General features: G+C 34.3%; 2 protein-coding genes and 1 long non-coding RNA gene across 3 annotated transcripts; 2 read left to right on the top strand and 1 right to left on the bottom strand.

The window, feature by feature from the left end:
* Positions 1-334: 334 nt before the first annotated feature.
* LOC122137713 lies at positions 335-38,773 on the top strand. The gene is made up of 3 exons (XR_006155058.1): positions 335-514; positions 37,459-37,577; positions 38,492-38,773. It is a non-coding gene; the product is annotated as an uncharacterized LOC122137713 (long non-coding RNA).
* Positions 38,774-69,119: 30,346 nt separating this feature from the next.
* On the top strand, positions 69,120-283,031 carry LOC109092019 (voltage-dependent calcium channel subunit alpha-2/delta-2-like). Its single transcript, XM_042726581.1, has 38 exons — positions 69,120-69,486; positions 86,379-86,460; positions 132,699-132,815; positions 170,701-170,760; positions 203,056-203,100; positions 210,155-210,293; positions 224,105-224,236; positions 224,326-224,383; positions 238,869-238,919; positions 240,180-240,279; positions 243,049-243,210; positions 246,707-246,817; positions 247,051-247,129; positions 252,326-252,375; positions 257,366-257,455; positions 258,372-258,437; positions 260,288-260,362; positions 260,438-260,512; positions 260,654-260,725; positions 261,537-261,608; positions 261,704-261,765; positions 263,036-263,112; positions 268,316-268,376; positions 271,254-271,351; positions 272,180-272,270; positions 272,392-272,454; positions 272,537-272,662; positions 273,281-273,357; positions 274,548-274,621; positions 274,705-274,752; positions 274,936-275,007; positions 275,092-275,244; positions 276,495-276,547; positions 276,733-276,788; positions 276,889-277,012; positions 277,089-277,198; positions 277,729-277,811; positions 278,083-283,031. The coding sequence occupies exons 1-38, from the start codon at positions 69,371-69,373 to the stop codon at positions 278,188-278,190; spliced, it is 3,288 nt and encodes a 1,095-aa protein (XP_042582515.1). The 5' UTR covers positions 69,120-69,370; the 3' UTR covers positions 278,191-283,031.
* A 488-nt stretch (positions 283,032-283,519) lies between these two features.
* LOC109092329 (protein ABHD14B-like) lies at positions 283,520-287,014 on the bottom strand. The gene is made up of 5 exons (XM_042725175.1): positions 286,899-287,014; positions 286,721-286,800; positions 285,208-285,234; positions 284,023-284,264; positions 283,520-283,958 (listed from the first exon to the last, which is right to left on the bottom strand). The coding sequence occupies exons 1-5, from the start codon at positions 287,012-287,014 to the stop codon at positions 283,779-283,781; spliced, it is 645 nt and encodes a 214-aa protein (XP_042581109.1). The 3' UTR covers positions 283,520-283,778.
* Between the last annotated feature and the right edge of the window lie 1,344 nt (positions 287,015-288,358).

Below are 288,358 nucleotides of genomic sequence, written 5' to 3'. Positions count from 1 at the left end.
AAATGCAGAACTTTCTAGAAATGTAAATCAAAGATCAAAATGAAGTTAAGCTGATAAAATGAAGTTTAGTTGCTTTTATTCCACGTGTGTTGGATTTTAGCTCATTTAAAAGCTAGAATACTCCTCTTAATTTTACAAAATCCACGTTTAGCAGATATATGCGTTTAAATTATTTAAAAAAAAATTTTTTTGAGCATTTAAAATACACTTACTTTCCTGGGAAAACAAACAACGCATACTTTTCTTGCATTCAGGTATATGCGGATTTTATCCAATAAAACGCTCTCTAGATTTAGCATGCCCCGCCTACTAACACCACCTGACGTGGCTAGCAAATATAGTTCAGGGATTAAAAAGTTTGCTGAGACCTTCGATATATCCTGCCCAAACTGTTCTGTTCCAATAGTAAAAAGAAATACATCAGTTTAGGGATGAAAAGTAAATTAACTGAAGAAAACTGTGAGGAACAATACAAAATTTGAGGAAAATCAATACTATTCAGATTTGTATGAAGGTAAGAGGACGGTTTTGTTGGACATTTGCTGTTCAGCCCTGTCACTGTAAGCGAAAAGCAACACAAAATTACAAAAACAACTCCAAAGGTCCACTAAAATAAATGCTAACATCCAGTTCAAACCTTTGTATAATATGTAGAGATGGCATGTTGCTTTGCTGTTTTTTGGCCTAACTGTCAAAGCACATGAAAGACTGACTTTACTCATTAACTGTCTGGGCTAGAAACCCTCAGGTAACTCAGTGAAACTTAGCATGAATCACGATGGCTTTGATCTAGAAATGACTTTGCATTTTGCAATTCTTCTATTTGAACTATCCGAAATGGCATGTTGCTTTGCTGTTTTTTGGCCTAACTGTCAAAGATGGTCTTTAGAAATGACTTTGTTTTGTGTAATTCTTCGATTTGTTCAGTGGAAATCGTCGGCTTCATTATGCATTTAACCTTGTACTATGAATATTCCTGTTGCTTATACTGTTGATAATTCCATTGAAATCATGATTCCATTCCAATGTTTTAGACATGTCAATTATGTAGATGTATTTCTCTTACAAAATGTATTGTTGGGAGACCATGATACAGTGATGGTATGGGATGGTAAAACTATGATAATTCATGGTACTGAACAACAACATGGTAACTTACATGCTACCCCAAGGCACTGCAATAGTCCATGTCCAAAATACCATGGTACTGCCATGGTATTTTACTTTCTTGTAAGTGTTGTGAACAGACTTGGATATGAAGAGTGAAAAGAAAAGGAAATCTTTGCAGTCACAGATGTAATCTCCTCATCGTTATTGCATTGTCTTAGAGAAAATGGAAATCATTTTAAGCTTTTGGGTTTGACCTTTATAGAGGTCAGAGAGACCTAGCACACTATTAAGGGGGTATTTTCCAGTTTAAATAAGTAACAGAAGATGACTCCAATCAGCAATTTGAACAAAATAATTGAATTTTTAGAATTTGGTGTCCTAATCTAAGTAAACTGGATGTAACTAAATGTAAAAGTTGATTTGGTAATTGGAAAATTGGAAAGCTAATCTGAATCTTTATGAAAAAGATTTTTATGCCATTTTTGATTTTTCATATTTGGTGCATAGAGACATCCAAAACTGTCCACTGTTCAGTCTTTCTATTTGCCATTTCTTTGTAATTATTTGTGAAATTTGCCAGCAATTTCTGAGTGAATTTTTATTAGTGTGTATTTAAATAATTGTTTAAATATATTTATATTTGTAGTGTATGCAAATCTGTATAGCTCTATTTGACTAATTGTTAGGATATCTTAAATGGGCTGCTTTTAGGTTTAACCTAAACTAATAAACTTTTGGTTGTTGAATGACCAGTTGAATAATCATCCATTGCAAGCCATCCATAGAACATCTATACTTATTTTTATGAAATCAGACTCAAGTGAGACTTTTATTTAGTTAAACTACTGAATCCAATTGTCCTTTTCATGGTTGATTGCCAGTAAAAAAAAAAAAGTCACATTAGACAAAACCTACAAAAATCACTGATTAAGAGAAGAAAAACTTTACATTTCGGTCATTCTGGTCTGTGGCAGCGGTGAGAGAATTACCCGTGCGCCGCTCATGAGATAAGGTAAACAAAGGCCGTTAAATTTAGGCTCACTTCCATTCCCCCAGAAATGATTGCATTGACCCAAAGTCACACATTTAGACAGATAAGCAGCCGCAGAGGATGATAATAGACGTCCCTTTGCAACTTTTGTGTTTTATCGGTCTCCAGCCTGGAACAGCGGTCCCTTAAGACAGTTCGCCAACGTCTGAGAGACAGCGAGTGTGTCTGCTAAAATCTCTTCATCTGGTCAGTTTTTATCAGTCAACTTATGAAGTAATTCAGATTTTGTTATGTTTTTGAAACAAGTCTCTTCTGCTCACCAAGGCTGCATTTATTTAAAATAGGGACTATTGTTACAATTTAAAAATAACTCTTTTCCATTTAAATATATATATATCATTGAATATCATTATTATAAATGTAGGTTATTCCTGTGATCGAAGCTGAATTTTCAGCATCATTACTCCAGTCTTCACATGATCCTAAAGAAATCATTCTAAAATGCTGATTTGAAAAACATTTCTTATTGTTGTCAATGTTAAAACAGTTGTGCTGCTTCATATTATTGTGGGAACAATGATATACTACTATTCAGATGTTTTTTTTTTTTAAGAAATTATTACTTTTATTCAACAAGGATGCATTAAATTGACCAAAAGTGTCAGTAAAGGCATCTATAATGTTACAAATGATTATATTTGAAGTTGTTGTTCAGTAAACTTTCTATTCATCAAAATATTCTGAAAAAAATATTCTTTAAAAATATTAAAGAACTATTATTAATAGACCACCAAAAGTACTTTTGAGCAGCAAATCAGCATATTGATTTCTGAAGGATCATGTGACACTGAAGACTGGAGAAATGATGCTGAAAATTCAGCTTTGCAAATTGCGTCACAGAAATAACTTACATTTTACAAAATATTCAAATAGAAAACAGTTCTTTTAAATTGAAATAATATTTCACAATATTACAGTTTTTTTTTTTTTTTTTTACTGTATTTTTAATCTAATAAATACAGCCTTGTTGAGCATACAAGACTTCAGAAACATAGAAAATCTTAAAAGCATCTGTAATCCTGTGCATGCATTTCAGGTGAATTTTTTTAAATTGGCATTAAAAACAATAACAACTTTTCCAGTTCAACAGCATTGCAAGCTTCACCGTTAATTAAAGCTGTTGTAGGTTTCAGATACCCATCTAACCATTGCCAGACACCCAACTCCGTTTTTCTGCTTCTGTTCCTCTCATCTATTTTCTTTGGTGTCGTGACCTGAGTCCCGTCCTCGGTCATGCTTTCCATTCCCCTGCTGTTTGGTGGTCTGGCGAGTGCCGGCATCATCTCACTCACTCACCGCTTTTTAATAAGCGCTTCGTCATGGACGGCCTCTGTCCTTCAGAAAGAGTGGGCACACTGATCGCGTGTGAGGGGACTCTGTATTTGATTTTGAGCCAGACTTGCTTTACTCTTCAGTCATGGCTGCCTATCTTTTCACTTTATTTTGATTTTTGGAGTTGTAGACCTTTTGGAGATGAGTGTTAATAGAAAATGCTCTTGGGAGGATGTGTTTGCATTGCCCTTATCATTTGTACTTCACCTCACATTATGTCAAGATATTCAATAAACAGGTTTGATGTTGTTAATTCCAGTGTATCTTGTAAGCAAATAATGAATAATGACTTGAATTTCAGCCAGTTTATCACACTAAGTTATAGTATCTAAATTTAAGATTTATGCATTTGAATTGGATATTCAATTTCCATCCATTAGGATTACACAGTTTTAAACAATCTAAAAAAAATAAAACTAATGTAGTGCATATTTATAAGTCATAAATGAAACGGGTTAGAAGCTGCACTCAAAAAATAAATAAATAAATAAATAAATAAACTAAAATCTTGGCCTAGTTTATTATTTATTATTTGAAGCTACTGGATATTATTTAAATAATCCGTTTCAAAATGCATTTTTTCAAATGCTTAAATTCATGCTTAAAACCAGTATAAATGTTTTCATTTTGAAAACATTTAAAATTTATTCAACTAAAAAAGTACAAGCATTAAAATATGGTTTGCTGTGGAACGAGAAATACTCATTTTGATAAATGTATAATATTGAAAGAAATTGGATTTATTGATGATTAAATATATAAACCTGGTTATAGTGCATTCAGTTTTTAGTATTATTACAGAAATCTGACCTGTTTTTATACATTTCATTATGTATGACTGACAAATATGCATCACATTATGCCTTTAGTTTGTCTACAACTCTGTAATCCAAATGGATGGAATTTTTTATGCAATTTAAATACATAAATCTTAAATTTAGGATTAAATATTTTTTAATGATATAGTATACTAGTCATGTGGATAACTTTTTATTTTTCTTATTTTACCATTTATTTTCAAAAAATAAAAAAAAAAAAAAAAAAAAAATCAAAAACAACTAATTTGAAAAAACTATTAAAAATAACATTTTTGCTGAAAACACAGACTTAATTAGATATATTTTGTGTACTGGTAAAGAAGATTAGCTGTATATGACACCCAATAAAACAAGAAAATAATATAATTAATTAAAATATACAATTTGTGCAAAATCAGGTATTGCAGTCAAATATACAATTTGTGCATTACAGTCATTTATGCATTAATATGCGGACACATGCCGGCATAATAACCCATTTACCTCCTCAGCCACATTTATTAGTATTTCATTTGAAAACTTTTTTCTGTTTTTATAATCAATTTAAATAAGATTTCTGCTGTGCATTCCCATAATCCAGATTTTTTTTTTATCTTTCAGTATTTACTCGCTACCCATTCTGAATAAACATTTCTCTTTCTCTACACTAATCTGGCTAATAAATTGGATAGCGCAGGAGCAATGTGTTTGCTATCGGTGCCGTGTTGCTTCACTGCCCATCCGGCCGCCTCGCCACAGAATTGGAGTGACATCGTGGTCACTTATTTGAAAGTGTGTGCTGATTGCTCTTGCAAAAATGACAACCACACTTTTTTGTATGAAGGATTACAATTTTATCTGCAAGGAGGAGAGAGACTCTCTAATCAACCTTCAGAGAGGTTCTGTCGTCACAGGCGTTGGTTATTTGGTGTGTGTAGCCTGGTATTTGACCCACACTGCCTCTGTTTTTACAGGTTTTGGGAATGATATATCAGTTTTCATCTTAGTCATTCATATATTTGATTTCTATGCTTATTTATTTACTGCTAGAGTAATATTAGCATGCATTTTGGGGTCAGTTTTATTGCTTGTTGGCAATAGTTATTGTTGGAGTGGGAATAGTGTATTGATTACAGTATAATACTCATTATGTAGCATACTAGTTTGTTTATATATATATATTTATTTATTTTTTCAAACAGCTGAATACTTATATGAAAGATTATAATTGCATAGTGCTGTTTCACATGCTGTATTTAAGATATTAGTACTATGCACTTAAATACATTTTCAGTACATAAAATATATAAAATGTGTATCATGAATATGAAATGGTGTGCAATCATAGCAAGTAAATGTATAATAATTTTTAAAAAGCAAAATAAAAAATTTAATATTTATATTTATATATGCTTTATTATTATTTAGCAAAAATTATTATAATTTTTTTAAGAAATAGTAAGTACATAAAACAGTTCATAATATAATATAATAATATAAAAATAACACAATATAATATATTTATGTCTATGTGTAATATTTAAGCATATTACAAATTACATATCCTTTTGTTTAATATACATTTTTATATAAATTATATGATTTTTTTATAATAAAAATAAATATGGATTACGTTTATGTAAATAATCAAATAATTATTTTAGCATAAAATATTAATAAATAAGCAAATCAATTTTTTATGTAATTTTGGGTAAAATGTTACAGTCTGGTCAATTAATGAGAATTTATAGAATCTTGGCTGCTGTTATTCTAGTCAGAATGACCCTTAAAAGGTCAAGCTGAATGCATTGCTTAGTGAGATACAGTATTTCAAGCAAAAATAGTGTGTGAATTTGAAATAAGAAGTATAATTATAATTATATTTATATTGTATGAGTCAAAGATAATGCCATTGCACACACACTTTATGCACCAGTGTGTGTGAATGAAAAACCCTGCTAGATAAGAGATAAGCATCTGTGATCGTCTCGCGGCGCAGTGGTTGAGCTCTGTGGTTTGATAGAATCTGTTCAAACCTAATGCTGTCTGAACACAAACCACATGCATAAAACCAGCACAACTGGGTCTGATTAGAGCTCTTTCCATTCACACTTTTTCTGCACATCATTTTGTTATCCCAGTTTCAGTCAAATTAGCCTGCTCACTCTTATCACTCACCCCAATGCATTGTGGGTTATTGAGCAAGGCTTTCTTTTAATTAACTTAGAGGCCTTAGAAATATGTGCTTTTTTATTTTGAAGAGCAGAGAATTAACTTTCCTAATGTATTTTTAGGCATTTGAGGCTGTGCTTTATTGTTAATATAGTCACGCCTGAACACCACTGGGATACACGTTGCCTTATTGTTTTTTATGAGACGATTATTATAAAATAAAAACATTAAGGTCACATATTCTCATTAAAATACTTTTTAATTTAGCACATTCATTAGGTGCTGCCCTCTGTCTGAACATTGTATATTGAGTGTCAATGTGACACTGTTTCTTTATCATATGAAAAAAATGGAAAAACAGTAGGAAGAAATTGGCAGAATTTATTATAATTTTTTTTTAAAGTGAATTTTTGTTTTTTTGGACTTCTAAGGAATGGCAATTGAGTTTAAACCAAAATAAGATAAAAGTTTGATTTGGCATTTATTTGGCACCTTTGACATCAACAATGAAAAATTTTGAAGTCTTCCTCACTAATATATTAATATAAAATATATAAATTAATACAATTATAATAAATAATAGAATTAAAATATAATAAATTAATTTTAACATTTTTTAAAAATAAATACATTTTGCAAATGCATTTTTATGTAAAATGTTACAGTCTGATCAAATACTGAGAATTTTTAAATCACATGACCTTTGACCTCACCAATGAAAGATATTTAAAGTCTTCTCTGCTCATCTATTCTAATATAAATATTTTTAAAACAGTTATGTGGAAAATGTTACAATCTGATCAAGTAATGAGAATTTAAAAATCACATGACCTTTGACTACAATAAAAGATATGGTAAGTCTTCTAACTTTTTAGGAGCCTATTTAATTCCCTTTAGCATCAGAACAGATCTGATTCCCATTTTGGGTCACACATTGCTGCCTTTAAAGTATTGCAAAGAAAGTCAAAAACTCCTGTAAGTGCTGTGATTCAGACTCCTTACCGTCTTCATTCCTTCTCATATTCTTTCTCCTCACACGCAGACATGGCCACACATACACGTACAAAGTGGGCCACTATTATTAAGAATCTAGTAGTTGTTGCTTTCAGCAGAAATGTCAGCGTGCGTTGTAACCTTTACTTGAGCATGTTATCTGCCTCCATGGCAATGCAATGGGAAAATGAAGGACGGAGACAACGCAATGGGATTTGAAAGGTCCCCATCAGCGTCTGGCCCTGAGGCGCTCTCTCCTTCACAGTTCAACAACGCGGATACATGGCTTTACGCGTGCGCACACACACGTGACCCCATGGAGAGAGCTTCAGATGTTGCTATCTGTCTCTGTGCATCTTTATCTGGCCGTGTATGGCTCAACATGCACTGGGGGAAGCTAAAACAGCTTTGCTAAGCGCATTTGCTCGGTCAGTGGTAAGTCTAACTGACGCTGTTTACTGCAGTCAACCAAATCAATAATCAAAAGGTGGACATGCTTACTATTCGGTCAGCTGGGGATGTACGTGCTGTGTAATGTGATTTACACTAGTGGGACATGTGCATCAACACTTGGCTGTCAACTTTGGGGTCATATTTTTTTTTTTTTAAATGAATGCTTTTATTCAGCAAGCACACATTAAACTGATCAAAAGTGCCAGTAAAGTAATTTATAATTCAATTAAATGTTGTTAAAAGAATCTGGGGGAAAATATGACAGTGTCTACAAAAATATGAAGCAGTACAACTATTTTCAACATTGGTAATAATCAGAAATGTTTCTTGGGCAGCAAATCAGCATATTAGAATGATTTCTGAAGGATCATGCGACACTGAAGTCTGGTGTAATGATGCTGAAAATTCAGATCTATCAGCAAATTTATCCCATATCTATCTGTTTACAGTATTTACGGTATTTAGCATTTGACCTGGGTGTGTATTTTAGTGGGACATCAAAAATTGAATGTCTCTGTGCAAGCAAACAGAGGCTGCCGTATTAACAATTGGCTTAACTAGCTATTAACTTTAGGTGGGCCTCATCACATGCAGATTGCGTCCCTTCTCTCTCATGCACGCTTTGGTCAGCGATTGAAGGGATGGGGTGCTGCTGACGTGAGGTGAGGAGTTTGTACCCTCATGCTGCTCAAGAATGACTGGTTTACTCATTAAATATCTTGCATAGATTTAATGCCATGGCAATCCAGTGATTAGTTCTAGCTTTCTTTTGAAAATGGTCCATAGAGTGAACATTTACTATAGTTAAAATTTACTCTCACTATTTTAGGCATTTATTTTGGTATGTCCAACTCAAACAATCACTTAAACGGATAGTTCAACTAAAAATGAAATGTACAGTAATCACTCTCCACATGTCAACAACAAAATAAGATAATTAAATATTTGAGAGTAGCCATTGACTTCCATAGTATTTTTTTCATACTTTGGAAGTCAATGGCTACCGTCAACTGTTTGGTTACACACATTGTTCAAAATATCATCTTTCGTGCTCAACAGAAGAAAAACTTCTTTAAATGATGACATAATTCTCATTTTTGGACGAACTATCCCTTTAAGAGATATTCAGACATATTATTAAGGTTATTATTTATTATTGTGATATATACAAATCCATTCATTATTTTTTTTAGAGTGTATAGTGAGCTATCGCTTTAAAGGACAAATTCAGTGATATACCCATGCATTTATCTTCTTGTTGGGATCTCAGATGTGGTCAGCATGGTTTTTTTGCCATACTTTGCTCTACCTGCCCCTGCTGAGCTTCTGTACACACAACATTTCCTTCTTCTCTGACGTTTTTATCGCCATCTTCCCGGTGCCAGTCCAGTTACTGTGCGTCCAAGCCTCGCATTATCGGCGGGGGAGGCCGGCTTAATCTGGCAACCCATCTTTTAATGCCGGTTCATAATTGAGATGTTTTTTTTCTGAACAGGTGATGTCTGTCAAGTGTGACGAATGGGATCTCTCTCACTCTCACCATCGCCGACTCTCTCTGCTTTCTCTGTGCTCTTTTTCCAGCATTATTAAGCGACCTCTGCCATTTTCTTTCAGCGGGGAAAAAAATTACTAAATGGGAAATTAATGAAGATGGTGCCTGTCACAGGGAGAGGGCTGGTTAATTGGTTGTTTCCACTTTTACTACAGATAGATGAAGTGTCTTACAGCTGTATCTCAGCATTGCTGTGACCCTGACCAGCACACCACCTTGGGCTGGTTTAAACTGTGTTTTTTGGCAGGGACTTTATGTTGGCTTGACGCTGGTCATGCATGTGGTTGACATTGATTATGTGTTATGGTGATTATGGATGCTTGATGAATGAAAGATCTTTAGTGGCAGGATCTAATCTGTCTGGTTTTATGCTCCATTTTCTGTCATGGTGGAGCAACTTTAGACACTACGCAAAATTTTTATTTTAATGCACTGGTCAATTTTGTGATCTTTTTATTATTGTGTTCACTGCTGTGTGTGTGTGCACTTTAGATGGGTAAAATGCAGAGCACGAATTCTGAGTATGGGTCACCATACTTGGCTGTATGTCACGTCACTTTAACTTTTTCACTTTATGTGTGTATTTGTTAGTGTGTGTGTGTGTGTGTGTGTGTATATATATATATATATATATATATATATATATATATATATATATATATATATATATATATTATATCTAATATTATAGTATCATATATTATAACTTTTTATATTATGTATTTTTAAGTAGATATTTATTTAAAAAAACTTCATTTGATAAAATAAATAATGCTAATCAGAATGCTAAAAATATTAAATAAAGTGATTTTTATTTGTATTTGGCTTTACTCAAAGCTTGCCTTAATGCCTTTAAGTTTGTGGTGAGTGAATGAAAGGTGACTTGCAAGGAAAAAACTTTTGAACAATGGATGGGAAACACCTGGAGAAGTTTGAGTTATGTTTTTATGTGGGCTGGTCACACAGTTTTTACATTACTGTCTTATGTTGACACATTGAGTTTGTTTCTATGGATTGTGTGGGTTATTACAAACTAGTATTAAAACTTTTGTTCAGGTTAGGTTTGATTTTAAAAGCTATGTTGCAAGCCTTTGGATCTCCGTCAAGTTGAGATAAGGAGATTAGAGAAATGTCCTCCTGTGGTATCCTTTTCTGTTGTGTGTATTTAGATGACAGATGCTTTTGTAGGAAACCCTTCAGATAGGTTTGGGCATTGAACAGTCCGAAATGAAACGAGTTCATCTTAAACGCATCGTGAATTACCGTCCTGTCATGTGTGATTATGATTTCTCGAGAGCAGATTAGGCGTAAAATGCTCTTTGTCGTCTCAAGGTCACTTCATCAGAGCGGCTCGCTAAAAAATCTGCACCCCGCCAATCTTCAGCTGTCTGCTACGCTCTCCATCCCATCCTCAGAGTCTGTTTTTCTTTCTCCCTCTTTTCCATCACTGCTCTTTTGTTCCTTTTACCCCCCTCCCCAAATGCAAGTGCTCTAAACCAGAGAAGTCTGTGTGAAGCTCTGTGATTGGCTGTGCTGGGTGGCGGTGTTCACAATCGATTATGCCACGCTGCTCTCCGACTAACAGCTTCTGTGTGCCGCGCTCTTCTTTTATACCGCTGCGCCGCCTGCACAAATCTGTAACCCATCTGCCCTCCGTCCCGCTCATCCAATCTGGTCTTTTTTTTATGGTCTTTTTCTTCCTCCTTCCCTCTTCTTCATTCTAGTCTTTCTGCGCCACACCGTCAATTCACATCTGGCCAAATCAACTGTTTCATTCTCCCTCTCTCTGTGTTTTTCTTTCCCATCAGTTCTTCCTGTAGGAAAGAGACAAATCACAAATGAGATCTTGTGTAATGTCTTGAATGCTTCTCCTAGTAGACAGAAATGAGATTTAATGGAGCAAATCGAGCAAGAACATGAACTCCAAATGGACCCCATTTACTTTAATAGTTATAGGACTTAAAAGTGCACAAATCACGAATGTTACTCTTATGCTAGAACGTGTCTGTGTGCGCACATGAGTAAACAAGTGTTTGATTATTTATTTGTTTATCAATCATCATCATGCACCAGAAATGTTTATTACATATATTACTTTAGTTACCAAAAGATGTTGAAAGATTACAAAGGTGAACCTTTTTTAGATTAATGTGCATCAATCAAGTAAAAAAAAAAAAAAAAAACATCAATGCTTTCCATAGAATTATGAAATGTCAAATAAGATCACTTTTAATTTCTACAGTGCTTCTCCTAGACATAAAATTAGATTCACCAGAGATCAAATGGAGCAAAATGTCAACGTGAAATCAAAATAGACTTGGCCTAATTTCTTAATGCTTGTTTCTAGTTTTATGGTGCACAAATAATCAATGAATGTTTTACATATATTTATATCATATATGTAATCTAAATGTTTAGCCAATACAAAGAATTAAAAAATATCTATCTATCTATCTATCTATCTATCTATCTATCTATCTATCTATCTGAATGATTTTTTTTTCTTTTCTAGATGCACTATATTATCAATTTTTTTTTCTGTCTCTATTTCTTTCTTGGAAAAAAAAAAACTGTGTGTGGCTTTCTTACACTTAATTTACCAGCCATTAAACTATTAGCCGGCCATTTCTCCCCAATGATCTCCTATAATTCATCCAGCGTCTCTCCTTCAGCCATGGGGACAAAATGCCTATGAAAACCATTATGAAAATAATGCGTCTTTGTGTTTGAGAAATGTGGCATACATGTTTGGAGCTTCTTGATTTTGTTCCTTTGTGTGGGTGTATTTGTGCTGCGCTTTGTTGAGGTCAGTGTGGAGAGAGGAGAATTGTCTGGAGAATGTTGGATAAAATGTTTCTCTTTCTCTTTTTTTTTCTATGCTTTTTTTATTATTGAAAGGCAGTGAAGCGTTCCCATAGAAGCAGCGAGATGAGAGCTGGACGGGGAACGCCTTCGTCTGCCTGGACACAATGTTCTGTCTGTCTCTTGGGGCTTTGACTCAATTTCTCTAAGAAAAGCACAGAAGTCAAATGTACCTGTCCCACCTCGTTTGATTCCTGTGTGTTTGTTACTCGCTGGTCTGTGTGTTATAAGGCCAGTCATATTCTGTAGATTCTTCTAGCGCTGGGCCTTTATAGCTAAACCAGCTATAACAGTTTGTCAGTGTTTTGATGATGATAGTATCAATATTAGGGTTGTATCTATCTATCTATCTGTCCGTCTATCTTTATTAATTCAGTATATTTATGCATGTATATGCTAAACTTTTCACTTTTTCTGAGGCATCACATATACAAACTAGCCGCAGTGGCGTCTTTACAGACAGCGAGATGAGAAGAGCTTTAGCTGAGAAGGCGAGCGGTGAGATTTCTTCAGGGGTTTGGGCCGGTGAGCGGCCGGGAATTGGCCTGTTTGTGTGTGGAGGGTGTTGTCTTTTTTGATTCCTCTGACTAAAGGATCCCTGGAAACGCTGGCTCAGACGGATAAGGTCATCGGCGTCGGTAACAGCCAGCATGGATTCCTCTATTAAATTAACTCGCTAACTCGGTGAAACACTGACTCGATAGCTCTCTCAAGGTCAAAGTGCATCAGCATGTATTTCAGCGCTCTCAGGCTGCTATTGATTGGTGTAATGGGGCTATCAGAGATTAGACTGAGTGCTAATGTAAATAATCTTGGGATATGTGGGTGATGTTTTCTGAAGTAATACTGAAAAATTATTCCTTTTCATGGACTGCGCCCAGCTGGTGGAATGACCTCCCAATCTCAATTCGAGTCTTTACTCATCTTCAAAAAACATCTAAAGACTCATCTTTTTCGCCAGCACTTGACCAACTAATACTAGCACTTACCTTTTCTATTCTTTTCTATTTTATTTTATTCTATTCTATTCTATTCTATTCTATTCTATTCTATTCTTGGTCTGATTGCTTCTATTGTTCTCATTTGTAAGTCGCTTTGGATAAAAGCGTCTGCTAAATGATTAAATGTAAATGTAAATATTTGCTCTGGTATTTTACACACAGTTATTTAGCAATGACAGGAATTATGGGGAAATATGCGAGCTAGACTCTTGAATTAATGGCAAGTACTGGTGGTAATTTAGGTAAAGTTATAAGAATAATCATAAAATAAGTAACATAAAAATAAGACTTTTTTTCATTGTGACTTTGCACATTAAAAAATTAGAAAATAAGAAATTAGACAATCTGTTTTGCATATTATATAAGAAGTTACAGTATATGGATGCCATTCTGCATAGATGTTTTATTTTAGCCTTTATTTATAGCTTTTATTTTTGTGTTGCGAACAGTAGTTGGTCTACTTCAAAAATATTTACACTACCATTTAAAACTTGGGGTCAGAAAGTTTTTTTTTTTCATACATAAAAAAGAAAAAAAAAATTACAAATTATACTTTTATTCAGCAAAAGTGCTTAAAATTGATTAAAAGTAACAGTAAAGACATTTATAATGTTTCAAACTATTTGCTGTTCTTTTAAACTTTCTGTTTATCAAAACAATACTGGAAAAAATAAATTGGTTTTAAAAGAAATATGAATCAGCACAACTGTTTTCAACATTGATAATAATCAGAAATGTTTCTTGAGCAGAAAATCAGTATATTAGAATGATTTCTGAAGGATCATGTGACACTGAAGACTGGAGTAACGATGCTGAAAATTCAGCTTTGCATCACAGAAATAAATAGCATTTGACTATATATTCAAATAGAAAAGAGTTATTTTAAATTGTAATATTTCTCAATATATTACTGTCTATACTGTATTTGTGATCAAATAATTGCAGCCTTGGTAAGTAAAAGAGACTTGCTTCAATTGTTTTTTTCTTCTAAATCTTGCCGTCCCCAAACTTAGTGTTAAAAAATAAAATATAAAATTTGGAGTGTATACATATGAGATACATGAACAAAATGTCACTTTTTAAATTGTTAAATGTTTCTAAAATCGTTTGGGTTACTCCTGTAATAGTGTACTGTAGCTAAATAATGGCTGCTTTTGCTCTGAGGATTACATTAATAAGGTTTCTGTATTTTCACTTCAGCATAAGTTTGAAAAGTTACATGATTACCATAATTACTGGTTGATTTGATCCACACTCTGACCTGTAGGCTGCCTTTGTACTCTTAAGATCAAAACATTACATCCATTTGCACTGTGGCTGATGAGCTAGATACACCGGGACAGCAGCGGTGAGTAAGGTAGATTATAGCTGACAACTAATGCTATCATAATGCAAGCGTTTGCTCATCACTTTGAACTCCAATAACTCTCCATATCTCATTTCTCACCCTCTTTAGTCATTTAGTGTGCAGACAGGCAGTCTGCATATTAGCACATGAAAGCAAGACACCGAGACTATTACGGACTCATGCGCTCCCATCTGCCTGTTTATAAGAACCAAAGTTATAGACTCAAAAAATATATTTTATATCAAGTATGATGTAGTTTATTAAAATGTGCATCTATGGTAGCCTACTTAAATTCAGATTTGAAATGGATTTTCATGTTCCCCAGTTGACTTTTAGGTAATGTTGCTAGCGGTAATCAACTAATGCATAATGCATATATTTATATTTTTAAAAAAATAGTTCATCAAAAAATGAAAATTAGCTGAAAATGTTCTCAACCTCAGGCCATTCAAGGTATAGATGATTTTTTTTTTCTTCATCAGAACAGATTTGGAGAAATGTAGCTTTCCATCACTTGCTCGCCAGTGGATCCTCTGCAGTGTATGGGTGCCGTCAGAATGAGAATCCAAACAGCTGATTAAAACATCACAATAATCCACAAGTAATCCACACCCCTCCAGTCCCTCAGTTAACATCTTGTGAAGTGAATAACTGGAGTTTGTTGTATATCATTAAGATGTTTTTAACTTAAAAACTGTGCTTTTGGTTAAAATACATAGTCCATAATCCACAATATTGGTTTTTAGAATGTCCACCTGTTTTTAGTGATTGAAAAAGTGTGTCAGGTGCTGTATATGGCCAAAAACGTTGTTCACATATCTTATGTTTTTCCTCTTTCCTCTAAATATTTGTGGCTTGAAAAGCTTCAATTAACAGGCCATTGCTGTGGTTCTATGGATGTTTTTCCCTCCAGGTCTCCTGTGCCAGTCATGTGACCAAAAACTGAAAAAAATAAAATAAATAAATCTCTGCATGTTGATAAAGTCCAAAAAGTCAAATATCCTTGACTTTTAATTGCACCATTAATGCAACATTTGGACTGACAAATTTGCATAAAGTGTGCAAGCATTTGCTTTAACTTTTCCAAAGTTTACAATCAGATGGTTTTGTTCTTAATTATTTTTGAAAGCCGCATGTACCCACAAGTTAAAACCCTTTTTGTACCACAATGGTTTAATTATAATTGAGTAGGTAGTGCTTTGCCTTTGTCCAGGACATGTTAGAATAATTAGCATTGTTAATTTGCATTAATTATGTAGTCTGGGTGATCGAAAATGCACAGCATGCTTGATTATTAAGTGGAAAAAGTTAATTTTTAATTATAGCGTGAACCAATTTTATCAATTATTCTAGGTACAATGAATTATATTCTAATATGTGACCCTGGACCACAAAAGCAGTCTTAAGTCGCTGGGATATATTTGTAGCAATAGCCAAAAATACATTGTATGGGTCAAAATTATAGATTTTTCTTTTATGGCAAAATTAAGTAAAGATCATGTTCCATGAAGATTTTTGTAAATTTCCTAACGTAAATATATAAAAACTTAATTTTTAATTAGTAATATGCATTGCTGAACTTCATTTGGACAACTTTAAAGGCAATTTTCTCATTATTACAATTTTTTTGTACCCTCAGATTTTTAAATAGGTGTATCTCGGCCAAATATTGTCCTATTCTAACAAACCATACATCAACAGAAAGCGTAATTATTCAGCTTTTCAGCTATTCAGATGATGTATAAATCTCAATTTTGATAAATTGACACTTGAGACTGGTTTTGTGGTCCAGGGTCACATATGTAGTCTTTTTTTTGTGATGGTTTCAATGCATTCTAGGATTCTCTTCTCCAAATAGTGATATTTTTGTAGGCCAACTCAGAAGTTAGAATCATGTTTCCCTTAAAAAAATCAACTGGATTTTTTTTTCATAGGATTTTGGATCACCCCTGCTTTATACTAACTCTATACCAGCCTCCTCCATGTAAATCACAGTTTTTTTTAAATTGGTCATTGGATTCCTATTTCTGCAGTGTCATGTTGAGAAGCTCCATCAACCTGGTTCCAAATTCCACTCCCTATTGCTTAATATTAAACATCATGTGTGTTCTGATTGACTGCCACTGCAGTGTGCAGAATTCTTACTTTCAGTGTTGACAGATACATTACAGCACCTGGTTAGCACACCTGTGATGCCTTAAAATGCTGTCTAGTTAGGCAGCACACTAGGGTTCGGAGCAGAGCTTATGTGTTCAAACGCGAACACTCGATGACATGAGATGTGTCTGATCTTACACGGCTTCCACCTCTTCCTCTACCTTCTGCCACCCCTGTTTTTCGCAGTCTGTTTCTTCTCGGCTTGTGGAGAGGTAATCACAGTGTGTCAATGTGCCCTGTTCTAATTGGCCTGTCACCCTCCATGTGCATGCAGGGAGGGGACGGCTTTTGTGTGGCTGCCATAGCGACCGGCCGAGTTAATGAGAGGGAGAGGGCTGTGACTAATGACACTGGTCCGTCCATCTAAGAGCAGAGCATCAACAGCACATACATTCTCACACAGCAGACGTGTGCATCTTCTGTTTATGCTTTACATCTTTTAACATGCACTATGCTAATACCATGGTAGTTCTTTTGAATGTGCACCACGTAAATGCTAATGTCATGAAGGAAACATGATTGCATTATCTGTTCAATATATAATGATGGTATCAAATGACAGTATTGTGGTACTTTAAAATATACCATAGTATTATTGGAATACTTGTAGCTTTAAATTCTAAGGTACTTCTAATAACCTCATTCATGGCACTACCACTATCTTTGTATACATTTTGGTACTCTCTTTGTAAGTTCAGTAACTAAAAGTATCATGTTATTACCAGGTTGTAGACACTATCATGAAAAAAGTGAAAGTGAAAGTCGTGACATTTGTCAAGTATGGTAACCCATACTCGAAATTGGAGCTCTGCATTTAACCCATCCAAGTGCACACACACAGCAGTGAGAAGTGAACACACCGTGAACACACACCCGGAGCAGTGGGCAGCTATATCCAGCGCCCGGGGAGCAACTGGGGGTTCAGTGCCTTGCTCAAGGGTGCTTCAGCCATGGGTATTGAGGGTGGAAGAGAGCGCTGTTCATTCACTCCCTCCCACCTACAACTCCTGCCAGCACCGAGACTCGAACCTGCGACCTTCTGGTTACAAGTCTAATTCTTTAACCATTAGGCCACAGCTGCCCTGTGATCATGATGGTAATATCATGTTATTGCTTAAAATACATTATAGTAGCATGTTTTTGGATATATACCATGCAGTGTTATTTTAGTATTATTTAGTAATATGTTTATATATTCATATTTTAGTTTAATTTAACTTTATTTAATTTTAGTAATATTGTTTTGTGCTTTTTTTTTTTTCATTTTTATGATTTTTTCTTTTAAAAAGTATTTCTATTTAGCCCAGGATATATGGTTTTAGATGCCACCATGGTACTTTTCTATGGTACTTTAAAATATATCATGGTATTGAAATTCATGTACTATGGTATTTATATGGTACCATGAAAACCATGTTACTACCATGGTACCTTTTGGTACTTTTTTTGTAAGTTTAGTGAATAAAAGTATCATGGTATTACCATGTTTTAGACATTTTTCTTTCAACTGAGTAATTGAGTAGTACTTGTACTTCAACTTAAAACAAATGAAAAGTATTAATGGAACAAAAAAAAATTGAAAGTTTTTAATCAAATATTGATATTTTATTTCAGTTTGATTTAAATTAACAAGAAAAAAATTAACAAAAACAACACTGATAATGATACCACGATAATACTGCAGCTATGCCCTTTGAGTAACCTGCAGTAATAGTATGAAAATGGAAATCACACTATTGTTTTTTTTTGGGGGGGGGGGGGGGGGGGGTTCCTTGCTCATAACAGTTATCATTGGTTGTTTTTTTGTTGATTAAATCCATTTCACCCCTGCATCACATCCCAGCAGAGCTTCAGATGAATGTGGAATGACTTAATGTAACACAGATTGATAATCTCTGACTGCATGGCTAACTCTCATTATCTACAGTACAGAGTTCACTGTAAGGAGACAGATGGTCATGTAGTGTCTTTACACAAGAGAAACCAACCATACAGCCAACAAGCATCGACAATAGAGATTATCCTTGTCATTCATTGACCTCTTTTCATTTCACCTTTTAAAATTCCATTACGAACAATCCCGCTGGAGAACCTCAATTGAAATTAGACATTTATTTTGTTTTCTATTAAATTGTTCTGTTCCAGATTGATGTTTTCACGTCTTAGTATCTGTTCTGAGCCTTTGTTGCAGTTTTGTTATACAGCATTCATAAGTTTCATTTAAAGAATTATGTGTGCTGTAGGCCTATTAAAAAACAAAGAAATTTTCTTACAATGGAGCACAAAATAGCAGTCAGAATATTTTGACTGTTCTGGCATTATTATGTTTGGCTCTTAAAGCATTACAGTTCATAAATTTGTGGTCGGTAAGATTTTTATGTTTTTGAAAGAAGTCTCTTCTGCTCAGCAAGGCTGCATTTATTTGATTAAAAATACAGTAAAAACAGTAATATTGTGAAATATACTTACAATTTCAAATAACTGTTTTCTATTTGAATATATTGTAAAGTGTAATTTATTCCTGTGATGTAAAGCTGAATTTTCAGCATCATTACTCCAGTCTTCAGTGTCACATGATCCTTCAGAAATCATTCTGATATGCAGATTTGCTACTAAAAATAAAGTAATTATTATGATCAAAATTATGTTGATAACAGTTGTGCTGCTAAATTATTATTATTATTATTATTATTATTATTATTATTTTGTGGAAACCGTGATTTATTTATTTATTTATTTTTTTGATGAGTAGAAAGTTCAGAAGAACAGCATTTATTTGAAACACAAATCTTGTTACATTATAAAAATCCTGACTGTCACATTGATCAATTTAACATATCCTTACTGAATGAAAGCAATAAACTAAACATACAGTATATGCTATATACAGACACAGATGAAGGTCATGCTAGGTCAGATCTCACTCTGTCTCTCACACACACACACACCTGTCGCTCTGAATTACAGATAGATCTGCATCATTTCTGGCAGTGATATATTTCAGAACTGACTAAGTGTGACTCCATTTCCACACAATTAAACTCATTCCCTTTTAATTACTGTCTCAGTTTGATACCAAACATCTCACAAATCAGAGTCGAGATTAACATGCTTGGGAAAACACAGTCAGAGTTCATGATGATTGAAATGGTCCTGTGGAAACATTCCTAGTGTCCTTTATCTGCTCACACTGATGGTGACCTCTGTGTAGTATTTATTATGTTTATAGTATTGATTGATTTATTGCTTTCAGAGTATTTACTGAATTTTGGAGTAGGCTTATTTATTTATTGTTATGTTTGTTTGTTTTCAAAAAGTATTTATTGATGTTGGAGTATGTTTTCAGAGTTATTTAACTGTATTTATATATGCATATTTGATTGTTTTCAGAGTCATGTCACTATTTATGAATTTTGGAGTAGGCCTTTTTATTTTGTTTTGTTACTTGAATTGAAGTATTTAACTCTTTATTTGTCTATAGACTTCTATCTGTCTCATTCTGAGCAGTTTTTCCTTTTATAGTTCATACTTTTTAAGAGTTTTTACTTTTCATAGTATGTATCAGATTTTGGAGTATTTACATTTATAGTATTATTTGATTGTTCGTTTTCAGAGTATTTATTGAATTTTACAGTATTTATTATTTTATAGTACTTGTTTTCAGAGTGTTTATTGAATTTTACAGTATTTATTATGTTATAGTGTTTATTTTAGAGTGTTTATTGGAAACTGGATTATTATCTTTATTTAGTATAGTTTGGTTGTTTGTTTTCAGATTAATTATTGAATACTGGTGTATTTATTCTATTTAGTTTGGTTGTTTTCAGAGTGTTTATTGAATATTGGAGTATGTATTATTTTTAGTGTTGTTTGTTTTCAGAGTATTTATTGGATATTGGAGTGTTTTTTATAGTATTCTTTGTTAGTTCTTGTAGTATTTTATATAGTATTTATTATGTTTATAGTATTGATTGATTTATTGCTTTCAGAGTATTTACTGAATTTTGGAGTAGGCTTATTTATTTTGTTTTGTTACTTGATTTAATGTTTTCAGAGTATTTACAGTATTTATTATGCTTATATTATTATTTGATTGTTTTCAGAGTCATGTAACTATTTAAGTAGAACTGAACTCTTTTTCTGACTTCTATCTCTCACTCTGAGCAGTATTTGTATAGTATTGTTTGATTGTTTTCATAGCATGTATCAGATTTTGGAGTATTTACGTTTATAGTATTACTTGATTGTTTGTTTTCAGAGCATTTATTGAATTTTACAGTATTTATTATTTTATAGTACTTGTTTTCAGAGTGTTTATTGAATTTTACAGTATTTATTATTTTATAGTATTTGTTTTAAGAGTATTTATTGGATTGAGGAGTATTTGTCATGTTTATAGTATAGTTTGATTGTTTTAGAGTAGTTGTAATGTTATATGTGATTATTTTCTGACTTCCATTTCTGACTCTGAGCAACATTTGCAGGTGTTGAATGGTTTATTCTTAATTTTAGTATGATTAAATGTGTATTAACGAGAAATTGTTGTCTTTTATTGCACTGCTTTGAATGGCTTCACTTGGCTTATTTCTGCACCTGGTAGCGAATATAGATAGCAAAAGTGACTTTAAACCATGTTTTCTGAAGCATTTGAGAACCCTTTCAGCACACTTTCTGTTGCCAGACCCCCATGATACGCGCTCAGGGGAGTGGTATCCATGGTGAAAAAGAACATTGTCGCCATGACAGCGTTCTACCTGACCGCAGTTGACAGTTTCAGTCAGCGTGTGACAAATTACCTGTCATTAGACCCTCAGCAGCAAACATTACAGTCCCCGCCACGACATTAGTCAGCTAACAAACACGTAAATCCATCTGCCGCAACGGGATCCGGGCATATGCTCCAGAGAGATGTCTGTGTGTAAAAGTGCTCTTGAAACTCGATGATAGAGTGTGTCTCATTTGTCCACTCATACACCTGCGCACACACAAAGCTATTTAGTGTGTCACCGATGAAGCCTCCACCCAAAACTGAAGGCAGCTGCATCGCTGACTGATCAGACTGGTTCCAGATGGGCTTTTAAGACACCATCACGTCATGTCTGGTGATCGAACTGAATACAGTGGTTTTCAACTGCTGCGTCATGACCCATGGGTTGTAGTTCAACAGTATTAAATGCAAATAATAAAATTTGGCTTGTGCACAGTGTGTTTTGTGCTGTGAGTTATTTCAAACCATAAAAGTTTAAGAGACATTTAGAAATAAAAAATGGCCAGTTATTTATTTTTTTAGCATGTTTAGTTAATCATTTTAATATGATTTATGTTTATGGTAATATTACTTAAATTAAATGTTTTGTTTTTAAGATATATTTGTTTGAAGGTTATTTTTGTTTAGTTCTACACAAACAAGTAAAATATAAGTTTTAAAATTTCAAAACAAATTCAGTTGAGAACTACTTTTCTAGAACAGATTCAGGTGACCTTTAGACATAATCAACAAATGTTGTACTAAGTGACAAATGTTGTTGTTTTTTGTTCCTCAACAGAAATGGACTCTTAAGGCAAAACAAAAAAAAAACAAAAAACATCCAGGGGAGAAAGTGTGTGTCTGTGTATGTTTGTGTGTGTGTGTGTGTGTATATATATATATATATATATATATATATATATATATATATATATATATATATATATATATATATATATATATATATATATATATATATAAAATGTGTACAGTATATGTATATGTTCACAGTGTTGGGGAGTAACAAGTTACATGTAACAGCATTACGTAATTTAATTACAAAATAAATGTAATTGTAATGTATCCATTAGTTACTGAGAAAAAAGTGTGTAATTAAATTACAGTGGTTTATTTAAATGTTAACGAATACAAAGAGGGTTGCATCTGAATATTTTCTTCAAAAGCAACTGTTTGTTGAATAATATAAATTTGTTTCTTTGCCTGTTTTTGATATGCACAGTGCCTCCTGCCATTACCTACTTTAGTAAAGTAGTGTTATTCTGATGCTTTTGATTGGTTCTTGTTTGAATTTGCAGCACACCACATCTGCTGGAAATCAGAAACATCTCAAAGTAAAAAGAGGTGTTAAAGTTTGATTTTGTGGTGTCTGCTTTAAAATGAAATTATTGTAATCTTAATTCAAGAGAAGAAGAATTTTGAAAGCTAATTAGTGTTGAGTACTACTGTAAGGTTAACGCTGTTTGAAAATGACTGACACTTGAAAACACAAATTAGAAATTTAGAAAAGTAATCAAAAATTATTCAAATGTAATCAGTTACATTACTTTAATAAAGTAATTGAAATAGTTACACTATTTATGTTTTGTGTAGGGTAACCTGTAATCTGTAACCCCGTTTTTTTTTTTCTCAGTATAAGTGGAATCATATTCTAAAAATGTATAAGTTAATTTATATAATTCGTACACATAACTATACATAGGAATTAACTTATTTTTTTAATAAAAATGGAATACTATTAAGTATACTATATAGACAATATAATACATACTTTGTATACGCCGTACAGCTCAGCACAGAATTGTGGGATATTATATGGGCAGTGAAGGATAGGATACATCTACTACATGCTGCTATCTTCAAAACCATATTAGCAGCAAATTTGAGATTTGTTTGTGCCTTTATATCTTTGTACCTCTGTATACTGCTTGTGAAAGCAGCTTTTTCATGTTTGGAACACAATCAGCAAGCAGCAGCAGCGTAATCTCTCATGTTTTACCACTGGCTTGATTGTTTTTCCTGTTGGACAGTTTCGGACACACATCGCTCCGCTCTCTCCCACACACATTACCCAGAACACGGCGCGCCACAGCTGTAATATTACCGGGAAATGATGCAGTTTTCATAAGCGTTCGGATCACCCCATGATTTAGAGTGATACAGCGCATCAGTCTCCTGCTTTGCCCAAGTAGCCTTTGCAGAATCGATATCAGCTCCAGCAAACCGCGGGCAGTTTAATGGCGTGTGAAGTGATAGCAGCGCATGCAACACAGTTTTTTATGTTTGAGAGATGGTTGACCGGTGGCATCCCACTGTCACTCAAGTTTTTACGGTGACCTTTGACCCCTGTAATCTCACCAAACATCCAGAATCCTTCACAGTATTGAGCGGAAAATACACAGCAGATCAATGATGACAGATTGTTTATTGAGGTGTTTATGACTTCGCAAATGTACTTGATTCAAATGTATTGTATTGCTCTTTAATCTAATTTTACAATGAAAGGTTTGCTTTGTTTTCCTCCATAAATATTCTCAAATTATCTATGTAGTTTTTTGACCTGTGATCTCATTTGGTATATTATGGATGGATATGAAGGTCTTATGTGGTTTTATATATTTTACTTCAGCAGTGAATATAGAAAGGTTAGTCAGTAGAATATATTAGGGCCTTCTTTTATTGCTGTTATTAGTGATTATAATTTTTTCTTTATTATTAGTGGCATTTTTAATTGTTTAATTGTGAACACTCATTTCTTCTAGTTTCATCTTGTAGCACTGACTTAGTAATAATTTTGTATTATCGATTCAATATTTTACCTTTTAAGAACACAGTTTATTTAAATGTTTGTTATTTTTATATTTGTTATTTTTATTTCTAGAGTTTATTTCATGTAATATAGCTCTCATTAGCTCATTAATTCAAACGGTCTCTTTTTTCAAAATGAATAGTTATTTATTATATTCTGTATTGCATAATGTACATTTAACAAAAATTATACATTTCAGTAATTTCAATTTTGTTAGTTTTATTTTATCCCTGTTAGTCACTGAAGTCAAATAAAGATATAAAATGGTGCAGTTTTAAATTATGCAAATAATTTCAATGTAGAAAAAATATGCATTTTTTTATTAAGTTATTTATTAATAATGCCATAAAACATTCATATACAATATCTGTCATACAAATAAATGAAATGTCAAAAAAAAAAAATCGAAATTCCTTCCTTTCTAAAATACTGTTTAATCTGTTTAAAGTAAATGTGATATTTTAAGAGTATATTAACATAAAAATGACTTAAAATCTAACAAATATGGACTAAAAACCACAAACAGATTTTATATAGTTTTAAAACACTTCCTGAGTTTTCCATTTTATTTCGAAGTCAGAATAATAATTTTGTGGATTGTATTGCACATTCTTATCGTGCAATTACAGTGTGTTATTTCGCTATTGTATATTATGTAATTTATGGACACTGTGATGTTAATGTTACTATAAGTGCATTTTGTCACTGTTGCTAGCTGATGTGGTCTAATGGGATGTGTTGCTGTATAAACGGAAAATTTAGTGGAATGGATTTTGTGCAGTCACTGTTTCAGTGAATTGGTGTGACCAAGCAGGCGGCCCACTGCTCAGGGACTGAATTATACAGTGTCATACACTCAATTTACCCCTGGAAATACACTTAACAAGGGACCCAGCCACACAAACACTCTCACTAGAGTATGCCACACGCAGTATGCTTTTCTTTTTAGCATGTTTCTGAGGTTTCTGCCATCCTAATATCACGTTCAGATGAGCTTCATAGAGCACGTTCTGTCTACGGTATTACATTTAATTCGTGTTTAAGGGCATGAACCCACACAGCTTCATTATCAATCTACACCGTTGCTCACGCATTAAACAATTTCCTCCTGCTGCAATTCCACAAGTAATCATTCAGACCTGCGCTACTGAGACAGCGTTTGACTTTTTCAATCTGCATTTAACATGGCAGCACTTACAAAACAGAGGGAGAAAGAAAACACTTTTTTTTTTATTAAAGCTGCTATGTGTAATTTTGTCTGCTTGCAGCACAAAACGCAATTGCAAAAATAATGATATTTTTCTATTCACTAAACATTTCGGCGGCACTTGCCTTTGAAAAACTGTCACTTTGTTAGGGTGTTATTGGTGGTTGCTATGGAGTTGCCGAAGTGTTCTGAATCATTTTGTGTGCATTTGGGTTGCTAGAGTGTTATAAGTGGTTGCCAAGGCATTGCTATGCAACTGCTGAAGTGTTCTGAATGGTTATACAGTCGCTAAGGGGTTTTGGTGGTAGCTATGGTGTTGCTATGCAGTTGCTTAAGTGATCTGAGTGGTTTTGTGTGCATTTGGGTTGCTAGAGTGTTATGGGTGTTTGCTAGGGTGTTTCTATGCAGTAGTTGAATTATTATGAATGGTTTTGAGGTTGTTAGTGTGTTATGGTTGGTTGCTATCATGTTGCTACGCTGAAGTGTTTTAAATGGTTTTAAGTGCATTACTGTATGGTTGCTAGGGTGTTGTTATGGAGTTCTCTGGGCATTGCTATGCAATTACTGAAGTGTTCGGAATGGTTTTAAGTGCATTGTTATATGGTTGCTAGAGTGTTATGGGTGGTTGCTATGGTGTTGCTGTGGAGTAGCTTAGGTGTTCTGAATGTTTTTGTGTTCATTTGTGTTGTTAGAATGCTCTGGGTGGTTGCTATGGTGTTGCTATGCAGTTGATTAATAATTAAGAATGGTTTTGAGGTTGTTAGAGTGTTATAGTTGGTTGCTAGGGTGTTGCTATGCAGCTGCTGAAGTGTTCTAAATTCAACTTTAATAATAGTTTCCCCTTTAAATAATGGAGTGGATGTGCCGCTCCTCCATAGTCTCTTGTTCTTCTAGCTGCTGTTTGTGTGATTGTATGCATCGACACTCATCAGTGTGTTTCCGTGGCTCTTGTGTGTATTTGTCCTCATCCATCTGTTTGGGTTCCGCTCCTCCTCTTGCTAAACGCTCTCATGTCCCTCTTTAATGTGATCTGCTCAGTATGAAAAATTCATTGTCATCTCTTTGGCCGCGGATCATCAAGGTGGTCACTAGCCGCTCCTCTCCGGTGGCGTGGTGAACAGCTGGTGGAAATTAGACACCAGATTGTGTTACTTAAACCAGGCAGTAGCAGAGACGCTGATGGCTCCGTAATCCAGAGTGCAGTCTGTCAGATCTCGGGCTCTTGGGGTACGGCGGCTGACCGCGGGTGCAGCTCCGGGCTTATTTATTTGTTTATGTTTTGTTTCTGTGGCCGTTTGACCTTAACCTGTAAAAAACTGAGCAACAGCTGTCTCTGTTAGAATGGGTTTGAGGCATTGAAATGATCTCAGCAGGTTTAGAAGCTTATTTTGTTGTGCCCATCACTTGCAAAGCATCTTATTTTAATTAATTGCAATTATTTTCATGTGATATTGTAAAATTATGATAAATTAATATCTTAAAATGTAAATAAAAATTCAATTTCAGTTTAAACCCATTTGACTTTCCTTCCTCTGTAGTAAATAGATGTTTCGATGAATTTCCAGGGGGTTCTTTCCTAGACAATAAAAATGGGTGAACAATTGCTGTAAAGCTCCATAAAGGACAAAAATGGTACACTGAAATAGTCCATAATAGTTTTTTTCCGAAGTCCTATGAAAGCTTTGTATGATTTATAGTTAAACATTTTAAAATTTTCATACTATGCACTAAAAGTATGCACTACATTAATGATGGGAAAGTACAAGCGAGTTGATAGAAAAGCATGCCAGTTTATGGATCTAATAAATATCACGTTTAGTTGGTTAGTCCAGTTAGACCCTGCTAGTTGTCCCTTACTAGCGACTATCCTGAGCTGTGATGTCAAAGTCAACAGACAAGAAAATATTAATCAATTTTATACATTTAAAAGCCCTCCACAAAAAAATGTTTATAAATATAATTTATTTATTTATTTATTTATATTAGTCACTTTATTTTTATATTTTAATTAATTTAATAATTATTTAATAATCTATTTTATTTTTTCATTCAATTGAATTTTATCTACCTTGTCATTTTTTTTTCGTTTGTCATTTTATCCATCTATTTTATTTTATTTTATTTTATTTTGTCTTTTTTATATATATATTTTCACTTTATTCTGTTATTCTGCTTTTTGTCAGCAGAATGGTGTAATTGACATCTACCAGCGGGGCTTACTAGAACATACTAACTGGTCAAATCTTGACACCTTTGACTAGATTTGTAAAGAGCTTAGTATTATATTGCTACACACTAAAAATTACATTTTGATTTTGTACATTTTGCTGTAGAAATCACTGTTTATACAGTTTAAATGTGAAGGTAATGGTAAAGTGCAGTAAAAGCAAGTAAATGCCCCGGTGCTTACTCGGCTGAGAGTGATAAATGATATTGAAACGTTGCTGGTAGCAAGTGTAGTCATGCCAGATCAAGTTCAATCTCATTGGCAACACTATAGCAGCATTCACCGCGCTGAATGCTGTGATTGACGGCTGTTGCCCTGTAAAAGGGAAAGCGTTCGTTGCATCTAGCTGTGCTTTCAACAGCACGTTTTCTTTTTGACATTGTGGCCGTAACCCATTTTGTAAGCATATTTTACAGTCATCAATCAACAGCATAATCTGCATTGACAGTGTTGCTTGTGCTAAGGCATTTTTTGGAGTTTGCTTTGATTTGATGGAGGCTGCAGTGAATTTAAAGTGATCTGAGAACACAGAGCCAACAGTTCCAGACAGATGAAATTTATACTGAGCAAGAAACGTATACCAGAAGAACAGTTAAAACTAGATTTCTATCCCTATTTTTTTTAGTTTTAACAAAATCCCCTTTGAAAGATTTGAAAAAATTATAGTATTTTTAAGTGGTTAAAAGTCCTTATCATATTTTGGTCTCTAAATATGTCATATTAATGTAAGTATGTGGGATATTTTTGTGCATATTTTAAAATCTGATAAGTTAGGGTGTTGGTTAGCACCAACATAGATACATGATAACCCTAACACGAGCAATAATAAACACCCCGACAAGTAAAAACCATCCATCCTTCTGCTATTAACTGGCAGGTTGTAAAAAGTACCGTCCTTTTCCTAAGCGTAACCTAATAAATGAACACTTCTTCTCCGCATGTCAGCCTCTCCATTGTTATTCTGACTGAAAGACGACACCATGCTAATGCTCCCTGAGAATATTACAAATGATGACCTTTAATAACCGCCTCTTACAATCAATCAGTTTTTAATTTTTCACCCTCAAAAGAGTTGGAATCGCAGACAGTCGTATTCCAGCCATCATAATGCGAGGAGGACTGTGATTGATGAGCGTTTCCTCAGACGGAGACAGCTAGCAGATTGTGATTCATTTTCTGATGGAGAGAATCTACTAGAATCGTCCCCCCGAAACGTGACTCTTTTTTTCCGGGGGTCGTTGACCGGATGCGGGCGATAGAGCTCTCGGTGCTCTCTTTAATGCATTTTTTCAGTTGTTTGTGTCATGGCACCCGAGGCCCGTGCCGCTGCTTGTGATGCAAATTACCAAACCATTCAGTTGTGCGTTCATATCGTTTAAATGATTCTTTATTACAAGCTGGGGTTTTTAAGATGAAAACGAATTACCCTCTGACAATGACTTCCAATTTGTAGAAGCTTTAGTACAGTGAGATGAATTGAACGACCTTGACTCAATCGAAAAATGGATAGTTCCCATTGTGTATGAGTTCTATTTTTGACGCTGGAATAAAATCTTTATGAGCGCGAGTGAAACGTGGAGTGCCTTCATTGCACATCTTGAAACATTTGGTTTGATTCGGTGCATCTGCTTGGCGTGACTTGAAGGTTTTTTATTTTTTCATGTCTGTCAATGCTGTAACTCAGACAAAAAAACAAACAGATTTGTATGAGCTGCCGTCACAGAGCAGATGCATTAAAATCCACGGCTGCTCTCTGCCAGGTTAGTAATTGCTCTTTTTATGGTGGTAATTATTTCCTCTAAGGTGCGCACTGTTGCACAATGCAATTATACATGTGCCACTATCGGCGAGTGCTGGAGAGGGCGGGGGACTTTCATTTGTGTTTGAGAGAGTTTTATATTGACGACAGAATGGATTGAGACAAAAGCCTTGGCTGCTCTTAAAATGGTCCAGGAAAACTATATAAAAAAATCACAATAGTATTAATTAGTGGTATTAGTCAAGACATACAACATTATACTATTGCTCACACTAAGGGTTAAGGCCCGGGTACACTTATTTTTTTATTTTTTTGTCCAAGCATCTTTCAAAGTATCCACCTTTTTCTTCCTATAAAAATGGGAGCGGCCATTTATAAATTCTATATGGGTCTATCTTCCAGTCTCATCATTTTTAGCTGTACAAAACAGTTTGTTTTGGTTCATGATATTGAAAATTGGTGCATCTTAATGTATTATTTTAATGTATTATCATAATTATGAACACACTGGTTTGTAATGCAAACAGTTTTACCGTGTACTGCATGTTGTTGTTATTCTTGTTATTTCACTAGAGCAGCTAATGAACCGGAAGTCTTGCCACTTACCTTTGTGTTGAAGAAAAAGGTGGATACTCTGCCATGAATGTGCGCAGATGGATGCATTTGATGCATATGCAGTACCAACCATAGACTGTTAAAAAAAAGTATGAAACGTATCAACTTCCTTCCACTATAGAAAAGTGAAGCCAAATAATCCCAGATATGGCCGCTGTCATCATCCGTCGATGACTTAATCTACAGCCTGAGTCTGCACAGTAGTGATTCATTTGGAGGAAGAGTCTGCACAGTAGTGATTCGTTTGGAGCCTGAGTCTGCGCAGTAGTGATTCGTTTGGAGCCTGAGTCTGCGCAGTAGTGATTTATTTTGGAGTTTGTGTCTCCACAGTAGTGAATTTTTTGGAGCTTGAGTCTGCACAGTAGTGATTCATTTGGAAGAAGAGTCTCCGCAGTAGTGATTCACTTGGAGGAAGAGTCTGCGCAGTAGTGATTCGTTTGGAGCCTGAGTCTGCGCAGTAGTGATTCGTTTGGAGCCTGAGTCTGCGCAGTAGTGATTTATTTTGGAGTTTGTGTCTCCACAGTAGTGAATTTTTTGGAGCTTGAGTCTGCACAGTAGTGATTCATTTGGAACTTGAGTGTGCACAGTAGGGATTCATTTTGGAACCTTAGTCTATGCTGTAGCGATTCATTTGGAGCTTGAGTCTGCACAGTAGTGATTCATTCGAAGTCTGAGTCTGAGCAGTAAGTGATTCATTTGGAGCTTGAGTCTCCACAGTAGTCATTTATTTGGATCTCGAGTCTGCACAGTAGTCATTCATTTGGAGCTCAAGTCTGCACAGTAGTGATTCATTCAAAGTCTGAGTCTGAGCAGTAAGTGATTCATTTGGAACTTGCGTCTACACAGTAGTGATTTCATTTAGTGATTCATTTGTGCAGTAGTGATCATGAGCTGGCGCTGCAGCATCAAAGTCCTGCCTAAACTCCTACAGACCCAATGGCATGCTCACAATCATGATGCCACACCTTGTTTTTATGGCATCAAATAACTAATTAAAAATAAACTTGAACATAAAAATGAGCAAATAAACATTCTAATTACCTTTGCTAATGCAGTGTGTCCTGTCATCAGATTTTCTTTCTAATCTAGTTAGTACTGTTTGCTGTCAGACCTCACAGTCACAGTGCATCACATGGCTAGCGTCGATCTACACAATCTAAAGGGCTAAATTTAATTTGAAAGCATTTGTTGAAGCACCGGAGGTGTGTCAGCTGAATTAATCACAAATTACATTTTTAAACACCAGCCAATAATCTCATGGTTCCTTAAACATCATTTCATGCTAATCAGAGAGGTAATGCTGTAGCACAAAGTTTCACCGATTTCTCAGAGGTACGACAGCAAAATACAACACAGTTAAAGGTACAGTTAGTCATTGTTTGCTACTACTACTACTGACGACTTATTTACAGATCATGTGAGCAACAGTTTCTCAGAATATTGTCATTTATTAGATAATGACTATTAGAATACAGCATAAAGAAGATGATATCCACAAGATGGTCAGCTTATTTATATATATATATATATATATATATATATATATATATATATATATATATATATATATATATATATATATATATATATATATATGCATCCACACCTATTTTATGTGCAGTAAAATCACTGTTGCACAGCCTCTCATGGCTTATTGCTTTATGATATAACTGGAGATGATTAACAGTTTTTACTGTAAACTACCAGCGCTAATGCTAAAGTGAGCAGGTCTGTCATCTTGAATCTTGTGCACGCTCATTCGTTTTGTTGACAATCAGCAGCAGATTGTTATTGTGGCACCACTTTGTCAGTTCCGCCACCTCCTGCCTTCTCATCATTGTGATTGATTAGCTCAATTATCCTGCTTTCATCATGAATTTGGTCTCGTGGCTGTTGCTGCATGCTGGGAAACACTTGTGAGTGAAGAAAACAGGTACTGGTAAGAGAGCAGCATTTAAGAGCACAGGCGTTCAGATTTAATCTGATTACAGTGATATTTTAACTGATCCTGCTCTGCATGCTGGGAAATCTGTTTAGTTACTGATATCACTGCATATGCTTGGAAGAAATTATCTTGCTTGGAAGATATTTTAATCGAAGAGCATCTTCGGATGTTTTATTTGGATAATCCAGGTGTTTTAACCTATATAAAAAAGCAACTGCTACATTTTATATTTTGCAATTTATGTATGTATGTATATGTGTGTGTGTGTGTGTATGTGTATATATATATATATATATATATATATATATATATATATATAATATACACACACACACAATCAAATACACGATTTATATAAATATAAATAAATAAATAATTTCTACAAATAAGTAAAATCGTATACAAAATATATATTTTATTAAAATATTAATATTTTTTTATTAATAAGCATACATTTCGCTTGTGACTCTTACAATTCTAACTTTTTTTTTTTAAGAATTGTGACTTTATATAATTTTATTTTTAATAATTACTTTCCTATTTTTTGTTTCTGCCACATGAGAAAAATAAATAAAAAGGTAACTACAACTCTTTTTAGCTCACAATTGTGTTGTTTATATCTCAATTCTGAATTTTCTCCGTTAATTTCTCCGAATTGCAAGATATAAAGTCAGAATTGTGAAATTAAAAGTCACAATTACCTTTTTATATGTTTTATTCCTTGGCTGAAACAGGCTTCCATGCTTTTATATGATTTGATATGATCGTATATATATTGTGTAAATGAGAGCACAATACAGCTGGTCACCAGCATATATTGTGTTTTGGATTCTTTGGATCATCTCAGCTTAGCTTAGTAAGGGGCTTTTGGATAGATTTTTACTGAATTAAATGACTTTTCAAAATAATTGTTGTTTCAAACAGGTGTCTGTCTGCCATTGGTCAGCCAATCACATAGTCCCACCCCCAACTCATGCTCTGTCCAATAGAGAGTGTAGAACTACAGATACGGTATCATTCAGAATATATTCATAGATCTGTCTGTTATAAGTGGACCCGTGTCACAGATGTAAGAAATTGCCGGTCTTTCTATAACCATATAAAATCACACGTCTACACTTCATCACAGCTCCAGCCATGGAAATGTCACTGCATGCTTCTCATTCAGACATGACTGGGAATGTGACACAAGCAAAATTGGCGCAATAAACATTGAGAGCAAAAGGTTGAAGATATCCTGAACGGCGGAGTCATCTATCCATGTTTTCAGGATGTGTAATATTCATTGTCAAGGCCAAACGCTTCACGAGTTTCTCCTTTCAAGAGTTCTGAGCACCTCATCTTCCTGGCTCGCTGAGAGCTTTAATGGCAGGTTTGGTGTTTTGAACCTAAAAATGGGCATGAAGGTAATGCATTTGTATTGTGCCTGGATGTTTGTGAAAGTGGGTTGCCTGTTATTCCCTTTGTAGAGAGTAATAGCCAGCAGTCTTGGCCATATGGTGAGTGCTTCCCAGCTGTGGCTTTGTCTTTCGTATTCTGTCTGCTTGCGTGATCAAGGTTATATCTGTGTTTTAAGCAGTTTCGTTCAAAGCAACTTAATGCAGCATTTTTTCTTGTAGGGATGAAGAAGGACTGCAAGTAGCCCTTGTGCTGGTTCTCGTCTCTAATTCTGATTGAGATGGGTTTAACCCTGAGTGACCGCAATCTGCCGCCGCATGGACACTGGTGTCTGATGCAGTGCATACTGGAGAAATATGCTAGATTGTTCCTAGCATACAGTGCATACTAAAACCTGATTTGAACATTGGCTAAATGTTTCTAGCTTATAGTGCACTTTAAACAAATATTGTTGGAATGTTTCGTAAATGGTCCTGTAATGAAATGCTTATAAAGAATCCTGATTTGAATATTGGCTAAAAGTTGCTAGGACATACTGTCGTGCAAGCTAAACAAACATTCTTTAAATGTTCTGTAAAAATTCGAAGGATGCAGTGCATACTAAAAAGACCTGTTGAACATTGGCTAAATGTTCATAGTATGTACTGCATGTTAAATAAATATTCTTTGAACGTTGTGTTCCAAAAATACAGTTCATAGTAAAAATACTTGCTTTGAACAATTTTTAAAAAGGATTCTAATATGAAGTGCATGCTAAACAAACATTCTTTCAATGTTGTTTGTATGTAAATATGCAGTGCATACTAAAAACACATTCCTTGAACATTGGGTAAATATTTATAGTAGCTATATAGTACATATTAAACAATCCTGATTTAAACATTGGCTAAATGTTTCTAGTATGCAGTGTATGTGAAATAAATATTCTTTCAATGTTCTGTGTTAATGTTCCAAACATGCAGTGCATACTAAAGAGACATGCTTGGCACATTGGCTAAATTTTCCTAGCGTGTAATGCATGCCAAACAAACATTTCTTAAATGTTCCTTAATTGTCCCTAGCATGCAGTGCATATTAGAGATTAGGCATTGAAAATTTACTAAACATTTCTAGTATATAGTGCATGCTAAACACTCTTTGAATGTTCTGTCTAAATATTCCTAGCATGCATTGCATACTAAAGAGACATGCTTTGATCATTTCCTAAATGTTTCTAGTTAGTATATACTGTAGTGCAGATTCCTTGAATGTTCCATAAATGTACCTATAATGCACTGCATACTAATTAATTCTGATTTGAACATTGGCTACATGTTCCTAGTATATCCTCATGCTAAAAAAACATTCTTTGCATGCTAGAAACATTTACTGATTATTCAGTGTATAATAATGAGACATTTAATGTTTTTAGTATATAGAGCATGTTAAACAAACATACTTTAAATGTTCTGTAAATGTTACAAACATGCACTGCATGGAAAATATATTACTGATATGAACATTGGGTAAATGTTCCTGGTATTAGTATTTAGTGCATGTTAGACAACATTCTCTAAATGTTCTAATCATGCAATGCATTTCAGACATACATGCTTTGAACATTGGCCAAATGTTTCTAGTTTATACTGCATACTAAACAACCATTCTTTGAATGTTGTGTAAATGTTACCATAATGCATTGCATACTAAACAGACATTGGCTAAATGTTTTTAGTATATACTGTGTGCACTACATATTCTTTGAATGTTCCTATATAAGTGCACACTAAAGAATCCTGATTTGAACAATGTTCCTATAGTGCATGCTGAAGAAACATGGTTTAAAATGTTCCTAGTATGCAGTACTCGCTGTTTTGATTCATGGATTTTCCTAAATGTATGCGTTTCCCATTTTCTGCGGACATGTACTGGGGTGCGAAACCAGCAACAGATAGGCTACTCAACAAATACTGTCTGAAATGGGAAAAACCTTGAGTGTGGTGTGTGGTTGTGTGCTCGTGGGTTGTGTGTCTATATTTGTTTGAAATACTCCCTTTAGTGGAGACTGTATGTCTGAGAGGCTGAATTGATTTGTACTCAACAGATAAAAGCACTTTTAGAAAATCTCAAATTAATGTTCCTGTTTTAAATTGCGGGATATGGCATGAATGTATTTGTTCTTTTGCTTGCATTTTTGTTTCATTTATTTGTCACATTTTGTGAAAAGTTTTATTTTGTTTTTTTATTTTATTTTAAGAATGAGAATTATCCCAAATTGTATTTATATTCTGCAAAATATTACTTGTGTTCTGCTAATATTTCTCAGTTGATAATAGAAAGTTTATCTTTTAGTGCATGTCTGATAGTTTGGGATCAAAGTATAATCTATAAATGTACTTAATTGATTATTTTAATTAAAAAACATTTAAATGGGAAATTCATGCATTTCCTACAGGAAATAAGCAGTATTATGGTGCCATTAACACAGTTTATGATGTTTGCTTTAGGATTGTATTTGTCATCACTCTCCCGTCTGGATTATTGCTGTTCATCTTCTGTAAGCCTGTCATGTCAGCTTAGAAAACATTGTCTTTAACAGTGGAAAAGCATCTTATCTGTTGTAGCATGTGGAGATGCCGGTGTGTATTTACTTCACTCTCTCGAGTGCTGGCTAGCGTTCTCAGTCCAGATAATCGTCCTGTTCCCGATCTACTATCATGACCTCATTTTGTAAGATCCAGTCTTGCAGGTGAATCTCTTTCATCTGCAGCGGAGTGGTTTGGGAGCAGCTCACAGCTATATTTATCATTTCTGTCTCGTTTTGAACACTTGAAGACTTAGTTATCGTAATTCATCCTGAGATTTGCCAAGCACCTCCCAATTAACCCGCCTCCCCTCTCCGGGTGACCTCATCAGTGACAGCGTTACACCCGCACGCTCGCCAGGGCCTTTGAAACACACACACACACAAACACACACACACACGTCTGAAGGTCTGAGAAACAATGTGTGTGAGACTGTTACAGATTCTATCACAATATCACTAAATACACTGCAAGTGTGAAATGTCACCCTCAGAAAGCTAGTTAGTGTGAATTCTGTTCATGTTCCCATTCCTTTACATTTCAGTTATTCAGCTAGGAAAGGGAAATATTTGTAACTCTTAGACTGGTTATGATTCTTTTAGCTTGAATCTGCAATTAAAAAAAATCGTAATATCTAGCTCCTTCTTTAAGTGTGATATGTCTAAGACATTGAGTTGATTCAAAGTAAAGACTTATGTTTCTTTATATATACTGTAGTACTATATTTATATATAATACTTTTATTTATTTTTTCTCAAATTTGTTTGAATTTGTATGTATTTTTATTGAAGGTGTTTTTTTGTGTGTGTGTGTGTGTGTGTGTGTGTGTGTGTATGTGCTCATATCTAAGTAGCTTTTTCAGAAAAAAAAATATTGTCCATATTGTAAAGTGAATGTGTGTTCTGCATTCATGCCATGTGTCTTCAGCATTATCTCATCCCTGTGATGGTAATGCGCACTGCTCATAAGTGCTGATATTCCTCTTGATGAATGAGTCACACGTGCCTCATAACTCATATTAATGGCCTTGTGCAGCTTTGATTTTAACCTCTGCTGTCCTATTGTATGTGAATTATACTGATATATTCATATTTGACAGTGAAAGGGAGGCTAATGACAAGAGAAAGCTTCCCTGGAGTTGAAATGAGGGACTTCTTTGTGTAGAGAAATTACATGTAGAGATTGAACATGTGCAGGTGCTGTTCTGCCTTATCTGACCCTTGCTAACGCTCATACTCTGAATTACATATTTGAACAAACCCCTAACATCAACTTTGGTGTGAAGAAGAGATGTGCTGTTACTTTATTAAGTGACCAGATTTGTGCTTTTCTGCCTGGCAGATGACAAAAGACCAGAATATAATGGAGATACAGAATGAGAGTGGATTTTTTTTTTACTTGGGCCAGGAAAAAAACACCTAGCAACACCTTGGAGACTAGCCACAAAATGTATAGCGATGGTGAGCAAAGACATGTCTGTCTGTCTGTCTGTCTGTCTGTCTGTCTGTCACTTATATATAAAGCAATATGCCAGTCATCCTCTCAAGCACTTAATCAAAGAGAAGCTTTAAGGGCTTTTTGTGTTTTTTCTGTTTCTTTTTTTTTTTTTTTTTTTTGTCAAAATAAAGATAAAGAAATTAGGCCATAAATAATTACTACTGTAATTTTACAGTTTTAATATAAAATAAAATTATATATCTTAAAAATTTTAATGTTTACTTTTAAAAATGTTATTTTACAGTGAAATGTTAAAATAGTAATATTTCATATTTTATTTTTAGTCTTTTTTAAGTTTTGTAATAACTATATTAATAATTAATAGTCAACTGTTCATTGTAAAGCACAATAAAATATTAATATTATATTATTTGTTTTAAAATTCTGGTTATAATAATAATAATAAATATTGTAATTTTACAGTTGTAATGCAAAAGAAAAAAAAATTATGTTATTGTCTAGAACACTTAAAATTTTTTAGTTTTTTATTTAAACAGTGAAATATTAAAATAGTAATATTGCATATATTGTATTTAAATTTTTTCAAATTATAATAACAATAATAAATATAGCAATTTTACAGTTGTAAAGCAAAATAAAATTATTATACTATTGTCTTAAATACTTAAATTTGATTCTTTTACAGTTAAATATTAAAGTAGTAACATTGCATATTTTGTCTTATAACACTTTTTATTTTTAATAATGATAATAACTAGTATTGCAATTTTACAGTTATAACATAAAATTAAATTGTTAATATTATATTCTTTTTCTTATTTAAACTGAAATCACAATTTGCAATTCTGTTTTCCCCGAATCTTGCAGTCCTAAGTTAAAATAATTTGATGGTATTTGTTTTTGGATATTTTTTCAGCACAAATCACCATCACATACTTTCATCAAATGGAAAACAGCAGCAGGAACATTAATCAGAACGTCTCCTTTTGAGCTCATATGTATGTATTAAACCATAACACGTTTTCAGTTCTTGACTGAAGTGTGTCTTTAAATGTATGCATGCTTGGTATGCTTTGAATAGCCTATATGTGCTCTACTGTATGTGCATGACTGAATCTGTCAGCAGTTTGTGTGTGAATACAGTCAGCAGTAGTGTTGGATCAGACAGAGATAATGAGAGATTAATCACAGGGATGTGATAATCACAACTGTCTCTGTCTTTACAGCGCAGCTTCACAACTCTACACATACAATCATACACCAATCACTTAATTCATAACCCATTAACCCCATCCACCACCCCACCCCCACAGAGCAAGATAAGAGAGATCGTGAAACAAGGATGGAGAAAAAAATGGACAATAGATAGAGAGTGCATGGTACAAATGGAGAGAGAGAGAGGCGTACAGACGCCTGGCTGGCTTTTATTCAATTACGCTCGCTGACGAGCATCGACGGCTTGGAGCTGATAAGATAGAGAGGCGGAAAAGGCCTAGTTATCATGAGTCTTATGCTCTGGAGGTTGTCGCCACGGTTACCGCTCAACTGCCCCCTCACATCCACCCAGTCCCACCCTCAGCGGCCGCCCAGTACCACCGTGTTGTTCTCGATAAACGCTGTGGCCCTCCTTGGCTCATTCCCGGCCGGTCGCTCTGTGCCACGTGGCGATAAGAACGGCCTCCACATCTGCGGTGGCACTCTTTGATAAAGCACGGTTTGTACCGCCATTTGTTGCTGCCGCCGGTGTCGGAGGAAACAAATATTACACTCTCACCCCAGGAATTAGCCGTGGGGGCCAAAACAGAAATCTTCCAATTTAAAAACATACGAGCGATTAAGTGTTGTTGCTGCTGTTGTTGTTGTTGTTATTGCACTGGCACTTGAGTGCGCTTGCGGAGGGTATCATTAACACTAATATGTAGTTTTAAAACACAAAGCTGATGAAATGTCTGTGCTAAGCGGTTATTTATTTCTCTTGAGCTGGCAGGCATTGTAATACAATAAATGCTGATGATAACAGATTCGTTTATTTTGGCTGAATTATCAATTGCTCTGGATTCTGCTAATACTGGGATGCAGTACGTGTGATCGCGGGTAGGTGGAGCTGTAGAGTGCTCCTGATTGGGTTATACAGGAAATTGAAGTAATCGGTCTGTAAAGACCTTTTAGAGAGCTATATAGTCTAAATAGTTTGAATGTCTAAATGGAGAATCTTAATAGTTTGATGTATATTGAAAGCGAAACAAGCCCATATTTGTGCAATTGTGATGTTATTTATATACTATAATAGCATTTATTCATATTTTGAATTAGCTTTCATTTTCAAATAGTCAGTTAGTTTAGTTTTAGTAATTTTGTTATGCATATAATAACAACATTTTGGCCAAATTGTTCAGACCTACAAACAGACTATTTTTTTTTTTTTTTTTTGCATTTTAAATTGCAATCATATTTTTTTTTTTTTATCAGAAATAAAAGTTTAATAATGCCAATATAAAAACTGAAAAATAAGCAATTACTCCAGCTATTTTTTAAATATGAAATCAAAAGTTTTGCCCACGTCTGTTAGCTATTATTTTAGAATTATTTATACACTAATATAGTATATAGTATTATAGTATATAATCTCAAAATTATACAAAATAATTTTGTGCTTTTGTCATTATTTATTATTTAAATATTCATATTTAGTGTTCATTTAATTTTATTCAATATTAGTTATTTCAGTTAGTTGCTAAGGCAACATTTCTAGGCTTTTCCATCTAATGAATGTTATTTCATAAAAATTATTTAATTGATTAAAGTGAACACATTTGATTAATAATGTTAGTCATTTATAAATATCAGGAGTTTTTTTCATTTTTATTTTTATTCTATAAACATTTCTCTTCTTCAGTAGGTGAGAATCACTTGTAGTTATCCAGAGTTGAGGCTGGATTTTAATAAAGCTACATGAAAACGGTCTTGTAAACACCTTGTAAGAGTTGCTTGTGTCTTGAGTCGAGTTAAACTTGTCCTAGATCAGTCCTCCGTCACAGACTCCCACTGGGTCTTGAGCACAAACGGCCGAATCACCAGCAGGGATGCTGCTGCATTGTGGGCTGTAATTGTAATCTTCAGAGCCAATGAAAAGGCTTGTTATGTTTGTTAATTAAAACCGCAATCAAATTTCTCCTTTTAACCGTCTGTAAAAGCAAATCTCTGTGCAATTCAATTCAATCACACCTACAACACACAAACACCAGGGAGAAGAGAATGGAGGGCAAATTGTCACATGCAAGTCTATTGTGCAATTGACTGTTCCCACTTGATAAAATGTGTGAGTAACATTAGAGAGAAAATAGCTCTAAACAATCAAGAAAAGTAGCGAGCTGCCTACCTAGAAAGCATTTTAGGCGTTCAAGTTCTGTGCTTTCATTGTTGTTTTCAGTGCACATTGTTCTGTTGTTAACAGCTACAAATCTAGCTAGAAACATGACGACAGTTTAACAAATTTTAACTAATCTGCTTGGCAAGATTCTCTTCAGTCTAAAGTTAACCTAAATAAAGAAGTCTGTTTATGTGTATATCTTGTATAACGCTGTTCGTTCCCTTGAAAATGTAATGCGCATTTGTGTTGCCTTATGAATTGCATTGACATATTTAATAAAACATGGCATTAAATTGGGCTTTTGTAGCTAGAAGAATCATGTGTTTGTGTGGACTTGATGGAAAAGGCACTCCCAAAATGCAATGCAGCATTTATATAAAAAAAAATGCTGGATGGAATTAATATATAATATTAATAATTAATATTATTAATATTTTGATTTAGGTTTTTTTTCATACTTTTTTTTTCAGATAAAAATAGTAATTTTATTGTGTGATTGTTCCATTTTTAAACAATCCTTACCAGTATCCCCGCAGTACTTCCTGAGCATCGCTTTCAATGTTTGGTTAAAACGTTTGATCGTTTTAAGTTGGTTTAGTTTCTATTTAAAGGAGCGGAGGACCGGAAGCTCTCAGTTCGACTAGGCACCCACATGTCCCCAGCTGCTAACCTCCCATGGGGGGTCCCACAGGGATCAATACTTGCACCAACACTTTTTTCTCTGTACATGCTCCCTTTGGGCTCTATTTTCAGGAAGCATGGAGTCTCGTTTCACTCCTACGCTGATGATACCCAGATTTATGTGCCACTTAAACGCTCTGATAGTAACACCTTTGACATTTTGTTGGCTTGTATGAAGGATATCAAAATCTGGATGTCATCAAATTTTCTCAACCTTAATGAAAGGAAAACTGAAATGATACTTTTTGGTCCCCCTAGTGGCATTCCCTTAAAATATCTCAGTAATTACTTTGTTACATCCCAAGCCAAAACCCTTGTTAAAAACTTAGGTGTTTTGCTTGACAGCGAGCTGAAACTTGATAGTCAAGTAAATTCAGTGGTTAAATCTTGTTTCTTTCATCTCCGTCTTCTCTCTAAATTCAAGCCTTTCCTCACTTTTCAAGACTTTGTGAAAGTAATTCACGTTTTTATATCATCACGTTTAGATTACTGTAACTCCTTGTATTGTGGAATGAATACCATACCTTGGCCCATCTCCAGTTGGTCCAAAATGCATCAGCAAGACTCTGAATGGGCCTACGTAAATTTACCTACATGTATACCACTCCTGTCTTAGCTTATCTGCATTGGTTATCTGTGCGTTTTAGAGTGGAGTTTAAAATCCTTGTTTTTGTCTTTAAGTCTTTAAACAACTTAGCTCCCTCATATTTATCTGAACTGCTTTCCCTACATAACCCCTCTCGAGCACTTAGATCTAGTAATCTTAGATTGCTCACTGTTCCTAGAGTTAAATTAAAGAAAAGGGGTGAACGTGCCTTCGCTGTTGTAGGCCCTAAACTCTGGAATAGCCTACCAGTTCATGTTAGATCTGCTGCTACTTTACAGGTTTTTAAATCTCTACTCAAAACACATTACTTCTCCATCGCTTACAATGTCTCTTGATGTTTCATCTCCGTACTCGATTTTTGATGACAAATTTGGTTTTATTTCTTATATTTTGTTGTATATTTTAAATGTGGATATAATTTAGATTCTTAGCTGTGATTTTATTTATTTGCTTTTTTTGACACTCTATTTACTATTTATTTTATTTGGATGCTGTAAAGCACATTGGTCAGCTGCTGCTGTTGTAAATGGTGCTGTATAAATAAATTAAACTTGAAACTTGAAACTTCCATTTTAGTTTTTTGGGTTAATATTATTATTATTTAAATTTAGAGACTTATTTTAATTTAGTTAAACTAAACTTTTCTAAATATATATATATATATATATATATATATTTACTTTATTTCACTTTTTTCAAGTAATGTATTTTTTTAAGGTTTTCATTTTAATTAACTTATTTTAGTATAAGTTAACTATAATAACCCTGATTGGGCCTGTTTTACCCAATGTTTTTATTTTTATGTTTATGAGTATCACATTTACCAGTTGTGAGTCGATTCTTTCATACCAAGATCATTCTAAATCAGTCACATTTCAGTTTTAGGATGCTAACTAAACATATAGCTTACATGGTAGCTGTCTATGTAGTCAGTGCATTAATTTGCAGAACAGAGCTTGTAGAGTTTGTGTGCATCTGCATGCATACAAGTGTGTTTGTGTGTGTGTGTGATTCCTCCGAGTGTATTGATTGAGCTGGATTTGATTAGTTCCTTTGAACTGTTGTGTGATTTTACACAAGAGCTGCCACTACATATCAGCCTGCATCACTGAGGACACACACACACACACAAACACACACACACAAACACACACAAACACACACACACACACACACACACACACACACACACACACACACACACACACACACACACACACACAGTCTGTCACCTCTGATAACCCTCACCCCAGCAGATGGCCTTTGTTTGCTGTCCTGCTAACCTTCACCTCTTTGTATTGATTTGCATGATAAATGATGGATGATCTGTACTAGTGTTTGTCCTGTTGATTAATGTTATCCATTAGAAGCAAAATCATTTATAACAAACAAAAACATGAGAAAACATGAGCTGGAAACTGATCTCATATTCACAGGAAGTTCTGCAGAAGGCATGCTTATGCCCATGACAAATTCTTACATTCACATTGTATATTTGTATTTTTAACCAGCATCTTTATATAGTTTCTGTAATAATATCTTGTTAATTGTCATTTAAACAAGATACATTTACTTTTCATTTGACAAATTTTCTATGAGATATCAAGGTATTGTAGATGCATTCTCTCTGTGGCATAATCTATCTATCTATATATCTGTCCGTCCATCTGCTCATCTATCTATTGTTCCATTCATCCATCCATCTATCCATAAATCCAACCATGACCTATTGTTTCATCCATCCATCCTAATAGGCTGAATTATACTTTTGACCTCTAAAGATGAGACTGAATATATCAGCAGCTTTGAATGCAGTTGTAGTATGATTCATCTCTACATCAGATATTTCACAGACAGTCATATCTAGTATTCTCCACCTTACAATGAGAAAAAGACTTTCATTACAGCACAGATTTCACTGTTGCTTGTTGCGACATCATTTTGTGTAAACAATCAACATTTTCATTTCCATTGCACTCTGTCCAGCATCTCCTGCTCTCTCTTTCAAACAATTACAGGTTTTGTACACAGTGTGCATGTGTTTGTGTACGTGGTGAATGGCTCCAGTCGTGTCTGTAGAACTGATATGAGAATGAGCTTTTGCAAACAGTAAATAGAACAAGTTCATGCAGTGAAAACTCATGGTTGCTTTTTGCTTTGTTACTGTATGTTTATGCGTGCATTTAGGTGTGTACATATTTACTAGACATTATACAGCATTCATTCAGGAGATTTATTTTATTTTGTAATCCAATCTGCACGAATCTAATTGCGTAGATTTAAACATCAGTTGCTAAAATTAAAATGCATCAAACAAGGTAATAATTGTATATGGTGTAAATGGAAATGTTATGTTCACATATGTACAGCGTAACTCATTTGGCTGCTGTTTATTTGCTGTAGGACAGTGAAGTCTCTGAAGTGCTGTGTGTTTCTTCATGATAAGGATTGGCTGTGTATGTGTGTGTGTGTGTGTGTGTTTTCCGTGAGGTTTATCTTTTTCCCTAAGCAAAGATGTTTAAAACTAAATGAAATGTGAATCAGTACTGTAAACCGTTTTTTCCCCTTCATTTTAAAACTGGCACTTGTGATTGTCAGAGTGTTATGTTAAAGTTTCAGTAAATACCATAAAAGAAACCATCATTAACTTATGTATATTGTATAGTTCATAACTGTAAAAAAAAAAACATAAATAAATAAAATCCAACCAATGGGTCATTCTATAACTTGACTTTCCACATGGTGATCCATATTTCACAAAAACAAAATTTAAAACAATATTTTATGGTAAAAAAAAAAACATTAATACATAAAATTTTACCATCTTAATTGGTTTACATTTGCCATCTTTTTATTAAAGTGATTGTAGTCATTTACATTTTATTTAGAATGTTTTTAATTACTTTAATTTATAGTTTTTTCCATCTAAACTGTTAACCAAGGCTGCATTTATTTGATCGAAAATAAGTAAAAATAATATTGTGAAATATTATTACAGTTTAAAATAACTGTTTTCTTTTTGAATATATTTTAAAGTTACTAAATTGAATGCCCTTTTCTACATAAATTATAATGTGATTCATTCTTCATAAAAAATTACCTTAAAAAATATATAACTTCTATTTTTTTTGTCATTTATTTATTACTTTAATTCATAGTTTTACAATGCAATATCTAACCCATTTAAAAAGTTTTATTATACCATTTTGGCATATACTTTTTATACAGTGCAGATTAGAAGATAATTAGTTTAGTATTTTGGTACATTGTGTTTGGTACAGTTTAAACTGTAAATAAAACAAAGATTATAAGAATATTTCAGTCTTTCTACTTCAAAATGTCATGTTTCATTTAACGTTACTTGTAATTGTTTGTGAAATTTACTAGACATTTCTGAGTGAAAATAGGTTCTACGACAATTTCATTTCAGTGTCTGTATGTATACGTGTGTGTTCCTTATCTCTAGTTTTATGTGTTAGTGTGTTTGTTTTATGTGTGTGCTTTGAGGTCAGCGTTATGTAACTTTATGGCATATTATGGCTCAGCTATTAACTCCAGATTAACCTCAGACAGCAGAGGTCAGTGAGGGGAGAGAGATGACAGACAGCGGGACGACCGTCTCACATCCGCAGATTTCAGCTTTATGAAATGGATATACTCTGTTTCTCCCTCATTATCTCAAATACTAATTCATAAGCCTTTTCCAGCCAACTGCCATAAAACTTGATGAGATTTCACTGTGGACAGGGACCCACAGTAGCACAGGAATACAAACCAAACCATTGACAAAATGATATATTTTTCTTGTTGGATATATAAAGTACATATTTTTACATGTTTCTTTTTCCCATTGTGTCTCATGAATCAGACATAAAATCCTGCATGATCTGACTGTGATATTACAGTCTTATACATATTGACGTCTTTATTTTTCTTATTGTCATTTAAGTCATTTATTTATTTAGAATTTCTTAATACCATAATTTTCCTTCTAAGCATAATTTTTCTTTTTAAATGCGATTTTATTATTATTATTATTATTATTATTTTAATGCTCAAGGCTGCATTAAATTGATCAAAAATACAGTAAAAACAGCAATATTAGGAAATATTATTACAATTTAAAATGACTGTTTTCTATTCAAACATACATTAGAAAAAAAAAAAACATACTTTTACAAATTTAAAACAATATTTTTCTGGGAAATTATATTACCTATAAAAATTCTGTGTAAAAATTCTAAAACAATATTTTTACAAATTTAAAACAAAATTAAAACGATAAATTTGGCTTAATTTTATTACAGAATTAGTTATTTTATTTTATTTTTATTAGCCTTTTTTTATTAGCCTACATTTTATTTTCTTATAATATAGTGCTGGCTTATTCTGTTTAAAATTAGCCAAAAATTAGTCAAAAATCAGTTGCTGTCTTAAATTTAAGTCAGTTTAATATGATTTAAGTATCAAATTAAATTATATTAAACTGACTTTTAAAAAATTTGATGAATCTCGTATTAATTTAAAAAAAAAATTGTTTAATTTATTTTGATAAGTTCACATAATGTAAAACATATCTTGCCATAGCTTATTAACATATCATTTTTAGTTTGTGAGGGAAAAGACTTGGTAAAGAATATTGTGAGATCTGCTTAATCTTTATTGAATAATAACCATCTGTAGTTATTTAGTTCAGCACTTTTGTTTTTCAAAGGGAATCATTTTTGTTGGTATTTTTGTTGATCTCTCTTTTTTTTTTTTTTTTTTTTTTTGCAGCCCGTATTGAGAATGTTCTGGAGTCCATCTTTGGCACACACACACGCACGCACTCACAAACACACGCACACTCTGCAATGCATTACCCTACAGTCCATAAATATAATCCATAAATTGGTTTAAAAGTTCCTTTAACTCTAAATCCTGTTAGCAAAGCCATTTGGGATTATTGCACCTACTGAACGGTATTTACACAAACACGTTGACCAATCAGAAGGCTTTGGTTGGCATTCATACAGCTGTAACGCAAACACTGTGTTTGTATGACCTTCACTAAATGTGTTTGATTCCTCCGAGACTTTCAGAGAGTGCAGCGGGATATATTTATCCAGGAGTTTTAGCGTGCGACTTCAGAGGAGTTGGAGGAGGATTTGTTTTATTGAGGCCCGATGATGGAATTTCAGGAGAGGGAGGAGGCGGTAAAGCAGCCATGAAATTGGTGGTCGGATCAGATGTGAATCAGAGCACAAGAGCGAAAGGAATAGAGAGGTAAGGAGAGGAGAGAGACCCTGCTGGCTGAAGGTTGGTCAGGATTAGAGGACTTCTGGGCTCTGGAGAGCCGCTCGAGAGCCAATTTTATTCTCTGGTAACTCGATCGAAGAGAAAGTCACTGGAGCCCTTTGTGTTTCAAGAGAGAGAGAGAGAGAGAGAGAGAGTGCAAGAGGGAAACACAACAATTCAGATGTTCGTTTGAGGGGAAAATAGACAGATATTGACATGTTGCATTAATTATCAAATATTTATATGTTTCTCCTGCAAGTCCTTCAGAGAAATAAATATCCAAATGTACTGCAAAAAAAACCATTGCAGTACTGTTCAGAATGCTTGGGGCTGGTAAGAGTTTTAATATTTTTTGAAAGAAGTCTCTTCTGCTCACCAAGGCTAAAATGATTTATTTAAAATACAGTAAAATCAGTAATAATGTGAAATATTATAGAACTGATTTCTATATTAATAGAATTTAAAATAGAATTTGATGCAAAACTGAATTTTCTACTCCAGTCTTCAGTGTCACATGATCCTTCAGAAATCATTCTAATATACTGATTCTTGCTGCTCAAGAAACATTTATTACTGTTATCAATGTTTAAAACTGTCGTGCCGTTTTTATATTTTTGTTGAAACCATGATACGTTTTTATTTTCAGGATTCTTTGATGAATAGAAAGTTCAAAACAATATCATTTATTTAAAAATAGAAATCTTTTGTAGCATCATAAATATATTTACACTCACACTCTATAAAAATAAAATGTCCCCTCTCAAAACAAAAAAAACCTCAAAACAAAAATGTTTTATATAGATACACTAAAAAAAAAAAATTATTATTTAACAATTACATTTTATTCTTGTTTTCAGCAGTTTTTAGTTTAGTTTTTAGTTTAGTGCTGAAAACATGAAAAATAATCTTAATTCAATAAATATTCTCTAAAAACACATAAGAAACAGTTTTGCCTCTCTAACAATAATAATTAACTAAATACATTTACAAAGAATTTTGTGTTATGGGACAATTTTTCCTTCACTAAGCTCCACCCTCTTGGTTACTGTTGCTTGGTTAGAGTTCTTGATTCTAATATGAACTGGAGATTTTTGTAGACAGTGCTATAATTTTCAGTAAAATATGCTTAAACTTGGTTTAAGGAGTTTATTAAATTATGCACTAATGCAATAATAATAATTATTAGGCAAAAGTCACAGTTTGTGCCCCATAATCTCACTGCTGTTTAAAAATGGATGAAAAGGGAAAAATAAAAGTAATTGAAAAAAATAGATCAATTAGAGACCTAAAACAGTAGAGGTTAAGACTCAGGTTCAATCTTATGCTTTTAGACTTCAAAGATGTGCTCATTTACCATTAGCTTTAGCACAGTCTCGTCAAGAGCCTCTCATGAGCACTTGGGATGACGGAAGGTTCCTGAACATTAAAGTTTGTCTGAGGAAACTCTGCATTCTCGTCAGTCTTCCTTTGAAGCAGCCCTTCATCAGTCCACATCAGACTAGCAGCGGGATGTTACTGTTACCATGGCAGCTACATGCTAGAGAACACCTTGAGTTTATCACTGCCATCTCTCACCTCCACAAACACGACCTGCCGCAGTCACTCACAATTCAAAAACTTTATCATTAAAAACTGTGTAGTGTGAAGAGATAGACTTTGGTTTGGATGGTGCATTTTAGCTAATCGATTCATTCCGATGTTAAAATCAGTGAACTGGTTAAAAAAAAAAATGCTGATTCATTTGTTCAGTTGTGCCATTTTGGACTGTTTGTTTTTGGTGATTCAGTTGGTTCATTTTAGTGAAACTTTTAATATATAGATTTAGTCATACGTTTCTTTTCTAAATAGTGTTAATAAAGTCAGCTAGAATGGTTTATTTTAGCAAATTAATCAGTCCAGTTGGTTTATTTTGATCAATTAGTTCAATGCATGTATCGAGTCATCACTCAAAAAAGTCAGTTTTGGCTGGATGCATAAAGCGATTTGAATTGTCATGAATCATTAAGCACAGATTCATTTAAGCCAACACTCAGTAATGTTCAGAGAAGTCAATTTGTACAATAAATCAGTTCATTGATGCAGCTTATTTTAATGAACCAGTTGCCGATTCATTTAAGTGATCGCTCAGTAGTGTTTGCAAAAATCTGTCCTGATTGTTTGTTTTTAATGAATCTGAAAAGAGTTCATTTCAGCAAGCCAGTTCTGAAAAAAAGATTCACTGATTCATTGAGTCATAATGTTCAAAAACGTTGGTTAGTTTGTTTTGATGATTTCCTTTTATCTTAATTCATTTTGAAAGTAAATATAATTTTTTTATTATTATTATTCTGATGATCATCTAAAAGATATTATGTTCTTAATTAGCTTCAGAGTAGCTACTTTTTGTTAGTATCTTATGTGTAGTGGACTACTTTTCAAAAGCTTTGAACTGATTTAAGTGACTCGTTTAGTTTGATCACTGATCTGCATGTGAGTGTGTGTGTGTGTGTGTGTGTGTGAGGTGGTCAGTCTGCAGTGTCACTTTGCGCTCTGCTGATTTAGGATTCGCCCTCATCAGAATTCTGCTCTTGTCAAGCGTTAAAGTAGGAAAGAGAATTGACTGTCACTCCTTAATTGATAAACTCGGGCTCTTTCCCCTCCATGAGCAGCAGCAGCTGCCAATCAATAATCATTGTGCCTCTGCAGATGAGGGAATGTTTAGATGCATCTAAAATCCCACTTTTTTTTTTTTGTGTGTGAGTGTGTGTGTGTGTGTCACTGTGTGTGTGTGTGTGTGTGTGTGTGTGTGTGTGTGTGTTTGAGACGTTATTGCAGATTAACGCTAGCATGGACAAGCTGCCTGCAGTGAACACTAGGAGAATCCCTGCTCCCTATGACTCGAGGGCAAATGTGTTTTGGTGTGTAAAGGGCAGATAAGTGTGTGTGGGATCACCCACTTTCAAACAGTGCACTTGAAAAGAAATTGTCAGTATATGATATTTGTCACCTGTGATGGGTGCCACCTCATCTTTCTACGTTGTCAAACAATTATTTTACAAGCAAGTCATACATTCAAAATATTTATATTTATAATAAAATTTATAATAAAAAAAAAGAGAAAAAATAAAAATATAAATATGTTAATTATTTAAATTATTTATTTTTTACTTTATTTGTAAATAAAGCATCACTATTAAATATCTTTTATAAATTAAAATCATATAATCATATCATTCATTAAAATCAGTATTGTAAAATTTTTTACAAATTTAATTGATATTGTGCATAAGTCATATTTTTGTTGTTTTGAAGATTGACAGCCCTAGTCCTGATTTACTTTTATTACAGTATATGGAAAATAGAGGCCAGAATATTCTCAAAAACACTTTTTGTGTTTCACGGAAGAAAGAAAGTAAGGAGGAGTAAATGCAGACAATTTTATTTAAAATTTTTCATTGTGACATTTATTTTTTTTTTTTTATGTATAATTAAGTATATGGTATTTGAAGCAGTAATAGCTATTGCTTTTAAAAAGCAAAAGTTTTGCATCGTCTAGCACCACTCAAATGTGCTTTAAAAAAATTTAACTTTAGTTTTTATAAAGCCACAAATTACACAAAATCTGTGTGATGGCTCCAATAGTCTGCTGTGTGTAATTTTGTAGTTCTGCTTTAATGTGTAAATGTGTTGAGCAGAAGAGTTTATCTGAATATATTCAGTGGTAATTCCTGGGAAATCTCAGCGGGGAGCTGCGCTTTCTCCAAACAACCCTCATTCACTATCTTACCTCTGCATCTGAGGTGCGTGTGTGTGTGTGTGTGTATTATGCCCGCTGTGTGTGTGTGTGTGTGTGTGTATGTGTGTGTGTGTGTGTGTGTGTGTGTGTATTATGCCCGCTCAACGACTTTAGCATAATTGTCTCAGAGGCTTCAGCACTTATTTCTTTGTTGACATTATCGGTGATCTAATCAGAGGGAAGATGATTGGGAATGCCTGGAATATACTCACTCACTCATACAGTCATACATGCCTCAGTAAGGTTGAAAATGATCAAAGACTTCTGCTCTCCTGTTCCAAACCTTTCTTCAGTAACAAAACGGCCATCTGGAATTCTTGAAGACACAGGGGTGCTGATAGTGGTCAAGGCCTGTACCAAGATGTTTCTATTCTAACTACACTTATTTCCATCGTTGGTATAAGTGGCTGTGGGTGGTAATAGACAAGAAATGTACAGTTTTACCACTGTAGGAAAGCCACCCTTACACCTCAACCAAACAAACTGCATCAGTTATACACAATCTCTGCTGGTGGTGTTTCAGTTAGTCAAATTCTCAAAGATAGTGAAACTTATTCCAACCAGTTGCTTTAAGTTAAAAGTGCTGTATGTAATTTTTTGACTGTGTAGTAATGCATAAAATACCATAATATCTTTGCAGATATTTAGGAAACATGCTTAGGTCACATACTTGTTTCTCTGAAAAACAATTCAATAGCCAGTTATTCTGCTTCTGAAATGTGCGTTCCCTGACAGAATGTTTGTTTTGGTCTGTGTGACTCTACCCACTACAAATTTAGTATTTTGACACCCTGCGTTGCCAGTTGTTGGAAAACATCTCACCAACGTTGAAACCAACAAACACAACATTCAAACCAACCTAAAAAACCTAAAAATCCATCATAAAAAACCTAAAAACCAGAATCAATAAAACTTATTAAAATCAAACAAATAAAAGCATAAAACAGTGTAAGGCTTGTCACCATTGTTACTTGCGCTCGTTCACATTTCAACCACTAGCTGCCAGTATTACATACTGCTCCATTAATGTAAATGCTGTTTGAAATTGTATATCTCTGTAAAAATAACAGTTCCATATATGGTTACTTGAACAAACACAAACATAAATTTAAATATTCTACATTAAAATTCTCTTTTAACAAAAAATGACTCTTCTGGAAACACACACCAAAAGAACAAACAAACAAACAAAAAAACTATTTGGAACCGATGTTTTTGAGAGTATAATTGTATCCAAAAAGAAGTTCTTCTGGCATTGCTGCGAGTGTGCATGCTAGAACATTTTGGCAGAAAGCCTTTTAGTATAATATCCATGTTGTGAAGTGTGCATGCTAGAACATTTTGGCAGAACATTGTGCTTTCGTGCATTCCCACAGTGGTTTAAATTGGTTAAACATGGTACTAGGTTCACTTTGGCATTCATTATGCCATACTTTAATGTTTTTAGCATGTACTGTATATAGAATATACGTAGTCAAAAATAATCCTAGAATATGGTAATTTTCTTGGCTTGTTTTATGCAGCACTGCAAATCCAGACTCTTCTCCAGAAACAAAAGCCATATGTGTATTTGGGAGAGAAAGTGTTTTGGTGTATGTGTATGCTATCATGTGTTTTGGCATGTAAAAGCCTGCATGCAAGATGAGTGTCAGTGTTTAATGTATGTTTGTGTGAGTTGATGAACACTGGTAATTGATGATGTGCTGCCAAAAAAAAAAAAAAATGTCTGACAGATTCCCAAAAGTAAAAAGATATTTTGGAGCAGATAAACAGAGAGGGATTTTGAAAGCGTCAGTCTGTGCCCATAGAGAGCCCATTAGTCTAATTGATGGATGCTCGCCACAAAGTCCAGCCTGCTTCAGACCTCTTATGAAGCCGCCACACTTTTAAAGGACACAAGGACACATTTAATGGCTTTGCAAATAAACAAATGAACCGCCTCCCATATGAAAATTATAAGTTTGTGTGCCGTTCTATGAAGAAGGTGCCTGTTTTAGTTTCATAAGATGATTTTTAACATTCTCTATCAAATAAATAATGTGGTTTTGTCAGTAAATTGCATCTTGTCATCTCAAACTGATCTGAAATATTATGTCAGGATGAAAATATGCCTTCAGAAAGATAAGTTGTACGTTTTATAGTTTACTTTAGCATTGCAAACCTTACAGAAATTACAGGATGCGTTTAAATTAAATGTTCTCTTTTGAGTATTATAAATGATGCAGGCATGACTGACAAGAACAAAATCTGATAAAACAAACTTTAACTTGTCCCTGAAACAGTAGGAATAGTTCATGTAAAAATAAAAATATGATGAAAATGTACTCGGCCTCAGGCAATCCAAGATGTAGAAGAGTTTGTTTCTTCTTCAGAACAGATTTGGAGAAATGTACAGTAGCATTGCATCACTTGCTCACCAATGGATCCTCTGCAGTGAATGGGTGCCGTCAGAATGAGAGTCCAAACAGCTGATAAAAACATCACAATAATCCACTTAAAAACTTTTCTTTTCAGAAATGCAGCTTTTGACTTCACAAGACATTAACTGATGTACTGGAGTGATGTGGATTATTGTGATGTTTTATCAGCTGTTTGGACTCTCATTCTGACGGCACCCATTCACTGCAGAGCATCCATTGCTGAGCAAGTCATGTAATGCTACATTTCTCTAAATCTGTTCTGAAGAAGAAACAAACTCTTCTACATATTGGATGATCTGAGGGTGAGTAAATATTCACCTAATTTTCATTTTTGGGTGAACTATCCCTTTAAGGATGTAGATTCATACAATGATGACACACTTTTCATTATTGGCTAAACTGTCCCGTTAAAGCTCATGTATGTTATAGCTCACTGATAATTAAATCAGATTCCCATTAATGGTGTTTATTATTTGAACTTACTTTTCTGTACAGCAGTGTTCATCATTGGTCTGTCTGCAAGCAGTCAAAAACAGAATCCCAGTTGAACCGTTTCTATGTTTACATATCTAATTATACTGCAGATTCAGGTTTAATTATACAGCTATCAGTTGTGCAAATTGTTTTTTGTGTGTCTGCTCCGTGAGGTCTCTAGTGTCTCCTCGTTGGACACAAACACAGATCTACACATCACAGAGTGCACATGGTGTGTATAATGTGACCAGCTCAGTGTGGGTTAGCATGTGTGCTATGCTGTCCTGCGGGACTGAGAGACACATCTGCAGCCGAATCACTGGAAGACCAGACCAGACCTACAAACACAGTATGACAGCGAAAATGGTATTAGTCAGTATTATGGTGGTGGTGTTATTTTTAAACTAAATAAAAGTACATTTTAAATGATTAAACTAGTATATAAAGTTAATGTATGTTTTACTACTATTTGTAGTAATATTGTAAATATTGTATTTACTTTGCTTTTGTCAAATGTTATTGGATACTAAATAACAAATACCACTGTGTCAATAGTAAAATATTAGTAGTAATATTAATAAAATATTAATATATAATTTAAAATAAAATATGTTGGCATATAAACTGGTGAAATATGTTTATGTAAATATATATGTACACATGCACAACCTTTTCCCCCCAACTTATATTAATTAATATTATATTAATATTTTCAATTAATTTTTATATTAAATTTTCCCATTTTTTTTTATTTAATTTCAGTAAAAATTTTAGTCTTTCTTTTTCAGTTTTATTTATTTATTTATTTATTTTTTAAATCGGTTTTAGTTTTTGTTGTTTTGATACATGTAATTACTAAACAAACAAACAAAAATATTAGCGGAAATAAAACATTGTTTTTAATATACACATAATTTTTTTTATTTCAGTTAATTTTATTTAAAGGAAAAAAAAGGTTTTTGATTTTAACTATAACACTGTAAAAATGTTTTTTCAAAGTTATAAATAAAACAAAGATTTAAAGGGTTAGTTCAGCCAAAAATGGAAATTATGTCATTAATGACTCACCCTCATGTCGTTCCAAACCCGTAAGACCTCCGTTCATCTTCAGAACACAAGTTATGATATTTTCGATGAAATCCGAGAGCTTTCTGATCCTCCATTGAAAATGTATGTACGGTATACTGTCCACGTCCAGAAAAGTAATAAAAACATCATCAAAGTAGTCCATGTGACATCAGAGGGTCCGTTAGAATTTTATTGAAGCATCGAAAATACATTTTGCTCCAAAAATAACAAAAAGTACGACTTTATTCATCATTTTCTTCTTCTTCCGGGGTCTGTTGTGAGCACGTTCACAACACTGCATTGACGCCGCTGACGTACGACGCTGCTGACGTGTTTTCATTGTTGTTTATTATTGGGCGCACCAGAAAACATGTCAGCAGCGTCGTACGTCAACAGTCACAGCAGTCGCGTTCACAACAGACCCGGAAGAGAAAATAATATGAATGAATAAAAGTCGTACTTTTTGTTATTTTTTGGACCAAAATGTATTTTCGATGCTTCAAAAAAATTCTAACGGACCCTCTGATGTCACATGGACTACTTTGATGATGTTTTTATTACCTTTCTGGACGTGGACAGTATACCGTACATACATTCTCAATGGAGGGACAGAAAGCTCTCGGACTAAATCTAGAATATCTTAAACTGTGTTCTGAAGATGAACGGAGGTCTTACGGGTTTGGAACGACATGAGGGTGAGTCATTAATGACATAATTTTCATTTTTGGCTGAACTAACCCTTTAAGTTTTACAAGCAAATAATTTAAGTTTTTCTTCTTTAAAATGTTATGTTGAAGTTAATGTGTTATTTGCTGAGTGAAAATTGTTCCTGCACCATTTTCCCCAGCTTATAATTACTACCAAAACCAGCTAACAAATATAGTTCATAATGTTTACAGTTTGCAAATTAATATAGAAATCAGCTGACCAGATTTTAGATTCTGTTTTATGAAAACTGTTTTACTTATTTGCCATGATGAACCCTTGATAAATGGCTTTTCAGACATGCTCTGCTGCTTAGTACCATGAACTCATCCGTTAACTCATAATTAAAAGAGATTACACGTGCATATAGATAAAGTCATCATCACAGGCCAGCATGCCTTGGCTGTAGGGGCTTGCATGCGCTTCCTCCGAGTTTTTCTAATACAGATTTACCTCTTGAACAGCTTTGTTTTTTTGGTTTACCTCGTGAACTGGCCTTTTGTTCTTTTCTTTCCACCTTCAGGGTTTGTTTACCATGATGACAGTATAGCTGAACCCCAGCAACAGCACTGCAAAGTCTGCCTTAAACAGCATCCATACTGGTAGTCATTTAGACTCTTACAGTTGCCAGTCACGGGTGTGTGTGTGCCTTACTTATTTTCATGAATATTTCAAACATGGCTCATCCAATCAGAATACAGAGTCTATTTAAAGTCCATTTTACCATAAAGTGTAGCTTGTGTGTGTGGTAGAATTAGGCCTTATCTCTTAATGCACTCATTAGGACCTTATCAGTGGTTTAATGCTAATTAAGACACAGTTTAAAGTGACAGCTAATGCAATGTTCACTACAAATCAATCACACAATCACACTAAAATTAACACTCAATAAACATTGTAAACTCACACCTAACAATCACACACTTTCATGTACATTTATATAAACAGTCTCTCTCTTTTACAGATCAACACCAAAGCATCTGTTGATGTCCCATTTTCGTTGTAACCCTCTCATTGACCCCAACACCGGCCAGCCTTCAGTTCTGAACAGTCTTCAATTAAAGCCAGCATGTGTTACTCAGATCCTCCTCAGTAAATGTCCACCGACTGTTTTAAATGGTACTTTTCAATGCATCCGTTCGCTGACTAGCATTAATCAAACCAGAACTTCCTCTCCAAATTCACATAGACCCAGACTATATGCATGTTTTATTTTATTTTATTCATTTATTTTTGGAGATACACTGGGGGCCAAAAGTTTGTAATAATTAAGATTTATAAATGTTTTTCAAAGCGTCTCATATGCTCTCCAAGGTTGCATTTATTTGATAAAAATATGGAAAAAAAACAGTAATATTTTTAAATGTTTTCACTTTTTTAAATAACTTTTGTAATATATCCAGTCTTCAGTGTCACATGATCCTTCAGAAATCATTCTAATATGCTGATTTGCTGCTCAAGAAATATCTTTGGATAAAAAGTTTGAACAAATTATATTTCAAATTAACATTATCAATGTATTGACTGCAATGTTTGATCAATTTCATACATCTTTGCAGAATAAAAATACTGATGATAAAAAAAAAAAAACAACTTACCTCAGACATTGAAGTGGTAGTGTATCATGGTTCCAAAAATATATTAAGCAGCAATAACTTTTTTTTTCTTTCTCAAAATTGATAATCAGAACTGTTTCTTGAGCATCAAATCAGCATAGTAGAAAAAATAACTTAAGAATCATCATACAACAAAGAAAGATGGAGTAATGATGCTGAAAATTCAGCTTTGCATCACAGGAATAAATTATATTTTTTAAATATATTTAAATAGAAAACAGTTATTTTACATTGTAAAAATATTTTACAATATTAGTTGTTATTGTATTTTTGATCAAATAAATGCAGCCTTTCAGAAACAATAACAAAAATGGAATTATTCCAAATTTTTTGCCACCAGTGTATACCATGATGATTCCTTTATATATTAACTGTACTTTGGAGTACCATACAAACAATATTATGCAGAGGTTTGTGATATTTTGGACTGTGGGCGTATCTCTGATGTTCTGGGGCAGTAGCTATAGTGTGTTTTGGTGCGGGACTGACTCAGCTCTGCACTCCGCTGGAGACGGATGCGTTACACGCTCAGGCCTGACATCACTGTAGGTGTTATTAAGATGAATGAAGAGATGAGCAAATGAAATCGGATGTTTTTTAACAGCATAACCCTGAAGCTCTAACCACTTTTGAAATCCTGAGATGCAGTATCAGAGGTGTTTGCAAACGCAGCAGCACTGCTATTATTATTGCTCAGAGATTTGAAAAGTCGCCAAGTACATTTATGCTTACGTTTATGCATTTAGCAGACGCTTTTATCCAAAGCAACTTACAAAAGAGGAACAAAAGCAATTTGTCAAAGAGCCAACAATATTTGTAATATTAGACAACTAGATTAGGAAGCAAACTAGAGCAAGTAGCAAGTACAAACATTAAGTACTAAACATCAGTGCATTGTTTTAATACCTGTTTAATATTATTAGTGTTATGTTGTTCAAATAAAATTTATATATCTCAAACTAATAATACTCCATTAATATATAACAAATTTTATGTGGGTGATTATATATATACTGTATATGATTGTGTGTGATCACACATGTATCAATTACATATATAATACCATTTAAAAAAACTATATACAAAAAATAGCACAATGATAATAAAATAAAAAATCACACATGAAAAAACATCATCATATATTAATTTTCTACTGGTTACTAGATATGATATCATGTTTAAGTTATGTTGAGTTTATCAAAGAAATAGTCTGTCATGAAAAAATCTTTTTACGTATCCAGTTTAAAAATACCTGGAACGCTGAGGCATGCATATTCCTTTTGCTTTTCCCCATTAATCAGTTTTTCTTCCTGTCCTACACTCACACACACACACACTCACACACCTCCTCTGCTGAGGCATGCATGAAAATATAGTATTTCCTGAAATACCAAAGATGGCCATTACCCAGGTATATCATTAGCTGTAATCAAGTAGAGCATGTCTACTAGTATGTAACTTATGTTTGTTGTGTGTTGTGTGTGTGCTGTGTGTGTGTGTGTTCCCATGATTATTCCTTTTGCTTTTCCCCATTAATGTGTGTGTGTTCCTGTGCATTTGCATGCAACTTCTGACACCACACTCACTCACACAAACTGCAGGCATGAGAGATGTGGATTTTCCTGACTCACAGCTGCACGTGAGTTCAGAAATGACTAGACTCCATCCAACAAAAAAACAAAAAATAAAAATTACATCATTTAAAACTTCATCAATAACTAAACAACACAAATACTTCATTTTAAAATTTCATCATTTAAATTGTTTTCAGTAACTAAATAATAATAAGTATATTATTTTAGACTTCATTTATGGTTATTATTCAGTCATTCTTCTATTCAGTTTTAGCTGGTCAGTCTTTGGTTGTCGTCTTATTTAAAAACAGCATTGCATTTGTTTTATTCTTGACATTTAAGGAGTTCTATAGCATGATCGCCCCCCTTAAAGTACATTTAGCCCCCGCTGGCTCCTGCCGGTTAAAATGCTCGAGTAGCAGCATTAAAAGCATGCATATTTTTATTGCTCATGCAATATTCAGAGTAAAATGTCTTTTACAGTCACATGTTGTCGTGGGAGTTAAAAACAGGATGGAGAGAAATCTTTCAAATGCACAAATCTTATCATAATAGAAATGAAATTTGTGAAATTGCATTTTTTCCAGTCGAACACATCTAAAAGCATTATTCAGATGGGACTGCATTTCCCTACGGAGGTACATTTGTGTTTCACAGACAAACTTTCTCATTTCTGTTCCATTCAAGCTCAACTTATTCTGCTTCATACATCTGGGATAGATTGAGATATGACATACAGTATGGCCTTTGTACTCGCCGTCAAATGTTGAAATGTTTGCACAGTTTTTCCCAGGTCTCCTCACACAGTTTGCATTCCTTAAGTTGAAATGATAAGGGCTCCACACAGAGACTAAAGCTAGTGTTTCTTCAAATGTTTTGCTTTGTTCTTTGCTGCCATCTTGATGTACATTAGTGAGCGTCTGTAACACCCACATCCAGAATATAAACCAGAGATCCCAGTCCCATCTGAATCCGTGCATGACAGATGCTCTGTGTTCATAACTGAGTCAAGAGAGCTCATCCAGTCCAAATAGTGATAAAAATGTCTTCAAGACATCTCTGCTAGTAACTGCTAGTGCACTTCCTCCAGCTCTAATGAAGCTGACTGATGTAACATCACTGCTTTATGCCATCTCTGAGGGTTGACTGAGTGTGTGTTTGTGTGTCTCATCATCAGTTTAAGACACTCTAGCATTTGAGCATAAAACTCCCAGAATGCCCTGCAGCTGGTGGGAAAGGTCTCTGCAAGTGTTTTGCAGTCTGAGGACGACACTGTTATCTCCTGTCAGCCGCTGATGAATCTTTATTGTAAATCAGATGATGCCCATGACAGTTTATTGACTTGCAATTATGTGTAAATTTAATGACGCTGTATGAATTCAGTTTATTTAGCATACACATATTTAAAACCCTAAATGTACATAAAGGCTTTCAAAGGGTTTCAAACAGTTGGAAATTATCATTATTACAATTTCATTCAGCTTTTTAAAGATGGGAATGGTTGGAAATGATGAGATGCACTGTGATTTACTATATAAAATGGTAAATAATATTTGTGAAAAAAAATATGAATTTATTTATATATGCATAGACAGAATTTACATTACAATTTAATTTTGCTTTTTAAAGATCGGATGGAAATCATGGAATATTATTTAATATATAAACTAGTAAATACTGAAGAAATTATGTATACATTTCTATACGTAAATATTATAAAAATTATCATATTTATTTTTTAATTAATTGTTAAACAAGTGTTTTATGTGCTGGTAAATATTATTTTATCATAAATAATATATGTATAATTTAATTATCTACTTTATGTTTTTAAATTATATTTAATTATCTTTTTAAATTATTTAATTATTTTTTAATTCATGTAATTGTTCAACAAGTCTTCTAAGTATGTATTTTATTACATGGATATTTTTAAAAAATACAAATAATATATAATAAAATGGTTAAATAAATAAATAAATAAAAATCAATAAAAAATAAATAAAAATCAATCAATCCTCATATTTGGTCTCATATATGGGGTGGATATGTAGGGGTGGATTGTCCTCCCGACTGAGTTTCCTGTTTCACTAAATACATCACTTCTGTATTCGTTTTCATGTTGACTGTAAGTGTGAAAAACTATAAGAGCTATTATCGTAGGTCCTTGGTTTTTCCCAGGCTTATATATCAGCAGACCTGCCTCTGTATGGTGTAGTAAAGCAGTGTTAAACACACCAGCACTGAGGGTCCATGCACTCTGCGGGCGAAAGGTCTGTTGTCTAGGTCGTTTTTTCGTAAGCTGAACATACTGCCGCATAGCCAGAGAGAGGAGAAATGGATAAAAAGAGCAGAAGATAAGACAAGCGCGCCTGGGCGGCTGGAGCCCGTGTGTGGACGGGTTATTTTAGTATTACTGAGAGAAAGCTTGGTGCCCTCTTCCTATCTTAGAGACAGGAGCCATACGCTATGATTAATTTCACTCCAACCATGTCCTACTTGCGTGTGTGTGTGGGGCCGTGCATGCATGCGTTTATGTATCCAGGTATGCGAGTATGTGAGTTTTCCCTTCGGCTCTGCCTTCAGCATCTGGGATTATTGCTACACGTTTCTGCCTCTTTTCCTTGATCAGTATCTGATGGCTCCTGACAGGCTCTTTCACCACTCACGGCTCTTAGCCTGGCGGGGATCGATGGAGTTTGAGGCCATTCGTCGGTGTGTTTTACTCTCAGCCCATCGTTCAGATGCTCCAGTATGCTGTGTCTCGTTGAGGAGCAAAGCGATTGCTGGAGAACCTGTTCTACCTCATTTCCTGCTCTGTCTGTCTTTCAGGAAAGGAAAATCCCAAATGTAATCTCCTTAACATCTCAATTGTTTTTCCTAGACAGCATTCAGGTTAAATAGAGACTGAAATCAACATGAAATCATACTGATTGTATTTATGTTTCTGGTCTTTATGTAAACAGTTCATTGGTGCATGCAAATCCAAAAATAGTTTGTCTTCACAATGTTTCATAAATTATAATTGTAATTTTTTTCTCCGCCGTTTTGAACGATGTCACCTAGACCACACAAGCTGTTGACTAATGTTAATCTTATTGATGTTCTTATTATACATGTTCTAACTATTATGATAAAATTTGTTTTATTCAGAAATTAATGAAATTAAAAAGAGTTTGAATGCTGTTTTACAGGGCTGCATGATTAATCGAAATAAAACCGAACTTAGAATATGGCTTAGTGCAATTATCAAATAAATAAATATTACGATTAAAATTTTACAGTTGTACTGTAAAATACAATTATTATTATATATATTAATCATTTTAATGCATTTTTTTAAATGTTTGATTTTTATACATTGAAATTACAACAATACAATTTTATATTTTAATATTTTTATTTAATAATATAATAATAAAAATGTAATATCATAATAATAAATGTAATATTTAAAATAAAATAAAAATATTATTTGTATTATTGTTGTTGTTGTTATAGTCTGTTGTTATATACTAATATAGATTTGTTATATACTACACAATTTTCTGTCCATATCATGTAGCCCTACAAACAATCACAGCAAACCTGGAGCTGAAAAAATATTGCAACTAAATTTTTAATCATAAAATCTCTATAGATGTGTCTTCTCTAGATGTTATAAGACCTTGGCTGTCTCATGCGGTGCTCAGATTTGGCAAGATACCATTCTGACAATTAAAGATCATAGATCTCAACATGAACTTTACTACTTCTCGTTAAATTCTTCTAAAACCAAATAATCTGCATGTAAATTATGCTTTACAGATTCATTTTATACAGTAGCACTACAGTAGCTGTGTCATACCAGCACCCCAGGATCACAGCAGTGACAAACACACATTTCTTTAGAAAATGTCAAATCTAGTTTCTATTTTTCTTTCTTCGGGCATTTTAGGAGAAACATCTAAGAAAGCTGATCCTTAAACGAAAGCGAACTGTGAACTCCATTAAGATCAGCCTCCAAGCTATGAATTTTTCCTCTAGGCTTTTCACTCTCTCTCTGTCTCTTCCTCAACACAATGTAAGACTCAATTAGGGAGAACGTGATCTACAGCAATGCCAAACACACTCCATTGGTCTCCTCTATGCTCAGTTAAGCTGCTTGTGTGTCAGGCGCGTCTGCAGTGGAAGAGGGATCAGTGCCTACTTCTCATTTTCAGCATTGGCCACTTCCCAGGAATCAATACTTTTCTGATGGTTGGCTGGATTCAGGAAAGGGGGTGGCGGGGTCTCCTCATTACGCTTTCACTAAGGGACTGATGCTTAATGTGTCTAGTCTGAAGGAGGCCTGCTCAACCCATTTACTCTGGTAAAAATAACATATACATTCATAATTATACTGAGATTCAGTGACAGTGCAAATTAAATAGACATATTTTACATTTAAGAGATCTATACAAATAAATGTGAGGGTTGGAAAAAGTAAAATGGAATTCTAAAAACACTAGGATGGTACAAATGGTAATGCACAGCACATTGTGACGTTCAGTGGCATATTCATCATTTACAGCATTAATTACATCATACACAAAAAATAATATAAACAACAATTTTCTAAAACACAATAACAACAAAAAAATTTTTTGTTGTTATTTTATTTTATATAATTTTTTGTTTTACCTTTTATTATATTTTAAACTTTTAAAAGTATTTTTATTTAATTTAAATTGAATTATTTAATTTCATATTTTATTTTACACTTCATATTTTAATTTATTCTATATTATTATAATAGATTTGTTTTATTTTGTATTTTATTTTACACTTTTTATATTTCTTTAAATTAGAATGAATAACATTCATTTAATTATTAATCTAATTATTTTCTTTTATTAGTTGTGTTTTGGTTGATTAATTGTTAAATCAATGGTCAGTGTTTAGTTTAACGTGAAGGTGAATGCACTAACAATTCAGAGGTTTCCCAACATCTAAGGTGACTATTGATTTATCATTAATCCACCTATAACTACAGCTGAATTTACACGAGGGATCAATACAATATGCAGCTTTCTACCACTTTAGGTCACTCCCAAAACATTTTCCCTGCATCTCTTTCTCCTTAAACACCACACATCTTTAATTGTGTTCTCTTGAATCTCTCACTCTCCAGTCTGTCTTGGCTTCTCCTTCACTCTTTCCATTCCAGGAGAGGTGTGGTGTGTTTTTACAGCAACTCTGATGCACAGTCACCAAGCAAACCATTGGTACTCACTACAGAAAGCAGCGCTGCCCCCCTGCTCATCATCATTTGCAAAGAAAATTAATGACAAGAAGGCTGGACCCGTTTGTCTTCTAAGACCCAAATTAAGCTCGACTTGCCGTGTTTGGAGGGAGAGAAATGCTGACTATGACCCCAAGAACACCATCCCTACAGTCAAGCACAGAAGTGGAAGCATTATGCTTTGGACCCGTTTGTCTTCTAAGGGTACAGGACGACTTCACCCAGTGAGGGGCAAATAGACAGGGCCATGTACTGTAAAATCTCATGCACAGTCTCATGCATTAGACAAGCTAACATTTAATGGCCAAACATCTCAGGTTTACATGTCAGCATGAATGCATTCTTATATCCAGTCAATCAATACTTCTCAACTCACTGTAAAACTGGCCTCATGAAAAACCAAGCTGGCAATAGAATTTAATGACTACAAAATTAGTATTAATCAAATACACCATTAAGACCAAAATGGTCTGTCATAATATCTGATCCATATCTGTGATCTTAAATTGTACTGTAACAAATTAGAATAAATCCTTTTTATTTATAGTGTTTATCATAAATAAATATTTGAAATATGATGCTTGGACACCCCCCCCCCCTTCATTTTTTTGTGCCTAATTATTTATGTTTAGATGTAAAATTATAATAATATATCAATTGGACTTAATAAATTATTTGCTTAATCTTATATTTACATCCCAATTTTATGAATCCTTTCTATTTAGTGTATACCATAAATAAATGAATAAATAGAAGTATGATAATAAGTATGAGCAATAAAAATAATACTTGATTTAGCCTTTTTTTTTTTTCAAAAAAATGTTTAGTCCCTATTTACTTAAAGGCGTAAAATGATAATATATACATATACACATTTTCTAAGTTTACATCTCATTGTAATTGCCCACCATTAAAGTCGAAAATATACAATATAAGCTAAATCAATCATCATTACTATTGGTTATAATTAAAAATGAATTAATGTACAATTTTAAAAAAGATTTATGTTTCTAAAGCTGTGCATAAGCAAACATAGTACTGTCAGTACCACCGTTTAATATTAATATAGTGTATGCCTTTAAATTACTAATAAAATTCATATATATTTTTAATCCCTAAACTCAAATACTCAAGAATATGAAAAATGTAACAGACAGACAAATGTACCGTGACAATAATTTTAGTTGCAATTTTCTTTAGATTTTAAATTGTCATTGTCAGCCTCTTCAGAGTCCAGTACTGCTTTCAGAATGGACAAAAGAGGTTTGCTTTGTTTGAATCTTTCGAACGTGTAAATGTATGATTACAAACACACAACAGGGAGCAGAAAATGAATGGAAAGGAACTTAACAGATGCTGGCAAACTAAATCATGATTCAATTATCCATAAATAAAAACAAAATGAAAACAGGAGTGACCGTGTGTTACTGAGTCAATGTTTTTGTGTGTGTGTGTGTGTGTGAGAGAGAGAGAGAGAGAGGCTGACACTGTGTTTTGTCTGCTCTGATCAATACTGAGTCAAGGGCACCTGAGACAGCGTGTTTGAGGAAGAGGCAGTGTGTCGTTTGTCCCTTTCTGATCAGATTGTGCGATAACATCCTCGTGACGCAGCGGCCCTGAAGGACATCTGTGTTTCACGCTCTAACTAGTACAGACAACAAGAGAATAACCAACTCATGAATTAGGGAATTCCCACAAGATGGAATGAATTCAGGCTTTCTGCTCATTGAGCACAGAACACAAAGGCAGTGTTTGTGTATGTTCACTTTTTTGGTCTATCTATGCATTGATTTAATGAATCTAAATGTCATTGGATTATATAACACAGTATTGAACGCTGCAGGATCTTTTCTCTTCACTGACTTCACTTCTCTTCATTTTTGCTCAATGTCTTATGATGTCAACTGGTGTTTTTAAATAAGTTCCTCGCAGACATTTAAAAAAAAAATTCAATTATATATCTATTGTTTTATCATCTGAAGCCCAACGAACTTTGTTTTGTGAAAAGCTATTAGACCTTTAAGCACATGAATTTCAGTTCAATAGTACATCTCTCAAAATACATGATTACGATGTGAAACCACGTTATCATGATGTAGTGACATGAATATCACAATATGAACAGACATCGATTCTTTATCAACACGATTTTGGCAGATACCTCAAAACATGCTGTGATAGGATGATGAACTGATTTAATATTTAACTGAATCCCTAAAAAATGCAAATCTTGTGTCCCAGTTGGGAAATGGGTATGACAAAAGATACACTTTTAAATAATACGGAAAAATAAAAATGGTATTTTCCTTAATTTTTACACATTTTGGATATATGCTGCACACTATATGGTTTTATTGACTTGTGTGTTTACATACAGTGGTGGCCAAAATGATTAGAACACTAATATTTTCAGCAGCTAAAAATGGTTTTAAGTCAGTTATTTCTATCTTTTGCTGTAGTGAGTGAGTATGAAATATCAGTTTATATTTCCAAACATTCATTTTGCCATTAACTGTAATAATCCAGTCAGGTTTTTGTTTGCAAAACAGCCAGTGCTCCACACAGAGATCTGATCTCATAATCATCCAGTCTGTCTGGAATGACATGAAGAAACAGAACAAACTGAGACAGACTCCATCCAGAAGAACTGTGGCAACGTCTCCAAGATGCTTCAAGAAACCTCCCTGCAAAGCTCCCTGAAAAACTATGCGCAAGTGTTCTAGGGCAAAAGCTGCTTTAAACTCAAAGGATGCTCACACCAAATATTAATTTATTTTAGTTAATAGAAGTTAAATTCTATTTATGACATTATTTTTGACAGCATCCTCATTTTACAGCATTTTTACACAGGTGTCTAAAACAGTACTGTAGCTTTGCAGGGAGGTTTCTTGAAGCATCTTGGAGAAACTGCCACAGTTCTTCTGGATTAAGTCCATCTCAGTTTATTCTTATGGAAGCCTGTTTCCGCCACTGAAAAAAAAAAAAAAAAGGTTATTGCGAATTTTTATCTCACATTTCTGACTTTTTTTCTCAGAACTATGAGATATAAACTCACAATTCCGAGTTATAAAGTCAGAATTGCGTGATAAAAACTCACAGAATTGTTTGATAAAAATTTGCAATTACCTTTTTAATTTTTAATTTAGTGGCAGAAACGGGCTTCCTTAGTTTCTTCATGTCATTCCAGACAGACTGGATGATGATGAGATCAGATCTCTGTGTGGAGCACTGGCTGTTGTCGGACAAAAACCTCACTGGATTATTACAGTTAATGGCAAAAAGAATGTTTGAAAATGTAAACTGATATTTCCTACTGACACACTACAGCAAAAGATAGAAATAACTGACTTACCTTTTAAAGATAGAAATAACTTGACTAAACCATTTTTAGCTGCTGAAAATATTAGTGTTCTAATCATTTTGGCCACCACTGTAGCTTTAGAAAAATAGATATCTTCATTAAAAGAATTATGTGTATTAAAAATAATACATAATTTTTGGAAATGAGCAATAGTAGCAATGATGCTTGATTTAACCTCCCTAGATTTTTTCTCATTTAATAGTGTCCAATTGATAGTTTTCACGTGACGTCACACACACTCATAGGAACGCCCACCTGGAGGTCAAAACGAAGCTTTGCTCCACTGACCGCCAGCTATTTTTACGCAGTTTGCATTAAGTAGTAATGTAGTAAAACGCAGATATTAAAAGGTGAAATTCATTAAACACCTTATTGATGATGTAGCTATATTTTGTACAGGCAAGCATATGAACCCAGAATATAAACATAATGTGCAAAGTTCCACGTAAAATGGTTTCCCATAGAAAACCATTATAAGGAAAACACTGAACCATTAAGCGGATTGCATAAAAAATCCAACACATAAAAACTATCCATCATTATTACACTAATTTTATAATTCAATTTAATAATTAAAATATTTCAAATAAAGCATATTATTCAAAGAAATTTGTCACAACGTTTGTCTTACTGTTTAATGATTGAAATATTGCCACGGATGCTTAATATGGATTGCAAATGGCCAGAACTTGCATTTTGTTCACATACCTTTGTTTTATTCTTTTGAGAGGTGATGTAAATATTTGCGGCTGTGAAACAGATGGAAAATTGATAGGCTTGTGCTGCAGTTCTAAGGATGTTTTGCCCTCCAGGTCTTCGAGCCGGTCACATAAAATAAGAAATAATTAAAATATTAAAATAAACATGTGTATGTATAAATATTGTTCAAAAACATTTAAAATAATAATAACAATAATAATATAGCCTAGAGAAATAAATAATAAAAACAACCCTAGAATCTTAAAATCAGTTTCTAGAATTTATTTTTTACATGTCATATTGATTCATCATATCACTTGATGGATGAAAAACAAAAACAAAACAGTGCTTTCTATACAAAAAGTAGCACAAACACAAAAAAATACAGTGACAGTAAAACTACAAGTAGGCTACATTGATGATATCAGGTAGTTGTTATACTAAAATGTTTTTGTAAATGTTTTGTTAGTGTATACGACATTATATTTCACATACAACATTTGTCTTATTTAATGAGTATAGTTTGGATAACTACTGGACAAGAGGGTCTTCTTAAGACGCGCGCCCCCGTCTGTCGCGCAGTGAAAGCGCGCGCGCGAGAGAGAGAGAGAGAAAGAGAGAGAGAGAGAGAGAGAGAGAGAAAGAGAGAGAGAGAGCAAATAAGGCTCAGCAGCGGCAGCACAGCAGCGCCAGTGGCGGCAGCAGCGTCTACACATCTGCGCGTCTCCGAACTGCCTTGTGTCGGGTCAATCAATCCCTCAGCCCCGTTACCGATTGAGATTTAACAGCGGCTTTGGATCTTAACGAGCCTTCTCCATCCTCGTCCACAGCTCGGCGTCAGCCCCCGTTCGCTTGTCTACCGGTTCCCTTTATATCTAGCCAGTTTCTTGAATTTTTAATGGAAAATGGCGATGTTTGCTCAATCCCCCGGTCTGATGTGCCTCCTCTCCGTTCAAACTGTGCTGCTCCTCAGCCTCTCTTCACCGGGAACGGCGACGCTCCTCTTTCCTCAGCACTACACGTAAGTAACGGTTACCTCAAGGAAGCGCGAGGCGTCGAACGCGCGCGTTTCACAGCGTCCCAGTTTCGCGAGGCGCTCAAGACATCTCCGTTAACATGTCAGTCGGTTTTTATTTTTAATCACCGCTCATATTTGTAGTCCTAAGCCATTCTACACGACTGTTTACCGTTTCCCAGAGAGGTTAGTCTTCAGTTATTGATCGAAAGAGGCGTGACAGCAGAGCGGCGATAGTTAGTGCTTCAGCGTAGATGTAACGTTATTTGTAGTTGCTTGCTGTTTTAGCTGTCATGTTACCGAGTGCGGATACCGTAACGACTAGAGAGTGTTCGGTGCGTTTGAACGCAGCTACTTTTTGACTGAAGCGCATCACTCAAACGGGTTTTTATTATTGTAGCCTATCGATTGCTATTAGAGGCAGGATTCCCACAATCATGAATAAACTAAACACATCAGGGAACTGAAAAAATGCTATTTTTATAGTCGAGGGAAAGTCATTTTAGGAGTGTTTATCTCTGCTCAGATCCAAAATGCCATTTTGTTTTCGTCTTTTTTTTTTTTTTTTTTTTTTTTTTTTTTTTTTTTGAGTGTCTGTAAAATGTCAAAGTCATGGACATATGGGCTGGGAACTCTGTAACTTGTTTCCTTGAAACGTAAGATAGTTTTAGTTTTAGTTCTACCCTGTTAGAGTCTCAGGTTGAATTCAGATTCTGAGAGCATGGTGACTTTCAGTCATCAGTGACCCGTTTGATATTGATTATTGCTGGTAAACTACCATTATAAGAGGCTGGAGGACAGATTCTTCTTTGTTTAAGCATCGACTTTGTCTGAGATGTTTCTTTAAAGTTAGACACAAGTGAGACAACTGTTGACATACAGTAAGAGAATGTTATTTATTGGCATTTATTGGTGTTTAAGAAAAACAATTGTGATTTTAAATAGACCTCTTTTGAGACTTTTCTTTACTGTGGTTGAATCAGTTTTCTTAATTTTCTCCAAAAACTGCATTAGATTCCTAATGCATTTAGTCTGATATGCAAGTATACCACCATTCATTAAGTTTAGAATTGGTTGTTGCATTGTACAAAGATGTACTGCAGCATACTATCATTTGTGTTTGCCTCGGAGGCATGTAAAGCGTCTCATTTTTGTGCTGCGCATCAGCCGCTTTCTGAAGTGAGGGTGTCGCTGGGTCCATGCCAGTTGCGCGCTCGTATGGGGCAGAGGCTGGATTTGTCCGCTGTGTGCCCACACATGCCAGTCCCCAGTGGATTACCTCGTCTCTCATGCTGTATGAAATCATAGAATTTTGATGCTGTTTATGTAACTTTTTACGTAATGCGAAATGAAGTTGTTTGTGATCTCATTGTTGACATTTGCAGCTAAAAATGATATCTCTCTTTTTATATTGGAAATTATACATACAGTGGTTTTCTCAACTCAACTGGTGGGTTGCAATCCAAAAATAGGTCGCAAGTCTGAACAGATAGGGTTGTGATACTACAGATAACTGTATGGTCAGTATTATATAATAAAACATAAAAAATATAAACTATTAACTAAAAATAAAAAACATAAAACATTTCTTATTTCTTTGATTTCAAATGACATATTTGATTCATTGTAATATAAAAATTTTTTGGTACATTCATACAATTTGGTTACTCAATAATTTTTTTTTTATTACATTATTTTAAAAAATATTAAATATAAAAAATTTTGAACAACTCTTCAACCATTGAAACAGATTAATAAATATATTATATTCTTTATTTTATTTTGTATTATATTGCAGCATATTATATATTTTTATTTATTAATTATTTTACAATTATATATATATAATATAATATAATTTATGTAATATAATTGGTTATTTTATCCTCACTGTTTGAGGCAATTATCACTGTGTCAAGTAAAGTTTTTAATAATAATAATAATTGCAGTTGAGACATCTTTGTGCAATTTTACTGTAGACATTTGTACAATTTTATAAATATAGCCTATCCATCCTTATGTTTTGTGTACAGGGCTCTAGACTAACGTGTTGCACTGGTGCGCCTACCTTTTTTCTTAGGTGCACCAGCACAAAAGTTAGGTGCACCCAAATTTATTATCAATTAACACTGAAGTTTTACAAGTTTACCTTTTTTTTAAATCACTGTCCATATAGGCAATATTGACTTGTAAATGATTAACTAACAATATGGTCAAAATAAAGTTCTTTATTTGAAGCACAATTCTACAAGAAAGGTAAATTACTGGAAAAGTGTTGGTGCTTAAAGTGCTTCACTGAGCTGAAATTTAAACCTTAAACATCTCAAGATAAATAAAATAAAAAGAAAATCTAAATTAAGTGTTTTAAGGGCTTCAAACTGAACATCTCATGGCTCAGTGTCTTATGGACTATCTTCCATTGCAGTCACATGCCCCACGGATGGCCGACTCCTGTAATTTGGCCTTGATCTTTGGCCTTGGCTAAACCAGCTGGCCACACTCTCTCTTTAGCATGCAAAATCTTCCAGACTTGGCCCCTCTACACTGATTCTGATCAGATCTTCCACTGTGTCTGAATGAAGGGATGCTCTAGTGTCTGATCTGAACAGCTAAACAGCTTATACTACGGTTTCAGCTAATAAAGTAGTTCAGTTTTGTATGTAATGGCAAAGTGATTATATTTTATTTAGTTTTTTTTTTATTAAATTAATTTAGAAAAACGTTTGGAGAAATATAAAAATATATTGTTAAATATAAGTTTTAGTATTTTTTTTAAAGTAACAACCAGGCGGCCAGCAGCAGACAATGTGCCTATGTTTGACCAATTTAAATTGACCAATTGACCTTCTTAAATCTTCACGACTCGCCTAAAATAAAATCTATAGATATGAAACAGTTCAAGCATATAACAATGTTTAAACGTAAGACCTAGATAAATGTGACCTATATCCAATAGTTTGTGCGGAGACACTTCAGGACATGGAGACTCCAGCGTGATCACTTGCATTTTTTTCAGTGGATATGCTGTCATTTTGCTTATAAAGGTAAGAGTAATACATCATTCGTAACTACAAAGGGTCTGATTTTATTTGTGTGCACTCACAATATCAACAAAATGTTGTGCTTTTATAAAATAAAGAAAACAAACATGATGCTGTCTGCAGTCTCGTCTTTAACAGGAGTAAAAATGAACCAAAACTCAGTGAAAACATGCCTCACAGACATGATGAATATATCTATAGAAAGCTTTAAATGACTACGTAACGAAATGAAACAAATCGAAAACAAAACCTCTTTCATTATAATCATAATCCATAAAGATGCACTTCTCTCTAAAGGTGCGTCTAATGAGATGGCGAGTCAGGACACAGACTCAGAAAACACTAGTTTATTAGTAAATAATTCAAATATCTCCGTACTATTTCCCCCTGTCATATTTATGGTAATTACTTTTGCTGGTGCTTTGCTGCAAGCTTAAGCCCATTGGGTGTATTTGAACGAAGAACTGTTCAGCTGCGCCAATGGCACACACCATACTGCTGCTGCGGGACACTAAACACTTTCGAGCCGCTCTTGACAGTCGTGGTGGCACGCTCTCGTGTTGTTTCCACCAGCACGGCAATATTTTTTCATCACTAAATGATGGATGTCTAAAATATAAAAGTAAGGAGAAGTCTAAAACAGCCGGAAGCCCGGCCCACGTCTGAACTATGATGTGAAAATTTGCCCGAAGCCCGGCTCGATGGCGTAAAAAAGTCAGAGTCCGTCGGGCTCAGGCTGAAATGCAGGGCTCTAGTGTCTGTTGTTGAACCACAGGGAGACTTGCAGAGTCGCTGAGATTTTTTTTCCCCCTCGAATGGCTGGTTGCACCGGTGTGACTTCAGATTTTTTTTAGTCGCACCATTGAGACATTAAAATTGGTCGCACTCTAGAGCCCTGGTGTAGTATTTTGTATGAGCATTATATCAGAATTGTATATAAATTTAATAAAGATGTATTATTCCATGCTTGGCACGATAATATCTAACCTATAGGTCTTTGAATTATTCCTGCCTTGCATGAGAACAATGTCGTGCATTTGAAAGGATTGTTCCACTTTGCAAACAGCACAGCATATGTAATCTGTCAACCTTGATAAGCGACGTCTATCAACCTGTCAGAAGCACAGACACACTGCCAGAGAACAAATAGTCCATGTCTGGATAGTATAATGCCTAAATAGTACATTAGGCTGGTTTTCAACTCCTGTACGGTTAATAACTGATAATCTTCATAATGCGCTGATATAGACTGTCTTTTGCTCTCTCTGTTTGTGTGTTTTCTGCTCGCGGTGCTGTGGCCTGTAGTCACAGAGATTTGTAACGCTTATTTTACACAGTGCTTTGAGCCTTGAGGCCTGCTCCTCTTTACCAAACCCAGTCAGTAAGCAAGCATGACCACCACGGAGAAGGATTTAACAAAAGCAAAAAAAAAAAACATCTATCAATAACCAAAACCAAATCATGCTTATGTTTATCAAAGCCTATTCCATTCAGTGTTTTAATCTTATAAATGTAATAACAGACAAGTGTCGGTATGCTTTCTTTTCTTCATCTTTCAACCACGGATTTAGTGGCATAAAAGAAAGTGGCTGCCATGTTGTTTTTAAAGCTTTGTTCCAAAACCTAGTGAGCTGCCTACATTGGCAGTCTTTTAAGGCATCATATGCACATTCCTGACAAGGAAGCTATTTTGAAAGCCATTAATATGGTGAACAACGCAAGAAAAGTATTGATTGAAAATGTATTTCTTTCTTTATCAAAAAGTATTGACAATTTTTTTTCATCTAATTCAAATTTGTATGTTGGTGCCTCTGTAAAATGTTCCAAATTTCTCAAGTATGAAATTCCTTTGTCAAGTATGCTTCCTTGTAAGGCAACAAGACAGCTTACTAGCTTTTAAGAAGCTCACTTGTTTTGAAACTGAGCCTAAATGGTATAAAATCCTGGTCTTTAATTCATAAACTTCAGCCATTGAGTTAATCGTGTACCTGTTTATAAATGGGTAAACCCCAAAATCTCCACACTGATAACATTTAAGGGTGTTTTGTGCTACAGATTTGCATCATGATAACGCAATTTGAGTGAGAGACATGCGCTCTCGGTTAATGGCAAAATGACTCAGCATTTAAATAACTAATTTTTAGATGAAAGTAACCTCTTCTTAGTGACACAAACCGAGTCTCTTGTCTTCTTTCTATTGGTCGACCAATATGTGTTTTTTGACAGCCGATGCCGATATCTCGGAAAGTAGGGTGGCCGATATAAACCTGATATAATTTTATTTATTTTAATTCATATTAAAGACATTTTAAATAATTTGAAAATGGATTTAAAAATAAATGTGTAAAATAAACATACTTATACTTTAGATGACAATGTATTTTTCACAAATAAATAAATATTTAATAAAAAGTCAACACTGTAACCAACAGGGCACTAAGTAATCTGGGACATTTGTGTGCATTGGCAATCATATGTTTTCAAATAAAGCCAAGGTAACACTCATTTTACATACAGCACACATTGAAAATGACATGAATATGACTGGGCAAATGCATAAAGCACAGCATAATTTAAAATCACCCTAAATTTTGTCGATCGCACATCTCCAGTGAGGCTGAACTCTCTCCTCCTGTCCGCATTCAGTTTGCATGGACCGACCGTCACACAGAGCACACGCGATCGTGCAGGATACAAATGCACACTTCACAAGATCTCAACTAGATTCGAAGTTTGCAAGTTTGTGAAATTAAATGTTCATTAATAGACATTCAAAGATTTGTTCAAATGATTTAAATGCGTATTTGCTGAATGCTGACGGCAAACAAGACAGTATTATAATGTTTTCTTTTCTATTACTAATAATATTACAGCAATCTTTATAATACTTTTATTGTATACATTTTAATTCCTTTGTTTAACCGTTCTATCTGATTATAAGACAGACTTCTATCCATACTAGACAGAACTATTAACGACGACGCCAATCTCAGCGGTGTCAAAATAAAAGTCCCGCCTTGAATGCATCGGTCAAACAGGAAAAACTTATCGGCCGATGCCGATATTTGAAAAATGCCAAATATCGGCCGATGTATCTACCTTGGCGATATAGATCGGTCGACCACTACTTCTTTCAACTGTTTTTTTTTGTTTTTTTTTTCATTTTATTCAGATATAGCTTTGAGCTCACAGTTTGAAAAAGACTTGTGGGTATGGTTGTGCACCTTTTAAATGCAAACTTTAAATGAAAAAAATAAAACGCCTTATGTTTTCAATTCAATTTTAAGTTAGCTAACAGGATCCAGTGAGTAAATATCATAATTGGTCTAAGTTAATGATGTAATTTTATTTGTTATGTAATGTTCTTTGAATTCCAATTCAGTGTATTCTCCTTCCTGTTCAACATCCTGTGAGGGTGTGGCCAGTTCAATTCAAATTCCAGTTAATGCTTTGAAATCAGGAGTCAGTTCTTACAATAAATTCAGAATTTCACCATATTTTTTTATTCTTAGTGTTATTGTTATTAGTGCACTAAAAATGTGTAGAAACAATTTTTACTTTGTAATTGACCATTCGCAAAGACCCGCCCTCCTGAGTTAATGTTGCCATCCCTGACAAACAATGTCGCTCTCATGCTACAAATAATGTTCCCAAAGAAAAAACTGACAACACACCAACAGACAAGACACAGCAGGTTATTTCTGGTATGAAACAAGGTCTCAGGACTCTCAGCTTTCAAATTTTTGTCATTAAAAAAAAAAATCAAACAATAAATACTGCTCTGTGGCTCTTTAATTTGTCATAACAGATCATTGTATTGCCTCAGTTCAAACACGTGAACCGATCGTCTTTTCATATTTACTCAAAGCATGTAATGAACATGAATAATCAACCGAGAAATATAATATAATATATAGCTCCCAATTGGGGTGAAGTTCACAGGATTTTGTCCACAGAATGAGCACGTGTTTTAATAATAAGCCTATTATTTTATTCTCTATAGCTGTCGGGAAAGATGGCAGATAGCAGCCGTGGCACATAATATCTGCGTTCTGATTGGTCAGATTGCCAGTCAGTCAAGCTCTTTGCGAATGGTCATTTGGTAGTAAGTTTTACAGTTAAGTGCAAAAACAGCAACACATTGAATTAGACATGAATTTAGGAAGAAAGACTAAAATAATATTTTCTCATAAAACATATTAAAATCATCTGTTTTATTTATAACTTCAAAACAAACTTTTTTTAACAGTGTAGAAGTATATTACGGTCCTGAATGGCATTTATCACACATTCTATGCTAAAAGATTATTGATATATTATTGAGATAACCGTCTCTGTCGGTTCAGTCTCGGCATCGGTGAGAAGATAATGGGCCAGAGCAACGCCGACTCTACAAAACACTTCTGGCTGACAGACGGCTTTTTCTCTATGGGCCGATCTCGGCTGAAAGCTGTGTGCCCAATCTGCCTACGCGGCAGGTCCACACTCGGTGTAGTTGTGTGTATGAACCTTCGGCCCGAGTTCGTTTTATCACAGACGGGGCGCTGCTAGAATGAAGCGAATCATCCGCCTGAGAAAACTTTTTTAAGCGGTTAAATCCTGAGCTTTCGGCGGGTAGTCGCCAGTGGCGACCTCAGCAAAAACGTCACTCGCAAATTAATATTTATGGTCACAAATGCGACTGTTTTAGTCCCAGTTTGGAGCCCTGCACTGTCATATTCATGTCATTTTTACAGTGTGCTGTATATAAAATGAGTGTTACCCTGGCTTTATTTGAAAAATATGAACTTCCCAGAATACTGAGTGCCCTGTTGGTTAGTGTTTACTTCCTTTTTAATTATATTTTTTTTATTAAATGTTTATTTATTTGTGAAAAATGCTTTGTCATCTAAAGTATAAGTATGTTTATTTTATACATGTATTTTTAAATCCATTGTCAAATGATTTAAAGGGGTCATGAAATGAGAAACCAAATTTGCCTTGATCTTTTGGAATATAAGAGGTCTTTGTACCATTAAAACGTCCTGCAAGTTTCATAGCTTAAGACGTCCTCCCCATTATAAACGAGCCATTTATTTAATCAAAAATAATACAGCTCGTTCTGGATCCATGGTAAGAAGTGACGTCACGGTGCGAAGTGACGTCACGGTGCGAAGTGACGTTCCAACCATTTGCATATGACCGCCTCCAGACACTACGCGCTACTACACTCATTTCGTATCGTTGTCGCGCCGCGCGCCTCACAAGTGTTCAGTCGACGGACAGCGAGTGGGTCTGTGTACAGGAAAATTACAATGCCACGCAGTATGGCGTTATTTCCCTGTCAAATGTCGAGAGCGCATTATTGTAGCGCGAAAGTACATTAATATAATGTGCGAGCGCGAATCTCTCTGCTCGCGCGCGGGAAATGGGCGCGCGCTCTCAGATACACGTTGCTCTTGTAAGAATTTTCTCTGGGCTCGCTCAGAGAGTATGCCTGCACTTAAAACGTGTTCAGTGCAATCGCGAATCTCTCCTCTTCGCTTAAAGTAAGAGTGTATGTGCTTAGACTGTGTCCCGTGCGTTCGCGCATGGCCAAGTACTCTTCTTTTCGAATTCTTTCTCTTTGCTCTTGGCATAAACGCTGTCAAAACGGCAACAACCAATCAGAAATAGGCTTCAACGACTGACCAATGAAAACAACGCGACATCGTACATGGAATCACCCGCTACTAAAACAGTTACGCTCAATCCACAAATGTTCTGGCTGGGGGTGTTAATAGTTGATCCATAGGCACTGTCGTTAGCCAATCATAACAGTGGGGCGTTAACACTGAACTCTTAAAGGGGAAACAACCCAAAAACAGACTGTTTGAATCAAAGGATGAGAAACAGGGTGGGAAAATGTCATAATTCACTACATTTTAAAAGTTTAAAAAAAAAAAAAAAACTATAGTAATACTATATTTGCACCTAGGGGACCATAATAATAAAATAAAAAAAACCATGTCATGACCCCTTTAAAATTTCTTAAATATTAATTACAATTTAAAAAAACAATATCGGCTTTATATCGGCCCCCTTGCTTTCCAAGATATCGGCATCGGCTGTCAAAAAAAACAATATCAGTCAACCACTAATTATAACCTAAAGATACAAAATAAAAGTTTTAAACATAAAACATTTTTACACAAATCAACTTTCTTGGTAAAAAAAACACATTTTTACTCAAATTAATCAAAATGGATCTATAGTGTTTTGGAACCAAACTCTTCATATATTGATTCCTATTAGAGCAACTGTATTGAAGATTTTGAGTAGTGAGTAGTGATTTTTCTCTTAGTGTTTTGGTATTTTATTAACATTAAAGGAAAAATTCACCTAAAAATAAAAAGTTCATTTACTCGTGTAAAAGTTGTTTTAAACCTAAATGAGTTTATTTATTATGCTGAAAATAAATTATATTTTGAAGAATGTGGAAAACCAAACAGTTGCTGGTCCAGAGTGACTTTCATAGTATTTTTCCCCCTAGAAATTCAGTGTGGACCAGCAACTGTTTGGTTACCCACATTCTTCAAAATATATTTTCTTGTGTTCAGCACATTTTAGACATAACCAACTGAGCCTATACATTAACCTTGTGTGTTTTGACAGTAGTGCTAAAGATAACTTATTTCAGCAATCAGGCGCTGTTTAACAGGTTTTTTAGTGTACACGCTTTGTATGAACATGATCAGAAAAAGCGCATGTCAGAACAGCAAGTGAATGAAACCTTTAACCAGAAAGCCTTTAAACCACATGCAAATAATGTACTTGCGAATAAGTGCGGTGCCCCGTGAGAGTAACTCTATCACTGAGTTAACACTAATGTGAATGTATGTGGAGTTGTACAGTATATTGAGACGGCAGCGCCAGAACTACAGCTGATAGAATCTGCACTGTAGAACGATATTAGCCTACGATATTTCTTCTAAAGCAGATCGTGGAGGCATTTTTATTGTTCACAATCAAAAAATCGCACACACCTAATATATATACAGTATATAATATATATAATGTATACATAATAAAAAAAATAGTATAATTAATTCTTAACAATTTATAAATAGTAAAAAAAAAAACAAATATAAAAAAATAATAATAATAATAATAAAGTAGTAATAGAATATAAATTCTATATAGTATAGCAAATATATTTCACAAATTAAGAAACAAGTAGTATATAGTATAGCAAATATATTTCACAAATTAAGAAACAGAATATGTTGACAATGCAAGTAAAAAATCTGCTAGTATATCGTGGTCAGGCACTATATAAAGGCGTTTGGATGATGGAGTCATAAAGCATGACCTGGCACATTTTATAGCCTGTGTGAGTATAAAAGAGCAAGCATTCTAGATTCCCGCACATGCTGGAGGTGTTGTCATTAGTGGTTAGCATCAGTACTCCCTCACTCTGAAAACCTTTATTTTTCCCTCTGTGACCTTTTCTCGGTTCACACGTTTTCTTCAGCAGTGCAACCATTTATTACCATCTTCTCCTAGATCTTTCATTAGGAGCTGTGTAATCTGAACATGCTCAGTCTCATTTCTTCCCTTCCTGTGTATCTGTCAGTTTCAGATCAATAGATTACAGGAATCTCCCTCTGCACTGGCTCAGCTGCTTGTATTTGCATCAGGGGTTTCTGAGGTCACAGTACTTATAATAACAGGGTTTGGCTTAGTTCAGTTAATTAAGTTTGAAAAGCATGAAACGTGAGAGGAAGCAGTGAGTCAGAGACGGGTCTCGTGGAAAAAAAACACTTTTGGGAAAAGCTAAAGAAAATGAAGCCATTTTTTGATTCAACATATGTTTTTTATGGTAAAATCTTAGCAAACCATTGGAGATTTGTTCTTGCCCAAAGGATGCTGAGTTGCCCACAGAGTGAACTGGCTTTCTTTTTCCTTGAGTGAATTAAATCTCAGCTGCCAAAAGACATTTCACTTAACCGAATCAACCTCTAATGGATGTTTTGTAAGAATACACTAAACCAAAGTAGCCTTCAAATCGAATTTACTATAGGTAACTGCTGCTTGTTTTCTCATTATTAGTATTACCATGTCTCATAGTTAGGATTTTTTGATTTGAACACACCCCTATTTTATATGCATGCAAGCTTGCATTGACAGGTCTTTTATCCATTGCTTTAAAGGTATTTTATTATTATGTATTACTTGGGAATTTAACCCATGACCTTGATGTGGCAAGCGCCACGCTTTACTAGAAATCTGCACGAACATACTTGAACACACTTGTCACACGTTTGTGCTGTGGACTCAAGCTGTGTGGCAATGAAGAGATTGCGCTGCACTTTTGTGTGCGATCAGAATTAGGATTGAGATGCAAGACAATGGATTCACTTGAACACACCCAGAACAAAAAAATAAGATTGAAATGTAAGTAAAAATAGATTAAAATAAACATTTTGTTAAAATAAATAAAAATGTGATTTAAATAAATACATAAAATAGATGAAAAGGGTAAATAGATTAAATAAATAAAAATAGATTAAAATAAAAAATAATATATCTTGCAGTACAGTACTACAATTAAAAAAAATCATGTAACTTAATAGAAATTAAAATTTTTCAAATAATATTTTGATATATAACTAATATCCATATTTCACAGAATAAAAAGGGTCTTTATGCAATAAACTATATAAATCCTTTTAAAATTTTAGGATCGGGGTGCCTTGCACAAAGATCATTTTAGGGGCTGTTCACACAAAATAAGTCTTTGCATCTAAAAATGTGAGTCGCAGCGTTCAGGTATGGTTATAAAAAAAAAGTGCAGCACAGTATGTCTCCTCTGCCATGTTGCTTTCAAATAAAATTTTTGCCATACCAACTTGCTACTGTAAACAAAAGCTCACACTGCTTGCTCCATGTGGGATGATTTTAGACTCGGATAATTGTGCGTGCATCTATTAATCATTCTATGTACTACATACATTTTATGCATGTATCTTAGCAACCACGAACAAGTGCCTTTCAATTTGAGTGTGTGGAATTCGGGATAAAATGATTGTGCAGAAATTTGTACAAATACTGACATGTTTGCAAATAAAAATGTTCTGTTCCGCATTAATATATCATAAATTGCTCATGCTAAAAGGAATCCGTGCATTTGTAGATCAGGTAACATGCGTCATTTATTGAGGTCTTGTTCGAGTCGATCTTGTTCGGTTCATTTGGATTTTGAGACTTCATTTTCACAGTTTACAGAAAAGCTACCAGCTACAGCTACAGCTACCAAAGAACAAGTCCCAGTGCAATTCATTAACGTGTACAAGATTAAAAAAATTCGCAAATGTGCATAACTACACTGAAACAAATGCTTATCAACCGGTGTCTGCAGAATTAACAGTTACATGAATGTACAGAATTTTGTTCAAATAGATACATATTTGTGAATACAAATGTCATAGTTGTAACATTTCAGTATTATAATTTGTGCATGTAGCAAATACATTTTGCATTTGTGGATCAGGTGAGATTTCGTACATTCATTCACATCTCTTCTGAGTCTGTTCTTTTTGATTCATTTGAATTTTGAGACTTTAGTTCCACTCTTTTAGCTTGCACAATCCACATGCACAGCTCGCGCTCCACACACAGCTGAGCCTAAGAAAATCATCGACTACAAGATGCTACTAAAAGTAGCACGTCGGAATGGAAAAAAGCATTCTGTGTGACAGGCCCCTTATGAAACATTTATGACACCTTAAAAATGTCTTCAAAAAACCATGCATGTTAGAAATCACTTAGAACACCTTAAAAATGTATAACAAAAAGTATAGTTTTCAGGCCAAGTCAAACATGATGGCAGTGAGTTTTGCATAGGTAAGCACTTTGTAAATTTTCTTCAAAAAATGAAAAAAAGTAGTTTATCATGTATTGTTTGGCACCGTAGAAGAAATAAAATGCTAGTGTGCTGTATGTACTTTGTTGTAAATCTTATATCTTACAAAACATGGTGATTTGTCACTTGCGTATGAGGAAAACAGTGCATTAACTGCATTAGACAGTAATTGTGGATTTGTGGAGAAGTGTGTTTTCTTTGTTGCCGTCATGAATTATTCTCCAGCTGATCTTCCTATCCTTGTCATTCAGATGAAGCTGACATTTCACTTTGACATTTCTTTTTCTGTGCTATCATTCAATGACAAATGACCATGTTGCTTGGCTGATGGTGGAGATAGATGTTGTTACATCTTTTTTGGGTTTGCAGTGAAACAGCTGTAATAGAGAGAGTAAATATCTGAAATCAGTGCTCTGAAAGCACTGGACTGTTTGCGGGTGTTTTAAGGTTTACTCAGCTCTGAATGAAGTTACGATTGCATTTATGCATGCCATTACTTTGGTCTCAGTCGATTTCTTAGGGCTTTTTACACAGCTCAGTGTACATTGAGATGTAGGTGCTAAAAGCCCTTAAAGCTTTTAGTGTGAATATGTTAATTTGTGTATTAGAAAAGCCAGTCCTTTCTTTGTGTATTCACTAATAGATGGGTGTGTTTTTGGTAGTGGTTGACCGATATATCGCCAAGGCCGATATAACGGCCGATATTTGGCATTTTTCAAACTTGACCACACAGTGCTCACATTTTCCCTCTTGTTTACTGTCGTTGTTAACAGTTCTGTCTAATACGGATAGAAGTCTGTCTAATAATCCGATAGAACTGTTAAACAAAGGGATTAATTTATAAGTATTATAACGATTGCTTTTATATTATTAGTAATAGAAAGGCAAACATTATAATACTTTTTCGTTTGCCATCAGCATTAAGCAAATACGCATTATATAATTTAAACAAATCTTTGAATGACTTATGAACATTTAATTTTACAAACCTTGCAAACTTAGTCGAATCAAGCTGTGAGATCTTGTGTAGTCTGCATTTTTATCCAGCATGATCGCGTGTTCTCTGTGTGAAGGTCAGTCCGTGTGAATTGAATGGTTTAAACTTTAATCTCTGGTTTCAAATTATGCTGCGCTTTATGCACTTGCCCACTGTCATATTCATGTCATTTTCACTGTGTGCTGTATGTAAAATGAGCGTTACCCTGGCTTTATTTGAAAAATATGATTTCCAACGCACACAAACTTCCCAGAATACTGAGTGCCCTGTTGGTTACAGTGTTTACTTGCTTTTTAATATTTTTTTATTAAATATTTGTTTATTTGTGATAAATACTTTGTCATCTAAAGTATGTATATTTTTTACACATGTATTTTTTAATGCATTGTCAAATGATTTCAAATATCTTAAATATTAATAATATATATTTTTTTAATTATATCGGCTTTATATCGGCTATCGGCCCCCCTGATTTCCAAGATATCGGCATCGGCATCGGCATCAGCTGTCAAAAAACCAATATCAGTTGAACACTAGTTTTTGGTAATGTGGACATCCATTATCTTTTATCTTCAAGTTCTGTCTGAACTCAAAAACCTGCTCTATTACGTTAAGGCTTCTGTCTATAACTTGATTTGATGCCTCATTGTTCCTGAAAGGTCAGACCACATAATTGCAAAAGTCAGCTGTTTTTTTTATGTATATATATTTTTTACTTTCAGGTTGAGAAATGTTTTTGTGTTTGTTAAAATAAAATAAATACATACATAATATACATATATTTTTTCCTTTTTTGAGTCTGCAACTTTTTTTTTTTTTGAAAATTTTTTTCTTGATAAACTTTATTTATTTAGGCTATTTATTTATTTGCTTTTCATATCTTTCAGTTGGTATGTTTTCAATGGAATAAAGAAACATTGCTAATATATTCACACATTTGTGTAGATGTGTTATACTCTTAAAGGTAATTCTTCAATTTCAAACTACAATAAAACTACAAAAATTACAAGATTATCTAGATATTTTTTTAATAAGAATGTATTAATTTCTCCTCCAGTTTTTTTTTTTTTTTTTGTGCAGGATTACAAATAATAACATTATAATTATTACTAGATCTCTTTTTCTTTTTTTTTTTTTTTTTGTCACTTTGTCAACTACTGGACAGTCGATGTCATTCCTTTTTTATTTCATTTAATTAATTCCTTTTTTTTATTTTAATTATCTCCTTTTTGCTGCCTTTTCAATTCTTTCACAGTTGGAAAGAACAAGCACTGTCATTACTGTTTTTGATTTTACATTTTTTATATTTACAATTTTTTTACATTTTATTTTTGAAATTAAATTTTACAATATAGTGTTCTGCTAGAAGTATATGGTGAAGATGACTTTCAGTGAATAATAAATTTAATTCTGTTCCTCACACAGAACTATCATATGACTATAAAACAGAAATGTTTAAAACAACAGCACGTTTTATGTGTTTTGTGATAGAAAAAGTCATACAAGTTTTGAACAAGTTGAGGGTAAGTAAATGATGATAGACGATTCATTTTAGTCCGCACTATCCCTTTAAGTACATACAGCAAGTTATAGCCATGCAGTGCAGTCGACGTAGCTCATTCGCCTCTGTTTGTGTACATAACGTTCCGGGCCTAAGAAAGCATTTTCTTACTTTCCACTCTCTGTCCATCTCTCTTCTGCTGAATCTCATTGTGTTAAGAGCTTTAGGAGCTGCAGGCAGATATACAGCTCTGATCTGTGGACGTTTGATCGCTTCATTCGCGTTTGGCCCAGTTAGCAAGTGTTGTTGCTGCTTAGGGAGGCACTTCTGTCAGAACCGGGCTTTCTTTATCATTCGGCTCCTTAAACATCCACTCTTACCTGCCAACAGCCAAGCAGCCCATTGCCAGAGAAAGAGAAAGAGCAGATGAGAGTTTGGAAGGGTAGTGATTAAAGTCAAGATGAATCCAAACTGAGCCTGTTTACTTTCTTAAAGTTCATGATTTACTCCTGCAACGTCTTTGCAAATCTGTAAGCTGTTCCTCCTCCTCCTGGGACATTCAAGGTCACAGGGTCACAGTCAAAATAAAAGCATTTGTATTAATTGTTCATTATCAACGCTGTAGTATGAAACAGACAGTTTTGTCAGTTTTCTGATATAAAATAACTGACAAATGCTGATTACTCATAAAACCCTGCTGTGTGTCTGAAAATACTGATTTGGTCTTTATCCATCTGCTTTGATTGAATGTCTTTGACTTCTAATTTATAATATTTTTCACGTTATTCAATTTAATTCATTTCAAGTTTATTTGTATAGCGCTTTTCACGTTGCAAATCCTTGCAAAGCAGCTTTACAGAAAATTAAAGATTCTAAATTATATTTAGTAATATCTTATCAGTGGCGACTATCTCAAGTCATTTATAGCAAAATTTGGTATTTTTTTATGTTGTCTGAGGGTTGGCATCATCTGAGGTCTTCTGGGGGGTTGGCATCAACTCTTCTCTGGTGTTCGGTCATCTCGTATTGTAAGGGCTGGATCCAGACTGAAGCTTGTGTAATTCTTAGTAGAAACAGAGAAGGTAATAGAGAAAAATTAGCGTAGCTGCTGTTCCAACTAAGCAAAAAATTATGTGTTCAACCCAAGCAAAATAATGAAAATCAGATTATTTGAAGTACAAGGTTATGAGATACAATATGTGAATGCTTGGCTAAAGAGATGTGTCTTTAAATTGGATTTAAACAGAGAGAGTGTTTCTGAACCCCGAACGTTATCAAGAAGGCTGTCCCAGAGTTTGGGAGCCAAATATGAAAAAGTTTTTGAAAAAAATTTGATTACATTTCCATTTTGTTTTTTCTTTTGTTGCCACACACACTATATAGGACCGATAGTATGTGAATTGGGATTTAACCATTATGTGATGTAATTATTGCACATTTGCATTGCTCTTAACCAGTGCTCTCTGTGTCTAACAGGATGATGCACTGGGCAGGTCGGATTGAGAAGGAACTGGAGAAGGTGCTGCAGCTCGTCACCGGAGTTCAGCAAATGAAAGGAGTAAGTTTAACCTCTTTAACTTGTTTTACACTGTACTGCTGTGCTAGATGGAAAAATATTGTGTAGTTTCAGAGCTTTAGGGCAAAGGCGCCTCTCTTCAGTATCAGTGTGGAAGCGACCATAATATTCACACTGTATTATTTACCTTTGTTGTGGTGCCTTAGGAGGAAGCTTTAACTTGTTTCGGATGTTATGATAACAGTGGTTGCATAAAATGATTACAGTAATAGCAGTGTTTCTTTGTGGTCGTTTCAATAGTGACATTTCATAACAATAATTTTCTGTTGACAGCGGTCACACAGTCTTTGGCACTAAGCAATAATTTCACAGTAGATTCTGAAACCCTGAAGAACTATATATGTTGCATTGTATACAATATTTTACACGTATGTTTAAGTTTTTAAATGAGTATTCCATATTATTTGTGAATTTGTTAATATTTAAATAGACCAGGAAAATACATTGTTGCAATGCATTTTTCTATTACAAATTAGATTATGATCTAATAATACATAAAATGAAAAAAAATAAATAAATAAATAATATATATATATTATATATATATTATATGTGTGTGTGTATATATAAGACAATATATATATATATATATACTGTATATATATATATAGTGCCCTCCATAAGTATTGGAACAGTAAAGACAAAATTGTTCTGTTTGCTGTGGAGTTAAGAAATCTGTAAATATGATTAAAAGATGAATATGAGACAAAACTACAGATGTCATTTTATTATTGGGTGATTCAGCACAAAGATGTTTTACCAGCTAAGAAGATCAGTACTTTTAGAGTTTCATCTCCCTATCTGATGTGAGCATAAGTATTGGAACAGTTGCCTCACAGATCTTTCTAAGTGTTCAGCTGTGTCCTGTTGCATTAATTCTTCAGATATTAAAAGCAGGGAATGTGTCTTATCAGTTATATCCATTACTTTTGCATTCTAAATCTTTTATTGCATTCGATGATGACACACACAAAACCAGTATGAAGACGAGGAATCGGACTCTGAAAGAAAAGCAAACAATTTGGATGCTAAAAGAAAAGAGGAAGTAAATTAGAACTATAGGAAAAACAAAGAGCATGGAGAAATCAAGAGTTTGAAAACTACCGGCGACATCAGCAACCAACGACGACCTGATCGGCTGAGAAAAACAACAGTAGATGATGAGACACAAATCATAAAAGCTGTGAAAATGAACCCTAAAATGCATGTCTGTAAAATCACCAACAACCTCCAGAAAGCTGGGGTGATGCTGGGGTGATGCTGAAATGATCATCTTGGCTACCAATATTCAAGAAAATGCCACCAAACTCATTAGAAAGCACTTCATACTGGATCAGGGCAATGACCCAAAACACCCTGTCAGTTCAGTCAAGGACTTTTTATCAGGGAAAAGAAATGTAAAGTCTTAGATTGCCCAAATCAATCTCCAGATTTAAATCCGATTGAAGATGAGACTAAAGACAGAAACTCCCCAAAACAAGCAACAGTTGGATTGGCTGCATTACAAAGGCAAACGCATTTCAACCTCATAAGACCAAGAGTCTGCTGATGTCTATGGGTTGCAGACTCACTGTTCTGATTGCACGCAAGGGATCTGCAACTAAATACTAGCTTTTAATCTTTTACACCTGCCTTAAATTCAACTGTTTCCAATATTTATGCTCACATCAAATAGTGGGATGAACTCTAAAAGTGCTGTCCTTTTTATTTGGTAAAACATGTATGTGTCGAAGACCTTACATTCTGTACTTACATTCACACTTTGACATTCTGTAGATTTGTCACATATTCATCTTTTAAACATATTTGCAAATGTCTTTACTCCACAGCAGAGAAAGCAATTTTGTCTTTACTGTTCCAATACTTATGGAGGGCATTGTATATATATAATTATCACTGATTGATAATAATAATGATGATAATCATAATAAAAATAATAAAAATATCAATAATATGTGAGAATAATAATAAAATATAATAAATACAAATGTTATATAGTATAAAATATTTCAGAATTTATTTCACATGTCTGTTTCACATGTTTATTATTATATATATATATATATATATATATATATATACTATTATATATATATAGATAATATATATATATAATAGTATAATTAGTATTCTCTAAAATTAGTAAAATTTAAAAAAATAATAAACAGCATTAAAAAATTCTTAAACCATGAAAATGCATTTTTACTGAGTGAAAATAAGAATTTAAAATAATATAAAAATTTTTTTTTTTTTTTTTTTTTGCTGAAATACAATTAATAATATTAATAATAATAATAATTGCATATGAGATGGTGATAATGTCTTAAACAGTGTAACATAAAAAAAATTTAATTTAAAATTAGTAATATGTTAGAATAATAAAATATAATACAATATTACACACACACACACACACACACACACACACACTTCTATATATATATATATATATAATATATTAATATATATATATATATATATATATATGCCAGTTTTTGTTTGTTAGCATTAAAATATATATATATATACATTTTAAATATGTTTAAATATTCACAAATTATTTCCAGTAAATTGTATCTCAGGCTATTTCAGTTTTCAAGCGCTGGCAGTTTTTGTTTGTTAGCATTAAAAATATTCTGCTGGCATACACAGCAGAGTAACTGATAGGGAGACTAAACATTCTCAGTTATTATTATTATTGAGGGCAAAATATATTTTAATTTGTCCACCCGTATATGTGTGTGTGTGTCGTTTAGAAAATCAGTTTGGGACACTGAATGCATGCAAGTCTGTGTTTGCACTCTCAGTAGCTGAAGGTTGCTGAGTCTGTGGTCTGAGTGTGAGTGTGTGTGTATGCAGTGAGTCTGTGAAAGCACATTTATCTCCAGCCCAAACAGGAGTCGTCACAGGGAGTGCTAAATGGCCCAGCATGTGCAGAAAAAGCCATTTTCTAAATGAATGCCTCTCCCTATATGTGCATCTGATAGAAGTCTTCCCTGGGCTACGGCGGCCTGCTAACAAGATTGCTTTCCTTCGTTACTCTCTCTTTCCTCTTCATGCCCAGTTTATTCCGATATTCTTTTCCCACCCATTCTGGAAAAAAAAAGTCTTGCAAATGAATTCTAAGCATTTTTTTTTTTTGCTTCTCAAATTTATTTTGGAGAAAGTAAATAGAACGGACCTGCCGCTTTCAGCATGCAACAATCTTGAATACATTTTCTTGAAAAATTGCAAGCAGGTGAGTTGGAAATATTTGGGATGGAGAGAAGGAGAGAAATGGAGAAAGGAGTAATCAGAAAGATCACTATCTTAATGCAAGTTCAACGCAAGTACTTAACCATAGCGAAAATTCAGATAGAAGATGTTATTCAGACCTCTGGATAGATAAACTCAGTCAGTAAACATGGTTAGGTCTAGTGATAGAATCTTGATGATCAGTATCGGCTGATATCTTTACCTGTTTGGCTTAATGTGAACTTCTGAGTATAAATTTCCTGATTTTTTTTGTTTTGGAGTGAATTTTGAGTAAATATATAGTGTTGTCTCTTTTAAAAATGAAAATTAATATAAGTTTAGTTAAAATGTAAAGCATGAAAAAAGTTTTATACTTTTTTTTTTTTTGTAGTTTTACATTGTCTTTACTGATTAGATTTTTACAAATGCTTGAACATTTAGTTTTAGGAGTGTAACGATTAACTGCGAGCCAGTTGAAAATCGATTTAAATATGTGATGATTAAAATCGGTTTGAAATGTTACACCAGTCGTGATTCATTTAGGTGTAGGAGTTTATATGAATGCATGTCTGAGGGGAACTCTCTGTCTTTAGAAAAGTTTGGATGGTATTTTTCTTTTCATCTTGCCTCTGTATAATGCATAGCCTATTAAACTTCATTAAACTTTAAGTGCAGCGCTGCTTTGTTAACAGTAGAAACCGAGGAAAGGCTTTAAGCGACACCTGCTGGCAGACAGTGAATCTGCGTCTCATTCAGTTGTATGCAGATATTTTAATGTATAGTTTCACAAAACTGAAGTCAAACCATTCTGTTTTTGCTTCCAAATTTTTAAATTATACAATCTAATTTTAATTAAAAACTGCTCATGTTTCATGTATGCAGCATCTTTGTTTGAATCATGATTAAAATGCAGTGGTTGCCTCTCATTTTAAATGGAAAGAACACAGACAAAGCCTTATTTTGTTTATATGAAGATATTCATTTTATTTGTGTTACTTATTTATTTGATTTGGGACTTGTTTTAAAATTTCAATTTAGTTTTGTTATTTACATTTATATTATATTTAAATTTAGTCATTTAGCAGTCGCTTTTATCCAAAGCTACGTACAAATGAGGACAATAAGGGCCTGGGAACGGTATTTAGAATTTTTCTTTACCGAGCGGTTGAAAAAGCAATAAAATTCCCGCGGTATTGCGGTTAAACCGCATCCCGCCATTCATTTGAAGATCTGAACCATAAAGACAAACAAACACATTTTTATTTATCGTATTGATCGTAATAGATATTAATTTGCGCATGTTTATTTTTCCATATTTTTACCTTCAGATTAGTCGTCGTCATAACACAATCACTTAAACATAACGATTTTGCGCGCACAGAAAGAAATTGAGCATAAGGGACCAACGTTTATTTAACATTTATTATTTCACAATTTAGAATAAGAACATTCATATATTTGTTGCTAGAAAAAAACTAGCATGTTCACTTTTGTCAATTTAATAAAAGGGCCCTGAAAGACGTAACGACGTTACCTGCATGAACACAATGTTATGATAATGCTTGTAGCGCAAATGGTCATATTTTCGGGCTACTTAAAAATAGAGGGAATCGGACAAATCGTCCCGCCATCACAAGATCGTGGAATCGAGGGCTTCGAATCCTGAGTCTCTGTGTCTACACGAATTCTATGAAGTAGTCTTTTTTGTTCCCCCAAGTCAGTCAGCTATTTTTTTTTATACTTTTAATATATGAAAACTTCTTTTTATATTACATATTTGTAGATTTTCTATATAGATACTTTTTTTTTTGTTATGTTGTGATTTTAATATAAATATGTAGGACATATAGGGAGCCTGTCTAGTTGCTGTTTTATATTAACTTAGCTTGACATTCTTTGATATAATTTAACGTATGCAATTTAACAAAGTGTCGCTGCTCCAATAAATAAGTATATGGAAAATATAAATAAATTTATAAGTTATAAAAAAAACAATGAATTGTGAGCAGCGACACTTTGTTATTAAATCAGTTCGTTAAATTATATCTTATGCCACAATAGAGATTTTTAAATATTTATATTAATTATTTTCTATTGTTAAATCATTTTACTTAATTCATATAAAGCCATGTGGCTGGAATAGTAGCCTTAAATTATTTTATTTATTTTTATATGCTTTAAAAAATGAAATGAAATCAATATATAGGCGACAAGACATTACACAGGTACTAGGCTAATAGTCAATAAATTGAATGCTATTAGCCATTAGAGGTGCATAGATACTATGCTAGATAATCTCACTGTAATCTTGCGAATAATCTAGATTAAAATGTGCCGAAGTGATGTAGGCCAATGTTTTTTTTTTTTTTTGTGCTGTGATGACGGTTACAGTTTCTAGACTATATATATATTTGCGGTATGCGGAGTTTTACAGTAAATAAATAAATATATGATTTTAACCCAATATTTAGGTATATCTATAGACAAAAAATGAATCCAGGCTGCTGGAAACAGAAAATTAGTTTTACATTAAATCCTTATTGTAAATAAATAAAATCGTATCGATGATTTTAACCCTTCTTTTTTCGATATTTAGGTATATTTTTGATAGACAAAAGGTATATGGAAAAAAATGGGTGAAACTGTATATCTTATGCCACATGAATCCAGGCTGCATTTTACGTAATTCATAAACAGAAAATTTATTTTTACAAAAAATTCATATTTTTGTTTAATACAATTCAGTAATTTCCCACAGATATAGCCTCCTGGCTATAATCGAGAGAGAATAATCTGGATAGAGATGGCTATCCGAGAGAGAAATACAGACATATAAAAGACTACAATAAACAAAAAACCAACACACCTCCTTTCACAATTCAGTAATTTCCCACAGACCTCCTGGCTATCCGAGAGAAAAGACAGGAAACAAAAAAATTATTGATTTGGTCTTTTTGAATTTTTTGACTCCAGTCAATTTATATGCTTCCATATGAAGCACATTTTATATTACTTGACAAAACATTTTTGCTGTGTATGTGCTGGGAAGCTAACATTTTCCAACTAAATAATTTAGATGAAAGCGATTCAGCTGACAAAAAGAGTTTGGGAACCCCTGAGATACATGAACATCCTTCCAGTTGCATCATTTCCTTCCTGATTTACTTTGCTTCTGGAAATTAAATAAAACGGACGTGGAAAGCACTGCTCCTTTTCTTTCTGTCTCTGTTTCTATTTCCGTCTCTCTCTGTGTCTTTAGTCAGTGATGTTAGATAAGCAGTCATACAGCTTTACTCCCACACACACTCCCTAACAAACTACACTTAGTTCAGCAGCACGGCTATAAATAGAAGACACTCGTGTGGCCATTTCTGGGCTCCTCTTCAAGGTTATGACAGCTCATGTTGAGCCAGTCATCTGCATATTTTATGCCTTGTCCTAAGTTTGTCTCTTTCTTGTTTAAATTATTTTTTTTTTCTGTCTCTCTGAAGCCAGCTGTGTGTGTTCGTGCATGTGTTTGTTGGGTGTTTGGACACCTGGACTGTTGTGTGTTTTGTTTAAGAGACAGAAATAGACACTGAGTCAAGAAAAGGTTTAGAAAGTGCTGCAGAATGCATGCTATTCTCTGATTCAGATAGAAGTATGAACTACATTTGTTTGTCCTGAAGTAAAAATACCACTGCTTGCAAGAAGGATAGCGTTAAACATACAGTAGTGTATGTATGTGAGCAGTGCGTCACAACACAACCAACCTTAATCGCATTTTAATCATCAAAGCTGGTAATTTGACAGATCTATTTTTGACGTTGCACAGCTATTCTAACATACTCTATATTATTAATTTTATGTGATATACATTTTTTTTATTAAATAACTATGTATACACAATAATCATATGTGTACACAGTTGTACTGTAACATTAACAATAAAATAATTTAACAAAAGAAAACAAGAAAAAGAAATTGAAATTAAAGTAGGAAACACCAAAAATGTAAATTTTTGCCTTGTTTTTCAGTTAGCATATCTAAACCAGTGTAATTTTAGTGTCATTGTGATGCCTTTGTGTTTTTATTAATATATATATATATATATATATATATATATATATATATATATATATATAGTATATATATATATATATATATAATATATTTTTTTTAATCTTACTTTTTAATTTTAGTTTTAGGTTTTGTTGTGATTGTAATGTTTATAATGTTTAATAATTTTTTGTCTCTTTTTAATCACTTTTTTTTTCACTTTGTTCATTCCACTTGTAGTTTTAGTTTTTGTTAATATATCAAATTAAACTAAAATTTAAAATGGCCTCTGGAACTAGCTGAAATCAAATACTTGTTTAAAACTATTAATAATAACCCTGATCCAAATATCCTTAAAACAAGATCAATTTACTTGACAAGCAAAACTTGTTTATTAGAGTTCATATATTGAATTTAGTTAATATTTCTTAGTGCCTTACTGTTTTAAGCACAAACTTCACAAAGTACTGTTAGATTCATGCAGTGTTCATATGTAATCTTCTTATCTTAGCTTAATAAAATGATTCAGTTTTTTTTTTTTTTTTTTTTTTTTTTTTTACATAAACCATTGTGATGGATATTCATGAGTTACATGTTTGTATGATATAAAAGATATGCATAATATATTGCAAATGAAGCTAGCATGTTACGGTTATCGTCATGTTTGCAATGTGCATTGCAGGGGTGTTAAATCAGTGATTTTAATTAATAAAGAACTTGCAACTGTCTGTTCATACAAGATGCATTCTTAACTATTTTTAAATGGTTTTTCTGTATAAACGTGCATTTAGATGAATGTTTTTTACAGTTCCAAATTTTTTTTAGCATGAGCGCTGCATTAAGATGCATTTTCAAGTTAACAGTGTGAACTAGTGTTGGGCGATATGCTCAATTTTCATATCGTCGTATCGTCAGCCTGTGAGATCACGATACACGATATTGTCGTGCTAATTTATTTATTTATTTACTTAGTTTCATTGTTACTAATTATAATGCTTACATTTATTAATTTATTCAAAAAGCAGCTAACGTTAACTAAGAAAATTAGCAAAGAACATTGCATTACCAAAGAACATCATCAAAAGCTCAGTCTAGCACGAGTTTATGCACTTTAAAAACACTCCCGTTATAATAAGTGAATCTACACTGTATGATGAATAAATCTCTTATACTTGCATCACATGTACAACGGCTGATAACAAGTAGCTTATCAAATCAAGTCATCTTTACTTATATAGCACTTTATACAATACATTGTTTCAAAGCAGCAGATTGATAATATGCCGATGGATAAATAGAAAAAAATCTAAGTCAAGTTTTGTGAGACAGGATATGATGTCACTCCTCCTCTTTGTCCTGCAGCCAGACGCTAGTGTTTTGAATGACTTAATTAGGATGAAGTCAGGACTCATTAATGTGAACTGTTGAGAGCGACGCTATAAAGCTGCCCTCCGTGACCTTTGATCTCTGCCTGCTTTCAGCTGGAGACCATGCATAATTCAAACGGACGGGTCACAGCTAATAATACTGGAACTGCTACTGATGCCCCCTAAAGTAATACAGCACAAGCCACGAGCCTGCAGACAGGATGATTTGTTTTATCACATCTTATGTAATGAATTCTATTTCATCTCTTTGAAGTCACACTATGCTGAAAATGTAGTGAAACTTTAGATATCAGACATTAAAGGAATAGTTCACCCAGAAATAAACATTTTCAAAAAATGTACTCTTACTAATATGTAAGCAAGTTTGTGTCTTCATGGGAATAGATTTGGGGAAATCTAGCATTTCATCACTTGCTAAGCAGTGGATCCTCTGCAGTGAATGGGTGCCGTCAGAATGAGAGTCCAAACAGCTGATAAAAACATCACAATAACCCACAAGTAATCCTTGCCAGTCACCACTCTAGTCCATCACTCAATGTCTTGTAAAGGCAAAAGCTGTGTGTTTGTAAGAAACAAATCAATCATTGAGATGTTTTAACATTAAACTATCACTCCTGGCCAAAAAAACATGTACAGTACATAATGCTTCCTCCAGTGAAAATCAATCTTTAGAACTGTTTTGGACTGTTTTGGCTTGTAAATGGTGCTTGATCTGTGCAGATTTCTTTCCTGATTCAGACGGGATGACTGGAGGAAGCATTATTATGGATTATGGAATGGCATTTTGACCTGAAGCAACGATTTGAAGTTAAAAAGTGTTAATGGATTGTTTCTTAAAAAACACAGCTTTTCACTTCACAAGATGTTATTTGATGGACTGGAGTGGTGTGGAATGCTTGTGGATTATTGTGATGTTTTTATCAGCTGTTTGGACTCTCATTCTGACGGCACCCATTCACTGCAAAAGATCCAATGGTGAGCAAGTGATGTAAAGCGAAATTTGAGTCAATTGTTTCTATGTCATTTTTTTTCAGTGTAGGAACATGCTAATGTCAAACAAGTCTCATATGTGATTCACATGAAAGATGCTTTTGTGTTGTTCTTTTTAGCCATTAACCAAGATCCCAGGCCTCCAGTTCATTACCCATAATGCAGCTGATGTGCCAGACTGAAGCATCTACAATGTCAGCCTATATAGTCTGATGTTTTATAAACTTGAGATAGAGTCTGACTTGATTCTAATAGCTTGACGCTACAACATCAACATAGATTTGATTAGCATGTGGCAAATCCACCTGCTGATAAAGATTGAATATGATTGCCACTTTATCTTAAGTCTCAGGTGTTTCTTCTGAGAAAAGACTGCAGTAGATATCATAATATCTTAGAGGAGATATCAGATTTTTGCTTAAAATTTTTAAAGTATAAATCCAAATAACATGTATTTAGCATCTTTTTTTGGATAGTAATTCAAATGGTTGCCTCTGATTTAAAATAGAGCACAGACAAAGCCTTTGTTTATATGAAGAGATTTCTTTTAGTTAAAATTTCAAGTTAGTTTCATTATTTGAGATTTCAGTTTCACAAAGAAATGTGCAGCATTTTGTCCGAGGAATAATAAAAGGACACCGTTTCATTTATAATCTGTCTTAAATCTCATTTTGTAAAAAAAAAAAAAATGTGTGTATATAATATATATATACAGTACAAATATATATAAAATAAACTGTAAGAAAACTGTATGGTGTAATCTGTATTGTGAATTTTATCTCATTGTAAGTTCAGTGAATCGTTACATCCCGATATGCTACTAGTTTTTGCTGATCATGCTGATTTGTCCACAGTAAAGTTCAGCCAATGTCTTTTTATTCGGGCTAGTTAAATTCATTTTGGGCAACCAAAACCTGAAGAATGCCTGCCCGAAGGGCTACCAGGGATTTTGAAATTTTGCAAGCCCTGTTGTATAATAACGATTTAATGGTTAGTGTTGTTATTTCTCCCAAGGCATTTAGGAGAAACATCTGACAAAATGTTTCCAGAAAGAGGACCTGTAGCAGTTACATTTGCCTCTGGACAGGCTTGATTTCTGAAGCTAAACGATGAAGGTGTGTGTGTGGGTGTGTGTGTCACATCACACACACACGCACACACTTCTGGACGTTGGCGTTTCATCAGGGACTGCAGATGTAGTTGCTGATCAGTGGTCACGCACACACTTCTGGACGTTGGCGTTTCATCAGGGACTGCAGATGTAGTTGCTGATCAGTGGTTTGTTTTAATTACGTTTCTGGTTAAATTGCACTTAGTACTGAAGTCAACGTGAAATTAAATTTGACTGAATGATTTCAACATTGATAATAATCAGAAATGTTTCTTGAGCAGCAAATCAGCATATTAGAATGATTTCTGAAGATCATGTGACACTGAAGACTTGAGTAATGGTGCTGAAAAATAATCTTTGTTTTAAAAATATGAATTAATTTTTTTTATATTTTCAGATAGAAAACAGTTATTTTAAATTGTAATAATATTTCACAATATTGGTGTTTTTGCTTTATTTTTGATCAAATAAATACAACCTTGGTGAGCAGAGGAGATTTTCTTCAAAAGCAGTAAAAAATGCTATTAAACTTTTAATGGTAGTTTAATTAAATTGCTCACTGGTTAAATGTTTTGTTATATTCATGTTATGTTAGGGCAATGATTCTGACCTTTTTAATAATAAATTAAATTTAATATAGTTAAACACATAACTTTAACGCTTTTGGAGGATGAAAATGAATGTCATTTCAAATTGACTTAAATGGAGAAACACAGCATCCTGGAAATAATCTCATTTAAGCTAACACAGAAACAAAAAATATAAGGGGATTTGACTTATACTAAACTATCAGTGTTCTGTTTTCTCTCGCAGCCTGAAGCCAAAAAGAAAAGAAAATCACATAGACCTCAACTGTGCCAAGAGCACTTTTCTATCTATCAGTAATGAAACCCTAAAGCAAAGCCCGTGAACCAGGTTCACCCATCAGTGTTTACATGTCTATCAATTTGCATAAAGTGTCTTTAAATGTAAGCATTGCAGGGATTGTCTCTCAGCCTTTGTGTATTTGTGCCTTTAGGAGTGTCTTAAAGGCATAATTCTCTCAAAAAATACAATTCTGTCACCATTTACTTACCCTCATGGCAGATTTGGGTGAACTACCACCAAGTTTTTCACTAAACTAGTTGACATTGGTATTCCCGTCCTTACTCATGGGAATGCAACATCACAAACGAGATCTCTTTAATATCTATTGTTTTGCCTAGACAGCAGTGAGATTACACAGAGAGCAAATGGAGCTTAAATCTCCCGTTTCTAAAATGTTTCTCCTGAGACTCTCTAGTAATCTCAGAGTGTTTCCTCTTTAGAAGAAAACAACAGTGTGCTCAGATTCAAAAACCAACTCAGATGTTTCCTTTTAAAAGGAATAGTCCAAAAATTAACATTTATTCACCCTCTGGTCATCCAAAATGTATATTTGAAATATATATTTTAAATTATTTTGTTTGTTTCTTTATCAAACCAGATTTGGGGAAATTTAGCATTGCATAATTTGGTCCCCAAATGGATCCTCTGCAGTGAATGGGTGCCGTCAGAAATAAAATCCAAAAAAACTAAAAAAAACACCACAATAATCCACAAGTAGTCCACAACACTCCAGTCCATCAGTTAACATCTTGTGAAGCCAAAAGCTGCATGTTTGTAAGAAGCATTCATCAAGATGTTTTTAAAGTTAAACCGTTGTTTATTCATAATATTGCTTGCTCCGCAACAGTTTTGTTACTCCACTATTGTGTGGTCTTCAGCAAACAGCCTTTTGCTTGCATGTACAAATGTTGTATTTCACAGATGTGTCTTTGGCCTGGGATGAAGAGATACAGGAAGAGAAAATCCTCTGCATTTCCTTAAGTGAAGACAATATTGTTTATTGGCTGAAAATCTGATTATTGCACTCTCAGTGCATCTCCTTCACAGACTGAAGCGTTGGTGTTTCTTTCACACAGCAGCATTATATTGATGTTCTTCAATCATGTTAATTTATTCTCTGCAAATTTCAGCAGTTAATTTACTTTGAGCAGCTTAATGTACAGACTCCATTCCAACTTTTTTAGATGATTTTAGATGTATTATTTTTTAAAGTTTATGTTTAGAATCTGCCAGACAGTGATGTCATCATAACATTTGCATTTTATGTTACAATTGTTCACATTTCTTGTGTTTATTTGTGTTCTAAATTGTGATTGGTCTCCAATTTCTTGTATCTATTTAACCATCCAAGTTAAAAGAGCTCTGATGTGGAACTTAATTTACACAGCAGCACAGAAGCTGAAAATCCCATGCGAAAACTTCTCTTTTGCTGCTCTACAAGAACTTTTTTGCCTACTTGGCAAGTCTGGCCCTATCTTAGTACAGCTATTTTTGTACATTCTATAGATATAGTGGGAAAAAACAGCTAGTGGCTTTTTCAATTTTTTGCTGTTAAATTATACATTTGAACGAGAGATTGTGTATGTCCATTTGTGCATGATGCATGCATTTTTTTTTAGAAGGTCTGTGTGTAATGTTTGAAAGAGGATTTGCACATTCTGTCTTAGTGTCAGTTTCCTTGCAGAGGAAAGATTGAGGTTGTATCACTTTCCTCTCTGTCGTCTAAATACATTTTCTTTCCCCTTGATTCCTTGCACAATAAGATCAAAAGACGTGTATGCTGGCTGTGGTGTGTTTGTACTTTATGTAATGTAGAATGATGATGATGATTTCCACTGTTCGCTCATCCTTCACCAACCCCTATTGGAGATGTCATCAGTCCTGTATCTTATCTCCTCCTCCTCAAAACACACACAAATACACACACATGCACTAGAAATCAGCAGTAACTGTGGTGGTGGTTACAAACCTTAGTACTAAAAAGAAATGCAAAATTAAACTGGATGTGTTATTATAATCAATTGGACAGCTTAACTTTAACTTGCTCAGAGAGACTCTCTGATTTGCTTGGTGTTGACTTGCAATATTATTTTTTAAAATGATAATAATATATTAAATTTATATACTTTATTATAGACTTTTTTAATAATTTTATATTTGTATATTTACATTGCTAAAAACAGTAGTATTTAATGCATTTTTATATTATATTATAGATTAAAAAAAAATTATATTATATATTTTACCAGTGAACCGACCAGTACTGTCAAATGTTATGATCAAATCAGACTCAAATCCAAAATTACTTGCTCTAATAATAATAATAATATATGCATACAAAATATTGACATCAATATAAAGTATTTTTATTTGTAAATGTATTTTTATATTAGATATGTTAGATTTATTTATTTAGACTCTTTTATTACATTTAAACAGTTTTTACAGACTCAAGACCAAAATTGTTTGCATAATAATAATAATAATAACAATAATAATAATAATAATAAAACTCGTAGTAGTGTTAGTAGTAGCAGTAATATATTAACTATTAATGTTAATTCTTATTTAATTAATATATTTCTATAAAAAATTTTTTTTATATATATATATTTTATAAATCTTACATATTGCTAGGTTGCTAATGTGCTCTGGGTGGTTGCTAGTTTTTCTTGCTATTTTTAGAGTGCTTTAGAGTGGTTTCCATCTTCTAATGGTCTGCTTCTCATTTCATTGTGTCAGCCTGCACCCAGATCTCCTTTTCCCACCTAAACCACGAGCAAAGGCAGGCAAGCAGCCGATCTGAAAGGACACGGCAGCTCATAGGGAATGCTGGGAAATGTGCGAGCGGATGCGTTCAGCTGAATTCAGATCAGCGCTCCCCTTCCTATTGTGTTGGCTTCTTCTCGTGGAATCTTCAAACGCCCTCTCGATCCATTGTTATGCTCCTAAAGCCGAACGCTTATCCATCCTTCCCTCTGAAGCACCAGCCCACACCTCTTCTTTCTTGCTTTCTCCCTCATATTTGTTTATTCACTCTGTCTCCTCTTGTTTCTCCAATGGATCGGTTCGGATACACTCCTCATGGTCTGTCTTTCTCTCTCCGGCATGCACAAACTCTTGAAGCTGGCTTTGGTTCTGATCTGCGCCTCTGGCCTTTCTCCCAGGGTTCGTTGTTTGATGGGATTCATGCTTTGGCATTACAATTGCAACATCTCTCTATCACACAAACACATATAGACTTCCTGCAGTACATACAATACAAATGACTGTATTCTAAAACTCTGCACATGTATGGCAGCATATAAAAGCTAAATCAGACAGTTGTATGCACTTACATTACTGTCAGATACAGAGCAGCCCACATGCACACATATGCAACAAAGACAAAGAATTGCTCTTCGCTGCTGTATGAGAGCAGATGCATAAATGAATGCGAGAGGAATTAGAAGAAAGGTTTTCTGCATTGGCTTCTTCTTCTGGAACTTTTACTATGGCCTGGTTTCCTGTAAGCTGCATTGGAGCAGTCTGCATGTTTGTGCTGTTCAGCGTGCATTATATGCAAGCGTACAGTATGTTTTGTTTCTCTTCAGTGACCTTTTCCCAGAAACATATTTGTGAGATTGATGTTTGAAGGGTGTGTGGGTGGGTTTACTTGGCTCTACTCCGGAGAAAGAATTGTTAAAATTTTAACATAAATCTTACAAATCCTCACTTTGGATATGACATGTAAAGTAAGACATTTGTTTGTTTATTTGTTTATTCATTTATTTGTGAAAATATACAAAGCTAATTATAATTGTTACAAATGTCATAAGTAATATATTATGCTCTTTTTGATAGGTGGGTGAAACTCATGAAGACTTTGTTCCTCAAAATCAAAAGACAATGTAGGAAATTATATTTTGCATTAAGGAAATGATGCCCATTTGGCCCACTTGCAGTGTGACAATATTTTAATGGTAATTTAGCCCATAATTCACCTCAAGATTAAATTATTGTAATGCAGTAATTAAAATCATTCTGTCAGGACATAATCATTCTTTTTAATTATTAAAATGGGCATGAAATAAATTCAGTACAAAAATACTACAGTGCTGTGTGATTGGAAGTTTACTTAAATTTACACATTTTAAATAATATTTATTTTTCACATTTCAATTATGAGAATTTTTTAGAAATTTATTTTTATTTAAATGTATTAATTAATTAATATTAATTCTGTGTCTATGTATGTGTGTATGTACATATATATGAGACTTGTTATAGCACTTATATATCATTGCTCTTTTGTTGAAATATACATAATATGTTTTTAATTGCTTCCATTGTCCTCATTTGTAAGTCGCTTTGGATAAAAAGCGTCTGCTAAATGAGTAAATGTAAATTTTAAATATACATATAGATATTACATATATATACATATATATATTATATATATATATATATATATATATATAATATATATATATATATATATATATATATACAGCCATATATAAAAAACACATATATATATATATATACATACACACACACACACACACACACACATATATGCACACAATTTTTAATTTTGTTGTGAAATTCTTTGTGAGATTCCAGTGCTTCACACAGGTTTGAAATATACTTGCAGTGTTAGCCAGGGTGGAAATCCTTCTATTACTCACGGCACAAAAATGGTCTACTACATGGGAAAAACTACAAATAATGTGTGACTTTTAACAATATTTTTATTCATTGAAATTCATTTTGATACAGATTATGCTCTGTTTAGGGGGATATGAAGTACTTTTTATCCATTTACCAATTTACAAAATTAGTCAACTTCACCATTAGCATGCATTTGAAATATTAAATTTTTATGAAAAGAAAAAAAAAACGCTTTAATATGATCAAAATTGGCTGTTTCTGGATATTGATTTAGGTGTTAGGAGCAGAATTCTGCCATATCCTGGTTACAGAAAAATCTGATGGAAATACAGTTTTAGAGAAAGAAAAAAAAAAGTGTAATTACTACATACATGCAGCAGAGGCCCATAGAGATCCATTTATTTTTTCTGGATGTGCCTAACTGCTCTTATAAATGCAATGTGTAACAAACATGATCACACAAATGCACAGGCACACAAACATACTTGGTCTTTGTCTGTGAAACATCCACCACGTCTCCGCGGGTCTCTGTAACGCATGTGGGACTGTCAATGGGAGTAAACAGTTCTCACACACCGAACGCGTAGGAGCTTCACGCTGCATCTTTTGCACGCTCAAGTGCGTTATTTTAAATGTAGACACTCAAATAGAGATCGAAAGCTCAGCCAAGATTGACGAACAGCTGATCATAGCTGTACAGGTTTTTTATTATTGTTATTTCTCATCTATATATATCCCTAAATATATCTAGTAGTAAAGTTAAAGCAAGTGCTGGAAATCCATTTATCCTTAACTGAAACTACTTCGTCTTCATGGAGAACGAGGCTGGCATTTTTTATGCATTTTTAGACGTGACATGTGAACGGCCTCTAATCAATTGCGGATGGTTTCATCATCTTGGGTGGATAAAAAAAGTATAAGAGGATAAAAAATAATGAAAAAAAGCTAAACCGTGTTACCAAATATACTTGGGTGGCCCGCCCAGGTAAAGTCTATGTGTAGGAAGCACTGGATTCACTCAGGTGACCGGCTGAGTGTGTAAATTTGTACATGTACAGCTGTATTTGATAAACTAAGTGAGTGACATAGCTCTTGACACAGAGAGAACCGTGTAGCATGTGTGTGTGTGTGTGTATGGTGGTGGCCGGCACTAGAAGCTCATTTCACCCACAGCTGAGACTTCAAAGGCAGCTCACATTAACCCTGTGTGGCGGAACCCTGCGTGAAACCACATTTCCCGTCTTGCCTTGCTCTCCATCGTCTCCCTTCACACCCGCATTCATATTGAAATGACCTGATATGTGCCTCGTCTGTCAAAGATAAAACTTCAAACGAGTTATGCACGTGTGAGATGAGTCCAGGAGTCATCTGTGGTCAGGTGTGTGTAAAGTCAACGCCTCGCCTCAGGTGTAGCATGAAGAGGACGATCTGAAAAGTTCTGCAATCAGTGCTGATGATATTGGGAAATTCACTTCCTCTGTGTACTAAAATGTGTCAACTTAATCATATGACATCGACTTAGAACAAAACAAAGGTAATGTCAATGCAAATCAAAATCGATGGTTCCTTAGTGCATGTTTCTAATCTTATTGTACATCATAACTTGACGTCATGATGCACTCACCACAAATGCATCATGGTTTGATCTCAGCGGTGTTGGTGTAGTGTGCTGTAGATTTGTCATTTCTACAGTATAGACTCTGACTGTGTTTGGGGCTGTACTGCAGGGCTTTGGCTCTTGATGAATTATGAATCTCTAGCTGGACTGGGCTGTTATGGCAGGGATAATGTTGTTTGTTTGTGTTTGTTTGTGTGTGTGTGTGTGTGTGTGTGTGTGTGTGTGTGTGTGTGTGTGTGTGTGTGTGTGTGTGTGTGTGTGTGTGTGTGTGTGTGTAGCTGGACCGGTCTCAGGCAGGGATAAAGCCGTTGCTATTGGATAGGATTTGCCCCAGAAAGCAGATGATAAAAGCAATGGGCAAATCTCTGATTGAGCTTTGTAATAGAGTTTGTGTGTCTGGAAGCATGTGTGTTTGTATGTCACTGGGAATAATTAGTTATTTGTCATGTAACAGATGTTTTTATACTCACAGCGACCTGCAGTGCAACTTTAAACAGGTTCAGTTGCTGTGGAGCAACATGAGGTTAAGTGCACAATCATCAGGACAGAGATTTCACCACAAATCTGCTGCATCTGTGACCTGATGTGGATTACCAGAAATTAATTTCACCCTCAGTTTGTAAAAATATTGTGTTTCCCCTAATGCGCTTTCTGTGGATGTCTATGGGCAGAGACATTGCACAGGGATTAGTGTTAAATTGCATGTTGTTTCAAACATGTAGCGACAACACCTTAAACTTTATATGTGACAAATATTATGGTAGAATCACTTAAGTTGCATCCAGTATTATACAAAACACAGAAACCTATTGAAGACATAAAGCAGACTTTGCCTTTGTTGGGTGATGTGCATAAATTGTTACTTTTTTTTAATATGTATGTTTACTTTAATGTTTATTTTATTATTATTATTATTTTATTTTTTACTATTTTTAATAATTTGAGAAAATAAATGAATAATATTGATGCACAGAATTGATATAAGGTACAAAAATATAAGTTGCATGTTTCTACTTATTCCAGAATGTCCATAGACTTCCATTCTAAGTGCATTACTGTAAACTATGCGGCAAAAATGTTTTCTGTGCTAAGTGACATTTTTTCATTATATTATTGTTTTGGAGTGTCTACATGTCTGACACAGCTATACAGCCACTGATAATCCCACTATGTGTGTGTCAGTTTTATGTGAAATCCTGCATGTGTGTTCTGTCGGCGTTAACCAGTGAGACATTACTCCTCTAATTAACAGCTTTTAGTCATGGCTTCCTGAACGACCTCATTTAGCACAGTCCTGTGAAGTGTTACAGCGACCGCCACATGAGTTCTTCATCATATGGTTTAAGCAAACACTAGCAGTGTGGATGCGTTTTACACATGAAAGGAGAAAGTAATGGGATTTATGTAGGATTGTAAATTTGCTTGATTAATGGTCAGTAACTCTTATTAAGTTACATCCATCCAATGTTACACAAGACAGAAACTCATTTAAAAGCAGCAAACTTTGCCATATGCAGCAATTAGTGCTTCTGTGGAAATGTTTGGTGATGTGCAGATTTTTTATTTTATTTTATTTTATTTTATTTTTCTAACTTGGGAAAATAAATACTATTAAATAAAATACAATAAAACCCACCCAGCATTTATGTAGGCTATGTCATTAAAATAAGTTTGGAGACCATTGTTTCTATCGTTAAAATTACTTTAGAAACTTCAAATGATGCACATTTTTGCACATAATTAATGTAATATATATAAAATACAATATCCAGATGTTTAAATATCATAAATATGTCTCAAACTAAATCTCTTGAATATCCTTCCAAGATTTGATACCATAAAGCAAACTTTGCCAAATGCAGCAATTATTGCTTCTGTGGATGTGTTTGATGAAGTGCATACATTTTGTTTTACATTACTTTACTTTATTAATTATTTTTAGAAATTAAATATTGTTTAATAATGTAATTATTTAATTGATTTATTTCTTTATTTATTTTTTTAAAAACTATTAAGTAAAACATATAGTAAAACCATGCATTTATGTCATGTCATTAAAAATAATTTTGGGGATCTATATCATTATTTCCATGGCAAAGAATAAAAAATAAAGAATGATAAAACCAAGTTAATTGCTTGATCAACACAAAATTGGTGTCATATTGAAGCTTTGAACATTATAAGTGCTTTTCAGTTAGCTGAAAACAGACTTGTAACACATTGTACCATATTTCAGTTCACTCCTCAGATTTTCCACTGCATTTATGCAGAAAGAGTGATGAAAATGTACAAATTAAACTCAGCATCGTGTTTTGTGTTAGTGTGTTAAGCATGTGGCAGATGTACAGTATGAGACTCTTACTTCATTTACAGTAAGTGCTCATCCTCATCATAGCTTGTTGCACATTTTTGCGCTTTGTCTCCAGTGCTGGTTCCTGGTTATATATCCTCTAAGAGCATTTCCTCTCTTCTCTTTACGTTCCTGAGCTCGTCTTTTTTCCTTTCACTTGCTCTGTCTCGCAGCTGCAGTGAAATCCTTGCGGTTTTGTCTGGAAGGCGTCGTGAATTCTCTCCGATTCTGCCTCTCTCTGTCAGGTCCTTTGTCCTGCCGCAATTATCATAGTGATGGAAATGAAAGACACAAAAGAAGGAACATGATTTTCAATAGGCAGCTTTTCAAAGTCTTTGTTCGTTTCTAATGTGACTGAAAGACAAAGCAGAAAAGGGGAAAACACAGGAGAGAAAAGGCACATTTGTTTTGCAGAACGTTAACATGTGAGATGTATCTTTTGCATTATGGTCATGTTCAGCTGCCATCTCTGTCTCTCTGTTCCTCTTCCAGACAGGCTAAGTTTAGTGCTTTTGTGGAATTTGTAACAGCAGAAAGTTTGCTTGAGTCTAAACGGATCAGACACACTCCATAGCGTCAGTTTTCTGCATCCTTTTTAGGGTTGCATGCCAGTTAAAAGGAATGTTCCGGATTCAAAACTAACTCTACGGACTTGAGTTTGTGGTATAATGTTGATTACCACACAGATAATCATTTGGACTAGTCCTTTATTTTGCAAATACAAGCAAAACTTACATTCACAGTAATGCACTTATAATGGAAGTCAATGGGGGAAGACATGGAGGCTTTAAAGCAGAAATGTGCAATGTAAAACCGCTTATATTCATTCTTCCATACTGAAAGTATGTTATTTGAGCTTTAAAGTTGCCTAAATCCATTTTTAGCTGTGAGACTACTGTTGGAAGAGCTTCTAGACATGCATCACCAACCAACATTAATATTTCTGTAAAGTTACCAGGATTACCAGCTTTATATGGCCATTGCACAAGGTGAAACATTGGATATAACTTAGCACAGACAGCATTAGTAAATGGTTTTATCATGTTAATATATATAAAGTTTAATCTGGTGGCTGAACTTACCAAAAAGTTTTTTCCAGTGCAATATGGTTCCCCATGTACTTCCATTGTAGTTAACAGTTCTTGGAAAAGAAAAGGAAAGGATGTGGCATGTGGTCAAGTATGGTGACACATATGCACACACACACACACACACACATCAGTGAGTAGTGAACACACACATTGTGAATACACACTCGGAGCAGTTTTTGCTTGCTTTTACTAACAAGTAATTTGTTAGTAAAATTACATTATTTTCAGTGGTAGTTGGTAGCACGTCACAGATGTTGAGCTTAATCTTTAACCGTTAACCCATGTTGAGTTCCGGTTATTTTGATGCAGATTCAATTTTTCCTGAAAATTCTAGTTAATGTTATCACAGTAAATTGCATTAAAATTTACTGACTTTCCTATTATTTTAATAAAAAATAATAAAAAATAATAAAATAAATAAAAACAAGCAATTTGTTACACTTGTGGTGTTTCTGGTCAAAAATAACCGATCTACAAAAAATAGCTTGTAAATATCTAATTATGCTATATCATTACCACCAAATATTGGATTAAATTTTTTATGAACTTGTTTTCTTTAAATAAGCACAGGGTTTGTATTTCTTTTTGGAACTGATTGATCAGAGGCCTGATTGATCTGAGCTTAGCGACCTCAGTTTTTGAGTGAACATTGCCAAAATTATCCACAAATAATGTTTTTTTCCACTCAATATCTATGGTGCATAATAAGGCCAAAATGTGCTATTTAGAAGAAGCTGATAAAAAGATTGAATCCAATATTTGGTGATAATGTAGCATAATGAGTGATTTACAAGCAGTTTTTAAAAGGTGGGTCATTTTTGACCCAGAACACTCAATTAGAGGATTTTTAGCAGAGCACGAGGGTTAAAAAGGTCTCTTGGATTTTCAGTTATAGAGTTGATAAGGTGACACAGTTTTGTTATTTTCTTTTACAGGCCAAGTAATGACTCAACAACAGATCTTCATATGTACTCTCAGAGAACATTTCAGTGAACGCAGCAATAGACTTTTTGACATGGTCTTTCAGTTTGGCGGTTGATTTATTTCTGTGTGCTTTTAATCTATTTGCAAAATCTTACAACAACAACAACAACAAAAAAAGACAAAGAGCCCCATTCATTTGTTTCTTGATGACTCTTTCGTCACAGTGATGCAGCACCTTTTTATCGGTGTATTTAGCAGTCGGTGGCTCTGTAGTGAATGACCCTGTGTTTCTACACCTTTTATCAGAGCTCTGCCTTTGTGTTCAGTGAATTTAATCACTTCATAATTGGGTGTTTTTTTTAAAAATCAAAGTGGAGTGAAATTATAGGCTTGAGGTTGATAAACAGCAGAAAGGGCTGTGAGAGAATCAGCCATGCTTGGCCAGGTGAATACTGAGTCTCATCGGCAGAGCAAAATTACCCACAATTCATTGCCTGCTTAGTGAGCTTCTTTGAAATGTCACAATATTTTAATGCAATAGGTGAGAGGAGAAAGTATATGTTATATCTAGAATAATTTTATATGTTCGTTGCCTGCATGCATGTATATGTCCGTAAATAATAAAACGTCTTGTTAGATGAGCATGATTTTGCTTATAGCTAATTTTGTAGTTAGATATATTTCTTTATTTGTTATATATTTATATTTCTAAGTTTTATTAGTTATAGTTCATCTAAAGATTAACAGAATAATATAAGAAATCTCTTTTTTTGCAGAAGTAAAATTGAGCCTAATTTTACTTTTATTTTAAACCATCTGTTACTTTCTTGAACAAAAACACATCTCCCCTTTAAAGTATCAACCACAACTCATTCTTACTATGATAATATAATAAAAATTACTATTTAATTTATATTTAAGTTATACAATACTTATATATATATATATAATGTATTGCGTTTGTGTATATATATATATTATATATATATATATAATATATATATATATATATATATATATATATATATATATATATATATATATATACATATATATATATATATATGCATTTTTTATATACAAAAAAAATGACTTGTCTTTAATAATCTTCTAGATTTAATTTTTTGCTTAAAAAATATTTTGCTTTTGAGGTCGTTGTTTTATGTGTGTATATATTGCATAATCCATACAGATACCACATTTAGCCATGCATAGATGCGCACATTTGAACAGAATTGAAAAAGTACTGTTTTTAATTGCTTTTTTAATATTGAAGTGGCACTTGACACAAGCCCCAGTATAGTCTCGGGTTAATTTCAAGGCTATTAGCACACATAAAATGTAAAAAAAAAAACCTTCGTTATTTCAGTTAACTGAGCTCCCATGATGCATGGGATTACCATATTATTTCTTTCTCATGACTGCGACTGATTTCTAGATGCCTTTTTCTGGACGCAACAGAATAGGCAGCTTTTTTGGCATAATGCGCCGTAAAATCACAAAAATACCCTCCGACAGCTCTCACAAGGCAAGATAAAAATCAAAGCTTTAATAAAAGCACTTCTGGCACAGGTAAGCCATTTTAGATTACACATTTGAAGCTGGGCGAATATCTCGAAATGGCAGTCTGTAAAAAATCTCCCCGAGCAGAAATGGTAGTGCATTTGAGAAGAACCCCAGGGTTATGATGCCCGCCGTGGATGTCTGGGAGTTTCTGTGATAGTGGCTCAGAAAAAATGAGCGCCGGTCACATCTTCAGTCAAACCTCCAAATGAGTTTGTTTTAATAGTTTATGTCTGTGCTTCCTAAGTGGCTTTTAATTCATTCTGACACTGAATATAAAGACCCAGCCAGCACTGAAATGCAGATAGTGCTCGGCGTATTAATATTACCAGGCACCATCATTTACAATCACCCCTTCGATTGCGAAATCGCAAGCACTGCTGTTTATTTCTTTCCGTACAGCACTGGATGCCGGTTGTAGATGAGAAAGGGGTGTTTCTAAGTGGTATTAAGGCATTAATCTTCGCCGCTTGGACAGAGGGAAATTAATGATCATTTGCGCTGACGACATAATCGGGCTTCACGCTGTCCTCCGATACTAAATTGCCATCTTTGTTCCACATAATATCTCTCTCTCTTTCTCTCTCCTGCTCTCAATCGTTACTCGTTTCCTGGTCGTTTGCCGTTATCAGTCATTAAGTGGCTGGTTTCCATGGCAACGGCAGTTTGGAGATGGCCTGGTAGGGTGTCAACTGGCCTCTGGTCTAACGCGGTGAAATTACCTCGTCACGCTGCAAAGGTCTGCGTGCTCTTCTAGGTCACCGTTGTGTGCTTTTGTCGCAGCTGTCAGTTTGCATGCGAAGGTCACAGTGTGCATGTATGTGTTAGACGGAGTTAAAGGGTTGACTCACCCACAAACGTAGGTTCTGTCATTGCTTGCTTACCTTTGTGTTGTTTCAAACCTTTCTTTCATCTATAGGACACAAAAGGAGATGTTTTGCAGAATGTCCTGGCTGCTGTTTTCCATACAGTGAAAGTGAATAGGGACTGGGATACATGTGCATTCAAATAACACCTCAAGATGAATTGCATTTGTTTTTATGTTGATAATGAGATCAGTGACAAAAATCAGTGAGGTCTGATGTTAAACACGTGGCAACATGTCTTGATGCGCCATTTTTGAATGCACTTCTAATTCCATACAATGTAAGTTAATAGTGACTGGGATGCATTCATGTACATTGAAACATGATGTGTCACACTATCTCTGAAGCCAATGAAAAGACATGTCAGTCGATTGTATTTGATGTCATTGACATGAAACATGGTTTTGAGGTGCCTCAACTGCATATACATGAACGTGTACATGAATAATGAATTCAGTTTCACTCTGTTCCTTACATAAATCTATTGAATGACTTCAGAAGACTTTTAATGTAAGTCATATAGATGCTTGGGATGGTGCTCTTTGTCATTTTTGGCACTTGACAGCACCTGGTCACCATGCACATTATGTTTGGAAAAGAGCCGCTTCAACACCGCATTTTGCATTTATGCGTTTGGCTTTTATGCAAAGCAACTTAAAGTACATTGCTTTCAGGGTGTGCATTTTATCAGTTCATACAGTTAACTGAAACTAAATCATGAAAAAAGCCTTACTTCAAATCAATTCAATTTAAACAAGAATAATATAATATATACATTTAAGCTTATTTTATTTCAGCTAATTGCCAAGGAGACTTCTTATTTTCATTTAGTTTTCATTAACTACATCAAAAGTTACTAAAATAATTAATAAACTCTTATAAAAGATATAAGATATAACACAATATATCTTTAAACTTCAATCTTTAAACTTTATCTTTAAACTTAAATATTAATAAATATAAATTTTCTGTCATAATTTGGTTGTTCTAAACTTAGGGCCCCTATGAAATCCATTTTATTTTTTCCCAAATACCGTTTTATTTTATTTTTTTTAATTCAGTTTTTTTCCATTTTAACAACAAAACAGACATTAGATGCCGTTTCACTTACCGTCTACAGTTCTGAATCATGACTGGGATCTTTTATAGCTGGGACCGCTCCATCTTTCAGTATCAAATGATGGGCCTTGTTTATAAAACATTCATTAACAAACACACTTGTGAAACTCCATTGCTGCCCCCGGAAAAACAGACTGTATCCACTGTTTACATAACGCTGGGTTCTTTAGGAAGATGGATAAAGTTATCTTTCCCTTACAATCAAAAACACACTTCTCTGGAGACATTCTTCACGAGCAAGTCCCATGCAGCGCTGCCGCTGGATGAAGCTCGTTGATGGGTGCGATCTCGCTCTCGCTACGGTCGATGCGTGCGTGGGTGCGTTTTTCCAGGAGAAATGCCCATATAAGGAGTTCCACCCTCGTCTACGTCATGAATAGCCATGATCGAAAGAAAAACTCTCCGAAACTTGTACGAACCCGGAAATACGATTTTTGACACAGATATACTCTGTCATACGTCCAAATTGTTTTTTGAAACTTTGACCATGCTAAGCATGAGAATCCAACTCTTTAACAGTGTAAACAACTCTGAAATCAAGAAACAAAACATTAAACACCATTCAAATTTTAACAAAAATTACTTTTTTAAGGCCGTATGAAATATTTATGCGTTTCCTTCCAGTGCCCCCCCCCCCAATTTCAGATAAAATTCATAGATGTAATCATAGCTAATGATACTAAAATAACACTGGGTCGCACAGAAGAAAGACAGTCATACAGGTTTGGAGTGACGTGAGAGTGAGTAAAAGATGACAGAATGCTCATTTATGGGTGAATTACTCCTTTAACAGAATCAGGATTTCTCACGGATCGCCCATTTCCTGACCTCCTCAGAGACTCCTTTTCCGCTTTTTATTTGCTCTAACGGAACGCACGCATTAACACAGCATGCTGAAAGCCTTATCTCCTTACACTTCTCTTTAAGTGTCCTCTCTTTTCACCAGTCCCTTTTAAAGGGCTTTGACCCTATTGGCATTTTACATGGGCGGCACATCCCTTTAATTACTCTCTTATTTTGTCTCCCAACGCTCTCTTGCTTGCTCTATCTGCCTCGCCGGGAAACATGTTGAATGTTGTGTGTGTGGGTTTGTGCATTTATGCTAAACGCTGGTGTCACATGGTATTTGAATATCCAGGGCTGCTTTGTAATGCGAGACATGCTTGTTTTATACATATTTGAGATGTCAATCATGCCTGCAAAAAACCTAAGATATGAAAATGCTTTTTAGACACCCGTATATCTATGCATAAACACAATTTATGTTTTAAAATACACTTACAGATATATGCACCCAGTTCAGTGCAGTGATGTTGCACTGCAGAGAGTTTGATTCATGTAGGTGTTTTCTGAAGGCTTTATGCACATGGATACGGTTTAAACAGTCAAGGTCATTGATGGAAAAGCTTGTGATCGCATGTGTTTCCCTTTTTATTGTGAACAATATAAACTGAATGTTATATGTAAGTGGAGTTTTTAGTCCTGTCCTCTCTCACAGAGTTTTAGTTTGTGTGTATTTCCTAAAAGTTTTACTTGAACATTCATGTTTGTCATGCAATTTTATGTCAGAATTTGGAAACGGTAATTAATGAAGACTCAATATTGCATTTCCCAAAAAACTGTTTTATTTTAAAGTCTGGATGATTTGGGGTTCGGGAATCTCTCAAAACCTGTCAACTATACATTTTACTCAAATTTATAATTTAATAAAATGAAGCTTATTTTATTGTAACTGATAATTGTTGTTGCATTTTGCAATAATAATAAATATATTTATTGACTATTTAAAAAAAACTTGTTAACATTTAATAATTATTATTTTAAAAACTCATAAAAATATGTGTACACTTAACAGTAATCTGTGCTTAGTTGTCATAAAAATGTCACAAAGCAAAAATCTTAATTTAGAACCTTAATGGTTCTAAAAACCTTTCTGCTCACACAAAAATGATTTTTGTATTTGTATTTTTTAGGAATGTACATGTAATTCACCCTGATTCAAACCTGATACAGTATGTGCAGCGTTTTTTCTTTTCTTTTTTCATTTCATTGCATTTTTCATTGTCGATGAACCTTCTATGAACAGCAGTCTTCAGTGTTTTTCCTCTAGTCAGCTCAGGAACACAGCCATTATCAAGTGCGAGTGATCCCTGCAGATCTTTAGCTATCACCCTAGAGTTCTCCGTCGATTGTTTGAGGATTCTGCAGTGTGCCCTTGGACTTATTTTTGTAGGACATCCACTCCAGCAGAGAGAAGCAGCGGTGCTGGATTTCATTCTGATTGTGAAGCGAAATCCTTTGGTAACCCTTTGCAGTCTTATGAGCTTCAACAGCCCTTCTGAGGTCTTCTGAAATCTTCATACTGCACTTGAACAGAAATCTGTTTGTGAAGGGCTGGTAAACACACTGCTCATGCGGCAGCGAAGGTCAAATGCACTTGTAAGATGATTGGAACACCTCGCCCCAATTATTGTTTTCAACAAGTCATTATAGTTTCCTCCAATGACCTTGTTAGTGAGGTTTGCTAAAACTTGCATCCCAATTACCATTTCTAACGCCAAGTATTAAATGTGGTTTTTAGTTTTTAGAAATTAAACTGCCTTTATTGTGACATAGCTGATAATATCAGATCAGATTTTAGGGGCCTTTCTTGCAGAAATCTAGATCATTATAATCATGTGTACTGTATATTGGAGCCATGTTTAAAGATAAAGCCACACATTGGATTCAAATAAAATATCCCATCAGTGGACACGAGCTCAATTCTGATTTATCAAAAGATTCCTCGTGTGTTAATTGCGTTCCTCGGGGGGTATAATGGTGAGCAATTAAAGGCAGATCAGACCTGTCGTTTCACCAGCGGGATGCACATCTGGCAAGCTACTCCTCCTTGGCTGTCTGAGTTTGCAAACTTCCTGTCAGAGTAGTAGCTTTAAAGCAGGGTTCTTTTGCGGTTTGAATTTAACAGTATGTGGCCATCAATTAAATTATGTTTTCACTTATCAGGATAAGAAGAAGAGGGAAAAAAGCCAGCTGTGATGATTTGGACCATAACTGGGTGGAATCATTTTGTCACATGGGAGCGCATATTTAAAATTTTTTTGAGCATACGTGTCAAAGTCAACATGAAGTTGTTTCCTTGCCTGTGAGCAAATCATCAGTGCTTCAGGTAAAAAAATAATAAAATAAAAATATATAAATATGCATGATGTATTGCAAATACCTGCCTGCCTTTTGCTATTTTCGAACATTCCCAAACTTCTCGGTCATCCCATCATTAGCTGTCCACAGTGCTGAAAGCAGTCCACCCCCCGTATACATGTATCTCACTTGCTTATGCCTCATTGCTCAGCTGAATAAATCACTCTAAACTGAATTTAATGGCTTTATATCTGAACGGGTTTCTATGGACTGAGACAGGGATATTTCCTTAAGTGAGAGCTAACTTTATTGACTTAGCCTGCACAAGGGCAATGGCTGCGCATTTAGAATTCATTTGACATTTGAGGTGGCAGGGGACTCGTTTGGTGACATTTCGCCGCCATTTACAGAAATGCGTTCGGCAGAATTCAAAGATAAGAAAGGCTGAGATTAAATCAGTCTTTTCACGTATTGTCCAAGGACACATTCGCATGTAATTTTACCAACTGACCCGTTCATGCTCTTTAGGTGGAAATAAAAATCCCCAAATCCCTTCAAGAAAGCAGAAACTTCTTTCAAAGCCATCTGAAGTCGTCTTTTTATGCATTTTCGAGCATTTTCAGAAAGAAAATGTGACTTTGAACATCTGGGATTGTAAATTACAGGAAAAAGTAAAAGATCAAAATAAGCGGCTTGTACACTGCAAAAAAAAAAAAAAAAGAATTTTTCAAAGTAGTAAATAAAACAAAGATTATTGGAGTATGTTTTACAAGAAAATTCTTTGTTATTTCTACTTCAGTGTTTATTACAATGTGTTTATTGTTTCATTGTATTTTTATTTATTTACTTTTGGTGAAATTTACCAGCGATTTCTGAGTGAAAATCGTCTTTACACCAAATTATTATCAGTTTAGAAAAATCTCATTTTTATTGCATTTGCAAAGCATCTTTACTAGAAAAACATACATTTTTATGGAGTGAATTTGGATGTCTAGTATTGTGATTTAAAGAAAAAAATAATTGATCAAAAAATGTCTAAAGGATTACTGGGATAATACCATTTCAGTCTTTACACTTTACACTCACATCGAATTCATTTTTACTTGTGGTTTCATTGTAATTATTTGGGAAATGTACCAATTTCTGAGTGAAAATTGTTTCAAACTAAATCCATCACCACTTTTTTTTTTCAAATTGAGACTTTTCTTAAGTCTCCCCAGCTTCTCAATGTTTTGAACCTAGAACCAAATTATCTAGACATTGCCATCCATATCAGTTAATTAGCTCAATACTATTACTGTATGTCAATGATAGTCTCAGTTAAGTCTTTGTGACCTTTAGAGGAGGCATAAAAACATCTGAGACAAAGCTGATATTTACATAAGGCATAACTAATATTCTCTTATGCAATGAAATATAAAATTTTAGGTGATTGTGATATTCTTCTCAGGATTGTGACTTGATGCGTTTTGATCAGGCAGTTTGATTGTGTGTCGTAGCACAAACATTATTATTATTTTTGATTAGCTTGAGGTTCCTGACTAACGTTTGTGATTCCATCCACATCTATTTGCGGTGATACTAGGATTGATATCTTAATTCAGTCTGGCTTCTTTGAAGATTATGTCTATGTTTGGGTCCATGCGTATGGACAATCATAAAACATGCCTCAGTCTTCTGCCCAGAGAGGATTAAAGATGAATCATTGAGGTATGATCTGTTTCCGGGAGTTCTGGGAGAGTACGTTCGGTATAAATTAAGTAACTTAATCCAAAACAGAAACAGGAAAAAAAGGCTTTCGGTTGTTCAGTAATCGAGAACAATTAGGAGCAACATCTAAACATGCTCTTGTTCTTAATCACACACACTTTAATTTTAGCTTAACCCTGAGTGAAAGCCTGCAGGCTACGGACTCTCACACAGGAGCCAGAGAGAGAATGATGGAGACAAGACGAGACATTAACAACTGAAGCAAATTGAAGTGGTGTGTGAAAAACACCAGCATGATTCTAAGTGTTTATTGGGCATTTTATCAAGCACACACTTCTCCTCAACATGACACATGGTTTGTGCTGTGGTATTTTGTTGTTGAAGTTGATTTTCATGCCAAAGTGTAATGCATAGGAGCTTTAAAGATCTCTAAGCACAAGTATGAGCAATAGTAATAATAATGATTTAACATATGCCATTAATAATACAGTGATTCAATGGAGGAGAGGAGACTAAACATGTGCAGCCGATAGATTGCGCTCACGTTGATGGACAGATGATGACCTTCATCAGCAAAGCAGGAAATGGAGGAGTGATTAGCATGATGAGCTCCACACACACACACACACACACACACACATAACTCCTAGCTATCAGGCTTTGAGGTTTGTAGCCGTGAGAGTTTGTGTGTCAAACTCAATCAAAGACAGCCTGAAGTGTGTGTTTGTCTGCTTGTGTGTGTGTGAGAGAGAGAACTTATGTGTCACAGCTGGTTTCCTGTTTCCACCTTCTCTACATTAATTAGTTATCAGCTCTATCCAAGGAACGCAGACATAATTGGCAGATTACAGCACAATTTTCCTTAATTGCTTCCTGTGTTGTGACATTGACTTTAGGCGCATAACTAACCCACCCACACCGAACCTGAACCTCCATCAGCCCCTTGCCCTCCCTTTTATTCTATTGTGTAGGGTTGGGTATCATTTGAATATTATCAATTCCAATTCCGATGCTTATCGATTCCTAGTTTCGATTCCAATGTTGTTAAAAAAAAAACTAAGTCAAACATGTTCTGTTGCTCTTTTTGCCAAACATTTAATTGCTTCTGAATACAATGAACAAAAATCAGCCAGCTACATAAAACTGGACTCGATTAAGAGCTGTTTGTGTGCAAAATAGAGCTGCATGATTCTGGATAAATAAATAATAATAATAATTATTATTATTAATATTATTTTATAATGGATGTTGTAGTTCTTTCACAATTCTGAAGAAAAAATATTAGACAACTAAACAAAATCTCTTGGAATTTATGAAGGGAATGATTCAATGACTCACTCAAGATTGACTTGTTTCTTCACTTTGAATGAATCTCTTGAATGAATGATTCAAAGACAAATACATTTTTAACAGCCCCTTTTCACCACCTAAAAAAAGATGCACATAAAAAGAACTGATCAGTGGAATTGAAATAGAAATTTAACAAGAAGTGTCCGATTCCTTAAGTATCTGATTCTGGAATTGATTTTCAATGCCCAAACCTAGTATTATATCATTATATAATGTTAAAAACAATATTTACAGTGGAGCTTGAAACATTACTGACATTGAATGTCTTCCATCTGTCTAAATTTGCTTATTATTTTAATGAATATAACAACAGCAGTATATTAAACAGAATATTATTAAAGTCAACATGACGTCAACATTGATAATAAAAATGTAAAATAAACAAAACATTTTTTAAATAATTGTTTAACAAATAGTTCAATTTAAATAAAAAATTATAATCAAATATGTAATGAATAAATTATAAAATAATTTTATATATAAATGAATAAATCTAAAATGAAAATTTTAAATAAAATGCTTACTAAAAAATTAATATTATTTTTGTTTGCCTACATGTCATGTAGCGGTTAACCAACATGAGAGAACTGTGAACATGAATATCTGCTTGAAGGTTTTAAATTAATATTGAAATAATTTAAAAACAATTATTTAAATATTACCTTAAAACCTTAAACTAGATATTTTAGGTAACATGTTTGTCTCATAAAGTTTGTGAATCACCAACAGAATTTCGTTTCATGTTGTCTTTAAATGAATCAGGCATGATTGAGCAAACTTTTATGCTAGTAGAGAGAAAGAAAGAGTGATTGAGAAGTAGAGGGTAAAAGATATACAGAACAGGAAGTGATGCACACGCAGTCCCCTCTATCAGCAAGTTAATAAAGAGCTGACGTTCATATCTGTCTTAAAGACTGATACCATAAAGAGATGAGGAAGAAGAGATAGATAGAGGCTTTTTTTCCTCACTGAGAAGCGTGTGGCGTCTCCATCTCTCATATCCGCTCTTCTGACCATGACTGTGTGCTATTTTACAGCTGATGGTGTGTACTTTTAGGGTGTTGTGTGAATGTCTGAAATAATGAGCAATAAGCAGATCAACTGTATTTGAGTAGTGAATTGAAGCTGCTGCATTGGTGCTTAGCATCGACACACTCATCTAATACACCATCTGTTCAAACGGTCAGTTTTCCTCATAAACAGTGACACGAGCCAGCAGTTAATGTGATGTCTTTCAGAGTTTGGCTCATTCAGACACATCATCGCTGAAAGCAGTTGTGATTTATTGCCATTCCTGCCACAGGGTCCAGCCAGAGACTAGCACGAATTTACATGCAGGTTTAGCTTCAGGCACTTTTATTTCCCAAGAGTTGATTTTTATTAAAACAGTAGATAACAACTTTTTCCTTTTGCTATATGAAGGTCACATCAAAACTTTCTTGGATTTTTTCAACTCTCTCTTTTTTTTTTTTTTTTTTTTTTCAAATGCCTATTATATTTTGACTCTTTGTTTTACTATTGTCTCAGTGTCAGTATTTAAAATGTAAAAATCAATAATAATACTATAAATTATGGTATTTTTTTTAAACTATGAGGATTTAAATAAAAATGTATCCTTTATTTAGAAATCAAGTCATTAAATAAACAATCCAATATTTTGTGAAAATAAATTACTTGTTTAGCTGTGGCATCATTTCCACTGCAATTTTGTCCCTTAATAATGTTAATGGGTCAGTTTCACTGTAGGGTGCCTTTTGGTGTCCTGTACATAAATAACTCATTCGCCATGATAACTTAACATAAAAATGACTATGAAAGGGGGCGGGGTATATCAGTGTGATTGAGGATGTAATTATATTATTTATTATAATTTTTTTTTTTTTTAATAACCCTGTTTAGGAAAGGGACATCATACCTTTTAGAAAATATAATTAACATCTTAATTTTACAATGAAAACATATTTAACAGTAATATAATTGTCCATGACAGGGTGGACATATCTTATGGTTTATGCTTTGAATAATGGCCTATAATTATCTAAAAAAAAATGTGTGGGAGCTCAGCTAATGTTTCTATAGTACTTGAGTGTCTACTATTTATGATATGACATAAAGTGAATAGGAAATTAAAACCAAACTTTTTGAGTATTGTGAGGGTTGAAAGGCTCTCTATGGTGATATTGACCCTAATGTGTTAACAATGTTAATTTGAGTAAAGTTAGTGTACTTGTTTATCAAGTACATAGTTTTAATACGATTTAATTTAATATTCAGGTACATACTCATGAGACATGATATGAACAAAAAAAACAAAAAACAAAAAAACAAATAGAGTTAAAGTCGTTCATGTGGTAAATATCACTTGTGAACAGGTTTTAATGAAATTTATAAAATTTGCAAAAAATATTGTTTGGGTTTATTTAGGATGTAATTTTAGTGTTATAGCCTTGGCATTTGAATAAGTACAATTTGAATGTAAAATATTGCAGAAATGAAAAATGTGTATGTATGACGCAATGTTAATCATTTAGGATGCATTAAATAAACCACTGAGAGTGTAAAAAGTGAGAATTTATTTCCACAAGGGAGTTTGTCTTCTCTTTAGAGTAAATAAAGGCCAAATGTCTTCATAGTTAAAGAAACACAGAGCTTCTGTATGCTGGTCTCTGCAAAACTTGTTAACCAAGGATGTTGTGCTGTTGAAGCTAGTTAGACTGCTGTATAAAATGTCCCTATTTCCTGTCAGATATCGCTGGATAGATGACAAATAACATCTGTTTCTGTGACAGCCGAAGAGAATCTGCCTGTCAGTCATTTTGAGCGTTCAGATTTCATTCCTCAGTGTGCATCTGTAATCTTTCATCAGACTTGCTCCGCCTCTCAAACGACTTTCCTTTTCAGCTGATGTCATCACGACCTCTTATTTTTTAGCCCCTCCCCTTCAACCACCTGTCATATTGACACCATCCTGTTCAATAAAAGTCCAGTTGAATGTCCTTTTATGGAAGTAAATATGTTTGAACAGCATTTTATTTTGACTTAAATTATGCAATTTTAAAACTATGAGGGTTTAAATAAAGATAAACATTATGTCCATTTCAGTATTTTGTGAAACTAATTTGGTTGTTCAGCTGTAGCATCGTTTTCACTACAGTTTTGCTGCTTAATGTTTTCACATAAGTTAGTCTGCTTGTTTATTTTTGATTTCAGATCTAAAGTCAGATTTCATTTCTCAATGTGTGTCTGTGATCTTTCATCAAACGTGCTCCGCCTCTCAAATGACTTTCCTTTTCAGCTGATGTCATCAAGCCCTCTTATTTTTAGCTCCTCCCCTTCAACCACCTGTTATATTGAGACCATGCAGTTCAATAAAGTTGTGTTGTGGAAGTAAAATGGTTTGAATGGCATTTTATGTTGTCTTAAGGACACAGCATTCAAAACACAACATGATAAAAACAGCAGCCACAACTGTCTTCTCACAACAAACGTCCATCTCTCTTTCTCCCGATCTCGAGTTCCCCGCCTGCTCTTATCCTGCTTGATCTATAGACCTCCTTTTCTATTAGTCTGTTGTCTCCAGCCTCTGCGGGAGTAGCGCTCACGTTATGTATGTTTCTTGTCACTCAAGTCCCTTAGTCCTTTCCGTCTCGCCACATCTGTATCGAATCTCTCCGTTTGAATCTCTGGAGGCCATATCTTTTTCTTCCATTGACTGCTTGCCTTTAGCATTGTCTGACTCAGAGTTTTGCCATCTCTCTCACTCTCTCTCTCTGTTTTATTGAACTGTTCCTGTGCCTGGCGGGATGCGTGCGCTGTCTGCTTGGCGGAGTCCACTAATATTCCTTAATGACGCAGCATCTGTCTCTGTCAACAGTCCGCCTTCATGGGCTGATAAGCGGAGCCGTTTTTCTCTCCGACGCGAGCCAGTTACGTAAAAAAAAAAACCTCAAACAAATCTTTTTGCAATAAAAAAATAAGACACAAGGTCAAATTGAAACACTTTTGCTGCTTTGTCTGTAGTGTTTGAAAAGGGAAAATGGTATAAAACCAATATTAATGAGTATGTGAACTTAGTTTATTATTATTAGCTAACAATATAATTTCTCTATTCTTAAATATTTTGATGGAAATTTAACAAATATTAGGTATATTATAAAAAATAATGTATAGGTACATACAAATATATGCATACATACAATACATATACTGTATATAAATATTAATATTTCTAAACTTCATAAAAAGATAAAGTCTTAGTCAAATACTAATACATGAAATTTGTGTGTCTGTGTCATTTTTATGTTATAAATTTATAAAATAATTTTTAGAATTTTTAGTTATATTTTTATTTCTATATATTTAAATACATAAATATATACAAACACAAATAATAAACACCCAAAAATTATAAATAAAAAATTAATAAAAAACATATAAAAATACATATACAGTTGCAATCAGAAATATTCAACCCCCAAAGAGTTTTAAGGACTTATGAATAAAAATCTTTTCAAAGTGCGGGATTCTGCTTTGGATGACTTCTTTATGAGTTAAGTGTTGCATAAAATCAACACAAAAAATGTATGATGTAGTATTTGTGCGTAACAGTATATTTTGTTAAGATAGCCATGTAACAATTATTCAACCCCTATATAATATTGTTATTTTTAAAGCTTTCTGACAGTTTTTATGGCCTGAAGTGGAGCTGAAACATCATTAAGCCTTTGGGAACTCAATAACGATCCTTCCTTTGCTTCAGCTGTGATGCATATATAAACCCCAACCATGAAGGTTTTCAAGGTGAGTTGCAATCATAGGAAAGACAAAGGAGCTTCCACAAGAGCTGAGAGAGGAGATTATTTCATCACATCTGAAGGGCCTTGGGTATAAGAAGATTTCCAAAATATTTAACATTCTAAGAGACACCATTGGGAGCATTATAAGTAAGTTTAAAACTTATGGAACAGCTGCAAACCTGCCTGGCCGTGGAAGAAAGCCCACAATTTCATCAAGGGCCCTTAGCAACTTAGTCAGGACAGCTAAGAAAACCCCCTGTGTGACTGCAAGACAGCTACAGGATGACCTGATGAAGGCTGGTACAAGTTCTTCAGTGGCAGCTATAAGACGTGCACTGAATAAGCAAGGACTTCATGGCCGGACCCCAAGACGCACTCCACTCTTGACCTCAAGGAACATCAGGAGTCGACTAGAATATGCCAGGAGGAATTTGGATAAAACTACAGAGTTCTGGGAGACAGTTCTATGGACTGATGAAACAAAACTGGAACTATTTGGACATATGGACCAGCGGTACGTCTGGCGTGCACAAGGTCAGGCTTATGACCAAAAGAATACCATCCCCACGGTCAAGCATGGAGGTGGGTCATTGATGATGTGGGGCTGTTTCTCTGCGGCAGGAACTTGCAATCTTGATCATGTACCTGGCATCATGGATTCCCAGAAATACAAGGTCATTTTAAAGAAGAACGTGATGCCTTCTGTTGACAAATTAAACCTTGGTGATCATTGGATCTTCCAGCAAGACAATGATCCCAAGCACACCTCCAAATCAACTAAAGCTTGGTTGGAGAAAAGATGCTGGAGGATCCTGGAGTGGCCTTCGCAGTCACCAGATTTAAATCCAATTGAAAATCTTTAGTGGGATTTGAAGAAGGCAGTTGCAGCACGGAAGCCATCAAACATCACTGAGTTACAGACTTTTGCACGTGAAGAATGGGCAAAGATTCCAATCGAGAAGTGTAAGAAGCTTGTCAGCACTTATCGAAACCGTTTGTTAGAAGTTATAAAAAATAAAGGACACTCCACAAGATACTGAAGCTGGGGGTTGAATAATACTGCACATGCTTGTGTTACAAGAGTTACAACTTTCATTTGAACTTCAAAGTTAAGTCAACTTCTGTTGTCAAAATAACTCGTATGTATCAATAAAAATTTTTTTATTCTTTCACAAGGTTTTTTTTTTTCCATTGATTTTCATTATCTTTTATCAACATCACTATAATGTCTTTTGATGTGAGGGGGTTGAATATTTCTGATTGCAACTGTATATATATATATATATATATATATATATAGTGTGTGGGTATATTATTTTATATGTATATTATGAAATAAAGAATGTATTTAAGTATATAAGAAAGAAATAACACATTATATAAAATAACATTTGAAATTTTTCTTAAATAGTTACATACAAATTATTTGTATAATGTATATGATTATTTATTTATGAATATATTTAAGAATGAAATTATATGTTGTGTTCCTTTAAGTAAATCATTAAAAAAAATACAATATTCAATGCAATTTGCAGTAGTACAGTATAGGCATGTAATTGTCTTGATAATTTCTTTCTTTCTGTCTTTCTTTCTTTCTTTCTTTCTTTCTTTCTTTCTTTCTTTCTTTCTTTCTTTCTTTCTTTCTTTGTCTCTCTCATTCTTTCTTTCTCTGTGTCTGCATTTTGTGTCTTGATCTCAGACCATATTTGAGCTTTTCCCTTATTCTCTTTCTCTTGCACCATCTGTGTGTTTATACTAACACAGTCTCAGTTTGGCATACTGTGACTCGTCTCTTCACTAATGAGACACTGTGTGTTTTGTTTCTGTCCTGTTATTGGAGATCACACTAGTTTGTCTTGTGTGTGTTTGTTTGAGAGTGTCATTATGTACTTATGTGTGTGTGATGTGTGACTGCCAATGGGAGCATATTGAATTGGACGGGCTCTTGCTCGCTCTGGTTCAGTGTAGTGAGTGTGTTTGGCCCAGTTCATCTAGATCTCTTGGCCCGACCCAGACAGCAGACCCTCCTGCCTGCTGTTCCTTCTTCCTCCATCTCAACACACACACACGCATACACACACAGTCTAAAGTATATTATTTTCTCCACGTTTTGACCTAATTTCTTCTCTTGAAAGCTAAAGTCCATGAGTCACTCCAGCATTTCACACTTTACTGAATACAAATGTTTACAGATTAAATTTAAACCTGTTTTGTTAATAATCGCCTACTGCATCTCAATAAGGGAGGTTTAGCACTCGCTGTGTATCTAAATGTTGTTTTTCTTTTCCTTTGAACATATCGAGGGCATTTAAAATCCAAAAATTAAAAATAAAAAAGATTATTTATTGGTTCTAGTCACTTTGCTTTGCCTTATAAAACGTAGCCTACATAAAATTTAAATGTTATATAAATATAAATTCAACCATACAGTATATGTTTTTCTTTTTTCTTTTTAGTACTGAACTGTATAAATAATTAAAAAGTAAGTAACTAACTAAATGTGTCATCAAAGGCTTATTAATGCTTGATTTAAAAAAAAAAATGAAAACCCAGCCTAAATGTCTTTATTTATTCTCTGTTTGTTTGGGTGTGTTGAATGAGGAAGTAAAGGAAAAGCAGAAATGTGTCAAACATACATCCAATATAACCAATTGTTTAATATATATTCAGTATTTTTGATTTGTTTAATACTTTCTGGTTTAGGTGCTTCCAAACTCTTCACAAAATTGATCTGATTTTGTCTTTTTAATGCTGTTATTAACCTTCCTGGCATTTAGGGGGCAGTATTTGTGTTCTGACAGAAATGCATTATGTATAAGTCTTCATCACATCCTTAGACAGAAAGTAAACCATGAACATTTTTATAATTTGTGTGTGTGTGTGTGTGTGTGTGTGTGTGTACTGAATTTAAATTGGAACTGTGTTCTTGTTTTATGAGATTAGTATCTGGCATAACTGTGTGTATTTTATATCAAACACGCTAATGACTTTTTCAAGGGCTTTATAATTGTATTCCAAAAATAAAAAGTATCACAGTTTTAAAACTAGGTTACGCTAATGTCCCTTCCCTCTCCAGTCGCCAGCCCATTCCATGCAATGGTTTCTCACAGACGCCTATTCTGTCCCAGTTCACTCAAGTTGACGTAAAACAGTGCCTGTGTTTTAGCCATTATCTGGTAACAGAGGAACGTACAGCTTCAGACGCGGTGTTAGAGGCCAGAGCCCTTACTAAAGCCCCCGCCAGCTGTGGGTGTGTGTGTGTTTGTGTGAACGGATCACTCTTTTTAGGGAGATTGCTATTGGCTTTTTGCCTAGTCCTCAGTTTGACATAGATGGATTTGTGGGTAATGGAGTCCCTGGGGTGGAGGGGATAAGTGGGCGTCCCAGGGGGTCAGATTACGGTGGACGGCACGATGGTGTGGTGAGTCAGACCTGCTGTGTGTAAATCACTGCTGAAAAGTGCTGACATTAGGAACAATGCGGACCCATAAGTCCACATCAGATTGTGTCCTGCACTCTTTTTCACTTAGTTTAATTTAATTAAATTAATGTTGACTGTTTTTTAAAGCAACAAACATTAATGTTTGGATAAATGTCTATGCAGTATTTTACCTTTTTTTTTTTTTTATGTGTGTGGTTATATGAAATATATAACCACCTATAAATATTTTGGAATATTTAAATTATGTTGGAACTTTAAAAGTGTTATTTGGCAACTGGAGGATGAGTCATTGCGTTGAAATTGTTTACATTTTTTTTAATGTATATATGCTGTCTTATGAGTATGTGATGTGTATATGCTACTGTGCTGCCAGTCTTGGCCAGGACACTCCTATGAAAGAGATTTTTAATATCAGAGAAATAAATGTTATAATTGAATAAGCACATTAAATAATTAAATATGCATCAAATATAGAGCTGAAACAACTAATCGATTTAATCGATTAAAATCGATTATTAAAATAGTTGTCAACTAATTTAGTAATCGATTCGTTGCTAAATAATTTTTATTTGCCGTAAGCTGCTCATTTCGTGCATATTTTAAATCTGCGGTGACCAAAGTGTGGCAGTAATGAGCCACCGGAGGTTTTACTCAGCCAGTACAGCAGGAGAAGTAGCGACTAGCCAATAGCTGGCCCTCGTTTTATGTCACGTGACGCACAGCGTCTCTGCAGCATTCAGCGTGATGGGTGAGGCAGGCGGCAGTGGAGTAAGCTCGAGAAAGAAAAAAGAAAAAAGCGGAAGATAAAACTAATCGGACGAAGTCATCCAAAGTGTGGGAGCACTTTACTTTGAGCCTTCAAAAAAGAAGAGTAACCTGTAAACTGCGGCAGGAAACATGTCCTCTAAAAAGAGAGCAAGCCTGACTGTTAAGCCCTGAACATTTGGACATGTTTATGGAGTCAATATAATATCACATATATACGCAAAAAAATAAAGTTTTGCAAAAGAAAATAAAGTTTTGCAAACAAAAATTAAAGTATTGAGGAAAATAATTTTGCTTTTTGCAAACAAAAATAAAGAATTGCAAAACATAAATGATACCGCGTGAAAGCAATGATTTTGCAATACATATTTTCCATGATCATATCTACAATTTTATTTGCAACCACTGATTTTATTTTGCGCGTCAGTCTAGTTTGAGCTTGCGCTGCAGTTTTTCCTGTGCGCTTCATTTTTCTGCGCGTCTCGCTTTGTGACACTGTTTTGACGTGGGGGTGGAGTCAAGGGGCAGGGGCGTGTACAACATGCCTCCCTGGAAGTGACGTCATCGGCCCGAGACGCAGCTCACTGATCCAGGTACTGTCATGATGAGCAGATGCATGCGAGTGGATCGCTTCCTTTTATTCACTAGCATTAAAACATGCATGATTTCGTTTTATTAACTTTATTAAACAAATGTATATGTGTATTAGCAGCGTTTGCTCAAGTTAAAGAAGTTGTTACCATGCACATCTGTTGTTTATTTCTCTCGATGTGCACTCTTTTACTGGCATAAAGTTGGCTTGACGTTGGACGTGTCGATATTCGCAAATCTAGGGACCGTCTCTAAAGTTACATGCGAAACTACTATACACTTCTCTAACGTCAAAAGCATGCAAGGAGAATGACTAACAGTCATGAAAACAACTGTTAACTGTTCATCCAGGTGTCAACTATAATGCACACCCTTTTATATTTTTTGAAAATTATTAAAAATAAACTGTAAATCATATGTAAAAATATTGCTACTTTTCATTACACTTTTCATTAAAGTGCACTTTAGAGGATGAATTTAACAATAACCCTATAATAATAAATACTAGAATTATAAATGAATAATTCGCTAGTTTCATTTGTAAATGAAAACACTAATTTAACAAAGAACGTTAATTAGGTAAGCAATACACGAATTAAAAGGGGAAATAAGCATAACAATAAACATAAAAATATAGCCCTATTTAATATAATATTATTATCATTTATTATATATGTTTAGCCTATATGAATAAATGAATGATGCATTTATATAGCGTTTTATAATGTATTGTTGTACACCCAATTCGCTGTACGATCATGTGGGGGATCTCTCCTCAACCACCAGCAGTGTGCAGCATCCACTTGGATATATATATATATATATAATGATAAAAATAATAAAAGCCTTATATGCACATATATTACATAAAAAAGACACGATCAACGGACAGTGGGATGGATAAAAATATTTGATCAATCTCTGATAATCTCAGGTTGCTATGGTCACGCGGGTTTGTTTAAGCATTAAACTCGTGGCAAAATTAAACCAAAAAGATTCGAGCTTCATTTTTTTTTTTATCTTACAATGACAGTCATTTATTAATTTATGCCAGGAGTTATGTAAATGAAAAACGAAGTCGAGATCGATATAAAACTTGAGTCGTAGACCTCTTTAATGATGTACGTTATAGTTTATGAAGTGAATTGCATAATTTTACATTAAAACTAGCAGTAACTCTGAACTAATGTGAACAAAGAACGCTTCTGTGCGCTGGCGTCCTCCCACAGGTTAGATCTTAAACAAACACTGTTAATACACATGCAGTTAACCAAATGAAACAATACACATTTAATGCTATAAAAGTGTGTGACTGGCATAAAGTTGGCTTGACGTTGGACGTTCGATATTCACAAATCTAGGGACCGTCTCTAAAGTTACATGCGAAACTACTATACACTTCTCTAACGTCAATAGCATGCAAGGAGAATGACTAACAGTCATGAAAACAACTGTTAACTGTTTATCCAGGTGTCAACTATAATGCACACCTTTTATATTTTTTTGATAATTATTAAAATAAACTGTAAATCAAATGTAAAAATATTGCTACTGTTTATTACCGAATGGGCTCAAATTTAAAATATGCCATAATTTGAAGCTCAATAGCATTTGAACAGAATGACTCAATTTCATAAAACATACTATAAAGTGTTCATCTAGGTGTCAACTATAATGCACACCATTCATATTTTTCATAATTATTCAAGTAAACTGTAAATCATATGTAAAATATTGCTACTTTTCATTACCGAATGCACTTAAATACAAATTTAAGCTCAATAGCATTTGAACAGAATGACTCACTTTCATAAAACATACTGTAAAGTGTTCATCTTCGTGTCAACTATAATACACACCGTTCATATTTTTCATAATTATTCAAATAAACTGTAAATCATATGTAAAATATTGCTATTTTTCATTTGAGCTTTTTGAGCTTTAAATTAGTGTTTACGTCCATTTGGTAATGAAAAAAGTAGCAATATTTTACATATGATTTACAGTTTATTTTAATAATTATCAAAAAATATAAAAGGTGTGCATTATAGTTGACACCTGGATGAACAGTTAACAGTGTTTTCATGACTGTTAGTCATTCTCCTTGCATGCTATTGACGTTAGAGAAGTGTATAGTAGTTTCGCATGTAACTTTAGAGACGGTCCCTAGATTTGCGAATATCGAACGTCCAACGTCAAGCCAACTTTATGCCAGTAAAAGAGCGCACATCGAGAGAAATAAACAACAGATGTGCATGGTAACAACTTCTTTAACTTGAGCAAACGCTGCTAATACACATATACATTTGTTAATAAAGTTAATAAAACGAAACCATGCATGTTTTAATGCTAGTGAATAAAAGGAAGCGATCCACTCGCATGCATCTGCTCATCATGACAGTACCTGGATCAGTGAGATGCGTCTCGGGCAGATGACGTCACTTCCAGGGAGGCATGTTGTACACGCCCCTGCCCCTTAACTCCACCCCCACGTCAAAACAGTGTCACAAAGCGAGACGCGCAGAAAAATGAAGCGCACAGGAAAAAAACTGCAGCGCAAGCTCAAACTAGACTGACGCGCAAAATAAAATCAGTGTTGCAAATAAAATTGTAGATTATGACCATGGAAAATATGTGTATTGCAAAATCATTGCTTTCGCGCGGTATCATTTATGTTTTTTGCAATTCTTTATTTTTGTTTGCAAAAAGCAAAATTATTTTCCTCAATACTTTAATTTTTGTTTGCAAAACTTTATTTTCCTTTGCAAAACTTTATTTTTTTGCGTATATATGTGATATTATATTGACTCCATACATGTTGACCTTTTTGCACTGCAATGCAAAGTTTTTCTCAAATAATGAGTGAATAGTGTTCTGCCTCATTTCCCACAGGTAGTCGAATTCCTGTCAGTTCAGGCATAAGCTGTTTTGTTAACATTTTATCGCTTTATTACATTTTTAATTTTGCACTGTTTATAAGGACCACTACATATTTAAATGTGTGCAAAGACTTATTTGTGGAGATTCTGCAGTACATGTTGTTTGCAAATGTTTAGTCGTAAAAAGCTGATAACATTGCTTTTTAACAATTAACATTTAAAGCTTTGTCGTTTACCAGTTCATAATTCAGTCTTGCAGCCTAATTATGACTAAATGAGAGAGGTTAGTGTTTAAATGTATTTGAAATTCTCTTTTTTCTAAGTATTCACTGCTCTTTTTCACACAGCAGGTTTTTTTTTGTGTGTCCAATTTTTTTCTGGACAACCTTCTGATGGATTTTACTTTAAATTTTATTTTAAATTGTGAGTTACATTCAGGTTTCATGCCATTGGCACTTTATTCGAAGGATTGTTTACAATTTTCACAGCATAAGCTATAAAGCTGTTTCCCAGGTATAAGCTGTGTGTTTACAGGAAAAAATATATAAAATGCAATTTACTGTAATTTTTATTCTGTTTTATTCTTATTTCTTCGTGAAAATATGTTCTGAAAGATTCCTTAATAAGCTTTGTTCGGGATGTTAAACTACTATAGGAGCCCTAAGGACTGCCGTGGTGAAACCATTATTTGAAATCTCCTTGTGAAATTTGCTAGAGTATGTATGGGTCAGTGTTTTGATTGCAGAAGAGTTCGACAAAGGATAACACATAATAAAACACAACTCCAGGTATGTTTTTGATGAGGATAATGACAATGCAAAATGGTTAAAATCTCTAAAAAGTCTATGTTGAATGATAAAGACCCTTTGTTAATAATTTACTTGGGGGGAAAATGGGCAAAACTAAAATATAAGTACATAAACCGATTCATCGATTAATCGTAAAAATAATCGACCGATTAATCGATTATCAAAATAATCGTTAGTTGCAGCCCTAATCAAATACCTATATATTAGATAGAACATATTATATTAATATATTAATAATCAGATGTTCATATATGATAAACAGTGTTTTACTTGTTTTCCTATATATTAATATTTAGTATAATATTAAATAGTATATATAATATGTAAAAAATATATTAACTAATCTATCTAAATGAACAATATATAAATAAAGCATACTTATATATACATATATATATATATATATATATATATATAGAATGTTTTACATATATTAATGTTTATTTGTAATATTAAATATTGTGTATGTACATTTATATAAATATGAATGTCTAATTGCATTAATTATAAAATATAAGATATATTTAAATATACAGTATATAAAATAATTAGCTAAACAATTATGACATGCATGAAATGCAACACAACATGAATAGTGTAATGATTTTAGTCTTCTTTTTACTTGACAATTAATTTTCTTAGAATGTACCAGTAGACTAGTTTTATGTTTGCTCAACTTACTGGAACATATTAACTAAGATGCTACTATTTTTAAGAGCTCATTAAAATGGTGATAAATGTTTTGAAATGGTATGTTTATATATTTAAGAAATTCAACCTTTTACTTATTGTATTTTTTTTTTCTAAATATTGAATTTCATATATAAAATATGTTTTGAGGTGCAAAATTCTGTCATTTTTGATATGTTTGATCACAAAGGAAATCGCTGCGTGCCTGACCTTTGACCTTTGTCTCCCACAGATTTATATTGACAAGAGAAATCATTTTGGTGTGGAGCGAAATACACCAAAGCAGCTGGTGGAGAAGGTGTCAGGAGACATCGCCAAACTGCTCAACAGGAAACGCAAAGCTCTGGAGGTGAGCAGCTCTAACAATTGCTCTCTCCCCGCAGGAAGTCGAGCCGTTGATAATCGTGGTGTAAAACTCTTATCTGTTGCATTAAAAGGGGGAATCGATCCACTGTCTCTTTTAATCAGAAAAAAATTAGATTCCTAAAAAAAATATTATCAATGCCCACTGTTCTCTATTAGCCTGCTTAACTAAGCAGGTAATGAGTTTGTCTTCCTCCAATCTGCTCCCTCTTCAAATCCACAGGACACGACACAGCGACACATAAGATGAATTCAGGGATGAACGGAGCATCACATTTACACATTTCCATAAGAAATGCTATGGTACTACCGTGTTTGCACCACGGTATTCTTTGAAGATCTTGAAGTGCCTTTCGCTGTGTTGGTTTGAGTCTTTTAGTGGCTGATTAAAACGCATGTGACAATTACAGCTGAAAAATGAGTGTTTATTAAGCTTCAGAAATGAATCATGTGTTTGGTAAGTAAAGTACTTTAGTACTTTTGACTAAAAGTAGCATATGAACACTGCCTGAGGTCTTTCACTGGTAGACGCTCGGAATTTCTTATCATAAATTGGTGTTCGAGCGAGATTAGCTGAGATTCTCTAATGTGAGTCATGCCATGCAGACACGCAGGAAACTCAAAATGACTGCTTCACATTCTAGTGTGCCACCTCACTGAATGCTCCCTATTTTGTCAGCGACCTTCTAATGCATCCCAACTACACAAATGCTGCTTTGATGGTGCAGATGAGAGTTTTATTTACCTTGCTGAGAATTTGCATCTCTCTGGTTTCTATTTGAGAAGTGGCGTCACCTTTTAAACAGCATTGCAACAATATTAAGGCAGGTAAAAAGGTTAAATAAATGTAACCGATAGAACTCACCATAATTCTCTAGATGAATGATTACATTAATAATGATTGCATTTTAATGCAAATGAGCCATTGTTTAATTGAATATGAACTAATATTCATGCATTTAAATCAATAAATCAATCAATAATAATAACAACAATTTTTTTTAAAGAATAAAATGTTTTATAAAATTAAGCAAATTATATTTTAACAAACCCATCTATAAAACCTTCAGAATATACATAGAAAATATATAATGAAAACTGATTTTAAGAAAACGGCCCCTAAAGATATACATAGTAATTAAAATTTACAGATGCAAATAGATAAAGTGCAATTAAATAAAAACAAAGATTTTGGATGTTTTTATTGCAATAGTCTCAAACACCACATTATGAAAAGCCAAAAAAATCAGTGTTTTGTCTGGATTTGTCAGTCTTCTATCAGACAAGAAGTTGACTGAGAAAGCCAGAGAAAAACAGCAGCAGGAGACGAAGTAATGATGATTAAAAAAAAAAAAATTAGCAGAGTTTATTGAATAATCTTGGATGTATATGTTTCAGTGCTCAGACTTCTTGCCTTAAACCTGTTATTCGACTTCAGCTTCAGTATACTAGCTCAACAATTCTGGCCCATCCCTACCAGCTACTTTTATATTTGCTCTACTAATGAAAAATAGTTTGTTTACGATGTTGCTTGAATTGGAGTTCTGTTTTGAAAACACAATCAAACTATATTTCCCTCGCCATTTTGGATTCATTTCAATGCATTTCGGGATTGGCTTTTCTGTGAATAATGCAAGTGATGCTGATTTAAATGTGCGGCAGAATTAGACATCTGGTAAAGCAATGTAATTTTGATGCCTGCTGAAGAGTGTTGCTCGTTGCCGTCTTGCTAGGTGGCTCACTAGGGTTTGGAACGGCGCCAGTGTTTCAGTGCAAAAGCGGCAGTGCTACGAGTGCTTCCGAGCAGCTTTCTTGACTGAACAGGTAAAGACAGGGCCCACTGCTATCAGGGCCAGCAGTATGATGGCGACTAGACGAACCATCACCCAAAGCCCAGCAGACTCCCGACAACTGAGAGAAAGAGAGCGAACAAGAGAGATGGAGAGAGAGAAAATGGGCCCAGAATGAGAACGGCCCTTCAGGCGTCAGGAAATGCGAGGAAATGAAGTTCTGAAATCATTGATTTCAAAATGAGCTGCAGACGGGAGAAATCGAGAGGAAAGAGTGAGCGATGTAGGATGTAGAACAAGGTAAAGCAAGCTAGAGAGGAACGAGGAGACGTCTTGTAATCTCATGATAAAGAGTTGGAGGGGATGAGTTTTGACAGTGTTTAATAGAAGCACATAGATGGATCATATTAAATCTTGTATTGTGATTTATGGCTGTTCGCACAATTGAATCAGTGTTGGAATATAAACAAATTAGCTAAGATAGTGTAATCTTTCACACATAAAAAAAAATATTTTTTTAAAAGCGTGCACAGAATCAACAGAATTTGGCAAAGCCATACTGAAAAATCATAAGCCATAATTCAAAAGCGTATTAGGGTTTTCTACAATAGTAATTTGCATTTTGCATTTAAGTTTCTAGAGAATAGTTCAGAAGAAATTAATTTCCCGTCTCCAGCAGAAACTGGTCCACACCTGCGTTGACCTGTTTATTCGCACCTGCTTCTTTAGGTCACAGATAATGAGTGTGATAGATAGACCCCGCGCCCCAATTCACGTACTATCTGCCCTAAATAATATCTGAGATTAAGATTAGTGTGTGTTGAAAATAGTTCACCAAAGCTGCCAGGAAGGTTTCATTTTTCCAGCGGCTTTATTAATGAGCAGAAATGCAAGCAAAACGAATGTCTATGTAAATGATTTGTTAATCCATTCTTACATAAACTTTCACAATGGATTATGTTCGTAAACAATTCTTATATAAATATTTCTTTGAATTGGCTCTGTACATTGCCAATTTCTGTGTAAATCATTCAAGAAATCAACTGTTGCATAAAATGTGCACAACCAAATTTTTATGTAATTAGTTGTAAATTGTTACATTGAATTGATTATGTACATAATCAATGTCTGTGTAAATTGTTTGTAAAAATTGTCGCTTTGATTTGGCTTTGTACAAAATTTCTGGGTAAATCATTCATGAAATCACATCAAATCATGTGCATAATAAAATGTAAATTGTCTGTACAGATTGTTTCCTTGAAATTGGCTGTATAAATGGAACTTGTTTCTACATAATCTGTTTGTAAAATCATTCTCACAGAAAACTAATGCACATTAAATTTCTGCATAAATAGTTCAATAGTTCATGCTCAAATAAATTGTCACATTGAGTTTATTAAACGTATAACATATTTCTGTAATACAATTCATTTGTAAATAGTCTCTTTTAAAAGTGGCTGAATTTGAATTGTTTGTCGTTAAATAATTTAATTTATTGCATAGAATTATGTGCATAATAAATCTGCATAATTTCTTAGGTAAATCATTGCTTTTTTATTAGCATTTTTTTACGCCAATTGTTTGCAGAACAGCATAGAATTATGTGCATATTAACTTCTGTTCTTATTCATTCATCAAACATTTCTTAAAAAAATTGTTGCATTGGCTTGATTGTGCACAACCATTTTTTATGTAAACAGATTTCAATTCTTACATAAAAGGTTGCATTCAGTTGTTTCATGAATGAGATCCCTCTGCTCTACTTCTTTCAGACATTTTTTTTGTCTCCCTTGTTTTACTCTAGAGGCTTGAAGTGCATTTAGGTCGGCCATGTTGTCTTGAAACGCTGAGTAGCTTCCTGTCTGGTAGTTTTATGGCTGCATTTAGTAGCATTTTAATGATCTGAGACAGACTCCTCATGAAGGGCTGATGTTGTGCTCGTGGAGAGATGGAACGCCCTGACTGTTTCTGCCCGCGTTTGTGTGTTAGTGTCCCGCTGTGTATTTTTAGAAGCTCTTAAATCTTTATTACTGTGACTGCGGTGCATGTGACTGACAGATGTCAAGGCCGGGCTGGGGAAGCTGTCATGTAAACGAACAGTGTTGCAGCCGTACGGATCACAGCTGAGCTCAGCTTTGTGTCTCTCGACCCTCTCTTTCTCTCTCTCTCTCTTTTATGGATTGCTTACCAAACCAGCTGATACTGCAGAACTGAACCTGTCAATCAAACTCAGCACATGGCATCACTTACATTATGTCACTTACAGGCTTGTGATGTCATATTCTCCTGCTCCTAATACAAACTAATGCAGTCAAGCAGACTAGTAAGCATCATTTCCAACGGCTGGTGGTGTGTGTTATATATGATCTAGATTGTGTATGACCGACCCTGATTAGGACTGTTATGATGAACTGGATCGTATTGACTGGACGTTGCGCAGATGCACCACGTGACCAGGCGAATCGGGCCGTCTTTGCTGTGAAATCCAGTATGACATTGTGGAAGCAGACACACAAGGTTTTGTCGTAGTTTACTGTATTACAGCACACACACTTCATCTTATCGTGATTAGTTTTTTTGGACTGAGGTACCCTGGTGAGCTCTGCTCTGCATCCGTTTAATTGGACGGCCCCACTGATCTTTGTACATGCTAAATTTAGTCCCGTGCTCTCTGCCGCCCCTAAAAATAAACACACAATTAATTACTCCTGCTGTTTCACTAATGAGAGGACGGTTTTGATCGGCCTCATCAGACAGGAAATGCTCAGTAGGGCAACACAGCGCTTTTGTGATTCTGTAGGGGCACATTAATAGGGACGGGCAATGCTTTATATTAACTTTGTTAATTACGGTAACAAACATTACCGTGAAAATAAATAGCCCTGACTCTAAAAAAAAAAAAAAAATACTTCTATATACTACACTACTGGAACAAAAGTTTTTAATGCTTTTGAAAGAAGTCTCTCATTCTCGCCTAGTCTGCTTTTTATTAAAAAAATACAGTGATATTCTGAAATATTACAACTTAAAATAACTTTTCCATTTTTAAAATTGAATTTTGTAATTTTTTTTAGTTGTAGTGTATCACAGTTTCCACAAAAATATGAAGCATCACAACTGTATTCAATATTGATAGTACTAAGAATTTTTTGTTGAGCAGCAAATCAGCATATTAGAATGATTTCTGAAGAATCATGTGACACTAAAGACTGGAGTAATGATGCTTTACAGAAATAACTTACATTTTAAAATATATTCAAGTAGTGGTCGGCCGATATTCGGCCTTTTTAAAAATACCAGTATCGTCCGACAAGTTTTCCTCTTTGGCCGTTGCAGTCAAGGCGGGACTTTTATTTTGATTTATTCACATTGGTCAATATAATCGTTGAACTGCTTCATGTAATTTCATATTAATATATTGATCTATTTAGCAGTATGATATGTTATTTATTGATATGTTAACTCAGTGATTCATGTAAAATCAATGATTTAGTCATGAAAGTCATTATAAAGCATTTCAGAGAGTTATACAGTATATGGTTTATATGGAGTTAGGTTACTCTTTTTTTTTTTTTTTTTTAATTAAACTGAAAATTGATGCAAAGGCCCAAGTTTTCAGCAATGGCAAATTGAGTAAATCTGTTTAGGGTTAATTTGAGATGTATGCTTTAATTTAGGAGGTTTTCTGATTTCTGTTAATCATAGATCCAAATTGGGAATGTGAACTAAGGCTAGAAAAACAGTGCATTCTATCTGTATAAGCTTCCCTAACCGATTATCAGAGGTGTGTAAAACTTCATATCTGCTAGTTGATTACTTATTCTTTAGGAAACCCTGTATAATTAGTCTGTTAACTGGAGTGTTGTTGATTTTTCACAGCATCCATGAACAGACACGGTTCTCTGTGTATTTGATAATTTCAGAGAACAGCAGCATCCCGGCAGATGCTGTATTATTCATCAGTACAGTTGAGTTTGTCATTTGTACAGTTCACCTGACCGTGTGTCATGCTGTGACTCGTGTGGTTTTTCATTCTGGTCATGTCATCGCCCGGTGAGTGATGAATAAAGGGAAGCGTGACCCAAAGTTCACTCTTGTCGGGCCTTTGAGCCGTGTCACAAACATGGCACCCAGAGGGAGCTGGAGAGTGCGATCCAGGCGACAGACAGTCAAGTGGTCTCTGTGAAGACTTGTCAGGTTTGGTCAGCTGGTATTATTGTGCTGGAAGCTCCATCTACTCTAGAAAAGCCTAGATGACTTTGCTAAGATGCTTTCTATTGTTTACTGTAAACATAGTGAATCATTGGCATTAAAATGTGTTCTGGGGTTGAGAGTCAAGATTTAATTTAATATTTTTTTTTCTTTTGAATGCATGAGTTTAAGGAGCTAAAATGCTTTTAAAGTTAATTAAAATATGTTTCATAAATTTTATATATATATATATAAACAATATATATATATATATATATATATATAGTCATTATCATTAGTAGTATTTAAAAATGTATGAAACACAACAAATCCAGAGTTTGTGGAACTGAAATAGTCTAAAAATAGTGTATTTACAAAATATTATTCACAAATTTGTAAGGTAATTCACAAAGTAAGTTTATATAACTCATGACCTAGTTCATGTTGACAAAATATGATTTGCAAATGTACAGTCACAGAATAAGGTTTACAACTGCCAAGCACAATTCATAAATATATGCAGCGAATGTAAATTAAGTTGTGCATTTGCGAAACATATTTTGTCAATATAAATTAGGTTTGTGAATTGGTATTTGCGATTATATTACATTTTATTGTGAAATGTGAATTAGTTTAAGCATTTGTGAATCATATTTTGTAAATGCATTAATTTTAGTAATTTTCTTTTTAGCTTTATATTATTTGTATTTATATATTATTTAGTTTATTATACTGTGATATCTAAGCGATTGCGTACTTTAATATTAAATTAATATTGTATATTATGTAATATTATATGATATACCAGAACATTATTAGTTGTTGTATATTAAATTAATGCACATTTACAAATTATTTGTGAAATATTTTGCAAGATAATAAGAAGTACCATTTCTGTGTGTGCTACAGTATGTATTTTTGTTTGTTAATAAACTATACTTAAAGAAACTAAAAATATGTTTTTTACTTGTATGTTTAGAAAATGTTGACAGATTATTTTCTTTTTCTCTTTTTTGCATTATTTTAAAGGGTTAGTTCATTCAAAAAATGAATCATTTGCAAACCCTCAAGTTGTTCCAAACCTTTGAGTTTTTTTCTTCTGTTGAATAAAAAAGATGATATTTTGAAGATTGCGGGTAACCAAACAATTGCTGGTCCCCATTGACTTCAATACAGAATTTTCATTTTTGGATGAACAGTTTTCCCTCTGAAATTTCCTCTGGAAAGCAAATCTATTTAATTGCCGTTGTGTTTCAAATGGTATAAAATCGTCTTCAAGCTAATGGTAACAAAATATGGAGTTCCTGTTGATCTGTGGTTCAGAAAAACTCCAGGATGTGGAGCAGTACTTGCTTAGTCAGGAGGAGGCGAGTATGACGATGACAGATGGAGGAGTTATATTGAGAAGAAGGCAGTGTTGGGGGCTGCTAATGTATGCAGAACAATCGCACGACTTCACAGCGCTAATCTACATGCACTCACGCACTTACTTCAATAAACTTTCCTCCATTTGCAGTCTTGCCGTAAACTGTACTCCCTGACTGTACTGTTCCCAGACTTATCATTGGCCTGAAGTTTGTGGGTCCACTGGTACACCGGTAACAAAAGCAGTGCGATTGTGCTCCCCCGCCATCCAAGTGCCTCAGAAAAAGAGGAAGAAGAAACTAAGAAAAGCAATTTAGATTTCAATTTCCTGCAGGCCCACAGTGAAGCGGTTACAGCGCTTCGGTCCCTTTGGAAAGGGAGAGAACTAGGCCGCAGTCTCCTTGCACGAAAATAGCACACATCAACACGCGAAAATCACACAGAACCGCTCAAACCATTTGACTTGAATAGCTGTAAATTATCTGTGCGCATCCTGTTCAGATCATAGCAGTCTTTAGAGCACAGTTCTGTGAATTACGACATCAAAGCAACACGTCCCTCTCAGATCTACAACAGGTTTGTCTTAATTTGTCTCAGAAATCCCAAATGAGGCTGCTTTAATATCTGGAATGTTTCTTGAGCAGTGAGATTAAATGGAGAATCCTGCTTCTCAGATGATTCTCCCAAGAAAAAAAATCTGGTAATCTCATATGTGTCTACTCTAGAGTTTCAGAAAATATCTTGGTAATAAGTTAACGGAATTGGTTAACCAGGGATACGATAGTTGCCTATGACTGAAACTAAAGCTAAAGCATAAAAAAATTGTTACTTGAAATAAAATCAAATTTTACTGAAATCAAATAAAATGGAAGTTTTTCTTTACTTCACACACACACACACACACACACACACACACACACACACACACACACACACACACACACACACACACACACACACACACACATATATATTTATACACACACACACACACACACTACTATTACTACTATTAAAATCACAACTAAAAATGATAAAAACAACAAAATTACAAAATCTTTTACAAAAAGTAATATGGAAAATATAAAAAATAACGATAGTTTCAAAATATTAGTAGTACATAGTAGTATCTCTATATAGTAAAGATAAAATTGTATCTCAGTGATACTAAAATAACACTGACATGAACTGACAATGAAAATGACTTATTCTTATAATACTTATTCTTATAATTACTTAAAATATGTATTAATCTTAATTTATGGTTATTTGTTAATACATTATTAAAATCAAAATCTGCATCTGTTAATATTATTTAATATTCTTTAATGGAATAAAAAGAATAATAATATCTGAAAACTAAAAAAACAACAACAACAACAAACAACAAAAAAAAATACTTCTGAAGTATCATTAATCTTAGTTTGTTAAATCACGAATACATTTTTAAAATCAAAGATGCAGCAGATAACATTATTTAATAGACCTGATCTGTTTTACCTTACCTCAAATACTGATTTATTTATGTTTGTTTGTATTTTTCCAAAGGAATTTTTAGAGAAACATCTGCGATAAGGTTAAATAAAACATTGCATGAAGTTATACGAGCTCTGAAAGAGCAAAACCATTTTCCATTCTTGTTCTCTTTTTCTTCTGATTTGTATTTCTCTCCATCTCACTATTTCTACATCACACCACCCTCTAGCCTGTGTCATTCAGATCTATGAACATCCATTAGCAACCATCTGTTACCACCTGCAGCAAAAGCCATTACACCTCTTTCCTGGCCTCTCTCGGTCTCTCTCTCTCTCTCACACACACACACACACACACACACACACTTGTACACTTACAGCTGCTCGTTGCCATGCTAAGCTTCTCTCTCCTGCTCGGCTTATTAGACAGATGAACACCTTTATGATGTTGAAGCTCCAGGTCAGAACATCCACCGATCGACGAGTCGATCTCTCTCACCTGCCGGTGTCAAAACATCACAAACCTTGACGCAAATCAGCTACAGAGCTCTTAGACTACACCAGACTCACACACCTCATCTAGTTCATGCTTTAAACTAGACCTAACAAGCTGGATCTGGTTTCCCTTCCAGTTCTTTGTGTGTTACTTGTGTCACATTTAACCCCAACATCAAAAAAATCATTTTAAGAGAAATTATATTTTTAAGAGTGAAAATGAAGCCTGTTGGAGAATTAAAATATAAAGCATATTTTTTTACATTAATTTTATTCAAATTGAGCGTACAGGACACATTATTTTAATGATAATTAAGTAATTTTGTCCCCAAATTCTCACTGCTGTAATGTGTCTGTATGTTTTATATTTGGGATTTTTTTATTTTAAAATTTCAATAAATATAAATGGTTATATTGTCATATTTTAATTGCTGTAATACAGTATTTTTTATTGCAGAAATAAACTATGTTAATGATTTTTAAATTAGGTGTTTTTATTTGTATTATATTTTCTTCGCATTAAAATTAGGTGTTGTCTATTATTATTATTTTTATTATTATTATTAAAATTAGTGCAAATTAGAGCCAGTAGAACAATACTATCATGATGTATGCATACTTGGTTGGTTTGTTCGTTTGTATATGTATATATTTATTTGCCATAAAAAGAATTGTGTGAAACATTTACTCAATTGTTATGATGTAAAAATGCAAAACATCCTGAAAAAATATGCATTTTTAAGTAAAATATTAAGTAAAATATTATTCTTATTTATATAGCTAAGAAAAACAAGTAGAATACATATTATTGTGGTGTATAAATAAAATTTAATAAAATAATTTTTTTTGCAGATTTATTATCATTATTTTTCTCTTTATTTAATAATTTTCACTGTTATGACTTGCTTTGCATGTTACCAAGATGTCCACCAAATGACTTACTTTAAAGAGACTTTGAATGCAGAAAGCAAAACTGAAACTTCATCATGTCCATGCTTTTATATATCTTGGAACGTCTACCACCAATCAGAGTCAAGAATTCAACAATGCATTAATATGAATAGAGAATAACTTAAGAGAGGCCAGCAGAAATCTTGAGGGAGCAGCAAGATTAAATCACCTATCAAAATCAGACTAGAATCTGTCCTTTATTAAAACTGGATTAAAGCCTATAGTAAGTCCAAAATCCACAAATAGAATCTAACACCACACACACACACACACACACACACACACACACATACATACATACATACACACACACACACACACACACATATATATATATGTATATATATATATATATATATATATATATATATATAAATATATATATATAAAGGTCTTTCTGACTGACAAAGGAAATGTTACCTGTTTAAAACAGCTCTAATCCACTAAAGCTCTCAGTATTTCAAAAACAATCTGCATTTCTTCATACTCTGATTCAAATAAGTTTTTGTTTTCACTCAAACATAACACACTTTGCATTTTAACAGGAGTGCTGCATCATCTGACACAGTCCTTGATTGCACTGGCTGTTGGGGTCTGTATGTGCGTCCAACGATATCGATTTGTTGCCTTAATTGTTACGAGATGCTCTTGAGGAGACAGAAATGGCTCCTGTGTTTGAGCAGTTGTTTGACTAGCATCTGTTCGCCGTACTCCCACGTTTCCTGTGGAAGAGCAAGACAAGGCCGCTGAAATGAATAGAAATTAGCATTGAAATATCTGAGTGTGGCATGACAATTATAGAGTATCTCCTAAAATACCAACTGCATCTGAAGTACATAAACAATGGTTTTTCTCTGTTGTTTTCTGTGGATGCGTTTAGAGTTGATTCACGAGTCTATTCAGCTTGTTGTTTTTCTCGGCTGCGGGCTACAATTGAAAGAGATCGCTTTGTGTGAAAAAGGGCTTTTGAAAATGTTCCCCTTTACAATATAATATGAACAGCGACTCTACGCTCAATGGCAAATAAAGAGTAGTGAAGAGTGTGGAGCTTGTGGGAATGAGAGAGATATAGGCATGTGCACATGTAAGATTTGCAGATCTGTAAATTACAGTAGCATGCTAGGATAAGAATGTATAGACTAAATCTCATTTAAAGTCAACATTAAAAGGCCTTCACAAACATTTTACTTCAGTAACCATAATATTTTATGCAGCAAGAAAAATAATCATCATGGCATTTGGTTTTTATCAATATGTATTTTATTTTATTTTATTTTATTTTATTTTACTTTATTTTACTTCATTTTATTTATATTTCATTCATTCATTCATTATTTTATTGATTCATTATTGATTATTTTATGTTAAATATTTTTTTTCTTTTATTGTATTTAATTTATTTTTTTCTAAATGTGCACTGAGAAGTCATACAATAAGACCATATATGTTTTTGAATTTTGACTTAATGTTGACTTTAATTTGACAAAGCTAGAACAAAAATAAGCTGAAAACAGAATAGTTTACTAGTAGTGTCAGTCTTTTCACCTTGTCCTACTCTTGTGTGTTATCTGACAAAACATTAAAAATACGTAATACAAAATATGGTTGCATAATGCATTATGTGTAAGAAATTGGTTTGAATTAGAATTTGAAGCTGACTTTAATTATTCTTCTTGCCAACTTTGTTAATAAAAATGATGAAGAGAAAAAAAAAGCAAAACCAAAGAAATATCCCCATTTTTTCCACACAAAAAATACATATTTCAATGTTTATCATTGATTGAACAATATAAGATGTTTTATTCACTGTGTAGTTTAACAAAATTTATATGTGGTCTTATTTTCTTTATTTGAGAAATCATTTTATATTGTATGCAATTTTTTTTTTTTTTTTGTATTCATGTATGTACATGCATTTGTGTGTTTGACTTGTCCTTCTTGAAGAGTTGAGCTTTCACTCTCACTTTATTCTCGGTTTCTTCTCTTTCTGTCAGTGACTAGTAGGAGGAGACGGTCGGGCTGCAGTCACTCTCAGACAGGGTTTGATCAGGAGTCTGTCCGTAACACACACATACACACAGAGACGGAACGCTTTCATGTCACCATGTAAAGTTGTTTGATGAGCAAACGGCAGCACCACGGGGTCGGTCACAGTCAAACAAGGTCTTTGATTTCCATTCGAGCGGCTGAACGAAAGTGCTTGTGTGAAAGACAGAAATAACAGCTGTGGCGAGAATAATACACTGCAAAAAATCAATTTTGTAATCAGTATTGTTTGCCCACATTTCTCCATCCAATCAATTTCAAAGGTATAAAATCAATTTTTAAAGTAAAAAAATAATATGAGGTTAATGTTTTTTTTTTGTTTTTTTTTAATAAATTAGAGAAAAAATTCGCCAATTAATTATCTCTCTTATTAGGAAATGTTTCCTATACGATATATATATATATATATATATATATATATATATATATATATATATATAAATATATATATATATATATATATAGATGAAAAAAAGTTACATTGTTTTACAAATTAATTCTTACCTATTAACAAAAGTTGTTTTATTTTTTTAAGAATAATTTAATTTAGCTTAATTTTAAGTTAAAGTAAAATGGGTTGCAAACTAATTCACAAATTAATTTTCTTACCTTTTAGCAAATGTTTTCTTTTTTTTTAGAATAATTTAGAATACATTTTCTAGTTAAAAAATTTAAATGGATTGCAAACAAATACATTTTCTTACCTATTAGCAGAAGTTTTCCTTTATAAATGAGATAAATTAATAAATTAGAATACATATTTTGTAAAAATAAATAAATAAAATGAAATAAAAAAACAATAATATCAAATAAATAAATGGTTTGTAAACAAATTTTGCAAATTCTTATCTGTTACAATAATTTTGGTTACATTGGAAGTGGAAGAAGAAGAAGAAGAAGAAGGAGGAGGATTGAAAAATAAATTAAATTTGTAAGACAAGAGGAAGACAGAGTAATATGTTTCCATTGTTTTCCCATGTTTCATTGGTTGGCACTAGAGCTGATAAATTATCATTGGAAAATGAATTAGACTCAATATTTTAGTCTTTCATTGTCTTTTTAAGTGGATCCTTTTAAAGTGGCCTTCATTAGCAGTCCGCTGGCTCTACAGATTGAACCTAATTAGTTGAAGCGCTAACCTTTCCGCCTCGTTCTGTAGCCATCCTATCTCTTATGCCTCGCTATGTGGCTATGCAAATAGCATGAGACGTGAGGTCAGTGGCAAGCATTAGCCTGGGTTTCTGTCCGCGAGGATGGCTAATCTACGCTTCACCTCTTCTTATCTTGCCGACTGGCCGCTCGCTGCTCTCCACGGATGCGCTGAGGGAGAACGCTGCTCTCCACGGCCTTCAGGCTCCAGAGACTTCTGTCGAATTATCATCAGCGCTTCCCCATCTCTCCTGCTTCCTCTCTCTGGTTCTGTCGGCCTGCCTGTCAGATTTAGAGAGCAGACTGTGTTTTCAGGCTTGAAGGTCAGCGTGTGGGCAGTCTGGAGGATTAGTTTAGTGGCACAAATAGCACGTCTGCACTGGAGACTTGTCTGATTTTCTTAAGAGAGCAACCAGCATATGCCTTGACTAATGCTGAGTGTTTTGGCCATGCTGAAGTGTTTTATATTGTGAGTTGTTGTTCATCAGATTGAGGTGTTTATTTCTAATGCCGGGTTAGTTTCAGCAGTTTCATCCAAGGGGATTTTCAAGGTGGAGATTGAGGCTGAAGACGGTTAAAACTCTCGTCCATCTTGTGGGCAAAAGAATATGATGACACTTCAAGTGTGTGGTTTCTGTTTTTAATAAATTATGCAATCTTCTAGCTTTAAAGGTTTTTTTTTTTTTTTTCATTAACAGTGATGCTTCTGAATGTTGCCAACACGTTTTGTGTATTTATACACAACAATTCAAACGTTTGGGGTCTGTAAGCCTCTATTGCTCACCAAGGCTGCATTTATTTGATTTAAAGTACAGTAAAAACATTAATATTGTGAAATGTTTTTACAATTTAAAATAACTGTTTTCTATTTGAATATATGTTCTAATGTAATTTATTCCTGTGATGCAAAGCTGAATTTTCAGCATCACTACTCCAGTCTTCAGAGTCACATGATCCTTCAGAAATAATGATTTACTGCTCAAGAAACATTTCTTCTTATTTTTAATGTTAAAAACAGTTGTGCTGCTTCATATTTTTGTGGAAACAGTTCAGGTTTCTTTGATAAATAGAAAGTAAAAAAAAAAAAAAAATTATTTGAAACATTACAAATGTCTTTAAAAAATGACAATTAAAAAATTGTTAGCCATGGAGCATTTGATTGAATTTGTCATTATCTTTGTAAAAAATAATTCAAAAATAATTTACACACTTTTTATTGTAAATATGCAATGTGATGTGCCATTCATGTCAGATCTTTGTTGATTATGTAGAATTTGCTGTAATAATAGTGACGCTTGTTTAACCCCACAAAAAACAAAATTAGTCTCCAGTCCAAGACGTTTGCTGCTTTGACTTGCAGCAGCTTGTCTGAGATTATTGAAGAAGCGGCGTTTGATTTGTTACACCAGCGCACCCCATTATCATTCAGAGTCTGAGGCCGAGTCATTGTTTGAGGTTATAAATGATTGTCTGTTAGAGTGGATGATTGTTTATTGTGCCCTAATACCCTCATAAATAACAGGCTGCTCCATCAGTTTACAGCAGCAGTGAGTCTGCGTTCAGCCTCAATCTCAGCCTCACTGTCAGAGAGCGCTCCAAACGTCTGCCTGCGCCTGACAGCTTGTCATTTTTTGATGCTATCTCACTGGGTGAAGACCTCACTGTCATATTGATTGGCAGATTGTTTTTTTTGCATGTGTTTGCGACATAATTCAGGAGCTTGTATATTTGGTAATTTCCTTCATGCTTTTTGCTGGCATGTTGCAGATGTGTGTGTAGGGCCTAAAGTTGACACTCACTGAGTGAGTAAAAAATAGCATGGTGAGTATATGGAACAGAGTTATAAAACGTATGTGATAATAATAATAATAATAATAATAATAATAATACTCCAAACTCCTTTGCAAGTGGTGAGTTTGAGTCGCTTATAACGTGCATTAAAAAAATGCTTTGTAATGTGAATGGCTTATAAATCAGTTATCAACAAACAATAAGTTTCCCTCTTATTTTAAAAACAAAATCTCTATGGTTTAATGTTTGAAAGCAAAGAAAAACAACCATAAATATTAGTACTGTAATTGTACTGTTGTTTTATTATTATTATTATTATTATTATTATTATTATTATTTTAGTAGTAATAATAGTAATAATAATAATAATAATCATATGAATTCCAATTATTAATTCTATTCACATTTAAATACACTAGAAAATAATCAAAATACAAAACAAATCCAGAATACAATAAAGAAGAAAGTATATATTATATATAAATTGTATTTTATATTAAAGATATTATTACTGTTATTATTAAATATTTTACAGGTCTTTAGTATCATTTCTTTTTTTATTTGTTTCATTTTAATAATGTGAATGAGTGATATATATATATATATATATTATATATATATATATATATATATATATATATATATATATATATATATATATATATATATATATATATATATATATAATAGTTGCAATTAGATGTGTTTCCCCAATTTGTTCTGAGTACTATTTAATGAAATAATGCACAAAACAGTTTCATGCCCCATAAAAAAATATTTATGGCCGGTAAATTTTCTTAAGTCACCAGATATTGGTAGGTGTGGCAGTCGTTATTTTTAGGCTCTGTCTGTATGTGTGTGCATGCATGCGTCTTTTTTTTTTTTTTTTTCAGCAGACCATCGCATTAGTCGTCCCGCTGGCAAAATGAACATGTGAAATGAGTTCTACTTGCTGATTGGTTTATGGCTTATGTCCATGTAAAGCCTGAAGGAGAAAGCCCAACTTTGACCTTGACTAAATAACCTATGAGATGTGTGTAGATTGCCTCTCGCTCCTTCTTTACCTCTTTTTTTCCTTTCCCTGTCCTTCATCTCGGTCTCTCCCTCTCTCCTGAGATCTCTGACTTCAGTAATCCAAGTGGCTCAAGATAAAAGCGCTGGCGTTGACTCCAGTGTCTTCACTGCTTTAATACAAATTAATCCCCCTCATTGATTACAAACTTACAAGCTTATGCACAGCTTATCAAAATAAGCCTCTACCTGGTTTAAAGCGTTCACCTGTGCTTCGGCGTGCCACACTTGTGTCCATTTGCACATCGATGCATGTGTTGCTCGATAGACGCTTTATGTTTAGCGGTTTTAATTCTTACATCTCAGGAGGTTTCTTTATCCTTTTCATGGTAATAATGAAAGGTCTCTGGTGTCTCCACTGGTTGTTAGTGGTGTTTGCTAAGTGAAGCATCACTATTATCATTGTTCATACACAGGGTTAGGGATTGAACTTTGGTGTAACCCGTGTTTGTTGAGGGGAGCTGTGCCATTATGTTTCTGCTTACTACTTTTATTTCTACTATTTAAATTGCAGCAGTACTACACTGGTACGCAATGGTTAAAGAATTGTGATAGATATTTAAAAAAACATGGATAATGGTTGTGAAAAACTAAATTATATATAATTATATGATTCTTATTATAATATCCTCTTCAGTATTTGCTTTCTGAATAATGACCTTTGCATTTGCATTATCCCTTACATGTTATATTTTATTATAAATTATTGTCATGTTATTCTTTGGAATATTTGCTTTTGGAATAATGACCAATACATTATCCATTGCAGTTATTATTTTATTTTTGTAATTTGCTTTATAAATGTATATTTTATATAAACTTATTATAATTGATGTTATATTATGTTATATTATGTTATATTATGAATCATATGTGACCCTGGAGCACAAAAGCAGTGTCTGGGGTATATTTGTAGCAATAGCCAAAAATACATTGTATGGGTCAAAATTATTGTTTTTTTTTTTATGGCAAAAATCATTAGAATATTAAGAAAAGATCATGTTCCATGAAGATATTTTGTAAATTTCCTACCATAAATATATCAAAACTTCATTTTTGATTAGTAATATGCATCGCTAAGAACTTCATTTGGACAACTTTAAAGGCAATTTTATCAATGTTTAGATTTTTTTTGCACCCTCAGATTCCAGATTTTACTATCAATATGTATATGCCAAAATATTGTCCGATCCTAACAAACCTTACATCAATGGAAAGCTTATTTATTCAGCTTTCAGATTATATATTTACACTTAAGACTGATTTTGTGGTCAGGGTCACATATGATTATATTATTAAAGTATGCAATGATCATTATTTAGATATCAAAAAGAAAGATTAACAGTTGCTAAAATCATATGTGTGAACTAGTGTGAATATTGAGAAAATCTTCATGGATAAAATCCATGCACTAAATGACGATAAAATGCAGTAGAATGTTTTGTGAGGATCAGCAGTATGTTTGGTATCCAGGCTTCATCACATAACAAAGAACTCTGAGATTTTATGAGCACAGATACATTTGGGACATCCCAGAAAGTTTCAAAGATTGCTCAGGATGTAGACAGCATTTACCTCGAGTTGTCTGTCATGTTGCATTACTTATGACTGATTTTCCAGCAGCACTTTATCAAAGTGTTAACATTTGATATGTCATTATGAATTCAGGCTGTCTGAATGTGTGCTGTATTGTAGACTTACTATGTAAAAACATAGTTTTTGTTCAACATACTGTTATGCAACATTCATTGAGTTGCATGTCATAGATGGCTTGAAATGAGTTTAATAAAAGTAAATAAATAATACTGTATATGTTTACTATATATATCTATTCGGTTCATAGTTCAAAAAATCAAAAGTAAATCATTAATACTGTATCATGTTTCCTATATATGAGACCTCTGTCGGTCGGAACGGTTATTTTACATTTAGTCCGAACTGAATGATTCAATTGAGAATTTATGTACGGTCAGTAATCCCCGTTAACATTTTGAAAAAAAACAGCTTTGAAAGTGTGTAAAATATAATGTTCTCCGTGCCACTGCACTCAACAAGACAGCTTGAACAACGTAACAACCAACAACACGCACTCCCAAAGGCCCAACGATAACCTACACGCACGCAGGACACGCACTGTGAAAGGCCCCGCGATAACCTCCACTTGCTGGTTTGTCAAAAGACGATGATCCTGTATCAACGATAGCCAGAGATATTGTCAAAAACATCAATTGTTGGCAATATTAATATATGAACCATTTCCAATTAATGTAGGCCTGTTACATTCTTATTTTTATTAGGGCTGAACCGATATATTATTATTATTATTAACATTATTCGTTCTTATTATTATAACCGTTATTATTATGACGCGTTACGAGAAATTAAAATTACAATGAATTTGCCTCGCAATAATTACCAAATAACTGACATGCTGCAAGGATAACAAAAGATTAGGCTATATATTTCCTCCTCAATTAAAATGTTTTTTAAAAAGGTATTTTTAAAAAATTCTATACAATGAATTATAGGCCTGTGATTAAAATATTAACACTTCAGTCATCAATAAAAATCAATGAAATAAAAAGCTTTTATTTCAAGCACCGCCTTTCAAAAACAGCCTGTTTAACACAAAATATGTTTCTTCTCATTTTTTTCCCACTATGTAATATTAAAAATGTTAAGGGAATAAATAAAAACAGTTAGCTATACACCGTTATCAGCATATGTAGAAGTAGATTCGTCTCGTCGTCTCTGAGAGAATATGCGGCGTCAGATGCCAAAAGCTCTTTCTGTAAAGTGAATTGACTGAGATTGACGTTTACAGGCATAACCCTTGCTTAAAGTTTGCACGTTGCTTATGTGTGATATCCGTTGACTCACCTTTCACGTCAACATTGCAACGTAACCAATTACTCCTGTACCGAACGTACCGAACCGTGAATTTTGTGAACGTTACACCCCTAATATATGTATTATATTTCCCTTTATAATTATATAAAGGATTGCAAATTTGAATTATTTCAGTAATTTTTTTACAAGCATAATAAAGCTGTTATGCTTTACTGTGTTAAACTATTTTTTTAAACATTAAATAGTTAACACTTCAAACTGATTTCAAACATGGCTCTCGTTTGTTTTGGTGTAAATCTACTAAATAGCAGCAGCAGTAAATGTTGATTCTAGAAATTGCAGAAATCCGTGGCGCTGCAGCAGAGTTTTGGCCGTATCATTTCAGTCGATCTCACTTCCAGTAGCGTCCCTTTTCCATCTGTCTGAACTTTTCTTCCTTTCTCTATTCGTCTCTTTCCATCTGTCTCAGTCATTTTATTCTCTCTCTCTCTCTGATGGATGTAATGTGATTAGGGTTGAATGGAGAGATCGATCAGGCGCTGTGCGTTGAAGCAGTCAGGCTGCTGGGCCTCTGCGAGCGCAGATTATTTCCCAAATTATTACAGCCGCCAGATGCTTGTCAGAAGACTCTCTCCGTCAAGGTTAGACTCTGTCTCTCTCTGCCTCCCTCCCTCCCTCTCTCTCTCTGTTTACTCCTCTTTTGTCTTCTTTTTCTCTCTTTTCTCCTCTGGTCTTGTCAAGCCATCAGCATAAAATTTCCACACTGCAGCTTATTTTGGCCAGGAAGCGCTCTCTTAGACAGGAAAAAGTTTTGATGCCGATGATGGATGGGTTGTGATGTCACTATACGGCATAAATATTAATTAGCTTATGCTGATGTTGCTCCATGGTCTTTCAAAGACCACATGATCATGTTAATAAATAATATTCATGATCCAAGTCAACAGATTTATAAAGTGACATCATGGGCAGGCTTTCCACATTGTGTCCACAATATTTGTTTATTCATTGTCAAAATATTTTTTTATATTTAAATTAATGTATAATAAATAATATAACTAATTAATATAAATAATATGGATAATAAATATGTGCACAAATAGTAAATTATATGTGTGTGTGTATAAATAATAATAAAAAATATAATATATAATTAAATAGATTAATATAATATTTGAAAAAATCGAATATAAAATAATTTAAACAATTAAAATTGCTAATAGTACTTTGAATGCCTGTTTTTTATCATTTATTTATTTTTTTATTTTTAAATAAATTGTGCAACTGGAAATTGCATATTGTCAGCCAATAGGATAGGAGCTTGCCGTTTGGATAAAGCTCTTGTTTGATTGCAGTATCTGGGACCGTTTCTTCTCTCTCGTATTCATGCTGTCCATTTGGTGTGGTCTTTTGTCATATTGGCGGTCAGAATAATTCCTGCTGGTGTAAGGAGTATAATTACACTCTGCTGGAGTATGCGTTATTTGCCTGAGACAGAAATAAAGAGCTGTTTTGGATGTAGCTGTTCTGAATTTTATAATTATGCAATAGCAGGTCCACAATTGGCATCCAAAAACACAAATATCTCCCCCATTAAAATCCTGCGGGCTGAGCAGCCATTTAATCAGCTTATGTGTTTCCTCTCAAGTGATTACACCGCTCTAAACACTACTACGGAACGAGCAAGGGACGTTACATACTAAAAAAAACACATCTCACTCAACTCCTGCTGCATATTCAAGCAACTTTTGATGAAGATGTTTGTTTTTCATTAGGTTTGCACATTTGAGTTAAAATTTTTCGAGATTAATTAGCTGAATGTTTAATACCTCTAAATTGATTTAATGCAGTTTATGCATTCACCTCATTTGACATTTAAACCGGCTTTATTTGGTTCTGTCCTCCTTCTAAAGACTGATGGGAATAAAAGCTCAGGCATGCATGTTCAGTTCAGTCTCATTTATTTATAAATCTAATCCAGATGGGACTTAAAATGGGACAAAAATAAGATCATTTGCAAGCTTTTTATGGCAGAACATAATTATCATTGAGCTCAACAGGTATGAAATATGACCTGTGAGCAGAATCACATGAAATCTGCACCTGCAGAATTACAGCGTCCCGCATTCACAGTTTTCTACACGTCCACTTTTCCTTGTGGTTGTTTCTGAGATATTTCAGCCAATTTGATTAAGCTTTCAAAAGAGCACTGCAAAAAAATTAGCTTGATCAGGATGTCTAGTTTTCGGTCATTATGAAGAAACAATAATAAAAACAATCAAAACACTCTGTACATATAGTCAGTTATTTATGTTTTATTTGTATTATCTCAGGTTGATGCAGCTTTATGCTGTTCTTTGTGTAGGATCTGTGATGCAGCTTGTTTCTTTGTGTATTTCATTTATTTTATGAAGAACAGTCCACAAGTTTGATTTAAAAACTTTATCTACCAATTAGATCACTGTATTGCTAAGCAGTTGTTTAGCTTATGTTTTTCCTCAGCAAAAAATATGCAAACGTATTTAAAACAATCACGGACATTGCGAGACAATTTTTATCTACCAACAAAAGCGCTGTAAAAAAGAAATAACTCTTTTTATTAAACCATATATATGCAGCAATATGATTATCTTTTATCCACAAACAAAAGCACCTTAAAAAAGAAATAAGAAATGTGTTTGTGTTTAATACCTCAAACTATTTAGATGCTGTTTACACATTTAGGTTTTGATCTACCAAATTTGGCGCTGTAAAAAAGAAATAAAAATAAAAGCTCAACTAATAATAAAGTTCAGTCTCATTAATTTGTTTGTTTAAACATATTAAAATAATCAAAGAAAGTTTTAGAATTTTTTTTTTGTTTTCAAATCATATATATTCAGTTATTTATGTTTTATTTATATTACATTAGATTTATGCTGTTTTTGTGTGTTTTATATCAATAAGAGTTTGATATCAATAAGAGCAGCTTTGAAAAAAAATCATATTTAATAAATATAATGGAACAATCACAGTATACTTGATGATTATTTTAGAGTTATTTTTATATCATATATACTGTATATTAATGATTATTTTAGAGTTATTTTTATATCATATATACTGTATATTAAAATATTTATGTTTTATTTATATTACCGCATTGACAAAATATATTAACTAAAAACAAAAAAAAAAAAAAATATTAAAAATTAAACAACAAAAAAAAAAGAAAAAAAAAATAAAAATAAGTTTTAAAAATAATTCCTCATTATTTTTTCCGCAGGACAATAAGTACTTGTGTAGTGTACAGTCCGTGTTCAGTATGTGCATATTCAAATGAATTATTTGAATGTATTGACATTCCTAGGTTTCATATATTTGTTTTCTGATGTTCTTCTGTAAGCAAATTTCAGTCATATTACTGTCTATGAGCTTGAATTTGGCTGATGTTCATTTGGGAAGCACTGTGGCCTCAGGCTCTCTCTTGTCCAGACCTTTAAACTCTCATATCTTCTGTTGCCATGTTAGTCTGATATTCATTATCATGATTAGTTATGAGCTATTTGTTTGATTTCATTTGGACAGACTGGATATCTATTCCAGGAGATAAAGATGGTTTATGCCAAGTTATCAAGGAACTGAAGACCATTATGGCACTTCAGTTTGTATGCTAATTGTTCTATAAATATCAGACAGGTTTACAGAGAGTGGAAAACGTTTGGAAAGACCTGTGATGGAGCTTGAGAGTGAAGATACGCCAAACTGTGAACAAATGTTTGAAGACACCATGAGCAGCAGTGAGTGAGAGAGAGAGAGAGCGGGTGAAGGGGAAAAGAGAGTGAAGGAAACGGATAAGAGATGAATTGCTTTCTTGGGAGAATAAGAAAATGAGATTAGATCAGAAGTTTCAAGGCAGCTATAGCTTATCCTTTCACTATTTAAACTATCACAATACAAACAATCTCCTCAGACGCCGACACTCTCTCCATACCTATCGAGTGTGTGTCGTCAGGAAGTGTGCATTCTTTCAGGCTGGTTATATTTTAAATGACATAATCGATGTTTATGTTCAAAATAAAATGATAGCATACTGTGTACTGCACAGTATGGTATATATAATGTGTACTATTTTTTTTTAAACAGTTTATTTAAAAAAGTAGTATGGTACAGTATTGTCTCATTATGTAATGATTAATTCAGCTAGTGAGTATTTAGATGATTGATCTTGATATACATTTAGAACTTGTTATTGCATGATATAAACATGCAATTCTGAAAAATGGTTAATTGTTGGCTCTTAGTCAGAATTGTGAAATAAATAAAAAATCATAATCATCTTTTTTTTTATTCCATGGCAGAAGCAAGCTTTCATAAGAAGGATATGTTTAAAAAACATGATTAATATTTCTGATTCATTCATACTTCTGATTCATATGCCACAGTAGAAATGGAAGGCTGAGAGCAATGCATTCTGGGATTCTGTATTTTATTTTGCATAATGTGCACTACATGCATGCTGCAGTATGCCATTCTGAACATACTATGTCAGTTAGTACAGACAGAACCAAATGTGCCTTAAAGGGATAGTTCACCCAAAAATGTGAACTTTTTTTTTTTGTTTATCTGCATACCCCCAGGGCATCCAAGATGTAGGTGACTTTGTTTCTTCAGTAGAACACAAACCAAGATTTTTAACACTAACTGTTGCAGTCTGTCAGTCTTATAATGTAAGTGGATGGGAATCACGGCTAAAACATAAAAAAAAAAACACACACAAACAAAACCAAATGAAACCCTGCGGCTCGTGACGATACATTGATGTGTAAAGACACAAAACAAAAAGAACATTCAAGAAACTGAACATTATTTATAACCTCTGAATCACACATACCTCAGGCAATGTTTGTGTTTTTTTTTTGTTTTTTTTTATTGTATGTTTTAGGTTTAATACTTCAATAAGAACGGTTTGTGACTGACAGACTGCAACGGTTTGTGTTAAAAATCTTAGTTTGTAGAAACAAAGTCACCTACATCTTGGATGCCCTGGGGGTAAGCAGATAAACATCAAATTTTCATTTTTGGGTGAACTATCCCTTTAAATGGGTCACTTTTATGCCTGAACTTCCTTTCTGCAAAAAGTGTGCACCCTAAAAAGACAGAGAAGGTTTCTAAAAGGTATCTGCAGGAGATTTGCTATTAGATCAGGTTAAAATCCAGGCCAGTTGTTCTCAGAAGACATTAACAATTTAAAAAGCTCATCCTGTACGATTAAAAACTGATGTTATAAATCCTCTAAGGACAGATGTGTCCCGCGACACAATGAAAGTATGCTGTGTAGTAGTGTGTGTGTGTGTGTGTGATACAATATACAATATAAAATATACATAAAATAATATAAAAATATAACAAACAAATGCCCATTTCATTTATTACATGTCATGGTTGAACGTGTCCTTTATAAATCAAGGTCACCCAATGCTATTGAGTAGAGACCAGTATTTGTTATATTTTTGTAAGTTTTTAGACCCTTATTATGTCCTGTATCATCCATGAATAGTGCCCTATACTCAATAATGACTACAGGACAAACTGAAGAACAGTATATTGTCCCCAGCTCCTGGTCTTGGCTTGACATTAGCAGCGTACCGGTGTGAGGATTTCTCAAGGGCCTTTTACCTGATTAGACTTAGATTGGAGAGCTCTTTCTGTCTCCCACAGACATGCTACATCTCTTTCCTTCACACTTTTTCTTTTCAAAGTCTTCAAATTACATCTAATCCCACATTTACATCATCCTAGATGAATAAATGTATTTTTGGATCAGCGGATGACCTCCAGAGGACAATGCTGTCTGGACTGTTTAAACTCACTGATTCTGTCTGATCTTCTTTAATTTTACAGATCTGTCCATCAGCCGGGCACATCAAGAGTTCAGGCTGATCAGTGCTTCACTCTAGCAAATGTAACGTCTTTCTAGTGCAAAAAAACTTTCCTGAAAAAAGTCATTTGGTGCAGCTAGTGGAGAAGAATTTATTTTAAAGCCACCTTGAAATACTCTGGGTTGACAGTATTTGTGGCATATTGTCAATTACTATATATATATATATATATATATATATATATATATATATATATATATATATATATATATATATATTATTGATACAGCGAGTATTTTAACGTTTTAAATAAAGAGATGGACAAGAAAAAAAAAATTATGCTATACCACAAGTGTATATGCAAATTTCAAATACTTTTTGATCATAAGAAACAACTTTTCTGAGACAGTTCATGTGCGATTTTATTGCTGCTTTGAAATATGTAGTTAAAATGTGAGTTTGGCAACAGTTCCAGATTTCAGTATGTCTCCATTTAAGTAGATAGGAGTTGGTCTTGCATGACCGAAATACTGTGCCAGTGTGGCTGCTGAGGGAACTGACTTTCCTTGAAAGAGATTATAATTGAGCTTGAATTGAATCCAGAATATTCATTTAAAAACCGCTTCTGAAGATGTTTTGGTGGTGCTCAGCAGTGTTATTTTAGGATTATTAATATACAACTACAGTATTTATTTTTATATTTAATTAATATTTATTTTAGTTTTAAGTTTTAGTAATGCTGTTGTATGCTTTTGCCACTTTCCTCTTTTTTTTTATTTTTTCAATTAATTAATTATTATTATTTTTTTTAATTTAGCTTTTTATTACTTCAACTTATTTCAGTTATCGCCAAGGCAAGTTTTTCTTAAGGTTAAGTTTTTTATCTAATATTTATATTTTATCTTAGCTTTGTTTCAATTATTGAAAATGGTTTTCAGTAGTTTTAGTTAACAATAACAGCACTGGTGCTCAGGAAAGCATTACATCACATATGTTAGTTCGCCTACTTCTAATGGATCATGTTAGCATACTAAATTCCAGCATGCTACAGCAAGTGAACCGCAGTCAGACCGATGTAATTAGACCGGACCGTTTTCATGTTGGGTCTTGAAATAAGCAGCGACTGGTATGAAGTCCATGTAAATGTAATGAAGTGAGCGAGTGCTGATTTTGGAGGTGGGATGTTGAATTGCTCTGAGCTGCTCGTATCATGGAAATGATTTTACCCCCCTCAACATCCACCCGTCTATCCACGTTTCCACGCTCCGTTTGCTCAAGGCCTCCATTTTAATTTGCCAATCTGTTGTAATTGCTTTGAGAGCTGGCTGGCTCGGCATATTTTCTTCAACACCCCCCCAAATCCGACACACATGCATATATGTGTGTGTGTGTTCGCTCGTGGACATCTCAAACACCAGCTCCGATGCACACGAGCACACACACTCCATCGCACGTCTGCAGAAAACACGGCCGACACACGTTGTCGTACACAAGCGCTGTCTGTTCACCAAAGCTCCGACATTACGACGCTGTCATCTCACCGCAGATCTTTCCCTCCTGAATATGAAAAATACAATAACTCAGTGGCACAGATATCTGTCACCACGTGCTCCGCGTGACCTTTCTTTTTTCTCGCAGCGTTGCATGATTACCGCCGTGGATCTGAAGCTACATGAACGTGATTGAAGTAAAGGGCAACGAGATGGGAAACAAAAATAAACAGTTCGCCCTTGAGCTCCAGACACTGTGTGTGTGGGTTTCAGACGAGGAAGGGAGAGGGGCGGCTTGATAGACTAAGATAACACTGCCATGTCAGTACCTAAAAGAACATTGTTGGCTGTCATCTCTTTCTGACTATCTCATCCGCTCTGTCTGTCTCTCTCTTCATCTCTGCTGTGTGTATATTACAGACTCGGATCTAAAGCCTGGTGCTGTCTAGTCCTACCTAGACAGCATGTTCTGTGCATTTTGGGGTCAAGTGAAGTTGGTGTATAATTATAATTATAATGAGCAGTGTTTCTTTTTGCCCCCAATACTTTTTATAATGGTATACAGTTTACAAAAGTATTTATGCAGTACATCTGAGCTGTTCTAAACCCAGTAGGCAGATTGAGCTGTTTTCCCTCTTGTTTAAGTAAGTGTGTAGTTTTCAGAAATGTGATTGGTGTTCATTTAGTTATGTTGTCTTTCTCTGTAGTTTTAGATTGGAATTGGTCTTGCATGACTAGATTTTAGTCCGTTTTCATGTTGGGCCATGAAATATTCAGGAACTGGTCAGTTTTTACATTATTTTCATGTTTAATGTAAGAAAACATAAGGAATATTTAGACATGGAGGAATAAGGAATCAGTGCTCATAAGACTAGAAGTATGAGATGCCAGTAATCTTAAAATGCACAAATATTGATTGATTAAACTGTTTTGGCCATTTAATATCAAAAGTATTCATTGAACAATATTAATCTAACTACATGAAATTACAATTTGATAGAATATACTATTTAACCCCATATTAAGTGGTGTTTAAGTTAAGCATCGCTGTTACTGTTCATTGTAATAATTTGAACAACCTCCAACCTTAAGTATATAATTTTGGTGTTTCACAGTTTATTTATGCTACAGACATGAATGATATCTTAAATCATGTGTTTTCTAGAAGTGGTATGCTGATACTACGATTTTTACCTGGAAGGAAAAAAAACAGTAAATAAAAAAGCAGTTAAAAAATACCTAGACTTCTACTGAAGTAGTGTTGTTATACTATTACTTATATATACTATTATATAGTATTTATTAATATTTTCAATATTTATTTTCAATTTAATTTAATTTTGGATTTTTTTTTTTTCATTTCAGTTTAAGGTTTAGTAATTTTTTTCTTTTCTATATAGCTTTTTATTTCATTTTAGTACTTTAGTTTATTTCTCTTAGTTGACAAGGCAACATTTCTGATTTTTCATTTGTGTTTTCAAGTGTAAGCTTTTCAAGTTCACATTTTTCCCTTAATATTTATATTTTATTTTATTTTATTTCAGCTTTATGTCAGTTACCAAAAATGTTTATATATATATATATATAGTTTTAGTTTCAGTTTACAATGACAACAACACTACTTTGAAGAAGAAACCTGAGCCATATTTAAAGACCAGAATATCACAGAGACCACTCAGAACACCCTAGCAACCACATAACAGCATGTTAAAACACAATCAGAACCCCTTAGCAACCGTTTTGCTTTTGTGGCTTAAGCACCACTCATATTTTCTTCAGAAAATGCATGAATCTAGGAAATATCCAATGTAAATTATGTAATGTTTGTCCTGTTAAAGTATCAAATTGTTAGTATAGCAGCATGCTTTGAAATTCTATTTGGAATCAGTGAGACATGCAAAGTTATTGCCTATGTAGTGTTTCAGATTTAGGATGCTGTCTAAGAAGGTAGCTGTCTATGTAGATAGCAAACAGCGAGGACGCTGAGGTTATGAGCAGAGCTTATGAGACCCGAAATGCTGACCTTCCCTTCCGCCTCTAGCCAAACGTACATCGAGATGATATTTGGATCAACATCAGAGCGCCACCGAGGGGTTTTCAGGGCACCGCTGTTTGTGTGTGAATGTGCATGTCCTCTATTTGCTTTACAAGTGCAGGTGACGGACTCAATGTGGCGACGTGTCTTTCTCTGTTTGTTTGTGTGGAACAGGACGACAGGCTGCTAGTGTCCTCATGCCGTCCTCTTCAGCCCACGCTTGGCTTTTGTACAGAAACTGTTGAGGCTATTCAGCCGGTGTCAGCACTTATGGTACCTGCACAAGCGTGTGTGTGTGTATACCTGTGACACATTGATAAAAAAAAATAAATAATTCAAATCCAATTTACTTTCATACAAAACAAATTCATAAAATTAAACAAAATTAAGACTCAAAAAAGAAAATCTAAAAAAAAATAAAATATCATCAAAAAGTGGCTTTGCATCAAAAAGACTTTTGTTTTGCCTTTGTAAAATAGTTATCAAAAAGACTTTTGTTTTGCCTTTGTATGATAGTTTAATTACCTTCATGTATAGGTGAAGTATGCTGTTTTTTGACGTTTAAACACTTAGTTTAAAGGAATAGTTCACCCAAAACAGAAAAATGTCATTTACTCATTTATTTACAATTGCATTTATTTATTTACAAGATACATTTATTCAAAATATTTTTAATCAAATCGTTGAATTTATCAGCAGTCAACATTATTAGCATTTTAATTACAGTATAAGCATTAACTAACAGTGAGCAAGACATTTGTTACTATATTTTTAATCTTGGTTAATGTTAGTTAATAAAAATACAACTCTGTTCGCTGTAGGTTCATGTTAACTCAGGATCATTAAATAATGTTAACAGATACATGCTTTGAATTAAATAATGCATTAGTAAATGCTGAATTATGTTGTGCTGTCAAAGTGAATGAGAACAAACTGATTGCTTTTATGTTTATATAAAATTTTCATATGGACTACTTTTCATTTACATTTTTCATACATTTTGTTGTCTGGAAAATACCTTTTCTCATTTTTTATGGATTAGGTATGATTTATGACAGAATTTGCATTGCAAAAATGTTGCTACATTTCCTACAAACAAATGTTTGATGTGGGCTGCGTGTGATGTCGTATCAGACAGATTCTCTTGTGCATTTACACACAAGTACGGACGTCAGATTTAAGAGTGATGTTTGCTCTTTCGTCTCACGACCAGAAGCTTCAGCATGCTGATTGATGGCAGCCGTCTTGAGTGTTTTGTCGGAGGGAAGGCCCTCTGTCTGGTACTTTGAAAACCCCTGGATTAAACAGACGGAGACATCCCAAATTCAAGGGTTTTCCAGAGAATGGGCTTTTTCGATTGTCTGAGCAGACATGTAGATTAGCAGTGGATTTCTACACCCACTCCACTTTTGTGTGTTTGTCATGTTTACTTGCCATCAGACCCATTATCCTGTTTATTCTCGTCCACTTGTGCTTGTTGTCTCAAAAGAGTTTCAATTAAATTCAGACGATCGTGGATTCAGCCAGCTGAAGTGAATTAGAGATGCTGGTCAGAGAGAGGAGAGGAATGAAACCAGGAGGAGGAACGAGAAGGAATTATGCTTTAAAACCAATAGATTAGTCACCACATGACTTGAATAAATTATTTGTGGGAAGAAAAAAAAAATCAATGATTGGGGTGATTTTGTAGGTGAGTAAATCTGCATAGGAATTAAATAACAAGCATAGATAAATATAACAGAACAAAGATAGAAATGAAATAAGCAGTGCTTTATATTTTTCAGGTAAGTCTAACAGTATTCAGGTACAGATATTGAATAGTCAAATGTAAAATAACACTGCATAGTCTTCACTGTACAAATTAAATCTAATAAATCTGTGTTAAAGCTACAAAAGTGATTTTTCTTTGTGTTTTGTTCTTTGATTAACATTCATAACACAGAAAGCCTCAGGAACATTAAACTGCTGTAAACCAATATACTGTTACACATCCATTTTCTTTCTTAATTGTTTCCCTTCACCTAAGCCATAAGCAACTGCGCTTACAAGGATACTTGCAGAGCACAGTATTTCAGGCACAAACAGATGCAGAAGTGAATTCAGAATTCAGTACCTATAGCTAATGAAACTCAAATTGTGTTCTCAATCTCTGATGTTCCTTCTAAAATTCCTTATGATGTGTGTTGTTGTCACGCGGTACGAGTGTGGAGGCATGAAGTCCATGTGAATAGAAGTTCAGATCAAAGAATTTGCTGTTTTATATGGAAGTCTCTGACTTCTGATTGCAGTTTAAGTTGTTGAGATCTTTCATGATCCCTTGTATGACATGCATCACTTGGGTTTTCCTGGTTCATGAGTTTGCTGTTCATACATTCACTTTTCAATCCATCTTTCTGTTGGCCTCCTCTTGCACATGCTTCAGCGGGTACCATGTATATTGAATGAAAGCCTTGGAATCTGTTAATTGACCTCAGTGCATCAGATTTCTAGAGTCACATGTTTGTGACACGTTTGCCTATATTTGGAAAAACATGCTGCCATACTACTCTATATAGTGCCTGCTGTGCATAGAATGCAATATGTACTGTTTTCACTACACAACCAATTCCTGATGCATTAAATCACTTTGCAAGCAATTCAGTCTATTTTTTCATTTAATAGCCTGTTAAAATTGGAAATATGTCACATTATGGAGGTACAATAGGTTGTCATTTCATTTTGATTTAAAGACATTTTTTGCTCAGACTTGGGTTAAAATGCAAAATAACTATATTTATGCACTATATATTTGGACGGCAGAGAATGAACCATGCAGTGTGGTGCATACCCGTTATTTTAGTATTCTGTTAGTTACTATTATAGTTTTCAGTAGTAGTCTAAATTAGTTTTTGTTTTTATATTTTCTGTTTTCATTTCCATTTTTGTTAATTTTTTTTAAAAATTTTTTTTATATTTTATTTGTCTATATAGATTTTATTTTTATTTTAGATATAGTTATTGTAGTACATTAGGTTAAACTAAGTGAAAATGTTAATAAAACATTTTCATCTGGCTTAAATAGGTTAAAAAGCATTCTATTCTGAACACAGCCATTGTGTGTGTGTGTGTGTGTGTGTGTGTGTGTGTGTGTGTGTGTGTGTGTGTGTTCTCCTTGACTATGTATTTGAGTGATTATAGTTGCCCTTTGAGTTGATGTCAAAAAGCAGTTATGAATATTAAGGTTTTTCATTTTTACAGCTCTAGGAAAGGATTTTATATTCCTGGAATGACTGAAATAAGTGTGTGAGAGAGGGAGAGAAAGATAGATAGAGGTAGGGCAAGCTGAGAGGGAAAAGATGGAGTGAAATGAAAAAAAAGAGGCGAGAGAGGAAAAGATCTATCTGTCATTGCCTTTGGTTTATAAGCCATTTGTTTTGTGTATTGATGTCATCTCCCATGCAGGACGGGTCACGTGCTGCAGTTTAATTCTGTGGGTCAGGGGTTTGAGGTTTGTTTAAATCCCCGCAATAGTAATACTGAAGCGTGCTTTAGCTATCACACCAAATACTGTCTGACAGAGAGAGATGGAGCGCAGGAAAGATGGACAAATGAGCGAAGGAAAAGAAGATGGATAGATAGAAAGGAAGTTAAGGCAATAAGAGGAAAACAGCAAGACAGTCCAAAACAATAAGTCTGAGAGATTGAATTGCTGTGACACAGAGATGAGAGACACGATTACTGATCAGAAAGATAAAGAAGCCATATTGAATTTTCACTCTGCACACTTTCACTGACTTTTAAAATGCCACTTTGCTGTCTGCAAACTCCAAAACAATGCCTCAATTAAAAGAAAAATATAAAATGGCATTCACAACATTTTTATTATGCCATATTTTCAGCCAAAATAAAATACTGAGTAAGAGATGGGTGAATTTAATCAAAACGAAAACTGGAAAATAGTTTTATGACAGTAAAGATAGTTTTCTTGTTACTTAAAAAAATATTATAAATATTAAAATAAATATAAAAAATATATGTATAGTGTAAATATAAATGGCCCTAAATTTGGTTCATTTTATAAGTGCAAAATATAATTTTTAAATGTTTTTCTTTCAGTAGGCTAAAATAAGAAATGTTTTCCATTATATTTGCATAATAAAAGTGGATTATGACATTAATTCATTTGTTTGTTAGAAAATATTGTATATTCTATTTTTTTCCTTTACATGTATGATCTTGCTTAAATAATTTCAGGGATGAAAATGTTATTACATGTTTAATGAAGGATTATAATTGTTTTAAGAATATCTTGCATTGATGTTTTGTGTGCAGAATGACAAGAAAGATTTATTAAGACAGTACACAGGATCAGTTCTGACTTCTTTTTGTCTTTATGTTTTACCCAGAGAAGGCCAAGCTAAACACGCTTTACAAATTTGCTCTCTACTGTAAATATTGCAGCAATCAGAAGTGTCATAGCTGTTTAACTGTGCATGTGTGATTTGTGCACAGCTTAGCGGTCATCAATCAGTGATCCAATGGCCTCTCAGAGTTAAATGTCAGCTAATGTAGTCTCGACATTAACAGCGAATGCCCTCAGGTTAACCGTACCGAGCTGATTATATTCAGCCACAGATTTTAGAATACTATGATTGTGTGTGATACAGTCTGTCAAATGCAGCTTTGTGTAACTGAGCCGATGATGTAGTTAGTGTAGACTAGCTGTGGCATTAAACTGTAGTACTTTTACAAGTAAACTGGTTATCATAGTAGTGGCTAATACATAGTGCTGATATATTTATTTGAAAAAAATAATTTATTTAATTCTTTTTCATTTCTTTTTTTGGCTTTTCAACTTTAATCAATTTATTTATTTGTAAACAAAACAGTTTGAAAACAAAACAATAGATAAGATTGATAAGAAGTATTTATTCATTCATTCATTAATTCATTCCTTTCCAGCTTTATTTATTTATTTCCCTTTCCAAATGTAATCAATTTAGTTATTTGTAATATATAACGTTTTTTATTTATTTTGTCCATTCAGCTTTAATCACTTTAGTTATTTGTAGTCTGAAAGCAGACAATAAAGTAAAACAAATTTAAAATAGATTTATTTATTTATTTATCTTTGTTTGTTTATATATTTAACATTTTCAAATGTATTCATTGTAGTTGTTTGTAGTGTGAAAAGCAAACAATAAAATAAATTAACATAAAATAAAATTGAAGTAAAATAAAATAAAATTGGGTAACATTTTTGTTTTTATTTAGAAATCAGGTTCAGTTCCTTTTGTAGATTTCGCCAGGTGGCTATATTTATTTATTATTAAAAATAAATTGCCATTCTGACACAAATCCATTTTGTTCATATCCTAAAGAGCAACTAAATAAATAAATAAATATGCTTCAAACCACATTCCTGTGTGGAGTAAATTTGATTGAAATCTGATTAAAATGTGTTTTATGTGTTCATAAAAGTTGTGTTAGATTTCACGGTCTTTACTCTGTACTACTCCATATTTCAAACTTTGCAGCTTTCACTATAAAGTAAATAGTGTGTAATTTTGTGCCTCTAATGGCAACAATAACAGAGTTGCAGTGATACTGATCATTGCCAAACTCTGCAACTCTGTTAAGTGGTCCTAGTAGTGCAGAAATTACACACTTGAACTTCAACAACAAACAATGCTTTACACTTAATATCCTGGACCAGTTTGTTTTGCATTAAATGGAGGTCTTATAATCTTACTCATTAGCATGACTGTGACTTAAAATGCATGAAACACATTGAATGGCGTATGCCGTATAGATGTGAATAATATCCCTCACACAAGTCTGGTCAATAAGACATACCCCCGGTTTCATAACCGAGGCTTAAGCCTAGTCCCCGACTTAAATTTAATTCTGAGCTGTTTCAACTGAAAGAAACTTGCACTGATTGATCTTGAAATATGCCCTTGTTTTGTCTCAAGATGCACACCAGTAATGCTTTTTCTAAGGCATGTTTATAAAAATTACTTTAAAATCCTAATTGAACCATGGCCTAGTCCTGGCTTAAGCTAAAACTCGTCTGTGAAACCGGGCCATAGTGTTTAATATGGTTTGAATTGGCACCCTGGAGTGGAGTGTCATTTGGCGCTTGCGTTACTCCTAATGGTGTAGCCATTAAACGCAACTGCCACTGAATTAGACTCACCTCTCCAGCACTCGCTCTGTTATTTCTCTGACATTAGGTGCATTACCGCAGCCATTCTATTAGTCGTTTAAACCGCAGTTTGAAAGCATTCAAATGCAGTCAATGAAAGGTATGTAATTGATATTTTCGAAGGCTTTATATGAGGGCTCTTTTGTCGAGAGTCGAGTGATGGAGATCGTGTGGAAGTCTGTCCGCGTTCCCACAGGAAACAAGTGGGAGTTTTTGCACCTTAAACCGACTTATTGATTGATTGATTGCTTGATTGATTGTCTTATTTATTATAGTAATAATGTGGGTTTTTTACACGTCTGAATGGTCAGTTTGGAACTTGTGCACAAACTTATAGTAAATAGAATTTAAATGTATGGAAGTAGAATGTAAATTAATTCAAATTCAAAGAAATTCATAAAACGAGAAAAGTAAAGTTTGAATGTCTGATAGACAGATTGATGGACAGACAGACAGACATTTAATTTCCCAAAATGCATCTGTGTTGAATTTCTTTAAATTATAGTACTGCAAATTCCCATAAGGATCATTCCAGTTCAACTTTCTGTGTAATGTGGCAATTCAACACTGTCATGAATCGACAGGAAACCGATTCTTCAGTTCTGAGTTTCTTAAGCAATTTTTTGTTACCCTGTATGGGAGAGAAATGGAAGAATTTCATGTCCAGCTGTCCTTTCATTATTTTGCTGGCATCTCAACAGTGAACCTCAAGCAAAGGGGCTCTCGTTAGAAGAACAGCTCGTTCAAACTCTGGAGACACGGTCTGAACAGTTCTAGCAATTATTAGTGGAAAAACTTTTGCCAACTTTCCTCCGTCTTTATCTGGGCAAACTCACTGATCTGTGGTGCGGTCTGAAGCTGTCAGGTGTTCGTTTCTCCTTCATGAGCACTGGAAGTGAGAACTGCATAGGTCAGATAAAAACTCCACTCTCACTTCCAGATGGGGAGAGCATCTTTTCCACAGTTTTACTAGGATCAGCTACTTATAAAATTTGCATGGTCCACATTTAACCAATTAGTAGTGCTGATGCAATCAATATGCAACCAATTAAACACATGCTTCCTTTAGACGGCAACATGTTGGACTGGAGTCTGTTCCTGCATCCTGTTTGGAAAAGTGCAATAGCATACAAATTTAAGTAGGAATATCCCACATCTCACTTGAAAATATTAGGCTGAATCCTAATTTGCAAACTCTGCATTCTTAGTAGTATGCAAAATTAGAATTAGTGTGTCATTTGGTGTACTATTTTCAAAATATGCATGGTGTTTGGAATAATATTGACCATACAGGTGTTATTTATTAGCATTGCATAAAAAAAAACATGATTTAAGATGCACTAAGGCTAATTTTGCATACTGCTAAGAATGCATATGCAAATTATTATGCAGGCTTAGGGCTGCACGATTAATCGCATGCATTTGTCATGCGTGTCTCATCAGTAAAGCTGGTTCCGTGATTAGCGGTAAATATCCGTCACCTGTTTTCAAATGCACCGGGAGTTCTATACAGAGCTTCACTGACAAGCTACGCAATATCGTGTTCATAATCGAATGCGATTAATCTCAATAACAGAATATTGCGTAGCTTGTCAGTGAACTATGGCTCTGTGTATTAACTGCCGCTCCCGTTTGAAAACCAGGTGACAGACATTTACCGCAATCACGGAAACGCGACCTTTACTGATGAGACACGCATGACAAATGCATGCGATTAATCGTGCAGCCCTATGCAGGCTAATATTGTTTTTACTGTAATACAATTGGTACTTTAGTATATTGTATATTAAGTGTACTTTATTGCCTAATATTACTCAAAATCCATGATGTGCTATATTAGGGATGGTTATTTTGTTTTAAGTGTTTCACAATAAATAAATAAAAAAAAATTCATGATTTGAAAAAATAATGCATGCAAACACAGTTTGCAACAAAAAGCTTTTTTTTCCATATGAAAACACACTTTGATGAATTTGTCATACTACATACTCAAAAGTACATACTTGCCATTATCAGTGAAGCACATACTTAGTGTGTAGTAGAAGAATGCAAATTGTGCCGCAGCCTGTGAGTCAGTGTAGTGGAAAGTGAATCTGTTCGTGAATGTAGATTTCTGTGAAACATCTGTCACCCTGACTTTCTGGGAAAAGTTTGCTGACAAATTGAGCAGGTTGAAGTGAAATATCACCATTAGCACAGAGGAGTGGGTTGTTTCTGTAGAGCCGGAGCTTTTCAGTGATGATGACGCATGTAATGAATCTATATCATGCTGAGCATCCCACGTGTTCTGAGAACTGTGTCAAGAGACGATTTGTCCTACGTTAAAACAATACATCAAACACTTTATGTAAGATTTGTACAATTCCAGTGCTGCATTTTTTGTGCTAATTTGTAAAGATTTTTTTTCCTTGTTAGAACTTGAAATGAAGTAAATAAACTGTTTAGGCAGCATTTCCAGAAAATAATAGTATAATGCATGTTGTTTTAAATAAATTGCAATAACTGTATTGCATTTTATTTTAAATAAAATAATGTACTCTTGTGTTTCTCCTTTTACTACCAATGAAACTTGTTGAAATATACTTTGGAAAAGGGATTCCTGCAGTTTGACATGCTGTTCTCCAACTAAATTGATATTTGTACTTTTAAAAATTCATTTCTCACACCTCATAGCCTATTTTTTAATGAACTAGTGAAGACAAAAAAAGTGTTTGAAAATGTGGATTGCTCCATCATTTTGCGTAACTTTGACCCAGAAACACTGAGTTTTAAGCTCTGAAATAAAAAGCAAAGTCTCATCATTTAAATCATGATGCGTCTGCAATGGTTTGAATTAGAAACATAAAAATAATTATTCAGATTTTACTTAAAATCACAAATCTGGTGTGTTTCTGAGTTGAAGTGACCTAAAATGATGGGCCAAGTCTCAAATCTTGAAACTTGAAATGGTGGTAACTCACAGGACCTAAAATATACATTCTGCCTTACATTCATACACATTTTTATCCAAAATCTTGATGTTGATTTTAAAACAGTTGTCATTTTAGATTTCAGACTTCAGTTCATTTGTGTACTGTCACCCAAGATCCTTCACCTTTGACATTTGTATCTTTCTTTCTTTCAGAGATTGGCTAGAGAAGCTGAAGACATCCAACGAGAGCATTCATGGCAAGATGCAATCAAAGTGAGAATTTCTTTCAGTAATTCATTAATAATTAGCCTACTGCCACAGACTTCAGCCATTTCTATGAATATCTTTTATTTAGTATTATTGATATACTAATAAGTTTTTTGATAATATTTTGAATTTGATTTAATTTATACATTTTTTGTTTTCATTTTAATTTTATGTTTTAGTAAAACAAAATTAAAAATTGAAAAATTAAGTTTTAGTAATTTCGTTGTGTGTTTTTGTCATTTTTTAAAGATTTTTTTTGTCTGTATAGTCCCTATATAGTTTTTAATTTAAGTTTTTACTTTTAGTTTATAATTTTAGTACTTGAAGTTAAACTAAACAAAATCTAAAATAATATCTAAAATAATTTATAAATTTTATTTAAATATCATTATTATATTAAATAAAAAATATTTTAAAAAAAAAATATATTTAAGGTTTTATTTTTAATGATTAAAAAAAAAACTTCCATGTAAATCTTTCCAAAGCAGGCATGAAAAGTTTGTCGGAAGATAGATAGATAGATCTGCAAATTAAATGTCTGCAAATCCCACATCAGCCTTGTTTGTTTGTTTTTGTTTTGTTTTGTTTTTTCTATAGCTAACTGACAAGCTCATGTTAAGCGTATCAGTCAGGCTGTATTTTTACATAGGCGCACAGTTGCTTTGAAATGGTCCCTGGTCTGGGACGCCCCATTGACTACTCACTGAGCCTATTTTTCAGTGCAATTGACTGGCTAAGTTAGTCACATTGTCAAATGCAAGAGTAACTCTTACATTGAGAGCTCCTTGAGCAGAACCCCTGGGTGCCCTTGGAGGGTCGGAGCTCAGACGCCACAGCAGCACTATGAGGAAAAGTCTGAACCTGTGAGCTTATATGCAGTGACAACTGAAGGATTGTGCAGATCACTGACTAGTTTGATAATCTGAATGTTAGTAGACATTTTGCACTTGTAACCCCTACAAAAAGTTACTGTGGTGGTACCATGCTAAAGTTATATATGATAAAAGTGATATAGTGCATGGTAAAGTGATTGTATTGGAAAATATTGTATTGATGAAAAATTGTTTTTTAACATGGCACTATCGATATAGAATATATCTTCTAAATATATATATTCTAGATATTAATATATAGAATAACAGTATATACAGTACCCTATTTATGTATATGTGTCTGTGTGTGTGTGTGTGTAATCTCAAATTATCCTAAATATTTAGTATATTAACACACAGGATAAGGACTGAATGTGGTGTAAAACTAACTTTCAGCAGATTCTGTTTTTTGTTTTTTTAGAGCCGGACTGTTCATGGCTGCAAAAACAGACACCATAGCAATGCATTCCTTACGTAGACACACACAGACATAAACACACATACATGACACACACACACTGCTGTGTGATGTCGGCTGTCTCCAGGGAGACCGTGCCTTGCTGTCATGCTACACTTCCCACAAATGGATTCTTAACCCCGTTGCTCCCGTGGGATATTTGAGAAAAGGCTCTAAAACTAATAATTATGAGACCTCCTCTCTGAGAGCCCATCACTATTCATGGCTGCTTAGCCACTAAAGTCAGCAGTGAAGGAGGGAGGCGATGGAGGACGCAGGCCGCTGTCTGTCACCCCGCATGAGACCGCATCAGCTCAAATGACTTCTGATAGACTACAGATTATATTATATACACACACACATACATACATAGACATAGGTTATGTTTTTTTTTTTTTCTCTCTGTATCACCAAACAGCGACCGTTTTGGAAGATTTTGTATAAAAAAAATCTGTATTCTGAATGCATGTTTAATCATATTGTGAATGATTCATTCATATGTTGTTGTTTTTTTACCTTCTAATCATAAAGTTGGTATAAAATGTAAATTGACCCTATATGATTGACCACCATAAATGTGGATCACAGCTGAGATCATTTGACTGTTTAATGAGAATTATTTCTGCTCATATTTAAGTCTTAGAGTTCAGTATCTTAAATACTGAGGTCCGTAATTGTCAATAATATGAGAACTGTACAGTGGGTTAGCACACTTGCACTTCTGCAAAGCATGTTTCTAGTCTTAAAGGAATAGTTCAGCTAAAAAAGAAAATTTGTTGAAAATGCACTCATCCTCAGGATATCCCAGATGGTGATGAGTGTGTTTCTTTTAACAGATTTGGCGAATTTTAACATTACATCTCTTGCTCACCAGTGGATCCTCTGCGGTGAATGGGTGCCGTCAGAATGAGAGTCCAAACAGCTGATAAATACAACACAATAATCCACAAGTAATCCACACCACTCCAGTCCATCAGTTAACATCTTGTGAAGCGAAAAAAGCTGCATGTTTGTATTAAGCAAATTCATGATTAAGATGTTTTAATTTCAAACCGTCTCTTCTGAACGAAAACAATATAGTTTGGAATTCATAATAATTTGTCCTCCAGTGAAAAAGTCCATCTCCTGTTGTCCTCTCTCATCAAGATCCACTGATATATTTGTAAATGGTGCTTGATCTTTGCATATTTCTCTCCTGATACAACTTTTCACTGGAGAAAGCAATATTATGAATAGAGGACTTATTTGAATTATTTAAAATGTCTTAATGATGGATTAATTTCTTACAAACACGCAGCTTTTCACTTCACAAGATGTTTACTGATGGACTGGAGTGGTGTGGATTATTTGTGGATTATTGTGATGTTTTTATCAGCTGTTTGGACTCTCATTCTGACGGTACCCATTCACTGGATCCACTGATGAGCAAGTGACGTAATTTCTCCAAATCTGTTCCCGTGAAGAGACAAACTCATCTACATCTTAGTTGGCCTGAGGGTGAGAAATTTTCTGCAAATTTTAAATTTTGGATGAACTGTTCCTTTAAGTGAAAGTTTAAATTTAGCCTGATTGCTCATTGCTTGGAGAAAGAATTGAGACGTTAATGAGATCTCGTTTGTGCATTGCAAAGTACTGTTAGTCTATTGAAACCAGTCAAAGCACAAACACATGTAGAGTTTTGCATGTTTTCTAATGTAAAATGTCAGAACTGTGGCACGTTTCACATCTTTCCTTTCTTTTTCAGTCTGTCGTTCCTTTGTTTCATCACGTCTTTCATCTGTCTATTTTTGCAGTATTAATTTAGCCGTCTTTCATATATGGCTTCTCTCTCTCAGTTTTCATAACTCTCTCCTCTCTGCTCACCTTCCTCTTTCACTATCTCGCTTTTTCCTCTCGCACCTCCCTCTTATCTGTCCTCGTTTCTAATCAGGCGTGAAAACAGTTTGAAAATATCATATTGTTGCAAATACTCCAATTGAATCCTAATGGCATGCGGACATTAATAATGTATTGCGGGGCTGATTTCATTTGCCTTTATAATTAGGCAAGGTAATGAAGCACTGTAGGGGCCAAACCAATTCACCGTCTTCACGGGAGAGACAGGAACGAGAGGAGGGGCGTTGAGGATGCTGGGATACAGCGAGGGGTCTCTCCATTTGTGGGTTTTAGATTGGTAACAGTTTTGCCCTCTCTTTTGGAGCAACGCTGTAATTAGATTAGTCTCACATGCTCTTTAGCACATTAGGAGCGCCAAAACGCAGGCGTCTCAGAGCGATGGCTGGAGGAAATATGAGAGATGGAGAGAAAAAGAGGCTGTTTGTGTCACACGGATCGGATGCAAAGGGGTAATGTGCTTAGAAACTAGTTTGAAGTAGTTAGCATGCATCCACTAGTCAGAGGCAGGTGTCTAGTGGAGGGATTAGTATTATTAGTATATTAGTGGAGGGATGATTTCAGGGAAAGTTCAGATAAATTATTCACTAATTAATTGCTTTTTCGATCCAGGGTTATTATAGTAAACTACTATAATATATACTATAATAATAGTAAACTAAAACCATAAAAAAAAAACTTTGTAACAAATTTTAACAAAAATTTATAAAACATATATAATAAAAAAAAAAAATATATATATATATATATATATATGTGTGTGTGTGTGTGTGTGTGTATATATAAAAACTGAAATAAAAATGAATAAAAGCTATATAGACAAAATAAACTACTAAAAATGGCAACGCGCAACAAATTACTAAAACTTTAACTAAAGATAAAATGAATACAGAAAATATACAAATAAAAGCTGGTTTCAAATATTAATAATAACTACAATAGTATCTTAATGACCTCAAATAATCCTGGTTAATTCTTCTTTTTAAAAATAATATTTAGTTAATTTTTTTTAAACTGTTTTATACATTAGTTCTAGTTTTTAACGTCACTGATTTGTATTAATGTAAATGTATCTGTTTAGTTCAAATCTGTGTTATTTTAGTATTATTTTCAGTTTTCATTTTAATATTAGAGGAAGTTTTAGTAAATGTGCTATGTACTTTAGTAATTCTTTATGTTAGTTTTTTTTTTCCATTGTGCTTTAATTTATTTTATTTTCAGTTTTAGTGTTAGTAATTTTAGTATATCAAATTAAAATTAATTTATTTCAGTTGGTTACCAAGCTAACATTTCTGTTTAATTTTTATTAAGTTTTAATAATATTTTAAATTCAGTGTTAACATTTTTATCTAACATTTATACTTTGTTTTTAGCTTTATTTTAGTTAACAATAACAACACTGATTTAAACAAAGTACTATGGGATTCTCTCTAGTGACACCTGGAGGTAAAAAATAAAATTGCTATTTAAAAGTGTAGTTTATTAGTTAGAAAAGTGAGTTTGTCTGATCATGTGATCTCACAATCATGTGACAGTTTAAAAAGATTTAGCTTTTATTAGTAGCTTGTAATGTTCAAGAGTTTTGCCTGTAGTTTAACTACTTTCAAAAATGGGTAGTTTTAAAGCGTATGCATATGCTTGTTTTCTGGTAAACTCGTCTTTGTCTGATGCTGTTTTCACATGGAGGTCACTGCTTGCATTGAAGCCCTGACACAAATGAAATGTCCTTCAGAAGCAGCCGTGTTGGTTTGTTTAAGTGTATTCCCATAAACGCGTCCTCGTATGTGCTTCTCTATGCTTGGCCAACTGTGGGAAGGAGAACACCTGGCCGTCCGCGTGTGCCTGTGAAGCTCTTGTTCGGTACCTGCCTCAGTCCATCTGTGCTTTGTGCTAACTGAGGTGACATCATCGGCCCAGATTCCCAGAATACCGTGGCTGCTGTTGCCGTAGCGACCGGCGAGGCAGCTCGTACTTCATTGCGCGAGTCACCATTACTTTGCCCCGCTCGCTTCCCCTGATGGCCAGACATCGCAGCTGCCATACACACTTAATTACCATGACAGGCGTGATAGATAACCGCACACCTCATCTGTTCAGAAAGTCACTCTGTTAACATACTCGCACATCACTGTCCTCACTTCACATAAACACGTCAGTTAATGACGTGCACTATGCTGCATTAATGTGCTGAATAAAATATTCAACTCCAGTATTTTTAAAGATGCCAATCATATTAGTATGTTTATTTTTAACCTGAAAATTTATTAAGTACTATTGCAGGTATTTCTTTATTTTATTTTCCTGGATAAAATAATAAACTTAGTATTTTTAAAGATGGAAATTATTGTTTGTTTATTTTTAACATGATGATTTGTTAAGGAATATTGCAGGTATTTCTTTTTTCTCTCTCTCTCTGATGTAATTGTCTTTTTTTTGGATTCAATATTAAAAACAGTACTTTTAAGTGACTTCATTCTGGACGGAAATCAATACCACATTAGCATATATATAAATATATATATATATATATATATAATATATATATATATAGTATATATATATATAATATATATAGGTCCATTTTGTACATAATTAAGTTTAATTAAAATACATATTTTAATTTACTTAAATTGTATATACTTATAATTTATAATGAATCTATTGAATAAAATGTAAAAATTTTATATATATATATATTATATAATATATATATATATATATATATATATATATATATATATCTTTTTAGTTATTTTTTGTAAAATATTGTAAAAAATACAATATAGTATATATATCTATATATATATATATATATATATATAAAAAATTGTTTATTTAATATATTTTCCTTTTTCATTTAAATACATATTATTTATATATGTATGCATGTTAATTTTTTATTAAGTTATAATAAATATTGTAAATACAGTTTTTTTAAAAATATGCTTTATACTTTATTTAATGTTTTATTTAATATTTAATTATTTAAATTTTTCCACTTTTATTTTATAATAAATATATTTTATGACATTAAAAATATGGATTTTTTTTATTTTTATTAAATTTAAATTTTAAATAATGTAATTAATAATGTAATATATAAAAAGTGTCAGAGCTTAATCCAGGCATATTTCTGATAGTCAAAACATTCACAAGACACTGCATAACAGGCATGACCTGACTGTCCTTGTCAGTATAATGGCGTGTGAATAATCAAGATAGTTGCTGCAGCACTGCTGTTAGCATTGTATGATTCCATATCATACGATATATAGTGTTTGACGTGTTATATTTGTTTGTCCAGCCACCCGTCTCTATACACAATACAGAATGAGCTGTTTGAATGCAGCGCTTGTCATGTTTGACCACAGTATCGAGCTCTCGCGGCTCGGCTTGTAATAACAACAGCGCTAGTCGTGGCACGCCGGCCTTTTAAATCCATCTGAATGCAATAGTGTGTGAAATAGTCGTTAAATTCTTTTATTGCATCTTATTTCTCAAGGTCGTTTTGGCCAGCTTCTCTGTCACAATTGGTTTGAGAGCCATTTCTTGGCTGATTAATGCGATTGTCTCGTTTAAACTGGTGCAGGCAGCACAACGACTACCAAAAGAATACATCTCCTCCGGCTCGCTGTTTCACTGGATATCGTAACACCATATTTAATACGGTTGACGAGACACTGACTAGATATGTGTCATATCTAGATCTGAACGTGATGAGAGCATGCAGTTGTCTTGTATATCTGTCAGGCATCATGGATTTCAACAATGTAAATGCAGTTGATTCAGTAGTACAGTAGGTAGTGTTTCAGGATGTCAGTATTTTTCTGTTTGCCCTTTCTATCCAGATTTTTACTCAGTTTGCATGTGCGCGTGCACACATATACATACACTCAGTATAATATTACAAAAATATATAATATTTAAAAAAAATATTTGATTTAATAATATTTTATATAATAATATACTATATATTATAAAATAATAATATATTTAGGTACATATACAAATTTTTCTTGTTTGTAAAATGTTTTATACATTATTTTATATTGTAATTTTATACTGAATTTATAATAAATATATTTTATGACATTAAAAAGGAGAATATATATATATAGAATATATATATATATATATATATATATATTCCATTTTTGAAATTTGTTATGAATATAGTTAATAAAATTTTTAAATGTAAATTATTTAATTACTAATTAATAATATAATGTATAAAAAGTGTCAGAGCTTAATCCAAGCATATTTTTGAAAGTCAAAACATTCAAAACGTTTTCTATTAAAATAAATATTAAAAATCCTATTTTTTTGTTTTATTAAATGTATTTAATATTTTTTATAACAGTTTTATATTTTAACATTATTTTATACATTTAATTTTTAGACTTTATATATTGTATGTAATAAATATAAATATAATAAAATAGTTTTATGTATTTATTTATTGAAAAATGTTATATATATATATATATAAAGTGTACAGTATGTGTGTCTGTCTATCTATCCATCCATCTATCTATCTAAAGTACCAGTGCATACATTTATTCAGTGAATTCTTCATCAAACTAATTCAAACCTGTAACTACTGAACGATTCATTTTAAAAGATTTGTGTCATTTGTTTGTGAATTTGACCAGTACCATTTGATGCACATTTGCGTTGACATAAAGTGAAAGTGCATAAAAATAAAAGCCGGATCTGCTGCAATCACACACTGTAGCTGCTTTTTAATAAAGCTCTGCAACATGTTATTATGATAATAGCTACATTTGTTTTTGCTGCGCTTAGCACTAAAGTAATAACTATTTTCAATGTGGCACAACCCATTAATGTGGCTACAATCGTCCCATCACTACAATTACAGCTCTATTCATTATCACTGAATGCGTTTGGATGGTTTCTTCCACATCTATCTCTACCAGCATAATCAGCATAACTCGCAGCACTCATACCTAACATAAAGAACTTAAAGAAATCCCAGGAATCCCTAGACCAGATTTATTTGAAGTGTTTTAAACGTAATGTACGTAAGACAGCAGTGAGAGGAGCGAGAGAGAGAGAGGAGGAAAAGATGTGCACTTTCCATCCAATGTGTCAGCAGTATGTTTGAAATGCATTAGCGCTAATAGCTGTGCCATTAGAGGAGAGGAGAGGCGCTCTGTGCTGAGAGAGACACTGCCGTCTTCCAGGCCATTTGCCATAATCATCATTCTGTAATCAATCAAGCCTTTCATCAGAAAACAAGATGCTTGCATTATTTTCAAGCAGATCTTCTTTTGACATTGCATGCATGAAATTCTCCCCGCATGTGTTTAAATGTATTCAGACTTTAGCTTTATGTTTCTGCATATGAAGTCGCTCAGATTTAGTCTGTTAAATCAGGAATTTGATTACAGTATGTACTGTATGTGTGACGCAGAATTACATTTTAAAAATTTGTTGGAACTTGCAGTGAAATCATAATTAGCTTAGCAGCAGGAGGTATAACTAGTTTTTTTTACAAGATGTAATATAAGTCTCAGGGTTTCCCAGAAGGGTTTAAAAAAAAATAAATAGGCATTTTGAAAATGCCTCTTTTGAGTAGAAGCAGAAACACGCTGTTTTCGTGCATGTCTCTTTAAATGCAAATGAGCTGCTGATCCCAGCCCCCTTTTCCAGAATAGGGCTGTGCCTTCACAGATAGTCTCAGATAATCTGCACATCTGTTTGGTTTTTATTATCATGTCTATCGCGCTGAAATCATGAGTTTTAAAGTCATGTTAGTTTAAACTTCTGGTATACGTTTTTCTGAGCGCACAGAAAGCAGCTGTCATACAGGATGAGTTCTCTTTCATCTCTTATTGCAATTAAACTGTCAAATACACACAAGTTTATGTTAAAAACACATAAAAACAGTCAGTTATGTCTATGAAGGTTAAACAGCTGTGAATGAAATCGCATGTTTATGTTAGATCTGTGTATCAAGTGATATAATATACACTATACTGCTGTCTACGATAATAATATGACCCAAACAATGAAATAAAAGCAGAAAATCAGTCACTCTGGACTGAATAACGTCTATAGCTTTAATAAGAAGACATTTCTTATTTGAATGGCACTCAGGGCGGGGTCTATGCTAATACAGCAGTGTCCATTAACTGTTGTGGGCGGGACTTGTAAAACGTTCCATTTACACTTGGCCACATAAATGTGCCGTCACAAAACGGATATAAATCCGATCTTTAATTCCAGCGCTATATTCAAAAGATATATGATCAAAAGATAAGCGCTGCATTTTATTAAATATCAGCTCATTTCAAGATCAAAGACTGCAACAGGAGAGCGCGCGGCATCAGCACTGGAAAGATAAGTTTGTCTTACTACTTTTAATGAAGATGATTGTGTGTTGACCGTTTCATTCGCGGCAGTTTGCGCATCGGCTTGCGGAAGAGATACTCAGCTACTCGTCCGCTGCAGTCATATCTGACTATAATGTCCTATATCCTATAACACGCTCTCAAATGTTTATTATTTTAACATTTTGGGAGGAAAATTTGCATATGTGGTTTCAACAAACAGATGCATTTACACTTGCCCAGTTTCATCTGAAGTGGTTTGAGTGACCGGATTTATATCAGTCTCGAATGTGTTTCGGAGGACATTTACACCTTCTCTTCACAATAACATAGCTATCCAACCAGACATAAAACAAAACGCAAAAAGACAACATGTAAAAACAGCCCCATACAGTTGCTATGGTGTTCTGTTTCGCATTGAACCACTATTTCCCACAATGCAATGCGACCTTCTGTTTCCATAAGCAGTATTGCATTGTTTTATACAAATTTGTGATTTATTATTTGATCAGGCTGCCTGTTTTACATTGGGTTTTTTGACGATTTAGACTCCACTTTCTAAAACAAGCACTGTAATAAGGTAACTGTACTACTATTTGACTTTTTTGTCACATTAAAAAAAAGAGAGTAGTAGTACTGCACAGTATGCTAGTATTCCATTTCAGTCAGAATCATGTACACAACTCGATGTATTCGACAGTCATACATGATCATTAACATTGGACGCCCGAGGGAAACACTTCTCACTCTTCTGTCATGTTCATTTTGCGACGCTCTCTCGTCTGGAGGGTCAGTAACACAGGCTGTGGCTCCATTATCTCTCCTGTGGAAATGCCTCATGCCCCCAGAAGCTCAACCTGCAGCTATAAAGACTCACAAAGAGTTCACAGGCTCCTACGGCTCTCGACATCTGCGCTTCACACCCAGCAGCAGATGGATTTCTTAGAAATATGGCTCTGTGAAAAAGTGCCTTAAACATTTAAAGAATTCTGTCATCACTTACTTATCATCAAGTAGTTCCAAACCTGTATGAGAGACTTTCTTCTGTTGACAAAGGAAGATATTTTGAAGGATGTTGGTAACCAAACAGGTGACGGTAGCTATTGACTTCTATACTATGGAAAAAAATTATATGTAAGTCAATGGCTACCGTCAACTGGTTGGTCACACATTGAGCTGAACCAGAGAATCGAATCAGTCTGATTCATTAACAAATCATTTAGACCAGTTTGGATCAGATGATTCATTGGAAAGATTAGATTCAGAAATATGATTCCTTCATGTTCCTTCAGGTCTCTCGTTTAAATCTGATCCTCACACAAAGCTGTTTTTTTTTTTTGATTCAAAAGACTTTATAAGGACTATTTTGTGGTGCGTTCATGTCCATTTTGTTCCCAATTGTAATTGCAATAATCTTCATGTGTTTCACTGTAAGTCATGTAGGTTTGGAACAACAATTGATGACGAAATTGTAATTTTAGGCTGAAGTTAATACAGTTAACATGAAAACCGTCTTTAAAATTTGAATGTGATGCATTTCTTGACAACTCAGAGAGTTATTCACTGAATGCTTTAAAAAAAAAATAGGATGGTGATTAAAAAAAAAATAACAATTTAACATTGTGTTAGAGAATCAAGCTGACAGAAAATTAATAAATAGCATAATTAAAAGGAAGTATGACAGCAAGAACAAATTCACAGCAACACACTCTAAGCGCTCAAGGACATAAAAATGGAAGAGGTCCAGAATGGAGGTTGTTCTTATACATCTCTACTTTTAGCTTGATTAAAGGTCTTAAAGATGGCCCTCTAAGGCTGGTAATGTATTCAATGGCTAATGGACCCCAGGCACTTAGAGGGGCCGGGGAGAGAGAGCGGCTCTCGTTCCACTTTGAAGAGCCAATTATCTCAAACACTGTTTTTATTGTGGCAGAACTGCTCTGCTTGGCTGCAGGGCAAAGCTGGCACCAACTGTAGTACCGATCTGTGCCATTAGTGGTCCACAGTGTACATACTGCATACTGCTAAAATGGTGTAAGTAGTATGCTATTGTGAGCTGTGAAATGATTCTTAATCTCGTCCCATACTTTCATCAACATGCATGTCGTCTGCACGCTCTGCCTCCAGTGGTTGCCTTGGTGACCCTTCAGCTTTTGTAATTTTAGCATCCTGATTGGAGTCGTCTCTGTAATTTACTGGAGTGTCTCTCCTCCAGGTAGAAACACTCAGGCTGCTTTAGCTCTCAGCCTCCTCTGCACTCCCGCAAACCACATCTTCACTGAATATTCTGACTCTTCTCTCCTGGAGCCATCACACTTCTGCATGCTGAAGATGCGGTTAGTTTGTATCAAAGTCGAGGAGAAACAGAAAGGTCAAAGAAAAAGAAGGAGAGAAACTGACTCTGTACCTGCACTGCATGCTTTCAGTTCTAACACTAGATCACTCGTCTTCACTTCTACTGTCTGCACTTTTACAACTACAGGTCATTTCAACCAAAAACTCTGTGGAGAAGAGAATTTCTTACTCTCTAGTTCTTTAGAAAACCTTCTGCATTGGATGTGAGGGATTTTTTCTCTCAAATCATGCTTTAAAATCTCATTGTCATTGATTTAGATAACAAAATGGTTATTAGTATTTGCTAGATCTATTTTTGCTCAGTGTCTTTGAAGTTCGTCAAATTACCCATGAACATGGTCCAGTAAATGTTCAAGAATACAATTTATATGCAGGAAAATCTACTTTTTTCTTAGATTTCAACAAGAGGTTTATCAAATCAATCCTATCAGACATCTTTATTGTGCAATGTCTTGTGCTTGAAAAATGCAAGGTGCAATGATGCTGTACTAACTTTCTTCAGTACCGTTTGTTGTTATGTAGTCCAATGACATCAACAAAACATATAAAGTGACACAAAAAAAAATATTTCCCAAAAAAAAAAAAAACCTCAAAAAATTAGAAAACAATTTTTCTTCATCAAGGGGCCGATTGCATAAACTGTTTAGACTAGTCTTAAAAAGTTAGTCATCTAATTATTTTCTTCACTTTTTAAATTCAGTTATGAAAAGGTAGATTGGTCTTATTTGCATTGGAAAAGTAAAACTTATTACCCCTTGGCAATTGCTAGTTGGTCAAACTAGTTCTTATGACACAGTCTTAACATGGTGGCTAAGTTTATGCAACTGGCATCAGATTTGTGGAAATGTGTCATTCCATCACTTGCTCACCAGTGGATCCTCTGTAGTGAATGGGTGCCGTCAGAATGAGAGTCCAAACAGCTGATAAAAACATCACAATAATCCACACCACTCCAGTTCATCAGTTAACGTCATCTGAAGTGAAAACCTGTGTTTGTGTAAGAAACAAATTCATAATTAGTCCATAAATCATAATAACAGTCCCTAATCCACCAGCATTTTGTTTAGAACTGTTTTTTGCTGTAAACATTGCTTGATTTGTGCATATTTCTCTCCTAATTAAGACAAGATGACTTTTTCACTGGAGGAAGCATGGATTATGGACTTTTATTTTGGCCAGAAGCAACATTTTGAAGTAAAAACCTTACAAACACACAACTTTTCACTTCACAAGATGTTAACTGATGAACTGGAGTGTTGTGGATTATTGTGATGTTTTTATCAGCTGTTTGGACTCTCATTCTGATGGCACCCATTCACTGCAGAGGATTCACTGGTGAGCAAGTGATGGAATACTACATTTCTCCAACTCTGATGAAGAAATAAACTCATATATATCTTGGATGGCCTGAGGGTGAGTAAATTTTAATTTTTAGGTGAACTATTCCTTTAAGTGTGCGAATACTTTTTGGGGCCCCTGCACTGTTGCTTTTTTTACTTAAATCTCTAAAAGACCTTGTAAAGATGCCTGTAACACATTTCTTGATGAGATGAGAGTTCTCTGAATCTAATGCACTGTGAATACCATTAAAGATGGTTTATTTTGAAGCATGTTCTCAGAAACGGCAGTAGCCCCATGTATGTAATTGCTGTGCAGTTCTCGTCTTGGTGCCTGAGGTCTCACCTTATTGCTTGATTCGTATCTTTTGATACCAGCTTTAGTAACTGCCACTTACACCACATGTGCACCTTTTCAAGTTGTTTTAGTAAGAAAGCATCCGCAGAGAACATAATTGTAAATGATTACGCAGTCTCTGTAAATCGGATGAAAGTTCCCTGGCCGCGAGGAGTTCGGCCGGACCGAATGAGGAGACGGGGCTCAGGGGTTGAGGTGTTTCCAAAGCCTCCCAATCGATCCCTCCATACCGATCGATAGCTCCCCAAATCCACCTCGCCACGCTCCAAAAGACAACAGACCATCTCATCACACGCTAAACCCCCATGAAGGGCTTTCTCTCCATCTCTGTGTCTGTGTGTGTCCATGTCTGGCGGCGAGGTGAAAAGAGAAAACTAGCTCTTTTGAAAATGGTAGAGATGGCACATTTTCTCTCATGGACGCATTCACAATTTGTTGATGAGGTTTTTAGCACTTGCATGGGATTAAATGATGCTGTTTGCGGAGTCATTTTGTCATAAATTTGATGGTCGCAGGTTTAGATAAAGTAAAGCGCCACATGTTGATCAAACGTAATCTTCTGCTTCTTTTAGCATAAAGTAATTTGAAAAACAATCAGTAGTTTATTTCACAGCTAGTTAGTCCGTCGATGCAGCGTTGATTCAAGTACTGCAACAATTTAATGCATGTTTGAAAGTTCAGCATAAAAGCAGGAAGTCTTGAGGGTTTTTCTTGCTTACTTTTGCAAGAGAACATTGTTTATCAGGTGGAAAAATGAAGACTTAGGACCTGTTTTTCATGCAGCACAAGCTTTTTTCTTTTGTTTATCATCCGGCGTCGTTCACGCTTAGGCAAATGACACAAAAATCACGCTTGCTTCTGTGCCGCACTAAAAACTAAACTGAAATGACTTATAATGAAACATAATTTATCTGTCATTGCTTATTTTATAGTCTCAGGTGTCTGAATCTTTATGGATGTTTTGTGTGTTTTTAGATCCTTTTAAAAGTTTTTTGCTGCAAGATGTTTTTTAAATTCCCCAAAAACTTTTTACAGTGATGTTTGCTAAGAAGACATCATATAAAACTTACATTGCTTACTGTTCAAAAATGTATGGTGCTACCATGATGTTTTGAACATGTATCGTCATATTCTTTAAATACTGTAACGCTTGAATTTCAGTTCTTAGGAATATATCAAAGTAGCATAGTACTACCATCTGATATCATCATAATGTTGCAACAGTATATTTTTGAAAGGGTAGAGAACAGAAAATCTGTAAGAAACTGCCCAAAATCAGCATAGAGGCTGCATAGCAACAGCCTGTCAGTCATTCATAACATCTTAAGAAACTAATATAATTAAACTACTTATTTGTGTATTATTAGTGTTTTGAGGACATTACTATTATGAGGGCAGATTGACCGTGTGTGGGTGATTCTCCAAAGTAATGTTTCCTTACATTTATTGGATTCATTTTACATAGTCCAATAATTGGACAGTTTTTAAAGAATATATTATAATAGTTTTAAACTTTATTTCTTTTCTCTCTCTTTTTTTAATATATATATATATATATATTTTATATATATATTTTTTTTTTGATAATTTTTTATGAAATTATACATTTGTCATAATTTCTATTTAATTGTAATATTTCTTAATAACTTTTTATCTCCTCTATGTAATTATGTGCGATGTTATAAAAAATACAAAAATTGAATTTTTATATAAAAATCTAAAACCTTTTTTTTTGTATTTATAAGTACAATTTTCATTACAACACAACTAAAATATATCAAACTGAAATAACTGGCTTTATATGACGTTCCTTTTTTTCATCTTCATGGTGTGTTTTTTTTTTTTTTTTAATAATTCGCAAAATGTTTGCTTTTCTTTGCTCTTGCTGGCAGAGAGTGTAAAAACAGACAGCATTCGAGGGAAAACCTGTTTTGACAGCCATTTGAGTGGCTGTCGTATGTATAAATAACAATTTTGCCCCTTCAATATTGCCGGACGTGTTGAGCACATTCACACTTTTCAGTTGTAAATGATATCCCTGGGAAATGTTAACAAGCCATTTGCATGGTGATTACAGTGTGTGTGTGTGTGTGTGTAGATGATCTGGTTATGTGTTGGTCTGGTCAATGCATATGTGTAGTAAATGTGCATCTGGACTGACATGCATCAATCTCTCTCTCTCTCTCTCTCTCTCTCTCAGTGTCCTTGACTCGGTGTGTATCCTCTCTAAAAGGTTGCCTGTGATTTGGATGTTGTCTGCAGATTTTATGGACATCGCTGTTTTTTGATGGAAATGATTATGGGGTCGCAAATAACAGGGTTATGACGGCAGCGGCTGATTGTTGATTGGCCACTCTCAGGGCGGCTTTGAAGAGGGCCAGCGGCTCTTTGGCTCTCTCGGAAAAGCACTCATTTAAAAGCATTTTTAAATAAGGATAGAAAGGGGAATAAATTAACAACTGTAGGACAAGATTGCAAAAAATAGTGAGGAAAGATGCATTTAGTGTGAAATGCATCAGTGCTCTTAATGCTGTTGTGATCTGTTTATTAGTGATGTTTCTTAAAGATGGCATCAAAAATCTATTAATTGAATTCTTTATTACCTAGTCCAATTTTTGGACCATTGTTAAAGTACAGATACTTATAGCTTTATCCTTTCTTCTTTTACTTTTTTTACTGCTTCCATCTAACTACTTTTTTATTGTTTGTTGAAATGTTACATTTGCCAGAATTTCTCTGTTTTACAATTAATAATTAGGAAATTAAAAACAAAATATAAATAATAATAATTGTTATTATTATTATTCATTGTGTTTTTTCAAGTGCTCCTATTATGGATGTTTGAAAACTACCTTTCATGCAGTGTTTAACACAGCTCTAAGTGAATGAAAACATCCTGCAAAGTTTTAAATCTGAAAGTGCACCGTGTTTAAAGTTATTGTCTCTCAAAAGAAAGAGTCGACTCTGAATCATTAAAACGAGTCATTTTTAAAACAACATGAAATATTAGCATATTGCCCGCTCCACTTGTTGGTCTTTTTCAGTTGGTCTGAATGAAAATGCAAATTCATTCTTTGTCACTAGGTGTTGCTTTTGGCAGTTCCCCTCGGTAACACTAGACCCAAAGCAGCACTGCACTCACAAACGCTGCTCTATCAGGCATTACAGATGATGAAATGAAAATGAGACCAATCACCGCAGATTAGCGTCACGCAAAGGAGGGGTTTGGAAAAATGAATCGTTGAGCGAATCGTTTGAGAGTCGTTGATCAAGTAAGGTAAAAATAAATGCATATTATAAGACGATGAAAATGTTTTGACCTTGCATGCATGTCGACCTGTTGTTGGGGACTCCCAAAACCAAAATATGAACCTTTCATTACCCGTAACAGGGGCATTTTAAAGCTTTATATAAATGATTCTGATATCATTAAGTTCATGACTGAGATTGGCTTTATTTGATGTATTTTTGAAACTGGCCAGTATTTAAGATATTTAATTTAAAATTATTTTATTTTTTATCTGTTTTGTTTTCCACATTCAAAGTTATTGGACTGGTAACTGTTTTGGCACATTCGTTATTAGTAAGAAAATTGTTCTATTAATGCTATTAATACGTGATTATTTAGTAAACAAAACATTTTTGGATGGAATTTCTGAAAAAAATGAACCATGTTATGAATAATGTGTAGTGGTATAATCTTATAATTGCTGTGACCCATATTTAGAGTTAGTGATTTGAACAAACCCATAACCCTAATTATCGTTAAACAAATAATTTCTCAAAATGTGTCTTATATGCAAACATACCTGTGATTTCTGCCTGGATACCACTGAAGGAGGGAGTAGATCCGTATCTAGAGAGCAGATTATCAAAGATGGTTGTGGGTGGGCTCTTTTGACTTTTGATATTCGTCTTTGTTTGTTAAACACTTATCCAGATCAGTTTAAGCTTGTTGCAGTCTGTGTGTGTGTTGCTGTGAATCGTGCTGTTATCAAGCAGTGTGTCCACGCCGTGTTACGATTTTATCTGCTGCTAGACACAGACTCCTCAATGGAGTCCTTTCACAGAACAATAGACAACCATATTACCCACAATGCAACAGGACAGCATTCCCTCGCCTTATCGGAGGATTGGAATATTCACAGAGCGATTGTGCTGCCTGCAGCTCCAATGATCTGACAGGCAATAGAAAAGCCACAAAAGAAGAGAAATTAGAAGGAAATAAGGTGTAAGAAAAGCAGGTCATGAAGGAGAAAGGCAGAGAGATCCATGAAAGGATAGGGATTTTAAATTAAATGGTTTTAAATGGACAATGACACATTGATACAGCGTTTGACACTCATTATAATGACATTTTACGGCACACCTAAAATTTTCATAATAATAAAATCTAGTGTCTTTCATACAAAAGTGTATGTAAAAGTAAATAAACTTTTCATGTTGCAGTCAACTGCTTTATTTCCCACTCAGTTATTTAGAAAATACCCCAAATTATAGATGTTCAAATGGATTGTGAATGCTTGTCTTATTTTCTATAAAGTTGTAATTTATTTGTCACTTAATGTGAAGAAATGGAATTGCAAAATAAATCTATTAAGAATGATGTATAAACAGGCTTCCTGGACAGTATGTGTAATAAATAATGATTATTTCACATAATTATTCTGACATAACCTAGAAAACCAAGCAGAATATTGATAACTAGTTTACCTGCTTCACTCGCCTCAGTTGAAACTCTTAAGTGTTTTTGAGGTGCTAACCTGGTAAACTTTCCCAAATCTGCTTATTTCCAGAAGCAAGACTAGTGCATCAGAACTCTTTCTTACTGGATTCAGTACATTCACATCTCTCTCTCCACCGTAGCTGTGCTGTGTGTAATGAGGAAATGTAATGGGTTTTGAAGTGCAGTCAGGCTCTTCTGAGTGCAAAACCAACAAGGATCACCTGCTGTATGAGTGAGCAGATCTCACCGTTTCTCTGCCTTCCTGTCACTTTGTCACTTTGTCTTTTAAACGCCCACCACTACAATCAATAGACGAGTCGTCTGTCAGACAGAATAAAGCATGCAACGTATTGATATATTCAGGAAACAAAACAACTACACATTAAACTTTAAACACAAGCGGATCTGCACTTTTGAAGTTTTTCTGACAGGAATGTGGCGCAGTAATTCTTCTCCTCTCCTCGCTGCAGATCATCCGTCAGCCGCTTCAAACTTAACTCAGTCACCAAGATCAGTCGCTTCCGGTGTGAAATCAGAATTGACATTGTTAACTTTCTTCATATATTCCTGGTTTTATTGTAAACTATTTGTCGATGCACATAGATGATAAAGAAATCACAAATCCCTCTTATTGTCATATAGAAACATTCACAAACGAATGTGAAACCGAAAGATTTTCCAATCTTTGCCACTGTTCCTCCGTCCACTATAGGTTTTACCCATTTGTCAGCAAGAAGTTTTTAATAATTTAAAATAAAATTCTGTATGATCGCTTTTCTTTTATATTTTATATTTATGATCGCTTTTCTTTTACTCTGTCTTTTACATACAAGTACAAATGTTTTTTTACATACATTTATCAGTTATGCTGAATGATGATGGAACATTATTTCACCCATATTTTGACATTTTATTTTCACAAAAGTTATTTGAAACATCAAGAGACACTTCCATTTAATATGCTTTCTATGTATAGATAACACTTTTGTAAATGTAATATATATACAGTACAGGCCAAAAGTTTGGACACATTACTATTTTTAATGTTTTTGAAAGAAGTTTCTTCTGCTCATCAAGCCTGCATTTATTTGATCAAAAATACAGAAAAAAATGTAATATTGTGATATATTATTACATTTAAAATAATTGTTTTTCAATGTTTATTATACTTTAAATTATCATTTATTTCGGTGATGCAAAGCTGAATTTTCAGGATCATTACTCCAGTCTTCAGTTTCACATGTAACATCCAGTCTATCACATGGTCATTTAGAAATCATTCTAATATTCTGATTTATTATGAGTGTTGGAAACAAGTTTCTGGCTGCCTAATATATTTGATGAATAAAAGGTTAAAAAGAACTGCATTTATTCAAAATAAAAAAATTTTTTTTTTAAATATAAATCTTATTTATTATCACTTTTTATCAATTTAACACATCCTTGCTGAATAAAATGATTGATTTATTTTAAAAAAAAAAAAGAAAAAAATTACTGACCCCAAATTACTGACCAGTAGTGTATATTGTTTGTTATCAAAGATTTCTATCTTGAAAACATTTGCTTCTTTTTCTTTTTTCGTTTTCTTTCTTTTATTCATCAAAGTATCCTAAAAAAAGTATCACAGGTTTATGAAAAAATATTAAGCAGCAGAACTGTTTCCAACTTTGATAATGAAATCGGGGGGGCATATTAGAATGATTTCTAAAGGATCATTTGATAGAATGGAGTAATGATCCTGGAAAATTCAGCTTTGCATCACCGAAATAAATGATAAGGTTTTAAAGTATATAAATTGAAAAACCAATTATTTTAAATTGTAATAATATATCACAATATTACATTTTTTCTGTATTTTTGATCAAATAAATGCAGGCTTGATGAGCAGAAGAAACTTCTGTCAAAAACATTAAAAATAGTAATGTGTCCAAACTTTTGGCCTGTACTGTATATATAATTATTATTCTGTAAATCTAAATTATACATTTTAAATATTTATAATCATTCATTTTAAACTATTAATATTTAATGTGCATTTTATATTATTAGTACAAAGTGCTGAAACTTTTATTGTGCTGTAATTGTTATTGTTGTTGTTGTTGTTGTTGTTGTGAAAATTGCAGTTTATTTGCATATCAACTCATATTTCATATTTGAATATGAAACTTTTGATCCCAGTTTGAAATAATAATTTACTCTTTTTACTTTTTTCCAACATTCCTGGTATTTATAGTCATTGTATATTCTTGTTATTTATATTCTTTGTTATTTTTTATGAATGTAACTTGCTCCACCTCTGAAATGACTTTATTTTTCAGATGCCTCTTATTTTTAACCAGCCTTTGATTATAATTTGAATTAGCCTTTTTTTTTTTTTTTACTATTTTCAGTTTTGTTGAACAGTTTATTATTTACTTTAAATGACCAATAACAACCCTGGTAAGACACTTCTCAGTTTGTGATTGATTTTGAAGATTTACAGCAGTGTTGCATTTCACGACACCCAGAAGCAATAATATTTTGATAATATTTTCTTGCTCCGCCTCTGAATCTTTTCCTCCCAGAATGAAGTCTAATCTATGTTTGATGCACAAAATCACATCCCGCCCATTTCCCGCTCATACTCTAGGTGAATATCCCGTATCACTCGGAAATCCATCAGAGTCCTTAAATAAATGGGTTGCGTGCTGGGCAATGTGTGTTTTAGAGATCAGATTGGGGGGTTTGCCGTCTGTGTGTGTGTGTGTGCTGTAATTATAAACTAATTAGCGTGTGTCTGGAGGAGATACGGACTCCGTTCTAAGCTGTCTCCATGGATAACACAGAGATCGTTTGTAATTTTAATGTCAAAGTGTCTGAGGCCGTCATGAAAGGCTGCTGTGAATGTATGTGGATGGAGATGATGAAATGACTTGAGCCGCATTCAGAAGACCCTATGAAAGATGAAAGATGTGTTCATTTGAGTCTGTGTGTATTAATTGATACTGAGTAGGTATTAATTGATAAATAGCAGCTTGTAATTTTTGTAGCAGCTTGTAGCAGCTTGTACCGTTTTCTGCATAGTGTCTACTTGGTTTTTAAAAATAGAATGTCAGCATGCATTATGCAAAATCAAATGTTTAATTTTTTTTATTCTGAGAGATATTTTACATGTATCTACATATTTTACATCTAGTTACATGTCTTAACTCTGTAGTCTGATCAAATAATTAAATTAGACTTTTTTTATAATTCAGCAGGATATTTCACGTTATTTTAAAAACATTTTACGTCAATTTTTTATAATTCAGTGAGATATTTTGCATTTTAAATCTCTTTTTAAAACTTTTTTATATAACATGTTTTTACTCTGCAGTCTGATCAAATAATTACAGTATATTAGACATTTCTACACTTTAGCATATTTTTTTAAATTCAGCAAGATATTTGACATTATTTTAAATATATTTACATAATTTCTTTTTACTTTTAAAATGTCTTTACTCTTCAAAGTCTTATGAAATAATTATATTATATGCCATGATTTTTTACATTTTATTTTATTTTACATGTTATTTCAAATCTATTTAAATTTTTTTGTAAAAAAAAAAAAACAGTAAAATGTCACCTTCAAATCTTATTAAATAACGACTCAAGAATAAGAACATTAAAACTAGTGCTGTCAAACAATTAATCGTGATTAATTGCATCCACTTTAAAAGTTTGTTTACATAATATATGTGCATGTACTGTGTATATTTAATGTGTATGTATATATAAATACACACACATATAGTATATATTTTGAAAATATTCACATGTATATATTTATATTAATATAATTTATATATAAATATAGGTAATATATAAACATATTTTTCTTAAATATATGCATGCATGTGTGTGTATTTATATATACATAAAAATATACACAGTACACTCACGTTATGTAAACAAAAACTTTTATTTTAGATGCAATTAATCACAATTAATCATTTGACAGCACTAATTAAAACATCTGTCTTTTCCTGAAAAAGATCTAGTCTAGTGCATTGCATCTTTGGTCACAGTCTTCCATGTGCTCTAGTTGTATACTACACATTTTAGTGAATGTATTGAGTCAGTTTGACTGCATAATGGAGAATTAGTCTGAGTAGTATTCTATTCTGATCATAACATGTGTCTGCTGATTAATAGAGTACATCTCCCCCTGCTGGTGGAAAAAATCACCGGCCATCCATTACAGCTATACCAGTCAAGCATGAAACAAGCAGCTTAAAGGGGTCATATGATGTGATTTCAAGTTTTCCTTTCTCTTTGGAGTGTTATAAGCTCTTGGTGAATAAAGAAGATCTGTGAAGTTGCAAAGACTAAAGTCTCAAATCCAAAGAGATATTCTTTATAAAAGTTAAGACTTGTCCATGCCCCCCTGAAACGGCTCGTTCTAACACGCTCCACATCTCTACGTCAGTATGTGGGAAGATTTGCATAACGCCGCCCAGATGTTCACACAAAGAGAGAAGGTGTACCTTTTATTCTCGTTGTAGTATTGTTGTTGCCGCCGCCATGTCGTGTGTTTCACTGTGAAAGAGAAACTACTTTGTTTGGCCTTCCAAAAGAGGACGATATCCGCTTCGTCATGCCTGGAGCTGATCCGTGCTGGTCGCTGAGGAAATACATCAACTTTGCACTGTGGATTGCCGAATCGGCTTTCACTGTTGATGAAGCGGAGTCCAGCCCGGGGTCATCACATGTGGTTGCTGCAAGCACATGGTACACTCCTTCGTAGAATCTGCCTGCCGCACCGTTCTCAAGCCGCCCACCTCCGCTCACTCAAGCCGGCCACGGCTCACTCTAGACCAATGCTCACTCAAGGCCGCAGTGTGTGATGCTGTTTCGTTGAGAAAGCAAAACTACTTTGTTTTTGCCTTCCAAAAGAAGACACGACTAGATGTTTATATCACGTTTATAATGGGTTTTATGTTTATGTCTCGTCGCTCCGGCCAGACAGGGCTTCACAATATGTTAAGAGATGTAACATTTCCATCACACGCTTGAGGCATTCGGCCAATCACAATGTGCTGGACAGCCAGCCAATCAGAGCACACCTCGCTTTTCAAAGCGATGAGCCTTGTAATAATCGACGCATTTCAGAAGGCGGGGCATAGAGGAGAAACAATAATGTACAGTATATGGAAAATAATGTGTTTTTTTTAACCTTAAACCGCATAAACACATTTCATTACATCAAATACACAAAATAATGTTCTTTTAGCAGCATCATATGACCCCTTTAACTGGTTATGAAAGTAAATTCTCTCATTTTTTGCTCTCCCTGATGTTTTTCCAAACCTTTATGATTTTCTTTCTTCTGAGGAAAACAGATAGTCCAGGCTGTTCTGCTTATACACTAAGGTTTCTTTCCCAAACAATAAAACAATTAACAACAAAAAAAAAAGAAGAAGAAGAAAAAAAAGCTGGGTTTCTGACAGGAACAACATGAGGGCGAATAAATGATGACAGAATTTTTACATCTGTATGACCCACCTGTCGAAAGTGAAACACGGTGAAATGAAAGGACAAATCAGCATTCTTATGGATGTGGAACAAAGATGCTTGTTTCTATAGCAACAGAAGCTGACTGCCAGCAGCACGCCTCTAATCACAGGCCGAGGAGTGCTGAACGGAAGCTGTTGATATTTCATTTGTTTTTTTAAATTGTTTTATTGACTGTTGTCATTTTACTACATTTGACTTGCATGCAGCCAAGCTGCAAGTGCTTTGGCAGGACAAATGCACACACTGAGAAATGGGTTTGCTGCTTGTTCGGTCTAGTTAATTAAAATGAGTAAATGCAACACGATTCTTCATCATCATTTTCACAAAATTATATTATAAAACAAACAAAAAAAATTAGTAAAATGGAGGCTTATTCAATCCATTTGCATTTCTGTTGGCTGTAGCACATTGGAATTGATTTGTGGTGCTTTCTAAACTAACATCATCCATCCTTCTAGTCTTTCATTTAATACTCTGCTGAATGAAAATTTGATTTTATATTTCTTGTTATATGCCAGAAAACTGTAAATAGGCCTCTGTATGAATGTGTGTTTATTATGAAGGGATGGAGGGAGTGGAAACAGACCGGTCAGAACAGATGGGCTCTGCAGCCCGAGGGACACGATGGACTCGAGTATCCCGGGAACTCTTACTGTACTTGCTTAGAGGAGTGATTCCTAATTTATATTCTGCTCTGTCATTTTTTCCACTTATTTTTGGAACACAGTGTATTTTAAAAATTGATATCGGGTGGGATATTGATTGAATACTATAACAAGTCTGTCTATATTATACTTTAATATTATAATCTTTCTATATGTAATACTTTTTAATTAAATGTTAAAATATGAAAGAATATTATGATCAAGCTGTTTCTATTCGGTCTGTATTATAATTGAATAGTATAATATTGTATTTAAAAAACAATTTTCAATTACATTTTATTTTTTTATTTACTGTTTTAATTTAAATTTTAATGTATTAGTCATTTTGGTGCTTATTTTGTCATTATTATTATTTTTTATATATGTCTAAATAGTTTTTATTAAGTTTCAGTTTTAAATTTTAGTTTTAGTTTTTGTAATTTTAGACTTTCAACTTTCTAAACGAAATGAGAAATTTGGATTTGGCAACTAGCTGAATAAAAATAGATTTACATTTCTAAAATTTTATTTAATTTCAGTTAATGTTTATTTTATTTCAAGTAATGAATTTTTTTATTTGTTTATTTTTAGTTTTAGATCATGTTAAAAACCCTGAATTAAATGCCATGGTATACCTATAATGGATTACTATACTCACATACTATAGTACAGTATAGCAGTGTGCAAAGAACATGGTAATACTCTCATACCTGTTTTTGGTAATGGTATGAGAGCCTTTAACATTATGGCAAGTGTCTGTAGTCCATTGTTAGTGTTAGTGACAGGTGTGTTAGTGTGTTGAGCACAGGTGTGTGAGGATGGGCTGCTTGTGCTGAGCTGCTGCAGAACTGTAAGATAACAGTTCACATGTTTACAGTTCTCACACACACACACACACATACACACACACACACACACACATTGCAGCCCACTGGCTCACTAGAGACACCCACACTCCGCCAGAGGGATTGTCTCTGCAGAGAACTTCTATAAATAGAGTCTACTGCCGCCCATCCTCTCCTCTCCTCTCCTCTCCTCTCCTCTCCACCTCTCTCCTCTCCTCCTCTCTCCTCTACTCGCCTCTCCTCTCTCCTCCTCTCCTCTTCTCTCTTCCCTCTCTCCGCTCTTTCTCTCTCTCTCCTCTCTCCTCCTCTCCCTCTCCTCTCCCCCTCCTCTCCTCTCTCTCCTTCCTCCCCCCCCTCCCCCCTCCTCTCCACCCCCCCCCCCCCCCCCTCCTCCTCTCCTCCTCTCTCCTCTCTCCTCTCTCCTCTCCACCCCTCCTCTCTTCTCCTCTCCTCCATTCCTATCATCTCCACCTCTCTCCTCGCCTCTCTCCTCTACTCTCCACCTCTCTCCTCCCCCCTCTCCCTCCCTCTCCTCTCCTCTCCTCTCTCTCCTCTGACCTCCCTCTCCTCTCTCCTCCCTCTCCGATCCCCATCCTCCTTCCTCTCCTCTCCCTCTCCTCTCTCTTTCCTCTCCCCCTCTCCCCCTCTCCTCTCCTCTCTCCTTTCTTTCTCCACCTCTCCCTCTCCCCTCCTCTCCCTCCCCTCCTCTCCTCTTCCCCTCTCCACCTCTCTCCCTTCTCCTCTCCACCTTTTCTCCCTCTCTCCTCCTCTCCCTTCCCTTCCTCTCCCCCCTTCCTCCCCCTTTTTCCTCCTCCCTTTTTCTCTCCTCCTCTCTCCTCTTCCCCCCTCCCCTTTCCTCCCCCCTCTCCTCCTCTCCTCCTTCTTTTCCTCCCCCCCCACCTCTCTCCTCTCCTCTCCCCTCCCTCCCACCTCGCTCTCTCCTTTCCTCTTTCCTCCTCTCTCCTCCTCTCTCCACCTCTCTCCCCCCTCTCCTTTTCCTCTTCCTCCTCCCTCTCCTCTCCCTCCTTCTTCTCCTCCTCTCCTCTCCTCGCTCTCTCTCAAGGCCTCTCTCCTCCCTCCTCTCCCTCTCCTCTCCTCCCCCCTCCATCTCCTTCCTCCCTTCTCTCCTCTCCCCTCCCCTCTCTCTCTCCTCTCCACCTCTCCCCTCTCCTCCTCTTTTCTCCCTCCTCTCCCCCTCTCTCCCTCTCCTCCTTTATCTCTCCTCTCTCTCCTCCTCCTCTCCTTCTCTCCTCTTCCTCTCCCCTCTCTCCTCTTCTCTCCTCTTCCCCTTCCTCCCTCTCTCTCTTCCTCCTCCTCCTCTCCTCCCTCTCCCTCCTCTCCTCCTCCCCTCCCCTCTCCCCCTCTCCTCTCCTCTCCTCTCCTCCTCCCTCCTCTTCCTCCTCTCCTCCTTTTCTCTCCCCTCTCCTCCCCTCCCCTCCCCTCTCCCCCTCTCCTCCTTTCCTCCCTCTTCCCTCCTCCTTCTCCTCCTTTCTCTCCTCCTTCTCCTCTCTCTCCTCTCTCTTCTCTTCTCCTCCTCCTCTCCTCTCCTCCTTCCTTTCTTTCTCTTCTCCCTCTCTCCCCCTCCTCTTTCCCTCCTCTTCTCTCCTCTCCTCTCCCCCTTCCCTCCTTTCCTCCTCTTTTCCCCTCTCCACCTTTCTCCCCCCTCTCCCTTCTCCCCCTCTCTCTTCTCCCCTCCTCCTCCTCCTGCTCCTCTCTCCTCTCTCTCCTCTCCTTTTCTCCTCTCTCCTCTCCTTCTCTCCACCTTCTCTCTTTCTCCTCCTCCTCTTTCCTCTCTTCTCCTCCTTCTCTCCTTCTCCTCTCCTCTCCTCTCTCTCCTCCTCCTTCTCTCCCTCCTTCTCTCCTCTCCTCCCTCCCTCTTTCTCCTCCTCCACCCCTCTCCCCTCCTCTCCTTCTCTTCCTCTCATCTCCTCCTTCCCTCCCTCCTCTCCTCTCTCCTCCTCCTCTCTCTCCTCCTCCCTCCACCACCCTCTTCTCCTCTCCTCCTCTTTCCTTTCTCTACTCTCCACCTTCTTTCCTCCTCCCCACCTATCTCCTCCTCTCTTCTCTCTCCTTCTCTATCTCTCCTCTCCTCCTCTCTCCTCCTCTCTCTCCTTCTCCTCTCTCCTCTCTCCTCTCATCTCCACCCCTCTCTACTCTCTCCCTCTCCTCTCCACCTCTCCTCCTCTCTCTTCTCCTCTCTCCTCTCATCTCCACCTCTCTACTCTCCTCCTCTCTCCTCTCCTTTCGATCTCTCTGCTCATTCTGTCTTCTCTTAAATTATCTTTCCCTCCTCATCCTTCTCTTTCTCTGTCATCCAGATCCTTCTTTTAAACCCCTCAGAGAGCATGTGACCTTTGCACAGTATAAGGGTCATTCTACAAAACGTGTGCCTTATTAACATATGTGTAAATAATGAATTTAACAGTGCATTTTGCTGTCCACTAATTTTTGGCATGTCTTAAAGCACAATGCACATACAGAAAATATTAATGTTTTGGGTTTTTTTAGGTTTCAGTTGACAATATATTGTTAAAAGACTTAAATTAATGACTTGAAGTTATAAATTTACCCTATAAATAAATATAAAATTATAAATTATTAAAAATATGTATTTTTATTTGTAATTCAACTGGTTAAAATATTAACACAGTTTTACGTTTGTGGGTGTGTGTGTGATCAACTAATAAAAAATATTAATAAATCAATTAAATATATATAAAGAATAATGTATTTATAGGGTAGTGTATATTAAAATAGTATAATATATAGTATAATATATAGTATAGTATAGTTATAAGATATGGTTAATAAATGTATATAAATGTAATGTAAGATTTATAGATGTAATATTTATTATCTGTATCTTATATTTCATAAACATTACTATTCAAATCCTATGCTTCATATTTTTATACATTTACATTTTCTTTGTTTAATTTATATATTCAAATGTTTTTCATATTTTTTCATCATTGCATTACATTACCTCATCAAGGACTACAGTAGTTTTTTTTTTTTTTTTTTTGATTTGTCAGATCTCAAACTTTAAACCCTATTACCATGTTTTTTGTATAGTGAACAGCTGAGAAAAGAAAAATGGACATTTGTTTATTTTCTAATAAACACCTTGAAGTGTCATGACCTTGAACTGAAGGCATCCTTTTAGGCATCCATTAAGTCCTTAAAATCCCATTAAGATGAAACAATGTCATTAAAGATGTTCTTTGTCTAATATAAATGTAAATATTTGAATTTGGAAATGAAAAAGGCGCCTGTTTTTCTCAAATGACATTGGCGGCAGGAGTGTGTTGTGCATTTGGGCGTTTTGTGGAAAGGATCTTTAGATGCGGCACGTCCCGTCCTGAGAGACCCGGAGGGGCCGGAAGAGAGGTTTGGCGAGGAGAGGGCAGGAGGTCATCGCTCACGACTGACTGGCTTTCTGATTTGAAGGAATAGAACTTTCTCTCGCTCTATTTCTGTCTCTATCTGTTGATCTCCTGACAGAGTCCCTGGAGACGCTGCTGTGAGCCGTGTGTGTGTGTGTTGCAGGGTTGTGTAGATTTGTCAGCGTTTTTGACCGCTGCCTTGTGACCAGCTCAGGCGTTGTTGTCACTGTGGTGTTGGCGTCTGGTTTGTTTGGATTGGCACTGTAGAGAGAGATGGGAATAGAACTGGCATGGACAGAGAACCAGAGAGAAACAGGCTATTTTGATATCACATGCTAGCATACTACTCATTCTGGTCCTGTAGTATGCATACTGCTTTTAATTATTTTATTCATAGAATACTTTTATAACCTACATGAACAGCTATGTTCATTGACATTTCCATATGAAAAATAAATCAGCTCAAATTTTCACTTCTTTTTTTTATCACATTAACTGCACTAACAAACAAAATTAAGACCTTTTTTTTTTAAATATGCATTGATGTAAAATGACTGCAGTCACTGAACTGTACATGCATATGTATAAACAACAAAATACTGCTGTTTGAAACATTAGGCATGCTTACTATTTTGCATATATTAAAAAATTATATTCAGCATGCATTATACAGTATACTCTGTATGCATGATGCAGTATATTTCAAAATGTATCAAACACTAGTATGCTACTCTGTCACACTGATCTCAGCTACCATTACTAGCATTTTTAATTCAAACTTTTGTCAGTTCAATCTAAAATGAGTCAAGGAGATGATCAATATTACTATTGATATAGTTTGGACTCATTTGTCACTTTGGAAATAGAAAGTAAAGTTTAGTTATTATTAAATATAAATGCTAGACTACTGGTTAAACTTAGGAGAACTAACATTTTTGCATTTATTTGATCAAAAATACAGTAAAAACAGCAATGCTGAGAAATATTATTACAATTTAATAATATATTTTTAAATTGTTATTTATTCCTGTGATGCAAAGCTGAATTGGATGGAAGTTATGACACCTTTTTCAGGATTCTTTGATGGATATAAAGTTAAAAGATTTTTACCAGAAAACAAAGATTTTTTATTTATTTTTAAATAACATTATAAATGTCTTTACTGTCACTTTTGATCTATGTAATACTTCCTAGCTGAATAAAAGTAATTAATTAGAAAAAACACTTTCCCCAAACTTTTGAATGTATATACTCACATAGAAAACAGTTATTTGAAATGGTAGTAATATTTCACAATATTTTTTGGATCAAATAAATGCAGCCTTGGTGAGCAGAAGAGACCTCTTTTAAAAACATTTAAAGGTGCTGTATGTAAATTTTTGACTCTACTAAAGCATAAAAATACCATAGTATGTTTGCAGATATTTAAGAAACATGGTAAGTTAACATACTTGTTAATCTGAAAAACAATGCTACAGTCAGTTATTCTCCTTTGAAAATGTGCATTCCGGGCCGGAATGCTGGTCTTTGTTTTGGTTTGTGAAACCCGTCCACTGCCAGTTTACCCAATTGTATTTCGGCACCCCGGGTTGCCATTTGGCGGAAAACACGGCGTATTTCATTTCATTCATCATCAAGTGTGCTCGATCCTGTTGGTGTTGTCAATCTGGCAACCTGCGTGTGCATCAAGTATGAGGAGGAGGGGCCAGGTGAAAAAAAACCCTCTCCAGTATTTTGAATTTGGCTGCAATACCTAGTTCAACCACTCGGTGTCAATCCTACATACAGCACCTTTAAAAATTGTAATTATTCCAAACTTTTGACCACCAGTGTATATACAAAGTATTTTTGCATTCCACACAGGAATGTTGCATACTGCTTGCTTCACAATTAATAAGAGCAAAGTGATAATATGCTGTTCCAAATGGAGAAAACAAGAAAGCAGTGGAGAAAGCTGTGGAAGCTGACCTTTTTCCCCATGTGATGATCCCCCCCCTGAGGAAAGGCGAGAGAGGGAGGAGGTCAGACACAGACCCCCGTGAGACGTCCCACCGCTGCCCATGAGCAGTCCTACACTACAGCAGCACATCACATCTGATCCATTCAGATCACAGCATTTACACAACCACTGGATGCTTCTCTACTCTCAAATATGTCAAATTATGTCCGGGAACATCCTTTGGTCTATTTCAGCTTGTCCTGTCATGGATGCTTCCCTTTTTTTTGGAAGAATTTCAAGCACACTTCATAGTGTTTCCAGTATTAGACAAGAGGTTTAATTTACGCAGCCAAGACTTCACAGACAGGTTTATAAGTGAAGATATGTCAGTATTTATTGTGAAATATATTTGACATTAAATACCAACATATATCCATTGAAGTGGTGTAAAAAGTTATTTTCTGTTCTATTCAAATAAATAAATTATAAAAATGATGCAACTCTAAAGCAATAATTACTGAGACAGGCTACTGAGGTGCAATAATTTATGTTTGCTCCAATTTACTAAAAATTACATATGTTCAATATTAATTAATATGTAACATTATATTTGTTATAATTTTGTCTTTATGTATTTATATATGTGTGTATGTATTGATTTTTTTTTTATCATTAGTCCTGCTTCCATTTTCATAGTACACATTATTTCCCTCGCCTAGTGTATTATTTTTATATTATTTCAAAATGTATGTTTAATATTAATTAACTATATATATTATATATAATATATATATATATATATATAGATATATATATATATATATATATAATTTTGTATTTATATTTTAATAGAATATATTTTATTTTTATAATGATGATATTATTATTATGTACTTCTGTTACTATTTTCTTGCAAAATGTTTGTTTTTTCATCTTTAATGACAAATGCAAGTGCAGTGTCTCAGTATTTATGATATGTATAATGACAAATCTAGCATTCACTTTGATTAATGAATGAATTGTGAGTATAGGCTGGTTTCACACTTGTCAGCTGAACATCTATATAAATGATTAAATGATTAAGATAATTGAGGGATGTTAGGGTGAGTGAGTGATCCTGTAAGTTTTGATGAAGTAATGATGAGTACATGAATGATCATCTGGTCAAAACTAATGGCAGGTGAAGTCTCATGTCGTGTCGTGTCAGTGAGTTATTATTTTAAAAGAAGGCTCAGTCTTTCTGCTTTGTGAGCAGATGTCTAATCCAGCAGCAGAGCCCTAATTCAACAAACAAAAAAGATGATGTTTATGCGACTGAATACAAAAGCACAACAGACAGCATCAAAACAAATGACAATTACATCTCACGAAAGCGCCCTCAGGACAGGCCTGTAATTTCATTATTGCTTTATTTTCTTTGAGAACTAATGAGTTAATAAGGATCGTTTTTTTTTTTTTTTGGTCTCACATGAAAACTATAATGCAGAAGGCAGGTAAATTAAAATGACATTGAGCTGGAAGTTTATTAATGGTCCTCAAGGCAATAATTTTTACATAAATGTTTATGTCACTAATATTTGTGTTTTGTTTTATTTTAGGAAAATGACATCCAGTACTACGACTCCAAAGCCGACTCGGATGCTGTAAGTGACAGATATTTTTATTTGTTTTGTGCTCTTTCAAATGAAAACTTTTCATTAACATTAAATATGTATTTTATAGAATATTTTAATATTGTTTGTGTTTATAATGTATTTATTTAAGTGTTATATAACTGTATAAGTTATAAGTGTCTTTATTTCATATTTAACAATAGGCTTTTTTAGTTTCCTTGCGTAAGTCATTGTGTCAATTTAAAGCTTGTCAAAGAAACATCAATGATTTTAGGAGAACTATGAGACAATGTTGATTCTTAAGTGTTCTGAGTTATGAAAGAGCAACTAAATTCTGCTCTGCAACACAAATATACACGTCACTGTATTTTTATGTATCATATACTCAGTAACAACCTTTTGACTGTATAAGTGAAAGGTCACTGCAGCTGATTGATTTCACAGTGTGCAGAAGGCCGGATGAGTAGAGGAGGAATGGAGGTATAATGAGAGAGAGGAGGAACAGTAGAGCATGAGAAGTCATAAATCAGAGAGTGATTTTGTGCGGTAGAAGCGCGGCAGGCATGTGATTAATGATTGGGCGCTTTAGGGGCTGTCAACGTCTCTAATTGGAGGACATCGCTCATCATTAAAAGGGGCAAGGGGACAGCAGCCCCACCAACACCCTTGTGACCCCTGCCGGCCCGAGAAACACAGGGTCAGAAAGTGTGCCGAGCTCGATTCCTTCATACACACACCTGCACATCTCCAGAAACACTCGAAACAATACTGTGTTCATATTGTAGAGATATACAAATACTTACAAATCCTTTGAGGTTCAAATATTGAATTTATATTTTGGTTTTATTGTGTTTATAATTCATGAGATTAATTAATGACTTATTTATCAATATAATAGTTTCTGGGTGATTTCTAAAGACTGACAGGAATTGTTACTTTTATTAACTTCAATAATGAATTAATTTGTTGTTACATTTTGTCCAGTTGTTGGATTGACAAAGATTATTATTATTATTATTATTTAATAATATTTATCTATTTGTTAGCATTATTTTTATTTCATTTATTGCAATCAATAATACATTATTATTATTTTTATTATTTAATAATATTTATCTATTTGTTAGCATTATTTTTATTTTCATTTATTGCAATAAATAATACATTATTATTATTATTATTATTATTATTATTATTATTATTATTGTTATTGTTATTGTTGTTATTATTATTCACATTTTGTCCAGCCATGAGAGGATTGGCAAAAAATATTTATTTATTTATTTTAGTACTTTTTTACATGTATAATAATAATAATAATAATTCATTATTTTTATGGCTATTTGTCTCTGAAATTGTACAAATGGAAAAGTGTTTACATTTTCAGTATATTGATATTGTTTCAGTGTATTCAAATGTACATAAAAGCTTCATTTATGAATATCTATGAGTTCAAATGCAAACAGAGGAGTTGCAGTTCCAAGAAGTATTTTAGTCGACAAAGTCAGATGAGAGCTGGCAGTGGAAATCAGGTCCATCAGCTCAAGCTGAGGTTTCTCTTTTTATCATCACAGTCTTGTCCATCCATTTGGTCTCCGTCGTCTCGCTCGGCAAACCTTGGCACGGTGCCATTCCATTCCCTCCCACTCTCCTCCTCTTCCATGCTGTTTTGTGATGCCCTTTGGAGCTTTGCTCTTCTCCACCTACAGCAGGAAAGATCTGCTCTTTTTCCTGCCCTAGAAGTTGTAATCTTCAGACCTGCAGGCAGATCTCCATCACGGGCCGCTCTAATGATGTTGACTCTTCCTCACACCTACTGAGGAAACCTTTGGCCTGATGTCTCGCAGGAAACTTTTTTAGGATGTGCTTCAGATACATTACAACAGGAAAATGCTAACTTTTTGCAAAAAAAAAAAAAAGTGCAGTACTTTTAAAAATCCAGATGGTAGACGGAAATCTAAAATAAAAAATAAATTAAAATTCATAGTACACTGTCATAATCCAGATGGTCCAATGGCTTCATCTTTAATTGATTACGTCGCCATTGGTCCAAAAGCACAAAGTTATTTACATTAAAACACCAGCATCTGCTTGCTGGATGTCAGTTGCCAAATGCTCTGATGTACAAATAAGAGATTACACAAGAGTTAGAGGTCCACTAATGCCACATGCATGCTAGAAGAGGGACAAGAAGTCTAAGTGAATGCACATTTAGATACGGCATAGATGTTTTGTGTTTTGTTTCTTTTTTCTAAAATAGCATTGTCTCTAACACAGTATAAGTGTTTTGATTTTATCCTATTACACTTATTGTTGCCAAATATGACATACTACCATACATGCTTTTTTTGCAGTGTGTGAATTTAATGTCTGTATACCAGGGTTTCTGCAGGTCTTTAACGGGACTTAATTCCACAAATTAAGGCATTAAAAGGGTCTTAAGTCTAAAATTCGTAAAGTCGTGGCATTAAATATCACATGTACTGCAAAAATGAATATCTTTATCATTGGTTGTCTTTTTTTAACCAATAGAAATATCTAAACGTCTTTATATCAAGATACTTTTTTTATTCGAGATGCGAAAATTTTGTTTATGCCGAAAACATAAACACATATCTCTCAGTGGAGTATGAAAACTTGTTTTATTTTAAAATTATGTAGATTTTTCTGAGCCCAATGGCAGATATTTGTTCTTTTTTAATGATAAGCTCACTTCATTTTGTTTTTGTTTTTTTAAAAAACTTCTTAGCTCACTTTATTTTGCTTCTCAAGTAAATGTATCTTGATTTAAGAATCTTTAAACATTTGTACTTGTACAAACAAGACCAAAATACTGAGAAAGAATATCACTTTCTGCAGGTACAGTAGAAATTAGGGTTATTTCTATATTCTGGTAGCTGGAACAGAGGTGTTCTTCAGCTATTTGTTTGTAAATTGATTAATGGAGTAATCGGTTGGAAGCTGTATTTTTAAACATAAGTGATGCTAATACAACTCATTTTGCTGTATTGATAACATGTTGACATATTGTGTTCCTTTCCATTTATTCCTCAAATTTTCTTTACTTGGTCTTAAAAGCGTCTTTAAAAAGTCTTAAATAAAACCTGCAGAAACCCTGGTATACTGTATAAAATATTAAGACTTAATTCTGCTAAAAAAATTAAAATAAAAAAATTGGAGAAAAAAAGCCTTTCTATGTTAGAGATGGAACTTTATAAGAAAGCTGTGTTTAAAAAATGGTCCCTGAAAACGATTAGATTTTTAATTGAATCTAGCATGTGATGTGATGCAGTCATGTGACAGTATAACATGCTACTGTTTGAAACATTTAATGTTGCGTTATGCATACTGTTTCACAAACTAGATTGAAATAGTAAGAAGATCTGCTCTTTGTGCAGGCTTTAGAAAATATGAGGATGCCATTTTTGTTTCTAAAAGTCATTATTAGGGTTATTATTTTGCTAAATTTGGACTGTGACACATGCACACTAACACTCTCAAAAGGTAAAAGTGTAAGCGGCCTGTAATTTTGTTTGTGATTAAAATGAACTCTTGAAAGATAAAGGTGCGATTGAGAGAGTCCTCAAAATGTCACTTTTGGCTCTCTCAACCTTTAATCAAACCTTCAAAACAGGGTGATAAAATTAACAAATGAGGTAATGAATGGAGTTAAACAGGTGGTGTATGGACGGGGAAAATGAACCGATCACTCCGTCCTGTGTGGATTTTGAGCTCCTAATTAGAAGCTGTCTTGGGTAATTATGACTGAGCTCGACTGACGCTAAAAACACTCGAGTGAAGGATAGTCAGGTGGTAGAATAAACAAATAAAGGACATCGAGCTGAGATCCCCTCAAAGAAGACTTTTCCAAATTAGTTGCCTGAAACGTGTCTAAACGAGCAGGTGTAGTTGTTTGTGCTGGTGATGTGTTGCCTTGAAAAACGCAGAAGTGTTTGTTATCAGCATGATGCGGTCATTTATAGCTTTCCTTCATTTTAACAAGCAGACTGCAGGAGTTTGGAGTGATTTTATGCTTCAGATCAAAATGAACTTTTATGTACATCCTTTAAAAAAGTTCCTAGATTTATTATAAATAATTCAACCGTTTGTTTTTATGTTAATGCAATGCAACTTCCTCCACTTCTGAAGCAGCTTTTCTTTTTTGCTTTTTCTTTTCAGTTCAACATACTTTTGCAGCTAGAAATGTCACCTTACTGAAGTAAAATGCATTGCAAATGTCACTTTCATGTTGGCTTTAGCATACTACAATTTCTGCGGTATGCAGTATGTACGTTGAATGCCATGTGAAAATGTTTATGCATAGAAAAGCAACATGACCTTCTGCATTTGCCAGAATATGCAATGCAAATCTAGAGCTCATTGAGCTGAATACTGTATCCCACAATGCAGTGTCCTCCACTTGACCTTCCATTTCCAGTGTGACTAAGGAAACGTCAGTAAAATCAGCCACCATTTATAACACCATCTTGATCCATTGTTTGATCCCAATGCCAAAAGTTAAGACATATTTACACAGAAGTGAACTGAAAATGTGAAATCTATTTTAGATTAACCTTTGGTTAATATAAGATCATTTGACAACAGTATTGCACAGTAATGTTTGCAGTATTGGTCATTGCATGTTGACTATTTTGTGTACTATTTTTAAAAACAGCTTAACCCTAGTATTGCCATATGAACACAGCTGCTGTATTTAAAGGAACAGTAATCTAGCATTACATCACGTGCTCACCATTGGATCTTCTGCAGTGAATGGGTGCCGTCAGAATGAGAGTCCAAACACCCAAACATTACAGTAATCCACAAGTAATCCACACCACTCCTGTCCATCAATCAACATCTTAAAAAGTGAAAAGCTGCATGTATAAGAAACAAATTCCTTATTAAGGCATTTCAACTGTAAACCATTACTTCTAGCCAAAATATGACTCCATAATCCATAATAACAGTTCCTCCAGTGAAATGTCCATCCCCTGTTGCTCTCTTATGTCAGTTTGTTTAGAACTGTTCTGAACTGTTTTCACATGTAAACAGTGTTTGATCTGTGCATATTTCTCTCCTGATTCAGACAAGGCAACGTTTTCACTGGTGGAAGTGTTATATGGATTATGGATTTATGGATTATGTATTTTAGCTGGAAGCAATGGTTTGAATTTTAAAACGCTGTGATGATGGATTTGTTTCTTACAAACATGCAGCTTTTGACTTGACAAGATGATAATTGATGGACTGGAGTAGTGTGGAGTGGTGTGGATTGTTGGGATGTTTTTATCAGCTGTTTGGACTCGGTTGACAAAATCTCTCCAATTTCTCCTAAGTTTCTCTACACAGTATCAGTATTTGAAAACTGCTGTTTGTATAATTGTTTAATCCTGTTAGTTCAAGTTAGCTTTAATCATGACCTCCATTTCTGATTGTTAATGCTCTGAATCATGTGTGGAGCCAAAACATTATTACATAGAGAGTCAGATATGAACTAGTGATAAGTAAAGTCAATGCACCATGTCACTTCAAATTATTTGCGAGGAAAACTGAAAGAAATCCCAACAGGTTTTCCCATTTTCACAAGGTTATCTGCATCCTATATGTGCTTGTGCGTGTTTGTCACATTTAGGGGTATTGGAAAACCACCGTTTCCATGTTCGGCAACAGTTTATAATTGCATTTTAATAGACAATTAAAGGCAGGCCATAAATCAGCTCTCACACTTGGCAGGAGGCTTGAATTTAATTTTGAGGAAAACAAAAAAAAACAAACAGTGTTTACTACGTCAACCCCAATTAACCCATGCCACTCTATTACTGTACACCACACTTCACCCTGTGATGAAGACAAGGGTGTTTGATTGTGAGATGAAGAATCAGAGACAAAGAGAAAGATTAATGAAGCACAGTGAGTGAAAAACGATTGAATAATGACAATTATTGAAGAAAAGGTCAGACTGAAGATTAAAGACGACAACAATTGCCATATTCTTGCTTATTTTGCATGTTTAATCCGATTTTGTGTAAAAATGTCTTGTGCTTGAAATAATGAAAGGAATATTAATTATGATTATCATTTCAGGTTTGTTTGTCACACTGATTATAAAGTTGAGCACACTGCATTGTGAGATACTGGTTATATCCTCTTTTTTTAGAATATTAGAATGATTTCTGAAGGATCATGTGACACTGAAGATTGGAGTAATGATGCTGCATTCAGCTTTGATCACAGGAATACATTTAATATATAGAAAAAAAGCATAATTTTAGATTATAATAATATTTTACAAATTAATTATAATTTTTAGTGTTTTTGATCAAATAAATACAGGCATGGTGAGCAGAAAAGACTTCTTTCAAAAACATTACGAAATCCTAATTATTCCTAACTTAATATATACATATTAGTGCAAGACTAGTATGAAAGTACAGCATTCAGACTAAATGCAATTATCATGCAGTTTATGCATAGGCTTAATTCTTATGCTTAGCATACAATAATGAGCTATTTAATAAATGCAAACGTTTAAAATCCAGTGATCCTGCCAATTTTTATTTATTTTTTGCTGGCTTGATACTTTCACTAAAGTTCTATCAAAGCCAGACTTTTTGAGTCGAATTTTGATTCGAGATGCATTAAAATGCTAATTAGCCGCCTGTGTGGCGGCTCAAGTAGAGGGTAGAGCAGCCGTCGTTCAGCAATCATTGTGGTGATTTATTGACAGGGTTAATCGCATGAAGGACTTCAATGCGAATGCGATAGCCATCGCCGACGCTAATTGATTTTCTGCAATTTGCGAACACTTTGATACCTGCTGTTGTATTGTGTCGTGGATGAATAGACTGACGATGTATTACGGCTTTTCCTCCAAAGAGCCACCACCTTTGAGTTATGGAGGCAGGATTACCCCTGTCATGTCTGTGTAATTAGTGTTTGTCTAATTAATCATGGATGCATGTGTGTGTGTGTCTAAGTGATTTTCTGCACAAAGGTTTGCTGTGTGTCAGTCAATGCATTCACCGTGTGTGTGTGTGTGTGTGTGTGCGCACTGATGTTTGTGTGCTTCCTCTTGTTGCAGCCGGATGATGATGATGGAGAAAACCTCTTGGAAAACCCGAACTCTCTTTCATTGGAGTTTGTGGATGATCCCAACTTCAAGAACAAAGTCAACTACTCATATACAGCCGTACAGATTCCTACTGACATCTACAAAGGCTGTGAGTACGGACAACAAGCACATACGCTACTGTTTAAAAGCTTGGAAAAAGTAGGATTTTTTATTTTAATGTTTTTATTCAGCGAGGATGTACTAAATTGATCAAAAGTGACAGTGAAGACATTTATTATGTTGCAAAAGGTTTCTGTTTTAAATAAATGCTGTTCTTTTGGACTTTCTATTCATTAAAGAATCCTGGGGGAAAAAAGTGCATCAGAAGAAATGTTTCTTCAGCAGCAAATCAGCATATTAGAATGATTTCTGAAAGGTCATGTGACACTGAAGACTAGAGTAACGATGCTAAAAATTCAGCACTGCATCACAGGAATAAATTAAATTGTATAATATATTCAAATGAAAAACAGTTATTTAAAATGGTAATAATATTTCACAATATTAAAGTTCTTACTGCATTTTTTGAGCAAATAAATTCACCCTTATCTCACATAATAATATAAATAATATTGGACTGCATTGGCTCAGTAATATCCTAAACTGAATTGGACTGAATGGGAAAATTGAGACTTTAATTTTGCATTGTCTTGCATCTTGTATTATTCTATCACATTTTACCTTGCATACCTTTGCTGATGGTTTTTGAAGATGAGATCAAGTCACACAAGCTATCCATGTTGACTAACTTGTGAAGGAGGATTTTGCACCCAAAGTTTGATTGGACACACTCCCTTTAACATCCACACAGGATATAATTAATAAGCCTATTTTGCTCATGCATGATAACATTGTTAGTTGCAATTTAATAATTGCATTTCATTGTTTTTTTTCCCTACTCTATTAGATTAAACCTCTGACTGGATTGTGAATCAACAGTTGAGAACTTCTGATCTATATGAACTGGCATTTAATATAAATCATTTTAAAACATCAGATACGCTCCTTATGCACATTTTCTTTTATGTGTATAATATATAGTAAAAATATACAGTGTATAATGTTGACTGGCTGTACTGTTTAGTATGATTTATGTAGACATGAACCGTGTTTTACCTCTTTCCTCGTGTTCTGAAGCATTTTCATTTCTCATTTCATGCCGAGTATCTGAAAATATCCAGCGGTTTGTGTGCGTGATGTGCTATCTGTCTGTCTGATATCTGTGGAGGATTTTACAACTGAATCACAGTCTTGTATCTTTGATAGCATCTCTCAGGAATCCCTAGAGCGGTCCTTGGAAATGATAGCGAGATTCAATGCGTATGATCTTAAAGGCACACAGAACGCTCTAATGACAGACAATTTTAAGCTACACATATATGAACTAGATTTTACGTTAAAAGTACAGCTTTCAGAGAAAAATGTTCACTCTTTTGGTGTTTAGAAAGTGTTTCTGTGTCGCTCGGTGATTTGTTAGTGTGTTGACTAGGACGGATGTTTGTAGAATATCCTGAGTGCCTCCTTCATCTGTCTGTGGATGTTTGTGGGCTTATGGGTAATGGATGATTGCTGGAAGATGGATGCTGGCAGAGTGTGATCAAACATTTGGACGCTGTTACCTTTGCTCTGCTCTAATACATAACCATCACATGTCACTGTATGGAGGGTCTGTGGCGTCTCAGAGCTCTTTGATGTATAACATGGACGTTTATTTGACTGAGAACAATAACACCGGTTATGTGAGAAGGATGTGTGAACTGTGAACAGAATATATTTCAGCTGTGTTCTAGATGACTATTTACTTGTTTTAAAAAAAGCAAATTATTGCATAAATAGAAGTAAAATGCATTGGATCCGTGGCATTGGGGTTGGTAAACCTGTCTCACTGTCAAATCTTGAGCCTAAAGCAACTCTATTAGCTGAAAGAATTTATTAATTTATTTTTATTTAGTTTGTTTTTTACTAAAATCTTACTGTTAGGTGCGCAATTAGAAAACATTAAAAAGTTTTAAAGGCAAAGCATTTTATGACAAAGAAACTTTTATTTTTATCATTCTCTATTTTATTTGTAATTTATTTTTTTATTCAATTTTTTTATTTAATTATTATTATTATTCCTTTTTTTTTGACCACATTAAGACCAGGATCATGGATTATTCTTTAAATTTACTTGAAAGCATTTAAATTTTAAAAAGTAAATAGAATAAATTATACTCAATTTTGATTTGTTGACTTTAATTTATCCTGTATACCAGGATTATTATTATTTTGAACTTAAAATAAATCTAAAACTAAAACCATAAAAAAAATACTCGAATAACCATTAAAAAAATAACTTGAAATAAAATAAAATAATAAAATAAAAAAGCTTGTTTCATTTTCATTTAGTTTAATTTGAAGTTCTCTTTCTCTCTCTCTCGCTCTCTCTCTCTCTCTCTCTCTATATATATATATATGCTATAATAAATCTAAATAAAAATGACAAAACACAACAAAATTACTAGAATTATAACAAAAATTTAAATAACTTAAAATATAAACTTTAGAAAATTGTAAACAGAAGTATTTCTTCTTTTCTTAAATTATATATTTATATAATACCAAACTTACCTACTGTGAAATTTTTGACTGTTTTAATCAATTTTTGTGAGGTCTAGACTGTCACTGTAATGTGGCGTGACCGTGGGCTCCTGAGTGATAACCTCTCCACCTCTCTGCGGCTCACGCTGCTAATTTGGCTTAGAGGACAGTGGAGGATGAGGAGGGAAAGCAGCATTAAAACAATCACCAGGAACAGGGATTAAACATCACCATGGCAACAGAGATGTCCTGACCTGACACTCGGAGGGTGGGTTAGGAGTTCAGCGGATGAGCACATCTAGATACACGAGAAACAGAGAGTGGCGCTTGTAGACTGTCCTGCAAAGTAAATTTAACTGATGAGGGAAAAAACTGAAACCCTACCTGCTTCACTTCATGCTTACACCCCTTAAACACGGTAAAATCATTGTAAGTGGCTTATTGCTTTTATTAAACCAAAATCAAATCCAAAATGGTCCCTGTTTACTCTGTTAATGGCTCTATTATTACTACTCTATTATTGGGTCTGTCAGAGATGGATTCTCATAAGTGACTGATTTTTGCTCTACATAGACAATAGATTGCTCTAATAAGCATGAAAATGGTCAGAACATACAAATTCTATATAAAATAGTCCCTTTTTATTAAATTGATTAAGTTTTTTTTTTTAGTATTGTAGGAATCAATCATTCATAACTGTAATTTTGAGCTTTAACATTAATTTTAATGTGTAAACACAGGAAATTGAGGTAACTAATTTCAAATGAGGAAACCGATTGGCTCAATTTATTTAAGTTTAGAAACCAGTAGTTATGAGTATTGTAAACTTATTTCATTTAAATTCGCTAAAAGATTATTTCCTAAAATACAGTTTTGTGTTACTGAAACTTTAATGATTACAATGTCTTAATTGTATATACATTGACTCATGTTTTCTTTTCTTTACTTTGAACAAACTCAATTTAATTGAAGGTAGGATTTCCATCCAATAAATATGTTTAGCCCCAACTCATAAAAAACTGATTCATGCAATGAAATGCAGTTGAGTTGGTCCAAGGTTAAATTCAGTGAATTAATTTATAAAGTGAAATTTTATCATTTGTCAAATTCAAACTAAAACATTTACTTGGATAATAAATTATTGTAATTTTTTCCCCCTAAGACAAAAGTTTTTATTTAAAACTGATAAAAAAAACAGTATAAAACAGACGTACAATACAGTTGTTTACTGTAAAACAACCACAATATTAAAAAAGATACATTTACATTACATTTAGTCATTTAGCAGATGCTTTTACCCAAAGCGATTTACAAATGAGGACAACGGAAGCAATCAAAATCAACAAAAGAGCAATGATATATAAGTGCTATAACAAGTCTCAGTTAACCTTATGCAGTATATGTAGCAAGGTTTTTATAAATGATATAATAACTAAAAAGAATACAAAAAGAATAGAGCAAGCTAGTGTTAGAGGTCTTTTTGCTTTTGTTAATTGTATGATAAATAAAAATAAAACGAATAGAATACAAAAAGATTAGCAAAGCTAGTGTTAGGTTTACTTTTTTAAAGAAAACAAGCAGTTAGTAAATGAGTAAATTAGATCAATAAGTGCAAGTCTTAAATTGGATTTTTTTAAAGAATAGAATTAAAATAGAGTGAAAAAAGATAATATATATATAGATATCCAGTAACTGTCAAAACAGTTAATATGCTGTATTTAGAGCTTTGAATATATATAGTTATAGAGAGAGAGAGAGAGAGCTATGTCAGTGGTTTGCAGTGGTGTTTTAAAATAAGGAGGCAAAGTGCTCAAGTTTTTTTTTTTTTTGTTTGTTTGTTTGTTTGTTTTTTAATCAAATGTAAATTCATGCCCAAGCCACATTTTCTTGGTTTACGTTAACAATGTAATCAGTATTATATTTATTAAAGCCAAGTATGAATCTCATCAAGTTAGCATTTTACATTTATTCCAACATAACTCAAGGCAGTAACAATTAAATAATATGCTTTATTAGTGAACTCTGAATTAGTGAACTTGAATTGTTTGGATCATCAGTCTTCAAAGCTCATTAAATATTGGTCACAGACACAGAGATTTACTGTAAATTTCACCTAGCTGATTACTCACTAAAAACTCCCACAGATCATGTTTTCAGGCCATTTAATTTTATTTTAACATAATTAAGTGGTTATACCTAAGTGTGTGAGATGTTTATTTAGTTTTTTAAATGAATATTCCTATTAACACCATGATATTATTTATTGACTGATTCGCACAAACACAAGAGGCAGGATTTATTGTGTGTACTAATCACAGCCGTTCATAACCAGTCATATGCAATCATATTGCAATGGAGGCATTGCCTCCTCTCACATGACTTTCCCCCATTCATTCTCAATTACCCCCCACCAATGGACTCAGAGGAGGCAAGAGAGACTGGTTAGTCTCTTATTTGAGTGAAATTAACTCATTTCATTTGATAAATATGAAGGTTTTACAGTGTGAGAGTGGCTTTTTCCCCTCTATTAAATCAGAGCAGAACCACAAACACAGTGTTTTTCTTTGTCACAGACATAGTTGTGTCCTGTGAGAAACTCTCCACAGCTGCCTTTATCCAGACGCTCAGTCAGGCTTTAGGTGCTGTATTGTGTGGTGCTGATGTGAGACCAAAGCAGAAACTTTCCGCTAATAGCAGCGGCTCCGAGTGAAAATGTTTTGTGTGTGTGTGTGTGTGTGTGTGTGTGTGTGTGTGTCACTCTTCATGCAGTAAATGGGCCGGCGTGTGTGTGAGTCCAGCTTTGGCAGCTCTGCCAGGCCTCCTTGGCCATTTATTGAGATTGAGAACGTTTCCTCGCCGGCCTGTAATGAACCGTTTTATGATTCATTATCCCACCGATGAATTCTGCTGCCAAGTCTGCAAACTTTCTAATTAGCACAGGTCAAACAGCCACACAGTTTCCGTCTAATTATCGACGCCTATCACAGAACGGACACTGGAGGAAAGCCATAGTGAGGTGGGTGGTGCGATGCTCAGACGAGGTGTTCGAGAAATACAACAGAGAAACTCTAGCGCTCAGACGCCGCTCTTTCATCATGAACATCTCATTTATGTTTAACTTCATCTCTTGGTAACACTTTAGAAAAAGTCGGCATATGTTAACGTTAGTTATTAGTTACTGTAAACAATGAAAAATATTGTGAAAGAATTTATTAGTCTTAGTTAAAGTTAGTTTCACCAATAACTAAGACATTATTCAAACCAATAAATGTTTTAAAATATTATTTATGGAATCTGAGTTAACATGAACCAAAAATACGCATTTTTTTAAATAACGTTAACAGATAAATAACTACTATTAGTAATAAAAATAATAATAATAACAAATATTGTTAATACTACTAATAATAAATGCTGCAACACATGTATTGTTTATTGTTAATGTTATTTAATGCATTAACTAATGTTAACCAATCTGACATGAACTGACAATAAATAGTTGTATTTTTTTTTTTAACTAATGTTAACGAAGCTTAATAACTACTAATATTGTTAATAGTGCTAACTATAAATGCTGCAAAAATTAGTTAACGCATTTACTAACATTAACTAATGGGACCAGAAACTGACATGAACTAACAATGAATATTTATATTTTTATTAGCAAGCATTAAAAAAGGATTAATAGCTACTACTAATAAAAATTAATAAAAAATATTGTTAATAATGATAATAAAAAAATGTTGCAAGAAATGTATTGCTCGTTGTTAGTTAATGTTTAGTCCATTAACTAACATTAAATAATGGGACCTGAACTAACAATGAACAGTTTTATTTTCATTAACAAACATTAACAAAGATAAATAACTCCTACTACAAATAATAAATACTGTTAATATACTGCCAGTACTGTTAATATTAATAATAATAGATGTATTGCTCATTGTTGGTTTATGTCAGTTAATGCATTAACTAATGTTAAGCAATGGGACATGACAATAATAGACAATAAATTGTTTATTTTTATTAACAAGCATTAACAAAAATGAACAAAGACTTCAACAAATTAAAAATTAATTAATTAATTAATACATTAATAATAACAAAGCCAATGTAAGAAATACTGTTCATTTTAATTATAGTAATTATTATTATTATTTTTTTTTTAAAAAGCTCATTGTTAGTTAAGTCTATAACTAAAGTTAACTAATGGAAGCTTATAAGTTTAACCTAAAATTTACAGTACCTTTACAGTAAGAGTATAGAGATGTGGATGAGATCCCAGCTAATTTGGCCTTTGAAGAATTTAATATGAAGTATTTGAGTTCATAATGAGGTTTCTTCTTTTTGATTTCAGCAAATTTGAGCACAATTTGAGAAGTTGTTGAGAGAAAACTCAAAAAAACGTGAACTTAACCCAAAGTCTCCATTTCATCTCCTTTTAATCTCATCTTTGTCTCAGACAGATCGTTTAGAAATTACCAAAAATCTTGTGTGTGTTTCCTTTTCTACGGTAAAGAAAGAGCCCTACTTTTACTGGTATAGTGTTTCACAGTCTACCTGAAGGTGGTTTAGTTTGGAGTATACACATGTAAATGAATTGGTCATGCCTTTAAAGTTGCTGCATGATATACAGTATTTCAAATGAATTTTAACATCCGTGTGAAGACCCTTCTGTGTTAGTCCACTCCTCCAGTGATGAAGACTATCATATCGTCAGCTCGACTCCAGCAGATTAGCTCAGCTGACAGAGTCCTGACACATATGCTAATACAGATCAAGTTCGTTCGTTATTATTCTGAGCAAACGTCTTTGATTTTAATCCCCGCTGTAAGAAACTGTCCCCGTCTCAATTGTTGTTGGAGATACTGTTGGAAATGGTGCTTATTAAAGTGAAATTGAAAGACTAATTGTGTGTGTGGATGAAAGGCGAGGAGAAGCAGCTTGAACGGATTAGCACCTCCCGCGGATGAGGACGACCGTTTTTCACCGTTCCTCTCAGACTGGGAAAAACAAACCAGCAACCGGTACTGTGAGAGCAAGTCTGGTTTGATTGTAACCTTTCAGAATAAAAGATCAAGACATGCAGGTTGACATACCAAAATTAGTACTTATATTTACATTTATGCATTTGGCAAATGCTTTAATTCAAAACGACTTGCGTTGCATTCAAGCTATACATTTTATCAGTTCAGATCCATGACCTTGGCGTGATGACTGATTTTACACAATACAGTACAAAATAAGACCAGGAACATGGTCTTATAAAATATATAAAATATAAAAGTAAAATGTAATGTAATAAATGTTAATGTTAAAAAAAAAAAAAGATCAATTTCAAGCTGTCTATTTTATTTTAGAGAAAATAAGACTAGGAGCATGTAAATATAAATTGTAAGCAATTTAAATGTAATAAATTTTAATGCATTTTGAAAAATACGTGATCACTTTCAATGTTTATTTTATTTTGTTATTTTATTTTCATTTTGGACAAAATAAGACAATAAGCATGTAAATATAAAAGTAAAAAATAAATTGTTAGCTATTTTAATTTAATAAATTGTAATGTATTCTTTTTAACCATCTTGACACTTTATTTGCAGGCTGTCTTTCATCATGAATCTTAACTGGTATTAATATGAATTCATTTGGAATAATAATGTTTAAAGTGATTTATGAGAACAAGCAACTGATTGTACGGTGTACTATAAGGCATTATGAATAGATTATAGGGAATTATAATGCATTATATAATACTGGTTTCATAGGTAGTGTTAGACGACCTGTAATGGTGTTTTACATGCTTCCAGTTTGTGTACAGCCTGACCGTGTCATTACCAGGACTGAACTGTAGTATCAGAGCGACGTCAATCACAGCCTCTGTGTGCGTGCCAATCCAAGATTTCATTTTCTTCCCTCTGCTGGAAGCCAGATATAACCGAACCCCCTTTGAGATGAAGAAGTGGGACTGCTATAAACAGTGGATTTGAAGTCGTGTTCTCTTCAGCGCCGCCTCCTCGTCCTCGCTCTGCGCGCTCGTCCTGCTCAGTGAAGGGGCACTATCGCTCTCCGCCACACTAATTAAAAATCTTAACGCAGCCAACACCTTCCTTCATTCACCAGCACATTCACAAATTATATTTCCGCTGTTTATTGGTTACAGTATCATTTTAATTAAAGCTTTTTTTCCCCCTTCCCATTTTCCGCCAGCAGTTCTGAGATTCTGCGCTCCGTAAGCAGTTGTATTTTCCTGTTGTTCTTGCGGGAACCTTTTTAAAAAAGAGGAAGATGAATACTGTATGTGATCAAAACTGAACTGACTGAAGTGGCTGGTTGTTGCTTGGTTTGTAGGGTTCTTATTCTGTTGTTCTCCATCACCTGAGGTCAGTGTGTGTGCGTGTGTGTGTGTGTATGACAGACCAGTGTCTCGTCGTCTCTGGCCTTGATGTGCTCAGGTGTGGATGAGATGTGGATGCTTCAGTTTGAGAGCTGTGAATGTGATTGTGCAGCAAACACAGGATGGAGAGTGTGTGTGTAAAGTTTTCAGTTTGTTAAACCGCAAAATTGACAGTAAGATTGGGTGCAGCTTGGTTACAAACAAGCTTCAAAAAATGTTTATGTCTGAGTTAGTTGAATGGTAATTCTGTCAGCATTTTACCTTTTTTTATTCTATAAAGTTGTATATGATGTTCTCATAATTTTGACAAATGTAAGAAATGATAGAGCTGGCTGACAATTTCTAAAACTTCTTCAAACAGTACATAGTTCAAAAGTTCTGCCTTTTTAAATAAATACAATATAATAATACATTTTATTTATGGATTTTTTTATGACACTCAGTGACATATTTCAAGCACAATAAAATATCATGAAAAGAAAAAGCATAAAAACACATATCGCATAAAAACGTATAACATAAATCAGATATAAACATTAAAACAAATCAAACAATAAACTCACCTAAAAAAAGTTTTAAAGTTTTTTTTTTTCGTTGTTGATGTTAAAATGATTAAATATTGTTCAAATTATGTTATTATTTAAAGAAAAAAAATTTATTGCCTGATCTTAAAGGATTTTTAAATAGATTTAATAAATAAATATATAAAATAAATAGTAAATATATAAAATATAAATCTAAAAATATATATTCAATTAAATATGAAATTATATATTTGCAAAATACCAGAAATTAGAATCAGAATTATCCATTTTATAGATTTATTTAATGAAATGGTCCTGACAGTTATTCTAGAATGAAGAGCATAAATATAGCCTCTTTATGTGCACATTTTTGTAACCACAGATTTGTAAATGATTAGTATATCCTCCATCATTCAGCAGCCAGCACATGGAGTACAGCTGTTTAGCTGTTTTGCTGAGTAATAAGCATGACGGGATCGGGTATGAAGGATTTCTGGCTCTCAGCACACCCCATAAATCGGCCTCATAACCTGAGCCGCTCCTCGTGTGCCGCTTTGCATCATAACAGACCGAGTGTTCAGCACAACCGCTGCTCTTAAAAGTGTCTGAGGGGGAAGGTGTGTGATGGATTCTCTCACACACACACACACACACACTCTTATTTTGAAGGATGGTCCCCATGTAGTTCCACCCCGCCACACACAAATTCTCCCTCGGAGGATATTTTTCTTTTTATCAGTTGTCCAGCGCACATCACGTCCTCGGTAAATAAATCAACTGGGGCCTTTGTTTTGCGTCTGTTTTCTTATCTACCTATCCCTCGTAATTCTGCTTAGACGACCTGCCACAGCCGTGTGTGTGTGTGTGTGTGTCAGCTGCTGTCCTCTCTGGTGTGGTTGAATCTGCATATACCACCCTGTGTGTGTCTGATAATGCTGTAAACGGTGTGTGTGGGAGCCTCCCGCTGTATCCTTGACTCAAAGACACACTTATACACTCGCTTAAACATCAGATACTGAAATATAAGACTAAACATTATCTGGAGCAGAGCTGCTGATTTTAAATTTGTGCACTTTAACCTGTTGTTAGTAATGTTTAGTACTGTACAATATTTGTATTTCATGTTGTTCTTTTGAACGTTCTGTTTATAAAAGAATCCTGAAAATTTATATGTATCAAAAAATAAAGCAGCACAACTGTTTTTAACATTGATAATAATCAGAAATGTTTCTTGGGCAGCAAATTAGAATGATTTCTGAAGGATCATGTGACACTGAAGACTAGTAATGATGCTGAAAATTCAGCTTTGCATCACAGGAATAAATTCAATTATATAATATATTCAAATAGAAATCTGCTGTTTGTAATTAATTTTTTTTTTTTTTTTTTACGCAAATGTGAACTGCATTACATTATGTGATGCAGTCTCGTGTTCTCTGGTTGCATGCATACATGCATGCACATTTTGTCAAATGTAGTTGATCATCCAGTTATTCCATGCATGCAAAAAAGTTGACATACTGGAAACTGTATACATAATGCATACTGCAGAGATAGTATGAGGAGGTGGCTAGTATGCTATTCCAATGTCTCTGAAAATGAAGAAACAAGTGCAGAGTGCAAGACAGACAGACAGACAGACAGACAGACAGACAGACAGACAGACAGACAGACAGATAGATAGATAGATAGATAGATAGATAGATAGATAGATAGATAGATAGATAGATAGATAGATAGAACATGCTTGTGTGAGGAAGCAGAGAGTAAGGAATTGAATGAGAGATGTGTTAGTTCAATAAGAAGGATGTGAAGGAAAAGAGAAGAGGAAGAGATGGACGGAGGAGGATGTTTTCTGGCAGCGTCAGGTCAGTGTTTGCGCTGCGTGTCATGTAGGTGGGTAGCTGTGGATCGGACGCTGGTGACGGAGGGAGCACGAAAGATGGAGAGACATTACTGACACGCTGAGCGTAACAAACAGAGACAGAGGAGGACAACAGAGAGCTGAGCGGAGCAGACAGCCGCAGGTACAGACAGACAGCTGAGAGTGAGACACGCTGCAAAAGTTTTACTTGCTCTCTGAGACAAACTGCATGGGACAGAAGTGGAGTACGCTTGCAGAGAGCTGTCAGTTAAATGAAGCTAGCGCGCCTACTGTACGCCTTTATCTCAGTGTACGGAGGTGGGAAGATATCAAGACACGACCGAATCCAGTGTGTGCAGAACATCCTGTCCACTGAGACTCTTTATGAAGAGCTGAGATATAAGTGCACATTAAACATTTGCTTAGTCTTAGTCACATCACTTAGTTTGAGCTCATCAGACATGTGACGATGTGCTGCGTTTGAAAGCCGGTTTCCATCTGTATTTTCACACAGAACTGTTTTATGTTATGTCAGTTGTTGGTTAGGCTGCTGGCTTTGTTTTCAGACACAGTTTTGGTTTTGTATTTTTATAAAGGGCATTTTCTGCCTTGCTGATCTAACCTTATGATGGATTTATTAACTTTATGACCAAGCACAAAGAACATCAAAAATATGTTTTTGTGGCTTTTAGATTAGTTCTGTTAGATCTAAGGTCATCTAAAAGCTAGTGTACTGCTAAACATTTATAAAATATGCTACCGTTCAAAAGTTTGGGGTCAGAATTTTTTTTTGTTTGTTTGTTTTTTTCAGCAAGGACTCATTAAATTGATCAAAAGTGACATTAAAGACATTTATAATGTTAAAAAGTTTTCTATTTCAAATAAATGCTATTCTTTTGAACTTTCTGTTCATCAAAAAATAATGAATAAATAAAAAAGAAATAAAAGAAATATTAGACACAATTAGACAAAAAAAAAATGTTTTGAAAATTCAGCTTTACATAACAGGAATTAATTACATTTTGAAATATATTCAAATAGAAAACAGTCTTTCTAAATGATAACACTATTTCACATTATTACTGTTTTACTGTATTTTTGATCAAAAAACTGCAGCCTTGGAGAGCAGAAGAGACTTCATTAAAAAAAAAAAAAAAATCTTTCAGACCCTAAACTTTTGAATGGTAGTCTAAACTTTAAAATGTACTGTTTTCTTCTTCTAAGACCAAAATGTATTCAAGAGTGTATACAAATAGTGTCCAATAATATGACCTCCAGCCAGCCACCTATAAAATGTGTAAATACTAAGAGGTAAGGTTTTGTCATTGTGTCTTTGGTTGTTCTTTTTGGTAAATTCTTGATGTTATACTGCATCTTTGGTTCTTTAAAGCAGCAGGACATACTGTAGATGCAGAGCTAGAGAATAAAAAGATCTTCTAGATCTTCTCCTATTGTAAAACCTTTCCTGGTTTCTGTGTGTGAATCACCAGCGAGCAGTTTCTCTCTCCATACAGTGATGACCTTGCTCACGCTCTCCTTGGACACCGCAGTGAGAGACGTGTCCGACCGTTCACAACACTCACAAGTGCTTCTCTGAATATTTCCATATTTATGGAGTTCTGATGTGTGTGTCTCTGTTATCAGAAATATCTGTTTTTTGTTTTTTGGATTGATATTGTTTGTGGATATAAGGAGATTTGTTTGTCAGCGGTTTAAAAGGCCACATTGCCTTTCGGTTAGCATGTTCTTCAACAGATCACCTCTATGAATTGTCTTAAATCAAACAAAAAAATTTTTTTATAATAATGAATACTTTACTTGTAAGAAGCACATATAGTATTATAAAGCACAAAATGTAAAGACATTTAGAAAAAGGATGCAAAATTGTATAAGGATGAAAATTTTATTAAAATACACTACGATTCAAATGTTTGAGATCAGTACGATTTTTAAATGTCTTTCAAAGAAGTCTCTTCTGCTCACCAAGGCTGCATTTATTTGATTAACAATACAGTACAAACAGTAATATTGTGATATATTATTACAATTTAAAATAATTGCTTTCTATTCGTTGAATATATTTCAATTATAATGTATTCATTACATTAATGTAATTTATTCCTGATGCAAAGCTGAATTTTCAGCATCATTACTTCAGTCTTCAGTGTCAGAAATCATTCTTAAATGCTGATTTGCTGCACAAAAAAACATTTCTGATTATTTTCAGTGATGAAAAAAATAAATACTGTAATAAATAGTTTAAACTGCATAATATTTTTTGGAAAACTTTGCAGAATTTATTAATTATAATTTCCTTTAATGTCCCCTTTGATCAACTGAATGCATCTTTGCTGAATAAGAGAACTAATTTCTTAAAAAAAAAAAATAAATCATACTGCACCATTTTGAACATTAGTGTATATAATAACTAAAAAGACTGAAAATATAACAGCAAAATTTAAATCATATGTGAATGCTTGAAGCTTGTCCAGTTTGAAATGTTTGTCCACAGACTATGATGTTTCATAAAGCTGTGTTTTTGGTGTGTCCCGCAGCTCCCACGATCCTGAACGAGCTGAACTGGACTCAGTCTCTGGAGAGGGTCTTCATTGAAAACAGTCGTGAGGATCCTTCTCTGCGCTGGCAGGTGTTCGGCAGTGCCACTGGAGTCACCAGATACTACCCAGGTAAAGCTCTTCTGTAGGAAACCCTGCTGGAAACCACAGTGCATCCATTACTGCCAGCAAACTCTGAGTGTGTCCTGTTCTCTCTGTAGCCACAAAGTGGAGAGCGCCCAACAAGATTGACCTGTATGATGTGAGGAGACGCCCGTGGTGAGTACCGTCAGCCGGCGGAGGAAATACTCCATTTATTCTGACTTTGATCTTCTTATTTTCTCCGGCTCCCGGCAGCCTCTGCTGCAAAGAGCAAGCAAGCGTGTGAAGTTCAAATTAAGTCAGACTGCCCCACTTTACTGTGCCGCCTAGACCTGGGGTCAGGATGTGTGTCAGCAGCATCCGGCGGGGTCGGTCTGGCCCCATGTACTCGCTTCAGATCTATAGGGAAGACTTTACATTGTGATTTCCTGCGCCGTTGCGGTCCTGCACCAGTATGTGCTGTTCAAGGGACTCTGTAGCAAGCCTTAGCATTAACTGTCTTCAACAGCCAGTTTTCTCTTTCACATCAACTACTGTCATGGCAGAACATTAGTTTTCAAATGCAGCCTCCGAAATAAGAATTAAACCTAGCTATGAAGAGCAAATTAATGGAAAACTGACTGAAATTGTTTTCAACATTCATTTTTTAGCTGAATTTATTGATTGATTGATTTATTTAGCTGAAGTTATTTTTAGTTAGCATAATTTATTTTTCATTTACAAATTTATGTATTTATTTAGCTGAATTTAAATGAGATATTTAAATATTATAAATAAACCAAAGTAATTTTAATTAATTAATTTTATTTAGATTAAAGTATTTATTTATATTTTAATAATCATATGTAATAATATTTATTTTTTTACTTGTGCTTTTATTTATCTGAAGATATTTTAATTCATTCAGTCATTCTGCATGTTATCTATTTATTTACTTGTGCATTCATTTAGCTGAAGTTATTTTATTAATTTATTTTTTATTTAGCATCAGTTATTTATATATTTGGCTGGAGTTATTTAGTTATTTATACATTTTTTATACATACATATTTTATTAATTTAGCAGAAGTCATGTATTTATTTTTTATGCATTTAGATGATGTTAAAATATTTATTGATTTATGCATATTTAAGCTGAAGTCATTTTATTTATTGATCAGTTTTATTCTGGATAAGTTATTTATTTATCTACTTGTGTATTTATTTAGCTGAAGTTATTGTTTATTTAATTATTTTAATGTAGCATATGTTTTTTATTTATTTAGCTGTAGTTGTTAGGTTTAGTTGTATTCAGGATTTATCTATAACAGTATTCATGCCTTCATTTATGTCCACATGCATATGTATGATGTGATAGTTTGTGACAGTATGGGCCAAATTTTGCCAAATTTTGCTGTACACTCAAAACTATATTGACTTTCTCATTAACCGCAAAGTACATATTTTTGTGCGCGATATAAGTAGCAGCAGTTCGTTAGCCTGGGCCAAAGTGCTCAGTAGGTAGCGCATGTAGCGGATGCTTTCATCCAGAGCGACTCACAGTACACCTGTTATAGGAACAATCCCCGCAGGATTAGCCCGGGGTTAGGCGTCATGATCGAGGGCATAACTTCAGCCCTACAGAGAGACGATCGCCCACAGAAATACATCTCTGTCTACTTAATGAAGAAAGAAGAAGCTGTTTAGAGGGAAAAGCAAGGTGTTTAAATGGAAAACAAGTTGTTATCAGGTGCTGGCGTGTTAGCCGGCTGGATGAGCGTGCCGCGGTGTTTCCCAGAGTACGGGAGTCTTAGCGAGGCGCTAATGAGCCTCTTCTTTGACAGAGTAATTAAGTTCACACTCAGGGAAAGTGTCCCTGGCGCAAAAAAAAAAACAATCCCCAATATACCTGTAAGAAGCTTTTAAGCTAAAGACGAACAACAGGAGCAGGCAGCTAGTTAGCTTGTTTGGCTGACAAAGCGCTAATGTTGCTGATGAGCCGGAGCGAGCTCTACATTGTTTTTGTTGTGATGCAACACGCTCTGCAGACTTAATGAGTTGGTTTTAATGCTTTTGCGAGTGTGTAGGCTAGCGGTGCTGTACAGAAGCACAACAGCTCTATAAGCACAGGGATGATGAATTGGTTTGGAGCGTGCTATCAGCAGGCGCTCTGCTCCACATGCTGTTTCTGTTTTCATACGTCTCTGTGCAGTGTGAGGTAGGACCAAACTCCTCCTCAGATGAGCAGGCCATCCATTCATCTTGGACCCCCTTAATGAGTCATTTCCTATCATGATTTTGCTGCATATCACAGTATAAGCAGCAGAAATGTTTATATTCCAGTGTATTACATTTAAAAAGAATGGATATTCTATTTGATTATTTTCTCCTTTTGTTCAAACTTAATGGACACAAACCAAAATATAAGATTATGCATAAAATGCATGAATACATTTTTCATAAATAAATGATAAATCTAGCATTAGTACAAAAGCAGTTTTGTATGTTGTAACAAAAACAAAATTCTCAGCACAGTAAAACCGGCCAGCTGTCGATTATGATGGGCTGAGACACATTTTGCAGCTGTAAAATTCTAAAGTGTAATATTATAATATAAATGATACATATATATAATATTAAGAAACATCAATATTTGCATATTTATGTTTATTAAACATATATTTATAATATTAAATATTATTTTAAATGTTGATATGCATTTCATAATATATATTATTATATACATACATTTATACATTTATGATGTACATTTCATTAGAAATAATGCATAAATAAATTATAAATATAGCATCGTATTTTGTAACAAAAACAAAATTCTCAGCATAGTAAAATTAACACATATGTATTATTATATTTATATTAAATTATATACTAATTATATTCATTTAATATATTAAAAAATATATTTTAGAATGAAATTTTGATGTGTAAAAATTATTTTTTATAATATAGCTGTTGCACATTTCATTATATAGTAGCATATGTTTTACATTATTTTACAATTATTATTATTCTTATTATTATTAAATATTATTTTTAACCTTATATTTTTAACCATAACACAAAAACAAGTATAGTTTTTAATCATTTTAATTAACTTAAAAAATAATTATTTTACAATAATTTTGTTATATTTAAATATATAAAATTTAACAAATTATATAATACAAACTATATAATAAATACTTTTAAAAAACAATTAACAAAAAATCATTGAACATAAAAGATGCTCTTAAAAGATGTCATTTCCTGTGCCTCTAGGGAGATTAGTCACGTGGCATTTAGTGCTCAGGTGATTCACTCAAAATAAATTGGGGCAGGTGAGCAAAGATGGATGATTACTCTGATGAGTGTGAATGCTGAATGTCTCTTTGCAGTTATTACAGATTTTAGCTTCAGACACATTTGTAGCAGCAGCACTGGCGTCTAAGCGTGTGTCACAATAGCCGTCTGCCCACTGCTCTTTAACCCCCGCACACGGCACCAGAGCTGTTTCTCAGACTGTTGCTTGGCAACCTGTGCTCCGCTCTGCTGATTGGCAGGCCGTGGCAGCAGGGGGAGTCGAGATGTGTCAGGTCAAGTTTGCATGATTATGGTCAACACACTGTCATTGTGTATTACACTCTTTGCACGGCTTGACCACTCAAATAACAGCCTGCTGCTTAGCTCAGCTAATGTCTCAAAGACGGCAGAGCAAGAGTTTGGAGGAAACTTTTAATAAACTGTGCATTTAAAAAACGGATAGTTCTGGGGCTTGATCCTGATTGGTTAATATAGCATTTCGGTCAAGCTAAAGATAATATAGTGACTGCTGTGATGTAAAGTCACTGTTAAACATCTGTTAGCTATTAGCAACAATTACACAGGTTTACATATAAAGGCCTTTTGGGTGTTTTTTTTTTTTTTTTTTTTTTTTTTGAAGCAGAGGGATGACACTTTGATAAAACATTTCCATTCTAATTATAAATTTAGTTATTTGTGAGAACTCAAATGATTTTAGCTGTCAATATAATAATTGTCTGTCTAGATGTGCAATTGCCCGGGAGTATATTTAATTAGATAGGTAATTAAATACACAGTTAAATAGTTATATATATGTGTGTGTGTGTAGTATTATAAATATTGTAATTATTTTTAATATTATTTTTGTATAATTTTAAGGCAATATTTTATGTATTATTTAATAACGTAAACTGGTGAATTTTTTTTTAACTGATGAAAAAATGTATTTAATATATTTACCTACTGTTTAAAAACATATATATATTTTTGAATCATTATTTTTAAAGGTAGTATTTAAGTAGTTTAAGGCAATATTTAAAATTTTATATAGTTATTTGAACTGTTTAATAATTTAATAAATGGTGAAAATATATTTTAAAACTGATGAAAAAAAAAATTTAATATATGTACTTAGTGTTTAAAAACAAGTATTTTCCAGGATACATACAGTACTTTATTTAATGTTCAAATGAATGCACAATTAAGTCATTTTTAACACATATAAAGACAGTTTAAATGAATTTTATCATTTTAAAACATATTACTTTCATAATGTGTAAGGGAATACTTGATATATTTATTTGAACTTTAGAAATGTAAGCAAATGGACGTAATATATAAACATAAAACATCAAAAGAGCTGAATGAAGAATTGTTTCACAATATTCATAGATATCACTAACTTTTAATTTTAGACAACAGAGGCATTGTTTAGATCATTTCTAATGTTCAAGGAAAGACAAGTTTGACATTATTGTCTTTTTTAAAGGGATAGTTCACTCAAAAATGAACATCCTGTTTTTTTTTTTTTTTTACTTTTTTTTTTACACTCGATGTTGTGTTGAATGTCGGTAAACAAACAGTTTCTGGTCCCCATTCATTTCCATAGTATTTTTCCATACTGTGTAAGTCAATGGCTACCAGCAACTGTTTGGTTACAACATTCTTCAAAATATCTTCTTTCATGTTCAACAAAAGAAAGACATTTATCTAGATTTGGGGCAACATGAGGGTCAGTAAATGACAGATTTTTCATTTTTAGGTGAACTATCCCTTTAAGGAGAAAAATCAGCACAGGTCTCCATCAGTTCTTTATTTAATCTCATGAGAAACAGTTGAGCTTTTGAAGAGATGTTTGTTGGAGGTGATCGGCTCTCTGACACTCTCTACATCAACTCTGACTCTGACTGGAAAATAAATGACCCAGGCAATCACTTCATTGTCTCCAATTGCTCTGACATGAATTATTAACACACCTCTATTATAACGTATGTCTACACACGTTAGCGAAGGACGGCGGGAGAGGGTGAAGATTTGGAGGAGAGAGCGTGAGCGACGGCTAAAGGCACAAGGATTGATTGGAAGAGTTTGGAGGAGAAACAGAGAGAGGTGTATGTTTTGTTATCGGAGTGTTACAGAGAAGCCATTACCATGCAGGTTCAGCCCAGCGTAGCAGATATTCAGCACAGCCAAAGCACATATTGATTTCTGAGAAAAGTCAATCTGGCTCCTAAGTAAATATTATGGCGGCTGCTCAAACGCCAAAAAGAGCCAAACTAGATGGAGTCCTGTCAGCCCTGTTCCTGCTCTCCAGTCAAATTAAACACTGAGGTGAATACCATCACATAAATACCATGTTACATAATTTTCAGCAGTAATATTTTTCAAAGTACCATAGTATTACCCATCTGTATTATATGAAGTACTATATTACTGCCACAGTACTTTTTTTACATGGTTTTCCAAGGCACTTTACTGAATATTGTAAAATTACCATGGTACATGTCCAAACAACCATCATAGTACAATAGTTGGTACTTTTATTTTTAGTGTATCGCCTATACTGTAAGTAAGTTCAGCATTAAAATCCTAACATCACTTAGACTCACAATAGTGATAACAAACCAAAATAAGATTTGAAGAGGTTCTGTTTTGAATTCATGAAACAGTTTATGTTTCCCTGCTAGTTTAATCTTTATAAAAGCCTAAAAGGACAGACTGACTGGTCATCCATCCATACAGATCCGCTGATCTCGCCATCAATTTATTGCATAATCAAGCAAATAAAAACTGGAATAAACACACAACAACATCTCTTTCCCACAGCTCACCTGCTTCACGGGCCTCAGTGTTTTAATCTTAATTCAATCTATTGAAGAACACATCCAGAGGAGAGCTGAGAGAGCAGCGGCCCGTAAAATAATAATCCCATCAGCGCACACACACACACAAATCCTTCAACACACGTCTGTACACAAGCATTTAAAGGGAAGTGAAGTCAGTACACTTCAATAAACCCCATCACGAGCTGCATCACACCTGCAGATTGTAACAGACGGAAACCGGCAGCTGCACACATGTGTAAGTCAACCATATCATTTCAGCCCCGGTAAGCGCCTATAATTTACTCATTTTTAATGTGAGCGCGTGAGAGACAGGAATAGGAGAGCGAGACAGGGAGAGACAGACAGGCAAGGTCAGAGAGCATAAACACGCTCTCTCTCGAGGTAATGCATTGATTTTTACCCACGCTGCACCGTGATAAAAGTACCTCATGAATTCCAATGTTTTTCTCCTATTGAGGGAATGCAGCACAATCAAAGCGGCACGAGGCACATTACAATGTCAGTCCGTGCTTTTACTTTTCCAGCACCTTCCTGGGAAATGTGCTTTTTGTCGGTGCTTGGAAATGGGACATTTTTGTGATGAGGTTTTTTTTAGCCCCTCCAGCCTTCGCGCTTTCATACACACAGCCAGATTGTCTCTCCTGTAGAGGCGTTTGCTGGGTTAACCTGTTTACTGTGCACAATGATGCTGAAGTCTACAGTATTACAGTGAATGCCTGTCATTTTCTGGGTTTCTCCTGCTACTTTATTTTGAAATTACGTCATTTGCGAACGGTGTCGTCTTTTCTCTGAAATTAACACTTGTCAAATGCAAGTGAAATTTTTGTTTTGGCCTGTAACTTTGAGGAAATGATTTTTGAATTGGACTGTGCATGGAATAGCATACTAGTATACTACGCATACTATTTTTGCAGTATACAGTATGGTTCATAGTATGCAAATTTCCTAACACTTAGAAAAATGTGCAATGTGAAATAGAACATTTTGCTCAATTGGTTGTTTCTCACAATGCAATGCTTTCATCTTGACCATTTTTTCCAACACCAACATTATTTGATCAGATATTTGTAAATTTTAAAATAGCAAAATAACAAATTATTGCTGAAATGATAACTGGATTTTACTTGCTATTTAGAAAAATTGACTTGTACATAAAATCAAATCAAAGAAATTAATGTTCAAAATATCCAGAGGTGCCTATTACCTGGAAAAATGTTCAATATATGATACTAAATTTTAATGTGTTTGCTTTTGCTTTGCAAGACTGGTGAAAGTTGAATTGATTTTTTTTTTAAGGATTTTGATTGAAATGGCAAAATAACAGATTAATACTATCTAGTATTTAATAATTATTATTATTTCATATTTATTTATTTAATAAATATGAAATGATAATAATAAAATAAATGATATTATACAAATGTTTTATAAAATCATATATTATAGTATATTTAATATTTCAAATAAATATTTAACATTTTCACATAATATTTCATTAAAAAAAAGAAAGAAAAATTATATATGTAAAATAAAATAATATTGTAAAATGGTTTATACATTATAATTATAATATATTAATATATATTTAATATATTAATATTTCAAATATAGATTTAAAATTTTCATATACTGTTTTATTTAAAAAAATGAGTATGCAGGTTTTCATTCTTAACATCAGCATGTTTTGAATTGCAGTAGAAGAAAGATATTTTGGCCTGCTGTGTTTTTCCTTTTGTTTTAAACTCTAAGTTCCTGCTGTTAAGCCACCACAACAAACATATGAGAAACAGAATCACTGTGAGTGACCTCAACTGTGGTGTGGCATTTCACAGAAAGGCTGGTTAATGTGGAACGTCAGGTGGAAAGAAAGGAAAAGCAGCTAAACAATATAAGAGAATACAAAATGTATTTCTATATTCCTGTAGCTGAAGTGCTAGAGCATGGCAGTAACAATTTCAATGTGAATTCAGTTCCCATAGAATGCACCTGTTTATAAAATATATACCTTGACGATCATAAAAAATACTCTGTTTTTAAATAAAGATAATTTAATTGGTCACATGCTAATATTCTCTTATTTTATTTAAATTAATGTAAGTATATATACCTTCATATTTAATACAAAAATATTAATTTGTTCCTATGAAGTACGAGCATTTATTATGTTTTCTTTTATCTTTTTTATTTTTCTCTCATCTTTTCTGCATTTCTCTTCTGCTCTAGCTTGTGTATTAATCTAGTTTATACTTTAAACATGTTGTTGAGTACTACAAATATGGTTGGCTCTTAAGAGAAATTGTTTGTGATGCTCTTCATTTGAATAAAAGCACCTGCTTAATGTAAAAATGTAAATATCAAATCACTTGCCATTTGCAAGTTTATTTTAGATTCAGGTTATCTTTATACCACCAGTCCAAAATAGGGGCACGCTTGACTTTTTCATTACATTTTTAAACCTTAAAAATCTAAAGCCACTTGCTTAAAGGTTTTGTAAATAAATGTCAATTGAATTTTATTTTGCATGAATATGAAATGTATTTTTAGTGAAGGAAAAGCATCACATGATGCACCTCATGAAGCAGAGCTGGAATCTAGAGGAATAAGTCAAATGTAAGACCATTAATTCTCATACTCCATGGTGATTTTCATAGCTGATGTGGCTTCATTATTTATATTTCTGATCATTTTCTAATAATGTAGATTGAGTAGGTGTGTCCAAAGGTTTGGTGGTGCTGCAGCAGATGCTCTGGATGACTGTGCTGCTGAGGGGCCTTCTTGAGCGTGTGTGTTTAGTGAGTAAGCGGTGGACGGGGATCCTGGTTTGTGATGGCCCATCTGCATGTCACCTGGCCGGGGCGCTGGGGAGTGTGGGTAATGACTGGGAAGGAATGGCATCGCTAGGCCTCGGTGGAGGGGTAATTACGGAGTGCAATCCATGCAGAAACTGCACATCTGGATCCATCAGGCTGATCCACGGATGGTACAGTGAGCCGAGCACAGATCAGGAGCATCACTGTCACAGAGCGGAGATGAATATAGACTAGAGTTTGAAAAATACCATCGCCAAAAGAAACAGAGTCTATAGAGTGATGGTGAATGATAGTGACACGCTCGGATCTGCTGCCCACCTTTAATTGACTCCTAGAGTTAACCTTACCTTTTACTGTCCAGCCAAAGAGATTGTCATGGTTTCATCAGTGTTTCTCTTAAAGTCAACAATACATTTCATTCTTTTTTATGCAACCTTTTTCCAAATAAAAATATTTTTATCCATCTTATGTTGATTTTAAGGTTCATTCAGACTTATGGCATAGCTTATACTATACAACTACAATTACTTGTGGCCAAAAAATATTTATTCATTTATCATCACATTAATTGGAGACAAATCCTGATATAAAATATTTTGTTTTCATTACGTTTTTGTGTTTTTTATATATATGTATATATGAACACTGTATAAACACACACACACACAAACACACAGTTTATTAATAATCTAAACACATTAAAAAAATGTATCTAGCCTTCATGTTTTTGTGTATGTTTGTCATACCGAACATTTACACTTTTTGAACAGGCCTTTATTTTTGAGAGTCCACACATTAAATCCTGAGCAAACTCATTTCCTTCATTTAGTCCGTTGATTTTTCATCATATGCAGTATTTATGAAGCATGTGCATCTTTTAGGCTTGGAAAATTTCATTATGTTTTTTTAGTGGAGTTTTATCGTTGTTCCTAAGGCGCTCCTCTCAACCTCCAATTATGCCTTGTGTTTACTGAAACTGTGTTCATGGAAATGTGTGTTTGTTTGAGCAGAAACACTGGGTGGCATTATTAGAAGTAAGAACATGAGCAAACATGGCACAAACTGAATCCAGCGTGCTGTGGATTGATTGCATAAAAGCAAACAGAGCTGAGAAATGAATTTTAAATATGGAGAAATCTAGTGTACGTCTATGCTTCTCGCAGAGATGGAGCAGAAATTAATTTTGCAGCGTCTGATGTCATATTGTGTGCTTTGTTGTTTTAGAGCGCTGATGTTAGCATGCTAATTTGAAACTGTAGTTTGCCAAGCTATAAGATACTCATAGTGTAATTTAATTAAGTAATTAAACTGCAGTCTTATATAACTCCAAACCTGTGTGACGTTTGACAATGAAGCACAAAAGGACGGATTTTAAAGAATTATACCAGTCGAGGTTGGATATGCAATTGTAATGAATAAGGACTGGAGCTTTAAGCTTCAAAAATACTGAAAATTGGCGTACGTGAGTCATAATAGTAGAATACACCATTATTCCAGCTCCTTATATATAATGCATACACTACCATTTACTCAGTAAAAGATTTCTATTTTAAATAAATGCTGTTCTTTTTAACTTTCTATTCGTCAAAGAATCGTGAAGAAAATGTATCATGGTTTTTCAAAAAATAACAAGAAATTTTTCTTGAGCAGCAAATCAGCATATTATTATGATTTCTGAATGATCATGTGACACTGAAGACTGGAGTAATGATGCTGACAATTCAGCTTTGATTCAGGAATAAATTACATTTTTAAAAAATATTAATATAGAAAATATTTTAAATTATTGCAGTTTTTCCTGTATTTCTGATCACATTAATGCATCCTAAGTGAGCATAAGATATTTCAAAAACATTTTTTTTTTAAATCTTATCTTCCCCAAATTTAAAGGTATAGGTGACCCCAAAATGTTAATTATTTTAGTACTGGGTCCAAATAACATTCATTGCATAGAAAGAAAAAAAAACATATTCTAAAACATATTCTCCATATATTCTTCTAAAAGAAAGAATGTCATACAATTTTTATTTTTGGGTAAACTTTAAATCCCTTTAAAGCTCAAACTTTTTGTACCACTACACAGATGACTAAGTATGCAATACTTTAAGATAGTAAAATGATTTGAATGGACAATTTGTGTAGCATAAACTAGTAATAGGGGTTCTTGGGGTATCAGAAGCATAGTCTCCATTTTCTCACTCACATTATACTTATTCAAATGAAAGACTTTTGTAATTAAACTGATAAAGTTTGTACCACCGTGCTTCAAAAAAACTATTTTTTTTATAGCCAGTGCTCATGGAGAAGCTCTGACCTTTCGGGTAGCATCTTCAATTATCAAGAACTAAATTAATTTCACCCACTTCTAGCGCCAACAGCTTTGTGCTCATGCCTGAGCATTGTTATTGTTAGCTTAAAACAGTCTTTCAACTGTGTTTTTCCTCCTTCCATGTCTAGCACTCTCCAGTGGCATTAAGACTGGATTGGCCTCCAAAATGTGGGTCAGAGGTCAGTGTACAGGTTTGCAGTGGAGTGCGCTAGTTGGCTCACCAGGGCTTTTCCATTTTTCCAGAGCTTAGCTATGCTTCAAAACCCTTCCTCAACGAGCCGCGGGCACCTGGCACCACTTCTCACGTCACCTCTTCAGCCTGATTACCGCGGTAGAAGAGACCCTCGACGATCGGTCTGCTCCTGCGAACACAAAGCGCTAACTACCTGTCTGCACGACAGCCAATCACCTTGCCACGCAGAAGCAGAAACGCTTTTTCAATTCTTTTGAAGACAACGGCTTGACGACATGCATCAGTCTCTTGCTCTGATTGTCAGGTGTAATGCCTTTTTAATTGCACGGGGAAAAGTGAAAATGGCTGCACTAGTGTTTTCTATATGTCAGCCTCTATCAGCAGTGGACAGATGTGGCATTAGGCCGTTTATTTATTTATTTTGTTGTCGCTGACACAAAAGTGCCACGCATCACTCATTGTCTTTCCACGCTCAGATTGAGCACCATGCTAAAAATGGCTTGAGACAAAGCGTCTCTCCTCACCGCACGATCTGCTAGCGCTTGCACAAAGACGCAGAGAGACGGGCGGACTGCATAATGTGTTTGCCAGAGGGCCGATGAGTCAGCCGGAGAATAAACGGCCGTCTTTTACGTACCACCCAACTCACTCCTTCTCGGACTTTCATTTAAACTAACCTAACACACAATAAAAACAAGTCACATTAGCAAGATTGGAGATAGAAAAAAAGAAAAAAACTAACTTTTCTTGAACAATTTCTTAACAAAAACCTTAATAAAACAAGACATTTAAATATTGAATATGTAGTCACAATATAAAAGAAAATCTGCAATAATTAGTTTGCACGTGTTTGATACATCAGGCTTTTATGTGTCATATAGTATGGAACTGGAGAATAAGGAGTTCAAACTCAAGGAAAAAACTCTTAAATTTAGCTAAAATATGCAATTTGGCAAAATACTGATGTTTATATGGCCAGAAAAAAAGATGAATTTCTGATTGTAATGTAAATCAATATAGCAGATACTTGCATTAAATGCATATAAATATCAGTTGTCCCTGTATATCTCCCAAAAATATGTCTATTATTGCAGTAAGATGATATTTACATGCTTAGTTTTATGATCAAAGCTCTGTGGTTTTAAAACATACAATGTAATATAATGATGATTGAGAGATGATCAAATAAATGTCCCTCAAAAGCCTGATGATCATATTTGATCATTTCAAAATGGTTTTTCAAAAAATTATGTATGGATAATCAAGCAAACCTAAGTTGCTTCAGTCCAGTAAATGTTCATCTTGAAATATTACTAACAAAAGAAAAGTTATTCTTACGGTTACTACGGAAGATTTCACAGCAAGGTGGAGCTACAGGTGCATCTCAATGAATTAGAATGTGGTGGAAAAGTTCATTTATTTCAGTAATTCAACTCAAATTGTGAAACTCTTGTATCAAATAAATTCAGTGCACACAGACTGAAGTAGTTTAAGTCTTTTGGTTCTTTTAATTGTGATGATTTTGGCTCACATTTAACAAAAACCCCACCAATTCACTCCACAAATTAGATAGATATGGTGACATGCCAATCAGCTAATCAACTCAAAAACACCTGCAAAGGTTTCCTGATCCTTCAAAATGGTCTCTCACAGTTTGGTTCACTAGGCCACACAATCATGGGGAAGACTGCTGATCTGACAGTTGTCCAGAAGACAATCATTGACACCCTTCACAAGGAGGGTAAGCCACAAACATTCACTGACAAAAAAACTGGCTGTTCACAGAGTGCTGTATCCAAGCATGTTAACAGAAAGTTGAGTGGAAGGAAAAAGTGTGGAAGAAAAAGATGCACAACCAGCCGAGAGAACCACAGCCTTATGAGGATTCTCAAGCAAAATCGATTCAAGAATTTGAGTGAACTTCACAAGGAATGGCACTGAGGCTGGGGTCAAGGCATCAAGAGCCACCACACACAGATGTGTCAAGGAATTTGGCTACAGTTGTCGTATTCCTCTTGTTAAGCCCACTCATGAACCACAGACAATGTCAGAGGCGTCTTTACCTGGGCTACGGAGAAGAAGAACTGGACTGTTGCCCAGTGGTCCAAAGTCCTCTTTTCAGATGAGAGCAAGTTCTGTATTTCATTTGGAAACCAAGGTCCTAGAGTCTGGAGGAAGGGTGGAGAAGCTCATAGCCCAAGTTGCTTAAAGTCCAGTGTTACGTTTCCACAGTCTGTGATGATTTGGGGTGCAATGTCATCTGCTGGTGTTGGTCCATTGTGTTTTTTTGAAAACCAAAATCACTGCACACATTTACCAAGAAATTTTGGAGCACTTCATGCTTCCTTCTGCTGACCAGCTTTTTGAAGATGCTGATTTCATTTTCCAGCAGGATTTGGCACCTGACCACACTGCCAAAAGCACCAAAAGTTGGTTAAATGACCACGCCGAATTGAGGCAGTAATTGGTGCAAAAGGAGCCCCTACCAAGTATTGATTACATGTACAGTAATGAACATACTTTCCAGGAAGGCCAACATTCACTCAAAATGTTTTTTTTGTTGGTCTTATGAAGTATTCTTATTTGTTGCGATTTGTTGAATTGGTGGGTTTTTGTAAATGTGAGCCACAAGTCATCACAATTAAAAGAACCAAAGACTAAACTACTTCAGTCTGTGTGCACTGAAGTTTATTTAATACACGTGTTTCACAATTTGATTGAATTACTGAAATTGCATGTGTTAGATTGTGTACGACATGTTTAACATGAATGTTAATATAATTACACTGAAAGGCCTTTTGCTTGTTAAATAGCGTAAACTATAAATCAGGTGACAGAAGGCATGTGTTAGATTGTGTACGACAGGTTTTCCAGCAAAATTCTGATCATGCTGATCATTTAGATGCGTTAGAAATTCATATATCAAATATGATGCAGTAGGCTTCATAGTTGCTGTGTTGGTTGCCTGTAAACCACCTGCAAATTGACTTGTGAACTATATTACTTATTAATGTTGTTTTATAAAAGCAACTAGCCAGCTGAGTCTGGTAATCCATTGGTAAGACTTCATATTGTGCCTTTTATCATGGTAAAATCACTGTAACTCACTGCCTCTTAAAGCTTATTGTTTTATTTAGCATTTTAAATCTCAATGAACTTTTTAATATCAGTACTGACTAGTCTTGTTTTATACTTTTACTAGGTACATTCAAGGAGCTTCTTCTCCCAAGGACATGGTCATCATAGTGGACGTGTAAGTATCCTCTCGAACACACTCTCCATCTGTCTCTCTGTGTGTCTCATATGCACTGCATTAACACACACTGTCATCTATGTTGATAAATGTGTTGTTTATGATGCGGTAACAGCAGTGTGGTGCTCTACTGCCACCTGTCGGCTGAGAAGAACATTATTCCATCTTATTAACCTTGTGCCTCAACATCAAAATGCTACCGTGTTCCTGAAATATGACTTAGAGGTTATATGCAATGAAAAATGGCATTACTGTTGCCGATATCTGAGCTGCTGGTGGAGAATTTAAAATGTCCTGCGACTCTGATCATATCTGACCTCTAAAATGCATAATCTCAAAACCGCTTTCGCATCATACATAAACAGATATGTTTACAGATGAATTTGTTTAAAGGTATGCATTGCATTTTTTGAGTTCATAGAATTGTCCTTTTAGCTAGTATGAATAGTAACGTAACGTAGTTTAACAAATAAGTGATTGCCTCAATCATCGAGACCTTCTTTTTGAAATCTTTTAGTTATCAAACCTTAAGTATTGTGCATTTAGATCTTTCATATTCTTAAGTAAAGTAGTTTAACAAATAAGTGATTGCCTCAATCATACAGCCATTATGTGCATAATCGTCAAAAAATCTTTCATATTCTTAAGTAAACCTCTCTAGAAAACTGCTTAATGGAGTTTAATTGTCACTGGTTGGCAATCCTCTGTAACCTTAAATAGATACCGATATCTAATTAAAAAATACACCAGTCACAGCTGTCGCTTTGCCAAGGCAATCTCATGCCAATCAAAAGCACCATCGCACTGAACGTTTCTGACAATCTTAGACTAATCTCATTGTGACGACTGGAAGCATGAGACAATAGTGCTGTCACCAGAGTTTTTTTTTTCCCCAGTGTGCTCGGCTTTATTAAACCTTCTAACTCTGGAAGCCAAATTACACTTGAACTCGTGCTCTATGATAGCTTTTTCAATAGCTGCTGTAGGCTATTAATAAATCCAATTTGCAGCATAGAATTCAAATGTACTTTGTTTCTGAAGATCGACTGTCTCTGTTCTGTCTGTGAAGATGGCACTTTTTAACATGCCGTCTACAATTTACTTTTGATGGACAGGGACGAGGGAGACACTTAGCAACAGGTTCTGCTTGGCAACGGCAGTTATGGGCTTGTGTTGCTGTGCAGTGCTGTTTTGAGACATGACTGGTTTGTTAGATAAATGTTGTAATGTTCAGTGTGTGATGTATTTGTGTGTTTGTAGGAGCGGTAGTGTCAGTGGACTGACCCTGAAGCTGATGAAAACCTCTGTCATCGAGATGCTGGACACACTTTCTGATGATGACTATGTAAATGTGGCTCGGGTAGGTTTTTTGATTTTTATTTTGTAAATAGTATCAACAATTAATGGCATAACCCCCATATTGTATATGCATTAAAATTTTATGTCCATTACATTTTTTATCTTATTATAATTAATATAATAATTAGAATTTGTTGTATGTATATATATATATATCGCTTGAGTGGGAATATGCTGTTATTGATAGTGATTACATTTGAGACAACACTTGTGTGACTCTTGTGTGAATCCTCCAGGAATCTGAACCTGTATGAAAATGTAAATGCAGGAAATGTAACATTTAATCTAAAGAGGGTTGATTTATTGTGATCACACAATAGCAGCCCACAAACACAATCCACACCGGTATGCATGCACATATACACAGACGCACACACATAATGAAACAGTAGCGTTTTGGAGGCCCACGCCAGTAATCTGGGCTGATCCGGGGCTCTTAGTGTGTGTTTCCTAATCCTGGCTCTGAGAGGGCAAAATGAGCATCATAATCTGAGCCGGGACACAGCTCATTCTACAGCTGCTGAAGAAAAGCAGTCTTAGACCACATAAGAGTCACTATGTGTGTTTACTGCTGTTTACCTACAGGTGCCTAGAGTAATGTGAAAACAAAATGGACTCTTTTTGCTTTTTTTAAAGGGCCATATCAGCCAAAAATTACAATTTAGTTTGCATTACACAAAAAGAGAGATTCAAACTGTAGTGGTTACTCTCTTCCATTTAATTGCAATAGCAGTAGCTTCAAAAATACACCATAAAAGTAGTCCATAATAGCTTTGTGTGCTCAGACTGCAGTATAAGTCATTTTTTGCTGATAATCTTCCCTACTGTGAGTCAGTGAGTTGAACTCAAGAACTGAATCAGTCCGACTCAAAGGAATGATTCATTCATGAGTCTGGGATTGGTACATTTCTCTCATGAAGACTCAATTTGCTCTTCCTTTAATCTTTTCTCTGTCAAAGAAGAGTAAAAGAGATCTCAAAGGGAGTTTTCTTTCCTATAGGCAGTTTTAGGAAACATTTCTCGTTTCATTTTTGTTTGCATTGGCATTTTCTTTCCTCCGCACCTGCGGTGTGGAACCTTGTAATCAAGACCGCCGGATGTACCTCAGATTTCCACAGCTGTGCTTCCACACACACACACACACATACACTTAAATGCTTTATGCTGAGTTCTGTGCAGTCAGTAAGTAAAGCTGTACTGATGTGAAAGGTATTTTTCCAATCCACAATCTAAATAAAAAAAAAAAGAAATAAAAAAAAATTTAAAAAGTAAATTGCAACTTTTTAGACTCACAATTCAGACATTTTTCTCGCAATTCTGTCCTGTTCACAATTTAAAGAAAAAAAGTCAGAATTTTGTGATATGAAGTCAGAACTGTAAAAAAAAAGAAGAAAAAAGTCAGAATTCTGATTTTATATTTAATTTTGAGTGTTTGTCTCAGAATTCAGACCTCAAATCACAGTTATTTTATTTTTTATCCTATAGTAGAAACAAGCTATAATAGGTTTAAGCTGTGTATCAAAAAAAAAAAGAAAAATCAGTAGTGCTAGTGTAAAGATTCAACGGTAACACATAACAACCTGCAGGATCTGTGCTGTTGCTTAATCAGTATTTTTATTTAATTAAAAAAAAATTGACAAGCTGAGTATTAACAGTACAAATACTTTAACATCTTTAAAAACAAAACCAGTTTATTCATAAATCAAACAACATTTAGTGAGATCTATGTTTAAATGACAAGCTGAGTTTTTTTCCTCCTTGTTTTAAGCATAAATCAAACAACATTTAGTGAGATCTATGTTTAAAACAATAATTATAAAATAAAATTATGAGTAAAGAATTTCTTTATGTTTTAAACAAAAAATTAAAAATAAAATGACAAATAAATACATTTAAAATAAAAGAAACAATACTTTAAAAATAAAATGACAAATAAATACATTTAAAATATATAAAATGAGACTATATTTCAGTGAGGTTAGAAAAATAAGATTTCAAAATATATTCTTGACAATCAAAAATGCATGATATTTAGACTTGTTTTGTATTTGGGGGCAAATGTTGTTGTTGTTGTTTTTTCTTGTTTTAAGTGTAAATCGGCAAAAAAAAAAATTAAAAAAAATAAACTATTACAAAAATAAACATAATTAAATATATATAGTGTTCCTGTAGCTCAAGTGGTAGAGCATTGTTTTAACAAGCGCAAGGTTGGTATATATATTATATTATATATATATATAAAAATATATAGTATATATATCTATATATATATATATATGCATATCTTATACAACTTTGCCTCTCAAGGAAGAAGAATCATATTTTAAGGATGTTTATATATTTTTTCCTGGAAGACAAGCATATTTAAGTATGCTTTAAGTGGAGAAGGGGGCTATTACTGTTTCACTTGACAGATGATAATATGCATTAGAAAACTAGTAACCACCCAGAACACCCTAGAAACCACATAGCAACACAACCGCTCACGACACGGACGACTCATATGTAAAGATGTTCTGATTTGAGCACTATTAAACCATCCAGATGATTAGTGTTGTGTAATAGATTTGAAATAGATTTCAAGTTTCATACGAGTTGATTCATCTGCAGTGGAAGCAAATTATGAATTGCGAGAGAAATCAATCAGGTGTAAGTGACTCCATTAGCGAGTGTTAACAGCAGAAATGATGATGCTGTGATATCTAATGGAGATGAATAATGAAGCTTTTAATGGACTTGCTGAAGCAGCTGCTGTCTGTCTCTCTGTCAGTTCAATGAGAAAGCTTACGCCGTGGTGCCGTGCTTCACAACGCTGGTCCAGGCCAACATAAAAAACAAGAAGATCTTCAAAGAGGCTGTGATGAACATGCAAGCGAAGGGGACGACAGACTACAAGACCGGCTTTCAGTTTGCCTTCGACCAGCTGTTAAACGTAAGACTCACACTCAACCATGTATACAAGCCGTCTTAAACAAAATCAACAATGACTACAGACTAACCCTAACCTACAGAACCTACAGAATCCTCTTAAAATAAAAAAAATGTCTCTTCTACTCAACAAAAAATAAATTAAAAAAACTAAAATTAAGTAATATTAATTCTCTTAAATTAAGATAAATTATGTCTCTTCTGCTCACCAAGGCTGCATTTATTTGATCAAAAATATAGTAAAAACAGTAATATTGTGGAATATTATTTCAATTTAAAATAACTGGTTTTTATTTGAAAATATATTTTGAATGTAATTTATTCCTTTCATGCAAAGTTGAATTTTATACATTTTATTAACAATTTTTGATGAATAGTTTAAAAGAACATCAGTTGTTTAAAGTAGAAATCTTTTGTAATATTATAAATATCTTTACTGCCACTTTTGATCAACTTAATGCTTCCTTGCTGAATAAAATTGCTCATGTCTTTCAAAACATTTTGAAATGATGAACTCCAGAAATAAATAAATAGACTGAGAAATTAATTAGAAAATATTTAAGTCTCAATCTCAAGAAAGCAACTCTTTTTTTGCAGTCTTAGGGCTTGCATACTAACTCAAATGTCAACTAAAACTATAGATATATATTTTTAGAATATAAAAAACATGATTTACTTCAGCTATGAATCATTTTACCTTTGAGAAGATCCCTGGATGTTCCCAAAGAGAGTTATTTTGCTAGATTTAGCTGGATTTGGCTTAGTTAAATTTTGTTAATGCCAAAACATCCTCTTACCAACTCAGCGGAAAATTGCATTTCTCAGATGTTGCTTTTTCAAAGCGTTCAGAGATTTAACAGAGTTCTCAGTTATATTTAATTTAAGTGTCAGCTTTTTCTCATATTTCTGAGCAATAAAAACAGACAAATGAGTCGATAGTGGACATGCAGTAAAGGCCCTGTCATCACTTGGAGAAAAAAAGACAACACACACATATATTCTGTTCACTTTCGACCACTTGCGGATTACGTCAAGAGAAGGATAATGAGCAGATCCCTCTTCGGCGTCAAAACATGAGTGGGAGGGCTAAAGTTATCACGCACTTATATTACATCTACATGTACTTACTGCTGTTGTTTCTTTTTTTCATGTTATCAGAAAATAATACATCTGAAAACCTTCAAATAACCACTCATAATCATACGTCCCTCAATGTCTACAAATGTCAACAAATTCATTCAGTCAGTAGGTGGTATTATTTGACTCTAAATTAAACCTGGATAGAACATATAAGAAAAGTAGAGGAAAAATACAAGATGATTTTAAATATACAATTAGTATTTTATTAGCAATTTGAAAGAAGACCAAAACGCATCTTAATACCAAGTGTCAACAGGGCCAAAATGATCTTGCTGAGGAGAAATGTTTGAGAAGAGGTGAAAAATAGCCATGCAGAAGTGTGTTGATGGTGTGTACAATGTTGTGAGATTTGTTGTTGGCCTCATGTGTGGTTTCATCACATGCATTTTAGTTTTGGCCGACTGGTGCTCGAACAGATCGTGATGGTGTGATTGATGAGAAACAGACGAATCTGTATTCTCTTCCGACTGAAGACACTGGTTCTTTCTGACTTTCTCTTTCACTGTCGCTCTCAGATCCACAAGCGCCAAGGCATTTTAATTTCTTCCTGCTGACTCCTGATAGGCTGAGAAGAGAGCGCTGTAAATTTGTAATTGTGGCAGTATTATTTATCTTTATTAGAATCTTGTCAGAGTGATGTGGCGTAGGACGAATGTCAATGACAGCTGTGATTGGACGGGATAGGGAGAGGGGACTTTTGGCTAACTCATCAGAGATAGGACAGTCGGCAGCAGCTGGCACAAAAGCAGACGTATGATTAGAGGAACAGACGTGCCTGCACACACACACACGCTTAAGTGCTCAGACACATGTGCGGTGCTCTGCCAAATGGGACACTGTTATAGCCAAGGTCATTTGTGTAGTGAATTGATTCAAGCAGGCCTGAAACAAATTCTGTGCAAATATGTCAGTGCAAACACTTTGTACGCATATTGGCCACAAACACACTGTGGCTAAATTTGCTTGTCAGTTCACCTTTTAGCGCTTAAAGGTGTGGTATGGAATATTGACAGCTAGCAGTTAAAATGAGTATTGTGGTCCAAATTCAAAATATTGGAGAGAGTTGTTTCTCCCGCCTTCACCTCCTCAGTCTCAACACTCATGCGGGTTGCCAGATTGAGGACACACAACAGGAATAAGCACAAGTGACAATAGGAGTCGACAAGCTTTAGACTGTTAACTGATGAGTTGATTTATCCACAATTAAATACGCCTCTGATCGGTCATAGAGCTTTTTAGATGGATGCCGGAGCTTTTTAGGGTAGAATCTTTGATCTCTGATCTAGTCCATTTTTTGGCTTCCACAACTGCAATGTGCTGTGTTTTCCTCCAACTGGCCAACCGGGGTGTCCAAACCCTATTGGGTAAATTGGCAGTAGGCGGAGTCGCACAGTGACATTCCGATACAGAACACATATTTCAAAACAAAACACCAGGCTGTAGCATAAAACAAGTATGTGTAACTGAGTTTTATAAATATCTGCAAATGTGTTATGGTATTTTTATCATTTAGTATTGTCAAAAAATTACATACAGCACTTTTAATCCTGTTCTGTATACACACAGTTCAGTAATATACAGGAGTGACAATTCCAAATGAATTGACTACCAGTAATAACAATCACATTTACAGATATTCTACACAGTGTGTACGGAACCGAACTAAAGAACTAGTTTTGAATTATGTATTTAAATATGTATCAGAATTTGTTTGTTTTTTTCTGTATGTGCGGTGCAAGAAAACACAGAGTACGTTTTGACTCATTAGTGTTGCCAGATCTTGCTAAAAAAGAAACAGTAAAACAAATAAGAACAAGCCCATAATAAACTCAAATCCAAATGCATTATCTTGCAAATTAGTCACATGCCAAAACACAGCGAACTGCACTTGCTTATTAATCAATAAACTGGATCGCTTTATGAGCCAAGCCCAAAGACTCTAAATAAGCATCGCTTATAATAATTGTACATGGCAACCCTTCAAGAATGCAAGCAGACTTCACGAAACATCATGGCTCTATCGATGGTGGTTTAGTTAAAATCACAGAAAATAAAGAGGTTGCTGTAACTATGGTTACCATGTGTCAATCATCACAGTTTCAGGAGTGATTGTTATATACACACAAAACAATAATTTAGAGGATTCACTCCTGTATTTAAATGTGATTGTCACTTTACAGTGTGTGTGTGTGTGGCAGTTATTATTATTAAAGGACACATTGCAAGGATAGTGTAAAGCACAAGGGTTTTCACAAACAAAAGCATCTGTTTATAAAGGCAGATCCAGTGAGTCAAACTGACCTGGCTTATTTGAGACCCACCAAACGAATCTTATGCATTCCTGTTTCTGCTTCTCACAGGAGACCAGCGCTCCCAGAGCAAACTGCAATAAGATGATAATGATGTTCACAGACGGTGGCGAGGATCGCGCTCAAGACATCTTTGAGAAATATAACTGGCCAAACAAAACAGTGAGTCGAGGCGATTAAATTCAAAACATGCCTGTGTTTCCATCTGTGTGGTAATGACCTTCAGTGACAAGCCGATTTTCTGTCCTCCCTAAAACAGAAAATAGCATGACAACAAAATCACAATATCAATATCAGAATATTTTGATATTTGTAGCAATGTGGAACTTTAAGGGACTACTCTGTATTTTTAGAGCCTTTTGCTACAGATCTAATAAACCGTCTTCGCTCCACAGGTGAGAGTTTTCACGTTCTCAGTGGGGCAGCACAACTATGACGTCACTCCTCTGCAGTGGATCGCCTGTGCCAACAAGGGTAAGAGAGTGAGAATGTAGATTTGGTTCAAAAATCTGAACTTTTCAGCTGTTCAACTGCATCTGTACTTCTGTACATCTGTGTTAGGCACAATATGGAGTATCATGGCAGGAACACAATGCAGCACCCTAGAAACTGTATATCAGTGTTCTAAAAATGTGAAGAACACCCCTGCAAGCACATTTTAAATATCATGGCAACTTGCAAAAAAAAAAAAAACTCAGCCCAAATTAAGTGCATCGCAAAACCCTAGAAACCACATAGCAATGTGTTAAAATGTTAAGTACAGTTTGGCAAACACATAGTAACACACTTACATCCATCCACAATTCTCTAGCTATAGTGGCTACTCTTTTAAACTTCCGAGGTTAGCTGGGGGAGTCTCCCAATACATATGTTCATCAATCATGCAGTGAGATGCGGTTGTAACAGCAAAATATCATGGTTTATTAATCGCAATTTTCAGTTTACTTTCAAAAAATAAAAAAACACTTCAAACCCCCCCACCCATGATTATGACAAGTTAGCCCAGTGATCAAACATTAAACATAAAATTTCCTCATATACTGAAATTAAATATGGCTCCTACACTAGCAACCAGCCAAAACATTGTGGAGGCAAAATTCACTCATATTTTCTTCTGTTACTTTTAGTAGCGGCTGTTGCACAATGACTCAGAAAGTGGCTTGTCTAATCAGATTTTATAGTTCACCTCAAAATAAATAATTTGCTGTTAATTTCTTCACCCCCAGGGCATCCAAGATGTTAGTGACTTTTTTCTTCAGTAGATTTTTAGTTGAAACGGTGCTCCATTTTTGAGATTGAAAAAAGCATAGCAAGAAACACAAAATGAATACCCGTGGCTCCTAACGATATACAGTATTGTGGTCTTATGAAGTGATACGATTGGTCTGTGCAAGAAACTGAACATTATTTACAACATTACAAGCCATCCGGAGTGATGCCAGTTCACAAAAGAATCATTCTTTTGAACTACTACTTTTTTTAGTGAACTAGCTGAGTCAGTTCACCAAATACTAAACAACCTTAAAAAACACAACAAACCACACCAAAAAAAACAACACAAAAAATCAAAAATAAAATCTCTCTTTCTATATGATGAATGAACTCTTTCAGCGCTCCAGTTCCTCCAACAGTCACTGAACTGAGAAAAGTTAGACTCAAGACTGACTGAAGACCATGATATGTGCGAAATTAAAATTTTTATGGTTTCTCTTGGTTTATGTAAAATGGTGAACTGTTGAGACTTGTTTATTCACTTTAAGCATATAAAACATTATTAGGTGCTTTAATAATTATGTATACATTTTGTCATTGCATGATTACGTAAACAAACTAGAAGGATTGAATCTGAATGAACCAGTTTGCAGAAAAGAATCAGATTTCTCCATTGTCTGAGGCTCTGGATTACAGGTAATAATGCTGTAAATAATGTTCAGTTTCTTGCACAGATAGATCGTTTCACTTCATAAGACCGCAATACATCGTCAGGAGCCACGGTTATTATTCTGTGTTCCTTGATATGTTTTTAGCACAGCCGCTGACTTGCATTTTATGAATCACCAATAACCAAGGTTTCAGCTTACTGTTCTACTCAAGAAAAAAGTCACTTAAATCTCGGATGGCCCGAGGGTGAGTAAATTAACATCAAATTTTCTTTTTTGGGTGAACTATACCTTTGAAGCCAAAACTGTCTATTTTCTAAACACACTGAGAGCTTGCATGTAATCCTGGTCAACAGCGCTCAAGTAATGTTGACCTATCTGACCTAACAAGTTAATTCCAGGCCTGTAGAGCAAACACTCTCCCTCTCAGCTCTGTCTTAACAATCATCCCTCTCCAGCTCTCTGATTAGTTAATGACGAACGGTAGCAGAACACTTCAGAGACCCCCGCCGCCCTCCCTTCCTTATAATTAATTAGCCAAAGTGGAACTGCCGTTGCAGCGATAACCACGTCCGCAACTTCTCGGCGTCTCCAGCCAAAAGCGCTTCCACTTAAGGATTAGCCCTCCGTGCGGCCGTGTTCTCTGCTGTAATGACTGGCAGTGAGGGGACGGAGTCTGGCACAGCAAGCAAGACGCTTTTCTCAGCGGACTCCATCTCCACCGCAGGCTTTCATTTCGCTCGCCGATATCACAAAGCAGCAGAGGAACGCCCCTGACACCCTCACAAAGCCCACATCCACGTCCGCGGCTCTCCCTGTGCTGTAGAATGCGTGTTCGACAGCGTATCTGACTCAAAGCATTCGCAGCCACTGCTAGGTTCGTTCAAAAAGCAACAGTAGTGTGCATACGCCACGTTTCCTCCTCTGAACGTACGCAGAGCACTCTTTGATGGGCTTGTTAAGATGCGGATTGCATCGGATTGTCTGCGTCTTATTGTTTGGTTGTTCATGTCGCCCGGAGACAATTGGATTCAGCGTTTTGTAATCATGACCAAGTCAAGGGATCAGACTAGTGGCAACAATGAGAGACATGTTTGTTTGACACGGTTTAGCGCGTGTTGTCACTCCACCGGCTGTCTCTCAGCGAGCTCGTTCACACTCCGCTGACACAAACAAAGTCTCATATGGCCGCCACTGAATCAGAGCCAATTCCAGGTCTCTTTGATTCCCGGAGACTCACATTGATTTGATTAGATTCCTTCTAGCGTGCTGATTGGTTTGACCCTCAGACATCTTCTGAACACTTTTTTTTTTAGTTTTAGTTTTTATACTCTAATTCTCTTGACTTTGATATGCTTTTAAAGACTTTTAAATTATTTCTGATTCATTAACTGAACTAGATTTGACTTCCTTATCTGCAGTCGTTTTAGGGCCGTCGCCTTCTTAAAGAGATGTTACGGGTTCAACAGCTTTATCTAATCCAACATTTGTGACATGATGGCAGTTACCAAAGAAAGTCATTTTGATTCATCCCTTTGTTTTAGGGGACAGTTTGAGTATAAACCTATTAAAACAATAGAAAAGTACTACATATTTTGTTTGAAAAGTGAGAGGAAGGGAAAAAATTATAATAAAATACTATTTATTGAATGTGTTGCACACTGTATTTATGAATGAATATTTAGTCAAAGAAAATGAATATCTATTAATGTATTTTCAGTTTTGACAACACTTTTATTCACATTCTTTCATCTGCTTAAACCATAGTAATTTTTTTAAATTATAAAAATGTTATGTTCACGTAATTGTGATATTGTGTGGGGAAAAAATAACAAATTTATTTTTAATTTTATTAATTTATTTATTTCTTAAATGTAGTTGGCCGTCAGATTTTGGGGACATTATTGACCCATTACAACAGTATTACCAAAAAAGTATATTTTGTTTGAAACAGTTTGATTAGAGAAATGAAACAAAAATGTTTTGTTAAATTCATTTTTATTAAATTTTAATAGATTTATTTTTAATGTATTAAATTACTATTTATTAAATATTTAATAAATATTTGTTAACGTGTGCACAGTATTTATTTGTCAATGAATATTTATTAAAGGAAAATATTAGTTAAAGAAAAATAAATATTTATTAATACATTTCTGTTTTGACAAAACATCTAACCATAGTGTGTGTGTGTGTGTGTGTGTGTGTGTGTGTGTGTGTGTGTGTGTGTGTGTGTGTGTGTGTGTGTGTATATATATATATATATATTCCATTATAAAAATTCTGTTCACCTAATTTTCATATTGTGATTTAAATTTATTTTATTATTTATTCAAAATATTTAAAAAGAGAAAAGAGAGGCAAAAAGGAAGAGAATGTGTTTTTGAACCTTGAACCAGGTAAAAACATTGTATTACACCAAATACAGAAAATAATGTTATTTTTAGCATCGTCATATGACCCCTGTGCATGGCCCTGTTTACTTTCATTATAAGTGAATTACTAGTTTAAAAGAGCTGATCAGAATGACTCAGTTATTTTCTTTGGTACCCTGACATTATGCCTCAAATGTTGATAGAGCCTATCATATATTGAACCAATGACATTTCTTTAGTTAGATGCCAGATTGCAAGAAAACCACAGACATATCCTGCTAGCCACTCACAGCCCGTGGTGATGTGAACTCTACACCCAGCCTCTGCGTTAATGATGGTTTCGACTCAAATGAGCCACAGAATGTTGGTCCTGAAGTTATCGAGAATGAAATTGTTCAGTGACCTTTACAGCAATAACAGCAGACTGAGCGAAGGCTGAACTGATTTCATGTTCATTCGAATGATTTCAGCCACGTTTGTGTTTTCAGCCCACAGATAATTAGAAAAACACATGGTACCTGTTTAGAAAATATATATTCAAAACTATTACGTCAATACAAATCCGTCTGTATTGTCAACCAAAAATGGCTGTTTCAAGATTTTATCGATTCTGATGAAAATTATAAAATAAAATTCATACTAATTATAACAACAAAATTCTTTCCTATTCAAAAACCAAATAAAAACATCAAACATGTTTACAATTAGTTACATAAACATGTTTACAATTAGTTATTATTATGCTATGGAATAACGATAGTAGTTAGATTTTTAATCAATAAAAACAAACACACAAAATATCTAAAATAACAATTCAAATACACTAACTTTAAAATATTTAAAAATATGTAAGCATTAATTTTTGTGTGTGTGTGTGTGTGTTGAGAGAAAATGGCTGTAAGTTTGAAGTAGCAATCTGAAGTTTCTTGACTCTAAACACTTTGAGGACGACACCTCAGATGTTGTGCTCTTTGTTCAGACACTCTTGTGTTGACCCTGTCTGTGTGTCCAGCCTCTGAATGCTCAATGAATCTCACAGAACAAACCACAGCACAGCACATTCTCTGGCTAACATATGCATAGCATTTGGTCAGTTTGTCTGCATGCTGGAATATTATGCATGTTGCTAAACTATAAATTAAACATGTAAGCGTGACAAAATAGCTCTCACAAAAAAATCACTTCTACAATTGATAAACTACATTTATCATTAACAATTAGCCACAGTGAATTCTCCTGCAAAACTGCTTTAGGTTTGTGTCAAACCCAAGGTAGTTAAATATAATTTTGCAGGTTTGTCTGTTCTGACACAGACCCCTAAAGCTGTTGCCTAGTTAGTCACCTAACTGCTCAACAATCAACAATATGTCAACATTAACCAGCCCTGTTATTGGTTTATGTTTGTTTCTGAACAGGTTACTACTTTGAGATCCCTTCCATCGGAGCCATAAGGATCAACACACAGGTTTGTCATTTCTACTACTTCTTACTTCACATTTATACACATACAACACTGTTTAAAAGTTTGGGGTCAGTAGTATGTTTTTAAGAAGTTAGTTTGTTTAGTCAGCAAGAATGCATTAAAAGTGACAGTAAAGACATTTATAATGTTACAAAAGAGTTCTATTTCCAATCATTTGTTCTTTTGAACTTCCTATTCATCATATAATCCTGAAAAATAGATCCACATTTTCCAAAAAAAGAAATATTTGTTGAGCAGCAAATGAGCGTATTAGAATGATTTCTGAAGGATCATGTGACACTGAAGACTGGAGTACACTCTTAAAAATAAAGGTGCTTCACGATGCCATAGAAGAACCTTTTTTGTCTAAGTGGTTCCATAAAGAACCTTTAACATCTGATTAACCTTTCTGTCTCACAAAAGCTTCTTTGTGGCAAAAGAAGGTTCTTCAGATTATAAAAAGGTAAGAAAGAGATGGTTCTTTAAAGAACCTTAGACTGAATGGTTCTTTGTGGAAACAAAAAAATGGTTCTTCTATGGCATCGCTGTGAAGAACCTTTTAAGTACCTTTATTTTTAAAAAGTGTAATGATGCTGAAAATTCAGCTTTGATCACAGAAATAAATTACGTTTTTACATATATTCAAATAGTAAACAGTTATTTAAATTGTGATAATATTTCACATATTTTACTGTTTTTACCATATTTTTTATCAAATAAATAAATAAACCCTAACCTAAGCCTTAGTGAGCAGAAGAGACTTCTTTCAACTATGTTAAAAATCTGTATAGTATATATAGTTTGGGGTTAGTATGATTTTTTTATGTTTTTAAGGCACATATATGTATATTATCTATATTTATACAGTATTATCTGTATTTTAACTCATTTAAGAGGTGTTTTTAGGCATGACATCAAGTAGAGTAGCTAAAAGCCTTTCAATGGTGGTAAAATCACTGTAGCGCATTGCCTCGAGTCACTCATTTCTTTCTAAAAACAGCAACAACAGCCATGTAAAAAGACAATACTGATGCATTCAAATGAATCACAATAAACAGTTTATCTTCAGCTGGTATGCATTCACAGGTGTGCTCATGTCAGCTTCAAAAGTGATTTTCCGTTTTAACTCTTTCCCTGCCAGCATTTTTTTTAAAAGTTGCCAGCGATTTTGATGATTTTCACTAAAATTTTATGGCCTACAGTATATTTTGCTGTAGGAATATTTGAATATGCGATACATCAAAATAAAGATCAAAGCCTCTACTTTTAAACAAAAAAGCATTCTTTTTTTATCAACACTTGAATATAGGTAGGTTTCATAAAAATTTATAATTTTGAGCAAAAAGGTGAGAAAATCAATTTTTTATCAAAAACTACATCTGGAATATATTTAGTACGGTTATCAAAGCATAAATCCAGTAAGTCGCTTCCATCAACACCTCAAAAGCTTGCACAGCCATATACCACTTCCCGGATCATCATTTTACTCTGTAACATTATGCAGTTTTTATTTATATGCTGTCTATTGCCGATGATCGCATTATTTATCATATGCATCTGTTTACATTAGAGATCACTAGTTTGTTTTTGTTCGGGAGGTTTTGTACTCTTTCAGAAGATGTGTAATAGCGCCCCTGAGTGTATAACAGTGAAAACACGAAAAGCCATAAAAACTCGACAATGGCGGGGAAAGAGTTAATAAAGCCTCTATACATTAATTCAGTTCACGCTAAGTTCATTCAGCTTCTTGAGCTTTGAAGCTCTGTGGTGTTATCATGATTTAGAGATATATATGTCACGCTAGAAAGCATAGAGAGAACTATAAAGATGAACGGATAAAGCGAATACAGACTTCTATATTTAGCGTCAGTAAGATTCAAATGGGGCTGTGATTTCTCTAATCCACTTCCATACAGTTTTCATTATCCTCCAGCAATCTTTCCCGAGGCCCACGAAACCCGGCGCAATAGCATCGCTCTTCCCCAAAAGCAATCAGTCCAATTTCCCACCTCTTCTGTGTGATTCTTCAGCACTCTTCACTGGCATCTCGGCCTTTCTTCTTTATCTCCTCTCTATCACCTTTCACTATCTGTCCCGCTCTTTTCCAATCCAGTTTAGCTTTATTCATTTGTGTCTGCTCCTCCCTCTTTCTCCCCCGGCGTGTGTCGAACCTCCCGCAGGCGAGCTGATCAGGTGCTTGAATAGACCATCAGCTGTTCCATTAGGCTGAGAGTAATTTTTGCATTCAGAGAACTGCCACTTATTCTAATAGCCTGCGTGAGACAGGTGTGGGCGCGTAACTGTATATATCGCCAGCAGCGGCCGCCACACCTGTGCACCTCCTCACCACCTCCTCTCCTGTCACATGCTGTTACCTCCGAGAGCCGTGGACTAAAATAACCGCCAACTGCACTTCCACAGCAGTCGCTCGCAGATGCTGGTGGATTTCTGACAGGAAAAACTATCCAACCTGCACAAAAGTTCCTCTAATTAATGGATGAAAGTTGCTTGAAGAAAATTCCAAAGACAAGTCTAATTATTATTATAGTTCGTTTCACAAAACACATGGTTGTAAAGCAGCTCATCAGAAAATCATGATGTAGAGGTTCATATTATCTTGATATCTTCATGCTTTATTTAGCAGATTATATCTGGCCGATAATATAGTTTACATTGTGCAATGATCCATTGAGGCAGTTATTATTTTGTGTAAATTAGGGTTAACTAAAACCATAAAAAAAGATTGTTACATGAAATAAAATACACTGAAAAATACAATTTATTTTCTTTTATTTTTATTTCGGTTAGTAAAGCAACATTTCTCATTTTCATTCAGTTTAACTTTGTTAAAAACTAAAAATCTAATAAAAAAATAAATTAAAAAAACTGCATAGACATTAAAAAAATAATAAAAATGACAAAAAACTAAAGAAAAATTACTGAACTTTACATTTAAAATGAAAATGGAAGATATAAAAATAAATTCAAAATATTTATAAAAACTATAATACATAATATATATTTTTTAATTATAATACTATAATTTAGCTGAAAAAAAAGCATTGATTTATTTAAAAAGATATATTACTGATGCCATACTTTAGAACGGTAGTGTATATAGGATTATTTTGTCATATAATACATTTATGCTTAATATGAATTACTCACATGCTGTTTGGATAAATTCTCAGGCTGTTCGTGTGATTAGAAAGCCATTGAGTTGATTGTGAAAGTGTTCAACTGGAAAAAGCTTCTGCCTTTACCTTTACTCTCTACCTGTATAACCTTAAAGTGTCACATTGTTATGTATAATGAGATCAGTATGAATATGAATGCAGCGCCTTTTTAATTGAGTTCATGAACGTTTATGGACAGAATGGAAATCTACAAGCGAATCTGTGCGGCGGCCTGCTGTGTCGCTGCTCTTTATCCCCTCGTACCGCAGAGACCGCCATTACCGGCCCACCGCTGTTTACCTTTCTCTTTTCTCCCGCGTGAAAAGGTCTGCCTGTCATCGTCTCTGCTGAAATGTGTCCCCACGGCACGTTAAACGGTGTTTTAGCGAGCTAATAATAGAATAGGTTACGCTTGTCAGCATTTCCATGTTCCAGCAAGAAATAAAAGTGGCCTAATGCTGCAGTTTCATCAAAAGGCCACACTTACACAAGCTGCTGGCTTTCAGAGAGACAAAATATTCCCCACATGAGCTTCTGGCCCTCCATTAGCTGTGTTAAGACGCTGAACCTGGAAGATTGCATTATTAAATGTGTTTTCTCTGCCCGGCATTGACAGAGTGGTGAAAGGTTCGGGTGAATCTCATGAAATGTCACAATAAACAGGAAAAAATAAATTATATTTTGTGTAAAAAAAAATGTCACAACAAACATGGACATTTTAGGAAATTTGAAAAATGTTTAATAAAAATGTATAATAATAATTGAAAACTGAATAATAAAATATAATAAAACATAGACATTTCTATAGTTAAGTATATTTAGGATTTATTTAGAATTATCTTAATTATTTAAATATTAATTATTTTAGATGCAAGTGTGTGTGTTTATTTATTTATTTACATATATTGAATTTGGTAATTTCATATACATATATATATTTCTGTTTGGATTTTTATTTATTTCAGTTATATTCTTAGTACTTTATTACTTCAACTTAAACTTTATATATATATTCCCCCCCCAACTAAATGGAAATTTCCAAAAATAAGACTCATTTCCTTTTTTTATAGATATGTAGATAGTAATCTATAATATATATAATTATCTAATATATTATGAAATAAAATTGTGTGTGTATATATATATATATATATATATATATATATATATATATATATATATATATATATATATATATATATATATATATATATATATATATATATGTGTGTGTGTATGTGTGTATACATATATATAACTCCTCCCCCCCACTAAACAGAACCCTAAAATAAGCCTCATTTTCCTTCTTTTTTTTTTTTGACCCCATTCTTTCAGACAGTTTTGGTGAGGTTCACTTCTTTGAATAATTAACCTCCCGAAGAGTGTTGTGTTGAAAACAGAATTGTCATTTATAAACGTGTGCTTACGGCGACCCAACAAGTGCCGTCCTGTGGCAGCCCACCCTAGCCCTCCAGAGCGAGAATGTGCTTTCTAACAGCTGTAATATGCTTTAATAGCTGCTTTATGATGATTTGTTACGGCTGGAAGTGCCTCTGTGCAGCTGGCTTTACTGGCCCCTCGGGCGGACGCTTTAACAGCGTGCTTTATGTAATGGAGCGGCGAGTCGCAGTCGTTTGCTTTATGACAGAGGGAGGTGTGGACTCCTGCCTTTAGTGTCGCACTTGCAGAGCTCAGAGTGTTATTAGTTGTAACCTGTTGAGAATGCTTCGTTTCTGGCCGTGTTTGTTGTAAAACTGAGCTGCACTACAGTTCTTGTGATATATGTGTTGAATTCTTTGTGTGTTTTTTGTTATCAGGAGTATTTGGATGTTCTTGGACGGCCAATGGTGCTGGCCGGTGAACGGGCTAAACAAGTGCAGTGGACCAATGTTTACCAGGATGCTCTGGTATGAAAGATTTCCATCATCATCATCATCATCTTCATCATCAACTCAAAATTGCACTGTATATTTTTGAATATGGCCAATGGATCAGCCTGCACAGAATCTGAGCCACAGCAAAGAATAGGAATCGTTGCACAGAGATTTTACTCACTTTTAGACTGAGAACTGCAAAATAGCATATTGACAATAAAAAGTTGGATTTTATTGCATTTCTATTGCACTGCAGGCTGTCTAATTCACAAATAAATCCACTGATTGGTGCGATTCTTTCGAGTGATTCACCGGAATAGAACAGTCTGAATCAGTCAGATGACTCACTTTCGGAGTGGATCATCTTGGACGACTCACTCACTGAACCGCAGGTGTTATGTTAAGTCTGACTCATAAACTTTTTGAGATAAATGTTCATTTGTAAGGTTAGTAAAACTTTATTTTAAGTCTACTTACTGACTGGTTGGGCAAAGTGTTCTTAAATATTCATATGCACAACAGAGTTCTATTAAAATAAGTGTTTTGTTTATAAACTGTGGAAGAAAATGCTATTAGTTATTGTTTAGCACGTTAGGGGTTTACCGCACCCCGCTGCAAGAACTGCATCTTTAGGAAACACTGAAATGCACAGACACATGCCGCTATTCATTGATTTGAGACTGAGAAACTGTTTCAGATTGGATTGTTAGTGGCTGCCACTGACTGTGATATTGTTCATTCTTTGTTTTCTTTCCAGAATGCACAAATTTGAATCTCCACAGCTAGTTTGCTTTGTCATTGACCATATAATTTTACTACGAGTTGGACGGCGGTCTTATGCGGCAGCCTTTTATTCATGTGTGCAGTGTACTGTGAACTTCCTTTAGTTCACAGCCATAAAAACAAACATTTTATATGGCAGTATATGTTTTTGTTTTGTTTTTTACAGGGTTTGGGTCTCGTCATTACTGGCACAATGCCAGTCTTCAATCTCACCACTGACGGAGACTCCAAAGTAAGTCGTGAGAAGATTCCTGTAAATAAACAGCTAGTACTTTGTTTTTTGTACCCCCGCAGGATGAAACAAATGATGCATTATGGAGTTTTTGCATTATTAGTGTGATCACGTTCCAGTTTTAATTCTTAGCATGTTCCCTAACTGACACTGACAAACTGTTTGAGAGCGGCATGTTTCACAATGGTGTTGAATGCATATTGAATAGGGCTTGACTTTGAAGACGCACAAGGGCGTTTGAGTGTGATTCAAAGTTGGGTTTGAAGTTTAATATCATAAATAGTGCATGCAGATGTATTTGAGCATATAAACAATAGTTCAACTGTATGAATGTTGTTCAGTTACACAATCATATTTATCAGGCAAAACAATTCACAAACAGTATTTTGTTGAACAATATATTTCACATTATTTATGACCCTGGAGCACAAAAGCAGTCTTAAGTCGCTGGGGTATATTTGTAGGAATAGCCAAAAAAACATTGTATGGGTCAAAATTATAGATTTTTCTTTTATGCCAAAAATCATTAGGATATTAAATAAAGATCATGTTCCATGGAGATATTTTTTAAATTTCCTACCATAAATATATCAAAACGTTATTTTTGATTAGTAATATGCATTGCTAAGAATTCATTTGGACAAATTTAAAGTTGATTTTCTCAGTATTTAAATTTTTTTGCACCCTCAGATTCCAGATTTTCAAATAGTTGTATCTTGGCCAAACATTGTCCTATCATAATAAACCATACATCAATTGAAAGCTTATTTATTCGGCTTTCATGTGATGTATAAATCTCAATTTGGAAAAATTGGCACTTAAGACTGTATTTGTGGTCCAGGGTCACATATGTTTAATCATTTTCTCAGAATTTGGACAATTTCTGTTCATAAATATTTCGATTATTTTTTTTTTTATCAAAATAAAATAAAATTATTATAATATTTAGTATTTTACATTTGACCACCTTCTTGTTGTCAATTTTTAACAAAATATGTCCAAAATTAGCAAGGTTATCTAAATAATTTGTTTTAATATTTACAGAATTTTGGTTTTTTATATATATATATATATATATGTGTGTGTGTGTGTGTGTGTGTGTGTGTGTGTGTGTGTGTGTGTGTGTGTGTGTGTGTGTGTGTGTGTGTACTGTATGTGTGTGTGTGTATATAAATAAATGTAAATAAATGTAAAATAACATTTCCATTCATTCCAGGCTATTATATATACTAATGGAATTGAAAGATGAATTAACATTTATTAACAGCATTTGGGTTTTGTAGCCTATATGTAAAATGCATTTATTATAATTGCCTTGAATGAAGTTGGCATCAGTTCCATGACTTCTATTTCCAGGTAAACTGTATTTTAAACATTGTCTGTTTGGCTGGATGGTTCAGAATTGCATCAGTAGTGTTTGCACACATCTTTAATTTGTGCACTGACGGATGAGTAACCTTTCCATTAGATGATCAACTGTCCTGCCAGTGTGACTGATAAATGCAGAGCGCATTATAATTCAACACACTGCCTGTCGTCACATATCGGTTATTTTTCCTGGAGGCACATTCGCTTCTCGCTTTATTTGCTCTTCAATTTATGTCCTAAGCAGATGCCATCTTACCAAAGCTATAATTTTTTTTTACTTTGACAGTGGTAATGATAACTGTGATACAACAACTCATTGTGTATAACATAAAAATGGAGAAATGTGCTTGTTTGACAAACAGTTCACTCTCCAAGCATTGTTTGATTTGACTGTTAGGTTATCTGTAGTTTAGACAAACATCAATTCTGCCCCCTTGTGGTCGTTTGTTGTGTTTTTCAGTCTGTTGGTTTCTTTATTGCAGAATCAGTTGATTCTTGGTGTCATGGGTGTAGACATCGCCCTCAATGAAATTAAAGAACTCACACCAAGATATAAGGTAAGTCAAATAAATCTCTTTTTCAGTTATTTTTATTTTTGCTCATCAGTTAATAATTTGCATCTCTGTACACAGCTTGGAGCCAATGGTTACACGTTTGCCATAGATCCCAATGGCTATGTGCTGCTGCACCCCAACCTACAGCCTAAGGTGAAAAGCATTTGAGTTTGTCTCTTGTTTATAGACCTTAAATTTAGTCTGAAATGTAGTTATTTTCTTTTTCTACCTTCTGTTTTTAATGCATGTTTATCTCTGTAACAATAATTATTTTTTCCTAATGGATTTGTGCAGATCATTAACTTCAGAGAGCCGGTCACATTGGACTTCTTGGATGCTGAACTTCCAGATCGCAGCAAGGAGGAGGTAAACATCTCTACAATGAGTTCTCCCTGCAAATGTGCCAAATACATTATTAAAATGTCATTAAATTACTCATCAGACAACATGGTCGAGTTTAGCTAAGTAGGACGTGCTTCTGGATGAAGAGGGGGTTTTTTTTTTTTTTTTTTTTTTTTTTTTTTTTGGTCTTGGAACAAAATTCCCAATTCACTTACTCACTTGTTTGGAATCAAGATTTTTAGTTAATACTTTTATTCAGCAAGGATGCTTTAATTTGATCAAAAGTAGAAGAAATAATGTATATTGTTAAAAAACATTTAAATAAAAAAAAAAAAAAAATTTACTTTCTATTCATCAAAGAATCCTGAAATTTAAATTGTATCACATTTTCCACAAAAATATCAAGCAGCACAGCTGGTTTCAACACTGAAAAACAAAACAAAAAACTCTTTCTTGAGCAGCAAATCAGAAATGTTAGAATGATTTCTGAAGGATTATGTGACACTGAAGTAATTAGCTGAAAATTCAGCATTGCATGACACAAATAAATTACATTTTACAGTATATTTAAATAGAAAACAGTTACTTTACATTGTAATAATATTTCACAGTATCACTGTTTTTACCGTATTTTTGCTCAAATAAATGAAGCCTTGGTGAACATAAAAGACAAAACAATTTTTTTTTAAATCTTACCCACCTCAAAAAAATCTCACCTTTTGAACAGCAGTGTACCTGGAAAATTTTACAGCGACTTGAGAAAGTAATAGCTTGATTTTAAATCCCTTCAATGTGTTTACAATCCAAGAGTTATCTTGTTTTTATCTTATTGTAGATCCGCCGTCAAATGATTGATGGCAAAGCAGGACAGAGGAGAATCAGGACACTGGTGAAGTCTGTGGATGAGGTGAGTCACATGACCTTTTACTAAATATAATGGCATACATGTGATGATCTTACGGCTAGTTGGTGATGTGCTGCTCTTTGTGTGTGTGTTTTCAGCGTTACATTGATGAGGTCCAGAGGACGTATATATGGAGTCCAGTAGAGGGCACAGATTACAGGTCAGAATGACACACTCGCTCTTTCAGACTGCGTTTCTGTTGATTTCAGTCACTTTCTCTCTACATCCTCTCTGCTATTTTAAGTTTAGACTGTAAAACATTCAATGCAGTTTTTATTGAAATGAGTCATGAATTTTAATTGGCATCCGTAACCTGCCAAACAGTGCAATATAGGTTCTCTTAGTTGGTCTTTTCAGCAGGGCATTTTGGAAATTAAGAATTATTCCAGTGAATTTACATGCATAGTAATGTCTATGAATAAAACGCCAAATACTTTTTTATTCTTGTTCTTCATCCATTTCAGTAAATGAAACTGTATCAGCAGTTTCTCTCTGTAATATAATGGTCTTTGCAACAGTCTCAAAAGTAGAATTTATGTGTGTATGTGTGTGTGTGTATGTATGTGTTATACAACATTATTTGAATCTAAAAATATTTGAATAAAATTTTCTTGCACAGTATTTTTTCTAATTTTCCAGTACAGATATCTAACCATTCTTAAATCTATCAAGACACATTTAATTAAGAAGCAAAATTTACATTTAGTCATTTAACAGAAGCGTTTATCTAAAGCGGCTTAAAAATCAGGACAATGAAAGCAATAAAAATCAAGCACGTAGCAAGTTTTTTTTTTTCATTATATAATAAATAAAAAGAAAAGAGATAGAAGAGAAAAAGAATAGAGCAAGCTGGTTTTAGAGGCCTTTTTGCTTTTGTTAATTGTATAATAAATAAAAAGAAAACGGATAGATTACAAATAGATTAGAGAAGCTAGTGTTGTTGGTTTTTTTTTTTAGAAAACAAGCAGTTAGTAAATTAATAGATCGTCTAAAAGGGGCAAGTAAAATGTTTTCCAAAAAAAAAAAAAAAAAAAAAAAATATCAAAATTGATATGCTTTGCTTGCTTAAATCAAGAAAAAAATCTCTGCCAGCAAGATCGTTATCTTGTATTTCCTTTATTTTCCTTACCCTCTAGCAGTGTTTTAATTTTTTTTCAGAACAGACTCAATATCTTAATATCTTAAGTCATTTTGCTTCTCAAGTAATTGTATGCTGATTTAAGAATCTTTAGATAGTTGCACTGAAAGACGAGACAAAAATAAATAAGAAAAAGTGTAGACATTAAATTCAGAAACATTTCAAGCTTTGTACATTTTAACATGAGATACTGGCTTTAAAAAGTGTGATTGGTTATTAGTTTGAATCCTAGAAAGTGCCAGATGTGGTCAAATGCAAATGATGTTCAAATTCTTCCTTTCCTTCCTCTCAGTCTCGGTTTAGTTCTGCCGTCCTACAGCGAAAACCACATCAAGGCCAACCTGAGTGACCAGATCCTCCAGGTCCAGTGTAAGTACCAGGGGCAGGCTAACGCCAAGCCTGCTTACCTTTCTTTCTTCCCAAAGAGACTTCCTGTTCCCCCGTCCCACCCCTCTCGTCCAATCAACGGAAGCCCCTCCCCCTTTCTCTGACATCACAGCAGCGTCGGGTCCGAGCGTGGATTCCCGGGAAAGCGAGAGTGGACGTGTTCTTCTGTGAAACCCCACCCCACCTCTTCCCTCTTCCCTCCTGTCCTCATGCTGTTCTGTACTGAGGTGATTTTTCTTTCCCTGCACGGATGCAAAGAAAAAACCCTCACTAAAAACCAGAGAGGTGAAAGCTGTGGTTTTACTGTGGTTTACTGAGTTGAAAATAATGGTGACCATGTGCTATTATTTTTTCTTTTGCCGAAACATTAAAAAATGCTCTCGTCTTCTCTCTCACAATGACGATTCTGAAGCATCTTTTGTCTGGACAGGTTTTGTGTTTTTGTTTTCGTTAGCGAGACGTGAAAAGAGGCATGCTTTTGCTTTTCACTGTGTGCTTTATGTGTTCTGTCGTGTTTATTATTTGCTTTGATTCGTGTGGATGCTCACTGTGATGTATTGTTTGCTGGCAGCTTTGGAATCAGTCAATAAATAAGAAAAAAGTATCCCACAATGCCCCCTGATGGGCCATTGTCCCGCACGGGAGATGGAACGCCTTTGGTTTTCCTTTCTTTCCTTGTTTTTTTGTTTGTTTTTCTTTGTTTATTTATGTATTTAGTTCATTCATTTGATCTTTAGGTCATTTGTTGATTCTAGTCCATTTCTGTTTATTTGTGTGTTTCATATGTTGCTTATTTTCTTCCATTTGTTTCATTTGTTCTTTAGTTCTTTTGTTTGATCTTTAGTTGTTTTTTCTGCTTTTCCTTTGATGTTGCTCATTTGATCGTTCATTCTATCCCTTTTGCTTGCATTTTTGTTCTTTTTTGTTTGTTCATTTGATCCCTAGTTTGTTCTTTCATTCTTTTTCTTCAGTCTGTTTTTGTGTATTTTTCACAATAATGACACACTTTTCATTTTGTTTTTATTGCTTTTGTTCCTCCTTGGTTTGATCTTTGTTCTTTTGTGCCATTCTTTCATTCTCTCTTATTTGTTTGTTTCTCTTTTCTCTTTTATTTGATTCATTTATATCTCTTACAGTTCTCCCCCCCTTTCTTTCTGTAATTTGTTCTTTAGATTAATTTTAGTTCTTTCACATGTTATATTCATTCTTTTTGGTTTTAGATATTGTTTTTTTATATATTTAATTGATTCTTTTGTGAATTTTGTTTATTTTAATTAGTTTGTTCCTTTTTTATTTTTTCTTCTAGTACTTTCTTTTGTTAGTTTGACCTTTAGTTTGTTGTTTTGTGTGTTTTCCTTTTGTTTATTTATTTATTCATTCATTAAGTTTGAAGTTCATTCATTCTTTTTACATTTGTTGCATTTTGTTTATGCTTTCAATCCTCTTTGGTTTAAAATTTAGTTCTTTCTTTCTTTCTTTTTATTTCCAAAGCGTTCCTCTCTTCTTAGCTCTTATGTGATTCTCATTTTGTGATGTATAATTTTTCTCCATGTTTCGTCATGTGGTGAAGGTTCATCAGTTATGATTCACCTGTCCTCGGATGTTCTCTGCTTGTCTCCGTCCTCGTGGAGTTCATTCCCTGCCTCCGTCTACTTGTTGCATATATTCTTTGCGACGTGTCATTCATTTTGGTTTCCTGTTCTCAGTTGTTCATTACTGTTTTGACTGACTTGATTTTCCTTCTTTTGAGAAAAACAATATTTTTATTCAAACAGTCATTGAATAAAATATTGTCTGTGACCCCCCCTCCTCCCCTTACCCGTCCCCCCTGTTTCTTTTCTGCTCTCTCCTCCTCAGACGGATCAGTCTTCAAGGGCAAGTATACACCATATTGGTCCACTACCTTTGTTACTCTACTTCCTTCCTCGTACCCTTGTCCTGAACTCCCCGCTGACGCCCACCTCCACGTTCCAGCCTGCTTGCCTCCTCTGTTCCTCCTGCCCGCCTTGCCTTCAAGACCCTCCTCTTCCTCTCTCTCCTCCTCTTCCACTCACTCACCCACCCACCCTCTTGCTGCGGCCTACACCCACATCTTTCTCTTTTCTCCTTTTCAAACTCTCTCTCTCTCTCTCTCTCTCTCTCTCTCTTTCTCGGCTCGGACAGCCTTTAAGGTCTCTCCCTGACATCTCCTGAAGAAGAATAAAATATGATCTTTGTCTCACTGTCAAACGTATTTCTGATCCCTGTGTCCATTACGTTTGGGAATATTCTCCTCCATCTGTCTCCTCCTCCTCCTCTCCTCTTTATTCCTCAGTGACAGTGTTAAATCCTCAGATTGGTGCATTTGCTGTAGAAATTGTCAGTTGTTGTTAGTCATGTAGATGCAGTATTTAGTTTGAAAGCATCCCTAAAGTAAACTTTAGACTTTAACTAGTACAAGTTATTATTATAGGAGTACAGGTATGAACTTATTGTGGTCGCTATTGCGAAGTTATGTTTGCACTTTGAGTGTAGCATATCATTGTCTGTTTGTTCTGAAATGTTTTCCAAAAAATGAAAACTCATCATTTACTCTCCCTCATTTTGTTCCAAAATCATTTGACTGACTTTCTTCCATTAAACACAAAATGATGTCTTTTGCAGAATTTTCTTGCTGCTCTATTTAATTATATAGTGCCTGTCAATATCCAAAAATATTAAAAAGCACCATAAATGTATTACAAAACATAGTTTATTCTTGTGTGCTATGTTTTAAGTCTTTTAATTTTTTTTTTATTATTATTATTATTATAAATTTATTTTTTTATTTTATACGTTCCTTTTATATTTACACGTACGGACTTATTTTATGTTCATTTTCATTTTAGTTTAAGTCACTTTGTTAATGTGCTTTTTTTCATTTTTATTCATTTTTTTTTTTTTTAAATATTTCTATTCAGCTTTAATTTACTTTTAGTAATTTCAGTGTTTCAGTATTTATATGTTATTTTATTTCAGCTCTATTTAAATGAATAAAGGCATTTGAAATAGTTTGAGTTTTAAGCCAAGGTACATTTATTTATATACGTAAGGTATTTCATATGCAATGCTAATTCTAAGTGCTTTACAAAAGATTTAAAAATAACAAAGAAATTTAAAATAATCAGAACATGCATTAGAAAAGTAATAAAAACAAATAAGAATAAAAGAGAGGGGGAGGAATAAGATGTTACAGTGCAATCAGTAGTAATTCAGTAAATGCACAGCTGAACACTTTTTAGTCTAGATTAAAATGTGGCTACTAGTTTTAGTTAACAGTTACAATGTGCCCTTGATCACTATATGCTTTCACTGAGTAGAAAAGAGCAGCTTGAACATCCTCCAAAACATCTCTTGGTTTGAGGGTGAATAAATGATCTTGAATTTTTATCTCTTCCATTAAATCTTAAATATTGAGCAGTAATGTTTGCCATTTGTACGCCTCTAACACTTAAAGACTTAAAGATGTCTATTATCATGTGATGTTGTCTTCAGTTTAGCCAGCCAGTTTGTTTCCTAAGGTTATCTCTTACTATTCGTATAATCATCAGTTCATATTTTGGAATGGACAGGAATAGGTTACAGATGAATTTGCTAGATGGCCTCCTTTAGGTCCTCTCTTGTTGTTTTGGTGATGGAGCCCTTGGCAGCTCCCGGTTTGTTTGTTGTCCTTCTCTTACACCCTGTGTTCCCATCAGCTTGACCCCTCTGTACATCTATCACCCCCCAGACTGCCACCGCAGACGCTCCGCTGCATCGTCACTTATCCTGACCTGGAAGTGCAAGACAGTGTGGAGGGAAAAACTACCTGGGCACAACAGTGATGCATATATTACCGTAGATATTTATTGGGTACATATATTCACATGGACATTTATTGAATACATACATTTACATACAGATTAATGCAACATTTGCTGCTTGTATACTTTCTTTACATCATTATTTGTCAAATATCAAGTCATAAACAATACAGCCATGCATCCTGAAAACAAATTCTGCTGATTTGCAAAAAAAAAGCCAAATTTTACCTATTTTGATAATGCTGAGTTCAAAATATCAATAAAAACTTTCCATCACATAGTTTTTTTGTCATACCATATAAATATAGTCAAATGTCAAATGCTTCAGCTGTAAAGACAAAAATAAATATTAAAATGTATCATTTAACTTACAGTATGCAAAGGAGTGGAGAAATATGTTCAAATATTTCATTTGATATTAAAGAACACAAGCTTTTTCATAAAATCTGTCATTTTCTGTCACAGTTTGGATATAGTAAAACACCCGCAGATGTGAAACATCTGGCTCATGTTTGCATTTTCTACTGCCGCTGGCCATAATTCTAACCCTGAAATCAGGGTTAGCCATAAAATAATCTGATACATGTGAAAATTTACTGAGAATTGAACAATAAGTTGTAAGATGGGAGTCGTGTCTTTGTCTGTTGATTAAGGACTTCTTCACCTTACAAATGGTTGTCAAAAGCAAAAATGCTACAAAATGCATCATATTTTGTAAGAAAGTGTCGCATGCTCAAGCTAAACAGGCACTATTTTTGGAATCAGGCTCTCTTTCAGCAGATATGATGCAGGACGCTGTGATGAATAACACGAGGATAGTGTGTAGTAGATCAAACTGGGTTGCCCTCTCTCTTCCCCTCCACAATGCTGGGCACTTTCTCCGATTGAGTCTCTGGAGCGGCTCTGCGGTGCCAGTCTGAGGGGCGATCACCTCCATCAGGACCCCTGCCTCACCCACTCCCAGCTAAACGGTTGGCCATGTTGATGCCTGTTGAAAAAGAAAGCAGCACGCCACGCACTTCGTGGGAACGGCGTCGGAGAACTCGCTTCGTCTCAGTGTGTATCCCGAGGGTCGAGCCAGTTCTCCGACTTCCAAATGATCGAAATTCGGACGAAATTCGAATCGAGTTAAAAGTGTCTGCTTTCCAAATTAGCCCATTATTTCGGCCGGTGTGACTCTATTGAAGGCACCATAGTGGCTAACGCTGGTATTCCCCCATGATTCCTCAGTGTTGCTATGGTAACGTCCCCACTGCGTTCCTGCACCTTTTGAAGAGCAGCTGACGTTAATTTGTTTCTCAGAAGCCTCCCTGTGTTCTCCGTCCTCCGCTTCCCCTGGATAATCTTGCCCGTTTCTGTTGCAGATTTTGAGTCTCTCCTGCCAAACACTTTTGAGTCAGAGGGACATGTGTTCATTGCCCCCAGGTAGCTTTGTGTGACTTCTTGAAGCCGCATTCCTGTTTTCGTGCATACGTCCATCGCTAACTTCCTTTTCAACATACCGTAGTCACTGTAGTCTCTGTGTGTGTGCTGTGCGTAACGTGTCTTTCCATTTTAACCCAAGTGAATGTGTTTATTTGTTGTGTTTTGTCTGTCCAGACTCCTCACCGTCACCCGCAGGAAAGAAAAATCTTGTTAATATCTCAGTTGTATCTGCTAGACAGCATTAAGAGCAAGTGGAGACTTTTAGTGTTCTGGGTTCATCACATGTACACTTTTAAAAATAAAGGGTTTTTTATTGGCATTGATGGTTCTGTGAAGAAGCTTCAACATCCATGGAATCTTTCTGTGCAAAAAAAGGTTCTTTATAGTGGTAAAAAAAAAAAAAAAAAGATTGTTCTTTTTTAGAATGTTTGCTGAAAGCTTCTTTGGGGAACCAAAACAATCCTTTAAAGGATTAGTTCACCCAAAAATGAAAATTTGCTGAACTCTTCTTCAGGCCGTCCAAGATGTAGATGAGTTTGTTTCTTCATGGTAACAGATTTGGAGAAATGTAGCATTCCATCACTTGCTCAGCAATGGATCAGAATGAGAAACCAAACAGCTGATAAAAACATCACAATAATCCACAAGTAATCCACACCACTCCAGTCCATCAAATAATGTCTTATGAAATAAGAAATTAATTCATCATTAAGGTGTTTTAACTTTAAACCCTTGCTTCTGGCCAAAATACGAGTCCATAATAACACTTCCTTCATTAAAAAAAATCCATTCCCTGTTGTTCTCTCGCATTAAAATCCACTGGCATATGTATTTAGAACTGTTTTGTAATGTATTCGGATGTAAACGGTGCTTGGTCTGTGCATATTTCTCTCCTGATTCAGAAGACATGACTTTTTTTTTAACGGAGGAACCGTTTTTATGGATTGTGGGATTTTATTTGGATACAACAGTTTGAAGTTAAAAAAACTTGATGGATTTGTTTCTTAGCATTAATTGATAAACTGTACAGCACAGCAACAATAAAAAAACTCCTCAATATTATGAAATCCTTATTTTTAGTACAACTATTCGTTTAACCCAACCATTCCTTTAAAGGCAATTGTCAAAAAAATGAAAAAGCAACCTTTGTTTTTAAAACTGTAAAGCTTGATTTCCACAGAAAATAGTTTTGCTTGGTTTATATAAACAAGCAATATGTGTACAGTATTGCACTTACAGTGGAACCAGCGCCAGCCCAGATATTCAGAAGAGTCTTTCTTAAAACTCAAATTTTATTTCTTCTAGTTATGTTTAATGCAGTTTCTGTGGGTGGTGTATGTGCTCTAGTAAATACTTTTAAATACTGTGTTAAATGTATTTTATTTTTTGTTTTAAAAATGAAAATAGAAACAATTGCTAGTAAATTTGACAAATAATTAAAAAAGGCAAGTAACATTACATGTGAAACACTGAAATTGTATTTTCTTATAAAACATACTCTTATTTTATCATTTTGAAAAAACCTACAATGCAATGCAATGCCTGGCCTGATAAACTTCTTTTAAACCTTTCATATTTTTATCATAAATGTGATTTTTGTTTGTTTTTACAAACTTGAGCGACAAGTGGATCATATTTTCTGTGGTAATGATAAAGCTGCCGATGAAGCATAATTTGTTTTGAACCTGGAAAACTCCTGCTTTTTATATTTTTAACCTCAGAAAAAGACATCAGCAATCTTACATAATCACATATGTCTCCTTTAGCTTCAGAAGAGCTCTCAACAATGTCACAAATTGCGATTAGATTTCCCAAGATACCAAAGTCTGCCGTTACAGGAATTTTAAAATGAACTCAAATGTTTTTTTATAGCTCTGTACTCTTAACTGTACACCAACTTTGTATTTTTCCTAAACAATTTAAAGGCACACAAAGATAAAGTTCATACTTGAAGCGTATCTGAAAGCCAGGCTTCTGAGCAGTAAATATTCCTCTGGGTAACTCTGTTCGAATCATTGTCGTCTGCTGTCATGGATCTGTATCTTCTGACGTTCAGTTGATTCTCTCATGTCTTCTCCACATCTCATCACTGCAGCTCTCTCACTCTCTATGATATTAAATCACATACATACGGCATCAGTATCAAGGGGAAGGTTGACTTTAGTTTGCATGTTAAAGCACTGATGGATCTAGAGAAGTTCACGTGCATGCATCTATGAATGATCATCTCTCTCTGTGTTTTTAAAGCATATGCACTCCAAAATCATGTTCTTAGTCAATAGTTTTGTTATGTTTTCCAGTAAAAACATCTAAACATCCCTGAACAAGATGAATTTACCTGAGAAGCAAAAGTGCAGTAATTATGACTTATTTTTCGAGAACATGTCTTAATTGAAGTTGTATTAAGTGAAAAAAGGGTAGGATTTACTTTAAAACAATTTACACTCACAAATAGCTAGTAAATCTCACAAATAATTACAGAATAACTGCAAATAACACATTGAAGTAGAAAAAGTGAAATAGAAAAGTAGTGTCTGTTTTGTTTACAACTTGCAGCTTTTTTACAGTGTTTGTTTTAGACCAGATGCACTGCAGCGCTACTCTGTTAGATTTGCCTTGTTTTAAGGATGTTTTGGTATTTTTACTGGAAAACCAGACAAAGATACTGGTTAAGAATCATTTTTGCACTGCAGTTATGTTTTATGTATGTAATTGTGATGTTTTGTGTGTTTAAGATGTTTACATGAATGTGAAATATTGGTCAATGCAAAACTCTGACTCTCTGTTAAGGGTTTACAGTCTATAATAGAACTCTTTACAATGTTAATCTTTATCAGAGAGAGTTTCCCAGTGTGGAATGATGTGTGTTTTCCTCAGGGAATACTGCAAAGACCTGGAGCTGTCTAACAACAACACAGAGTTCCTGCTCAACTTCATCGCTCTGATGGAGAAGGTCACGCCGGACTCCAAACAATGTGAGGCTCACAGATTTTGTGTGAATTTTTCAACGACTCTGTTCCATTTTAAAGTACTTACTGCCAGTAATTTTCATTGCACAATCAGTTGAGTGTTATTCAAATGTCATATGTTCCTGCTAAAAAGAACATCTTAAACCAGGTCTGAACAGGTCTGTGGGTTTTAGCTAGAACTCTCAGCTATAAGACAACCTTGAAGCATTAATAAAGCAGTTTTTTTTTTTAAAAAAAGGTAGTTTTTATTTGAATTTCAGTTTGTTTTAGTAAGTTTCTTGTTTGTTTTTTTTGTTTGTTTGTTTGTTTTTTGTTTGTTTCTTAATTTGTAAAAAATTTTAATAATAATAAAAAGTAAATCAAATTAAACAAGCTAAATTTAAAATGCATTAAAAAACTTAATACATTAAAAAACATACTCGATACATAATTATACTGTAATACAGAGAATGTCAAGCATGTATAGAAGTTTTGGTAATTTTCTTATGCACTTTTGTCATTTTTATTACTTTGTGTTTTAATTAATATTTTTTTTTTCATTTTAATTTTAGTCATTTTATTATTTCAACTTATTTCAGTTAGTTTCCAACATTTCTAATTTCCTAATTTAGAATCTTATTTATGTTAAGGTTTTCATGTCATGTTTAAATTGTATATTCTATACTTCTATACTTATTTTGACTTTATTTCATTCACCAAATATATAGAACAATAACAACACTGACTGTAATTCACTTTCTGACTCTCTCTCTTTGACAATTCTTGAACTCAAAACCATCTTGTTTGAAGATATCAGCTCATATGTCATAATATAATCATCATTATTCCACACAGGTGATAATTTCTTGCTGCATAACCTGATCTTGGACACGGGCATCATTAAAGAGCTGGTAGATAAAGTCTGGAAGAACAAAGACCTCAACACGTACGTTCATATTCAGGATGAACCTCTGAAATTCCTCTGATTCATTAGTAGATATGTTTATGAGGTATTAACCTAGAGCTAGTGATAAATGTGAATGAGTATGTGTGTTATGATGCTGTAGGTATGGCTTTATGGCGGTCTTTGCAGCCACAGATGGAGGCGTCACTCGAGTTTTCCCTAATAAGTGAGTCTTGTTCTTTTTCCTCTATTTGTCATTGTGTTGTTTCAAATAGCTGCAAAGGTGTGTGTGTGTTTTTGTACATCAGGGCCTCTGAGACCTGGGAGGAAGATCCAGAGCCATTTTTTGCTAGTTATTACCGTCGCAGTCTGGACAACAAGGGCTACATGTTCAGAGCCCCCTACCGCACCGGTGAGAGAGAAACACACAGCACATGACTGCACACTCTATACCATCATATAATATTCTCTGAGGCAATCTTTTCACAATGTGAAGTGTCATTGAAATATATTCAGTTTGAAGAATTTTTTTTTGTATAAATATTAATTATAATTAAATATAATTATAATAATACATAATTATATATATACACACACACACACACATATATATATATATATATATACAGTTGTGCTCATAAGTTTACACACCCCTTGCAGAATATGCAAATATATAATAGTGCTTATGAAAATTGCAAGTTATTTTTTATTTAGTACTGTCTTGAATAAGCTATTTCACATAACAGATGTTTATAAAAAATAAAACAGAATTTATTCTAAAAAAAATAACTGAATTAATAAAAATGACCCCGTTCAAAATTTAACATACCCTTGAATCTTAATACTTTGCTTAATATAATTAATTAGCAGAATACACTACTCTTCCATTCTTTAATTAATTTACCAAACTAAGCTCATCCAATTAGATTTTTTTTTAGGAATTACAGTATCATTTATATAATATTTATTTTATGGTTTAATAGTTTTCAAGAGCTGCTTTTTTTATTTGTATTATTTTGGCCACCAAACAATGAATAAACAATAAATAAACAAAATAACAACACCATCATCATTCTTATCACCACAGCAGACGAGACCAACCATGGGAGCAGAAACCTGAAACCTGCAGGTAAAATGCAACTTGACGTACACCGTATGTGACTCAGAGACGTGCAGATGTCTGCCTCTCTTGGAGAAACAAATTATTTGAGTGTTATTAGTATGAACAACAGATAGGGTTCACATGAAGGCCTTTTGAATCAGACAAATGGCACCTTTATGTGCACAAACGAAGGCAAGATCAAATGCGAGATTTGAGATGATAAATAATATAAGAACTTCATCATAACTAGTAGACGGTCAGCAGCTGTGTTTGAATACATGAGCTCTCTCAATACAATAAATCCAGAGACATTTTGCCATTTTTGACTTGAACCTCTACAAATCGACAGTGATATACTGTGCTTCTTCACTGAGCTCACGATCATCCCGTTACGTTAGGATTACCTGACATGAGGATTAGCAGAGATAAGTGCTGCTTTATGCATCTGGCTTTAGAAGAATGACATATTCTGCTCTGAACATCGTTGAAAAGTCAACCTGAAATATGTTGATGTAAATGTGTCACCAAAGTTAACTTTAGGTTGAAAAAGAGACAAATCAGAAATGCTTTGCGCTGTATGGTATAAGTGTGTATGTTATACACTATTTTATTAATCTTTTTATTATTGTATTTGTTGATAAAAGATTTCTATTTTGAATAAATGCCATTCTTTTGAACTTTTTATTAATCAAAGATTCCTGAAATCCTTGGTCCCAAAAAAAAAAATATTAAGCAGCTCAATTGTTTCCAACATTGATAATAAATCAACATATTAGAATGAATTCTGAAGGATCATGTGGCACTAGAGATTGGAGTAAATCAGCTTTGCATCACAGACATAAATTATATTTTAAAGTATATCAAAACATAATAATAATATAATAATATTTCAAAATATCAAAGTTGTTTTCTGTATTTTTGATCAAATAAATGCAGCTCTGAAGAGCATAAGAAAAAAAACAACAATTTTTTTTTTTATGTACATCTATGCATTTAGCGGACACTTTTATCCACAGCAACTTACAGTGCATTCAGGCTAACATTTTTTATTTTTTCTTACCTAACATCAAACCCACAACCTTTTGCGCTGCTAATGCAATGCTCTACCACTGAGCCACAGGAACAGTAATGATAGCTGGAAAATGGTGAAATGGTAAAGACCATAAAGGTTTTAAGGTTTCTCTTTCTCATTCTGTTTCTGTTTTGCATTCTCTTAGTTCTGGGTGTGAAGCTTGATCTTGAGGCACTGGCGAGCAACCACACCAACAGCAACCGACAGAGCTCTCAAACAGTAAAACATGCACACACACACACACACACACACACACACACACACTTTTACACAAGCTGCTCTAATACTGTTGTTTCTGACAGTGTGGACCCACCAGTGGCTGTGAAATGGACTGTGAAGCCAACAGTGATGTAAGAGACTCTTAATGCACTCAGATCAGTCAATACTGAGATCTATAGCACACATCCATACATTCACATCCTCTTTTCAGAGTTTATCCATTAAGCGTAGCCGATTGATCTAGTGATTTTCCATTAAAATGACTGATTAATGACGCGATGCGTTTACTTAAAGCCATCCGTCTTTCTTTGCAGGACTTGCTTTGCTATCTGATAGATGACGGTGGCTTCCTTGTCATGTCCAATCAGAAAGACTACTTGAATAAGGTCAGGACGTTCAACAGGAAAGTGCTGTGAAAACAGACTGTCTTTATTGTTTTACACTCTGTGCTCTTCCTCTTCTGTCTGTAGATCGGGATGTTCTTCGGCGAGGTGGATGCCACCCTCTTTTACGCCCTCTATAACAACTCCTTCTACAAACGCAAGCAGTCTTACGACTATCAGTCAGTGTGTGACCCGGTGCCCAGCAGCAACACAGGGGCCGCTCCGCGAGGAGTGTTTGTGGTACGAGTAATGCCTGCGCTTACATGCATCCTAATAATATGATCTGAATCTCAATCGGACACCTCAATAAATCCAAATCAAATCTGATTGAAGGGGCTGGTATAGATTTTAAACAATATGTTAAATATGAAAATATTAGCTTTGTGAACTTTGAACCCTGACTACTATTGTAATTGAATTCATAAACACTTTTCACACATGTGCAGTGCCAGGGTTTCTGAAGGTAAATTTAAGAACATTAAGAATATAGGGAATTAATTAAAGGAAACGCAATACATCAATATGTAAATCTAAATGTCTTTACTTGCTAAATGTTTGCTAAAAAGCATATTTTGGATATCAGCTATTCTTATGCACTCTGCATGTGCATGCACTGATGTTTTGCTTGTAATGGATATAATGCACATGCAATTAATATTTGAATCATTGCATATAAACAATACATTCAAAATCTGCAATTGGATTGGTTTACACAATGCTGTGTTATTGTTAAGTAAAATTACAACTATTAAAAGTCATTTTCATTCACTTAAATAAAGCTGAAATATATATTTGAAAAACAAGCTTAAACTGAAAATTCTGGATGAGCAATTAACTGAAGTAAAATAAGTTAAAATTACTCAAATTGAAATGGAAGTAAAAAAAATTGAAACTAAATAGAACTAAAAAAATAATAATAATTAAAGTGACAAAAAGCACAAAATGAAATTAGCTAAAATTAATAATATTAATAATTATTTTTTATAATAAAATGTAATTCAAAATATTATAATACGGATAGTTCCGGGCCTTGATTCTGATTGGCTGAGCCGCGTTTGAAGCTGTTGTAAATTACTCTACAAACATACACCTTTGTTAACTTCTGGGTGTTGCTCGGCAACCACTTTGTTGCAACCACAACTGTTTCTGAGGAACTATATTGTTTGGTGGAAGAATACGGTTTTTATTGTCATTACACTTTATTTGCTCTGTTTTATTGTGTGAAACCTTACTACGTTTTATAACAGCAATAAGCCCCAAGAAGCTGTGGTTTACAGTGAATTTATAACAGCTAAGGCGGTTTTACGCACTCCGCTTCTTGGGGCTTATTGCTTTAATAATTACTATAATAGTATATAAATAATACTAAAATAACTTGACTGAATCGGATTGGATTGAGGGATGAATAAATGGATAGATGGATAAAGAGATGTGTGTATTTGGATGATGATGAACTGTGGCATGATCAAATGTCGTGTGTTTCCTCTCAGCCTACTATCGCTGATGTGTTAAATGTTGCCTGGTGGACGTCAGCAGCTGCCTGGTGAGTTTCTGTTACAGTCAATTATAATGACTGAGCTCAATGATGTAGTAGCTTGTAAACATGTGCAGACATCATGTGCTCACACTCAGGAGTGTGTGTGTGTGTGTGTGTGTGTGTGTGTGTGTGTGTGTGTGTGTGTGTGTGTGTGTGTGTGTGTGTGTGTGTGTGTGTGTTGTCCTCTGTAGGTCACTGCTGCAGCAGATGCTCTATGGGTTTGCCTATCAGAGCTGGTTCATGACAGGTGTGTGACGTTTACTTCGATTTTAAAAGGTCATTGTTTAAGTAAATCAATAAGAAGACTAATCTAACCTGTGTGTGTGTGTGTGTGTGTGTGAATGCAGTTGAGGTGGATGCTGAAGGCCTGGAGTCTAGAGAGACCAGCTGTGTGACGGTACAGACACAGTTTTACTTCAGTAACATCAGCAGCTCCTACAACATACTGCAGGACTGTGACAACTGCTCCAGGTCAATATACTGCCAATATACATCACACATACACAGCTCAAAGTCTCTTATTAATGAACATGTGTCTGTTTCACAGGTTAATTCATGCTAAGAGAATAAACAACACCAACCTGCTGTTTGTGGTGGCTGAAAAACTGTCCTGCGACTCGTGTGAAATAGAGAAACTGTCTCAGGTGGAGACGGAATGTATCCTTCATCATAAACATGCATTTCTTGCATTGGTTTAAATTTGATGCAATGTACACTGCTGTTCTAAAGTTTGGGGATGGATGCATTTATTTGATCAAAAATAAAAAAACAACTTAAATGTATACTAATATAATAACTGTTTTCTATTGTTAAATTATAATTTATGAATTTCCAGCATAGTTATTTCAGTCTTCAGTGTCACATGATCCTTCAGAAATCATTCTAATATGCTGATTTGATGCTCAAGACACATTTCTTTTTATCAGTGTTTAAAACAGTTGTGCTGCATCATATTTTTGTATAAACTGTGATTAACTGTTTTGGGTTTTTTTGGGATTTATTAAAGAATAGGAAGTTTAAAAGAACAGTGTTTATTTAAAATAAAAACACTCTAACAACAAAAAAAACTTCACTACCACCACTCAATAAAAATAAAACCCCCTCCCCCAAAAAAAACATAAAACACAAAAAACAAACTAACAACAAAAATGCTAAAAAGATGTTCCTTAACGCCCTCTGTTTCTCAGATAAAGAAACGAATACATGCGAGACAATAGCCACAGCTCGGTATAGAAAAGGAACCACGACCTGTTTTGACTACAGTGTTTTAGTAAGTACACATGCACATTTCCACTTGTTTATTCAAAAAAATATTCCGGAATATTTACAATTGAATGTCTATGGATTGCATAATGAGCTCTGTAAACTCCGCCCACAAGAATAACTTCAGTAATGCATGATCAAATATTTTTGACTGAAGAATTATTAGACTTAGAATGAGTGCCTAAACAAATATGAGTTTCACAATTCTGCATTTAAACCCATCAGAGCATTAATAGTGCATTAATAAACCAAATCGCACGTTTCTGTTTCTCTTCCAGGAGAACACATCAGACTGTGGGCGGGGCCACTCGTTCCGCCCCTCCCTCCTCACTTTACTCCTCCTCCAGCTCCTCCTCCTGTGTGTTCTGGCCCGCCCCTCTGTTTAACTCCATCCTCCTGTCCTGCTCTCCCTCCTTCTTGTCTCCTTAATTTCTCCTTTATCTCCCGTTGCTCTAGTCATAGGTAATATAAAGGGACTTCCTCCTGCCCTTATACGGAAGCCCAGTCGTACTGCTTCATCCACTTAGCTTCACAGGTTGTTGCTTAGTGACCGTTGCAGAACTTTGTCGTCTCCTGCCAATCAAGAGCATTTGTGGGAGGAGCTTAAAGTGTCTTTACGAAAACAGGAAGCTAGCGATGTGAACACCGATGGCCATCTTGGACCAACAAAGAAATGGTGGAAAATGACACGGACTGTTCCCTCCTGCCCTTGTGGCCAAAAGGGGTCAGTTTCGTTTGACTCCACCTCTAAAGGGGAAAGGTCATCCTCATCATCCTCATCTTCATCCTGTAACCCGTGTCGCGAGGCTACAGGACATTCTGACACCGTCTAGCTTCCGGTAATAAGAAAATAACCGAATAAGAGCAGAACTTTAAGCGATTCTCAAACAAATATCAATAACAACATGTGAGTATTAAAAACATACCTCCATATATTAGGGTATTTAACGAGGAAGAAAAGACGATAGATTATATTTATTCAGTTATCTTTTGTTTATTTATGCACTATATCTACTTCTTGCCAAAATGAGACTTGTTGTGTGGTCTAATTTTTCTAGCCAAATTAGGAGGTAAGAAAACCACCGAAAAAGAAAGTAGAGAAATTAAAGCGGTATCACACCATTCCTTCATCAGTCACAAGGGCTTCATATATGTATTATTTCTATTTATATCACAACCCTGATCCGATTAGGTTAGGCTTCTTATTTGTGTTCATTATTTTTTATCACAAGGTAAACTATATTAATGCCTCAGTAATATAATATTTGCAGCTAATATGTAATAGCATGTGTGCATTTTTAAAGGACTAGTTCACCTAAAAATGACACTTTTGTGTAATTTATCATTCATTTATTTATTCCAAACCCATATGCTGTTAGTTTTTCACCAAATTATAATTTTTTAAGAATCAGGATAGAATGGTGATTTCTAGCTCAAAAAAACAAAACAAAAAAGTTCCATAAAAGTCCCACAAAAGCAGTTTGTATTAGGTTTTAGGTTTTTTTATGATAGTTTAGTGTAATAAACACACCAAAATCTATTGTATGGCCACGGAAGACTTGGAATATCACATTTAAATCATATTTTTTGGCACATGAGGGGTCAATGTGAACTGTTATTGAATGGAACATATTTAGGTGAACTGTTCCTTTAAATAAAATGAGATGTGATAGTGAAGAGATATATGATGGATTGAAATGCAGTTTGAGTTTTTAGCGTTGATATCTGTTTGCAGTCTCTGTAATTCTGTGCTGTACAGTTTTTCACGATCTCAGAATGTCAATCACATATTGCATCTGATCACATCACAACACATGCTGTTCGTTTGTGCCATTATTTGCACTGATGGACTTGTCTGTGAATAGTAATAGTAACCATGATCCTAGTCAATATGATCATTCATGTAGAAGAGAAATGTTTTATTTTTCATATATACATAAGGGCCAAAACATCTCTACTGTAGATATGTAGGCTGGATAAAATGTTCAGTAATGCGTTTGAGTATGTTTCAGGCCTCGTTATCTGTCATGACATTATATCTTATGTTGAAATGTTAATAATGCGATGAAACTTAAGCAAAAACCCTTGTTTTGGGCCCTGCATCAACCTTCTTTTAGCTGTGCCTTGATGCACTTTTATATTGGACAGCTTCACTGTCAGTCAGTTTAGTGCAGTACAAGTCTTTCATGGGCATAGAATACTATCACACTGCATACTATATTCTTCATACTATTTAAAAAAAAAAAAATAATACTCATTAATGTTCATTAATGAACATTTTTATGCTTTGTTCTGGTCACATCAATACAATATTTACCATGTTTAGCCTCGGGCCAATTCAGAAAAATGGTTATTTTACCAGAGTTTGTTCAAACATGTCTGGTTAAATAATCAAGTCAAGAGTGGAATAGTTGAGATAATCACAGCTGATATTGCTCCCGGTCATTCATCACATTGGAAATGGTAGGGCAAGTTGAGTGCATTGCATTATGGGATACTGTATTCAGTATTGCATGTATTGTAATGCATATTATGACAAATGTAGTTGCTCATCAAGTATTCTATACATCTGGAAAACCTGCATACTATGTGCAATGAGCTTACAGTATGGTCAGTATGCTAGTATTCTATACCTGACTGATATAAGGGAATGCAATTTATTTTTTAAATTTAGAGTATTATTGAGCCGCAGTATTTGCCATAACCTTCAGCTTCATTCCTGCAATGTACACAAACTTGACAAGCACCTTATGCATTTACTTTGTCAGCAAACGGAGCTAAATCTGAACCTCTCTGACTGATTCTCAGTTGCACATTTGCATTTTAGTCACCGTCACATTCAATGCTCCTTTAAAGCTCCCTGGCAAGACTTTTTAAAAAAAACGCCCCATGGTTTTTAGGATTGTCTTTGTAAGAGTTTCTCACACATTCACTCCTAGTTGCTACTGAGTTTTGGTAAAGTAGGTGTTGGGTTTGAACTGACTGCTCTACATAACCTCAGTCCATCTCTGGCTTCGCAACGGAGGCGGTTCCTTACATACATATGGGAATGGCTTTACTGCTGTAGTTTATTTGTCCGGTAAATAGAGTAAGAGTTTTGCTGATGGTTGAGGAAGTGAATCTGTGCTTGCCGTTATGTGAAATAACTGTGAAAATAGATGAGAAGTATTGTCAGTTGTTGGTGTTGAAGGAATGATCTGTGTCAAACGAATGTTACATATCTGTCTGTCTCGAGGCAAAATCTGTTAAAGCCTGTTTTAGTCGCCTGTGCAATTTTAAAAGACAGCACTTAACATGTTAAACATTCCCTCTATCTGTCTGTTTAAAGAGTTAATTCACCCGAAATGTATCATTTATTCACCCTCATGTCGATCCAAAGCTGTGTGACATTCATTCATCTGTAGAAAACAAATGTATGGAAAGCACATCTCCATTTATTTTATGAATGAAAGAAACTCATATGACATAAGGGTGAGTAAATGAGAATTCAGCTTGGGTGAACTATTATTTATTTTCTGTCAGGATGTCATGTATTTTATACACACCTTATCTGAGAGGTGAAAATGCATGTGTGATGCTAGTGGACACGAATCTTGCGCCACTCGGTTTGTTTGTCATCCACCTTCAGAACGAATTGGTTATAGAGAAAATTAAAATATATATGTTAAGTTTCATTCAGTGGACTGTACATATCACTAATATCTGAACTTGAATGCAATCCTCATCCTGACACTATCGCATATGACTCCTGTTTATAACCCAGAATCTATCTACAGTATGAATATATATTCTAGACCCCACTGAGACATAGAAATGGAAAAACACAATTTCTGAAATACAAGTGCAAGGTCATATGTGGTAGGACAATAAAAAAAAAAAGGTTTAAAAAGACTGTTTAAGCTTCAGTATGATGTGCGAAGTTTAAGGGGAAAGTTCACCCAAAAACAAAAGTATTAAAAAAAAAAAAATCATAATTTACTCACCCTCAAGTTTTTCCAAACCCAGCAAAATATAAGTGTTTTCATATTAACCATAAAAAAATATAGCAACCAGGGGCTTTCAAGCTCTTAAAAAGACATAAATGCTTAATAAAAATATCACAAAGCTTGTCCATATGTCTTGTGAACTATATTATAAATCACTGAGAAGAATTTATGTTATTCGTTAAAAAATGGTTCGTAATGACATGAGAGTGAGTAAATGATGACATAATCTTAATTTCTGGATGAACTATCCCTCTAAATCACAACTTCAATGTTGAAACATGTTAAATGGCTAATGTGTACCTCTTTCTTTGCCTGATTATGGAAACAATCTGCAATTTTATTTCATGTCAGGGCAAAGAGCACTCTGAAAAGTAGAAATATGCCTTGTTGTTTATTCTGGTGAGTTGTTTTAAAACTTTGCCACACTTTTTTTTTAATCCTTGTATTTTATTTTTGGGGGGAAAGTGTGTAATTGTCTTAAAACTGGAACACTGTCGATGTACAGGGGCACTGAACTGCCCTAATTAGGGAAACACATTTTGGCAAGACACTGCGATTAAATGATCATGAATGTGTCGGTCTTGTGTCACAATTCCAAGTACACTGTGGAACAAAAGTCCTTGTTTTTAAGTGGTCTGAAAGATTTGCTTTTGCCAAAAAAAAGAGAAAAAAAATAGTATTCAAAAAGAAAAGCTAAAAAGAGGAAGCAGCTTGCGCAAGGGGAGGGGCCTGATGTATAACCCGCCCACTGGGAGGAGTCATTAGCTCAGACCCTCCCCCTAGCCCCTCCCCCTCCAAAGCAACATCATTGTAGGCGCGTTTCCATCAGCGAGACGTGTGTATGTGATTACGTAGTCTTTAGTCTGGTGCTCCGTGACAAATGTGTACAAAAAAATATATATAAAAAAAAATACAAAGGAGAAACTGAATTTAACATGAGTGAGGTTTTAAAATGTATTAACAATTAAAAAAAAATAGAAACAGTACTGCTGATAATACTCATGAGTTGAGGTCTGAAATCATGGTGAGCGTTTTTCTTTCGTTCGTTTATTGGATTGTGTGTTGGGGGCTCAGTGTCTCGTCTCTGGGTCCATGTTGCTCCATTTTTTTTTTTGTACAGACAACAAAAAAAGACAAGGAAAAATTTGTAAAATATTGTGTCTGTGACTCCTTGTAAAATATTTTCAAATTGTTTATTACAGAGAATCAGTTATTAAATAATGTTCATATTTTTCACTTCAGTGCATTGTGTAGTGGTTATTTTTCTGATGCAATCAACACATTATAGAGGCTCATTATAAATGCAAAAACACGTACATGTGATTTGAAGTCATTGGTCCCTATTTTAACACGTGTAGCATCATAATACTGTATTATATTAAAACGTTCTTAAAGTATATTTAATGTTTTATTTTTAAGTTACAGTTTCTATTTATCTCTTTTGAAAGCACAAAATTACTACGATTAAGCTAAATAATAAAAAAGTTGGGGAAAAATACACTATATTATCAAAGCTATACTGACAAGCAGATTATTATCACAAAATCCATGAGAATATTGCATCCATTTCTGAATTTAAAAAGAAAATTCAAGATTTACTCTTATTTACTTTTATGCATGATTTTTGTTACTGATTTTGAACAATTATTCCTTGCACACAATTTGAAAAAAATGGCACTATTGGTAAGAAACACCAATTTACAACATAATAATCACCCAACAAATAAAAAAAACACCCATCCTGTTGTTTTCTCATTGACTATCCTCTTTAACTCAGAAGTAGATAAATTGGGTTGCAAACAGCATTTCATGTAACCTTGGAGTCTTGAAAAGGAAAAGCATTGCAAATAATAGCACAAAAAGCCAATTAATGCAGAGTTGCATAGAAAAAAGCTAGTGTTTTTGACATAATCAGATAAGTATGAAATTAAATGTACTTCGTATGTTTAGATTAGTACACTTTTACACTATTAGGGTTTTTAACGTGATCACAACTGTTGTAGGAAGTCCAGGACTGCCTTATGCCAGATCTCTGGATCATCAAGATAACAAGGATGCCCCGCCCCCTTCATTACCACCACTTTATGATTAGGCAGATTCTTCAGATTGCTTAGCGACACTTCCCCGAGCTGAGTGTCCTGGTCTCCATAAACTATAAGAGCTGGAGTCTGTACAGGTACATAAGGGTGAACATCACTCAATTTAGTACATGGGTGTGTGTTTCTGTCTCACCTGCGCGCTGCTGTACTGCTCGGCTGTGAACTTCTCTGTGCAGATGGGAGCTACAGGGATGTAGGCCTTGACCTGCTCAGAGTGCTGGAAGAGGAACGGCAGCAAGTACATGCCGCTGAGAGACGGGCTGATGATCACCACCGGGCCGGTCTGCAGAGCCTCACACACCTGTCTGAGGAACACACCTGGAGCCGGCTGACCCACTGGAGCCGGGGCCGGAGCCGCCTTAGACTGACCCAAACCTGAGGGAGCAACGGCACGGACACAAACGAGCGGGTTTAGGAGGAAATCTGTTCGAGTTTTAGTGGAAGATCTCATATTGTGCCAGTCCAAGTTATGAGTTTACGTATTGTGCCAAGATTGCAGTTAATGTTTGCCAGTGTGTTAAGAGTCGCTGAAATTGATCTATATAGTAGAAGAGATTTTTTTTTTTATACTTTAATAAAAAGGCTTTTAAATATCATATTATCATAATTATTTATAATGTGTAAATGTTATTTTACCATATTAACAATATGAATGAATAAAACAGTAATATATAAAAATACTAACAAAAATTATGGTATTACAACAGGTTTTGACGTGGTAAATTTATGTTAATTTTAGTAAAAACTAAATTAAAATATATAGCATTTTATTATACATATGGAATAATACACTTTATAAACTATTTAATTATAGTTTTAAATATAATATTCTACATATTAAAGGCTATTAAATGTTATGATAATTATTTATAATTAAATATAATACTACAATAAGGTAAGCTAAATGTTCTATATAACAATATTAGCAGCATAAAATAATAATGTTATATTAATATATTTGAAATTAACAAAAGGCACCATAAAGTTTCCATGGTTTTGGACCATTTTCGCCGCATATCGTTTTTTATTAAATACGTTAATGCTTTAGAGCACTTTAAAGTGTCAATATTAAAGAGATTGTATTTATTTATAATAGTTCAATGTAATTATAATGATATAAACTAAATATTAACAATATAAACGAAAAATATAATACATTTTAAAATGACCAAAAGTACCATGGCATACAAAACATACAAAATATACTCCATATAAACCATAAAACGTAATTAATGTAAAGTATCCAAAGAATTTTTTAAGTGCCATAGTATTAGCATCTAATATACACTGTAGCATGGTAGGTGTTTATGAAGCACACCTGGCAGGTCGATGGCCACAAAGCACACTTGGCAGGAATCGATGTCCCCAGATAGCAATATCGGCGGACCCACCGGCGGCGCTCCCCGGCGGCCAGTTAGAAAGCGTCCAGAATGTAATAGCGTAAATGAAAAACACGTTTGACGGTGCAAAACGTTAACTGCTGGCTGGGGTCGCCCAGCGGCAGCCGCTTTTTAGAAGCGGCAGCCCCCTTCCTACCGCCTTCGTTCCGCGGCCGGCCCGCGGGCCCAACCGCCGTCCCGCCCGCCGTTATATCAAAAGGCGACCCTTCCGCGGCCCGTCGGAGCCGGTCGGGCAAAACGCTATTTTCGCGATCGGTCGCACCCGCTTATATATATATATATTATTATTAATATATATATATATATATATATATATATAATATCTATCATATATTATAATAGTGTCATAATATTAAGTTTACAAAGATAATGATTGTCAAAACCAGACAAATTTCATTTGACGTTTTAATACATTCAAAGTACAGTAACTGTCATTGAAACATGATGTCAGATCCCTGAAATTAATATAACAGAAAAAAACGAAATAAAAATATACACACACACAAAAAGAAACATGCAGGTTTGTGTCCAATGTAAAATTGTTAAAAACGAAAAAAACAGAGCCTTAGCTTACAAGCTGCAATTATAACACTTACTATAATTGTTAATAATATAAAGAGGTCAGCTCTGGGATGAAAAGAATTTACCAGTAAACATAAGTAATGTTATCTGGCCAAAGAATGTGCAGGACCAAACAAAAAAAAATCCGAGGTTATAACTTCACATTTACAAGACCTTGCCCATTTCTAACAATGAAGATAAGTGGTAATAATTTAGAATAAAGCTCTGGAGTAGAATAGAACATAAATTTGCTGCGACCGGGGTACCAGATGTCTCTTGTCTCTGTGATAAACATCTTCACATACTATAAAAAATACTGAGGTAAAAAAAGTAGTAGAACAGATATAACTGCAGCTGACTATGGCATATATTTAACAAATATAATAAGGTTTAAGCACTATATAATATCCACAGTGAACAGTGTTATTGGGGAGTGCAGTCTGACACTTTTTTCTGGCTTCTTTAGGGGTCATGTTACTGAATGCAGGATATTCCAGTTGTCAGTGATGCTGGGTGTCGAGTGGTAGTCAGCCTAGGTTTTAAGGGGTCGGCTGGGGTCCCTCTCAGCTGTGCGGCGCCTTTTTCTTTTTTTCCTTCTCTTTTTTTCCTTTTTTTCGGTCAGATGCTCTTTTCCTTTCTGTAACGCGTTACCCTGGACCGGCTTCATCAGTGGCATCCGATGTTGCCACTTCCGGAGCTCGTGAAAATACCTGTCGAATAGCATAATGCTAACCTCTTTTTTTTTTTTTTTTTTTAACATCCAACTTACTTTGAAAACAATGTTTTTCAGGAAGTCCTAAAAAAACATCTTTGATCCCCCAACCTCCACAGCAGGTTGTATATGATTGAAAGGTGATTAGGAGAAGGTACTTTGAAGATCCGCATCCGCCAGAAAAACCGTTCTGCTTCTTATACGGTCCCTCCCACATTTGATTGCCCGAAAACCGAAGCTGAAAATCCAAACAAAAGTGTTACAAATTACCGAAGCTTATCCAGGGCGTGGATTCAGACAGCAGCACGCAGAGTCGAATCATAGCACACAACTTACAATCGCCGCTCGAAACGGAAGCGCCTGTTCGGTAGCGGGGAGTAACAGATCGGCTGATCCCACACAGACACATGCAGATCTCCACCAGAAACCGAGCCAGCATTCATCTGCAACATTATGCAGTCAAACCCCATCGACAATGTATAGGTGGCCGCGTGGGAATTAAACCACACAGTGAGCAAAGTTGTACCTGTTGCAAGAGCAAACACCCATACTCTGTTCGCGTTGCTTTCCGCTACCAAAATGAAAGATATATAGACATAGCTCGAGTTTGAGTGCAGTCGGTTGTCCTTGACCTGTTAGTGCAGTATCTATCCATAATTTCTGGAGTCTCATGAAAATTCACAATTTAAAAAACAAAAAACAGACAAAAAAAAAAAAACACCTAAAGGCAATTTTCATTTTGTACTAAACATAGGCCTCAAACAACTTACCTTCATAATTCACTCATGAACCGGAGCGTATTGCTTCCTAAATTGATAATCATGTGAACGTCAAAATATTTTTGTACCAGAGTTAAACTTCGCAACGGACGCGTAGCTAGTACAACAGAGGTTTGTAGTCTCGGAAGATTGTCAGTTTGCCAAGAATCACTGTGACCAGAGAGGACACCACTATGAACTCTAGATCAGCCAAACGTGGCACATTGAAATTGTTTAAAAAAATAAAAATGAACTCATTGAGTTGTGAGTGATTCAACGTGAACAGCACTGTCCTAAACATAAAGTACAGCACTAAGCGCCAGCAAGCTTAACCATAAGAAGCTCTCGCAAAAACATTTGAACTGCTCACTGTCCCGACAAACAAAAATCACCCAGCGCAGTGCTTTGGCTTCAGTCTACCCAAATGTACTGTGGCTTAACCCCTGTACCAAAGCAAATATGTGTACGAATCGGTAAAGATATAGCTAATTTAACAGTACTTGGTAACTATAAACAGCTTCAGTTATTTTTAAACTGAACCCAAAATGTAAACTTTTAAATTATTTTTAACAATAACAAATAACAATATAGCGGCGAACTTATGCGAATGTGTGCCATTATCCCAGGTTGTCTCAGAATAAAACCCAAGAAACGACAACCAACACACATATAATCAATTTACCCTTATTCCACTTGTGGAGAAAAAAAGAATAAAAGCTTTCAGTGAATACTTTAATGGGAGTTTTTTGAGAGTGCTCGAACTATGGTTCAAGACTGTCACCCCAGATTTTTGAAAATGTTCTTTGATAATGTAACTTGCAACTTCATCATGTATTTGCTATTCACATGATAACTTGCAATGTTAAATTCACATTAACAAAGGAATGTCCCGTTCATGCACAATTAAATTATAAACTCAGTCGTGATTAAATATAGTTAATGACATTACATCCATATCTGTTAAACCTTAAGTAAACAGACAGGTTTTTTTATGACATATTACGCTTCTTTAGGTTAATTTGACCATCGCCCACTATA

The sequence above is a fragment of the Cyprinus carpio genome, chromosome B6 (genome assembly GCF_018340385.1).
Source record: "Cyprinus carpio isolate SPL01 chromosome B6, ASM1834038v1, whole genome shotgun sequence".
Lineage (NCBI taxonomy): Eukaryota > Metazoa > Chordata > Actinopteri > Cypriniformes > Cyprinidae > Cyprinus > Cyprinus carpio.
The sequence above is the reverse complement of the archived record's forward strand: the minus strand, read 5'-3'. Positions and strand labels throughout refer to the sequence as shown.

Excerpts from the sequence above, each read along its gene's own strand:
- LOC109092019 (XM_042726581.1), top strand. The coding sequence starts at position 69,371 with ATGGCGATGTTTGCTCAATCCCCCGGTCTGATGTGCCTCCTCTCCGTT. Across the intron at positions 132,816-170,700 it reads GGAAACGCAAAGCTCTGGAG|AGATTGGCTAGAGAAGCTGA; the intron begins GTGAGCAGCTCT and ends TCTTTCTTTCAG. Across the intron at positions 224,237-224,325 it reads AGTCACCAGATACTACCCAG|CCACAAAGTGGAGAGCGCCC; the intron begins GTAAAGCTCTTC and ends TTCTCTCTGTAG.
- LOC109092329 (XM_042725175.1), bottom strand. The coding sequence starts at position 287,014 with ATGTTGCAGATGAATGCTGGCTCGGTTTCTGGTGGAGATCTGCATGTG. Across the intron at positions 284,265-285,207 it reads TGTGGCCATCGACCTGCCAG|GTTTGGGTCAGTCTAAGGCG; the intron begins GTGTGCTTCATA and ends TTGCTCCCTCAG. Across the intron at positions 283,959-284,022 it reads AGCAGTACAGCAGCGCGCAG|ACTCCAGCTCTTATAGTTTA; the intron begins GTGAGACAGAAA and ends GTACCTGTACAG.